We start from the raw sequence: 288,358 nt of genomic DNA, 5'->3' as shown, positions 1-288,358 counted from the left end.
TGAATCCTCACTCCAGCCAGACTGGTCTCCTTTCTGTCCTTTCCTCCCACACATCTATATTGGGCATTTTCCTCACTGTTTCTTCTTTACTCAGATTACTTTTACAATCTAGAAGCTCTTTTTCTATCCTTGTTAATCTAAATTTTGCCTTTCCTTCTAGCTCTGACTCAAATACTGCCTCTACCAGGAAGCTTTCTCTGACTACTCCAGTATGAAATGAGTCGTCCTTCCTTGGAACTCTAATAGTCCTTATTACTTTTTTTGATAGCATTTGTCAGATTATTTAAAAAAGAAAGAAAGAAAGAAAGAAAGAAAGAAAGAAAGAAAGAAAGAAAGAAAGAAAGAAAGAAAGAAAGAAAGAAAGAAAGAAAAGGAAAGAAGAAAGAAAGAAAAGAAAAGAAAAGAAAAGAAAAGAAAAGAAAAGAAAAGAAAAGAAAAGAAAAGAAAAGAAAAGAAAAGAAAAGAAAAGAAAAGAAAAGAAAAGAAAAGAAAAGAAAACTGTTCCCCTCAAAAATAGACACCAGAGTGAAGCACAGTTATCTAGACAAGTACCCATTTTATTTCTCCTCAGCAAGATAGATATGCATGCATGGGCAAATCTTGAGAAAAGAGACCCCCAGCTTTACTTAAGGAAGGGGATCATTAAACAGCCGGGCCACAGTTTCAGGGGGTGCACTTAAGATTTATGGCCTTGTTTGTTCCTGGTAAGTGAGATGTCTGGACAGTCTGGAATCTGCCACTGGTGCTGATAAGGACAAACACTTGGGTTCCTCCTTCCATTCGTTTGCATTCTGATGGTTCAAGTCTCCAGCATAAGCAGCAAGACAAAGTCAATGAGAGAGTCTCTGTAGATAAGTTGATATGAGTTTGAACTGCTTCAGAGGGTCTGCTCCTGGCCATTGCAATGGATTGTTGGTCTGTTCTCATTCAGTCCTCTGGTTACTTGGATAACTGGGGGCTCAAGCAATTTAGGGTACCTTTATTTGTCTTTACAATATCATAGTATGTGTATGTGTATGTGTATGTGTATGTATCTATAACATTCTGAGATAGATGGCAAAATTGTAGAGATCAGGGATTCTATACTATTCTCTCTAATCACCTTCTGTACCAAACACAGGGCCTTGCATAGGTTGTTTAATAAATAGCACCACAAAATCTTAGCAACTGAAGACTTCCTTCAAGAGAAAGAGGATACTGACAGAATAGATTCTTCCCTTTTTTTTTTTTTTTTGCAGGGCAAGGACAATAGGAAAGATGAAATTGGAAAGGTAAATCAGAGTCAGGTTATAACCCAAAGGAATGTACTTCTAATGGTGAAATTTTACACATGAGCAGCAATCCGGTTGGGCAGATATTTTTGATCTGAGGCCCTTTCTTAGAACCCCTCAGATCATAGCACATGGGCAGATTTTCAAATACAGGTTAAGGAGTTTGGACCTAGGAGTCCCTGGATGCTTAAGACCAGGGTAGGGACTCAATCCAAGCTTTGTTTTAGAAAGATTAATCTGTCCATTATAATTAAATTAAGATTTTCAGTGGATGATAATTGACTTTTGTGTGTGGAGGGGGCAATAAAGATTAAGTGACTTGCCCAGGTCACACAGCTAGTAAGTGGCAAGTGTCAGAGGCCGGATTTGAACTCAGGTCCTCCTGAATCCAGGACCAGCGCTTTATCCACCATACCACCTAGGTGCCCCTTGATTCTTCCTTCTTTTATAAGATCAAGGAGAAAGAAACAATCTATTCTTATGAGGAACTTATATTTTAATAGAGTATACAAAGAATACTTATATAAATATGTATAACATAAATATAAAATGAATAAATCCATATGAAACCTAAGCCCCAAAGCCCATTGGCATGCAACTCTCTCTTTGTGGATGGAGATCAGTGCCCCAGGGCTATTTGAGGGGTGAAAAGAGAGATTCTGGGTCTTTTAGCCATCAGCTTTCAGGGAGAAGATGCACAATTCTAATCTTTCGATCACTGAAGGGAGAGACTGTGGGAAGAAGCTAACATGAAAGGAGCTGGCAGTTTCAGTCAGGTCTCTGTGTTTAACTTGCTTTGCTAGAGACCATGGAGAATAGCTCCGTTAAGTGAGATCTGGGGCTGTCTCTCTTGGTTAAGCTGAGATACTTCACTCCCCGAGAGAAAGCTCCTTCAATTTATATTGTCTGGTTTATATTCTCCAATGTAAACTTTCTCTGATTTCTATTCTGCTGTTGACTAGGATAAGTGATTTTCTTAGCCATTTGCTATGCATGTTCATTGTGGAACTAGTATTTGGTGAGAAGGGGGCGTCAAAACTCAGATATAAAGCTTAGGCCCCTCCTTTCCCCATTAATCAATAAATTGTGATCAGAGGTTTAACTTGAATTTTAAAGTTACTTCCCTTAGACTAACAATAGTTAAGAGAGAAGATAGGTATTATTCTAGCCCTGTATCCCCTCTCTCAGCAGAGTGGTCAGCCTCTATCCTGCCCCACCCCCTTCTTGGCAAGAATTACAGTCTCCTTTGGAGAAGGGTGGAAGAGGAGAGGCGAGAGAGATTTGTTTTTGCTTCCCTATGAGCCACATCAACAGCCACATCTCTCTCTCACACACACACACACACACACACACACACACAAAGTAAAGAGATGCAAGATTGAAGGGGTGTATGGGGCAGCTAGGTGGCACAGTGTATAAAGTACTAGCCCTGGATTCAGGAGGACCTGAGTTCAAATCTGGCCTTAGACGCTAGATACTTACTAGCTGTGTGACCCTGCACAAGTCACTTAACCCTCATTGTCTTGCAAAAAGATTGAAGGGGTTATATGCTAGACATTAGTTCAAAAAGTCCCAAGTTCCTAATGTGGGTAAGATAGGTCAAGTCACTCATTTCTCTGAGTCTTAATTTCCTCATCTGTAAAGTGGGCATAATGATACCTATAGTACCGTGCCTACTTCCCAGACTACTATGAAGCTCAAATAAGATTATATATGGGAAGTGGTTTGCAAGTTTTAAAGCATAACATGCACATTGTTTATGATTATTTACCCAACAGATTTGAAAAAATGGGAGGGAGTTTTTGTAAATGCAATTCCATTGGCACTGATTTCTGAGAACCACATCTTTATCTCCATTGAGCTTCAAAGGGCAGGGACTCCAGCCTTGACATCTTAACTTGAATTTTTTTTTCCTCAGCTCTCCCAGATCTTTGAAACATTTATAAACAAACCCTAAGGGAGCTGGGGATTCAAAGGAACCTTCTTTTTTATGGAGTAAAAAGTCCTTTTGTTTTTGCAAATAGCTGGGCTCCATCATATAGTTTGCAGGCCGGATTTCATCCTATCCTAGCTTTGTGTTTGAGCCCAGCCTGGCAGTATTTTTTCCAGGCAAGAAAGAGCTTTTAACAGAAACAAGTTTAGAGAGATCTGTTATTATCAGGGCTTAGAGACTAGATTAGAAATGATGTTTAATTGCAAGTTCAAAGATTCCTTAGATCCTTGGTTGGAGGTGCTGGCAGCCCACCTAACAACCAGGAAGGTCAGGAATAAAGAGACTTGGCCAAGGGCCAGTGCCTCTTAGGAGCAGTTTCCAATGCATTCAATAAAATTTGGTTAGAAAACTTTCCGTATGCACTTGTGACTCCCACTAAAAGGTAAATGGTACACAGGTTGGAGAGTAGCTATACATCCTTCCTATGCATAGATAAGGAAATATAGATAAGAAAACATTTATTTTCATTTTAATATGTACATATTATATACATTCATATGTAGAGATATATATGTATACATATCTCCATTCTCCTCTCTCTATCTCCCTATGTATATATGTATCTACCATCTGTCTATCTATGTATCTATGTATGTATGTATGTATCTCTCTATCTACATATGTAACCCAGGTTTTTACCCAAGACTGGAAACTATGTAAATTGTTGAAGAGAGGAGAAAATGTCGATGCTACACCACATGACTGTGTAAAGTTAGGAGTTGATACAAGAGCTTTTGGAGAAGAGAGACATTCTGTAATAGAGGACTTTTTGAAAACAAGATGAAATTTAATTTGGTAAATATAAAATCCTGGACTTTGGCTAGAACTCAGTTATACAAGCCAAGAAGAGAGGGAGAAGAACAGAAAGGAAGGGACAGAGAGAGAGGGAGGGAGGGAAAGAGGGACAGACAGACAGACAAACAGAAAGATAGAGAGAGAAAGAGAGATACAGAGAGGCTCAAAGACACAGAGACACAGAAAGGCAGATAGACATGAAGAGACAGAGGCTTTGGAAGCTGTGAACATGTAGAAATGCAGAGGAAACCGTCTCTTCAACATGTCCCTGATTCTCTAGTTTCCAGCCAGCCTCCCTAGAGACTTTGGGGAAATTTCCCCTTGGGTCTAGATTGGGATCCTTTTTTTGGTTGAGCTAAAATTTTATCTCCTTCCCATCAAAAGAGATCTTTTACTATATGTATTTTCTTGTGTTTTTTGATCTGTATAACTTCTATTTATCTAATATTTGCTTGGATAAATGTATCTGCTTGCTTTTCACTTTTTTGGGGGGGGGCAAGGCAATGAGGGTTAAGTGACTTGCCCAGGGTCACGCAGCTAGTAAGCGTGAAGTGTCTGAGGCCAGATTTGAACTCAGGTCCTCCTGAATCCAGGGCTGGTGGTTTATCCACTGCACCACCTAGCTGCCCCTTTGCTATTCACTTTGTAATGCTTTTTGTGTAACCAGCATTTAATAGGAAGTGGTCAAACTGGCAAACATAAACTAAAGGGAAGCCATTTTTAAAAATGTATTATATCTCTAGACAACCAATCTTCAATCAAGAAAATAGATCAAACTCTAGTCCCGTCCTTTTCTTAGAGACTAGCCTCTGTCTTAGAGAAGACTCTCTGTCTTTGTTGAAGGATGGGCAATATTTTAGAGACATCTATTAATACTTCTAGTAAGCCATATTTAAACAACCAAGGTGAATATCCACATTTTACATGGGCACACGCGTGCACACACACACATGCACACACATGCGCGCACACACATACCTATCTTATGTTTTCTTTTTTTCTTAGTACCTTCCTCAGAGTCCTCTTTTAATTCTTCATTATGGTGTTAATGTAATTCTAGATTTAAAAAGGTTATTCCTGCAGATTCTACCAAGAGATCAGTTTAGAATTCCTATTAGGAATTTTTTTTTTCTGGTCATCAAAACTATCCCAAAGTGGACTAGGCTGTTTTGAGAATTGGGAAATCTTCAAGCAGAGGCTAGACAAGTTTTTGTCAGAAATGTTATAACGGGGACTCCTTTCTCACGGAGATTGGACTAGTTGGCTACTAAGGCCTCTTTAAATCCTTACATTCTGTAATTCTACAAAGATGGAAAGCCTTTGAGCATGGGCCCTTAAGTGACTTTGTCAGGATAAATTTGAAGATATTTATTGTTTTGTTTTTGTTTTGCAGGGCAATGAGGGTTAAGTGACTTGCCCAGGGTCACACAGCTAGTAAGTGTGAAGTGTCTGAAGTCAGATTTGAACTCAGGTCCTCCTGAATCCCAGGCTGGTGCTTTATCCACTGTGCCACCTAGTTGCCCTGCAACCTCTCAATTTGAACAGAAGTTGAGGAATGCTTCTTCTTCTTTCTTCTTTCTTCTTCTTTCTTCTTCTTCTTCTTCTTCTTCTTCTTCATTCTTCTTCTGTCTTCTTCCTTCTTTCTTCTTCTTTTTCATCTTTTTCTTCTTCCTCTTTCTTCTTCTTCTTCTTCTTCTTCTTCTTCTTCTTCTTCTTCTTCTTCTTCTCCTCCTCCTCCTCCTTCTCCTCCTCCTTCTCCTCCTCCTCTTCCTCTTCCTCCTCCTTTTTCCATCCAGATTTTCAATCTACAAGGATGAGAGGAGACTGACTCCAACAAGATTATGGATATTTATTGTATTGAAGTGAATTTAATTTAATGAAATGAACTTCAAAATCTCTCACCCACAGTCAAGGGCACCAGTCAGTCAATTGGTTGGTCGGTCAACAAGCATTTATTTAGCACTATTTGTGAGGCACTGTGCTAAGAGCTGGGAATACAAAGAAAGGGGTCTAAGTCTGCCCATTCTCCTGACTTTTGATGGTCCTTTGAAAAAAAAAAGAAACCCAGGGAGCAATTTGAATAATCGGGCCCAGAGGAAGAAGTGAGGAAAGAGTTAACAAAGGGAACAGAGGCCCCCCTCCAAACCTCAAGACAAAGAAGGAAGTGTTTATGTGAGTAAGAGGCATACTGCCTATGCTATGGGGGAGAAAGGGAACAAATGGTACTGACTTGTTCTTAGTCTGCTAGAATGGAGGAAGAAAACAAGCATTTATTAAGTACCTATTATATGAGAAGTACTTTGCTGAGTGCTTCACAAATATTATTTCATTTGATCCTTACAACAATCCTAAGAGGTAGGTGTTATTATTGTCCCCATTTTACAGTTGAGAGAACTGAGGCAGACATAGGTTAAGTGACTTTCCCAAAGTCACATTGCTATTAGGTGTCCAAGTCTGGATTTGAACTCTAGTCTTCCTGACTCCAGGCTCAGGTCTTTACCCACTGTGCCACTTAGCTGCCCTCTTTGATTGGTGCAAGAAGGGAGAGGGACAGAGAAGCTAGAGAGCTGTATTGAAAAGGCTTTCAAAAGAATGAAGGCACTTTTTTTTTTTTTTTAGTGAGGCAATTGGGGTTAAGTGACTTGCCCAGGGTCACACAGCTAGTAAGTGTCAAGTGTCTGAGGCTGGGTTTGAACTCAGGTACTCCTGACTCCAGGGCTGGTGCTCTATCCACTGCGCCACCTAGCTGCCCCGAATGAAGGCACTTTTAAATTTTTGGGCTACAGCATAATTTAGCTGAGTGATCCCTCCACAAAGGTCAAAGTTAACCCATAAAGAGCTGGTTCCATGCGGAAGATGATGAAATCATCTGCCTGGATTGCTGCAAAATTGTAGAAACTAGCAAAGGAACTGACTTACAGGAAAGCAAGGTACAGTGGGGCTGGGACCTGCACCTTTAGAGGACAGAGCCACAGAAGAAGTACAAAGGGTTCGAAAAGAGAAAACCTAATTTGCTGGGAGCTGAGGGTCACTACAGGGGATAGAAAGCAAAGAACAAAGGGGAGGAGAAAAGACTCCCCTCTAGGCAGTACTGCAAGTCCTGGAAACCATGTAGATTTTTGGGATGGGTTGCCCACCAAGGGATCTAGAAGCTTGGGTACAAGTCCTTACTATTCCCGATAAGTTGTAAATAAAAATGTTTTATGTTTTGAACCATGTGAGCTTAAATATTTGTAAGAGAGACTAATGGCTACTCTTGGGAGGATGCCAGATCTGGATGTTCCAGGCTTACCTGGATTGGGGTAATGATTCAGAGATGGGAAAGATTCCCAAAGTACCTCTGATCTTTCGAGTAAGAAGGGAGCCTTTGACACAAGGATCATATGAGTGTGCATATACCTAGATGCTATATATTCAATGAGGCATAATGAATAGAGCACTGCGTTTGGAGTCAAGAAGCACTGAGTTTGAACACCACTTCAAAGATGGTGGGACCCAGAATAAGCCACCTGTTTTCTCTTGGTTCCAATTGCTTCATCTGTAAAAAGAGAACAGTGCTGGGACCTACAGCGCAGGAATAGTGCCAGTTCCATGTCATAAGCATCATTTGAGGTAATGCTTTGCAAGCTTAATAAAAATGTGAACTATTGTGCATATGATGATGTGTCTGTGTCAATATCTGTTATAGTGGAAAGATCACTGGACTTTGAATCCTAAACCATCTATCCATTCAGGTACCAAATCCATTTAATTGACTCTATACCTTTGTCAAGGTGATGTTATCATCATAGAATTCAGATGAAGGAAGAACACAAAGAATAAGAATAATAATGGTGTTAGTATTATTAACCTAAGGGAGGTCCTTGTGGGATGTTACAGAGTTCTCTCTTTGATTCAGTATAAGGATGGCTACAAAATGGGGAACACTGAGAGGAATTCAGCTAAGATGGTGAAATCAATTAATATTTATTAAGCTCCTACTATATGCCCCACACTGATCTTCTTTTAAGAATAGTTGCAGGGGGGCAGCTAGGTGGTGCAGTGGATAAAGCACCGGCCCTGGATTCAGGAGGACCTGAGTTCAAATCCGGCCTCAGACACTTGACACTTACTAGCTGTGTGACCCTGGGCAAGTCACTTAACCCCCGTTGCCCTGAAAAAAAAAAAAAGAATAGTTGGAGGAACTGGGAGTAAACTAAGAGAAAAGAAGATAACCTCTATCTTCAAACACAATCAAGGCACCAGATTATTATTATTATTGATGATAATCTTCAAAGGGCATAACTAGAATCAATGAAGGAAAGATAGTGTGGAGGGGAGGAGCAGGTTTCAGGCCAATATTAGGAGGAATTTTCTAACAATTAGACTCAACCCCAAACCAAGTAGGTGCTTTCTAAGGTGCTGAGGTCCCTGTCACTGGAGGTATTCAGATGAAGGCTGGTTACCTGTTTGTTAGGGATATTACAGAAAGGAGGGGGCACAGCTAGGTGGTGCAATGGATAAAGCACTGGCCCTGGATTCAGGAGGACCTGAGTTCAAATTTGACCTCAGACACTTGATATTTACTAGCTGTGTAACCCTGGGCAAGTTACTTAACCCTATTTTCCTGCAAGGAAGGAAGGAAGGAAGGAAGGAAGGAAGGAAGGAAGGAAGGAAGGAAGGAAGGAAGGAAGGAAGGAAGGAAGGAAGGAAGGAAGAAAGAAAGAAAGAAAGAAAGAAAGAAAGAAAGAAAGAAAGAAAGAAAGAAAGAAAGAAAGAAAGAAAGAAAGAAAGAAAGAAAGAAAGAAAGAAAGAAAGAAAAAGAAAGAGAGGGCTATGTAAAAGGATTCAGGCATTGGGTGGAAAGTTGAAGGACATCTAAATTCTAAGGTCCCTTCCAATTATTTCAAAAAAACTTTTATGTATTTCATTTTGAACTGAAGAAATAAAACAAAGATGATTGTACATGGTTCCTTCTAATTCTAAGATGCTAGAATTCTTTTACTCTAGGGGAGCCATATTTGCTCCTTAGAAGAGATCTCTGGATCAACAGGTTCCTGGTATAGCCTAGATGAAAATGAGCTCTTAGAAAAGTAGGCCATCCAAGTTTAATAGAACTAGGGGCCCAAGGTGATGGGATTAAATGCATGGAGGAGGAATAATGCTTTTGGCCTGATCTAAGAATTGTGATCTCAGCCTCATGCATTCTTTGGTTTTGGAAGGTAAGTAACAAAACACAGGATGAAGAGTCAGCTGCCAAAAACTTGAGTCACTTCAGTCCCATTCCCCAGATTCAAAAACACCCCATTGGCACTACAGTTCTCCCAAACCTGCTCCAAAGGAAACTCATCCAAGGTATGAGCACAGGGCAATTCAGGCCCCTCCCAGGCTGGGTGGGATGAACTAAACTGAGCAGAACAGATGTGCCTTAGGCCTCATCCACTTAGGAAACAAACCAATCATGCTTTCCAGTGCTTTCTCTTAAAGGGGTCATTGTCTCCCTCCTTGTACAATGCATTCCTTTTCCACATTATCCCTGTTTCTACTGAATTCAAAGAGATATTGAGGGCATGTTGGGTAGAGGTGGGAAACTAAGGACCAATCCAGCACTGAAGAAATGGTCTTATCATCACCCCAAAATAGACTCAGGGTCAGAGAACTTGGGTTTGAATATCAAGTTTTATTCTTACTATGTGACCATGGGTAAGTGGCAGCCTTTCTTTCTTTCTTTTTTTTACATATAATGTATTTTATTTTTCCATTACATGTAAAGATAGTTCTCAACTTTTGTTTATACAAGCTTTACAATTTCAGATTTTTCTCCCTCCCTCCCCCCTCCCCTAGACAGCAGGTAATCTGATATAGGTTATATCTATATATCTATATAGATATAGATATAGATATACACACACATATATATATACACATAATAACATTAATCCTATTTCTGCATTAATCCTGTTATAAGAGAAAAAATCAGAGCAATGATGCAAAACCTCAAAATAGAAAAAAAAACAACAGCATCAAAAACAAAAGAAATAGTATGGTTCAATCAGCATCTATACTCCACAGTTCTTTTTTTTTTTTTTCTTGGATTTGGAGATCCTCTTTTATCATGAGTTCCCTGGAACTCTTCTTCATTGGTGAGAAGAATATAGTCCATCACAGTAGATCAACATTCAATGTTGATGATACTGTGTACAATGTTCTTCTGGTTCTGCTCATCTCACTCATCATCAGCTCACGTAAGTGTGGCAGCCTTTCTTAATCTTAAGTTATTCACCTATAAAATGGTATGATATTTGTACTTCCTACCCCTTGTGATGAAATAATGGGATTTCGCAGATACTCAAAGACCCACCTGGAGATTAATCTGGACTGATTGAATCAAGTGAGAGTGATTGACTGCTGATTAGCCTACTTCAAGTTAATTGGATTGTAATCACACCTGGCTATCCCTTAACCAATCAGCTTGAAGCAGTGTTCCAGACCTATAAAAAGCTTCCACAAGCAGCTTGCTAGAGAGTTCCTGATTAAAGCAGGCTCGTGAAGAAGGACTTGAGGAAGAACCCAACCAGGCTGGAACTCTAGGCTAGGTAGGACTTCTTTTTTCTTAACTTTCTGAACTCCTTGTGAATATCTGTATGCTTTAATAAATGTTTAATGCCCAAAGACTGGTGCTAAAGCTTCTAATCTAAGGCAATCACACAATCTAGATTTTAAACATCACACCCTTTTATTAGGAAATGCATTGTAAACTTTCAGGCGCTATAGAAAAATGGGCCTATGATTTTATTGATGTGAGACCTTCCCTAAATGATAGAACATAACCCATACCTTCCTTCTTGTCCTGTGCAATTTTTGTTCAGATCTTTTCCCAAGTTGCCCAAAGGGGAAATGTTTCTTACTGCCTAGGGATCATGGTCCATGTCTTCTATTTTCTATTTCAAAATGTCTTAGATATAACCCATGCCTAGCCACCCCTCATTCCTTTCTCTCATTTACATGACTGGCCCACAACCTTTTTTGTCCATACATCAGCTCATCCTCACCAATTAATCATCACCATCATCATTGTTGTTGTTCTTGCTGTATCTATCATCCAGATTCAGAGTCAGAATGGGCTTGGGCCTTTAGGCACTTACCCATCCATCTCCTGACCTCTCCATCTCTCCCAAATGGCCTTTCTTGTCTTGTCATCAGGGGTCTCTAAGCACAAATACTAAGCAGGAATGAGTACCATAGTAATAATAACCAATGTTTACATGATGTTTTAACGTTTGCCAAGTGTTTTAATCAATAAACATATATTAAGTACTTACTACAAGCCAGGCATTGATTTCATTTGAGCCTTCTTAAAACCACCCTGAGGGACAGCTAGGTGGTGCAGTGGATAGAGTGGATTCAGGAGGACCTGAGTTCAAACCTGGCCTCAGACACTTGACACTTACTGGCTGTGAGACCCTGAGAAAGTCACTTAACCCCAATTGCCTCATCCCCCAAAAATAAATAAAAACCACCCTTGTGCAGTATGTACTTTACTGAGGGGTGGTGGCAGGGGGGCAGTGATTTCCCAATTGGAAAAAAATCCATCTTCTAGTGCAGACGGGCAGCTGCTCTGAAATCTCTGGTCTTAGAGAAAAGCCTGAGTTGCCTCCCTCTGTGGGAACACTATTTCAGGGGAGACCCCTAGTCACTTATGACTAGACTCTCTGACTCATCTTCCTTATCAACTACCCTGTCCCCAAATGGGCACCTCTTCTCCTCTTTGTCTTCTGCTATTAGAAGGTAAGCTGCTTCAGGGTGTGGACTATCTTGTTTGTGTGTATTTGTATCCTCAGTACTTAGCACAGTGCTGTCTCTTTCTCTCTCTATTTTGGAGTGAAATGACTTACCCAAGGTCACAAGCTAACATAAGTCAGAGATACTTGAACCCAGGTATTCCTGTCTCTGAAGGCTAAGTTTCTATTCATTATACCACAGATTTTTAATGTGGGATCCATGGATAGATTTTGAGATGTCTGCAATCTTAGATGGGAAAAAGCATACACACACACATACACACACATATATATATATATATACACACACAAAACCACACTATATATGTGTATGTATATATGTGTGTATATATATATATACACACACATACACATATATAGTATGTGTGTATATGTGTATATGTATAGATGTATGTGTGTATATATATGAATACACATATGTGTGTGTGTGTGTGTGTATATATTCACTGATGTCTAATAGAAAGTTAGCATCTCCTTCAGTTATGGATGTTAGCAAAAATCCATGATTCTGAGAAAGGCTTCCCCAGAATGCCAAAGTGGTCCGTGAAAGGAATCAAAAGATGTTTAAAGAGCACTGGCCTTGGACTCAGGAGTACCTGAGTTCAAATCCAGCCTCAGACACTTAACACTTATTAGCTGTGTGATCCTGGGCAAGTCACTTAACCCCAATTGCCTCACTAAAAAAAAAAAAAAAAAAAGGTGTTTGAGGGTGGGTTAGTTCCCTCCTCATTTGTAAAATGAAAGGGTTGGCCTAGATGAGCTCTGAGGCCCCTTTTAACTCAAATGCACTCAGTGAAGTTGAAGAATAACTTAAAATCTAAGTTAGCTGATAATCAAGGGATAATTTATGTGGTTCTAATGGCAGTTGCTATAGGGGATCATTCACACAATGTATCAAGGAAGACTTGGTGAACAAGGTGGGACCTAAGCTGAGCTTTTGAACTTGATGGCACAACTGGCCTAGAGTCCAGAAGATTCATGTTCTTGAGTTCAAATCTGGCTTCAGACGCTTATTAGTTATATGACCCTGGTCAAGTCACTTAACTCTGTTTCCTTATCTGTAAAATGAGCTGAAGAAGGAAATGGCAAATTACTCCAGGATCTTTGCCAAGAAAACCCCAAGTAGGGTCATCAAGAGTCAGCCATGACTGAACAACAAAGGGTTGGGTAAAGAAGATGATCTGGGCATTCTCCATAGGCGGGAAGAACTATGGCATACTCATCCTACCTTTTCCTTCTGTGCTAATCAATTCCTATTCAGAGTATGTTGAGCCACCTACATGGTATTCAGCAATATTCACTGAACATTTATTAAATTGCTACAACGGGCAGTGAATTGTACTAAATGCTAGGGCAGCTATCAAGATAGCTAAGACATTGTTGGGGAAGTGTGATGACCACTCTGCCTTTAAATACCTACAATTTTCAAGCCAAGGTGTCAGAAATTCTCCTATAGGACCTTCATTCCTTTGGGATAAAATACTTGACAAAGACTTGGAGGTGAGAATAGGCTTGGGCAGTTTGGGGGATACCAAGGAAGTTAGCCTGACAGTGTAAGAGATTTCATATTTCATATGACTTGAGCCTCAGTATGTTCTACAGAGAGTCGTTTTACTCTCCTGCAGGGATAGCCTATTGCAAATGTATCAGATTATTTCCCAATTTCTTATACTTGAGCATTTCTAGACTATTCTTTTCATAAAAGGTCAGGAAAATTCAACGGTGGAAAATTCAGAAGGGCTCTTAGTGTTCACTTAGCCCAGGGCTTCTTACCCTTTTTTTGTTTCATGGACCTATTTGACAATCTGGCAAAGTGTACAGACCCATTCTCAGAATAATATTTTTCAAAGGGTTCATTAAAATGCAGAGGATTACAAAGGAAATTAATCATATTGAAATACAGTTATCAAAACATTAAGAAACAACAAGTTTCCAGACCTCAGGTTGAGAACCCCCGATCTCATCTAACCACCTCACTTGTCAGAGATTTTGTTCTCTTTTGCCCTAACCTGGGAGAAAAAGAAGAGACTTCTGCCTGCCCACACAGCATCCCCTCAGAAACTTGAAGTCTTGTAATAGCTAGGACAAAAAAGGTAGGGGAACAGAGCAAGCAAGTTCTAACCTATATTTTCTGACATGGTTACCATGGTGAATAACCTCCCCGATTAGGTGCCTGGGAAGCCTGTTTTCTCTCATGCCTTTAAATGGTCCAGCAGGTCTGGGGAGAAAGCCCTGTCTCACACAGACCACTTCTCTGACGCTGAACTGGAGGCTGAACTTTTGGAAAGACTCTCCCCCCTCCACCAAGTCCTCAGTGAGGACAAGTAGAGAAAATGGTACCCCTCCCCCACCATCAGAGGGTGTGCTATTCTAGCCAGACTGAAGAGCAGGATCGAGCCAATATAATGGCATTGGGGATGGTGGGTCTATAGCTTCTAGCAGTCTGGTCGGGGGCGAGGTGATGATTGGAGAGAGGCACTTTGTAAAAGGAAGGAAATGCGGAAATTAGAGCTGCCCATCCCTTCCGAACCCACCCTGCTGGAGGCTGCTTTTGTTCGGTCAAGCCCAAAAGCCTGGCTATATTGCTCTTTGGAGAAGCCCCTGTTCAGTAACACTAGGGAACAAGGTTGCTTTTGTGTGTCTCTGGGGCTTGCCAAGCTTCCGAGGGTGAGGAGGATCAGAGTTCAAACCGTGTGAAGACTAGGCACTTGGAGCCAAGGGCCTGATCTCTCTGCGCTCAGGGTTCTGGGCTCCAACAACCAGAATGAAGCACTTAGTCAGAGTGAGACTAGCAAACTCAGTCTATGGAGGTATTATGAAGTGGGAAAAGTCTATGCCCTCTCCCCTGCCAGCTACCCTTTCCCCCCAGAATGGCAGAAACCAGAGCAGTGTAAAGATCTTATTAGTTTCTTTGAGAAACTGAAAAATTTGTCTCTGAAAAACTCAAATAGCAATTTTGACAATTACATCCTACTTAATTAATCTTAGTGGGACTCTAACCCTCCCTACCCTGCCCCCAATCTCAATTGCAGCACTATTTCCTGAAGTCCTTCCTAATCAAAAATTCCCTGTCCAACATCCATCCTTTCCATGCTTATCAGGTAAGGATGAGCTTTTCTGATAAAGTTCTGATATAATTTACACTGAAGGTCGATCACAGCTAAGGGGGCATCCTACCCCAAGAGTATTTATTTTGTAATAAAAGACAGCTGGATGGGGCAGCTAGGTGGCACAGTGGGAGCCAGCTAGGTGGCGCAGTAGATGGAGCACCAGCCCTGGAGTCAAGGGGACCTGAGTTCAAATCCGGTCTCAGACACTTGGCACTTACTAGCTGTGTGACCCTGGGCAAGTCACTTAACCCCAATTGCCTCACCAAAAAAAAAAAAAAAAAGACTGCTAGAAACATGATACTTTATTCCAAAGGAATGAAGCTCCTATAGGAGAATTTCTGACACCTTGGCTTGAAAATTGTAGGTAATTAAAGGTAGAGTGGCCATCACACTTCCCCAACAATGTCTTAGCTATCTTGATAGTTGCCCTAGCATTTAGTACAACTCACTGCCCATTCTGTCAATTTAATAAATGCTCAGTGAATATTGCTGAATACCATGTAGGTGGCTCGACATACTCTGACTAGGAATTGATTAACACAAAAGGAAAGTGTGACATAAAAGGTTTTCTAACCTAGCAGGCATTTTCCCCTACCTCCCTGGGAATAGCCCCATTTATATAGGAACTACTTCCCCTATGGAGCCTGTACACCCCGAGCAATAAGCCCAACATTCTGCCAGGGACCTCCAGGGATGGAAATTCCTCCCTTAGACATAGACTTCAGAGTCATGTGTGTAACCCCTCCTCCTGCTTTCCTCCAGAGAATGGAGAAACACAATTTTCCCCATCACTCTTTTCGTCCCCATCCCTGCCCCTCAGACAGAAACAAAATAGACAGCCCGGCTCTAATTGTTCTAGTCTACATTCCGATGGGATCATACAGGGTCTTTGTATTCGCCAGAGGGATATGTGTGAGTCTCTCTGTGTATGGGGTGGGGGGGGGATATCTAGATATGTGGGTGTCTCTATGTGTTTGTATTCAGCAAGGATCTGTGACTGTCTGCATGTGGGTATGTGGGAGGGTGTCTATGTCTCCGTCTAGGTTTGCATATAGAAGAGTCTCTATGTGAGAAATCTGTATTTGGAAGATTCTATTTGCGTCTTGTCTATGCGGGTTGGGGTGAACTCACTATCTCTCTGTGAGGGTATCTGTATTTGAGGAGGATCTGGGCCTTTTTCTGTGTGTAAATGTTTGTATTGGGATGAATACCAAGAGTGGTGAAAAACAAAGGGATGGACTTGGAATCAAGAGACTTCAGTATAAATGCTGGTTTACCACTGGTGAGGTGACATTGGGCAACTTCTCAGACTCGGTTTTCTTATCTTTAAAATGAGGATGATACTTGCATTGCTTCCTTAGAGAGTATTTGTGGAAAGAAGGGCTAAGTAAATGTAACTTCTTATAACGCACACATTCCTTTCTTTAACCTAGCTAGTTTCTTAGAAGACAAATATCCTTAAGACTTTAGTCAAACACAAGATCAGAAAGTTTGGATTAAAGGATTTAGAGCTGGAAAGGACCTGAAAGGTGATAGGAGAGTAGATTCAGAGCAGAAAGATCCCTTAGAGGTCATTTGGTTCAACTCTTGTATTTTACAGATGGAGAAACTGAGGCATGAAGAAAGAAGAAATTGCCTAGGATCACATGAGCAGAGATACCAGAGATGGGCATCCAATTTGAACATTTTGGCTACCTAGTAAAAATAATATTGTGCATTGGAGCTATATTCTCAAGGAAACATTTAAAAAATACTTAACATGACTATACTGTATAAAGGGCTCATTTGCGGTGATTTATTTTCAAAAGTATTGAGCTCTCAGAAGATAAATGAGTTTCTGAGAGTATTGACAAATTGTATTTCTTACCATTTTAATTTTCAAATCTAAACACAGAAGAGCAGAAAGCAGAGTAGATGAAAGGGCTTATTTGTTTCGTTGAAAAACTGATAAATTGGTTTCTTTGAGAAATTCAAATAACAATTTTGACATGCATACTAATTAAATAACCCATTAACCAACCTCCTTAAATGTACCATATCAACATTAAAATCCAGTTAATAAAACTTGAGTCAATTGCAGTTAATGGCCCCAATGCTCATAGATCTTTCAGCCTACTTGGTGAGTAGATTATGCCACTCAATGCCTGGCAAGAGAGTAGTAGGGCACAGATTTTAGAACTGGAAATGACCTTAGCAATCAACTTGCTCAACCCTTTCTTTTTCCAGATGAGAAAGTAAACAGTAGGAAGTAAAGTAATTTGCCCAAGGTCGCAAGGTAATCATAATCATAATTAATAATAGTATGTAGTGGGTGGAGGAAATGGTTTCTCTTCCCATTAAGAGGAATGACCCTGGATCATTCCCATAGAAACTCATGTGTGGGAGTGCTGCTGCCAACTGGGCAATGGTAGGAAAATAGTCAGTTTCCCAGTATGTTGTGGATCAAAACCAGAAAAGTACTGAGCAGGGACTGCAGGAGAATGAGGAGCTCCTAGGAATAGGAAATGAAGACAGGATGAAGGGACACAAGAAAGCCTTCCTGAATATGGCTAATTTCCTAGTAGCAAGGGTTGCTAACCCAAGCCTAAAAGATTTACAGATACCCCACAGGAATGATAGTGGTCAAACCAGTAGCAAAGAGGACCAATGACCAGTGGTTGGAATGATAGTAGCAATCTTTTTTGTTTTTTAAATTTTATTTATTTACTTATTTTTCTTTTTAATTTAGAATTTTATTTTTCCCCCAATTACATGTAAAAACAATGTTAACATCCAATTTTTTTTGCAGGACAATGAGGGTTAAATGACTTGTCCAGGGTCACACAGCTAGTAAGTGTCAAGTGTCTGAGGCTAGATTTGAACTCAGGTCCTCCTGAATCCAGAGCCTGTGCTCTATCCACTGTGCCACCTAGCTGCCCCCTTAAAATCCATTTTTGAAACTTTGTATTCCAAATTCTTATCCTCCCTCCCTGCCCATCCCTCCCTTAAGAACACAAACAATTCCATATAAGTTATACATGTGTAGTCATGCAAAACATTTTCACATTAGTCAGGTTGTGAAAGAAAACAGACCCAAAAACCTTAAGAAAAAGAAAGAAAGAAAGAAACAAAAAAGCCTCAATCCATATTCAGGTACCATCAGTTCTTTCTTTGGAGATGGATTGCATTTTTCACCAGTCTTTCAGTTAGTTGTCTTGGATCATTGCATTGCAGAGAATAGCCAAGTCATTCACAGTTGATCATCTTGCAATATTGCTGTTACTTTGTATATAGTACACATCACTTTGCACCAGCTCATGTAAGTCTTTCCAGGTTTTTCTGATAGCATCCTGCTCATCATTTCTTTTTTTAAAATTTGTAATAAAGTATTTTATTTTTTCCCATTACATGTAAAGATAGTTCTCAACTTTTGTTTATACAAGCTTTCCAATTTCAGATTTTTCTCCCTCCCTCCCCTCCCTCCCCCCTCCCCTAGATAGCAGCTAATCTGATATAGGTTATATATATATATATATGTATGTGTGTGTGTGTATATATGTATATATGTGTGTATATATATGTATATATATGTATATATGTGTACATATATGTATATATGTGTGTGTATGTGTGTATATATGTATATATATGTATATATATATAACATTAAACATATTTCTGCATTAGTCATGTTATAAGAGAAAAATCAGCTGCTCATCATTTCTTACAGCACAATAGTGATCCATCATAATCTCATCCCACAATTTGTTCAGCCATTCCCCACTTGATGGGCATCTCCTCAATTTTGAATTCTTTGCACCAGAAGAGGGCTGTCATAATATTTTTGTACATATAGGTCCTTTAACTTTTTGTTTTTTATCTCTTTTTGGATACTAACATAGTAGTGGTATTACTAGGTCAAAGAGTATACAGAGTTTTATAGCCCTTTGGCCACAGTTCCAAATTTCTCTATAAAATGTTTGAATCTACCAATGGTCCATTAATGTCTCATTTTCCCCACATCCCCTACAACATTTGTCATTTTCCTCTGCTGTCCTATTATCCAATCCAATAGGTATGAGGTGGTACTCCAGAATTGTTTTGACTTGCATCTTTCTGCTCAATAGTGAGTTAGAGTATTTTTTCCATATGACTATAGATATCTTTGATTATTTCATCTGAAAACTGTTCATATCTTCTGATCATTTATTATTTGGGGAATGGCTTTCATTGTAACAATTTTTACTCAGTTCTCTGTGTTTGAGAAATGAGGCCTTTATCAGACAAACTTGCTTCAAAATTTTTTCAGTTACTATTGCTAACTGAATTTCCCTCCATCCTACTCCCTCCCCGTGTCATTTACTTTATTCTCTATCTCCTTTCACCCTTTCCTTCCTCAAAGGTGTTTTGCTTCTGACTGCCCCCTCACCCAATCTGCCCTCCCTTGTATCACCTCCCCCTTATTCCCTTCCCCTTCTACTTTTCTGAAGTGTAAAATAGATTAATATACCCAATTGAGTATGTATGTTATTCCTTCTTTGAACCAATTCTGATGGGAGTAAGGTTCACTCACTCCCCAGCACCTCCCCCATCTTCCCCTCCACTGTATAAGCCTTTTCTTGCTTCTTTTATATGAGATTACTTTACCCCATTCCACCTCTCCCTTTCCCTTTCTCCCAGTGCATTCTTCTCTCACCCCTTAACTTTATTTTTAAAAGATATCATCCCTTTATATTCAACTCATACCTGTGCCCTCTGTCTAAATATACTCCATCCACATGCCCCAATAATGAGAAAATTCTTGTGAGTTATAAGTATCATCTTCTCATGAAGAAATGTAAACAGTTTAACCTTTTAATAGCTCCTATGATTTCTTTTTCCTGTTTACCTTTTTGTGCTTCTCTAGATAGTAGCAATCTTAATGGTATCATGAGGTTTTTTGTGGTGACTGAGACCAGATCTTTTTTGGGGAAAATAAATAATATAAAACCATATTAATTTGGAAGAGAGGTGATAACTACTTTAGATCTCATTCTCGAAGAGGAGTGGGATACAAGCCCCTTCCTTCTTAAATTTCTTAAATAACTATTCACTGTTTAACTGCTGATTAGAATCCTCAGTTGCTGGCAGGAGAAGATTTGAGTGACTAAATTTCACCTTAAAAAAATAAGCTAAAGACAAAGGTTCTCAAAAGGATATACAAAGAACTGTTGGGGCCAAATTTGATATAGGGAGAGTTGAGTGGCTCGCCATAATATTGGGGTCCCGGAAATAACGAGGGACCTCTAGGCCCAAAACTTCCTCCCCTCTAAACTGCCTTTTTAGATATTTCTCCCAGGCCAATAAGAAAGGAGCCTAACAGCCTCTTTTCCACAAACAAATCAGATTTTATTAATGGGAATAAAATAAACAGCAAAGGTGAAATTAATAAAATCAAATACAAGGGAATAGGGAAAAAGAAAAATGGATAATCACCCTAACTCTAACCTAAGTCTATACAATCCCCAAACTCACTTCCAGTTCAGTTAATTCAAAAGAGCAGGGCTTGCATGTTAACTCACCACCTGGGGTCCATAGCTTCGATGGGAAACAGCTTTGTAGTCAGGGCCCACAGGTCAAACTGCCAGGAAAAAAACTTCTTTCTTCCTGCTCCTGCAGCTCATACCACTGGAAAGAAAGTGACTCGGGAAAGAGACTGAGCTCCCCTCAATGAGTGTTTACTCTCCCTCCCCCAAAAAGGTCCTTCAAACTGCCTGTGGAGAGTGGTTTCTCCTGCTGACATCAGCAGCATACATCACTCAGGACAGGACAGGTGTGACCCATCCCAATCAGTCTACTAAATTCCATTATCTTACCACAGAACCATTAGGTGGAGGTATAAGTCATATGAAAGTTAGTGTGCTTTGGAGCTATATTCTTGAGAAAATATTTTTAAATTACTTAGCAAAATTATACTGTACTAAAGATCTAATTTGTAGTGATTTATTTTTAGAAGTATTGAGAGCTCGGAAGATAAATGTTAGGAGGACCTCCTAATATCAAATGTAATCTGACTATCAGGAATAAAGAACTTGAATGAATGGATGAATGAATGAATGAATGAATGAATGAATGAATGAATGAATGAATGAATGAATGAATGAATGAAAAGCACTTATTAAACACTTCCAATGTACCAGGCATTGTTTGAGTTTGACCCTTAGTTTAAAAAAGATTCACATTTATATATCATATTATCTAGAACCTGACAGTAAGTTTGATGTATACTTCATTGATTTAGTCTTTCATTGTATCTATCTTGGACAGTAAGTGTGTCTAGATTTATATCCATATCCATATGTATGTCTATAGCTATCTATCTTTATCTCTATCTTTGACAGAAAGCTTAACATCTGGAGAGGTAGAGGCAAATAGGTGGAGATCATTAGCTAGGTGAAATGAAAGGCAAGAAACCCAAATTTCATAAGATAATTGAATTTCCTTGTGTTTTTTTTGGGGGGTCCTGTCTGCTTTAAGAAATTAACCCATCCTCCATCCTTCCTTTCACATACCTACGCAGATCCCCTCCCCTCTCCCAATCCAGTGAGGACAGAGAATCTAATGTCTATGGAAGTAGAGGGAGCTATCAGATCAGTGATAAGGTAAAATGAGATGGGGGCAGCTAGGCGGCACAGTGTACAGGTAGCCAGACATGGAGTCAAGAAGACTCATTGCTGAGTTTAAATTTGGCTTCAGTTACTTTCTAGCTGTGTGACCCTGGGCAAGTAACTTAACCCTATTTGCCTCAGTTCCTTCATCTGTAAAATAAGCTGGAGAAGGAAATGACAAACCACTTTAGTATCTTTGCTAAAAAAGACACCTAAATGGGTCATGAAGAGTTGGACACTACTGAAAACTAAACACAACACACAACAAAATGAAGTAGGCAGGTCTCATTAGATAACTGGATCATCTTGTGTCTTGTCTTCTATCTGGAAAATATATCAAGCCATCCTTCATTCTACCTGCAACCTAATAAGGACAGAGGACCTAGAAATCAGGGGAAACTTGACCAAATTTACAATTATGTTGAGGGTTGACCCTGACTGGACTGCCTACCCTCTTAATTCTTAACTTGGAGATTATAAGTATTTGGGGGCAAAAGCAGTTAGAAGGGAGGGACACCACTGGTGTGGTGTTGTATAGGAAGAGGAGGGAGTTGTGGGAGGCTACAAGTCTGGGATAGAGTGTTATAGGAATTTGACCATAGTAAAGGTCAAATTGGTAGGCCCATATGGTGGTATTGAACAGCAGAAGATGGTGAGGCAATGATCAGGATTGGTCCTGGGGAAAAGATGGTGGTAGCTTAAGAAAACATCTGGCCATCACCATTCACCCCATGTCAAGTATTGGCTGGTTCTCAGGTGGCACCCTTGGGCTGAGCATGCACATGCTCTTCTTAGCAGTCTACATCTACTAAAATTTCATACTTCACCAAAATCAGACAGGAGCTTTGCTGCAATTAGGGGAAAGAAATAAGCTAATGATTTGATTAAGGAGGTGCAGATGCCAGGGAAGGAAGATCAACATTTCCCCAAAGACAGGAACCAGATATATTGGCATTGGCTATTCCAGTTTACCCAAAGTAACATTTAACTTGTGAATATTAACAGTCTTCATACCCTTTTTTTCCATCCCCATCTTCTCAGTCAAAGCTAAATAAGGCATCCAACATAAGGGGACATATTTCTGCCTTCAAGTTTATATTCTGTTAATGAAATAATACAGCTTTGAGCAGATCACTACCCACTGCTCTTAAGAGTGAGAGGTAAAGAACAGTAAAGTTGTAAATCAAAGTCCTCAAATTACAACTAAATTAAATTTAAAAGTAAATAACAGGGGGCAGCTGTTTAGCACAGTGGATAAAGCACCAGCTCTGGATTCAGGAGGACCTGAGTTCAAATCCAGCATTAGACACTTGATATTTATTAGCTGTGTGACCCTGGGCAAGTGACTTAACCTCCATTGCCCCGCAAAAAAAAAAAAAAAGCAAATAACAGACATCTCAATGATCTTACTATTCAAAGTGTCTTGTATTCTTCTTTCCCCAGTCCCTTCTACCTCTCCTCCTACCCAGCAAAAAAAGAGTTAATTGTTGATAAATTGTCTTGGAACAGGTTAGGCAGAATTTTTCCTGGAGGATTTTAAAGAGTCATTTGGTAAATCAATGAACTGCCAAAAGTGTGTGTCCAATATGACTTTGATTATTATGAGACTACAAGCATGTGTAGGAAAAAGTCTCTTCCATAGAGTAAAACCATTGCAGTCTCATTGGAGAAATAAGATCCATAAACATGAAACAAAGAATAATTTGAGATAGTATGTAAGCTTTAGAAGCATACATGGTATGGTCCTCAGATGGTATCAAGCCTAACCTGTCATTTTTACAGATGAAGTATTGAGACCCAGAGAAGATCATTGACTTGCCCCAGGTTGCATAATAGGTCATGAATAGCAGAGATGGGACTCTTGGCCAAGATAGCTGGTTGACAGGGAATGGAGCCTGTCTCTAGCCTAAAGCTCCAGTTCAGTAACTAAGACTGGAGAGATGAATAAGGCAAAGAAAATACTGATCAGTATATATATTTATTGTAGCTCTAGAGACACCCCCCCCAAACCCCCAGCCCCTGCAATGAAAGAGAGAGTAACTCCTAAACAACTTTAGGCAAAGACTCAAAGGAAAAAAAAAAAAGATTTTCCACAAGGGCTAGGGGAAAGGGAAGCAAAAGGAAGACATTTAATATTTTTGTAGTGCCTACTATGTTCCAGGCACATGCTAAGAAATTTTTACAGATTTTATCATATTTGATCCTCACAGGGATATACAGGAGGTGCCATTACTATCTCTATTTCATAGTTGTGGAGGCAGACAAAGGTTGTGATTTTCCCAGAGTCACAAAGTAGTATTTGATGTTGAATTTGAACTTAAGTCTTAGTGCTCTATCTACTATCCATCAAGCTGCTAATATGAATACCTGAAAGAAATGAAGCAAGAGATAAAAAATGTAAATGAAAGCTCTGGTGGAGAGAATTGGGAAAAAAATAATAGCTTAAATGAGAAATGATGAATCTTACTCGAGTAACAAACTTCCTGAAAACTAGATAAATTAAACAGAAATCAATGACTCTATGAGATAGCAACAAATATTAGAATAAAATCCAAAGACTGAAAAAATAGAAGAAAATGTAATATATCTCATATTAAAAAAAACACCTGACCTACAGAACAGATCAAAGAGAAGTGATTTAAATATTATTGAACTCCCACAAAAACCATGATTTAAAAAATCCCTGGTAGGGGCAGCCAGATGGCGCAGTGGTTAAAGCGCTGGCCCTGGATTCAGGAGTACCTGAGTTCAAATCCAGCCTCAGACACTTAACACTTACTAGCTGTGTGACCCTGGGCAAGTCACTTAACCCCCATTGCCCCGCAAAAAAAAAAAAAAAGAAAAAGAAAAAAAAAGAAAAAAAAAAAGAAAAACCCCTGGCTATAATATTTCAAGAAATCATGAATGAAAAATGCCCAAATCTATTAAAACAGGAAGGTAAAGTGAAGATAGAATCCACTGGTCACTTCCAGAAAGAAACACCAAAAGGAAAAGACCTAGGAATGCCATGGCTAAGATATAGAAGTCCATCAAGATAAAAAAAAAATACCAAAAGAAGCCATTCAAGCTGGGAGCTTTCTCTACAACAAGAGAAAATCTTGGAATATAATACTCCAAATGGAAAGAGATATGTATCTACAACCAGGAATAACTTAACCTGCCAGGCTGAGTGTAATCTGGTAGGGGAAAAATAAATCTTTAATAGAATAAAGAAATGTTAACCATTTCTGATGGAAAAACAAACAGCTGAGTAGGAACATTGAAATATAAACATAAAATTCAAGAGAAACCTAGAAAGATAAATCTAGTTCAGCATTTGGAAGAGGCTGTGTGATGATGTAATGCTGACATGCTAATGGAGGGAGATCAAACAAGTATCCCTTTAGAACCTTAATGTCTTCAAAGAGTATTGAGGAAGTTGAAGAAATCAGAGGATGTGAAGATGGATTGTTTCTGTTCTAAGGGAAAAAGCAGGGAAAACAGGGAAAAAGAAGAGAGTAAAGGGTATAGAAAGGGGGAAGAAGGGGGTTGAATTTGATATTTCTCAAAATCAGGGCACATGAGAAAAATACATAAACTCAAAGGGAGGGTTGTGATTGTGGCCATGAGACAAACCACACTTTTATCAGAGACAAAGGAAGATTTAACACACACATGAACAGTTTCGTGGAAAAATAAACTAAACTCAAAAAGGTAACAAGTGAATGGGTTGTGGTGATGGTGAAGAAGGAGGAATATATGGGGGAGAGAATAATCAAAAGGAAAACAAATTTCCTAATCCTGAAGGGGAAATTAAAGACTGTGGAACAGAAAGGAACAGAACTAAAATCTAAGTTGGGGATGACTGGGGGTAGTGATTTGCTATTTGCCTCTTCAACAACTAGATGATCTCTGAATAAATAGTGATATATGAATACAATGGAATAGTGTTTACTGTATCAAATGACCAAGGAGACAATTTCAAAGATTCTTGAGTAGTTTGAACTGATTCTCAGTGACATGAGCAGAACCAGGAGAACAACATAGAAGGGCAACAACATTGTAAAGAAAAACAGCTTTGAAAGACTTCAGGACTCTGGACAATAAAATGGCCAACCATGTCTCCAGACAACCTACGATGACAGAGAGGTGACAGGTTCAAGGTAAAGAAAGTGTCATAAATTTTTGTACATGTCCACTGTATGGTTTGTTTTACTTGACTATGGTTATTTGTTACAAGGACATTTTTTTCCTCTTTCAGTTTTTCCCCCCAGGGCAGTGAGAGTTAAGTGACTTGCCCAGGGTCAAACAGCTAGTGTCAAGTGTCTGAGGCCAGATTTGACTCAGGTCTTCCTGAATCCAGGGCCAGTGGTCTAACCACTGTGCCACCTAGCTGCCCCCTTCTTTCAGTTTTTAATGTGGATGTGGATTCTTTGGGGGAAGAGAGGGGAGTTAACAATTTTTGTTGCTGTTCATTTGTTTTCAGTCATGTCTGACTCTGTGATGCTATTTAGGGTTTCCTTGGCAAAGATCCTGCATTGGTTTGCATTGCCTTCTCCAGCTCAGCTCATTTTTCAGACGAGCAAACTGAGGCAAACAGGATTAAGTGACTTGCCCAGGGTCACACAGCTGGTAAGTGTATGAGGCCAGATTTGAATTGGGGTCTTCCTGACTCCAGGCCTGTTGCTCTGTCCACTGTACTACCGGGGTTAACAATAATGATACAAAAGAAAAAGAGAGCCATTAGAAACATGAAAAACATTTGAAAAACATGCAGAAAATAGAAGGTTGGCGGGGGGGGGGGTGGGCGAAGCACAGACAAGCAGGACAGTTATGAAAGTAATATGAATAATTTATTATGTATTTTTTAAAAGACAAGCTTATAAAATGGAGTTTCATGATTTAATATACAATCCTTTTTTGTGTTTATATAGGAGTGTTCTTTTGGCATTTAAGTTCAGAATAAAATCACAAAATTACATATTTAAAAAAATAAGAGGGGTGGAATTTGAACCCAGGTCCTCTGATTCTGTTTTCTTAACCAGGAATTATTTCATGTCTCTTCATGTGTATCCTTCCTATTTGCCACTTCTTATGGCCCTGCGTGTGTATGTGTGCATATTTTAACAGGGACATATATAGGGGAAACTGGATTTTTTTATGTAGCTACACTGATCCAATGCTCTCATTTTGCAGATGAAAAAATTGAGGCTCAAAGAGAGCAAAGTTACAATGGTAGTGAACAGTGGAATCAGGAACTCAACCCAAGTGAAGTTAAGGGGTCAGTGATGCTATAGAAATTCAGAATAGAAACAGATCCATGGGGACAGAGCAGATTTCATGGATGAGGTAAAATCTGAGCTGAGCCTTGAAAGATCTGGTTCCATGGGGGAGGAAAAGGGAGGGAGAACAGTGTGAGTAAAGGGATAGAAACAAAAATTAATATAGTGCGTTAATGATAGGAAATAGGTTGGTAAAGTTGGGTAGGACCAGATTATGGAGGGATTTTAAAGCCTCTTTCTTTCTTTCTTTCTTTCTTTCTTTCTTTCTTTCTTTCTTTCTTTCTTTCTTTCTTTCTTTCTTTCTTTCTTTCTTTCTTTCTTTTTTTTTTGTGGGGCAATTGGGGTTAAGTGACTTGCCCAAGGTCACACAGCTAGTAAATGTCAAGTGTCTGAGGCTGGATTTGAACTCAGGTCCTCCTGAATCCAGGACCACCTAGCTGCCCCCTAAAGCCTTTTTTCTTGAAAAAGGAATTGGATATAGTGTTTGAAACATCATTACCATCAACATCATAATTAAATTATTATTATTACTGTTATTATTTCTGTTGTTTAGATTTGGAGCCCTAAAGGACTGATTAGGTCATATGGTATTAATGATTTTAAGTCTGTGCTTAGCCCCTAGGAGTAGAGATGCAGAATGGGATTTGCATTTTAGACCAGTGTTAAGAAGTTGTTGACAAATTGTTAATTCCTTTGAGCTGGTTTTGTTACTGACCTGGGTATATCCCCATCCATGGGATACCTGGATAGCTGTACCTATATGCCTTTCATAGGAAGGATAAAGATGAGTAAGACACAGTTCTTACTCATAGTGGGCTTATAGTAGACCAACTGATTATCATTTTATATTGAAGTCCATTGACTATTGAGAACATTTTAAACATACATTCTGGGGAGGAAAATGGTCAGATGACAGAATTTTGGAGAAGTCTGAGAAAGGATGCTGGAAAAAAGCATCTTGTTTGCTTTTAAATTTTTATTAATATTCTTGGTTTTAACATTATCTTCTTTTCTCAATATATCCCTCTCCTCTACACAGAAAGTCATCTGTTATGACAAAGAATGGGAAAAAAACCCAAACACTTCAGCAAAATGAATCAACACATTGGAAAAAGTCAGACATTCTATGCAGTGTTCCAAACCCATAGTGTTCTACCTCTGTAAAAAAGAAAGAGGATGTTCCTTCTTATACTTCTTCTTTGAAATCAAGCTTAGTCATTATAATTGCATAGCATTCAGGTGTTTGTTTTTTAAACAGTGTTAGTGATACATTTTTCTTAACGTTATTAAAAAATTTCCCCGTATCCCTTCCCTCCCCTCTTCAAGAGAGCTATCCCATATAATAGCATTTTTATTGGGGAAAAAAAAACAGTAAAAGAAGAGAAAAAATCAGCAAAACTGATTAATACTTGGAAAAAAGTCCGAAAATATGTACAATGGATCATATCTGTGGATCTTTCACTGCAAAGGAATAGGGTGAAGCTTGTTCTATATATTTCAGTTTTGATTATTTTGTGGTGGTTATTCTTCCAATTTGCATTTTCCCGTTTACATTTTATTTTGCATCAGTTCATATATGGCTTCTCATTCTTCTCTGCATTGATCATATATATTCTTTCTTACAGCACAGTAATTTATTTTTCTGTAACACAATTCATAATGGATTCAATCAATAGGTATATACTTTGCAATTCTTTTTGTTGTTGGTCAATTGTTTTCAGTTATGTCTTTGTGATCCAATTTGGGGTTTTCTTGGCAAAGATGTTGGAATGGTTTATCATTTCCTTCTCCAGCTCATTTTACAGATGAAAGAGACAGACACAGGGTTAAGTGACTTACCCAGGGTTACACAGCCAGTAAACATCTGAGGCCAGTGCTCTATCCACTGTGCCTTGCAACTGCCCCTTGCAGTTCTTCTTTACTAAAAATAAATAAATAAATAAATAAATAAATAAATAAATAAATAAATAAATAAATAAATAAATAAATAGAATGCTGCTACAACTATTTTGCTTTATACGGGACATTTCTTCTTATAATCAACCTCCTTGGGATATATACTGAGAAGTCAGCCAGTCAAGCAGTGAAAAAGCATTTATTGATCCCTTTCTACTTGCTGAGCACTACACTATACTGAGCTCAAGGGATGCAAAGAAATGTTCAAAACCAGTCCCTGTCTTCGAGGAGCTCACATTCAAATGTCCTGGGGTTATGTACAGTGTAAATGGACAATCTCAAAAGGAAGAGTTTGCTAGTGGGTGGGGAAGGAGGGGTTAAGGAAAGGCCTCCAAAGGTGGAATTTGAGCTGAGATTTAGAGGTCTCCAGAGAAGCTAGGAGTCAGAGGTGATGAGAGAGCATTCTAGGGGTAGGGAGATAGAGATAAGAGATGGTGTGTGAGGTATAGGCTATACAATAGGGAGACCTGTGAGGCTAGACTGTAGTCTAGGAAGGAGTAAAATCTAAGAAGACTAGAAAGCTAGAAAGAGGTTAGGTTGTGAGCTGTTTTACATGCCAAACAGAAGATTTTATATGTACCTGGGAACTGGCCAAACTCACTCCACATGACCAGCTCCATATAGTCTCCATGTGTGCTCGCTTCCAGAAGGCTTGGTGATATGTAAAGGAAGGACCCTGATCCAGGATTCAGAGTATGTGCAGGTATTCTGGGGACTTTCAATCTCTTTACCATATAAAGAAGAACCTTTCTGATTGGATGTTAAGCCCGAACCAAGCATGCAATAAAAGGGTATTAGTTATCCAAAGAGTTTTCTTTTTTCCTGCATGACTCTATTCTAGAGGCCCCAACAAGTTTTGAATTTAACCCCAAACTCTTTCAATTTTGCTTCAAGGATTGTTTTCCTGTCAAGCGCCCAAGGTTATTTTGGGCCACAGGACCTGAGGCTTTTCTGAATAAACAAACTTTAGCTCTTCCCACATTCCTAGAAAGAGAAAGCTTGATTAGAGCCTCAGGGGAAGTGGCTAGAATCCTTGCCAAGTGGCAAGGGTTCTTTGGCAGAGTAACTAATAGGGCCTGGGGAAATGGAGTGGGATGGCCACTGAATGCAAACTGGTTTCACCTCAATAATAATACAGGCTCGCTCATTGCCTTGCTAGGAGGACTAGCTCCAGGCATAATGGTGTCACTTCAGAAGAGTTGTGAGGCCTCCGTAATAGGCAAGGCACATGCCCTGTGATTCCTGGCTCACCCATCAAAACTGGGAGTCTGTTCCAAGTGAGACTACACCACCCGAGGGTGATGTTCCTCTTTACAGTCTTTTAATATTCAGATTCATGAATCATTGTCCTGTTCAGCCTGTAAGCCAGGATTAACTACCTTGCCACCTGAAACTCAAACTGCTGCTTACCCTTCAATGAGTTTACTATCCAGCATTTGCTCTCTTTTCCCCCTTGTCCTCTCTGTCCTATGCTTTCTGGGTCAGGTACACTTTCATTTCCATTTATTGAACTTCAATGGGAGTTCTTAGCTGAGGTTTTTCCCTCCTCTTTTTAAGAGGAGAGTAGGTTCTACCATGCTGTTTTAAGCTTGAATCCCAGAGGCCAAGTTTTAGCTCTTCAGAGCCACCTACTTATTGGTCATTTCAGCTCCCATCTGCTAAGGTTTGATGACTAGAAAGCCTCTTCCTTAAAAAAGGTATGACTATGGCTCTCTTGTCATAGTAGAAGCCAACACACCAGGCCACAGACAGCATGTAAATATTGTCTATTTTGATCTACTTCCTCCTGCTAACAAGATCAACAACATCTCTGTCTGTAACTTTTATTTGACTTAAGGTTAGAAAGTCTCCTTTGATTACCATCAGTTCCTGGTTGCCAAGGTGAATTCCTGTCAAATTATTTCAAACATCCAAAAAGCTGCAATGGATATGAAACATCATGATTTTTCTCATCACTCCAAGATTTTTTTTATTTCAAATGCAAATTAATCTTAGCAAGCACCAAAGCTAAGCAAAGTCATTGTCTTCCTCCTGGCTTATATGTCTGCCTTTTTTATGCCTATGTGGCTGACAACAAACTTCCCAGACTTAGAGTCACCTTACTATAAATATAGTAACTATCAAGACAAAATTCAAATAAGCAGGCAAAATTAAAGAATAAAAAAGTATGTCAAATAATAAACTCCAAATTAGTTAAAGAAGTGTGCTTGTAGGTACTTAGCATCCATATATCAAAATGAATTTAAGATCCCTATAAAGACATAGTAGAAATAATCATGTTCAATGACTCTCTGATCATCAACATCTAATAAGGCATAAAACTGGAAGAAGTATGTTCCTTAAAGATATTCACCACTGCAATAGAGGAATTGAAGAGGATGCTGGAAGTCCTGCAGATTCTCCTTGAATAAATGTTATTGTGCGTGTTACATCAAGCCCTTGTATATTTTAGAACTTCCTGGAAGAGCTGTGCAACCACTCAAAGAAATTTAGTTTGATCATCCACCCTGGAAAGACCTGGTGGGTGAAGAATGTCTATTGCCCAGACTATGACATGAATTTAGATTAATAACTGATAGAATTTGTTGTCTATGAACTCACATGCATATACATATGTCAGGGACAAAAGGGAGAGGACAATGACATAAATCCGGAGTTGAAAAGGAAGAGAAAATCAAACTATATTGCCTTTTGGAAATTGCAAGACTACTTTAATGAACACAGACTTCCCTTGGAAGCCAAGGTCCATTAAAAAAATACTGACATTTTTTCCAATGGCAGCAAGACATAGAATACATTCTCTAAATAAGTATAAATGAATATCATACAGAGGGGAATGGTGGATATGAGCCAGCTGTAACATATTCCTATTGGTTATTAAGGAACTTTGAAGAAGAATAAAAGTAAAAAAAATTATCATAGAAATTTATAATAAGAAGTGAAGATAAGCAGGTCATATGATTGATTTGATAGGACTACTATTTTAGGTTCTCCCTCCAAATCTAGGAAAATGCAATTTAGGAGTGATGAACACAAATCCTCAAACTTGCATAAAAAAAAAAAGATAGGAAGGTATCATTTCATCTAAAAAGAATCTAAAGATTTTGTGGATTAAAAACTCAAGAGTATTCAAAGAGAATCATGTCAGCCAAGAGAGCTAATGCAATCTGAGGCTACATTAAGAGATACATAGTGTACAGGAATCAGAAGGTGATAGAGTTCTGGGTGACACAGTTTAAGAAAGACATCAATAAGCAGATTAGTCTCCAAATGGATAAAAACCTACAAACAAGTGGTGAAAGGCCTGGAGATTGTGACATTTGAGGAGCAGCTTAAGGAACTGGCCATACAGGTCTATTGTTAAGTGTCAGAAAGGGGGTCCCTGGGAAGAGGGATTAGAACTTGTTTTTGCCAGAGGGCAGTTTGAGTGAAAGTTGTAAAAGAGCAAGTTTAGACTTGATGTTAGAAAAACTTTCTGGAGTTTCCAGGAGGCAAGAGTATGTGACATTGATTATAAACCTACCAATGGGGGGCAGCTAGGTGGTGCAGTGGATAAAGCACTGGCCCTGGATTCAGGAGGAACTGAGTTCAAATCCGGCCTCAGACACTTGACACTAGTTGTGTGATCCTAGGCAAGTCACTTAACCCTCATTGCCCTGCTCCCCCCCCCCAAAAGAAGTTTATTTGCAATGATGATTAGATAAAAAGAAAAAAAAATAGCTATATAATCTAAAATATTTATACTGCTCTCTTTGTGGTGGCAAAGAACTGGAAATCGCGGGGATGCCCCTGAACAAGTTGTGCTGTAAGAAATTATGAGCTCAATGATCTTAAAAAAAAGAACATGGAAAGATTTGCACAAAATAAGAGTGAAATGAGCAGTATGTTGTATACAGTAACAGCAATATTGTTTTCAGGACAACTTTGAGCAAATAAGTCATTATGATTTATCAATAACTCAAATTAACTGCAAAGAATATATGAGGGAATATGCTATCTGTATCCAGAGAAAGAACTGATAAATAGAAATATGTATAAAATGATGGTGTATACATATACATAATTTTGTATATTGGTAACCATCTCTAGGAGGGAGGGAGGAGAGAAAAAAAGAAATTTACATGATAACTTTATTATAAATTTAAGAGGAATAGCAAGTTGTACAGATAGATTTGCAGTTTCATATGCAATCATCTCTTTAAAAAATAATAGTATGCTACAGAAATACTTGTTTTATTCCAAAATTAAAAAGGAAATAAATAAAATTTTAAAAAGTCTAGTTGGTGATCACACTGGTCAATTTTTTTTTGGATTATTATTTTTTACACTTTGGACTTGTATATATTTTAAAATTGTTATTTATTCTAAGTAAATAATTCCTCTACCTGTCTCAGCTAAGAGGTAAAAATTGGGAAGAAACATGTATGTTGGAACTATAGTTCTCTGGTCATAGCAGCAGAAACAAAAGGGTGAAGGAAAGAGTGCAAGAATCATCCTTCTAGGACTTTTTTTTCCTGCAGGGCAATGAGGGTTAAGTGACTTGCCCAGGGTCACACAGCGTCAAGTGTCTGAGGTTGGATTTGAACTCAGGTCCTCCTGAATCTAGGGCCAGTGCTTTATCCACTGAGCCATCTAGCTGCTCCTAAATGTTTTCTGGGACTTATCTTTTCTTTTTTAGAAGTCATGCTTCTAGCCCAGGACTATTCAAAGTACCTGAACAGTGTATCAGCAGAGTAATGGATTGATTTGTCTGTCCCCTTCTCCCATATGGAGTATTCTAATCGCTTTGGCTCTGGTTTACAATGGTGAAAAAGCAGAGTTGCTGTCTCACTGTCCTTAGTTCCCAACTCTACCTAGTGAAGGATCCTACCCAGTGTCTGCATTCTCAGGCCGGGCTCCATGCTCTAGAAGATTCTATCTTCCATTAATTAAAACAGCCCTGTCATCCTTCTCATCTTCCCTGGTCTTGCTCTCTGCTAAGACTAATCTGATGAATTAATTCATTGTGTAATTCACATCACATTTAATTGCATTTTACTTGAATTCACCACAGGTCATTTTGTAGGAAGAGTGTATAACATAATTGGATCAAGCCACTACACCAGAAGAGACTGACAACCTCTAAAGACAAGTTCAGGTCTAAATATACTTTGGGAATTCTGCTGCCAGATAGGACAATAAACAGAAATCAAATAGCAAAGTATTGGAAAGAGTTGCAAAATGAATAACAGGGAAACACACAATTGACACATTTTTAGTCCCCTACGTAAGGGAAAACTCATTCACTGATATAGAGAGGACTTGGGGAATTCCCTGCCTTGTGGCCACAGAGGGAATGAATTCCACAAAGTATAGTATTTTGTTGTTTGCTCATTATGTTGTTTTGTTGTTTATACTGGAGGTCGCCCACTATGAGGCTGCACAAGTATGCAAACTTCCACTATGAGAATAGCCTGAAGGGTCTTGTTATATATATTATGTGAGGATACATCTGGATGGTAACGAAACTATAGAAAAGACAGAAATGCTAGATAAAATCCTGGGAAGGTGAGTGGTAATCTAAGAACGCATGGAGAGAAAATAAATAGAAAGACATTGAGGGTTCTGCTTATAGATCCTCCATAGGCCACTCACACCCAGTTAGTATCATTGGGTTTTCTTATGTTCTGAGATCCTGAAGAAGAAAGTCTTTTACAAAATGTATCTCTGGAAGGAAAATAATGAGATTGCATCAGAGAAAATGATTGTGCCACTCGGAGGCTCACAGAATGTGATTATTCTCTAGCTATTTGGTGTTTTACTGGAGTACAGATAATCTAAAAATCCTTTTGAATAACCTTGAGAAGAAACACTGGATTTGGATTTAAGGGCCCTGAGTTCTTAGCTGGGCTACCTATAACTTGCGTGGCTTGGGCTAAGTTACTGAAACTCTCTGGGCCTCAGTTTCCTTATCTGTAGAATAAGGGGGTTAGAGTAGACTATCTGGTACTGTATAAAAAACATTGGGTTTGGAGTCAGGAGACACAGGTTTAGACCTTACCTCTGTCCCTTACTATCTGCATGAGCCTGAACAAGTCACTTAACATTTCTTTAAAAAAAATTAAAAATTATTTATTTGTAACATTAAAAAAATTTGAGCTTCCAATTCTTTCCCTCCCTCCAACTCCCCCCCCCCACTGAGAAAACAAGCTTTATGATACCCATTATACATGTGAAATTATGCAAAACATATTTCCATATTAGCTGTGTCACTGAAAAATAAAGGCAAAAAAAATAAAGAGAGAAAATTATACTTCAATTTGCACTCAGAGTTCATCACTTCTCTTTCTGGAGGTAGATAGCAACTTTCTTCGCGAGTCCTTCAGTTTTCTTGGATCATGGTATTGAATATAGGAGCTAAGTCTTTGACAGTTCGTCATCATTACAACATTGCTAATTATAGTATATAACAATCTCCTGGTTATTGTCACTTCACTTTGCATTAGTTCCTATACCTCTTGCCAGGTTTTTCTGAAACCATCTTCCTCGTCATTTCTTATAGAACAATGATGTTCCATCACAATCATACACCACAACTTGTTCAGCCATTCCCCAATTGATGGGCATTCCCTCAATTTCCAATTCTTTGCCACCATAAGAAGAGCTGCTATAAATATTGTTGTACATATAGGTCCTTTCCCCTTTCTCTGATCTTGTTAGCATACAGACCTAGCTGGTCTGTATAGCTGGTTCAAAAAGTATGCACATTTTTCTATCTTTTGGAGTACAGTTTCAAATTGTTCTCCAGAATAATAGGACTAGTTTATAACACCACCAACAGTTCATTAGGGTACGTATTTCCTCACATCCCCTCCAGATTTTTGCCATTTCTCATAGGTGTGAGGTGATACCTCAGAGTTGTTTTAATCTGCATTTCTCTAATCTATGGTGATTTAGAGCATTTGCAAATCTGACTACAGATAACTTCCATTTCTTCTTCTGAAAACTGCCTGTTTGTATCACTTGACAATCAAATAATGAACTTTAAAAAAAAATTAACTGAGTTCTCTACGCATTTAAGAAATGAGATCTTTATCAGAGAAACTTGCTATGAAAATATTCAATATTACTTCATTATGGTACCTTTCAGCAAAATGTAGTTTCCAGGATTATCTCTTTTAACTAGGTCTATTTTCACTTTTGATTAGTCTGAGATCATGATTGCTACCTCTGCCTTTTTTACTTCAACTGAAGCATAATGGATTCTGCTCCAGCCCCTTATTTAACTCTCTGTGTGTATTTCTGATTCAAGTGTGTCTCTTGTAAACAACATATTGTTGGATTCTGGTTTCTAATCTAGTCTCCTATCTGCTTCCATCTGGTGTTTTTTTTTTGTTGTTGTTGTTGTTGTTTTTAGTGAGGCAATTGGGTTTAAATGACTTGCCCAGGATCACACAGCTAGTAAGTGTTAAGTGTCTGAGGCCGGATTTGAACTCAGGCACTCCTGACTCCAGGGCCGGTGCTCTATCCACTGTACCACCTAGCTGCCCCTATCTGCTTCCATCTTATGGGTGAATTCATCCCATTCACATAGAGTTATGATTACTTACTGTATGTTTCCCTCCATCCTATTTTCTTCTATTTATTCTTTTCTATCTCTCTTTTTATCCTATCTTTCCTTAGGAGTCTGTTTTGCTTCTGACTTCTGACTCCATTAATCCTCCCTCTTTTCTATCACCCTTCCCCCCCCCCCCCCCCATCTGCTTCCCCTCCTACTTCACTGGTGGGTAAGATAGATTTCTATACCCAACTGAGTGTGTGTGTGTGTGTGTATGTGTGTATGTATGTATATACTCTCCTCTTTCAATCAATTTCAATGAGAGTGAGGTTCAAACACTGCTTGCCACTACCACCGCCGTTTTTCTTTTCACAGAAAAGCTCTTCTTTGTACACCTCAATTTTAATGTAATTTCCCCCATTCTTTCTTTCCCTTCTCCCTTTTCCCAGTGTATCCCTTTCTCACCCCTTCTTTTTTTTTTAGATCTTCCCAACATAACTGATTTACAGCCATGCTTTCTAACTGCCCTAATAATGATAAAGTTGCATGTATCATCTTCCCACATAGGAATGTAAGCAGTTTAACTTTATTGAATCCTTTATGATTACTCTTTCATGCTTACCTTTTTATGTTTCTCTTGAGTCTTATGTTTGAATGTCAGATTTTCTATTCAGCTCTGGTATTTTCATCAGGAATGCTCAAATGTCCTCTATTTCATTAAGTATTCATTTGTTCCCTGACAGATTGCACTCAATTTTTCTGGGCAGGTTATTCTTGGTTGTAATCCTAGCTTCTTTGCCTTCTAGAATATCATATTCCAAGACCTCTGCTCCTTTAGTGGAAACCACTAAATCTTGTGTGATTCTAACTGCGACTCCATGATATTTGAATTGTTTCTTTCTAGCTGCTTGCAATATTTTCTCCTTGACCTGGGAGCTGTGGATTTTGGCCATAACATTCTGGGAATTTACATTTTGGGATCTATTTAAGGAGATGATTGGCATATTTAAAAAAAAAATTATTTTACCCTCTACACCAAAGACAACAGAGCAGTTTTCCTTGGGAATTTCTTTAAATATGATATTTAGCCTTTTTTTTATCATGGCTTTCAGGTAGTCCAATAATTCATAAATTATCTCTCCTTGATCTATTTTCTAGGTCAGCTGTTTTTCCTTTGAGATATTTCACATTTTCTTCACTTTTAAAAATTCTTTTAATTTTGTCTGATTGTTTCTTGGTATCCCTTGGAATCATTAGTTTCCACTTGCCCAATTATAATTTTTAAGGAGCTGTTATTCAGTGAACTTTTGTGTCTTTTACCAAGCTGTTAATTTTCATAATTTTCTTCTGTCATTCTTATTCCTTTCCCCAGTTTTCCCTCTACCACTCTTATCTCTTTCCTTTTTTTTGAGTTCCAAATTGTATTCTTCTTTCCCTCCCTCCCCTCCCCCTTCCCTGAGGCCATATGCAATCTGATATCTTACCTCTTTTTAAAAAACTCTTCCAGGAATTCATGTTGGGCCTGTGTCACATTAACATTTTTATTTGGAACTTTTGGTTGCAGCTGTTTTCACATTGTTGTTTTCTTCTGAGTTTGTGTTTTGGTCAAATTTTGTTTGTTTGCTTATTTCCCCAGGCTATTTCTTGACTTTGAATTTTATGTTAAAGTTGGGCACTTCTTGCCTGGGGATGGGAAAGCACTGTCCCAAACTTTGGGCTTTTTTTGTGCTGCTTTTTCCAAGTTAGTTCTGAAAGTCTGCAAGTTTTCAGTGCTTACAAGGTTATGTGATTCAGGGATAGGTATGGTCATTGCCCTCCTGGTATGTGCTCTGGTATTTACCCATGAAGAATCCCTATTCCCTTCAGTCACAAAAGCTACCACTACTTTTGGTCCTGGAACTGTGACTTGGTCCCTTCTGTTTTCCTGCAACAGCAAGGGCTAGTGCTCTTTTCTTACCTTGGAACTGAGACCAAGGTCCCTGCTCTCTTGTGACTAACCACAAGCACTCTTCTCCACCCTGGAACTGCAACCCAGAACCACATATGGACAATACAGTTGCCAAACAGTGTCAGGTCCTGCATCTAGTGCCATCAAAGGGTCCCCTGTAATCTCCTTCTGACTAGTTGTCTGATCTCCTTTCTGGCTCTGGGCTGAGAACCCTCAAAGCTGCTGCTGCTGCCACAATTACAATGACTGCCTCCAAGACCCAGCACTGGTGGTGCCATTGTGTGCACTCTGGGCTGGCCCCCACTTCAGCATTAGACTTTTCCTGCCAACCTCCTGGGTTGTCTTAGACTGGAAAAAAATGTCTCACCCTGACCTTTTTAAGGCTCTGCCACTCCAGAATTCAATTTGAGCTGTTATTTTAAACTTGTTTAGGGGAAATGTTGAGAGAGTTCAGCTTGGTCACTGCCTCTACTCTTCCTATCTTGGTTCCCCCTCCTCTCACTTAACATTTCTTGGCTACTGTTCCCTATCTCTAAAATGTGGGTGTTGGTTCATGAGGTCTCTTTCAACTTGAAATCTTTACTCCCATGATCTCTGGGGTCTCTTAACAGCTTTAAATCCTATGATTCCAGTCAGAAGCAGGATTAACTAATCAATCACATGTCTTGATGGCTCATCCTTTGTGTATTTCTCTTGACTCCCTCACAATGGGGAAAGAGAAGAGGAGAAAATATGACCAGTCTTTGACCTCATGGATTTTACAATTTACTTGGGAAGATAAGACACACCCACAGGAAACTATTAGGGAATCATCAAAACAATAAGCTATGAGATTCTGACACAAAGAATAAGTTAGAGAATCTTGGAATCTGATTCCAACCTATCTTTCCATACTGATTATACTTGACTCCCCTGCAAGTCCCTGCTGTACTACCAACGGACTTACTTGATACTCTCTGCATCTGAAATTCCTTCCTCTGTCTCCATGCTTTGCCCAGGCTGTTTACCATACCTGGAACGTTCTTTCTCTTTGGTCCCTCCTTTTAGAATCTTCTATCTTCCTTTAGGGCTCAATTTAAGTATGTCTTCTTATAAGAAATCTTTTCTAATTCTTTCAGTTTTTGTTGCTAATGCTTCATTGGAGAGGATATTGTTTATCAATGTATCTATACAATGAGATCTAGATATATAAATATTATATATTATTTGTATAACATAAATTGTACATAGTTATATTTATTTACACAATTACATTATAACACACACATATGTATGTATACTTGTCTGTGTATATGTTCTACCCAACAAGAGAATATAAGCTCTTGGAGGGCAAAGACTGTTTAATTTTCATCTTTGTGCCCTTAACCTCTAATACAGAGACTGACACATAATAGGTATTTTACAAATGTTTGCTAAATTGAATTCATTTGTTACTCCATGATAACCTCTCAGGGAAGAAAGAGATGCTAGAGGTTATGCAGTCTTGTCTCCCATTCAAAGCAGAAATCCCCACAGTGGCATCCATGACAGGTGGTTAGCTATTCTCTGCCTGAATGTGTCCAGGACAAGGATCTCATTCCCTTCTCAGGGAATGCTTTTCCCTTTTTTGTAAACCCTGTAAAGAAGTTCTTTTTTTTATTGTGAGTCAAAATCTGCCTCGGGTTCTGAGAAGGGAGAGAAATTCTTCCCTTCAAACCTCAGAGCTCAGATAATGCATAGCATAAGTCAAGATCCAGCCTTGTCTCCATTCTCCTTCCAAATGGATAGTCACACCCTGGAGAACAGGGTGGGGGAAATGACCACAGAGCTTTGCAAGCCCTCCTTCCCTCCCATTAGAAATACTATAGTTGAGTCCAAGGTGACCAGCAGTTCCAAGAAACAACAAGATATTTCATCACTCTTGGGCTAGGAGTAATGAAATTGTGTTGGAGGCTGGCGGAGAACTGAGTCCATTCTGGAGACATTCCTTGTTTATGTCTTTTTATTTTTATTTTTATTTTTTTGCCAGTTTGGAAGAACCCAGCCAAGGTCCCTGAGGAAAGCACTTTCCATGAGGGTCAGCTTTGGGGGTCTCTCGTTCCTACACAGTTAAGACTTTCTCTTCAGAAGAAAATGGGGGAAGGAAGGGCTTCCTTTTAGTGGCAGGGGACTCTGGAAAAGCCAACAGCAGCCTTCCTGGTGGCAGCTTAATGGGAAAGGTTTTCCACGGGGGAAAAAAGTATTTTCAGGGACTTAAACATGACCTGTTCTTCTAAGATTTCAGAGCTAGGATTAATTTGTTGTTGCTGATTTCTTTTTCCATCATCTAGCCTTAGATAGTTGGTAGTAGTTGTGGAGCTTGCAGAATCTTACTCCCCATCGACCTAGACTGGGCAATGAGTGGCTTTCTGTTTTTCCATCAAGTTGGTTTCCTATCCACCAGTGCCTTGTAGTCTAGTTAACATGATACGCAACATTCTTTTTCAGTCTCCATGTGGTTTTCAGCTTACCTAATGACAGGAAGGCTGATATTGAATTTGTTTTATGTGGGCTTTGAGAGCAAAGCTGCTAACCTAGGGAAGGAGGTTCCTCTGAAAACTCACCCTTTACTTCCTGAAAGTCACTAATCTTCCCTTGATCTGAGAGACAGTGAGCCCTGGAGGATCCCTCCAGAGTGGAGACCCTCACTTTCATGAAAGCAGGTGTGTGTGTGTGCGTAGGTGCACACGTGCAGAAGAAGAGACCAAGTCCCCTGAGAACCAGCTGAGGGAATTGGGAATGTTTATCTGGGAGAAAAGAAAGAAAGACAGGGGAAATATGCCAGCATTCTAAGTATCTGAAAGGCTATCATGTGCCAGAGGGATTAGATTTGTTCTTCTTGGCCCTAGAGGGCAGAATTAGGAGCAATGGGTATAAATTGCAATGGGAGAAGATTCATATTAAGTGTAAGAAAAACCTTCCTAACACTGAGCTGTCCAAAAGTGGAATGGGTTACCAAGGAATTTAACAGGTTCCCTCTAGAACTTCAGATAAGGAAAAACTATTCATTGTAGAGGGGATTCCTATTCAGTCACAGATTGGACTAGATGGCTTCTTAAGGCCAACTTTCAGATTCTGTGAGGAGGTTGAACATAGGAGGAGGAGGAGTGGTAGTGGTAGTGGTAGTGATGGTGGTGGTGGTAGTAGTAGTAGTAGTAGTAGTAATGATAGTAGTAATGAAGGTGGTTATAATACTAGAGTGGTGGCGGTAATAGTAGTAGGGGTGGTGGTGATAGTGGTAATAGTAGTAGGGATGGTAATGGATTGTGGTAGTAGTAATTGTGGAAATAGTAGTGGTAGCAGTGATGATGGTGGTGGTGATGATGTTAATGATAACACTAATCATTGTGATATCTAGCATTTATATAGCCCTTTAAGGTTTGAAAAGTGTGTTACATGTGTAACGATTCAAATGACGCCACCTGCTGGAGACTTACTGTAGAAGAGTTCCGCCCATGAAGCGAAGGTCTTTGAGGGCAAGACCAGGAGTCTTTTCTTTGGCGTCAGGAAGTGACGCGGGCTAATGGGAGGAGGAAGGAAGAGACTGGCGCTCGCTCTCACTCTCTTTCCTTTGGACTCTGGTGGAGAGCGGAGCTAGAAATGTGCTCTCCCTTTAATAGATAGGAATCTAGGCCTTTCTCTCTCTCTTTACCAAATTCTTATTCTCCTTAATAAATGCTTAAAAGCCTAACTCTTGCTAAAGCTTATAATTTATTGGCGACCACTCATTAGATATTTTAGACAGTTTAGCTAGAATTTTAGCCCTTAACACATGTGATCTCATATTATCCTCACAACAATCCTTATATTATTACCCCCATTTTACAGATGCAGAAATTGAGGCTGAGAGAGCTTAAGTGACTGGCTTAGGATCAGACAGCTAAATAAGTACGTGAGGCAGGATTTGAAGTCAGGTCTTCCTTACTCCAAGTCTGTCCCTCTATCCATTATACCAAGTAGTGGCCTCACATTCTGTGGAGGGAAAATGTCAGGCTATTAAGTCAAGGGACATTAGGGGAGGCTGTGGGTGAGAAGAAGCTGCCTTGGAAAAAGAAAAGTAAAGAGGAGGAAAAAAACAAGGACATGGAGCTTAATGAGGGAAGAAAACAGGGTAGATGATGGTTGAGGTACTGTCCAACTTTTCCAAGTAGCAGCATTGGATAGGGCATTTCATTCCATTACAGATTAGCATTTCTCCTGTTACTAATTAGGGAGTTACTGCTTATTACCCTTTCCTTTAAGTTGTCTTTTCTTTTAACCTTATCTAAACTATAAGGAAGACTTTTTTTTTTTTGTGGGGCAATGGGGGTTAAGTGACTTGCCCAGGGTCACACAGCCAGTAAAGTGTCAAGTGTCTGAAGCCGGATTTGAACTCAGGAACTCCTGAATCCAGGGTCGGTGCTTTATCCGCTGCGCCCCCTAGCAGCCCCAAGGAAGACTTTTAAAAAACAAAACCCAACAAAACCCTAGCCATGCTTCGGTTGAGTTTTCTCAGGACTTTTGTCAACTTTTCCATTCTTTCATCCATTGTGCAATCTTTATTACAATTTTATTCAGCATCTACTCTACTCTGTCTTCCCCTCCTTTCCTCTCCTTTTGATCCCACCCCGTTCTTCCTATCCCTTCCCTTTTTCTCCCCCTCCCCCTCTTTCATCAGTGTAGGCAGATGCTGATGAAGAAGCCCCATCTAACAAAGCAGATCAATACTGTTCTGTAGCTTATTGGATAGTTTCCTAGGGATGATGACATTTTCAAGGACTTGCCTAGGCCAGTATGAATCAGAGGGAAAACTTGAACCCAAGTCGCCTGAATATGAAGTCAGTTCTCTACTACTTCAGGCTACCTTGCAGGCCCTGGGGACATAAAGACAACACTGAAAACATCTCTAACCACAAAAGAACTTTTGGTTCTCAGGGAGGATACAACATATATGTGAGTAATTAAATATGCAAATATGATTATGTTTATGATTTGGGGTTTTTTTTGCAGGGCAATGGGAGTTAAGTGACTTGCCCAGGGTCACACAGCTAGTAAGTGTCAAGGGTCTGAGGCCGGATTTGAACTCAGGTACTCCTGAATCCATGGCCGGTGCTTTATCCACCGTGCCACCTAGTTGCCCCACAAATATAATTATAAAAAAACCAATGCAATGTAATTTCTTTTTTTTTTGAGTTTTTAATTAAAAAAACATAAACATTTATGGGGCAGCTAGGTGGATAAAGCACCGGCCCTGGTTTCAGGAGGACCTGAGTTAAAATCTGGCCTTAGACACTTGACACTTACTAGCTGTGTGACCCTGGGCAAGTCACTTAACCCTCATTGCTCCCCCCCAAATAAGCATTTTTATTTAAAGTTTTAAGTTATAAACTCTATCCTTCCCTCTCTCTCCTCCCCACTTCCTGAGATGATAAGCAATCAGATATAGGTTATACATGTGCAATTATGTAATACAAAGTAATTTTGTATAAGAAAACTCAAATAAAAAGAAAAATGAAAGAAAATTGAAAAATAGCGTGCTTCTGTCTGTGTTCAATCAATATTAGTTCTTTCTTTGGAGGTGGATAATATACTCCATTATTAGTCCTTTGGGATTGTCTTGAATCATTTTTTTGCTGAGAATAGTTGTCATTCATAGTTCTTCATCAAACAATATTGCTGTCACTGTGCCAAATATTCTCCTGGTTTTTTTGTTTTTTGTTTTTTTAAGTGAGGCAATTGGGGTTAAGTGACTTGCCCAGGGTCACACAGCTAGTAAGTGTTAAGTGTCTGAGGCCGTATTTGAACTCAGGTCCTCCTGAATCCAGGGCCTGTGCTCTATCCACTGCGCCATCTAGCTGTCCCTATTCTCCTGGTTTTGATCAATTAACTATACATCAGTTCATATAAGTCTTTCCAGGACTTTCTGAAATCATCCTGCTTGTCATTTCTTATAGTACAATAATATTTTATTATAATCATATACCACAGCTTGTTAAGCCATTCCCAATTGATGGGCATTTTTTGATTTCTAATTGTTAGCTACCACAAAAAGAGCTACTATAAATACAAGATAATTTCAAGAAAAAAAGAGATCCTAACGTCTTCTCCTTGAAATTACCTTGCTTTAGAGTCATTCTTTACAGAACTGTTGAAGATGGAGAATTTAGATGCTGCCTCCCTTTCCCCACAATAATCATGGGAATTACAGCCTTCCAACCCCCCAACCAGGGCTGAAGGGCCTTGGAAAGGAAAAGGATCAAGATGACATGGGGGAGGGGTGGGACACCAGTTCTTAATTTGGTCCTTGGGCCAGTGGGTCTTATGCAACATAATGTTTAGGAAATCGGGACAGAAACTTACACCACTGTAAAGAAGGTTGGCTTTCTCAGCAGTTTCTCCCTATCTCAGACAGTTTTGTATTTCAATTTTTAAAAACCTCAGAACAAAGACTGCTTCCAAATAGAAGATCTGAATTTTCCAATCATTGTTTTATTTCTGTGCTCCCTTTGCTCTGGCTACAACAAGCAAACAGGACCGGACCCAACAGGGCTGACGCATTTTTACAGCTGTGTTATAGTGGAAAGGATAATAGGATAATAAGTTTAGAGCTAGAAAGGATTTTAGAGATCATTAATTCCAAACTCCTTATTTTACATGGGGAAACTAAGGCCTGGAAAAATAGTGTGGTCTTGAGGTCTAGAAAGGCCTGGGTTTGAGACCCAACTCTGCCCTTACCCATCTTTGCAAATCATTTCAACTCTCCCAGTCTCAGTTTCCTTCTCTATAAAATGGGCATAATAATGTTTACCTTGTCTTGTAACTCATAGAATTACAATGAGAATCAAATGAACTAATGTAAAGGGAAAGTACTTTGTAAGAAGTTTTATGTAAATGAGACTTATTATTATATATAAAAATTAGAATCTCCAAATCCTGAAAATTGCATTGTTACTCATAATTCAATGTAAATATTGGCAAACTTGCAAGCTGAAAAGGCAGTTATGAATTCTAGTTCCCACAGTCCCAGATGTCAGTAAAAGTAAACATTGAAAGTTCTTGCCACCAAAGTCCTTGGTTCTGTCAGATGATTCACTTTCAGAAATAGGGTTTTTTGTTTTGTATTGTTTTGTTTTTGGTGAGGCAATTGGGGTTAAGTGACTTGCCCAGGGTCACACAGCTAGTAAGTGTCAAGTGTCTGAGGCTGGATTTGAACTCAGGTCCTCCTGAATCCTGGGCTGGTGCTTTTTCCGCTGCACCACCTAGCTGCCCCAATAGATAGGATTTTATCAATGGAAATGACATCATCTTTGTCACTGCACCCTCAGGACCACTGGTCCTTTCCATCTTACTCAAAACTATTGTATGTGTTTTCTCTCCCTATTAGAATGTGGATTCCTTGAGAGGAGGAAGTGTCACGTTTTTCTATGTGTATCCTTAGGGCTCAATGTGGTGCTTACTAAATGCATTTTTATTCATTCACTCATTCATTCATTCATTTACACATGCAAGTATGCATTCATGGCAGAAAGCAGGAGGACCAGGACTCAGATCTTGGCTCTGATTTGCTAACTATGTGACCTTGGGTAATTTACTTGGTCTCTCTAAGCCCATGACTTGTAAAAAAAAAGGGGGGGGGTGTTGAATTAAGTGGTCATCTCCCAAGTCTAAATCTATATTCCTCATGTGTGACTAACTCACTTCATGACCTTGGACTGGCCAGTTACCCTTTCTGAGCTATCACACTGATGCAGTTAAAAAAAAAAGTTGAACTAGATGTTCTCACAGGTACTTTCTAGTTCTAAGGTTTTATGAATCCATGAAATAGTGAAGTATAACATTTTTCAAAAATCTTCCAACTGTGCATATTCTTTAGATAATTTTTCCCACTGCTATCAGTCTGTCTGGAACTTTAGATATAAAGAAACACCCTCAGTTTAAGCTTTCCTGAAATAAATATGATTATTTGCCTAATCTTCCTCTAAATCCCCCCCAGGCAGGCACCAAATTCCTGGTTTGGGATTTGTTTTCACTCTGTGATAACAGACCACAGGCAGATCTAAAAGCAACAACAAAAGTTGTGTATTCTCAGTAGCTCAGATAACAGGGCATTGAAATGTGTTACACATTTATTTAGTGTCAAACCACATGGAATGCCTATTCATGTCCATACAGTGACTGTAGTTAGAATTTGGAAGAGAGTTCACTCGGAAGCATTTAAGGAAAATTCTTTATATTTCACGACGCCATCCCTTTCTCTACATTAGGGTAGTTTCCTCATCACTTCTCACCTGAACTATTATAACCATCTCCCAAATGTCTTCCCGGGTCCTTGTTTCTCCCCTCCCCAATCCATACTTCATGCAGCTGCCAAAATACTATCCTGAAAGCACAAGTATCTTACCATGGTCCTCGTCTGCTCAAACACCCTTAGTGGCTCTCTATTGTCCATGGGATAGAAGAAAAATCCAGTTCCCACTTACTTTTCCAGTCTAAATTCCCATTCCTTAGCTATATACAGCCCACCTTTTAGCCAAATTTGATTATCAGCTGTCCTCAGACTATACTGGCTCTTGCCTAAACTTACAAAAACTCTTCTGCTTGAATCCATCAATCAAAGTCAATAAATAAATATTTATTTGGTGTCTCCTAGGTGCCAGGCACTATATTAGGTGCTGGGCATAGAAATACAAAGAATGAAACAATTCCTATTTGAAATAAGCTCCAAGTTTCTTTTTTGTTGTTGTTTTGTTTTTTGTTTGTTTTTGTTTTTTTATGAAGCAATTGGGGTTAAATGACTTGCCCAGGGTCACATAGCTAGTAAGTGTAAAGTATCTGAGGCCAGATTTGAACTCAGTTCCTCCTGAATCCAGGGCTGGTGCTCTATCTACTGCGCTGCCTAGCTGTCCCTCCAACTTTTCAAAAAATAATTGTGCTTTTTAGCATTTATTTTTTAAAAATTGAGTTTCCAGTTCTTTCCTTCTCTCTAGCCCTTCCCCCACTTATTGGAAAGGCAAGCAATATGATATCAGTTATACATGTGCAGTCATACAAAATATATTTCCATATTAGCCATGTTGCAAAAAAAAAAAAAACCCAAGAAAAATTAAGTGAAAACCATTTTTTTTCAATTTGCACTGAGTTCTTCAGTTCTCTCTCTCTCTCTGGGTATAGCTATCATCTTTATAATTCCTTTGAAATTGTCTTAGATCATTGTAGTGATTAAAGTAGCTAAATTTTCACAGTTGATTAATTATTATTACAATATTGCTATTATTGTATAGAATTTTCTTCTGGTTCTGCTTATATCACTTTGTATTAGTAAATATACATCTTCCCAAGTTTTTCTGAAAACATCCTCTTTATCATTTCTTATAACTCCACAGTATTCCTTCACAACCATATACCACAATTTATTCAGCTGTTCTTTAACTATTGGGCATCTCCTCAATTTCCAATTCTTTGCCATCACCAAAAAGCTGTTATAAATATTTTTGTACATATTGATCTCTTTCCTTTTTCTCTGATCTCTTTGAGATGCAATTCTAGTAGTTGTATTGCTAAGTCAAAAAGGTATGCATCATTTTATAGAAATTTGGGTATAGTTTCAAATTATTCTCCAGAAATATTGGACTAGTTCACAACTAATACACAACAGTATATTAGTGTCCCTATTTTTCCACATCCTCTTTACCAATTGTCAATTTCCTTTTCTGTTGTTAGTCAATCTGATAAGGGTGAGGTGGTATTTGCATTTCTCTAGTCAACAGTGCTTTAGAACATTTTTATATGACTATTGATAGCTTTGACTTTTTTTTTTTACTTCCGAAAGCTGCCTGTTCATATCCTTTGACCATTTATCAATTGGGGAATGATTCAAGTTCCAAGTTGCAGTTGCTACTTGAATCTACTATCTGTGAGCTTCTGAGCTGAAAAATGATTCTCTCTCTCTCTCCACACACACACACACACACACACACACACACACACACACACACACACACACACACACACATCTTTTGGAAACATTTTGTTTGGTTCTCTCCTTTGCCTTCTCACTCCCTACCCTGAAGTTTACTTTTCTGTATTTTATAGTCTTCCTGAAGAATGAAAGTTTCCTGAGAAGAGGAACTCCTTTCTTTCTTTCTTTCTTTCTTTCTTTCTTTCTTTCTTTCTTTCTTTCTTTCTTTCTTTCTTTCTTTCTTTCTTTCTTTCTTTCTTTCTTTCTTTCTTTCTTTCTTTCTTTCTTTCTTTCTTTCTTTCTTCCTTCCTTCCTTCCTTCCTTCCTTCCTTCCTTCCTTCCTTCCTTCCTTCCTTCCTTCCTTCCTTCCTTCCTTCCTTCCTTCCTTCCTTCCTTTCTCTCATTTCCTTTCCTTCTTCCCTTTCTTTTGTTCATTACGTCATTCCTTCCTTCATTCCATCCATCCTTCTTTGCTTCCTTCCTGTTTTTCTTTATTTTCTATGAATTCCCTAATTTTCTAGAGACTGTAACTATACAGTCATTCCATAGCATTTACTTACACCATAATTGAATAGACCACAGTGGTTCTCCAAGAACAACACAGGCATCTCTTAAGGTGGATAAGAAAGCTATACTCTTGGGGGGGGGGTAGGGTGAAGAGGGTTAAGTGACTTGCCCGGGGGTCACCCAGCTAGTAAGTGTCAAGTGTCTAAGGCCAGATTTGAATTCAGGTCCTCCTGAATCCAGGGCCGGTGCTCCATCTAGTGCACTACCTAGCTGCCCCTTAGAAATCTATACTCTTAAAAATTAAAATTCTCAATTCAGCACTACTGACTTGTGAAGATGTAAAGTTAGCCAGTGGACAGCAAGCTATTTCAGGGAAGCAGGACGGACAATGCAAAAACTGGCTCTGCCACGTACTAGCTAGGTGACCTCAGGTGAATCACTTAACCTCAGTTTCCTTATCTGTAAAATGCGTAGTAATGTCTCCCAGGATTGTTGTGAGAACCAGCTGAGATGATGGCTGGAATGCTCCATAAACACCAGCTGTTATTGTCATAAAGATAGCATGGGGCAGTGAAAACAGCAATAATCAACAACTCATCTTATTGGGAGATGGGATACTTGTACTCTAGCAATCTGTACTGGCAAAACTCCATCTGGAGCACCGGGTGTGTTTCTGCCTGCACAACCTTAAGAGAGACATTGATCTCGTGAGTTTATTTAGAAGAGGGATTCAGGGATGCTTTAGGGATTGGAAATGATGTCATAGAAGAATTGTTGAAGAGACTCGCAATGTTTAGCTTGGAAAGAAATGGAGGATTAAAGAGTTGGAGCTAAAGGGGATCTTAGATGTCATCTATTCCCACCCTTCCATTTCATAGATGAGGAAACTGGCAAAGGCAGGAGAGGCGAGTGACTCGTCCTAAGTTGTATGGTAGTAAGCAACATTCTTGCCATTTTCAAGTAGCTGAAGACTTAACATAGGGAAGATGCGTTAGATTTACTCTATGTTGTTCCTAGGGGAAATGAGGAGCGATGGGTTTGCAGAGAAACAAATCTGCTTTCCTAAAAATTAAAACTATTCAATCATAGAAGAGGCTGCCTTGTAGGGAAGGTGAGTGGCTCATCACTAAAGGCATTGAAACAGAGGGTGTTTGGGCTACCTGTCAGGGACGTAGAAGGAATTTAAGCACTGAGTAGGAGGTTTAGGGGACAGCTAGGTGGCTCAGTGGATAAAGCACCAGCCCAGGATTCAGGAGGACCTGAGTTCAAATTTGGCCTCTGATACTTAACACTTACTAGCTGTGTGACCCTGGGCAAGTCACTTAACCCCAATTGCCTCACCAGAAAAAAAAAAAGAGTAGGAGGTTGAACTAGATGACTTCTGAAGTTGGTTTTCTACTAAGAGACTTTGATCTTAATTCCAATTTTGGTACTAACTAGATAAATGAGTTTAGGGAAATTGCTTCTTTTCCCCAAGCTTTGGTTTCCTCATCTATAAAATGGAGGCCTTAGATTAGACCACAGGTTCTTTTTTTTTTTTTTTTTTTGGTGAGGCAATTGGGGTTAAGTGACTTGCCCAGGGTCACATGGCTAGTAAGTGTCAAGTGTCGGAGACTGAATTTGAACTCAGGTCCTCCTGACTCCAGGGCCGGTGCTCTATCCACTGCACCACTTAGCTGCCCCTCTAGACCAGGGGTTCTTAACCTGGAGTCTGTAAATTTATTTAAGAAACATTTGGATAACTATATATATATATATACACACACACACACACACAGATATATGTGTGTGTATGTATGTATGTATGTATGTATGTATGTATGTATGTATGTATTGGGAAGGGCAATGAGGTTTAACTGACTTGCCCAGGGTCACACAGCTAGTGTCAAGTGTCTGAGAGTGGATTTGAACTCAGGTCCTCCTGAATCCAGGGTCTGTTCTTTATCTACTACATCACCTAGCTGTCCCCCATAACTATATTTTCAATGTAATTGGCTTCCTTTGTAATCCTATTTATTTTATGCATTTAAAAATATTATTTGAAGAAGGGGTCTTATGCTTCAGTAGACTGTCAAAGAAGGCCATGACATAAAAAAAAAATGTTAAGAATTCCTGGACCAGAAGATTTTTAAGATCCCTTCTAGGTCAAGCATTTTATAAATATAGAAATATAGACTTAACAAAGTGGGTAAAAAAACTAGTAGAGATGATGACTGAGGGGAGGCTGATGGAATTTTTTTTAAAGACTGAGAAATTCAGGTTCAATTAAGAATGGAAAAAATTAGCACGATTCAGGAATTCACCTGAGTCATCCATCTTTTCCATCTCTGTTTCAGGGTCCTGGGAGGCTGTTTGCCTTGGACTAAATATGCTTCTTGGCTCACATTGCTGTTTTTCTTCATTTGAATCTGTTCTAAATTAGAAGGTTATCATCTGACTGGTTTCCATCTCTTACAGCTTTACTTTCATTGTTATCAATACAGAGTGGGGAGAGTTCTCTCTGGCTTCTCATATTTGATGAATCCAAAGGCTTACAAAGGGGAATCTACAGCCTAGATTCATTGCTATGCTTCAACTTGAGACATGGGAGATCAAGATAGCCTGGCATAGGTGTAGCCCAGGAGACCACATAGAACAGCTTAATCCTTGCCAAATGATTATTTTTTCTCCCAATGAAATCATAGTCTTAGGGTTGGAAACGACCTTGGAAGCCACTTAGTTCAGTCTATGTAGCCAAATTTTCCACCCTGATCCCTTAGCATTCCCTACAAAATGTCATTCTTGTCAGAATGTGGGATTTTGTGTCAGTGACACCTAGATTTAAATGCTGCCTCTGGTACTTACTACCTATGCAATCATGGAAAATCAGAGAGGAAATCCGGAAAGGAGAAATGGAAGCGGGGAAAAGGCAAATTTAGGAAGAAAAAGTATCTCCCTAAGAACTAGAGCTCCTCAAAAGTGGAATGTGCTGTCTCTAAAAATAGTGGCTTCTTCCTCATTGGAGGTCTTCAAGGAGAGGCTGGCTAACCCCTTGTCGAATATGATATGGGTTGGACCAGACAACCCCTTAGATATTGACAATCTGTCATTCTGGGCTTTCCCCACATTTCTTTTTAAAATTTTTTTTAAAAAAATTTATTTTAAATTTGTGGAATAAAACAAGCATTTCCATAGCATAATATTTTGGATAGAAGAGAATCATAGATTATTAGAGTTGTGTGTAAGAAGACTTTGAGCATCTTATCCACTCCCAGATTTCAAAGATGAGGAGACTGGACCCAGATAGATTAATAGACTTGCCCACAGTTGTCCAGAGACTAAGCAGCAGAGCCAGAATAAGAAGTCTCCTGATTCTCAATCCCATCCGTCAGGGCCACCTCCAGCAGATGAAGCCCATTGGACAGGTCTGGCTTCTTTAAGGCTTTCCACGAAATGAGAGGCCCAGCTTTTGCTTTTGAAACTTGACCTGATGTCTGAATCATGGGAAGGACCTAGTCACTGATTCCATCCTTAGGGAACAAATGCCTCACCCTAGCCCATATCTTTCCAATGTCCTTTGAATGGAGGTAGATGTTCCTCCAAGGTTGAAACTCTGTTAGGGGGAGTCATTATGACATAAAGGAAATAGCACTGACACAGAAATCAGAGGATCATAGCACCTTGAAGAAACCTTTGAGGTTATCTGGTCAGACTCCTTCATTTTACTGATGAAGAAACAGAGGCCAGGAAGGGGAAATGACTTGTCTAAGGTCATACAGGGGAAGTAAGGAACCAAGCTGGGATCTAAATCCAGTCCTCAGGCTCCAAGTCCAGTGTTCTCTGTCAGCTTCTTGGCTCTGACACTTAGGAGGTGGGCAATATTCATGGAGTCATTTCCCTTTGGTTTCTTCACTCGCAAAATTAGGGGGTAGGAAAGTAAAACCAGCTTACATTGCCCCCTCTAAAGTGGCTATAGTTTGGAAAGCTTCTTCTTGTTAGTGTGCTGAGTTCTCAAGAGAAGAACTGAAGCCTTCTCCTGCTGTTTTTAGCAAAGGCACAAGACCTGGACACTAGAGGCAGTGACTTCTCATGGACCAGAAATTAGGAGTAATCTGCATACTACTCCTGGCTCTGTGATGAATAGCTATGCCACAGTAGGCAAGTCATCTTTGTCTGGGCCTTTTTCTTTATCTACAAAATGAAAATGTTGGACTAGCCAGATTCTAAGTTTTCTTTCTGTTGGAAATTTGGTGATTTTAAAGCATCTCAGTTACTCTCTAACTTTCTGCTATTAGCTATGAGAGCACAAATGAAAATTGCCCGGGACCCTCAATGCTGAGGGCCCAGAAGGGCCACTTCCTCTTTTCTCATCCCAGTAGGAGCTGAGGTCTAGGAACATTTCTTCAAATGGACCATTAGAACCGTTACTTTTACTCTCTACTAACTGGACCTTGGCACAGTCTATGTATGTCAGTCATATGGATGTGGCCTTCACTTAGTCACAGTTCTGGCTTCACATAGAAGCTTCTGAGCAAAAGGAACCAGGAAACAGGTTCTTTAAGTCTTGGGGTCATAGATTTACAGCTTTAAAGGATCTTAGAGATCTTCCATCTATCCATCCATCCATTCATTTAGTATAATTCAATCAACAAGCATTTTATCAAGTACCTAGTAGACACTACATGGGCAGCTACATAGTGCATAGAGTGCTGAACCTAAAGTCAGAAACTGAGTGCAAATCCTGCCTTAGATACTTAATATATGTGTGATGCTGGGCAAGTCACTTAACTCTGTTTGCCTCAGTTTCCTCATCTGTCAAATGATTTGGGGAAGTAAATGGCAAAACACTGCAGTACTGAAATTCAGGTTTCCCAGCCTCTCAGTTCAGTGTCCTCTCCGCTATGTTCGCCTTGGTCACACGTGATTAGGAATGAGGCATCACACTTTGCAAAGTGAGGCTTGTTTCCAAGTCCTCCTATTTCATAAAGGGTTAAGTCCCCAGGAAACTAGGCTTTGTGTCCCAAGAAATCTGATTCCTGAAGCCAATTGCTCTTCCTCCTCTCACTTTTTTATTTGGTCCTTTAAAAAAAGATGTTCTTGCGAATGGTGGCTCATCCATTTGCCATCCTCATGACCACCCTCTCCCCCCAACCTCAGACCTCAAAAGAAGTTGTAGAAAAGTAATCCTGATGTGGGAAGGGGTCTAGAGCTGAGTTTTTCTGAATGAAATTCCAGGCCTCTGTGGGGTGGGATCATTCACAGGACACAACTTTCCCCTTTGTCATATCATACCACCCTAGAGTCAGCTTTCCTTTAAGGAATGTTTACTTTAGCTGGGAGGTAATTGGACTCTTTTTTTTTTTCAATGCTGTTGTTTGTTTTGAAGTACAAGGTGGGCCTCAAGAGATGGGAAAGAGAGGAAGGGAGGAGAACAGCTGACAAGGGATCCAGGGAATGAGAGGGAAGTCATGTTCTAACATTTAAGGGTCTCTTTTTTGTTGTTGTTGAGTCGGGGTTTTCTTGGCAAAGATACCAGAGCAGTTGCCATTTCCTTCTCCAACTCATTTTACAGATGAGAAAACTGAGATGAACAGGGTTAAGTGACTTGCCCAGGGTCACCCAGCTGGTGTCTGAGGTGGGATTTCAACTGAGGTCTTCCTGACTCCAAGCCAGGTGCTCTGTCCACTGTGCCCCCTAGCTTCTCCTAGCTAAGGTAAATTTTCTTACAGCTCATCCATGTGGCCCATCACAGGGAGCACATTGTTTCAGGAGGTGGGAGTTTTATACATTCCTCATCCCTCCTGAAGACACAGCCCACAGGCCCCTGCTTGCTCAGTTCCCCTGTTCTCCAGACACCAGCTTTTCCACAGCGGTTCATTTTCACCACCAGAGGAGCTAGAGGTTGGAGCCAGGAGCCTGTGGGCACCACTAGGACTTGTGCCTAGGTGACCAGGCACCTGGCCTCTTCCCAGACCCTGCTTAAACAGGTAGGGGAGGGTCACCGGTGGGCTAGCAGGAGGTGAGTTGGCTCCCTCCGGCTCAGTTCACAGCGCTTTGGAAGGAGGTGAGTCACGGGTGCCCATGGCCTCATCCTCTTTGGCCCTCTAAGTGATTTTCTCTTCGTGGTTCACAGTCAGACGTTTGTTCTTCTTGGCTTGGAGTTCCTGCTTAATTCAGACCAGGATGGAGTGCAGTATTTTTACACAAATCTGACAGCTCCGGGGAATGACAGACAGTGCCCTGGAAGGAGCCTAGCTCTTAAAGGGAAGGGCGGTCAGACAGAGTAGATTGTCCAGTCTGCTGGGAGATCTCTCCCTTCATGCCATCTTTTTTTCTTCTTGCTGAAGTGGGGAGGGCAGGCATCAGGGCGACCCGGTCAAGAGAAGACTCTTCCATCGGATTCCCTCCTGCTTCGAAGGCAGAGGAAAGGTTTCTGTGCCTTGAGAGAGCCCATTTGACCGAGGGGGTAAGGGGGATGACCAAGCTGGAGGTGAAGGCAAGAAAGGTGAATGCAATCTTGGACCCTTGTCCCGTGTGCAACTTCTTGTCTCTCACTTCTTCAGACTCAGAACCTAAGAAAGTCTCGTCGCCGATAGGGAGGGCGCGCCAGTGCAGTTGCCCCGGTCGGGGCGGGAGGGGGTGGAGGGGGGGGCGCGGACTTGGCACCGAAAGGTCTCGGAAGGGGGCCGCCAGATCTCCCCGCCAAGCCGGCGGGTTAGCCGGATGGGGGAGGGGACGCCCCAAGGGGAGAGGTGACTGCCTGGCCCCAGAGCAGGGGGAGGGGGCGGTGTAAGGAGCGCTGGGGGTGGGGGAGCAGGTTAGGCCAGCCAGTCGGGCGGCAGTCTGAGAAACTTTGTTGCTCTTGGTCCCTCCCCCTCTGCCCGGTTCCCTGGGCGCCCCCTCCCCTCCCTTCCCTTCTCTTCCCTTCTCTTCCCCTCCCTTCTCTTCTCTGCTCAGCTTCACACGCCGCCGGCCCGGACTGCGCAAGCAGCGAGCAGTCAGTCCATCTCAATCCGGTCCAACTGAGCCCGGTTCCCGGCCTCCGGCCCCACCGGCCCGCCGGCCCGGCTAGAATGCACTGACCGCTGACTGGAGAGAAGTTAGGCTGAGTGGTGGTGAGTACCAGGCTCTCTGCGCTCTGCGCCCTGCATCTGGAGAGCCTCCCGAGGCGCCCTCTCCTCCTGGGGCTCCCCCTGCCACCTCTGTACCAAACCTCCCCGCAGTTCGGGAAGACTGGGGCACGCTCTCCCTCCAGACGACTTGGGAAAGGGACCCCGGGACACCCCCACCCCAGCTCCGACCGCCCTAGCTTTGGGCTGCTCCTCCCCGCTGCGCCTAGCTTGTCCGGATGCACCAGCCCCAGGTGCCAGACCTCAGCCCTGCTCCCTCTGCCCGCTCCTCTGCCTTTTCCCTCTGCGGGCAGCTGAGCCCTGCACGCCTGCCTGACAGGGGGACCCCGGACGCTGCTTCGCTCTCCTCCAAAGTTCCTCAGTTCTGGCCACCAGCGAAGACAGTTTATTTATTTTAAATCTACTCATTTGTTTTTCACAAGAGAGTGGCAGGATGTCCATCGCTCACACGGACACACATACAGACAGACGCACACCCCCTTTTCTCTCCAGATACTGCTCCCAAATGTTGCTTTTATGGAAAGCAATGTTCTGGGTGGGGACGGCCCCCAGAGCCAACCGCTTGTGGGTTCGTGGGTGTTTGTGGCTCAGGGCCTACTGAGAGCTGGATGTGGTTGGGAATTTCTCTTGGCAGAGCGAATTGGTTTTATTACAACTGCTCTCCAAGCCGTCCTGGCTTCTTTGCCTGGGGTGTGAGTCTTATTCTTGTTAAGAAAAAAGAATTAGAGGGTGGGGGTGGAGTAATAGGGAGGGGTGCAGAGCAGGAGGGGGGAGGGGGATATTGCCTGAGAGCTCTGGGAAGGCTATTGTACTGAGGACACCCAATTCTGGTGCTCTCTTTGCTTACTTCCTGCCCCCCTCTCTACTTTCCATCCATTTTTCCTTCCCAACTTTTCTTTCCCTTCTTAACCGTCCCTTTCCTTTCTCTCCCCCATCTCTCTTCCTTTCCTCTTCCCCCTTTACATTCGCCTCACCATCCATATACATTGTCTCTCCACCCTCAACTTCTCCCTAGCCTCTGACCTTTCTCTCCGCCTTTCTCTCTGAAGCCTGAAGCTACGGTCTGGCAAAAAAAAAAAAAAATGCAAGACAGATTGGGCTCCAGTTAAGAGAGATTGTACCACTAGATTCAAAGTCTCATCTTTTGTTTAGACTGGGCATCTCTCTTGTTCTGGAAACCACACATCCAGGAAAAAGGTAGGAAATGAAATATGAAATTTCCCTGGGTTAGTGATTTCCGTTCTTCTCAAACTATCCACAGGCAAGGAGGTGTGGCCACATCCATACACTTAGTGATAGAGATTTTACTGCCTTGCAGTTATTGTCCCGTTTCCCCCTTTTCTTGTCTTAGTTCCTTAGAGTGTGGCCATGCACATTTCCGATTGATTGATGGCCTGCTCTGGTGAAAACTGACCCAGGTGGTCTCCGCATATCATAGGTGATGGGACTAAGAGACGATTCATTCTAGTGAAGTATTCCTTCTGTGCTGGGTTGGAGAGAGGGAGTTAGCAAGGTGTGAATAACTTTAAACGATTGGGAAGCACTTGGGAATTATCCCATGGATCTAGTTCTACAGATAACAATGGTTGTAGAATTAAAGTCAGGTAACAAATGATTTACCTTGAACTCTATGCTTCTGCTGATAAAAGCAGATGGCTCTTTTTTCCCCCCTTTTTTCTTTTTGCTGGACAGTTCCCTAGTGAGGCTGGATTTATCTCAATCTGGGAGAAAAGGAGCAGAGAGCAGACTTTAGCAGAGGATTGTGGGTTTCTTGGGGTGACAAACCACACTGGCGGCCTGTGGAGGCCCGAGCTCTGGGGGCTGGCTGCATGCCACACAAGCTTGTGTTCTGAATGGGATGTGTGGGCGGCCACTGCTGAGCTGTGCAGTGGGGAGACTAACTGGGGAGCTCTCTGGCTCCAGGCTATCTCACCCTGGAACTGTATTTCCTCTCACATGGTTGAGCTGGTTCGATGTTTCAAAGAATATATATATATTTTTGTTTTGTTTTCCTGATTTTGATTTGAAAAATGTTTACAATTTTTCAATTCAACAAGTTGAACTCTCACTGTGTTCCCAGTTGAGTACAGTGTCTGTAGCCAGGGAGAAAGGATGAAGCATACAAAGAGACAATGATGGTACCAGGCAGAATATGGGAAGTTTCTTAAGGGAGGGACAACCCCAGTGCTGGGGAAGCTCAGAGGAAAGAGACATTACTTCTGGCTGGGATAGAAAAACCTTCTAGAAGAGGTCACATTTGACATGGCCATTTAATAGTGACTAAGATCACAGAAATTCTCAGATATGGAAGGGGCCTCATTGGCTATCTAGTTAAACTCATTCATGATGGCAAAAAAAACCCCCTCCTCTCCACAGTAGAACTGATAGGTGGTTTTATGGCCTTTGCTTGAAGACCTCTATTGGGGAGGAACTTGATACTTCCTGAAGATTTTGAAAGGAGAAACAAAGGTAAACTTCTTTTAGCCATGGTGTAGTGGAAGGAGTGGAGGGTTTCTGGGCTGAGGACCTGGTTCCAGGTCCACATTTGTTACTTACTATGTGACCTTGGGCAAGTAAATATGCCTCGGTTTCCTTGTCTGCTAAGGGGGAGGAGTGGTAATCTTCATATTTTCTAACTCAAAGAGCTGTTGTATCAGCCATTGTTAGGAAATGTTGTATAGAGTACACATAAAAATGCTTATTAAAATCAGCTCTTCTTATCTCTCCAAAGGGGAGAAGACTAGCAGCTTGGTGGCATGGTGGAGAGGGTACTGGGCTTGGACAAATTTGCTTTCAGTCTCATCTCAGACACTGATTAGCTGTGTTGCCCTGAGCAAATCATTGAACTTATCATATCGGGGCTAACTGCTTTCCAGGGTGGCTGTGAAGAGTAAGTGAGATAATATATGTAAAGTGCTTTGTAAACCTTAAAGCACTATCTCTGGAGGTGAGCTATTATTATTACTAACAATAAAGAACTGGGGCAGCTAGATGGTACAGTGGATAGACTACCGACCCTGGAGTCGGGAGGACCTGAGTTCAAATTCAGCATCAGACACTTAACTCTTACTAGCTGTGTGACCCTGGACAAGTCACTTTATCCCAATTGCCTCACCCCCCCCTCCAAAAAAAAAAAGAATAAAGAACTAGTGTATTGTCCCATAGTGATGTGTGTCTCTAAGCCTCATGGAGATGTGTAGTTATGTTGTAGAGCTATTCTTATCTGGAAGTCAATGTTATGAGGACCTGCTTAATCAACAGGTATTTGGGGAAGGGTTTCTCCTCAGAAAGGGAAGGTGCCTTGTCTGAAGCTTGGTCCTTGGCAAGAGGAGGCCCTAGGTAATCAGTCTAATTTCACTGTATGCAGTCAGTTTGTGCCCATGGGCTCTGCCACTAATTCAGCTAGACCTCAGAGTTTAGGAGTTTGGACTAGGTATTGTTTTTGTTGTTCAGTGGTATCTGATTCTTTGTGACTCTGTGGACCAACTGTCTGTGGGTCTTCACAAAGATACTGGAGTGATTTGCCATCTCCTTCTCCAATTTTATACTGGCAGGGGTTAAGTGACTTACCCAGGTCACACAGCTAGTTGAGTGTCTGAGGTCAGATTTGAACTCTGGTTTTTCTGTTTCCAGGCCAGGTGCTCTATCCACTGTACCACCTAGTAGCCCTGTATAGGAATATAGCAGTTACTAAAGATTGCCACAAGGGGGCATAAGAATAGCCACTCCCATTTAACTGAACTAACATTGCTTTGATCCAAGAATCCCCAGTTGTCCCCACCTGTCTTGTCTGCCCACCAAGTCTAAATTGGGCCTGATGATGTGGGGAAGACCTGTCCCAATGGTCTTTTTCTTGGATTAGTTCTGCTCAGTGGTCTTCTGCCTTGGGCATGAATTTAGCTTGCTTTGGAGGGTTTTCCATCTTCCTTTCCTTTTTCCTTTTGTCTTCAACATACATATTTACATTCACTCTGGTAAAGGATGGAGAAGCATAGTTTCTCATATTGAAAAATGGGGCTTGGATGCAAACAATTAAGCCAAGTACTAAACATGATGGCATTTCTGAAGTTGGCAGAAGTTTATCCCCATATGAGTGACCCAAGGGAAAAATCATCTCTCTTTCCCTAGGCAAGATCACATTTATGCTGTCTGGATCAGATAAAAAAATTTAGAACATCAGAGCTGAGTTTAAGGAGACAACTATTTTTGCCATTTTTATTCTGACATATTGCTTTATAAAAAGAATCTAAATATTTCTGATGTTGGGAATATGTCCTGGAAGTGTTGAAAAAAAAGGTGGAGTCTTGTCCAAAGATTTTCACTGCAGAATTTTAAGATGAAATTACATGAAACTGGAAGCAATTTTAATGTCCAATGATAGAAAAATGATTAAATAAATTGTGGCACATTAAAACAATGGGAGGCTCAATACAAGTGAGGCTAATAAGTGTGAGGAATATAAAACCGTCTGGAAAGACCATTATGAAATAATGCAAAGCAAAAAAATGAACTAGAAGATTTGAGTACACACTAACCATGACCGTATGAGGAAAAACAAATGAGAATGAATGGATAGAGTCCTGATTCGGGGCAAGGGTGTCTATGGAGTTATGGCCATTTGTGTGTTGAAATTAATAAGTTTAAATGCAAACAGTAACAAAGCAACATGGCTGTATTTATATTCAAGGTTAAATACTCTTTTTGTATTCTCTAAGGCAATTAAACACTTCTCCCCTAAGTCACTTAACCCCAAATGCCTTAAACATTTGGGGCCATCTCCAGTTGTCCTGATCTATATCTTGCCACTGGACCCAGATGCCTCTGGAGGACAGGGTGAAATTGGTGACCATGCACAGTCCTTCCTCATTTAAATCCAATTCAAGCAAGCCATGATGTCACTTCCTGATTTCACAGTCCTCTTCAAGAAGGAATGACAAACAACAACACCAACAACTCTAAAGATATAAGTGGCTAGGGGCAGCTAGGTGGCGCAGTGGCCACCAGGGTGGCCCTGGATTCAGGAGGACCTGAGTTCAAATTTGGCCTCAGACACTTGACACTTACTAGCTGTGTGACCCTGGGCAAGTCACTTAACCCCAATTACCTCACCCCCCCCCCCAAAAAAAAAAGATACAAGTGGCTGAAGGAGCAAAACTGAAAAAAAGTCCATGTATGACTTTTACTAAAAAGTTCCCCAAGTATTGTTTGTTTGTTTGTGACTAAATGACAGTTTATTGACAGACACAACTCTATTAGAAGACCCTTGGGGGTAAAAATTAGGTTTAATTATTTTCATATCTTCTGTAGTACCCAGCAGAGTGATATGTCTGCAACAATGAATAAATGTTTACTGAAGGAATGAATGGAGACCAGCTATTCATTTGTCTCTATACAATAAGCTGAGCTGTAACTAGGCTGAATGATTGGGGCTTTATGCCATGGTGCTGATATTTAAGGAGTATGGAAATAATCGGCACTTTAGTGGTAATATAGAGACAACTGGGCTTAGCATCTAGTTATTAAGAATAATTAGTAAATATAGGAAGCTGGAAACAGGCATGTTTCTTCCCCCTGACTGAGCTCCAAGTGACCTCTTCTTTAGCTCTATTCTGCTCCCTGTACCTTCCCTACATCGTAATATCTTGCTCTGTGGGGGTGTCACTAGATCCTGCAATTTCTCCTCTCAATGGAAATTATTTTTCAGGATCTGTTCCCTTTGTCCTTTCCCCCAACTGAATTCAACTGAAAAGCTTGGTTTGAGGGACACATTTCATGGTGCTGATTCCAGGTGTGTCTTATACCCTTGGCTGCAGGTCCCAAATTGCCAGCTCCAGCATAATGATCCTCAGACTTGAAATCCATGATTATGGTGCTTCATTTAAATAATTTAAATATTGGTTGGAGTTGAAAGTCGAAAGGGCTTGTGTGTGTGTGTGTGTGTGTGTGTGTGTGTGTGTGTGTGAGAGAGAGAGAGAGAGAGAGAGAGAGAGAGAGAGAGAGAGAGAGAGAGAGAGAGAGAGAGAGAGAAAGGTAGACACCTGACACTGTCAGGAGATTTTTTGGTTTTGTTTCTTTGATTTATTTTTACATTTTCACGGACCTACAACCTGCCTCCTTCCAAGGGAAGCAACTTGGCTAGTTGTCACAAGTGTCTGAAGAATAGTGTGAACAAGGCATGTGTGTGTGTGTGTGTGTGTGTGTGTATGTGGGTAGGTGGGGGTTGTTGTCATATTCAGAGTCAATGTTGTTTGCTCCTTGGGTGTATGTTCTCTGGAGGGAAGCATGGAGTATTGTGGTTTGGACTTTATTGAATGTGGCTCTCGTAGGTTCTCTGGGTGAAATCAGTTAATGGATCAATAAACATTTATTAATGCCTACTATGTGCAAGCACTAAGTGCTGGGAATACAAAAAGAGGCAAAAGACAATCGCTGTCCTCAAGGAGCTTGTAAGCTAACGAGGGAAAGAGAGGAAGAAAGAGGGACTGGTTTGGTCTCTTTCTTGATGTGGTTAATTATGTTTTCAGATTATCTTCTTGGGCTGTTTGTATCCTCAGACTTGCCAGGGTTTGTGGGGGAAACAGTTAATCCATGTAGTGCACTCTAAACTTGTTCAGAAGTTATTCCTCCTTCCCCCTTTTCATCAGTAAATGTTAGAGTTCTGTGAAGGAAAGAGATCATAGGATTTACAGAGGGTTAGTTATTTCCCCCCCTTTCATTCAAATAGATTTCATTAAAATGCAAGGAGAGGGGGGAAATTAGTCAACTGATTTCCTGATCAGTTAACTGATTTCTTCTCTGTTGCCCCCGTCCCCACTGATGTAATCGCAGAAGTTAAGGAGAAGATAATAAAAGTAACAAGGTATTAATATGATAAATTAAGCACAAAAGTGTGAAAAAGTTTCCTTGATTGGATTCAAAAGGGAGCTTTGCATTGACTAAGTGAAGATTGGCCATGCCCCTGGTAATTATTAAAAGACAAAATAAGCAAGCTTGCACATCCTTTCCAGAATCAAGGAGGAACCTGCAACCTCAGCTCTGTGGAGGAGCAACAGCTGGTACATGGGTGGAGGAAGCCACTATGAGGAGTGGGTGCCAGGATTCCAGGTGTGGCTTATGTGAGCTTCTTGGATATGTGGGAATGATTGCTGAAGATAAAATATCAACTCCCCCCAGGCCCTAAGGGGATAATTATTTCCTTTCTCCCCTCAGGGGTCCCACATGAGAGGCTGAGGCCTTTTCCAGTGGGCACAGGGAAAATCTGTTTCCTATAACCACCAGCATCAGCTAATCTGTGTGTACTTATTGGGAATGCAATTGGGAAGATACATTGAAGAGAATGTCCAGGGAAAGCGGTGTGTGAGACTTAAAACTGCAGTGTTTTGCTGGAGTGCTATCTCTGGCAGGGGGTTCGGAGATGGGGAAAAAATTCAATAATTAATAGACCATTTGTTACAACTTTTCAAAGCAGAGAGAGTATTTATAATGAGATATCTAGCCAGTGGATTGGGAGGTTAGTATTAGTTTAGGGGTGAATAAGAATGACTTATTTGCCCTGCTTACCATTTCAACACTGCTACATAAAAACCCTGAAAGACCATGAATTTATAATCACAAGATATAGAACCTGAAGGAAAGTTAGAGATCAGCTAGGATCAGCTTTTCATCTTACAGACTAGGACCACTTACTGGGCTACTTGCTTCATCAAACCAATGAAGAAAGTGCTGCCCAGAGGTGGGAAGCATTAAGTCCTTACCACATGGGTGATAAGTAACAAATCTGGGATTTATATTGGGTCCTCCAATGCCAGAGTCTGTGTTCATCCCCTACTAATCTCCACAACTTCTTTTTACTTTAAAAAATTCACATCTTTATGTTTTTCATGTCACAATCACTTCCATATGTATACTTTCCCCAACCCTCCTTACTTTGATACAAAGGAACACAGACAAACAGAATTGAATGATGATGCATCAGCTGTGTCTTTGTCTACCACATTCTGGATTTAATGTTGGCTAGCTTTTCTGAATTCTATTGTTTTTTTCTGTTGTTTTTGTTTATATGATTATAGTTACAATACATGTTGTCTTGGTTCTGCTTATTTAGCTCTGTGACACTTGGTACAAATCTGTCCTTGTTTCTATGGGTCCCTCATAGTTATCTTATTTTATGACGATGTAACATTCCGCCATATTGGTATACCACAATTTATTCCACCATTCACCCTCTGCTTCTGAGCAGCAGGACAAACTGTAAAACAGCAGCAGCAGCAGCAATATGCTTGCTGGCTCATCTTTTGATGCAAACCAGCATAGAAATGACAACTCTTTTTTTTTCTGTTTCTATAGTAATGTGAGTTACCAGCTTAACTACTGGTTAACACCAAGCTGAGGGTGAGTAGGTGAGATTTTCTCATTTGGGTTCTTCCTGGGTAGTTGGTCACCAGCAAACCACTGGAGAAACATATTGTGTGCAGAGGGAAATAATGTTCTCTATGAATTGAGGAGTTTCAGAAGAAACATTACCCTATCTCCCACATTTCCTCTCCACTGGGTAGCCAGTGCCTGAATGTCCACTATTAGAGTCATTTCTTTGGAGGTAAAGCAGTGGAATCTCTGAAATGGATTTTATTTTATTTTATTTTTCAGGACTAAGTGTCATTTATTTCATCAGCCACACATCTGTGTTTTGCTCCAATTTATTTTTATGTATGTCATTAGATATTTCTTATATATAAAAAATTAAGATTTACTTTTAAAAAAAAATATTGAGTTCCAAATTCTCTTCCTCCTTCCCCTCCTTGAGAAAGCAAGCAATTTGATATAGATTATACATGTGAAGTCATCCAAAACATTTATATATTAGCCATGTTACAAGAGAAAATACAGACCAAAAAGAAAAAAAGCCAAGAACAATAAGGTAAAATGAAAAATGCTTCAATCTGCATTCAGGCTCCATCAATTCCTTCTCTGGGGGTAGATGGTGTTTTTCATCTTAAACACTTTGAAATTATCTTGGATCATTATATTGCTGAGGATAGCTAAGTCATTCAGAGTTGTACAATATTGCTGTTACTATGTATAATGCTCTCCTGGTTCTGCTCACTTCACTCAGTATCAGTTTATATAAGTCTTTTTCCGGGTTTTTGTGACATCCACCTGCTCATTGTTTCTTATGACACAATAGTCTTCCATCACATTCATATACCATAACTTATTCTTTTTTTTTTTTTTTTTTTTTTTATGGGGCAATGGGGTTAAGTGACTTGCCCAGGGTCACACAGCCAGTAAGTGTCAAGTGTCTGAGGCCGGATTTGAACTCAGGAACTCCTGAATCCAGGGCCGGTGCTTTATCCACTGCGCCACCTAGCTGCCCTACCATAACTTATTAAACCATTCTTCAATTGATGGGCATCCCCCTCAATTTCCAGTTCTTTGCCACCACAAAAATAGTTGCTATAAATACTTTTTGTACATATAAGTTATCTTCCTTTTCCTTTGATTTCTTTTGGATGCACACCTAGTGGTGGTATCACTGGGTCAAAGGATATGCACAGTTTTATAGTCTTTTGCTCATAGTTTCAAATAGTTCTCCAGAATGGTTGGATCAGTTCACAACTAACCAGCAGTGCTGAAATGGGCTTTAAAATGGACATATTTCTCGGCCTTCCACTGAAATCCGTCAATGATGTTTTATAGCAGCAACAGCAACAATAGCAACAATAGCAACAACAAACATTTCTGTATTGCTTACCATGTTCCAGGTATTATATTAAGAAATTTACAATTATCTCATTGGAGCCTCATTACTATAGGTAGGTGCTATTATTATGCCCACTTTACAGAAGAGGAAACTGAGGCAAGCAGAGGTTAAGTGACTTGCCCAAGGTTACCCAGCTAGTAAATGTTTAAAGTTAGATTTGAACTCAGGTCTTCCTTACTCCAGGCCTGGCATTCTATCTACTGTGCCACTTAGCTGCCCAATTCATGCCTAGTCATGAAGTGGACGTGATCCTGGGCTCTCAAAAGCTATAAGGAAAGGCAGCAGAGCTTGGTCAGAAAGCTGGTTTTGGAGTCAAAAAGAATTGAGTTAAAACCCTTGCTTTAGGCACTTACTAGCTGTTTGACCCTGGACAGGTAATTGAACTTCTCTGGTCTTCTGTTTCCCCATCTGTAAAATGAAGGTGTTTGACTCAGTGACCTCGAGGGTCCCTTTCAGGGTTAAATCTATAATCCTCTCATCCTGTAATAGAGCAAAGGCTCTGGCAGCTCCTTTCCAATGGGCATGGGCCCAGGGGTTGCCATTTTTGTCCAAGGAACAGCCTTGCCCAGCTCAGAAAAGCTTCTCACCAACTCTCAAAGGACATCTATCTTCGTTATAGGAGATGTGATCTGACTCCCTATACCAATGGAACTCAGCCATTGCTAAAATATTTCCTTGGAGAAAGCATCCATGGACACATTAGCACATATTATTGATGGAGAGGCATGGATCGTGAAGAGGTTTTTTTAGTAAAGCTCTTTCATTTTATAGATAAGGAAACTGTGTCGTGGGGAAAGTAAGTGATTTGTCTAAGGTGATACAATTAGTGAGGGAGTCAGTATTTGGACCCAGGGACTCTGTCTCCAAACCAACATTCTTTCTCCTATACCTTTTGGCAATCTCAGATACTTTTGATTTGAGTCCCAGGTCTGCCATTTACTAGAGATCATGGGCAAGTCACTTACAACACTGTGAACCTCAGTGTATTCATCTGTTAAGTGGGATAATAAGATAATAAGACTTGCACCATCTCCCTGTTGTGAAGAAAATATTGTATAAACTGTACAGTGTTAGAGAAGTGTGAGCTATTCCCTACTATACAGTGGGACTCTGAGGAATGGGAAAGGGATGCCCAATGGTAAATTCTGATTGAAGGGAAAAGTCTGGAACAGAGGAAGGAAATGCTTTTTGCATTAAAAGGGCAAAAATTGTTCCAAGGAGTTGCCATCAGGTTATACAGGATTAAATTATGTACACCCATGTTATGAAAAACCAATCCCACTTGGTGTTTGGCCATGTATGTGAAAAGACCGCAGTGGAGGCCTGAACAGGTCTTTATGCTGTAAGGCCCCCAGCCTTGGGCTAGAACAGTGGTATCAATTCAAATAGAGAATCCCTGCAGATGTCTTATTAAGTTAGAAAACCCCAAATTGCATTATCTATGTAGCATTATGTTTTTATTTATTTTGTTAAACATATCTCAGCTATTTTTAATGGCATTTGGGCTATACTTCAGCTGAGAGTCTAAAACCTTTGGTGTAGAATATAGAACACCCCTAGGAGTATTGTGTTAGTGGAGGGGGCGGGGGAGACAGGACCTGAAATGGGGACCCTGAGACCTGAAAGAATTGAGCATCTGGGAGGGGCTGGTGTGAAGGCCAGGGCCATATGCAGGCATTCTGTATGTTTTGGGGAGGCAATTGGGGTTAAGTGACTTGCCCAAGGTCACACAGCTAGTGTCTGAGGTTAGATTTGAACTCAGGTCCTCCCGACTCCAGGGTAGGTGCTCTATCCACTGCATCACCTAGCTGTTACACAATCTATAGACCAGCTCTTATCAGCTCTTTTGCTATTCCTCACACTCATTCCCTCTGTCTTGGAACAGGTTGGAGCCCAGCATCATGATGCTTTCTGTTCTCATCTCTACCTCTTGACAGGGGTTTCCTTCTAGTTTCCTTCACCATTCAGTTTAAACATCACCTTCTGCCCGAGGCTTTTTTGCTCCACCTCCACATGCTAACATCTTCCCCATGCATCAGTTTTCTATATACTTACACATTGTCTCTTCCTTTAGAACATAAACTCCCAGTGGGCAGAGAGTGTCTTTGCTTTTGTCTTTGTATCCCCTAGTGCTTACGAAAGTGCCAGCACATAGTAGGTGCTTAAAAATACTTGATTGATCCAAGCACTGATTCTTAATTATGTTTAGTAAAGAGTCTATAGAGGAAGGACCGTTGTGAGCAAACAATCACCCCCGCAGCCAAGGTCAGTCGAGGCCACCCTCCAACTTGTTCAGGATTTTTGTTCTTGAGTTTAGGTCAGGAAATGGGAAGTCCAGAGTCCTAACTTCTGATTCAAGGACATCAGGAGACAGTGTAACCTTAAGTGCAAATGAAATCATCTTTGGCAAATGGAGATGTGATTTTCTCCCAACTCAGAAGTTCCAAGAGAGACATAAGCACTTGAATCTTTAATATTTCCAGAAGGGAAAATGCTGGTGATGAGCAAATAATGCATGTCATCTACCTGTGGTATGGGAGGCGGGGTGGAACAGTGGCCTTGGAGCCAAAAGTCTGGAGTTCAAATTCTGACTTTGAAGCTTATAAGCTGTGTAAGTTTAAGTGACTCTGAACCTCAGTTTACTCATTAGTAAAATAGAGATAATCATGCTTATATCACCTTGACATGAGAGATAGCATGGTGTAATGAATGGAGAACCAGGAAGACCTGGGTTCAAATCCTGTCAATTACATTTTTATCTGATTCCTTCTAGAGTGCCGGACTTGGAGTCAGGAAGCCTTGAGATACTTACTATCTGTGTGACCTTGGGCAAGTCACTTAACCTGTCTGCTTCAGGTTCCTCATCTGTAAAATAGAATATTAGTGCCACCTAACCTCCTAGGGTAGTTGTGAAGATCAAGTGAGATAATCTATGCAACTTGCTTAGTAAAGCTTAAGGTGCTATATGAATGGCTGCTATTTTTTCCAAGCAAATTTAGGGTAAATGTTTTTAAGAACAGTATAAGATCAGATGATGCAGACATTATTTTCTGGTAAGGATGAGGGTGGGTTGAATCAGTGAAGGCTTCATAGGGGAGGTTAGTAAATTTGTTAAAGTATATTTTGTGATTCCTATTCAGGAGTTGGTGATCCAGATTCTTTCTGGGGTCTCTTCTAACTTGGAGATCTGATGGCTCTTTTTAACATTACATAGAGCATTCAGGTTTGTGAAGCCCTTTAAATGTCTCACCCTACTTGACCCTCACAACACTCCTGTAAGCTGGGCATGCCAGGCATTATTATACCCATTTTACAGATGAGGAAACTGAGGCTAAAATGTCATAAGCAGTATTTAAACTTAATTCCTTACTGCTCCTAGTCCAAGGATCATTCTACTATACCATATGATCCTTTTTTTAAATCATAAAAGTATTTTATTATTTTCTAGTTAAATGTAGAGATAGTTTTCAACATTTGTTTTTATAAAATTTATAGTTTCAATTTTTCTTCCTCCCTCCATTCCCTTCCTTCTCCCCAACACAGCAAGCAATCTGATATAGGTTATATATGTACAATCACATTAAACATATTTCTGCATTAGTCATGCTATGAAAGAAGAATCAAAGAAAAAGGGGAAAACCTCAAAAAAGAAAAACAAAAATGTAGAAATAGTATGGTTCAATCTGCATCTAGATTCCATAGTTCTTTTTTTCATAGTTTTTTCTACATTTCATAGTTCATTTTCCATCATGAGTCCTTTGGAACTATCTTGGACCATTGTATTGCTGAGGAGAGTCAAGTCTCTCACAGGTGATCAACACACAATGTTGTTGATACTGTGTCCAATGTGCTCCTGGTTCTGTTCATCTCACTCAACATCAGTTCATGTTAGTCCTTCCAGGTTTCTCTGAAATCTGTTTGCTCATCGTTTCTTACAGCACAGTAGTATTCCATTACATTCATATACCACAACTTATTCAGCCATTCCCCAATTGATGGGCATCCCCTCAATTTCTAATTCCTTGCCTCCACATAAAAGAGCAGCTATAAATATTTTTGTACATGTGGGTCCTTTTCCCTTTTTTATGATCCATTTGGGAAATAAGACCTAATAGTGGTATTGCTGGGTCAAAGGGTATGCACAGCTTTATAGCCCTTTGGGCATAGTTCCAAATTTCTTTCCAAAATGGTTGGATCAGTACACAGCTTCACCAACAATGCATTAGTGTTCCAATTTTCCACAGCTTCTCCAACATTTATTATTTTCCTTTTTTTTATCATATTAGCCAATCTGATAGGTATTAGGTGGTACCTCAGAGTTGTTTTATTTTTCATTTCTCCAATCAATAGATACCACACTATCCTTAAGGAAAAGCTTTATCCTGGATAACTATCATTCCATATCTCTCCTTTCTTTTGTGGCCAAACTTTTTTAAATAAGCATTTTTTGCAGGGCAATGAGAGTTAAGTGACTTGCCCAGGGTCACACAGTTAGTTAGTAAGTGTCAAGTATCCAAGACCGGATTTGAACTCAGGTCCCCCTGAACCCAGGGCTGGTGCTTTATCCATTGTGCCACTTAGCTGCCCCCGAGCATTTTTAATCTAAAGTTTTGAGTTCCAAATTCTATCCTTCCCTTCTTCCCTTCTCCCCCATTGAGGCAGTAAGCAATCAGATATAGATTATACATGGGCAATTATGTAAAACGTTTCCATATTAGTCATTTTTTAATAAAGTATTTAATTTTTTTCCCATTACATGTAAAGATAGTTCTCAACTTTTGTTTATACAAGCTTTCCAATTTCAGATTTTTCTCCCTCCCTCCCCTCCCTCCCCCCTCCCCTAGACAGCAGGTAATCTGATATAGGTTTTATATATATATATATATATATATATATATATATATATATATATGTATATATATATATACATATATATATACATACATACACACACATAATAACATTAAACATATTTCTGCATTAGTCATGTTATAAGAGAAAAATCAGAACAATGACAAAAAAACCTCAAAATAGAAAAACAACAGCACCAAAACCAAAAGAAATAGTATGGTTCAATCAGCTTCTATACTCCACAGTTCTTTTTTTGTTTTCCTGGATTTGGAGATCCTCTTCTATCATGAGTTCCCTGGAACTCTTCTGTATAGTTGTACTGGTGAGAAGAATATAGTCCATCACAGTAGATCAACACACAATGTTGATGATGCTGTGTACAATGTTCTTCTGGTTCTGCTCATCTCACTCATCATCAGCCCACGCAAGACCCTCCAGATTTCCATATTAATCATTTTGTATAAAAAGACTCAAATGAGAAAGAAAGAAAGAAAGAAAGATAGAAAGAAAAAAGAAAGTGAAAAATAGCATGCTTCAGTTTGGTGTTCAATCAATATCTGTTCTTTCTCTTGTGGCTAAACCTTTTAAGAAGGCTGTCTACAATAGATGCCTTCATTTCTTTTCCTCGAACTCCTTTCTTAACTCTGCAGTCTGGTATCCGACCTCATCATTCAATTGAAACTGCTCTTTCCAAAGTTACTAGCAATCTCTTTAATTGCTAAATCCAGTGGCCTTTTCTCAGTCCTCATTTTCCTTGACCTCTCTGTAAGCCTCTGACACTGTTGATTACCCTCTCTCCTTTGATGTTCTCCCCTCTAATTTTTCATGATGCTAGTCTCTCCTGTTTCTCCTGCTAACTATCTGACCCCATCCTCAGTGTTCTTTCTGGATTTTTCCTCTTCTCTTTTTCCTCTATGTTATTTCATTTGGTGATTTCATTTCATTAACTCTCAAGGTTTCGATTATCATCTTTGTGTTGATTCTTAAATTTACTTGACTCGCCCTAATTTCTCTGCTAATCCCCCAGTCTTGAATCTCCAAGTTCTTGTTGAACATCTAGAACTGGGTGTTCTAGAGATATCTTAAACTTAGTAAGCCCCACACATGATTTCCCTTCATCTAAACCCTCCTCTCTTCCTAAGGTACTGTCATCCTCCCAGTTGAGGGTACTATCATTCTCCCAGTTCTCCCAGGCTTGGAACCTGGGCATCAATCATCCTTGACTCTTCACTCTCTCTCATCTCCCTCTACCCTCATATCCAATGTATTGCCAAGGCCTATTGATTTTACCTTCAAAATATCTGTTTTATATGCCTCCCTCTCTCCTCTGCCATTGTCCATCATCCTGATTCATGCCCTCATCCCCTCATGCCTGGACTATTACAATATACTTTTAGTTGGTCTCCCTGCCACAAGTCTCTCTTGCTCCATTCTGTTGCCAAAGAGATCTTCCTAAAGCACAGGTCTGACTGTCACCCAACTGCTCAGTAAACTCCAGGGTCTCCCTATCATTTACAGGATCAGATATAAAATCCTTTGTTTGCATTCAAAGCCATTCATAGCCTGGCCCCACTTCTTTTTCCAGTCTTCTTTCACCTTATACCCCATTGATGAGGGCCTGAACCAAGATGATGGGCAGTGTCAAAGGAGAGAGGGAGATTTATCAAGGAGATGATATGAAGGTAAAATCAACAGATCTGCATTCTAGTGACACTGGCCTCTTGTTGTTCTTCATACAAGACACTCTATTTCCAAACTCTGGGCCTTTCCATTGACCTTCCCCCATGCCTGGATTTCTCTCCTTTCTCTTCTCTGCCTCCTGATTTCCTTCACATCCCAGACAAGACCCCACTTTCTCTCACAACAGGAAGCCTTTTGTGATTCTCCTTACTCCTAATTCCTTCCAATTTATCCCATACATAGCTTGTTTGTTGATAGTTATTGCGTGTTGTCTTCTCCACTATGAGGTCCTTCAGGTCAGGGACTGTCTTTTGCCTTTCTTTGTACCCCGCCCCCATTCTTAGCAAAGTGTCTGGCACATAGTGGGTACTTAATAAATATGCAGTCACCCACTGTCATGATCAGGCACTTGCCTTCTTTCAGAAACAATATTATGGTAGTAGGAAGGAGGCAAAACTAAAATCAGAAAAATAAGGTGATCAAACATGGAAAGAGGCAACCTTCTTTTTTTTAAATAATGAATGAATTTTATTAGACATAGCTAGTTCCTGGATGACAATGTTTCTTTTCTTCTTTTATTTATTTCTTTATTTGTGGTGGGGCAATGGGGGTTAAGTGACTTGCCCAAGGTCACACAGCTAGTAAGTGTCAAGTGCCCGAGGCTGGATTTGAACTCAGGTACTCCTGAATCCAGGGCCCGTGCTTTATCTGCTGTGCCACCTAGCTTCCCTGCCAGAGGCAACCTTCTTACTACCAGATATATTATGTGAAGCACACAGATTTTCCTACCACTTCTCCTCCTCATCCACCTCCTTCCTTCCTTCCTTCCTTCCTTCCTTCCTTCCTTCCTTCCTTCCTTCCTTCCTTCCTTCCTTCCTTCCTTCCTTCCTTCCTTCCTTCCTTCCTTCCTTCCTTCCTTCCTTCCTTCCTTCCTTCCTTCCTTCCTTCCTTCCTTCCTTCCTTCCTTCCTGGCCATCCGAGGCAGGTAACATTGGTCACTTAGTTACTGGGTTATCATAGTTGTTGTTCATCATTTGTTCTCCAAAAGGATCATGTTTAAGTAAAAGAAGGGAAGGGACTGAGGGTGATTGTGCTGGAAAAGAGAAGATTTAGGGGAGGTGTGATCCCTTGCCTCCAAATATCTGAAGAATTCTCACTTGATCTTGCAAGAAGGATTAGGTTTGTTCTGCTTGGCCCCAAGAGGCAGAACAAGTACCAATGGGTGGAAATCAGAGGAAATCATTTCAACTTGGTATAAGGAAGAGTTTTCTTAAAACTGGAGCTGTTCCATAATGGAGAAGGTTACTTCAAAAGGTAGTGAGTTCCAGGTCACTGGAAGTACATTTGCCTTTCTATATGTGCTTGTTCTTTATTCTCAAAGAGGACCATGACATCAGGGGTGATGGCATGACTTGCGGTGAATTGGATTTAAGTGAGGGAGGGCTGTGCAAAGTCACCAGCCTCCAGAGCCATCTAGATCCAGTGGCAAGATTTACATTAGGATGACTGGAGGTGGCCCTATTTTCTTTTAAAGCAATAGAGAGTAAGTGACTTGTCCAGGGTCACACAGCTAGTAAGTGTCTGAGGTGAGATTTGAACTCAGGTCCTCCTGACTCCAGGGCCAGTTCTCTAGTCACTGCTGCCTCAGTCACTGGGAATAGTCAAGCAAAGAATACAAGTCTACTTGTGGATGTTGTAGTGGGGTTACGTGCCTCAGACAGGGATTGTTTTGTTGATCTATGAAGTCTCTTCCAAGTAGAAGATTCTTGGATTTGCTACAGTATGACTGTTTCAACTTCAGAGCAGAACTGTATTCTTTCCTTTCTGGATTTGTGTGAATACCAAATGTAGAGTGTGACTGACCATTCACGCAGCTGCCTGAACCAAAAGGAAAGTCACCGAATTCATAAATCTAAGAGCACATTTTTGTTTATTTCATCACTTCTTGAGCATTACTTTGAATAATTTGAATAAATTCTAAAATCCAAGAGTGACTTGCTTTCATATAGGGAGTAGAGTGAGGCCTTCATAAGCTCAAGAATGAATTCATTATTATCAGAGGTACATGGGATTTTCCTGTTTTGATGATAGTATACCAGTCATGAACTACTGTGGCAAATAAATTACAGTTCATAGATCTGGGTGAAGATCTGATAGAGAACCTTTCTGTTTTCATAAGCCTTGGCAGGGAAAGATCGATTGACTGACAGTGTTCCTCTGTCAGTCAAACCAGCTTTGAATACAAACAACTTCTAGCTGAAAAAAATGGAGGACATTGAGTTTGCCTCTGACAGGTAGGCCCTGGGTTTATTAATCAGTTTTGGGCCTGGGGGAAATAGAGAAAGGCAACTGTGTTTTATTCAATGGCCATGAAGATTAGGGAAGAATAAAAACAAGAATGGGAGCTGAGGGTACATCCCTTGTGCTCCTTTTATATTGAATTGGAGAGTAATATAAATATGGAATCACTCATGGAGGTGGCAAAGGTGGCACAGTAGGAGAAAACAGTAAAGCCCAGCTCTGACCTACAACTATTTTTTAAAAATCAAGGAAGTGGATCGTACCAAGGAGTGATTGAGAAATCAAAAGAGAAACCACAATGATTCATTTCTCCAGTCCAGGTCATCAATTGGAAACAGTCAGAAGCTTGTGGGCACTGGGGAGGTGGTCCAGCAATGAAGGCCCCATGTAGGGCCTTGTAGCACAAGGACTGACCTGGGGCCTGAAGGTGCGTATTAGGACAAGGAGTAGTTGTGTATTCAACAGATACTGGGCCTGAGGTGTATAATGCAGGGAACAGAAACAGGAGAGTCAGCAGCTTTGTCATTATGATCCTAGAGGAGGGGACCTGCGGCTGTATGTATACCCAGGCAAGGAGCAGGCCTGGATCCTGCTTAGACTTTATCAAAGTCTGTGTCCTGGGTAAGGAACAGGAACAGAAATGAGCAGCAGCAGTATGGCACTTATCCTAGGTCATGGATTTAGTCCATAGACCCAGGCCGAGGCCTGTAGCTCAGTGTTCTGGGGAAGGGAGCTCAGAGCAAGGAGGACCCTGAAGTTCTGTCACTCTTCCAGCTAACCAGCAGAGGCTGGGGTCAGCAGAGTCTTTCGGAGTTCCAACCAAGAGCAAGCCTGTAGTTTTGTCACCTATACCTAATCTGGGGTGAAGAACTTTCAAAGCTCAGACCACCAGAGCAGTGAGCAGAGTTTACCCTACATCAGACTGCTTAAGGGGTTCTGAAAGCATGTAGATTCCTGGCCTGAATTTCTCCTGATATCTCAGTAGTCAGAGGAAGCAGCACTAGGATCTAAAAGTATACAAACCAGGACAAAATGAGGCCCCTAACATTCTCTCCAGAAGAGTATAGAGCCTAGCCCTTATTTGCACAAAGTTTTAATTTGGGAAATAAGGTTGAAAAAAATTGAGTAAACATAAAAGGACTAGGAATGCCCAAGATACAAACAAAGGAGAATAATTGCAAAACATCTACAAGCAAAGCTTTGAATCAAAACACAGCTTGGCAACAAGTGCAATTGGAATTCCTGGAAAAAATAAAGCAAGTGTTATTTTTCAAAAGTTAAAAATGGTATTTTAACTGAAATGAGAGTGCTAGAGGAATAAACTGGAAAAGAGAGTTTTAGAGGAAAGAGTTGGAAGGAATAGTAATAGTTTATTACTAGAGGTTGAAGACCTTACGCAAGCAATAGTCTCTTTGAAAAGTAAAATGCACCAAACAGAAATTAATGAGTCCATAAGACAACAACACATATTAAAGTTGAAATCATTCATACTGGAGAGGGAAGATACAGAACCCCTCTCTCTTCTTCTACATGATATATGACTTATATATACACACACATTTATATGTATACAGAGAAGTAGAGGAGAGAGAGAGAGAGAGAGAGATTCCCACCTCTTCATCATGTCCACAAGAATATCTTAGAGATTTCTTGGCTAAAATATGTTTGTGCTAGGTGGGCTGTTGTTATTGAGTTGGTTGTATTCCTATCAAAAGGAACCTGGAAAGTAGTACCTATATATCCTTTCCATTTGTATTTGTATTTTATAAATATAGACAAGGACTTGGAAAAATATTTATCCTCAGTTGGCATCTATGGATTAGCACCACTCACTTTGGGATAGTTTTAATTATGAGAATGGGCAGGGTGATCAAGAGCTGTCCATGTGCTTTTACATACACTATTCCCTTTGAAAATCAGAGAGGCAGCATGTAAGTTCAGCATGCAGGGGTGGTCAAATGAGTTGAGGGTCAAATCCCACCTGTGGTCTTGTTTTGTGTAGGTTGTAAATAGCAGATTAGATTTGGTCCACAGGCTAGCCTCTAAAAGGTCTCAAAGGACCTCGCTTAAGATTGTCCTCTAACTCCTATTGGTTATGGGGCCTTGGGCAAATTAAACCTCCTGGTGCCCAGGGTCACACAGCCAATCCATATCAGAGGCAGGACTGGAACCCAGGTCTCCCTGATTCTAAGGCTGGCCCTCCATCATACTATATGTTGCTGTTTTTTTCTGGACACTAATCTTGTGTTAATGTAGCATGAGATCAAATTAATTTCTTTGGCCACCATGTCACATTGTTGACTCATAATGAGATTATATTCCATTAAAATCCTAACATGTTTTTCATATGAGCTATTGTCTAGCCACATATCCCCATCCTGGCCTTGCGAAAGACTTTACATTTATCCCTATTAAATTTCATCTTGGTTGATTTAGCTCATTCTTCTAGCTTGGCCAGACCTTTTTTTGATCCTGATTCTATCATCCAACATGTTAGTTATTCCTCCTAGCATTTGCAAATTCGATTTGCATTCTATTAATCCATGTGACTGATAAAAATGTCAAACATCCCATGGCCTGGGAACAGCTCTCCCCTCAAGAGCTCAGACCAAGATGATATTAGCATATTAATGATTTTTCATTGGGTCTTGTCATTTAAATCTTTCTGAATTCAACTAACCTTTCTTTCATCTTATTCAATCTCTCCATCTTGTCACAAGGGACAGCATAGTAGAATGTAAGCTTCTTGAGGGCAGCAGGAGAGACCATCACCCTATCAAAGTTGGATTTTTTTGTTGTTGTTTGTTTGTTTTTGTGAGGCAATTGGGGTTAAGTGATTTGCCCAGGGTCACACAGCTAGTAAGTATTAAATGTCTGAGGCTGGATTTGAACTCAGGTCCTCCTGAATCCAGGGCTGGTGCTCTATCCACTGCTGCCCCTGGATGTATTTTTTTCCTAGCCTAGCCTTGCACTGAACTTTTTACATAGTAGGTACTAGGTAAATAAATGTTCATTGAATTGAATGATAGTTTATCAAATACTTTGCAGAAGTCTGTGTATATTATGCTTATAATATTCCCTTGATCCTCCAGTCTAGAAACCCTACCAGAAAAAGAAATGAGATTATTTTAGTAAGAATTACTCTTTATGAAGTTGTGTAATATAGGTAAGCATGGTAGAGCAAAATCATCACTGGATTTGGAGTCATACCATTTACTGCTTATGTGACACTGGGCAAGTCACTTCCTTTCTTTCTGGGCTTCGGTTTCCTCGTCTCTAAAATGAGGGCATTGGACCAGATCACCTCCAAAGTCCTTTCCAACTCTATATCTGTGATCCTTTTGAGCTAAGCTGCCTCTTAGTAATCATGCCTTCCTTTTCTACATACTCATAGACCATCTCTTTACATGATAACATGCTTTATGATTTTGTCTGAGGTTAAAGTCAAGGTCAAGTTCATCAGCCTGTGGTTTGTAGACTACAACCTTCCTCCTCCACTTAAAAAAAAGAAAATCAGGACATTTCCATCTTTGTAAACCTGTGACAACTCTCTGATTAAGCAGAGTTTTTTTAAAAAAGATTATTTTCAGGGTCTTAGCAACCACATCTACCACCATCTCATGTTATAATTTGCTGGAGTCTTGTCATCATTAAATTCCAAACTCCAGACTCCAGCAAACTACACTTGATACTTATAATGTTGTGCTTTCTTTGCCTTTCAGGCAACTGTGTAAGAATGTTATCTACTGCAGACTATTGTTCACAAAAGCCTGCCTCTTCTTGGCTTAGATTTTCATCAGGGACACCTTTGATATGAATGTAGATCATAAGGATTTAATGAAACTAAAATGTGGGCTTGTGGGTGGTTATCAATATTCTCTTGAATACCTTATTTTAGTAGTAATATCATATGCTCCCCTTCATTGTTCATTATCTATCTTCAGCTTTTTTTGGTTAAATAACTTCTATTGGAACTGTTGTAATTTCATACCTTATCTTCTCATCTTTATTTTAATTTGTTGTTTATTTTGAACTCTTCTCTAACAAGGCAATTGTGTGACTGTTGAGAGACAGCTGATCTAGAAATGACTCTCTCCTATCAGTAATCAGTCATTTTAAAAAATCTCTTTATATTTGATTTCACTGAGGATTTTCAAGCTAGAGAGGAAAATGGTCAGTCCTATGTTTTACAATTATTAATATGGCAACTAGATAAAGGACAGATTAAGAGGGAAGAGACAGGAGGACAGAAGACCAATTAGCAAGCTCCTGTAATAGAACAGATCAGGCAGAAGGTGATATGGAAGGAGACAGATTCCAGAGATGTCATGGAGGCAGAGCTACAAAACTTGGCAAATGATTAGGATAAGAAAGAGTCAAGAATGATGGAGTGTTGAAAACCTGGGTGATGGGAACAATGCAACATAATTACATGATAGAATGATGGAATTTTGGATAATATCAGAGAAGAGGTAGGTTCGAGGTAGAATGAGTTTCATTTTGAACTTGCTGAGTTTGAGACGCCAATATGACATCCAGGACAAACAAAAAAGATCACCATGAAGGCAAATGAAGCACATATAGTAACATTAGATGTAGATGATAAAAAAGCAGAAAAATTCTATGAACATCTCCTTAAGAGTATCCGGACTAGATCAATATATTTACTTTAATACTTGGTGGCTTCAGTGTAAAGATAAGTACGAGAAGGGGGAGAGAATACCCAAAATATTTTTGCATGGTTCAGGATTTAGAAATAAAAGATGCTGAAGGCTTGAAAACTACCCAATCAGTCAAGAAGTATTTAGTAAGAACCTACTATGTACCAAATACTGGAGATACAAAACAGAAAAAAAAAGAAAAAAATCCTTATTTGCAAGGGGTTTATATGCTAATGGAGAAGACATTAACATTATACAATGACATGTGTAACCATGTAGAGAATAATCATAAAGTATTCTTGTTGATCAATTGTTTTTCAGTCGTGTCTGACTCTTTGTGACCCCCATTGGGGGTTTTCTTGGCAAAGATACTGGAACAATTTTGCCATTTCCTTCTTCAGTTCATTTTACAAATGAGGATACCGAGGTATATAGGGTTAAGTGACTTTCCCAGGGTCACACAGCTAGTGTCTGAGAATGGATTTGAACTCGGGGAGATGAGTCTTCCTGACTCAAGGCCTGGCATTCTATCCATTGTGTCACTTGACTGCCCTAAATATAAATTGCACAAATTCAAAGTAATTAAATATAAGGTAGTTTGGGAGGGAAAAAACTCACAGCCAGGAGGATCAGGAAAAACTTCAAAGGTGGGGAATGAATTGTGTCTTGAAGGAATCCCTTGAGGCAGTGGTAGGGAGGGAGTACACAGGTGTGAGGGGTGGCCAATGCCAAGGCATAGTTGGGAGATGTCTCAAAGCCCCATGCCTACAAACCATGAACACTTTGTTCCAGAAGAGTCAGAAAGCATTGTACAATGGCAAACACAAAACCATATCATGAACATGAAATTAAAAATAAAGTAATTAGAAATGACTAATGACTGATAGGGGAGAGTCATTTCCAAATCAGCTGTTTCTGAAATCACACCATTGATTTGTTAGAGAAAAGTTCAAAATAAACACCAAATGAAATAAAGATGAGAAGATAAAACATGAAATTACAATAGCCTATTTAAGTAAACAATTATCTCTAGGATAAAATGCAAATTCCTTAGTCTGTCATTTAAAGCCCTCCATAGCCTGATTTTTACCTGCTTGTTTAATGTTATTCTCTTCCATGCATGTTGTAGTCAAACTGGCCTAATAGCTCTTCCCCAAGTCAATATCACAATTCCTATAGCCATGCTTTTGGATAAGCTATACCCCATGACTCTAAGATACTCCCCACTCCCTTCCACCTCTTAGAAGCCTCAGTTTTCTTTAAAGCTAATCTCAATGCTATCTCTAAGACACATTCAGAAGCACTACAAATGACTAAGTCCCATGAAATTATGTTTTTTTGTGGTCTTTGGATGCAGTTATATCAATTTGGCTCACTACTTTATTTGCCTATCCAAGAATGTGTTAGAAATCCTGCCATTTAACTCCTACATCCTTATGTATTGTTTGTACCAATGGGAGTGAAGGGGAATAACATAACCATGGTCATCAGCAGTGTAAATGTATAGTCAGTGCTTTTACCTATGGGTAGAACTTTGAATTGTTAATATGGCTGCCCCACACAAGAGTTTCAGATATCCATCCATCTGTAGATATTTTCCCTCAGGTTTTCCCATTCTCATTAGACTTGCAGCCAATGACCATGGGCAGAAGGACAGCACCATTATTGGAGTTGCCTGCATTTTCAACATGTCCTAAAATACTTGCAGCCTATATGCTTTTGGGTGTGTTTGTGTCATCGATTACTTAAGACCCAGCCTAATTTCTACCAGGTGTTAAGCATGTGGGTATGTGATCATGTGAAGGTCTGTTTCAAGCAATTGCCAAGAACTCTGTCATAATCAATGGCAGAATGATTACAGTGAAAACACTATACTCGATTATAAGGAAATCATTTTCACAAGTCATCTTTAATTTATAGTTAAGACATAAGCTAATTGAGAGCTCTCCTCTTTCTTCAGCACACAATCTGTACCCATGTATATGTTGAAAAACATTAGATTTGTCATAAAAAAGGGAAAAGGACCCACATGTACAAAAATATTTATAGCTGCTCTTTATGTGGTGGCAAAGAATTAGAAATTGAGGGGATGCCTATCAGTTGGAGAATAGCTGAACAAGTTGTGGTATATGAATGTAATGGAATACTATTGTGCTGTAAGAAACAATGAGCAGGTGGATTTCAGTGAAACCTGGAAGGACTTACATGAACTGATGCTGAGTGAGATGAGCAGAACCAGGAGAACATTGTACACAGTATCAACAACATTGTGTGTTGATCATCTGTGACAGACTTGGTTCTTCTCAGAAATACAAATGATCCAAGATAGTTGCAAAGGACTCATGATGGAAAATGTTCTCCAAATTCAGAAAAAAAGAAGTATGGAATCTAGATGCAGATTGAACCATACTATTTATATTTTTTCATTTTGTTTTTTGATGTTTTTACTTTTCCTCTGATTCTTCTTTCACAGCATGACTAATGCAGAAATATGTTTAATGTGATCACATATATAACCTATATCATATTGCTTCCTGCCTTGGGGAGGGGGGAGGGAGGAGGGAGAAAAATTTGAAACCAGAAATCTTATTAAAACAAATGTTGAAAACTATCTCTACATGTAACTGGAAAATAATAAAATGCCTTTATGGGAAAAAACATTAGATTTGTTCCCCAATTGACAAATGGTAAAAGAATATGAAGAGGCAGTTTTCAGATGAAGAAATTAAAGCTATCCATAGTCATGAGAAAGAATGCTCTAAATCACTATTGATTAGAGAGATGCAGATCAAAACAACTCTCAACTACCACCCGACACCTAACAGATTGGTTAATATGACAGAAAAGGAAAATTATAAAAGTTGGAGAAGGTATGGGGATATTGAACTCTAATGCATTGTTGGTGGAGTTGTAAACTGAGTCAACCATTCTGGAGAGCAATTTGGAACTTTGCCCAAAGAGCTATTAAACTGTGCATATCTCTTGATCTAGCAATACCACTACTAGGTCTGTATTCCAGAGCAATCATATAAAAGGAAAAGGACCCACATGTACAAAAATATTTATAGCAGCTCTTTTTGTGGTAGCAAAGAATTGGAAATTGAAGGGATGCCCATCAATTGGGGAATGGCTGTTGTGGCATATGAATGTAATGAAATACTATTATGCTATAAGAAATTATGAGTAGGTAGATTCCAGAAAAACCTGGAAAAGCTTACATGAATTGATGCTAAGTGAAGTGAACAGAAATAGAACATTGTATACAGTAAGAGCAACATTTTGTTTGGTCATCAACTATGATGGACTTAGCTCTTCTCAGCAATACAATGATCCAAGACAATTCCAAAAGACTCATGATGGAAAATGTTCTCCACATCCAGAAAAAGAACTATGGAGTCTGAATACATATTGAAGCATACTATTTTCAGTTTTTTTCTTTCTTGTGGTTTTTCCCTTTTGTTCTGATTCTTCTCTCACAACATGACTAATGTGGAAATATGTTTAACATGATTGTACTGTATAACCTATATCAGATGGCTTACTGTCTTGGGGAGGGGGCAGGGAAGGAAGGGAGGGAGAAAAAATTTGGAACTCAAAATCTTACAAAAATTAATGTTGAAAACTATATTTACACATCATTTGAAAAAATAAAATACTATTAAAATGGGGGGAAAACCCATTAGATTTGGAAGCAGTCAATAGAGGGCTCTCTACTATTTTAGTGTGCTATAGTAAAACTCATGGATGAGGGACAAAGAAACCTAGGGCCTATCCCCCCAGCCCCATCCCTTATTGTACAACTTTAGACAAGTCACTTGTCATAGCTTCAGAGTTGAAAGGGACCTCAGAGACCATCGACAGATGCGACAAATGACATGTATGGAGGTTGAGTGACTTGTCAAGGTCATAAATTGGTAAGCTTCAGAGGCAGGATTTGAATCTGGGTTCTTTGATGCCAGAGCCAATGTTTATTCCAGCATATGATAGTTCTTCCCTCTGTGTCTATTTCCTTATTAACACATTTGGATCTGAGAGTTTTTAAGGTCTCTTTCAGCTCTAACATTCTTTGATTCTAGGTAGGGTTAGGTATCTGCAGCGGAATTCATGAGAATGACCTTAATCAACAAGGTTGACTTCTGGTCCTAGGCCAGAAGATGCTTATATGCTCTGGGTTCTGTATCTGCCATGCCTGATGAGCAGGGTTGGATCCCCTTATAAGGTTTTAAACCTTAGCCAGAAAAAGGTTGGTGCATTACAAATGCACTTGATTGATTTCTTTTATGTATTTTCTTATGTAATTTATTTTATGCATTTGAAAAAGATTATTCTGAGAAAGGGGTCCATAGGTTTTCCCACATTGTCAAAGGGGTCCAGGTCACACAAATAGTTAAGGACCTCTGGTTTAGGGGCAGCTGGGTAGCTTTGTGGAATGAGTACTTCCCTTAGAATCAAATGAAATTATATTGTAAAGCACTTAACACAGTGCCTGGAACATAGTAAGTGATTAATAAATGCTTTTAAATTGATTAATAAATTAAAAAATTCCTTTCCCCTTCTTAGAATCAGAAAAGCCTAGGTTCAAATTCTACCGTAGACATTTACTAGTTGACTCTGGGAGGGTCATTTATCTTTCTGAACTTCATCTTCTTTATCTGGAAAATGGTTCTAATAATAGCACCTGCTTCACAGGGTTGTGAGCATCAAATGAGATGACATGTGAAAAGTGTTCTTCAGTCCTTTATAAATGATGCTTTAAAAATGATCATTTCTAGCCCAACATCCCCTGTGATAATCAATTAACCAGAACCAGGAGGTTAAAATTATAGACAAAGACAGACTTGGGTTTGATTTAAAGAATTTCTTAAATTGAGGGCAGCTAGATGGTTCAGTGGATAAAGCACTGGCCCTGGATTCAGGAGGACCTGAGTTCAAATCTGGCCCCAGACACTTGACACTTACTAGCTGTGTGACCCTGGGCAAGTCACTTAACCCTCATTGTCCTCCAAAAAAAAGTATTTCATAAATTAAAAATAAAATAGCAAAAACTTAAAAGAAAGAAAAGTTTGTACCAATCAAAGCTGCCTAGACAAGGATCACTCCATGAGGTCAGGGCCTGTCTTTTGCCTCTTTTTGTATCTCCAGTGTTTAGCACAGTGCCTGCCACACAGTAGGCATTTAATAAATGTATATTGACTGATTGATTGGACTGACTTGATTAATTGGAGGTTGTTAGGTCCTTTTCACTAGAAACATCAAAACAGCGCCTAGAAAGCCATCTTTAGAACTGCTCTATAGGGATGAGAGATGAGATGAGATGAACTCTAAGATCCCTTCCTATTCCACAATTCTACCATGACTTGATAGTCTAGTGGATAGAGCACCAACCTTAGAGTTAGGCTAGACCTGAGATCAGAACTTGCCTCAGATAATCTGTAACTCCGAGAAAGACACATAACCTCTCTGAACCTCAGTCCCCTCATCCGGAAAATGGGAATAATAATGGCATCTGCTTGACAGCGTTGTTGAGATAGAAGATCACCTATGTAAAAATGACTTGCAAACCTCACTTCCTCTTCTACTCCCCTGGAAAACATCATTCCTTACCCCAAGCAAGTACACCAGAGGTTTGATATAGAATATGACCAACTTGTTGAGAATTACTCTGGTCCCCAAATCTTTCTATTGTTTTCCCTCCCACAGTTAAGCTGTCCTAATTCAGGGAGAGCTGCCTTCTATTTGTAGAATGGTAAACAGTGATGGATAGAGCTTTTCCCTTGCATGAAGAACGGCTGGTCTCGTATAAGAGTTTTGCTATAGGATAAAATGTGCCATGTCTCTGACAGATTGTATTCATCTGCAAGGAAGGAATGGGATTTGTGCAAAGTAAATGGAATAAATGCAAACAGTCCAAGGTTAATCTTGAAAGGAAAAACAGGTTTAAAGAAAGACCTTGGGGCAGGTTTCTTGGCTCAATCAGTTGACCTGTCAACCCATCTCTCATTTTAGTGACATCGGATCAAACATCTTTACTGTGTCAGAACACTGCATGAGATGGTTTCAAGGTCCACCCCCACCTCCCTCAGGGAGATTGGGATGCTTGGGGTCATGGCCAATATTGAGCTCTGAAGAAACTGCTGCAAGCTGAAGGGCATAGGAATGGAGAGGAAGGAGCCCTGGCCTGGGAGTTGGGGGTCCTGGAGTTTGGTCAAAGCTTTGCCCTTATCTAACTATGTCAGTTGAGGCAGGTCACTTCCAGAGTCATAACTGGCAATTATGTCTTCTGGGGCCAGCATCACAAAAAGTGCCTTCAGATTGACTTTCTAAGGCAAATCCGTTGACGGGTGGGGGAGACCTTGGAAAGAGACATTGGACCTTGGAACACAAGGCCTTTATCCCTCCATGGTTACTTACTTACTAGTTGGGTGACCTCTTTGGGACTCATTTTCCTCATCAGTAAAATGAGGACATTGGACTCAGTGGTCTCTAGGGGTCTTTCCAGCCCTAAATCTATGGTCTCATGAACCAATGCCATATACTACATACCTAGAGAGGAGCTCATCTGGAGTGCATCTGGGGTGCAGCTGGATAAAACCTACCTAGTAGCTTCCTGTTTTAATTATTCATTCTGACAACTTGGCACTAAATTTTGCTGTTTGTATCTATTGAAGGGATACAAATGCTATCAGAGCCTTTTAGATCTCAACCCCAGCCTAGTTACAACTCTGGATCTTCCCAGCTCTGGGCCTTAGTTTCTTCATCTGGAGAAAGAGGAGTTTGGCCTAGATGTTCCCTTAGTTCGCCTTTGGCTTTGAAATTCCAAGCACCTGATAGGAAAGTTTGGTCTCCGCCATTGGTCTGAAAAAAAAAAGACAATCCGTGCAGTATCTTTTTGCAACACAGGTTACCGTTCTTTAGATGCCTGCCCAGGGCCACATTTCAGTACTTCCCACCCTCCTTTCATCCTATAAAGTGTTTGACTTGCAGTTAGGAAGATCTGACCCTTATTAGCCCTGTTACCCTGGGCAAATCACTTAATTTCTCTCTGCCTCTGTTTCCCCATCTATAAAATGAGAGGGTTGGACTCAGTGGTTTCCATTGTCCCTCTCAGATGTAAATGTGTGGATTTAGATGGGTGGAGCTTAAGGTCCATCTCTTGCAAAGCTGTGTAGGGAGGAGTCCCTCTCTAAACTTTGAGCAAGGACCCAGAAGGCATGAGCTCTAACCCCCAATGTCAGGATGCTATGAAGTGTCTGAGGCCTGCCCATCCATGGCTTCTGTCCTCATATGACTTCCTCCTGGTTCCTACATCTGTGTCTCTGGACGGACAACCCAAGGCATTTCACCAAAGCTGCAGATGTTTCCTGATACAGAAGCACTGAATAAGCTCTTTTTCCAGAGTGTACTAGGAGTCTACCGATAGCCTGGGAGCCCTGCAGCTGTCCAGATCAGGCTGCCAGAAACAAAGCCACCTCAGGTACTCTTGTGGTACCAACTCAAAGCCCATTGCAGGAATGATATTAGGACTCCAGGACATCCCTAGCCTGTACCTCACTGTTGATTTTTATTTGCATCCCTTCTTTTCTCTCTTTCAAACTTCTGTTGACAAAACCCACATCTAAACTATTATTGTGGAAATAATTGAGTTAAGAGAATTTATTCATCAATATCATGCAGAAGAAAGAAATCATTGGGATGGTATTAGACAGAGTGCAGACCTTTGTCATTCCGTTTCCCACAATCCAGGCCAAAATAAACTTCCATCATTTACTCCTGAGGCTGTCAAAGTAATCCACAGAAATGCAGACTGTAACACTCCCCACCCCCAAGATGAGGGGCACCAGTCAAGCTATGGCTGTGAAGATGTGGTGAGATTTCATTTTGGGGGGGCGTTCAGTGAAGGAGAGATGTAGCATGGAAGGAACACACCCTAGTCTGGGACAGCAGAGGATCCATGAACAAAAATAAGCATTTAATATTTGTCTGCTATGGGTCAGTCACTATGCTCGATTCTGGACATACAAAGGAAAAAGAATAAAAATTGGCCTTTGTCCTCAAGAATCTTACATTTTAATGGATGGCTAATGGTGTAACCAGAGCTGATTAGACGAGGATTTAATAATTCCTTCATGTGTTTCCCTTCAGGATTAGGATTTAGAATTGGAAAGAATATTAGTGGTCATTTAAGTTTACCTCCCTCATTTTACATTTGGGGAAGCTAAGAACTACAGGCTACATCTCTGTCTAGTCCATCCTTAACACATTCTGCCTGAACCATCTTCCTAGGGAGCTACTCTAATTACTTCATTCACACACCTTCAGTTGCTCCCCATTGCCTAGAATAAAGTATAAAATCTTGATTCTGGCATTCAAAGCCTTCATAGCCTGGTACTAACTGACCTCTCCATTTTCAGCTCGTAGAACTTCTTTCATGTGGTTGATTTTCCAGGCAGACTGGAAAAATTCTCTATTTCCCTTTCTCACCCTCTCTTATCCTGCCTTTGCTCATGCCTAGAATGGACTCAGCCACAATGCTAATCTTTTGAATTCTCTCCTTTCCTTCAAGGTCCAGGTCACTTGGTATCTTCTCTATGAAACTTTATCATATATTTTTTTTGTTTTGCAATTTTTTGTGCATGTGTCTTCTGATCCATATTAGACTATAATCTCTTTGGGAGCAGGGTCAATGATGAACCCATTTTTATGTTTCTAGCATCCAACAGAGAGCCCTAATAACAACAGCTGACATTTATATAGCACTTTAGTATATTATCACATTTTATCTTCAGGACAACCCCCTTGAGGTAAGTGCTGCAGGTGTGATTACCATTTTATACATGTCTACTTTGAACAAGGGACAGCTTGTACAGTTGATAGAATGCTGGCCTGGAGACAAGAAGACTCATTTTCATGAGTTCAATCTGCCTTTGGACACTTACTAGTTGTGGAACACTGAGCAAGTCACTTAGTTCTGTTTGCTTCAGTTTCTTCATCTGTAAAATGAGCTAGAGAAGGAAATGGCAAACCAATCTAGTCTCTCTGCCAAGAAAACCCTAAATGGGGTCATGAAAGGTTGAACACAACAGAAAACAACTAAACAACAACAACACTAACTTTTGGTCAAAGACTTTTGCTAGGCATTTGGTCCGACTTTCCCAAGGTCACATAGTTAGAAGCTGACAGAGGCACAATTAAAAACCAGTTCTTTCCATGTTTAACATTCTTTCTACTACTATTTTACATGCTAAGTCCTTCATACATGTTTGCGGAATTGAATTGATATGCTTCCTAACCCTGATTCTGTGTTCCCCCTTTCCCCCCACCACCTTGAGGGGGATTCCATTAACTTCTCCATTGCACCTCTTTCCCCCTGGCTTTGGAAAGAACAATTATTTTTATGATGAATGAAATCTTAGGCACAGATGTCTTCAATTTTCTCTTTTTAATGTCACTGCATAATTTCATTCAATCAATGATTATAATAAACAATGATCTTTCAAGAATTATTCAATTCAATTACTTTCAATTATTTAATTCAGTTATAGAATTTTATATATTAATTATATGATTTGCTCTAATATTTAATTCAATTAAATAATTATTCAATGATTCAAGAAATCATTAAATGATTAAATAAAAATTTATTAAGCTCTTTTTATGTCCTATGGGCAGAAGTCAGCATCACAAGGTTTCTGTATACAAGAGTACCAGATAAAGGGCTCAGGGTCAGGTAGACCTGGGATCAAGTCTTGTATCTGATAAATACTGCCTCTTTGACCCTGGCAAATACCTTAACCCCTCAGTGTCCAAGGATTTTTAAACTTTTTTTTTTTTTGTCTTGGACCCTTTTGGAATCTGAAGAAGCCTATGATTCCCTTCTCAGAATAGCGTTTCTAGATAAATGAAGGAAATGCTAAATTTCAATCAGAAGTTAATGAAAATTTTTAAAAGTTAATTTTTTACTATTCAAATTAATGGCCTCCATGAAATCTATACATAGATGCCTTGGGGATCCCTGAAACCAAGGTTAAATTCTCCTGCTCAAAGACAATGAGTTGTATAGCAGATGCTGACCTACATTGGTAGGTAGGGTCTCCTCCCTGAGGGTTCTTTCTGCCAGTGGTGTCAAACTCTCAGGGCCTCAAAATTTCATTGGGAAATGTTTGACTGAATAAATAAAGATATGATACAATATAGCTGGTGTTAATTTGTGATTTTCTAAGTCAATATGCAACCCTCAAGGATCCATTTCTATTTGAGTTCGACCTCGTTTGAAACCCCAAACTACATAGCTCCCTTCTCAACAAATGGACAATCCATGGACAATATGGAGACTTAATGGATAGATTAGGGTTCCTCCCTAGAATTCTATTGTAAGAAGATGAACCTCTAATAGCCTCCTTAGTAGGGGAAGTTTGGGAGCTTGTGTGTATGTACACACACACACACACACACACACACACACACTCACTCACTCACTCAATCTCTCTTCCACTGGGGAAGGGATGTGTTGCCAGTTCTAACATATCTCTCAGGTGTATTCTGGAGTTGTTAGGGTCAGGAACTTAATAATGCTGTTTCTTAGATTGAAGTTGAATCTCAGGCATCATGGTTGATTGGATATTTGATTGTTCTGAACCCTACATGCCAAGGTTAGGTGAACACGTGATCCTTGGGTGTTGTGGTTGATGTGTTACATGGGAGTGACTTTTCTAGGGGCTGGAAATTGTCACAGGGCATAGGATCCAGCCTGAGCTGCTTGGCATCCAGAGAGATAGCTCCAGAAACTGTTAATTTGCCTGGCAAGCTTCTCTGTGGGACCCTTCTCTTCGGGAGATCCACAGAGTTCATCTAGGCATCTCTGCCTTTGGCAGGAGCACATCTCAACACTCCTAGGCAGATTAAAAGTTTAGCATCTTCTTTGATAAAGATGTCTGGGATAAAAGGCTCATAACCCTTTCCAGCTTTAATATGCTCCCCCTCCCCCTAGGCCACACTTTGTCCTCCTGCATTATCTTCCCTTCCTCCTTCCTCATAGAACCCACATCCCACTGAAATAGAAGAACTTTTATTAAGTCCTTTCTATGAGCCAAGCACATAGAAAAGTGAGATAGTTACTGCTTTTAGAGACCTCTGCTTCTATTCAGAAGAGATACCACCCATAGGAAAGTTCAGAGCCAGGGTAGATGGCAAGGCTTGGTGGTCTTTTGGGTATGCTTTCAAGCAGAAATCCTGGTGAGATCTGAGTGGGAAGGGTTTGGGATCAGAGTGGCACCCCAGGTGGACTCTGGGCAGGTGGGGCTTGGGCATGGGATAATTGGGGTGGTGTAAAAGGGTTCTGTGCTTAACCAGTAGGCCCTGCCCAATCATCTCATCAATGGAACTACTGTCCTTTAAAAAATCCTATACTTGGCATGTGTCTGGGTACACAAGAGCTTCTACGCATAATATTGGCTACTTGGTTGCTTGATTAAAGTAGGTTAGCAGTATCTTCACCATCCTAAGATGGCATATACAAGAACCATTTATCATTGGAATCCTGGGAGGCTTCTTTTCTTTGTGAGTTGGGAGAGAGTTGATATGTTTTCATTTTTTAATACTCATGTTGACCTAGAATTGGATTGGAGAAAACATTCATCTCTAAGGTAAAATGAAGACACTAGCATGAACCCCACCTTAATTTGGTAATAATTCATGGGATAATGGTGAAGACACCTCTACTATATAGGGTTGAATCTAGTCTCTGTTTCCACGGTTCTCTTGGCTTGCCAGTATACTCATAGAAGAGGTCTCCAGATTAGAGTCTGTTTAGATTTCCCAGCCCCTCCCTGATTGGGAGTTAATGAATGGATGGCATAGAGACAAGAACATTGGGCTCAGGGTCAAAAGACCTAGGTTCTATGCCTGATCACCTATAATGTCATGGGATGATGCTAACTTGCCTATTGTCACCTAGGTAGCTCTAACAGTCAATAAGTCCATGAGTAAATGAGTTATCTATCTGAGATAAACGCTCCAGAATATCTCTCCTAAAAGCATCATTAAGCTTGTAAATGAGTGTTTGTAGGGCAGGTCGTGGAAGACATATGAATGTTGGAGTTCTTTTTCTCTAAAACGAACAAACAAACAAGCAAATAAACAAAAACAACAAAGTTCAGACATTGAAAATTCAAGCCACACCTGCATGGAGCATGGAGTGTTAATAGAAACTGGTCAGTTTTCTTTATAGGCATCCTGTTCAATGGAAGCAACACTTTAACTAAGGTAAATAGGAATCATTCATCTTTCACTATCAGAAATGTGACTACCAGGACGCAAACATTTATTTGTTTTAATTTTTACTCACTTTAAACTTAAACATGAAATGAGAAAAAAGGGACATTTCCATGTACACAGCAGAACATAAAGAGAAGATTCAATATAAAACCATGAATTTCCATTTCAAAATGTTTACTTTTTCTAAAAAATTCATGTAATAAATACTACACATTGCTTTCAAAGCTACCCAGCTTTTCTGTGCTTCCTTCTAAGTTTTCTTTTATTCTCTGTTGTGCACTTTCTTATTTTTTTTCTCCCTCCCTTCCCACCCTGTCCTAGAGAATGCTGCAATTAATCACACACACATATACATATTTGCCGTACATACTTCTAATTATGAGTTCTTTCTTTGGCAGTAAATAGTATCATCTTTCATGGGTCCAAGTCTTTCCATGTTTTTCTAAATTTAACCAGCTCATCCTTTCTTATAGCATAGTGGTATTCCATTACAATCATGTACCACTACTTGTTTAGTCATTTTCTAATTGAAGGGCATCTATAATTTTAACCAATATAGTAGGTGTAAGGTGATATCTCAAAGTTGTATTACTTTGCATTTCTCATCAATAATTATTTAGAGAATTTTTCATATGACTATAGTTTTGGTTTCTTCATTAAAAAACTGCCTGTTCATATCCTTTTGCCATTTTTTATTTGGGGAATGATTTGTATTTTTATAAATTTGACCAAGTTCTTTATATATTTGGGAAATGAGACCTTTATCTAAGAGACTATCTATAAAATTTCCCCCCAATTTTCTGCTTTCAATGAATTCTTTACACCTTCTAATCTTGACTACGTTGGTTTTATTTGTACAAGATTTAAAAAATTTAATGTAATCAAAATTAGCCATTTTACATGTTGCAATGCTCTCTATCTCTTGTTTATCCATACATTGTTCTCCTACCCATGAGTCTTATGGGTATTGTGTTCCATGTTCTAATTTCCTAGTGATATCTCCCTTTATATCTAGGTCATGTATCCATTTTGACCTTATCTTGGTGTCAGGTTTAAGATATTGGTCTATGCCCAGTTTTGACCAAACTGCTTTCTAGCTTTTCTAACAATTTTTACCAAATGACAAATTCTAATCCCCAAAACTTAAATCTTCACATTTGTCAGACATAAGGTTACTATCATCTTTTACTACTGTATATTGTATGTCTAGTCTATTCCACTGATCTTTCTGTTTCTTAGCTAGTACCAGATAGTTTTGATATTTACTGCCTTATAATATAGTTTGAGGTCTGGAATTGCTGAACCTCTTTCCTTTATATCTTTTTTTTCATTAGTTCCTTTGAAATTCTTCTTAATCTTTTGTTTTCTGAATGGATTTTGTTATTATTTCCTCTAACTCAGTAAAATATTTTAGTAATTTAATTGGGCTAGCATTAAATAGATTAGTTAGGTAAAATTGTCATTTTTATTATATTGCCTTTGACTAACTGTGAATAATTAAAATTTCTCCAATTATTGAAATCTGACTTTATTTGTATTAAGAATTTTTTATAATTATGTTCATGTAGCTCCTGGGTTTGCTTTTCTGAGTATATTCTCAAGTATTTTATAATGCTTACAGTTATTTTAATGGGGTATCTCTTGCTATCTCTGATTTGCGTAGGTTTATTTTACATCCTACTACTTTGCTAAAATTATTATTTCAACTAATTTTTTAGTTGAATCCTCAGGATTTTACAAATATATCATCATATCATCTGCAAAAAATATAGTTTATTACCCAATTTCCCATTCTGATTTCTTTAATTTCTTTTTTCTTCTCTTATTGCTATTATTAGCATTTCTAAAACAATACTGAATAATATATTTTAAATTTTTATTTATTTATTTTTCTGTTACAAGTAAAGATAGTTCTCAACTTTTGTTTTTACAAGCTTTCCAATTTCAGATTTTTCTCCCTCCCTCCCCTTTCTCCCCCCTTCCCTAGACAGCAGGTAATCTGATATAGGTTTTATATATCTATATCTATATCTATCTATCTATCTATATCTATATATATATAATAACATTAAACATATTTCTGCATTAGTCATGTTATAAGAGAAAAATCAGAGCAATGAGGAAAAACCTCAAAATAGAAAAACAACAGCACCCAAAACAAAAGAAATAGTATGGTTCATTCAGCATCTATACTCCACAGTTCTTTTTTTTTTTTCCTGGATTTGGAGATCCTCCTCCATCATGAGTTCCCTGGAACTCTTCTGTCCCATTGCATTGGTGAGAAGAATATAGTCCATCACAGTAGATCAACACTCAATGTTGATGATACTGTGTACAATGTTCTTCTGGTTCTGCTCATCTCACTCATCATCAGTACATGCAAGACCTGCCAGGTTTCTCTGAACTCCTCCTGTTCATCATTTCTTACAGCACAATAGTATTCCTTTGTATTCATATACCACAACTTGTCCAGCCATTCCCCAATTGATGGGCATCCCCTCAACTTCCAATTCCTTGCTACAACATAAAGAGCAGCTATAAATATCTTTGTACATGTGGGTCCTTCTCCCCTTTCCATGATCTCTTTGGGAAAAAGACCCAAAAGTGGTATTTCTGGGTCAAAGGGTATGCACAGTTTCACAGCCCTTTGGGCATAATTCCAAATTGCTCTCCAGAATGGTTGGATCAAATACTGAATAATATTGATGATGCATAGTGTAATTTACCTGTTTATCTCTTTTAATTAAATATTTTTTCTGATAAAAGTATTTTATTTTTTTCCAGTTATAAGTAAAGATAGTTCTCAACTTTTGTTTATACAAGCTTTCCAATTTCAGATTTTTCTCCCTCCCTCCCCTCCCTCCCCCCTCCCCTAGACAGCAGGTCATCTGATATAGGTTATATATATATATATATATATATATATATATATATATATATATATATATATATATATATATATATATAAACATTAAACATATTTCTGCATTAGTCATGTTATAAGAGAAGGATCAGAGAAATGAGGAAAAACCTCAAAACAGAAAAACAACAGCACCAAAACCAAAAGAAATAGTATGGTTCAATCAGCTTCTATACTCCACAGTTCTTTTTTTTCCGGATTTGGAGATCCCCTTCCATCATGAATCCCCTGGAACTCTTCTGTACCATTGCATTGGTGAGAAGTCTTTTAATTAAATCTATTTTAGCTTTAACTTTGTCTGAGGTCATGTTTCTTCTTCTTCTTCTTCTTCTTCTTCTTCTTCTTCTTCTTCTTCTTCTTCTTCTTCTTCTTATCAGCTGAAGCACAATAAATTCCATTCCAGCCCCTTATTCTAACACTGGGAGGGGGAGACATGAAAATTTAGAAGACACAAATTTAATACTTGTACTCCTTTAGCAGAATAGAATGAGGCAAGGCGGGGGTGGTGGTATGCAGAGTTTTGGATGGGGATTTTAATCCTTGTACAGTTTTATCCTTTGGACACTTCCCAATCAGTCCTGGCTGGGGACTGGAAGATACATGGATCACTGGTCTTTATCACTTTCCCACCTCCCTTTTCTGCCTCCTGCTCAGCTGCTCCTTCTAGTTGTCACACAGTTAGAATCAAAGGATTATAGGATTTTTGAGCTAGATGGAACCATAGAGATTGTCTACTACAGCTCCTCTCATTTTACAGAAAAGGAAACTGAGGGCCAGAGAAATAAAGTGATTTTCATAAACCAAAGGCAGTGTGGTACAGTGGGAAGAACACTGACTCTGGAGTCAAAAGACCTAGATTCAAATTCTACCTCTCATACTTATTATCTGTAGCTTGGGTAATTGGCTTAACTTTGCTGGGCCTCAATTTTCTCATAGATAGATAGATAGATAGATAGATAGATAGATAGATAGATAGATAGATAGATAGATAGATAGATAGACAGAAAGAAAGAAAGAAAGAAAGAAAGAAAGAAAGAAAGAAAGAAAGAAAGAAAGAAAGAAAGAAAGAAAGAAAGAAAGAAAGGAAGAAAGAAAGAAAGAAAGAAAGAAAGGAAGAAAGATGGATGGATGATAGATAGATAGATGATATTCATTCTTACTTTAGGTTAACCTTATCCCTAGCTTTTCAACATCCCTTATACTGTTATCTATAGGGGCCTCCTTTTCCCAAGCTATACATCATGTTCCAGATGATTCCCCTACTGTTGTTTTTTTTTTAAATCTCCAATTAAAACCGCCATCTTATGCCCTACTCTGAATTATTCTGTTGAAAATCAATCTAATAATTTTGTAGTTGCTATTCAGTTGTTTCAGTCATGTCTGACTCTTTGTGACCCATCTGGAGTTTTCTTGGCAAAGATAATGGAGTAGGTTGCCATTTCCTCCACCACTCATTTGACAGATGAAGAAACTGAGGCAAACAAGATGAAGCGACTTTCCTAGGCTCGCACAGCTAATAAGTGTCTGAGGCTGGATTTGAACTCATAGAGATGAGTCTTCCTGATTCCAAGCCCAGTGCTCTATCCACTGTGCCAGCTAGCTGCCTCTTTAATAATTTACTTTAAACTAAAGCTCTTACAGACCTATAATCACTTAATACTTTGCCCTTCTAGTAGGCATTGCATTTTAACTGGATGATTTTTACACATGTAGACATTTTCACCCAAAGGAAAGAATCTTTAATAGTGAAATTCCTGCACCGTCACAGGCTTGATGGAAGCAATATTTTAGGTCTGGGGGCATTTTGCCAGCCATCTACAAATATGATAGCTCAAACTGTTCAATTGTCTGGCCTTGATTACTCTCTTAGTGATATGATGGGCTATAGAGATGATTCACTCCAATTCTTTCCCCAATCCATTTTACAGGCAAGGAAATTGAAGTCCAGAGAAGTAAAAATGATATATTAGTAATATAAAAGAATACTTATGGGTTTATTTTTAGATCCTACTACATTACAGAAGTATTATTACTGTTGTTGAGTTGTTTCAGGCGTGTCCCACTCTTTGTGACCCCATTTAGGGTTTTCTTGGCAAAGATAATGGGGTGGGTTGCCATTTCCTTCTCCAGCTCATTTTACAGATGAGGAAACTGAGGCAAACAGGGTGAAGTGACTTGTCCAGGGTCACACAGCTACTAAGTGTCTTGAGGCCAGATTTAAACTCAGGAAGATAAATCTTCCTGATTCCAAGCCCAGTGCCCTATCCCCTGAACCACTTAGGCATCCTGTACAGAAGTAGTACAAATTTTCAATTAATTTTCATTTGAATCTCTAGAGTTTTCTCAGTAAACTATCATATCATCTGCAAAAAAGCAATAATTACATTTCTTCTTTGCTCAAGGCAATTCCCTCAATTTCTTTTTCTTATTTCATTGCTTTAGCTAGCTGTGAAATTACTTGACCCAGGCAGGATGTATAGGAAATAGGAAGTCTCATATTTGAACCCAAATTCTCCGACTACAAACCCAGTATTCTTTCCACTCTGTGAGGTGGCCTTTTTAAAAAAAAACCCTAGACTTCCTACTTTGAATATTGGCTCAGCCTTCAACCTCTGATGGACACTTGGAAGCATTGGAGAGGTGTAGAATTCATGAAATGCCCTTCTGACTTTTTCTGTATAAGTGGCTTTGAGAAGCCCAAGGCATGTGGGAAACTATAATAAATTCTGGATGAATACAAATCTCCCTTCCAGCTCAAAATCTGATGATCCTAGGAGCTTTAGCCCTACTCAGAAGAATTTGGTGCTTTCTACACAGTATTAGTGAATTATTTATAAAATGTTTCAGTTTTTCAGAAGCCTTGAGTACTGACATTGCAAGGGTGATTCCAATCTCCTCTTTTGGTAGGGGTCTGGAGGAAAAATAGATTCCCCCTCCCCAATAATTGGCAGCATCTCTGTAGAATCCCCTCCCTCAGTTCTCTGGATTTTGGGCAACCATCCAGTTGGCTCTTTTGGTATTGAAAGTCTTTATCTCCATTTCCTCTTATGAGAGTAATTCCTTGGATTGATAAGGGATGCACTATTTTCCTAGGTTTTGCTCCATAAATCCCACTACGTGCTTTTGAGATGAAATTTTAATTCCTTTCTTCCCCTCAAAGAACATAGGCAGGGCAGTGAAAAGAGTCCAGGTTTAGGGGCCAGAGAATGTGAGTTCACATCACCTAAATAATAATAACTTACATTTAGATAGATCTTTTAAAAATTATTTTTGTTATGAATTTGTAATCACTCTTCTCCCCCAAATTTCCATTTACAAATTAGAATATAAGGGAAGACTTTATTATGTACAGCTTGCTTTAAAAAAATAAAGCATATAATAGAGTTAACACATAACTTTCAAAGCTGTCCAGCTTGTTTGTGTTTTCTTCTGACCTTCCTTTTGTTCTGTCCTTTGCATGTAAAATTGCCTCAGTGACCCTCTTCTTGTTGTTTCTCCTCTAAATTCCCCCCATTAAAAAAAGTATGGGGCAGCTAGATGGCACAGTGGATAGAGCACCAGCCCTGGATTCAGGAGGACCTGAGTTCAAATCTGGCCTCAGACACTTAACACTTACTAGCTGTGTGACCCTGGGCAAGTCACTTAACCCCAAATGCCTCACACAAAAAAAATTAGAAAAAAAAGTATGAACCTTGTAACAAATAACCATAAACAAGCACAACACCTTAATCTATCACCCATCTATCAGGATGTTTTATATTCGTAGCATGCTTTATCATTGGTCCTCTGGAAACGAGCTTGGCTATTGTGTTGATAAGAGTTCTTAGGTCTTTAAAAGTTGTTTTTCTTATAATGTTGCTATGATATAAATTGTTCTCCTGGTTCTGCTGCCTTCACTCAGCGTCAGTTCATATAAGTTTTCACAGATTGCTTTGAAATTGTTCCTTTTGTTATTTCTTATGGTGCAATGTTGTTCATTCATTTCAGTCGTGTCCAACTCTTTGTGACCCCATTTGGGGTTTTCTTGGCAAAGATGCTGGAGTAATTTGCCATTTCCTTCAACTCATTTTACAGATGAGAAAACTGAAGCAAACTGGGTTAAGGGACTTCTCCAGGGTCACAGAGCTAGTGTCTGATGCCTGATTTGAATTCAGGTCTTCCTGACTCCAGGCCTGGTGCTCCATCCATTGTCCCACTTATGGTGCAATAGTATTCCATTATATCCATAAGCCATATGTACAGACATTCCTTAATTGATGGGTACCTCAGGAAACTGAGGCACAGGGAGATTAAGTGACTTACCCATTTTCACACAGTAAGTTTCAGAGGCAGGATTCAGACCCAAATCTTCCTGATGCCAATTTCAATACTCTTTGCAAATAGACCATGCTGGCCTCTTTTCTTAGCTGTAAAATTAAGATAACTTCTATTCTGACTCTCTTATAGGCCTGAGGGGCGGGGGGGGGGCAATCAAATGACATAACATGCATAAATTTACTTGTAAAAGTATGGAATGTTGTACAAATGAGTGACTATTATCTTAGTGCAGCAGAATAGTATTGGAACTGAGGTTAGAAAATCTGGATTCAAATTTTGATTCTCCCTTACTCCCTTACTGTGTGACTTGAGAGATTCCCTTGGCCTCTTTAGTCATAGATTTCCTCCCCTAGAGAAAAAAAAAGGAGGTAGGGAGGGTGAACTAGGTGACCTCCAAGATCCCTCCCAACTCTCAGTCTTACAACCTATGATTGATCATTGTTCCTATGTTGTCAAAAGTGCAGTGATGGATAGAGAATTTACCTCAGTGTAGGGGCAGCTAGGTGGCGCAGTGGAGCACCAACCCTGGATTCAGGAGGACCTGAGTTCAAATACAGCCTCAGACACTTGACACTTACTAGCTGTGTGACCCTGGGCAAGTCACTTAACCCCAATTGCCTCACCAAAAAACAACAAAACAAAAAAAGAGAATTTACCTCAGTGCTAACAAGACCTCATTTCAAACCCTGCCTTGGCCACATACTGGCTGTGAGTCCCTGGGCAAGTAACTTGACTCTTCAGTGTTCTAGGCAACACTTTCATACTTTATAGTCTACAGGGAAGGTGCTTACCCAGATTGTTCTATACAGCTATTTACAGTAAGTGCCTACTATGCGCTGAGCACTGCTGATATAAATATAAGCAACCAGACATTCCCTGTTCTAAAGGTGGGTTGGTAGCGGGGGAATAACATGTAAAGGGAAGCTAAGAAACTGATGGTGGGAATGGTAGGAGTTTTTCCACTCATTCTAGCAGCTTCTTGGCTTGTTCTTTATAATATGTCTTGACTGGAATCCCATCCATGCCAGATTAGTCTCAAATGCTATGGAGATGGTTGGAAATTGGTGCAAAGGCATCATTCTTGGCAAGATAAGGCAGAAACTCATTTAGGAGAGCCAGAGGTGGACTCCAAGCTTCTGGTGAGGTAGGAGGGGTGGGAAAGAGAAGGATGGTGGTCAGAGTGTCAGCAGCATGTTGAGGGGATGGCCAGGAAGGCAGAGGGGGCTTACCCATCCCTTTATCAATGGAATCAGAGCCCTGTCCCTATCATGTTTTACAGATAAACAAGCAACCTATACAAGATTACACAACAAATTAACTGATGGCCTGGAAATAGAATCTGAGGCAAGTGTCACGCCCAGGGATGTAAATAATGTTTGGCTGGAAGGGGGAGAGGGAGAGAGGATCGGGGCCTGGGAAATATCGAGTCACCATTTTCACGTTTCCTGATTTTTTGGTTGTTTCTGAAATGGGTTCCCTGCCTTAAGGGCATGATGGGTCATCAGACTTCTCAGACATAAAAGCCACCACATGAGAAGCCTGCTCAGCCACAAGGAGTCTGAGGACCTTAACTGCTGAAGTGTTTTTAAGGGCACAAGACCACTGGGAGATTGTGGGCCAACCTGTGCAATGCAGCAGCCAATGGAGAAATAACAGGGCCTTTGTCTGACTTCCCATGGGGAAGGGCAGGGTCCTCGGCTCCAGCTGCAAACATCCATCCCCATTCCTTCTTTCTGGTGCCTGTGCTGGAGAAAAATCACAGAATCAAGCTAGCCAAGCCCACTGCAAATTCACTCTGCCTGACTTATCATGACTTTTCCTAAGTATTGCTCTGGCCTTGGTTGGTGGGGTATGCTGGAGCCTCCCTCCTTTGCTTCCCCCCATCATTTAAAAAGCAAAAACAGTAGAGATAGAGTCAAGAAAGATGCAGATGAGTGGCCTGTAGTTGCTCAGTACTGTTCCCTAGGTCCTCCTTCTTTTTTTGTTTTTGTTTTTGATTTTTTTTGTTTTTGATGAGGCAATTGGGGTTAAGTGACTTGCCCAGGGTCACACAGCTAGTAAGTGTTAAGTGTCTGAGGCCGGATTTGAACCCAGGTCCTCCTGACTCCAGGGCCGGTGCTCTATCCACTGCGCCACCTAGCTGCCCCGGTCCTCCTTCTTTAGGGAAGAAACTGGCTGAGTCCAGGAGGATTTTGGACCCTTGTTCTGTCCAGCCTTTGGCTCTGACCTTGGACCCTGACAGAGGCTTTCTTGTACCTTGAAGCCTGGGGCTCAAACCCTGTAGGAAGTGTCCCTCTTTTCCATTGTATGGTTCTTCAGCTGACTTTACCCCTCTGGCCTGTCTCCTCAAATGTAAAATGAGGACATTTGGATGCCTTCTTGCTGGTTCAGGATCATAGATTTCGAGTTAGAAGGGACCTGGGAGGTCATTAGATCTAATGCTCTTATTTTATATTCATGGAAACCAAGGCAAAGAGAGGTTAAGTGAAGTGTTCTCCAGGGTCATACAGAAAGTAGTGGAATTTGAACTCAGGACCTAGAACACTCAGGCACTCCTTAGTTCTTCAAAAGGAAACATTCATCCTTTAGGCAAATGGACAGACCCCCTAGTCTTCTCTCTTATCCTCCTGCCTCTCCCTTTGTCCGCAATACCACATGCCACACGGGGCAGGTGAGAGGTGATCATAGAGTGATTTGCGTTAGAAGTCCTTGGCGGGGAGGGTTGAAGGCTCCTGAAACTCCTAAAGCGCACCAGTTAGCGGCTCTCCCTCGGTACGGCCAGCATGACTTCTCTGAATGTGTTTAATCGACACATTCTAAGCCAAGAGCTTATTAGAATTTAAGCTTCACTGCTAAGTCATGCAGCAATGCCCATTGCCTATTATCTCCCATCTCTGCAGTTTTCTTGGGAACTTTTCTCATCTGCCTAATGAAAATTACACAGAACCCTGGGCTCCCAGGGAAATTGGAAAGGTAACCGCTAATAGCTTCAGTTCACGAGATTGTTGTTTCTGACGGATGGGTTTTTGCCGAGAATCAACCAACGGATGCGTCTCTTTACTTTCAGCTCTAACCGACCAAATTAATTTCTCACTACCTCGCTCGGGCAGCATAGGGAGGGCTGGCTTTGACGGATGGGCTTCACTGGTGGCTGTGATCTGATCGCTGGCATGATAGATGGAGGCGCCAGGGACGGAAATGTTTGCTTCCATTCACGAGGAAAAACCAGCCATGCATACTGCTGGACTTGTGGAATGAGGCCGAAAAGGATCGGTGGGAGAGCTCCTCCTGGTCGAATGGCTTTTTTTCACGGAGATGGCCGTGACATAGGATTCTGAGGGTCCGGAAATCATTCCAGGCAAATGCATGGGAGAAGGCTCCTCTTGTGTTTGGTTTAGCATTGGGCTGGAGATCAGTGAGAGGGGAATAGGGGAAAGGGGGCTGGATTGGGAGGGGGAGACAGGGCTGGGCCCTTACCAGCCCTGTGATCTCCTCCAACCCCCACATTTTACAGATAAGGAAACTGACTTTTCTGGGCAGTGCTTTAGATGCTGGAGAGAGAAAGATTAACCGGGTATAGCCCTCCCTTGCCCTTGGCCACTCATTTGCATCTTCATCGACTCTGTCTCTACTGTTTTTGCTTTTTAAATGGTGGGAGGAAGCAAATGGGGGAGGCTCCAGCGTACCCCACTAACCAAGACCAGAACAATATTTGGGAAAATAAGAGAAGTTACATCCCCTGGGAGATGAAGAAGGAAGAGGAATGAAACGCCTACAAAAGAATATTTTAGAAATTGGAATCTAAGTGTGAAGGAGGGGTCAAACTAAGAGGAAAGGAAAGCCATGTGGTATAGGGGTCTAAGCAGTGCCCTGGAGGCAGAGGACCTGGGTTCAATTCCAGACTTTGCTACTTGCCAACAGTGGGACCTTGGACAAATCACTTAACCTTTCTCTGCCTCAGTTTTCTCATTTGTAAAATGGGGATAATAATAGCAGCTGTCTCACAGGGTTATTGTGAGGACCCTCGACTGATTGCCCTTATTCTCTAGGTCCTACTGCTTCTCTCCAATGCCAAGTTGATAATCTGTGAGCGTTCATCTCATGCCTCTCCGGAGTCTACCTTCTAGTTAGCTCTCCAGGGATTGCTGGTAGAGCTTTTCTGCTGTGCTGCTCTGTGTCTGGGAATATATTCTGGGAGCACTTTTTGACAGAAGGGGAAGGTCTGTCTGGATGAATAGGATAGTGACAGACTTTCCCCTCAAGAAGGCATTCCCAGGAGGAGAGCATTAGTGATCAGGCAGGTGCTTATAATTATAATTCCCAGCATTTCTTCAGAGTTTTATGCTCTTCAGGATCTTGTGTGGACATTTTGTTGGGCTGTCGAAAGGACCCAGAGCCTTTTCACTGTATTTGTGCTTTGGTGGTTACAAAGCCAACAAAAAGCAAAACCCAAAAGGTATATGAGAGGGGGCAGCTAGGTGGCTCAGTGGATAAAGCAGTGACCCTGGATTCAGGAGAACCTGAGTTCAAATCTGGCCTCAGACACTTGACACTTACTAGCTGTGTGACCCTGGGCAAGTCACTTAACCCTCATTGCCCTGCAAAAAAAAAAAAAGGTATATGAGAACCAAATTTATTTGAATGAAGGGAAAGAGATAACATTTTCATATTCCTTTTCCAATGGAAGGGAATTGGCTCCATCAATCAGTTACAAAGAGAATCAAATAACTGGTGCAATGTGAGTTGGCTACCTAGTCTATGCTTGAATACTTCCTGATGATAGGGAACTCACTACCTACAAGAAGTCTATTATAGTCTAACACATCATCCAACAGCTTGTTTCCAAGCTGCACATTTAAAATTATCTAGTGTAAAGAGAGACAGATTTCAAAAATGGTTCCAGGGATGATCTAAGAACTTGAAAAAGCCTAAATTAAGAACTGAAATGCTCTGGTTTTCCCTTTATGATTCTGCAGGAGTACAATAGTGACTCTTAAAATCCTCCGTGTGACTCTTCTATGACTTTCTCCCCTCTTTCCCATTCTCTTGATCTGGGCTTGGGTCTTTTCTTTGTCTAGTCCCTGACACTGGGAAGCCATTGAAGGCACAAGTGACTGGTTTCTTAGGTTGCTTCCCTGGCTGTTTAAGAGATCAGTGTAGGGGGCAGCTAGGTGGCACAGTGGATAGAGCACTGCCCTGGATTCAGGAGGACCTGAGTTCAAATCTGGCCTCAGACCCTTAATACTTACTGTGTGACCCTGGGCAAGCCACTCAACCCCAAATGCCTCACCAAAGAGAGAGAGAGAGAGAGAGAGAGAGAGAGAGAGAGAGAGAGAGAGAGAGAGAGAGAGAGAGATCAGTGTAGGAGGCATTGAAGGGCAGCATGTAGAGGAATATGCAGCTTGGCAGAAGGGATAGAGGGCTGACCTGGCAGTCAGTAAGACTTTGGCTCATATTTGCTGCCTGACCATCATGCACTTAAATCTCTTAGTCCTCCAGGAAGTTCTCTGAGACTATGCATTATAGTAAGCAGATGCAATAGGTACCAGAGGGAGTTCCTGACACCAACAGGTCTTGATTACCCACCCACCCCCAAAACATCCTGCAGGTTCATTGCTGGTCTTTCTGCCATCCTTTCTTCCAGCCACACCTTCATGGGTGTTTGGGGAGCTCTCATAGCATCATAGACTCAGAGCTGTAGTAAGGGATTTTAGAGTCCATTGGGTGCACCCTTCTTGTTTTACAAAGAGGGAAACTGAGGCACAGAGGTTAAGGGACTTAGCCAAAGTCACACAGCTAGCAAGAGGGGTGAGGCAAGATTTCATTCAGGAGTCAGGGGTTCCTAATTTTAAGTTTGGTGCCCCATTTTTATGACCCGCTGCTTCTCGATGTTCTGTTGGGATATGACATGTGCTTTTGGAGGTGGGCTCTCCTTTTCCTCATCTGTTCCCCAAGTGCCAGCAGAAGGCTTCCCTCTAGTGATTGATCACTGTGGCAGGCATTATTATTACTCACTATAGCACTCTGTAATTTGCACAGTGCTTGACATACATTGTCCCATTTGAGTCTCACAACAATCTGGTGAGGTTGTGCTGTTGTTGTTCAGTCATTTTAGTCATGTCTGACTCTCCATGACACCATTTGTCATTGTCTTGGCAGAGATACTGGAGTGGTTTGCCAATTCCTTCTCCAGCTCATTTTTTTTTTGTCTTTTTGCAGGGCAATGGGGGTTAAGTGACTTGCCCAGGGTCACACAGCTAGTAAGTGTCAAGTGTCTGAGGCCAGATTTGAACTCAGGTACTCCTGAATCCAGGGCCGGTGCTTTATCCACTGCGCCACCTAGCTGCCCCCCCAGCTCATTTTACAGATGAGGAAATTGAGGTAAACAGGATTATATGACTTAACCAGGGTCACACAGCTAGCAAGTGTTTGATGCCATGTTCTCTGATTCTAGGCCCAGCATTCTATCTGCTAAGTCAATGAGGTAGGTGCTATGATTATAGCCATTTTACAGAAGTAGGAACTGAGGCTCAATATGGTATATGATTTTCTCAATAAAACTAGTAAGTATTAGAGCCAGGAGTCATGCCCACATCCCCTCTTTCCACTACCCTAGACTGTCTCATGGAAATGAGTAACCAAAACTTGGAATTTATGTAATCCCTCACCCTTGGATAGAAATTATGATTTTTCAGAGCAATTTTAAGTTAAAATCACAAATTCTTAGGACTTTAGAAATATCCTTTAAAGTTTTCTAATTTACTTCCTTAGTTTTACAAGTGAAGAAATTGATGAGGCACAGATGCTTGGTGTCATAATTCAATACAACAAATACTTATGCTTACTGTGTTCAAGGTGCTGTTCTCAATTTGGGGGATGCAAGGGTTAAAAAGTGTCCCAGTCAGGGCAGCTAGGTGGTGCAGTGGATAGAGCACTGGCCCTGGAGTCAGGAGGACCTGAGTTCAAATCTGGCCTCAGACACTTGACACTTAACTAGCTGTGTGACCCAAGGCAAGTCACTTAACCCCAATTGCCTCATCAACAACAAAAAAAAGGTGTCCCAGTCCCTGTCCTCAAGGTACTTACATTCTACTGAGGAGAGGGGAAGGATTACAAAATAATATACATGCATATATATTATATAAATATGAACAATATATTTAAATTAAAAAAAATTTTTTTTTTTTAGGCAATGGGGGTTAAGTGACTTGCCCACGGTCACACAGCTAGTAAGTGTCAAGTGTCTGAGGCCGGATTTGAACTCAGGTCCTCCTGAATCCAGGGCCGCTAAAATCTAAATTTCTAAATATCTAAATTATATATATAAACAGAATATATTAAAATATAAAACATATTATACAAAATAACATGATATAAATTAGAATATGAGCACACGAGAGGACCAAACAAAGAGAGGGGAAAACAATGTAATATAGTGGACTGGGTGCTGCTCTGGGAGCAGGGGACCAGGATTTTGATTCTGCCACTTGCTGTGGGATTTTGATCCAGTCACTCTGACCTTGCTAAACCTCAGCTTCTTCTTTTGTAAAATGAAGGGTTTGGATTCAATGACTCCTGAGGTATAACTTTCATTCTATAATCCTGTAATAGAGGTGTGGAAGCCAGGGCTGGAGAATCACTTTTAGCAAACTTCAGCTAATAGCTAGTTAGTAATGGAACCCAAGTTAGAACCAGGGAACCCCAGGGGCCTTTCATCTACATTGATCTATACTCTTTCACTCCCCACATCCATATACAGAGACAGAGACACAGAGAGAGACAGAGAGATAGACAGAGAGAAACAGACAGATACAGAGACAGAGAGAGAAACAGAGAGACAGAGACAGAGGGACAGAGATAGAGAGAGACAAAGAGAGAGACACACAGACAGAAAGAGACAGAGAGAGCTTGGGGAATCTGTGTTTAGGCTTCTGAATTTTAGAATTGTATAAACATAATGGAGTAACTTTATGCAACAATGAACCTGGTGAATTGACAGCTAAGAAATGTGAACCAATTCCTATATTGTGACAATGATTTTTTCCCCCAAAGGACAATTTCAGTGAATCCAATGCTGTTGTTGATTCACAAATTAAATGGTGCATTATTTTTTTGTCATTTGAGACCCTCATAATTGAATGCTGTTTGTCAACTCATTTTTTTCCCATAAGTCCTGGATGATTAGCTTGGTTTTTCATGGGTGGCTTCTCTTGGGGTGCTACAGCCTGTCTCTTTGCATTTTTATATTCTTCTGGGATTTCTTTAGAATTCATAAGTAAGTTTCCCAAACCACACCAACAATTAAAGTATTTGAAAAAGGAAAAATAAAATATTGGTGTGGGCAAAAGGGGGTGGGAGGTGGGCGTCATTTAGGTAGAAATAGACAAATATTCTTTGGAAATGTGGCCTGGGTCTGTGGGTCTGTTTGCTGGCAAGACAACGCATGTGGATTGTACATATGGAAGAAATTCCGGTAAATTTCTTCCAGGCACAGTCTGAGACAGTGGGAGAAAACGAGGATTTTGGAACTTGTTCAGCCAAAGGGCGGACTCTCTGGAGTGGCACCATGGGGCTGTTTGGAACAGAATCCTCCCCTAAAACCTCTCAGGGTTAAGGCGAGAGATGAGCTGGACGAACTCGTTCCAGACTCTAACAAATCTTTGCTCCCCTTTTACTAAAATATGGGGCCATTGGGAGTGACTGAGCCTTAGTCAGCCAGGTGCAGCACGTTTGTAAGAGGGTGGAACGGAGCCGTGTGCTGTGATCCCACATGGGCTGTGAGCAGCTGGTCACATACACGCATGTACACAGGGACGCACTTCACTTGGCTTGCTTCAAGGATCCGGATTTTAATCAGAGATTCCACACCCCTCCCTCCAGACCTCAGTGACACCTCGGTGTCATATCCTATTGCCTATGTCCCATTCTCCACCCTGTCCTCCCCCATTGATGATGCTTCAGCTGTGTATTTGCCTTCCCTCATTCTCACACTCATAGAGGTCACTCTCATAGCAAATCACTCTCTGGTCACACTGCTGGCCAACTTTTTTAAACAGTTGCTTGATCATCAAAAATATCAGCTTACTATCTACTCCAGGCCAGTCTAGAAACACTTCACTAAACGCCAGCCAAAAGGTCTGTTCCTGATTCTCTTAAATAAGGCTGTGAAATACTAGGCACCTCTATCTCCTTGGAGCTTCTGGAAGCAGCTGTTTCTCCTTTTTCCCACTTTGGCTCCAGAAAACTTTTACTTTCTGACACCTAGACTTCTTCAGTTTGGAAGGCAGAAAACTCTATCACCCTATGGTGAACTTGCCAGTGAGCCTCTGAACCTAGCAAGACTGGTCCTTGGACAACAGTCCAGCCTCAGACCTATACTGAAAGTCTCTCCAGCTTGATGGAAGCCACCAGGCTGGTTTGTGCTCCTCTGGCATAGACCTGAAGAACCCAGGGTTACCTCTACATTGTGACATGGAAGCATTATAGTAACACTGAGGCCCCCTTCACTTTCTCTGGGGGAAAAGTGGGGTAATTAGCCCTGAGGAGGCTGAGGAGATGAACAGGCACCCTTCTTGCAATCGCCTTGCCATCTCTACCCCACCTGAAACTTGGAACCCCACACTGGCTCCCCTCTTCTGATAAGTGAGCTTTTTGCTTTGTCTTACTGGGAATTAGGCACCCCCACCACTTCCCACAGTCTTTTCACCACATGCCCCATAGGTACCCTCTAACTCTCCCTTTCAAGTTGCCCCCTTTCCAGCATGGACTTTCTTGTTTGCATTTATTGGTATCCCCAGGCACTTAGAACAGAGCCTGGCACATAGTAAGCACTTGATCTATAGATAGATCTAAACACATTGCATGCATATGTAAATTCAGTTACCCAGTTCCTTAGCCAAACTAAAATGTACACAGTTTGGCTGGCAACTTTCTTGCCCTCCTCTTTCTCTACTCCATCCCTTCCCTGGGTTTTTGGTGCCCTAGACTGCCCCATTGTGGTGTCAATGAGTCAGTCAATCAATACACATTGATTAAGTTCTTACTGTGTGCCAGGCATGGTGCTAAATACTGGAGAGACAAAGATGAAAAAGAAAGATGGCGGCTGTCCTCAAGGAGCTTATAGTCTAATGGAGGAAGACAATATGCAAATAGAGACTGAAAATATAGGATGAGGGAAGGTTCCCCTTCCTCTTCTTGACATGATGGAGAAGGCTAAAAGAGTGAAGCTGGATAGGAAATGAAGTTATGGCTTGGAAGCCCTCCTTAGTTCATGGCTCTGCCCTCCAATCAGATGGGCAGAGGGCACTGATGAAATGAGTCCCAAGGCTGATTGGATCTCACAGGAAACCAGTGGTGCTATTCATCTAGTACCTTTGCCTTTTCTTTGTATCCCTGGAATTTAACATGGGGTCTAGTACTAGGTAGCCTTAAGAAATGCTCCTAGGTTGATTGATTAGTTAAATCCTGGTCTTTTCTCCATAGGCAGAGAGTTACACACTCCAGACTTTTCCATTCTCACCACACTCTCATTGAAATTTACCTGTCCTTTGCATGAACTGATAATGAGTGAGATGAGCAGAACCAGAAGAACATTGTACACAGTATCATCAACATTATGTGTTGATCAACTGTGATAGACCTGATTCTTCTCACCAATACAACAGTACAAGAAAGTTCCAAAGGCCTTATGATGGAAAAGACTCTCCAAATCCAGAAAAAAAGAACTGTGGAATATGGATGCTGATTGGACCATACTATTTCTTTTGTTTTTGGTGCTGTTGGGGTTTTTTTGAGGTTTTTCCTTTTTGCTCTGATTCTTCTCTTATGACATGACTAATGCAGAAATATATTTAATGTTATTATACATATATAAGCTATATCAGATTACTTGCTGTCTTGGGGAGGGAGGGGAGGGAGGGAGAAAAATTTGAAATTGGAAATCTTATAAAAACAAATGTTGAAAACTATCTCTACATGTAACTGGAAGATAATAAAATACTTTTATTTTTTTAAAAAAGAAAGAAATTTACCTGTCCTCTAGCTTATTTTCACAGCTCCTGAATTTCTGGAAAACAAAAACAAAAACCAAAACTAAGTCATGCTAAGGTGCAAATGGTTGATCATGCCTTGCTATGCTATTCTCCTCCCTTCATTTGCTGCTGAAAAGGACTTTTGGAGACATAGCACCTTAGTGCAATGGATCTCATCAATGTTGTTGTTTGTTCTTCGATTTCCAAGAGGACCATGGCATTGGGGTGATGGCGTGACTTGCAATAAATTGGATTTAAGTGAGGGAGAGCTGGGCAAAGTCACTAACCTCACTTTCTCCTCCAGAGCCATCAAAGTCCAGTGGCAAGATAAATATCAAGATGACTAGGGATGTCCCCAGTTGTTTAAGGCAATTGATGTTGAGTGACTTGCCCAGCGTCACACAGCTATCTGAAGTTAGATTTGAACTCAGGTCCTCCCAACTTCAGGACCAGTGCTCTATCCACTGTGCCGCCCAGCTGCTCCCACCTCAGTGATAGTGTCCATTTTGGTGGGGGTAGATATATGAGGCTAGAAAGTCTTTCAGAAACATCTCTGAAATCATGCTCTTGAGGTCCCAGCTGCCTCAATATTGGTTCCATATGAGCTGTGCCCTAGGTACGTATTGCTAGACTTAATCCCCCCACATGGGTTTTCTCCAATAATTCAAGCGCTGATCAGGCTCACTCTGGTGAATTCAAATCATTCTGTGAAAGGAAATCTAAAAGAGGCTTTGAAGAATGAAAGACTTCCAGTTTTAAACCAAGCTAATCTGGTCTCTGTTCCTGATTCATTCCTGTTTCTAGAACATTCACTTCTGAGGCTTATTGGAGTTGGATTTTCCCCTTCATCTTCATGGGTTAAAAACACAAGTGACCATGATCTGGTTCCCTCACCATTTTCCATTTTACAGAGGACTAGTTCTTCTTATTTATTTCTCAACTAGGTCATTTAAGGCTTAATCTCAGGCCCCCTTCCTGAATCCTGGGGTAGCATCAAATAGAGAGTGGTGCCTGGGAACCTTTTTTTGTGAAGGGAGGGAAGAAATTACCTGAAGAGGAAGAAATCTGTGGAAGCTGTAGCAAACTGCAGAGTATCCCTTTCTCAGCAGGAACAGCTAGTTGTTGGTGGTGAAGTCAAAAGTCTTTCTGTACAACTCATTGGGTTGGAGGCTCCAGAGTTCAGCTAGGAAGTTGTATCATAATAAATTTAACATTTTTTTTTCAGCAATTTGGACATAGGCATGGATACTAGGCTCCTCTAGTGTGCAGAGGATACAAATCCAGGAGGAGCAGCTAACAGAGGCTGGTGGGATCCAAAGAGATGCTCATAGATTGGAAAGTTAGGTGCGATTTAACATGATGAAATTGTAAAAGATGAATGTAAAGCTTTGAACTTGGGTACGACGACGACCACCACCACCACCAATAACAACAGCAACAACTTAATTTCACAAGGAAGCATGAATAGACCACAGTTTTTCTGAAAAAAGTCAGGGGATTGGATGGATTGCCAGCTCAACCCGAGGGAGGCACTGATGTGAGGTAGCAGCCTGAAAAGCTAATGGAAATTTAGGCTACCTTGAGAGAGGCATAGCTTCCAGGAATATGGAGGTAATAGTCTCACTGTTCTCCACCCTTATTCAATCTCCTCTGGGGTTCTGGGGAGCATGGTTTAACACCACAAGAATCTGCTGGCACCTTAATTAGTTGAGATTTTTTCCCTATTCATACAAATGTTCTTTAAATACAAATAATTAAGAGAAGATGTTACAATTTTACTTTGAAATGAACATTTTCATCCTATGTCTAGTAGGAACAAATGCACTGCATCAATTGACATAGCTTGGTCCTTCAAAGCATTCTTAAATTCAAAGGGGGAGAGTATTCTGAGGAAGGGTGTTAGCATAGTGAAGCATCTCGAGTCTATGACATCGAAGTTACTAGGAATGTTTATCTTGGATAAGAGAACATTAGGTGCGGGATTGAGGGGGGCATCTATAGCCTTTTTTGAATGTCTTCCTCATAGCGAGGAAGGATGAGATTTCTTTGCTCTGGGACCCGAAGGCTGAACTAAGAACAATGGGCGTAAATGGCAGAGAAACATATTTAAACTTGATGTCAGGGAAAATTTCCTAACAATCTGAACCATCCCAAGTTGGAATGAACTTTCCAGATCCATGGCAGCTTCCCCATTCTTAGGGATCTTTGAGCAGAGGCTAGATGACTTCCTGTCAGATAGGATATAAGGAGTATTCCTTCAGTTATGGGTTAGAGGTTTCTTCTCTCTTGCTCCCCCTCCCATGAAACTCTCAGATTCTGTAATTTTTTTGGTTGACACTTAGGTCTAGAAGGGATTTCACAGATCATCTCATTTCATTTCCACATTTTACAGGTGAGGAAACTGAGAGGAGGTCAAATGACTAAGATTACACCGATCGTGAGTGACAGTTGGGATTTGAACCCAGGTTTACTGACACCACCTCTTTGTTCTTTCCACTGTATCATACAGGCATTGAACCATTTTTCTTTCTTTCTTTTTGTGAGGCAAATGGGGTTAAGTGACTTGCCCAGGGTCACACAGCTAGTAAGTGTCAAGTGTCTGAGGTCGGATTTGAACTCAGGTCCTCCTAAATCCAAGGTCGGTGCTCTATCCACTGCGCCACCTAGCTGCTCCCGGCATTGCAACATTTATCCCTGGAGGGATTATTTTTTCTCTTCCTGCTTTCCTTTAACAGAAAGAAAGGGGCCATTCAGTCACCTCCCAAGTTTAGCATCCTTCTCTCCCTACTCCCCACTTTGCCTTAGACTCTGAAAGTAACTGGATCTTTTTGCTGCTCCGGGGCCTGGGCTTAAGCAAACACATTTTGTACCAGCTGGGGAGAGTTTACATCCAAGCCATCCAGTGCTAACACTGCTTTGTTGTCAAAGGCTATTAAGTTAAAGGTTCCTTTAGAGGCACAAGGAATAAAGGTGGATTTTACCCCCTTTTGTGGACATGCTCTGTCTTGACTCCTGATTGGGTACTGGTGGGAGGCAGGGGGGGGGGGGTGAGACGTTGGGTTGTTTCAATGGCTGGCAAACGGTCTTTCCTGTGTTTCTTCAGGCAATCCTACCTGAGAGCTTCCTGTTGAGTTGGGTTGGCTTCTCCCAGAGAGCACGGCTTCACATCTTCCTCTCCTTGTGGAGCTTCTGAAGGTCAGTTCCAATGTCTGTCTCATCCTAGTCACACAGGTATCAAATGAAGCCCTTCTCTCATCTGATTCCTCAATGTGGTGTGGAGATTTATCCTGGTCCCGGTTCCGTGGCTGATGCAACAGATCATTTAGAGCACAGAGGTTTAGACAAACAGTTCTCTTAATAAAAATATATCCCCAAATCTCCGGGTGAAAGCAATACCTCGCTGGGAATGTAAAAGCCACCAGCTTGGAGATTAAACAAAGTTACCAAGAAATTCCCCAGGGCCTCAGGAGTGCCGGGCCACCAAGGTCTGAAAACGATTTGTATATTCTCCTTGCTCCAAGGGCCCCACAGCTGGGTCCCAGATCCATCCATCCATCCAGAAACAGAATTAACTCCAGCTTGTCCAGATCTGATTCACAGAGTGATGGCTCACAGTGGCCCTGGCTGGTGCTATGGGAGTGTGGGGCTTCACCATAAAGAACCTTCTACTAAAGCATAGAGGAGTCACATTCTTAGGACGCCAGCACCCACAGTGTGAAGGGGCCTTAAGATTATTTAGTGCGACTGCTTCATCTTATGGCGAGGATGCTCAGTCCTAGAGAGCTGAAGTAAATTTGGATCCATAAGGAGGCTGCATTATGTATTATTGGAGGGAGTGCCCACCCTGAGGAAGTTACAGATATTCAGAAGCACTGAAGAAAGCCACATGTCAGAGGGAGAACTGAAGGCAATCACTAAGGGGAATCTGTAACATTTACGTAGTATTCTGAAGCATCCAAAACACATGGGTAGCATCTCACTTGAGCCTCACAGCCAGCCTGTGAGAGGGTTACTACAGGTATTATTATCCCTACATAACAAAAGAAGATTCTGAGGCTCTGAGATGTTAAGCGATTCACCCACAGTCATAGTTAGGAGGTGTCTGAGGCTAGATTTGAACTCAGGTCTTCCTAACTCTATACCCAGTACTCTGTCCATTGTTCTATCCATCTGCCCCAATGAGGGCCCTCTTTTCTGGGCAAAAAACTCCAAGTATGTGGCCTACTGAGGGAGGGTGAGGAGCACCATTTTCATCCAGGAAGAGGGATACCTTGATTTGTAGATCCCTCAATGCCTAGGATAGACTATTGGAGCAATAGATTGGCAAAAGTGACTCTTGTTCAAGTGCGTATAATGGTTCAGTTTGTAAGACTGAAGATGGGTTTCCTTGGAAACCAAAAGGAATCAGAAATAACCAGCAGATTTGCTCTGCTTCATACTCCTATGAGTAGGTGCTGCAATTGTTATCCTTGCCAATAAGCCAATGGTTCTCTGATCTTAGAAATGCCCTTCAATGATAGGTATTCCCTCTAACGGTATAGATAGCAACCCATCTAGGGCTGCCCATCCTGTGGGATTCTCATCCATGCCCTCACAAAAATTCCCCATGAGGGATTTGCCCAATGAGCTAGGGGCCTTCCTTGAAATCTCTCAATATTGCCTAGATAAAAAAAAACCAATCAAACCAGAAAGAGCATCCATCAGTTGTTTCTGACTTTAGCATGTGGTCCATCCAACTTTCTTTCTGTTTTGACCTGCCTTTCTCTAATGATTTCTCAGATCCTACTTCTCCAGTGTATCATCTATACTTATTCTTAACATTATGGGTTGAGAGTTGTAAGGGAGCGCAGAGGACACAGAGTCCAGCTCCTTCATTTTACAGATGAGGAAACTGAGGCATGGGGAAGTTAAGTAATTTGCCTTTGGTCACCTAGCTAGTAAGTGTCTCAGGCAAAGTCTGAAGGTAGATTTTCCTGACTCCAAGTCCAATGCTCTGTCTGCTACACCATGTGGCAGCCTGCTAATGCCTACCAGATGCCTCTCCATTGCCCTGTGGGTGAGCCTTAATTTTAGTTCTATAGCGATTCTGGTTCCCCATGACTCATTGCCATATCCCATCCCTAGGAAAATGTTGGTATTAAAATCAGGAACTTTCATTTCAGGGAGATGCAGGGGTGTCATTAAGAGAAAGTATTGGGGCAGCTAGGTGGTGCAGTGGATAAAGCACTGGCCCTGGATTCAGGAGTTCCTGAGTTCAAATCCGGCCTCAGACACTTGACACTTACTAGCTGTGTGACCCTGGGCAAGTCACTTAACCCCCACTGCCCAGCAAAAAAAAAAAAAAAAAGAGAAAGTATTCATACCCTATTTTACTACTGAAGAAACTGAGGCTGAGACATGGCTGGGAAGTAAGTGGGGTTGACTCTCCATTCCAAGTTCATTATGGCCTTTTACAGCTACCAAACAGCCCCCTCCCCCACTCACTCCCATTGATAGCAAGTGTTAAAAGCAAAAAAAGCCCAGCAGGTGTTCACAAGTGACCTCTATAAACCTCTCAAGCCGAGGAGCTTAGGTACTAAGGTAATACTATGAGGTGAGGAGGCAGCATGGAATAGTGGTTAGGGTACTGGACTTGGAAGCAGAAGGAGCTGGCTTCAGATGCTTACTAGTTATGGAAGGACAAATCATTTAATTTCTTAGGGTCTCGGTTTCCTCAGCTGTAAAATAAGAGTCGGGGTTGGACTCGATGGCTTCTAAGGTCCCTTCTTGCTCTAAACCTATGATCCTGTAATTGGTGGATTATTTCCATGCCCAACAGAAATTTTCTCCAGATTTCAGTCAGCCTCACATGGGCAAGTGGATCGAGGGATTCCCTTTTGAGAGCACACTTTCTTATACTCACTCAGAAATTGCAATTTATGGAGAAGGAATGCAGACGCCCACCCACGAAGGAGGCCGAGGTTGCAATGCCTTTCACGGCTCCTTTCCCCAGCATGGATGGAGGGCTCTGATGTTGGGCCTCACTTTGCTTTATGTGTGGTCCCCACAAGGGAATGGGTTGGGGTCATGGAGATGGCATACCATGACCCTCCTGAGAGGGTCACAAAGTTTGGCTTCTTCCTACTACCAATCTGACTTTCCATTCTGTCCCCATCATGTAGGGCTGCAGCTACGTTTATGTGGCCACTTCTAAGTGATGGCATTTAGGCTGAAACTGCTCCTGCCCTGTAGAAGCTGACCTTTCCCTCAAGGTAGCTGCAGGCTCTTCGGTTGGAGGGTTCAGCCCCTAGAAAGTCCATGGCCCAAGTTAAAGCTCCTAGGCCAGGGAATCCCTTGTAACCCCGCCTTGAGCTGGTGAGTTCACTGAGTCACAGCATGAGCCTCCAAGCCCCACTGGGTGAAAGACTCTGGCTGGAGTGTTTCATTAGCATTCTCTACCCTGGCCAACAGGGACTGGATCTTGTTCTCCCTCATAAAACTGAATGTTTTAAGAGATGAGAAGAAAAAAGAAAGGGAGGGAATGTAAGACGAGGCGGCCCAACAAGATAATTGTTAAGGTCTTTTCCAGCTCTTAACATTCAGCGATTCTTCTGATCACTGTGAAATGTTTATTGGGCCCCAGGAATGAAGGAATAGCACAAGCCAAGACCAAGCATCTTTTCTGTGTTTTTTTCTTGGAAAACAATGAATAAAAGACCCAACTTTACATTCCTATAAACATTTTTCTTGAAAAACAATGAGTGAAAAGACTCAATCTTACATTCCTATAAGCATTTTTTCCTTGGAAATAAAAAACACTGAGTAAAAAGATTTACCTGTAAGTGGAGGAGGTATGGAGCTATATGGCTCAGTGCATAGAGTGCTGGGATTACAATCAGGAAAACGAGTTCAAATTCAAGCTCAGACGCTTACAAGCTATGTGACCATGGGCAAGTCACTTAAATTCTGTTTGCCTTAATTCACTGGAGAAGGAAATGGTTAACCACTCCATTATCTTTGCCCAGAAAATCCCATGGACAGTATTGGCATGCTATGGACCATGGGATCCAACAGCAATAAGTGGTGTGATGTCCATCTCAACGCTAGCTCCTTTATTCTCAGGACTGAAAGATGGGTTTTCAGAGACACAGATCTGCAGCTGGGAGCTGGATTTTACTAGTTCAGCAGCTCCTAACTTTTTGTTTGCTTGTGTTAGTCATGGTCCCTTTTCATGGTCTAGTAAAACCTATGGTCCCTTTTTCAAAATAAGGTTTTTACATCCACAGAATAAAAATACATTGACTTGAAAAATTTAAACCAGTATAAGGACAAGATAAAGAGGAAACAATTTTGAAACTAATGAATGCAAAGAACCCAGTCTCCAGGAGACCTGAAAATACTTTAAACATGTTACCCTTTTTCATACAGAAGGTGTGGACACCAGATGGAAAAAGGAGTATTTTTAGACGTGGCCATAGTGTGGATTAACCTCCACTTCCCCATTTGTGGAGGGAGAATTTGGGAGGAAGAAAGGAAGGTTAATGGGAGGTTTTGTTAGTAATAATAATAGTCTTAAGGAGACATTATAATGTTTAAGATTCACTCAAGGGAAGATCAAATACATGACAAGCAGAACTTTAACAATGAAATTATAGAATTATATACTTAGAGCGACTGGTATGAGATAGAATTCATAACTTCATATACTGTCCTATTTTTTGCATGTTTTGATTGATGCATGGAAATTCTCTGTGCTTTTTAAATGCAGCGTTAAATTGAAAAAACCCAAACAAGTTATAATTTAGCTCTTTTGGAAGACCTTTAGTGATTAGGAACCTACTGCTTTCCAAAGTATCCCATTTTGTCATGTTACTATAATGTATATTATTTTCTTTACAACAGATGATCTGCTCTCCAAAATTTGGACCCATTGTTTCTAGTTCTGTACTGCTGCTTTCCACCTAATTTTTTTTTACTTTAAATAAAAATGTTTATTAAAAGTAAAGCAAAACAGAACATTGACTTATAAAGGACACCAATTATATTGAAATACAAAATACAATATATAATATATTATACAATACAATTATATTGAAATACAATTTATCAAAATATTAAACAAACCAGTTCCTAAGTTACAAACACCTGGGTTAAGTCATTGAAGGCTCCGGTGAGAATATAAGAATATAAATACAGTATGTTACCTGGAAGGGGGTAGCTCATTAACCTGCTATCAGCATCTGAGGAGAGAACACTGAAAAAGAAAAAGGGAGAGTTCTGAAAGAATGGAGACAACCTTACTTCCGTTATTTTGTCTTAGGCTAACCATCTCACTTGTGGAGAAACTGTTGTGGTCAAGAAGTTAATTGCCTTAATCCTCAAATTCTAATAACTTTCCCCTTAAGTAAATATTTATTAGGCACCTATGACATACAGAGCACTGTGCTAGGGTTGGGCATACAAAAATAAAAAAGAACACATTCCCAGTCTTTTAAAAGCTCACTGTCTAATCCATAACCTTGGGGGACTCACTCTATTTAAATCTGGAGAAATTGACTGTCATTCCCTGCCCCCCCCAAACCTCAGAGTTCATTTCATTGGGCCTAAGATGGTAGACTTTACATGGTGGACCTTATATAGTAGACCTTATGTGGCTTTGGCTCCACCTTTAATCCTAACTGTGGAGAGGAAAGAGGTCTCAGTGTCCCCAGAGGGTAGAATTAGAAGTAATGGATGGAAGTGGTAGAGAGATGGATTTGGGTTTAGCATAAGAAACAAACTCCCTTCTTAACTTAGTCTCCTCCTATTTTCTAGTCTTCTTACACCTTACTCTCCCATGTCCATTTCCAGTGACATTGGTCTCCTTGCTGTTTCTCACACAAGACTCTCCACCTTCCATATGGAAGATTAGATTAGGGAGGCCTAGGTTCATGTCCTGCCTCTGACTTTCACTGACAGTGTAGTCCTAGGCAAGTCACTTACAATCTCAGCACCCTAGGCAACTCTAAGAAGGTGTGGACCTTTATTACTAGAGAGAGCTTCCTCACCTGGGCAGTCCCACTACCAATGAAATAAGAAGTTGAGTCCCTATCATCTATGATGGTGTTTTGCATTTAGCCGAAGGGAAGGAGACACATTCTGAAATATTGACTAGCGGCCTTAAATGTAACCTTCAGTCATTGCCACCGTGGTAAGCATCTTCCAGCTCCTCCATGCCAGTTCTTCTTCAGTCAGCATCCTGCTCACTGGCAGGTCTTTGTGGCTTATCTCTGGATAGGTGTAGCGGCAAGTCTTTGGGGAGATGCCAAGCTAAAGCCTGAGGTCTCCTGACAGCCCTCACACTTGGATTTCCTCTGTTAATTTTTCTTTACTTTGATCTCCGGTGGAAGCTGCTCACTCATCCTGGGGGAATGGCTTTTGTCTCTTTTCCTCACTGATGAATGTCTCATTATTTTAAACAGTTATGAATGACTAGGAAAGAAAAATGCCAGAAACCTCGTCTCGGCCAAAAGCAATATTTTCTATTCTCTAAGGCTGATTAAAAATAATGGAAATTAATCTTTGTGATTCTGTGTGTTCACTTGGGTAATGTACGTAGATAGAATATCTTCAAGTTCAGCTCTCACCCAAGAAGTTTGTTTTGTGTTTTTGAAGGAGAGAAAAAAAGAGAAAAAGCTGAACCCTCCACTAGAAATATCATATTTCTGTGAGTTCACATGACCTCATTCTCTTTAAGAAAATAACTAACTCTGAGCTGAGCTTGTTTTAAAAATGAAAAGGGGGCCAAAGGGGTGCCTCTAAGTTTTACCACACTAGTCTGAGGGGTATTCTGGAGCTTTAACCCCTTAATAGCCAGAAGAGAATAAAAATGTGTTTAAGGTCAGAGGTAGGTAGTTAATTACCATTAACTCCCATGGTTTTGGAAAATTGTAGCTCAGCAACAATTAATGGTCTTTAGCATCAAGCTTACATTCTCTTTTAGCAGGAGAATTGGAGTTGTGAACCTTCATGTTTGCTCAGGGACTTCAGAATTTATTTATAGGCCCAGAATTCAACGCCCTGAATCTCTGCAACAAGCATAGCTGGTTCCTAACTTTAAAAAAATTAAGTTTTATTGCTACTTTTTATTTTTCTATATTTCCAAATATATCTCTATTCAGTAAGCTTTCCCTTGTTCTAAAGAAAAATAAAGGAAAAGCAGCATGACAGAGTAACCCATCAGATAGTATATGAAACATTCTACATTCAGAGTCCTAGACTCTGTGTGTGTGTGTGTAATATTCTAGACCCAATGACTTAGTCTGGATTTGTTTTTGTGTCTTTTCACTGACATGACTATAGTCATTGTTTCAATTGTTTTCTTAGTTCTGTGTAATTCACTCTGCATCAGTTCAAACATCTTCCCATGCTTCTCTGATTTCCACTATTGTTTCTTTTAGCACAATGATATATTTGTTCAGCAATTTCTTAATCAATGGATACTGATTTTGTTTCCTGTTTGTTTGGGGGCCTTAAAAAATCTGCTCTGAATATTTTGGTCACCTTGGCCGCTTATGCCCAGTAGGAGAATATCTAGGTCAGAGTGTATGGATGCTTTAGTGGCTTTTCTTACATAATTCAAAATTGTTTTCCAGAACCGTTCAACTGAATATTGAACTATACTACCAATAGTGTACATAGTGTATCTATCTTCTCATAAATAATCCAATATTAACTATTTCCATTTCTGCCAGTTTTCTGGATATGAGATGAAATTTTAGAGTTTGTTGAATTTACATTTCTCAGGATTTCAAACAATCTTTTATATCATTGTTGATTATTGATGATTCTTCTTTTGAAGATTATTCAAATATTCAAATCATATCTAATAGGAGAAAGCCTCAAAAAGGCTCAAAAAGCAACATCACTATGAAAGCTTGACCCTCACAAGCCAGTTATCCCTGTAGTAACTTTTCTGACACCTCCTGCTTAAAACCCCAAAGGTCAGAAGGATTGTGAAGCCCCAATTTCATGGTCTGTATTCATACTTAAAATCAAGATCAAGCAAGCTTTTGCCCTTCTGCTCCATAGGTGGTTTCTGTCCTCCCTGAGCTTGCCTTAGGACACCTACATTCAGTTTGACTGATGTACCACCCCAGGCAAACTGCCCACCTATTCATATATTTTTGAGTTACCTTTGATTCCTGCCAGTACACAGGGACTGTAGTCTCAGAAATATAACTTCTCTCCCCCCCAAAAAAAAAAATTCACAATATCACCTTCTCTTCCATTTGTGGAAAGTCTTTAAGAGAAAGCAAAATAAAGGGATAATAGAATGAAATCACAGGCTCATAGATTTACAGCTGGAAGGGACCACAGAGGTCATCTACTCCAATACCTCATTTGACAGATGAAGGAATTGAGGCCAAGAGAGATTAATAGAGTAGAGTAATCGACAAGTTTGGCAGGCAGAGGCACAAAGAAGAGATAAGGAATCAGCTTTGGAGGCACTTATTCTTCCTTGCTTTGTTGGTGTCAATCCATTTCTCCATGGCCAGTATTTTCTTAGGTTGGGATTTCTGAGAACACATTTCCCCCAATCTAGTTCTCATCTCTTCCTAGTCCAAATCTCCTCTTACAACTAAACCTTGTCCCTCCTTATCTTTCTCCTTGGCTTCTCTCTCTTTAGTCCAGCTCCACCAGTGGACAGGTTTTCTACTATCTTCTATATCAGAGGTTATGAATTTTGGCAGTGTTTTTGCATGTTATGGACTCTTTCGACAGTTTGGTGAAACTAAGAGATTTTCAGCAATTTATTAAATGCATAAGAGAAAATACATAGGATTACAAAGGAAACAAATTCCATTGAAATAGAGTAATCATAATTTTTTTTAAAAAAGTTCATAGACTCTGGGTTAAGAACCCCTTCTTTAAATGAAGGCAATTGTTGTTATTATTGTTCAGTAATTTCAGTCATGTCCAACTCTTTGTGACTCCATTTGGGGTTTTCTTGGTAAAGATAATGGAGTGGTTTGCCATTTCCTTCTCCAGCTCATTTGACAGATGATGAAACTGAGGCAAACAGGGTTAAGTGACTTGCTCAGGGTCAGGTAGCTATTAAGTGTCTGAGGCTGGATTTGAACTCATGAAGATGAGTCTTCCTGATTCCAAGCCCAGTGCTCTATCCATTGCACCACTTACCTGCCCTCATTGAACATGACTTCCCATCAAGCAGTCTGCAATCCAGCTAAGATGGTCTTCTCTTCCTACAAACACTTGGACCTGCCTGAAACAACTGAACAACAATACTGTCTGATTAGACTGGAAAGATATGTTGGGACCAAATTGTAAAGGATGTTAAATACCACAAAGAGGAGTTTGTACTTTATCTTTTTTTGTGGGGCAATGAGAGCTAAGTGACTTGCCCAGGGTCACACAGCTAGTGTGTGTCTGAAGCCAGATCTGAACCAAGATCCTCCTGAAACCAGGGCTGATGTGTTATCCACTGTGCCACCCAGCTGCCCCTATACTTTATCTTAGAGCCAATTGGAAGCCCCTAAAGTTTATTGAGTAAGAAAGTGGCATTCATATATGAACGTAATGAAAATAATTGGGGCAGCAGTATTGATAATGCTTTGATATTGGAAGAGGCTTGAGGCAGGAAGACCTTTACAATAAGAAGTCCATTACAATAATCAAAGTAAGAGGTAGTGAGGGCTGTGTGAATAAAGAGGAGGTTTGTATACAAGAGTTACTGTTGAGGTAGAAATAGCAAGTTTTGGCAACTGATTAGAAATGTGGGATGAGCAAAAGTGAGGGGCTACAGGATAATGTGTAGGCTATGAAATGGTCTGACAGAAACAAAGATGGGTTTTGGGGAAAAGATAATGAATTCAGTTTTTGACATGTTGATTTTGAGATGTCTTTGGAACATCCAGTTTGAAAAAATTTATAGGCAACTAGTGATGTGGGGTTAAAACTTAGGAGAAAAACTGAGAATGGATATATAAATCTGAGAGTAATTGACATAGAGGTGGTAATTAAATATATGGGAGCTGATGAGATCTCCAAGAGAGAAGAGTAGAGGGTCTATGCTAGAGTTTGGGGGAACATCCAATGTTAGGGGACATGATCTGGATGATGACCCAGTAGAGGAGATGGAGAAGGATTAGTCAGATAGGAAAGAGGAAAACCAGGAAAGAATGGTGTCACAAAGGCCTAGGGGGAAAAGAGTAGCCAATGGTCTCAAAACAATAGTAGGTCAAGAAGGGTAAGAATGGAAAAAAGGACCATAAGCTTTGGCAATTAAGAGATCATTGATAATTTAGAAGATGTGAGTGCTTTGGTTTAATCCCATCCCCAGCATGGGGAAAAGAGTTCTACTGACATTGTTGGTGGGTGAGGAGTGTGGTCTTCATGTACAAAGAAAGGCTGGCACAGGGTCATACCCTATGAAGGGCACTGGTTTAGAATAAGATGCCTGGGTTCTAGTTGTGGCTCTGTTACTTAGTAACTGAATGAGCAAATTACTTCCCCTCCCTGGTCCTCAATGTCTCTAAAGGGATGGCTAAGTCATTTCTGAACTTCCACTCATTTCTAAATCTCATGATCTTGTCGAACACTGAGGCAGGAATTGGCTACCTGGAAGCCAGAAACATTGCTGGCTCATTCAGCAAGGTGTTGCTAATTTTCAGTAATTGGAAGGTTCATTAATTCTCAGAAGCCTTGGGGCTGCGTGGGAAAACTCATTTGCTGAGAGGTCACTATTAAAGGCAACAAGGGCAACGGCTTTCCATGCTCCTTATGAGGTATGGCCCCTTCTCCGTCCCAGCAGAAGGACCAAAATCCTAGATACAGTCAAATCACCCTGAAATACTGGAGTGATCATGGGAAATACCTTAGCTCTCCAGCCCAGGTATGGCAATAAGTTTTTTTTTTTTAAAGAAACTGGAATTTGGAAGAGAGGTAGGTAGAGCACAGCCAGCCCAGTTTTGTGATTTTCTCCAGTTTTGGAAGGAAGTTAAAGTTAAAGTCTTCTGCATTTCAGCCCACAGAGATGTCAGCTTCCTATGATATCCTCAGACCTTCTACTAGAACAGATCTCTCAGAATGGAAGTTTTTTTCTGGGGAGGCCTCCTAAAGGGCTACGGATAGGGTGGAGATGGAAAATTCTTTAGGTGTGGAAGGAGGTTAATGATATAGCCAGACTCAGTGCTCACTCCAAGGGTAACTGTGGGAATAGAACTAATAAAATAGCTACATTTGGGATACTTTAGTATTATAGAATTGGAAAGTCATGTAGTCTAACCTCCCTCCTACTGCAGGAATCTCCTCTACAGATAGCATCTACTAAAAGGTAACCGTTGGAAACATTACTTTGGGAAACCAAGAGTTCCCATTGTTGGACAGCTCTCCGTTGTCAGGAAATTCTGCCTCCCTTTAATTTCAGGCATCAGTCCTAGTTCATACCCTCTAAAGCAATACTAGGTGTCTCAAAAATCTTAGTGCAATTTTAAATGTCAATAACTTTAAACTCCACTAAGACTTTTCAGACATGCTGTATCAATCTAACTACCTTTCAACTTGATACCCCTTCAGATCTATGAAAACAGTTATGATGAGCCTTCTAAGTCTTCTCTCCACCAAGCTAAACAGCCCAAGGTCTTGTAGTCAGTTCTTACTTTAGAAGTTTCTGGATCCTTTATCATCCTGTCTTCCTCCATCTATAGGTACTATACTGTTCCAGTGTCTTTTTTTAACATTTGCCTCTAAGAAATGAACACACCTACCTGGAAAGACCAGGGAATTTTCCTACCACTTGTATTTAATATGTGGTAAAGCCCATATCCAGAAACAAGGTCCTTTCCACTTTAGAAGGCAGAACCTGCCCAAGTGTAGAAAAAATTTGATTTAAGGCTTCAACAAGAATGAAAGTAATTAACAAAATATCTTTGGATTGTGGACTGAGTTAAAAAACAAGACATCTCAAAAAGTTTGGGATTCTATCCCCCCCCCAACAAAAGTGTTTCTTAATTTAGAAATCATTTTCAAGTTATCTTTTAAGTATTTTATTAACTTTTTGAAAATTCACTGACTGAGATAATAAGCTCTATTTTTTTTACAAAGCAGTTTTGTGCTTTGTATGTTAGTTTCATTCTTCTTTAAGTAAAGAGTCAACTTTTTCTATACTGTTAAAAGCAAGTCCTTTCCACCAATTTGTGAATGTATACACAATGGACTGGTAATATGTAAACATGCTCTCTGTTTCTGTCTCTTTGTCTCTGTCTCTGTCTCTGCCTCTCTGTCTCTTTATCTCTCTCTATATACATACATATATATGTAAATAAATAAATATATGTATCCATCAGTCCGTGTATCTATCCATCCATCCCTCTAACCTCTGTCTATCTTTTAAAAGTATTTTATTTTTGAACTTGCCCATATTCTGCTCCAAAGATGTGTGTATACAGACACATGGATACATACAAACATGCATACATACCGCTTCCAATAGTGTAAGAAAGAAGCATTAAACCAAAGCACAAATGCATACCCTATCATGATTAGCAAATGTCTATAGATGTGATAAAGAACTAGCAGATTGAAGAACTTATCTCCTTTTATACTTCCATTTTAAAAATAAGTGACTGGTCTTACCTATCTCTCTCTCTTTATATCTATATCTATATGTATATTATATATATATGTGTGTGGACATCTGTGTATGTGTACATCTTTATGTATGTATATACCTTTTTATCTTAATTATAAGTAGGCATCATGTAAAGAGCATTATAAGGGGCTTCAGACTGGTTTTAAATCCAAACCCTGGTACTTAACTACCTATGAGACCTTAGACAAGTCACTTAATTTTGTTGGGCCTCAGTTTTCCCATCTATATTAGCGGACCCCTAAGTCTCTTCTGGCTCTATACCCTATCGTCTTATTTTTATGGGGAGTTCTGTTCTTAGAGTTAGTTATCTAGCAAAGACCTTTTACTCTGGCCAGCCATATTTGAAATAATTAATGACTGTAACTCCCTGGTGTGAAATGCAGGATTTAGAAAATTCTAACCTCATAAGCTTATCAAATGCCAGAGCTAGAAGAGACTTTAGAACTAATAGATGTTGTCCGACTTCCTCATTTTAAAGATAAGGATCCAGAGAAGAGGAATGATTTACCAGCAGTCATGCAGCTAGCAGGCAGCAAAGCTGGATTTTCATTCATTCATTGTGCAAGTATTTATTAAACAGTTACTATATGCTCAATGCTGTCAGGCACTGGGGATACAAAACCAAAACTGAAACAGGCCCTGCCCTCAAGGAACTTATATTCTATTAGGGGAGAAATAACATATACCCAGAAAAATAAATGCAAAATTTATGAAAAGGAACTTTGGAGGAGGGAACTAGCAGCTTGGGGCATTAGACCAGGCCTAGTGTAAGAAGCAGCACTTGTTCCAAGCCTTGAAGGGAATTTTAAGAGTCAGAGGTGAAGAGGGAGTACATTCCAGATATGGAGGATGACCATGGGGATAGGAGATAGAAGCAGCAAAAAAGGCGGTCTGTCTGGAACATAGAGTGATTAAAGGGGAGAAATCTCTTACAAACCTAGAAAGGAAGGTTGGAACCCAACTGCAAAGGGCTTTCATTGCCAAGCAGAGGGTTTTTTTTTTTTTTTTAAATTCAACGTGGAGACACAAGGGAACCATTGGAGATTGTTGAGCAGGGAAGTAACACGGTCCTATCAACCCAGCAGCTGTATGAAGGATGGACCAGAGAGGGGAGAGATTTGAGCCCTGGAGACTCATGCAATAGACCAGGTGACAGGTGATTTAAGAGCAGAACTAGGGTGGAAGCTATGTGAATGGAGAGAAGGAAATGGATATGTGAGATAACGTGGAGTCAACGGGATTTGTAACCTGATAACATGAGAGGTGAGGAATAAGGCAGAGTCTAGGATTACTCTGAGGTTAGGGCTTTGGGTAATTGGAAGGATGGAGGTGCCCATGATAGAAATAGAGAGGTTGGGAAGACAGGAGAGTTTCAGAAAGAAAGTGATTCAAATCGGGACTTTTTGACGAGAATTTCAGAGCTCTTTTCTATTACTCCATTCTCTATTCCTTGGACTCGTGGAATTATAGAGCTAAAGAGTTTAGATATCTAGTTAAACCCACTTGGGAAATGAAAACAACTTTCTAATAATAAGTACTTTTATCAAGCCAATTGAGGCCAACTAGTGACTTATTTTAAAAATGGAAGTGTAGGGGCAGCTAGGTGGTGCAGTGAATAAAGCACTGGCCCTGGATTCAGGAGGACCTGAATTGAAATCCGGTCTTAGACACTTGACACTAGCTGTGTGACCCTGGGCAAGTCACTTAACCCCCATTGCCCTGCAAAAAAAAAAAGAAAGAAAGAAAGAAAAGAAAAAATGGAAGTGTAGAAGGAAACAAGTCTGCAAATCTGCTAGTTCCTTGTCACATGTATAGACATTCACCAAGCATGTTATATGGCATGTATTCATGACTTGCTTTAATGCTTCTTTCTTACACTATTGGAGACTGTAAACTCCCTGAGAGGGCGGCAGGATCTGGACAGTTCTTATAAAGCACTACATTCCATTAGGTCCCTGCTGAAGTATTCTTCAGTGATGTTTAACATAGGAGTAATGTGTGCCCAAATTGATGAGGAGAAAAGGCCAATGTAGGACCTGGTTTTAGGTAGAGGTGCTTTGGGATACTTTTTTTTTTTTTTTTTGCGGGGCAATGGGGGTTAAGTGACTTGCCCAAGGTCACACAGCTAGTAAGTGTCAAGTGTCTGAGGCCGGATTTGAACTCAGGAACTCCTGAATCCAGGGCCAGTGCTTTATCCACTGCGCCACCTAGCTGCCCCCACTTTGGGATACTTTTATTCCCCACTATTTCATTCAGAAATCCAACATCTCCTATTGGAAAAAAGCATTGTACTTGGAACCAGAAACCTGCATTTAAATTATAGCTTTACTACTTACTACAGCTGTGTGACCCTGGGCAAGTCATTTCATTTCTCTGCACGTTTCCCTTTCTTTAGATGAAAGGGTTTGACTTGATGTCTGTAAGGTCCCTTCTTCTTCATGAGCCAAATGGATGGACTTTTCTTTTGCTACCCATGTTATCTTATTTATATGTCTAAACATCTGTATGGCTCACTTTCTCCCTCTTCTCTTCACTATAACCTACAGACCTTAATGACCCTGTCCCATCTTTGGGACTGTCTTTACCTTCACTGTATGTAGTGGGACTTCCCCTTTGACACTCATGTTCCTTCTTACACATGGATCTTGGGGCAGCTAGGTAGGGTAGTGGATAGAGCATTGGCCCTGGATTCAGGAGGACCTGAGTTCAAATTTGACTTCAGACACTTGACACTTACTAGCTGTGTGACCCTGGGCAAGTCACTTAACCTCAATTGCCTCACCAAAAAACAAACAAACAAACAAACTAACTAACACATGGATCTCAAGGTGTCTTGTGAAGCTCTGTCTCCACTTTATTTCAGTCACCTACAAGTACAGTATCATCACTTAAAAGGTGTTAACTTGCAAGGTCTTGAATAGTCAGCCTTTATAGAGTGCTTTTGGATTTGTAAAGTGCTTTGCCCCATTATCTCATTGGAGCCTCACAACCAACCACCTTGGGAGATTGGTCCTATTATTATCATCCCCATCTCACAGATGAGGAAACTGAGGCTGAGAGAGATTAAGTGATTTGCTTAGAGTCACACATTTAATAAGTGTTGGAGGTAGGATTTGAATTCAGATCTTCCTGACTCCCAGCCTGGCCATCTTTATTGAACTTGGAGTTTCCTTCTCACCATAACTTCAATATATCTGTCTATTTTTCTCCCCCTATTAATAACCACAGATTAATGAAATTTCATAGTTGGAAGGGACTTTGGTGGCCATGTAGTCCAACACCTATTTGAAAAAGAATCCTGCTTACAGCATATCCTATGAAAGGGCATTGATTCTTTGCTTGAGGGCCTCCATTGTGGGGGAACTCTCTACCTTTTGAGATAGCTCATTCCACTTTGGGATAGCTCTCACCATTAGGAAGTTTTTCCTTATATCAAACCTAAATGTGCCTCTTTACAACCTCTATAATTGCTACAGTTCTCCCCTCTTTGGCCAAGTTTCATTTAAAGGGAAGTGAAGTGGAAGACCTGAATTCAAATTCAGCCTTGGATACTCACTAGTTGTGTGACCCAGGGCAAATCACTTAACCTTTGTCGTAATCAACTGGAGAAGGAAATGGCGAACCACTCCAGTGTCTTTGCCAAGAAAACCCCATGGACAATATGGTCCATGGGGTCATGAAAAATAGAGCCCACAGAATGACTGAACAACAACAGTGGGTTAACATATGTAAAGTACCTTGCAAACTTTAAAGCACTCTATAAATGCTCTTATTATAATTATTATTATGTGTGAAGTCCCTTCAGCTCTTAAGTTCCTCAAAAAGTAACTGTCGGGGCAGCTAGGTGGCGCAGTGGTTAAGCACCGGCCCTGGATTCAGGAGTACCTGAGTTCAAATCCGGCCTTAGACACTTGACACTTACTAGCTGTGTGACCCTGGGCAAGTCACTTAACCCCCGTTGCCTGCAAAAAAAAAAGTAACTGTCCTCTGGACCTTTACTTTTCCTCCTTCCCATATTAATCAACATTTACTTCCTCTGGGTCCTACTTGAAGGGCAGCAAGGTATAATGGGTAGATCACTGGACTTTAAGTTAGGAAGTCCTAGGTTCAATCCTACCTTGGATACCTACTAACCGTGATCCTGAGTGAGTCACTTAACCTCTCTCTTTGCTTCAACTTCATCTGTAAAATGGAGGTTGGTCTCAATGGATTCTTCACAGCCCAAATTTCCTTCAAGCTCTAAATCTATCATCCTTGTCTCTGCTCTCAATTTGCTTCTGTGTAAACTACAGAGGCAGTTACATGCAGCAGTATAAATAATCAAGGGACCCTGCCACTTTCCAATGTAACGATTGGAATGACGCCACCTGCTGGAGACTTACTGTAGAAGAGTTCCACCCATGAAGCGTAGGTCTTTGAGGGCAAGACCAGGAGTCTTTTCTTTGGAAAAGGAAGTGACGCGGGCTAGTGGGAGGAGGAAGGAAGAGACTGGCGCTCGGTCTCGCTCTCTTTCCTCTGGACTCTGGTGGAGAGCGGAGCTAGAAATGTGCTCTCCCTTTAATAGATAGGAATCTAGGCCTTTCTCTCTCTTTACCAAATTCTTATTCTCCTTAATAAATGCTTAAAAGTCTAACTCTTGCTAAAGCTTCTAATTTATTGGCGACCACTCATTAGATATTTTAGACAGTTTAGCTAGAATTTTAGCCCTTAACACCAAGGTGATCATGTTGCCCTGTATAAGTCATTTCAATTGTCAAAGCCTTTATTTTCCTCTCTATAAAATGGAACTTCTCATTGAGGATGCATTGAATGAATGCACTTTAATATAGTATGTAGAGCTGGTAGGGACCTTAAAGAGCACCTGGCCCAGAGTTATTTTACCTTTTTGTTTCATGAACCTCTTGAGCAACCCGATGGAGCCCAGGGACCCTTTCTTGGAATAGTGGTTTTAAATGCTTAAAATACATAAGATTATCAAGGAAACCAGTAATGCTGAAATATAGTAATCAAGATATTTTTTTAAGTTTATGGACCACAGGTTAAGAACCCCCGATATAGCTCAAACCCTTTATTTTATTTATTCATTTATTCAATTTATTCAATTTATTTATTTATTTATTTGCAGGGCAATGAGGGTTAAGTGATTTGCCCAGGGTCACACAGCTAGTAAGTGTCAAGTGTCTGAGGCTGGATTTGAACTCAGGTCCTCCTGAACCCAGGGTTTGTGCTTTATCTACTGTGCCACCTAGCTTCCCCTTCAAACCCTTTATTTTAAAGATTAATTTATAAAAAACCCAAGATAAAGAAGAAAAAAAGACTAAAGATAAGAAGAATCAGGGTCCAGTCTTCTGATGGTCTGTAGAACATGTTTGGGGCCCCAGAGAAGTCACTCCCATCATCTCATTCCTGTTTGCTCCATTAAGAATATCATAACATAACCCCTTATGTTGATAAAGAACTAGGCAGTTTGCAAGGTCCTTTTGCATTCGTTATTTTATTTAGTCCTTAACACAATTCTGTGAGATAGGTAGGCAGATTGCTGCCCATCCTACAGACCGGGCTTGAAGATTTTCCAGGACCCCATCCTAGATCCCCTGACTCCAGATCAAACACACTTTCCTCTGCACCATCTTCCCTCTTGGGTTACATCTGAAATTGCTTTGAAAAGTAGATAGTGTGAAGTAAATGTAAGATATTGATTATTAAACCCCATTACAGAGCAAAGTCTCTAGATAACAAAAAAGATATTCAGGTCTGTGTATTTCAGAAGTGTTTGATCCAAGATACTGCAGACAGCCCCTTAGGGCTCATAGTAATGGGATTTGACTCTTGTGCTTTATGAGAGAGACATACACAGAGACACAGACACAGACACACACACACACACACACACACACACAGAAAGAGAGACAGACAGACACAAACAGACAGATACAGGCAGAGACATAGACACAGAAATAGACAGTTACCATTACAGACACAGACAGAAAAAGTGAGATAGAGACAGAGAGAGACAGACAGAGATAGATACAGATACACACACACACAGAGAAAGACAGTGAGACAGAGAGACAGAGACCAAGATAGAGAGACCGAAAAAGAGAGAAACAGAGACAGACACAGAGACACAGAGACAGACAGAGAGATGAATGTAGCTTTTACAGGTACAAATAATTCTTTTGGCCCAGTGAGAACAATTATGAATTGAAGCAGCCAAGGAAGCCTGGATTTCAGATAGCTCATGGGGACTAACTCCTCCTTGCTGAGATGGAGGGCCTGCAGAACTGGAGACATGATGATTAACTCCTTGCTGAGCTTTCCAGCTGTTGGATGTTATCCCAACTTCTAAGGATCTTTAATGCTTAACAGGCAGGATGTGTGTGTGTGTGTGTGTGTGTGTGTGTGTGTACTGAGCAGTCACTAACAGAGTTTTCTTTCATAAACGCAGGACCGAAGAGGAGAAAAGAAGGCTCTTGGCGGACCACAGCCGCTCTGGACCTGAGACGGGCTAAATTCCTGATTGGTCCAGCCCCGGGCAAACACCAAGTGCAATCGAGCTGTTTTCTTTGCTGGAGATGGAGATGATGGCTCTGCGCATGGGGCATCCTTGGCGCTGTCTGTCTGTCCTCGCCATGCTGCTGCTCCTCTCTAGGGGCTCTGGGGCCCAGAAAGACTGCACGGGTGTGGAGTGCAAGCCCTTGGAGAATTGTATTGAGGAGGTGCTGGAGCCTGGGGAGTGCTGTGCCTCCTGTCTGCAGCACGGCTGCACCTGCGAGGGTTACCAGTACTACGACTGCGTCAACGTCGGCTTCATGAATGGCAAGGTCCCCGAGGGTCAGTCCTACTTTGTGGACTTTGGAAGCACGGAGTGCTCTTGCCCCAAAGGTGGCGGGAAGATCAGCTGCCAGTTCATGCTTTGCCCCGATCTGCCGCCCAACTGCATCGACGCCGTCATCCCCACGGATGGCTGCCCGCAGTGTGGACGCATCGGTTGCTTGCACGAGGGGCAGAAGTACGTGGCAGGGCATACCGTCCGCATGCCCCACTGCAAAGTGTGCCACTGCCCAAACTCTGGCGGTGAGCTCATCTGCTACCAGCTCCCAGGCTGTGATGCCTCCACCTTCCAGCTCTCTGGCAACCTCTCTGAGCACGAGGAGAATGACCCCGAGAGACACTACGATGATCCTTACAGCTATGACCAGGAGGCTTCGGAGGGAGATGCTGCACAGGTGGAGCCCCCAACCAAAGGATGGCCAGTTCCAGGTGCCCAGACTGCCCTGGAGCCCAGCAGCCACGAACAGCTAGAGGGCCAGAGTGAGGACATGAACACCATCGCTGTCAACAACACAAGCCTGCCCGGATCCACCCAGCTTGTCTCCCCTACCAGGCAGGCGGCTGCTGTGGCCATGGATCCTAAAGTCCCCAGCCAGTCTAGAACCAGGAGCGTGATGGAAGAGAAAGAGAAAAGAGTCATAGAGGAAGAAGAGGAAGAGGAGGAGATAGAGGAGGAAGAAGAAAGGGAAGAAAATGAAGGCTACCCAGAACCCTCTAACGCACAGGAGGTGAATGAAAAAGGCCATGAGAAGCCAGAGAGACAGAACTCAAACAATGCTGTAGAGTCTGAGGAGAGAGCCCAAGAGAGAGATGGAGGAGAGAGGGCAGAACCTGAGGGAAATACCATTCCCAACGCCCAGCCAAACCCCAGAGACAAGGGAAGAGATGGGGAAAGGAGTGCCGGTATTGGATTCCAAGAGGTGACTCCCACAGAAAGAACCGTGCTCCAGCCTGCCCAAGGGAGTCGAGTGGAAAAGACCATTCCCAAGGTGAAGTTTACTCCAACCACAGTGCCTCCTGTTGCTCTCCAAGAGGATCCGACTGAGGAGACCCCCAAACAGTCCCAAACTCTCTACCACTATCCACCTCAAGAGAAGGTCGACCCCAACTCCATTCATTCTGATCCTAGAAGCCAGGAAGGTAAGGCTCTTGCATACTGTTGGCATAGTCCATAAGTCGTCAAGACTTTGCCCTACCTACGTATCTTTTCAGGAGTGCATAGCTACTTTCTTAGCTTTTCTGTTTCTCCCCCCACACTTCTATTCCTGCCTCCCCTTTCTATTCCTGTCTCCCCTTGCTATTTCTGCCTCTCCCTGCTCTCTCTAAGACCTCTCTCCTAACACCCCTTTTCTCTCCCATCCATCTCTCCCTTGCTTCCCTCTCCCCATCTCTCTGCTCTCATTCCCTCTTCCCGCTGATTCCTTCTCTCTTTCCATTCTCTCTCACCATTCCCCATCCCCACCCCACCTTTTCTCCCATTCCCTCTCTCCTAATGGTGAAGTGGAAAGAGCCCTGGCTTTGGCGGCAGAGAAGCAGGGTTGAAATCCCAACCCTGTTTCTTATTTACTAAGTCTCATTTCATCATCTGTACAAATGCTCCTATGATCCCTTCTTCCCATCTTTTCCCTCTTGTTTCTATCCCTCCTTATCCCTTCTCTTCCCCTCTCTCTCTCTTTCCATCTTTATCTCATTCCATCCCTTTTCCTCTTCCTGCTAAAGCCACATGGTACTTAGCACCACTTTAAGAATAGGAAATGATTGGTCTTCTGTGATGTCTGTTCAGCTTTGGAAACAGGGCTGGGGGTGGGATTGATTAGAGGGATGAGTTTTCTAGTGGGATAATTTGTGTAGTAGAGATGACATTTTTCACATATGGAAAGGTTTGGCATTGACAGAACTGCTTTTCAGAGAAATAAATTTGCTTGTGCTGAGCTAGGAATAGGGAAGGGGGAGGGATTGGGGAGGGAAGAGAGGGAGGGGGAGGGAGAGGGAAAGAGGAGGGAGGGGAGGGAGTTAAATTTGGGTCCCAGTGGTCTCTTTTTAAATTTTTATTTTATGTTATTTTTTTTGGCTGGGCAATGAGGGTTAAGTGACTTGCCCAGGGTCACACAGCTAGTAACTATCAAGAGTCTGAGGCCGCATTTGAACTCAGGTCCCCCTGAATCCAGGACTGGTGCTTTATTCACTGTGCCACCTAGCTACCCCGCCCCCTGCAGTGGTCTCTTGAACATTTTGTGGCTTAGCCATGCATGGACATATTTCAAGGGACCTGGGTTTGGATTATGCTTTTGCCTTTACTGACTATGATCATAGCCAAGCCATTTCAGAATGGCCTGAGCCATAACATCCCCACCAGCAAGATGAGCATCATAATTCTCCTACCACTTACTTCACAGGTTTGTCGTGAAGAGCGTTATAGAACTATAGAACTACAAAGTTTTCATTTCCTGCCTCTTCCTCTTCTTTTTATGTGTGACACAGTTGAGTTCAATCTTTATATATTTATTCAATAATTTTTTTTACCCTCAACTTAGTAACAACCTCCAAAAACAAACAGTGAATTAAACAAACAAAAATTCTAAAATGACCCTGCATAAGCCAGGAAATGCAGATTATTTATAATTTGTTTTTAAACAAGTGTGGTTTTTTAAAACAAAATGACAACAATCCTTTGTTTGTCTTCATGCTCCCTTTTCTTACCACTTTTTCTTCAGTAATTTTTTTTATGTTTTCTGGCTTTTTGTATAAAACCCCAATCAACTCTGGTGTCATTTTTGGGGGAGCGTATTCTGTTGTCCCTTGGTACCCCTTCTCATGTGTGTTTCTGTATTTCTTTGTATTCTTCATATTTTCCATTTCCTATTACATAACCTTATCCTATAATATTCCTACACAATTTGTTCTGCTAGGATCATTAGCAAGCAATGTTGGAGCCCAGGCCAGCACAAACCATGCCCTCAGAATTACCTAGCCAGCTGTGAAGTTCACCTGGGGTGCAGCTGTGGGTGGGGAGAAAGCATACTGTCACTTCCAAAGGATGAAGCCTGCTTTCAGCACCCTCTAAATCCAGTACTCTGGGACAAATTCCCAGTGGGGATTCCCACACTGGTTAGGCCTGCTGATGACTGCTTCAGCTATTCCAAACATGGTCTTATTTCCAGATTTTTGCAATTATGAATAAAACTACTATGCGTATTTTCACACTGATAAGTGTTCCTTCCCCCCTTCCCCCACCCCTTTTAATAAGATCTTTAGGGCTAGTCCTTGTAGTGAGATCATTGGTGACATTTTTTTTTTTAAATATTTCTCTTGTTCATCTCCTTGTCTCCTAATCTTCTCTAAATCTCCCTGACACTCCTTCCTCTCCCTTTTCCAGGGTAAAGGTTCAATCCTTGCCTTGTGGATCCAGCAGGAGGTTGGGAGACGTGGACTGAGGGTTAAATAGGGGCGTTTGGGATTGTTTGTAGGCACCAAGGCTGGCATGGGAAGAAGCATGGCATTACTCGGAGAGGACCAGGGAAGGTGTGCCAGGCTCCAGATTTCTTCTCCACAGTTGCACTGTGCTCTATGAAACTTCCCCTATGGAGCATTCCTTTGGGTTAAGGCTCTGAAAACTATTAAAGTACAAATGTCATCCTGGCATATGCACGAAACCATTATCATCCATTTACAGGCAAGTGTAAATTAGTTAATGGGACATCTTGGCAGAAATTACATCTCTGAGGGAATGGGGCACCAGAGGAGTATGGTCTAATGAGGAAAAAAGGAAGGGGAATATCTGGAGTGCTACAAGAAGCAACAGACATGATTAGACCTGGTTTTGAGTCTAGGCTCTGGGTCTTACTCCCTATATGACCTTGGGAGAGTTGATTCACTACTGTGGGTCTCAGTTTCTTCATCTGTGAAATGGGAGGGTTGGACTAGATGATCTTTAAAGTCCCTTCTAGCTCCAACACTGTCATTATCTAACCGGGGAGAATTGCCTGTTGCTGAAGTGAGGAGTCTTGGGTACAAGGCTGGAGAATAAAGGGAGTTGGAGACAGGAATCCTTTCTCTGTCATTAATTAGCCTTGTGACATAGGACTTCTCTTTTGGAGCTGCAATTTCCTCATCTGTCAAATGGGACCAAAATACTTGCTGTTCAGAATAGTGGATACTAGAGTCTGGAAAACCTGGGTTCAAGTATTACCTTACTATGTGACTGAGGGCAAGTGTCTTAACCTCCCGGTGTGCCCCCCTCCCCAGGCAACTCTAAAACCATTATTTACAGGCAAGTTGTCAATCTGGCCAGGAGGAGGAGTTTCCATGCTAGAAGTTCCCTATAGGGACAAAATCACAAGTCTGGACCAAAACCAACAAAAATACTTGCATTACCAATCTGCAATTTGCCTAAAACAATTTGCCTGACGTACAGGGCTATTGAGGCTCAATAACCTGCAAAGGGTTATAGAAATTTGGACTGCCTTAATTTATTTTGCAGGAGGGGATAATAAAAGACCAGGGATATAAACTACATAGAAAGGCACTGAAGATAAACTTGGGCTCAGAGCATGCAGGACAGCCTGCTCCTTCTGGCCTCATTAGTACAGCTATGACTTAGGAAGCTCATGGACCACAGGAAAAAACCATTTTCTTCTTTGCTGCTTAACTAGCTGTGTGGTCACGGCATTCCTTCCTCCCCTGTGCACGTTGTCCCTGGCTGGGGGCAGGCTGATGTCAGAGGTTTGAGAACACATGCAAAGGGCACTCCTAGCTCAGGACACATGATGTTTGTGGCAAGAGAAAACCCAGATCCTGCCTGGAGCCTTTGACTCTTAAGTTTGTGATGCCAGTGATCCTCCCTGTCCATGGGCTCCTTCCAACAGCTGGAGTAGCAGGGAATGGCTAACTAGGGCATCCTTCATACATGCCAGCATCCTGGCAGGAAATGGGCTTTATAGATGCTCCCTTTCACTCAGGGCAAAGATATTCATATCAGTAGCAACTCTCTAAGAGGAAAGCCCTGTCACCTCCCCCCAATAAGAATTCTCTCTTCTAAAAGCTGTGTTGTTGTTGTTGTTTGTCCTTCGTTCTCAAAGAGAACCATGACATTGGGAGATGATGGATGTCATGACTTGCAGTGAATTGGATTTAAGTGAGGGTGGCGGGCTGTGCCAAGTCACCAGCCTCACTCTCTCCTCTGGAGTCATTTGGCTCCAGTGGCAAGATATAGATAGATAGATAGATAGATAGATAGATAGATAGATAGATAGATAGATAGATAGATAGATAGATAGATTAGATAGATATAGAGATAGAGACAGAGATAGAGATAGATCAGGATGACTGGAGATGGCCCCAGATGATTAAGGAAGTTGGGGTTAAGTGACTTGCCCAGGGTCACACAGCTAGTAAATGTCTGAGGTCAAATTTGAATTCAGACCCTCCCAACTTCAGGGCCATTGTTCTATCCACTGCTCCACCTAGCTGCCCCCAAAAGCTATGATTTCGCAGTGGAAGGGTTTGGATATAGAAGCAATGTGGCATAGTAGATAGGGTAGTGGATTTGGAGTCACGAACACCTGGGTTCAAATCCTGGCTCAGGCACCTACTAGCTTTGTAACCTGAGGCGAGTCACTTAACTTCTCTCTGCCTCAGTTTCCAAATCTGTAAAATAAGGGGTTCGAATTTGATGGCCTTTAAGGTCTCTGTCACCTCTAAATCTACAATTCTATGATCTTGGCTCTACCATTTGCTAGCTTTGTAAATGTTTTTTTTTTTTTTTTTAGTGAGGCAATTGGGGTTAAGTGACTTGCCCAGGGTCAAACAGCTAGTAAGTGTTAAGTGTCTGAGGCCAGATTTGAACTCAGGTACTCCTGACTCCAGGGCCGGTGCTCTATCCACTGCGCCACCTAGCTGCCCCCTAGCTTTGTAAATGTAAAGAATTAATTGTTATTTGAGGTTTTTAAGCCTCGGCGAGCACTGGCCTGGGGCTCCGCAAACCGCACGGTGCTCCACCCACTGGTTGTAGCCCTTGCCACGGCTCTGGCACCTCACGTCATCACCACTCGCTGACACCTACATGGGCCTGGCAAAATTATAATGATTGGAAGCCTAGTGAGGGCAGTCATGTGACTGTCAGAGCAGCCATCCCATTGGCTGGGGCTGTGGGGGGTGTTTCTAGGTTTGGGGGGAGGAGAATTGGGCATTCTAGGTGGAAGTTGGAAAGCGACAGGCGTTCTGCTGCGTATTTTCAGCTGATTCCTGGGTGATGGTATTTTTTCAGGTATTATAATTTCCCTTTCCCCATTTTATTTCCTTTCCCTTGATCCTACTGATCCTGTTTGTGTTTTTTTTTAAGTTCGTTCTTGTTAAAATAAATCTTGTTCTGTTTTGAGGGACTCTGCCGGTCTCCTTCCTTGCCCCAATATTGCGGCGAGCCACTTAGCTAGCACTCCCCAATTAAAAATTGGTCCCCACATGACCTTGAAGAAGTAGTTTCTCCATGTCCTGCTTTCCTCATCATGAAAATGAGATGGTAATATTAAAGGACCACTGAGATCCCTTTCAGCAATAATCTATGATCCTATAACAATCATTTCTACTGTAAGTCCTTTTTGGGCACGGCAATGAGGGTTAAGTGACTTGCCCAGGGTCAAGTGTCTGAGGCTGGATTTGAACTCAGGCCCTCCTGAAATCAGGAATGATGCTTTATCCACTGCACCACCTAGCTGCCCCCTAGTGTAAGTCTTATAGGGCAAGAAAGCGGTTTAATAGGTTTGATTTGATTTCTTTGTCTATTGTTTTATTTCATCACAGCCACTAATTAAACTGTCTTTTGAGGTGTGGAGGGGTTCAGTGGAGGGAAGGGCTAATCACATTGCTTAGCTAAAAAGAAAGGGATGCTGGGAATCTCTGCAAGAGGATCATTGTGCTGGGATTAGCCCAGGGTTCTCTGCTAATTGAAGTCAACCACTAGCAGGTCCGCCATAAATACTTGTTGATCAATTGATATAATGAATGACCTCAGAACTGAAGGGTGATGGGGGGAGCATGGGATCACTGGAGAATGTGTCAGGGAAGGGCCTTTCAGAGGAACTAGGGCTACTTAGTTTGGAGAAGAGGAGACTTGGGGAGGACTTAACCAGTGGCCTTTAAGTATGTGGAGGAGGAATCATATTTGTTTCATGTAACTCTAAGGAGCGAAAGCAGGATAAATGGGTGGCATTTGCAAAGGCATGATGGCAGGGGGGAAAAGAACTTGATAACAATTAAATCTATCCCACAGTGGAAGGATTTGTCTCAGGACAGAGGGAGTAACTCCTCATCGAAGGTCCAAAGGCAACATGTTCTGTAGAGTATCTTTTCCTGCTTCGAATGGTATTGGACTAGTGTTAGTGGGCATAGCACCAAGTTTGAAAAGAGAGACCCTCCTGTTCAAATCCCACTGATCCAACTTATTACCTTTGTGATCTTAGGCAAGTCATTTTTCTTGGAGTCTTGTTTTCTCATTGAGAAAATGGTGTATGGAAGGGTTGGATTTCTGATTTCTTTCAGCATCCTTTGATAGCTCTGAGGTCCAAGAAACTAAGAATGCTATAAATGTATATATGATACTCTCCTTTGATTAAGTCAGGTCCCTTGATGAATGATCGGAGAGATTCCATTCCCCAAATCTTACCTGGGAGAAGCAAAGACTTACCGGATATGAAGGCTGTCTTCTGTTGTCTAAAGGATTCTCCCCGGTGCACTAGGGATTAGATTTGCTCTGTGTGGCTTCAGAGGGGCAGAGAACTCTGGGGTCTGAGGGTTGAAGGAGCCAGATGTTAGCTCCATTTAAGAAAGAGCTTTCTCCAAATTGGAATCATCTGAAGATCGAAAGGGCCATCTATCACTGGGGGTGAGCTAACAGAGAGTGGATGGCCATTTATCAGCTAAGCTTCAGAGGGCAATCTTGCCTTGGACAGATGTTGGACTAGGTGACTCTGAAGATTTTTTGAATCCCATCTCAGATACTCTGTGACCCTGGGCAAACCTCTCATTGTCTCTGAACTTTGTTAAGTGCTTTGCATACATTATTATTAATTTTTTTTGTGTGGGGCAATGAGGGTTAAGTGACTTGACCAGGGTCACACAGCTAGTAAGTGTCAAGTGTTTGAGGCCAGACTTGAACTCAGGTTCTCCTGACTCCAGAGCCAGTACTCTATCCACTTTGACACCTAGCTGCCCCCTGTTTTGCATACATTATTATTTCATTTGATTCCCATTTGATAGATGCTATTGTTAGCCCCATTTTACAAGTGAGGAAACTGAGGGAATTCAGACCTTCCTCAGTCTAAGTATAGAATTCTGCCCCTTCTACCACAAGTCTATTATGATAGCCCTATTACATGGAAGCCTATTGGATATAGAGAAATGGTAACGCCCTTCTTCTCCCCTCCAAGGCTTCAAATTCCAGGTCCTTCATCTGTTCCTCATGGGATGGGGTTGTGAGATCCCTGAGGACATGCTGGTCTTTCTCCTCTGAATATAATTGAGTTTGGGACTATTCTTCTCAGAGTAAGTATGGCACCCAGACCTGGGCACAGTGCACCCCCAGATCTTGTGTAGCTTGTTCAAATTAATTTTTTACCTGGCCTGACCAGGACCAAGACTTGAGCCCCATAACTGATCATCGTAGTAATCTCATCCCATCTGTATAGTATTTTACAATGTATCAAATGCTTTACTGTGCATCTTCTATGTTGATAATGAGAAAAGCAGGCTGGTATGCTGGCTGGGGGACTGGCCTTGGAATCCAGAAGAGCTTGGCCGTGTTCCGTACCACAGAATCCTCTTCACCTTGGAAGCTCACTCCGTGCCTGGACTACTTCTTACATTGGAGGTACATCCCATCCCTGAGACCTCTCCCTCTGATTGGCTGTTTCCTCCTAGAAGCTCCATTTTAAGAAGAAGGTCCAGGTCAACTTGGCTATGCTCCTGCTACCATATTCCTACCCAGGGAAACATCAGTGCCTATTCAAAGTCCCTACCGAAGGGCAGACCCTTTCAGTCCCCTTGTATGTATAGCCTCATTAGAATGTAAGCTTTTCAGGGGTGGGGACTCTCCATTTGTATTTTTATACTTAACATAGAAGTCTGAAACATATTTAACTGCTGAATAAATAATTCTTGACTTGACTTGACTTGATCTGGGTACAAGTCCTCTCTTTGACACATACTACTAGCTCTGTGAATATGGAACAGTCATTTATACTTCTCTACTACAAGGAACTCTTTTAAGACTATAAATTTTAGGGGGCAGCTAGGTGGTACAGTGGATAAAGCACTGGCCCTGGATTCAGGAGGACTTGAGTTCAAATCCAGCCTCAGACACTTGACACTTACTAGCTGTGTGACCCTGGGCAAGTCACTTACCCCTCATTGCTCTGCAAGAAAAAAAAGACTATAACTTATAGACTAGATAATGATATTAATGGGTGTAAGGAGTTGCCACATCAGGGAGTCCCCTAAACAGATGAAATCACAGATCACACCTTTCTTTCTGCTGCTCCCCCCACAAAGACACAAAGTTCCTTACAACACCCCTGTGAGGTCACAGTAGGTCAGGTGTTGTTATCTTTCTTTTATAGATGAGGAAACTGAGGCTCAGGGGGATTGAGTACATCCCAGTCACATAATTGGTAAGCAGGAGAGCCAGAACTCCTAACCCCAGGTCTTTCAACTCTTAAGTCTAGCCCCCTTATTACTATACAAATTGAAAATGACTGTTCTCAAATCCTTTATAAAGGCCTTGACTAGCCAGGGTCTACCCCAACCTAACCCAGCCATAGACAGACCCTAGAGGGGCAGCATGGATTTGAGGATCAGATTTGGAGGGAAGAGATGAAAAATAGAAATGGATGAAAAAATAAACCAAAATAAAGTCACTGAGTGCTTCATTGAGAAGGTCAATCCAAAGGGGCATCTAGGTGTCACAGTGGATAAAGCACTGACCCTAAATTCAGGAAGACCTGAGTTCAAATCCGGCCTCAGACACTTGACACTTACTAGCTATGTGACCTTGGGCAAGTACTTAACCCTCATTTCCCCACAAAAAAGAAGAGAGAAGGTCAATCTGAGTATCCCTGACACCAGGTAGGAGAGGGCAAGGGGAGCAGATGGGAGCCCTGGTATTAGCTGCCAAAACATGGTCTTTCCATTCCTTGTTTTTCTAAGATTATCAATTATCATGAGCCATTTCCCTGCCCATTACCCTGGGCCCAGAAAGCTTTCCACTCTGTGGTTGGGGTTGGGGAGAGAGGGTTCTGATGTTGTTAGAGCAATGTGAGTCCTCAAGACCTCATGCTGTTTTTACTGGGGGTGGGTTGTGTCTCCCTTGAGCGTATCCAGATGTTTCATATAATAGAAGCCACATGTCTTGTTCTTCTGGTGGTGAGGTGGGGGTGGTGGGATGGGATAGGACAGGGCTTCTGAGTTCATATTTTACAAAGGGTAGTCAAGGCTTCAGCCAGAGCATAAAAGAAAATTGTATTTTGGCCCTGGGGATAAGGATAGAGACAAGACGTTGTAAAATTTACTATGAGGATAGCTCTAGTTCAACACCAGTACACACTGAAAGAGAAGCCAGAGTGATGATAGAAATGAGGGGCCCTGCTGGCAAAGAGCATTAGGGAGTGGGGAGACCTGTAAGTGTTTGGGGAGCCCCAATTCCTCCTATTTCAGGTGCTAGCAAGTGAATTTGGGGCTGGGGGAGAGGGGAGAAGACTCTTGTACAGTAGAAAGAAAGAAGGATTTAGAATGCAAGGATCTGGGTTGGAAGCTGACACTATTTATATGATTTCAGGCAAATTACCTCCCTGGGCCTCAGTTTCTCTCCAGAAAATGGAGGTTTTAGACAGGATGATCTGTAAGGTCCCTTCTAGCCCTAAATCTATGACTGATCCCATTATCCTAGGAATGAAGGATCCTCGAGAAACCAGAGCCCCCTGGATCACAAAAAAAAGCCTTAGTCCCTTATTTCCAAAATTAAAAAAAAATCTCTCTCTCCATTGTAGATGAATTTATGAGAAAAGATGACCTCTTTTTCTTCCCTTTTAAGAATAAGAGATAAAAAAATAAGAGATGATACATCTATGAGGCACAGTGGAGAGACTAGTGGACTTGAATCAGGAAGGCTTGAGTTCAAATCCAGCTTTAGATATTTATTTGCTGTGTGACCCTGGGTAAGTCACTTAACTGCTATTTGACTCAGTTTCCTCAACTGTAAAATGGGGATAGTAATAGCACCTACCTCTCAGGAGTCTTGTGAGGATCAAATGAGGCAATAACTGTAAAGCGTTTAGCAAACTGCTTGGCACATAGTGAGCATTATTGCTGGTGGTGGTGATGATGAAGGTGATGATTGTGGTGATTGTGGTGATGATCGTGGTGCTGGTGATGGTGGTGATGAAGGTGATGATTTAAAAAAAAAGGTGATGATGATGATGATGATGATGATGATGATGATGATGGTGGTGGTGGTGATGATGGTGGTGGTGGTGATGGTGGTGGTGGTGGTGGTGGAGGTGGTGGAGGTGGTGGAGGTGGTGGAGGTGGTGGAGGTGGTGGAGGTGGTGGAGGTGGTGGAGGTGGTGGAGGTGGTGGTGGTGGTGGAAGGAACTCTCATTTTACAGGTGAGGAACCTGAGGCCCAGAGAGGGTACCCAAAGTTACAAAACTAACAAATGGCAAAACCAGGTGTTAAACTGAGGTTCTAGGGGCAGCTAGGTGGTTCAGTAGATAGAGCACTGGCCCTGGATTCAGGAGGACCTGAGTTCAAATCTGGCCTCAGACACTTGACACTTAACTAGCTGTGTGACCTTGGGCAAGTCACTTAACCCCAACTGCCTCACCAACCCCCCCAAGACCCTCCAAAACCCCCCAAAAACTTAGGTTCTAATGACCCCCTAAATCCAGTGCCCCTCCCACTATGCCATACTTCTCTCCCACCAAAAATGTTGCATCCAGATGAAAGGGATAGGGGCTGGACTTAGGATTTTCATTGGTACAGACCTCCCAGATAAGTAAACTTCTTGTACTAATGCAGATTGGCACTTTCTTGGTAACTTAGTATTTGGGGCCATTTCCCTGAGTACTAAGAGGCTAAGTGATTTGTGTAGGGTTATATATCTAGTTTGTGTCTGAAACAGGACTGGAACCCAGGTCTTTCTGCCTTCGAGGCCAACTCTACAGCACAAAGATCTTTTAAGTTTAAATGGCAATGAAGGGTGGCTTTGAAAGGGAATTAGAGTCCACAAAAAGGCACCTTGAGGAATAGGACTTTTGAAAGGGGAAGAGAGTGGTCCTTTTGCATTGTCTATTGGGGAAGGGGGTGGTTTAGAAGCTACCTAAGTGAATATGAGCCTCAGGCACTGTCTCCTTCACAGTCTGTCTCATTGAATCACTGCCATCCCTTCCAGCAGTGACCCCACTAACATTCCAGCTTATTGCCTTGATTCACTTTGCGTGGCTTTGATCATCTCTCAGGGATGCTCTATGACCCCTAAGGGTTCTTCCGACTTAAAGATTCCATGCATATGTTTAAAGAAGAATGGACATTGTTGGCGTGGATTCTCATCCTGATCTGAAAATAACCCAGATCCTCCCTCATCTGCCAAAATGCTGTATTCTAATTAGTCAGTTAGTAAATATGGTCCCATATGTTTCTGTTGGCTAGAACTTTCACAGTATGGCCATTCCTCTTTCTCTCTTGACTCTCTACTACAAGCCAAAAGGCTGATGGGGGGGCAGGGGGGGAGTAAGGGGAGGGGTGTGGCAGAGAAATGGGAGTTGTGCATAAGTTGTAGGACTTTAAACAAAAACATATTTTAGTTTAAATGTATCTGCAGTGATGGCTTTTGGAATAGCTGAGTGCAGATATGGGGAAAATGGCTAATGGAATTGAGCCCAAAACAATTTCAACCCTAGTTCTTGATTCTTTTTTTTTCTGTGGATTCACCTTAATCAGGCTGCAGTTAGGGCCAAAAAGCATCTGCATGAACGCCTCATGTGCTCTGGCTTGGCGCAGTTGTTAGCCCCTCCTTTTTCTATGAAGAAGGTCATGGGGTTGCTAATCCCTGGAATGTTAGAGCTGGAGGGTTAGAACTCAGGGTCCTTTTACAGATAAAATTCAATGAAAAAAAATCTACTAAGTGACTATTCTATGTAAGGTAGTGTACTAGGACCAGGGATACAAAGATGTGTTGCTAGGAATTCCACCATTTGAGATGAATGAATGAATGAATGAATGAATGCATGCATGCATGCATGCCTTGGGTTTTGGAGGTTGTATCTCCAGAAGTTTCCCTGGTTAAAATGGGATTTTCCCTGGGAATGGTTTGGGGGTGGATGTGGAGGAAGTGGCACGGTGCTGTGGCAAAAGCACTGGACTGGCTCATACAGATCTTCTTGTTTGTGAGCCCAGTGGTCAATAATGCCACACTGCCCGTCAGTAGGGAGTGCTGGGATGGGGAAGGGGTTTGTAGGCATCCTGCAATTTTCGAGCTTTGGCAGGGTCGGGTTTTTTTCTTTTTTTTCTTTTTAGTTGTTGACATAGATGTTAGTAGCTCTGGGGAATGGAGGGGGAGTGGGGGGAGAGGCATAGAATAAGATGGGGGGAAGGTCATGAAGACAGACTTTGTTCTCTCTACCGTTCTGTTCTGTGCAGCCTGCTGATTTGGTTTATTTTACTCTATGAATATGTCCTATGGGAGGGCAGCCTGGATGGTTTAAAAAAACAATACCCCCAAACCATCAATTACTTACAAGGTTAGTGCAGCTTTGGACATTTCGTATGGAATGTAGCTAGTACAGTTATAGCTTCCCAGACCAGGCCTCTGGCTGGTCTCTGATTCTTCTGAAGGTCAGACTTGTGTGTGGACCAACTATCTGAATGTGCCCGTGCCCCTCTTTGTTGTCTGGATTTATTTCTTGTGTCATTGTGGGTGTCTATCTGGCTGGGGCTCCTGGGAGGCCCCCTTATTCAGCCAGGAACTGGCACTGAGGGCTTCCAGGTTTATTGTGTGTGTACATAGACACTTACACCTACACACATATGTGTATATATAAATATTAATATTTCATTTATCATACCATATTATTAATACATGAATATGAATTTATAAATATAAAATTTTGTTTGTATATAAATATACATGTATATATGTACATGCACATGTATATCAACATATATGCATATGTATACAACAAAACTGGATGCTGTCATTTATATTACATTAAAATTATATATAAAACTGGATTTTACATATAGACACAATAAATGATATATTCTCAGCATATTTATAGTATATATAAATTTATATGATATATAAAACTGAATTGTATATAAGTATATATACATATACATATATACCTATGTGCGTGCATATTTATGTGTGTATGTGTGTGTATGTTGTTGAGTCATTTTCAACTCTTTGTGACCCCTTTTGGGGTTTTCTTGGCAAAGATACTAGAGTAGTTTTGCCATTTCCTTCTCCAGTTCATTTTTACAGATGAGGAAACTGAGGCAAACAGGGTTAAGTGACTTATCCAGGGCTGCTCAGCTAGTAAGTGTCTGAGGCCAGATTTGAACTCATGAAGATGAGTCTTCCTGACTCCAGGCCAGGAACTCTGTCCACTGTGTCACCTAGCTGCCATTTATTTATTTGTTTTCTTGCTTGTCTATTTATTTATTTGTTTGTTTGCTTATTTATTATTACATTATGATTAAAGATTTATTATTCCAGTGCATAGCACAATGCCCAGCACATAGTGGATAATTAAGAAATATTGATCAATTGATTGGTTCCGGGGTTTCATCAGCCAGGGTACGGAGACCATTCTGCTTTTTCTGTGTCTTCCTCCCTGCTCTGGCTCTGGGCAGTTTTCTTTTTTTTCTTTTTTCTTTTTGCAGGGCAATTGGGGTTAAGTGACTTGCCCAGGGTCACACAGCTAGTAAGTGTCAAGTGTCTGAGGGCAGATTTGAACTCAGGTCCTCCTGAACACAGGGCCGGTGCTTTATGCACTACACCACCTAGCTGCCCCGTCTGGGCAGTTTTCTAAGAGGTTCTGGCCAGGCTGGTAGCTGGTCTCTTTTCATGGCTAACAGCCATAGAATTTGAGCTGGAATGGACCTTGCAAGTCATCTAGCCTATTTCTCTCATGTTACAAAGGAGGATTCTGAGGCGCAGAGAAGAAAAGTAAGTCCCTTTCTCACGGCCCCACAGCTGGTCAGGAGCCAGGTAGAGATCAGAATATCAGCCTCCAGAGTCCTGCTCCAGAGCTCATTCCCCTCTACCAGGGCTTTTAATATTTTGGGGATTTTTGTAAATACCACTGCCATTTCCCAATAATTATCCTCCCTTATAAACCTTCCCTTGTAATAAAAGAGTATTATTAAGCAAAACTGACACATTGACTGTGTCTGACTGTGACTCATTCTACTCCTGTAGTCCATCACCTCTACTGTCTCTATTATCCCTTTCCAGTCCATCTTCCACGCAGCTGTCAAATTGCTATTCCTAAAGTACAGGTCTAATGGTGTCTTGCTCAGGAAACGTCAGTGACTCCCCATTGCTTCTAGGAGAAGGGGTCTTGTGCCATGGACCGCTTGGGCAGTCTAGTGAAGCCTAGGGACAGGAATGTTTTTAAATGCATAAAATAAAAAATCTAGGATTACAAAAGGAAATAATTCTTCTAAAATACAGTTGTCAAAATATTAAAACAATAAGTTCATGTACCCCAAGCTGAGAACCCCTGCTAGGATAAAATATAACCTCCTATCTTGGCTACTCAAAGCCATTTATAGTTTGGCTCCAACCTATCTTTCCAGTCTGATTTCATGTTCTTCCTTGTCTCTCAGTCCACATTCCAGCCAAACTGCCCTACTTGGTATTCCTGATGCATGACATTCCTGCTCACACCTCCATGCCTTTGTTAAGGCTCCCTACTCTCCCTTTGTATGTCTGCCTCTTAGAATCTTTAGGTCCCTTCAAGATTCAGATTAAATGTCTCTCATATGAGTCTTTTCCTGATGCCCCCAGTTAATTCATCGCCATCTCAAAATTATTTTGCATTTACCAAACTTTGTGTATATCTTGTATTTACTTCTTTGTATATATGGTGTGCCCCTGCTCTGGAAGGATTTATTTTCCATGAGATCAGGGGGGTATTTAACACCCCCCCAATATTCCCAACAATACCTAGGACATGGCAGGAGCTTAATGAATGCCTATAGGTTTATTGACTTCAAAGACCATCTATTTCAAGCTCTCCACACTTTGTTTTATAGAAGATAGTCAGGCTGAGAGAGCTTAACTGATTTACCCAAGATCTTACTGGCAACTTATGGCAGAGCCTGGATTTTGAACTCAGGTTCCTCTGACTCTCAGCCCTTATTCTTTCCTCTGCTTTGAAGATGACCCTGGGTTCTTGAAGGCTACCAAGAAGCTAGTGGTTTGATGACAGCTTGTGTGTGTCCATCATCTAAGGACCAGTTTAGTAAATATGGAGAATATTTTTTGCCACAGTAACTCACAAAAGGCAATTGCTAAAGCATAAAGGAATTTCATTCTCTATCCGATTTCATGTCAGTAAGATGGTGGGTCTTTTGAATTATTGAAGAGGGTTGATGTGACAGTCATATAGCTGGATAGTATCTTTCTATCACTGGGGAAATCAAAGTTAAAGCTATTTTCTGCTTTGTTACTTAGTGTGCATTATACTGGGCACTGGGGAAGAATGGAAAAAATACTGGATTTATAGTCAGAAGACCTGGGTTTGAATCCTAGCTCATGACTTGCTACCTGTGTGATCCTGGGAGCAAGTCACTTCTTGATTTTGGGTGGAAAAACAAAGAGGTTGGTTAAATTGATCCAAGGTTACTTCTAGTTCTAAATCATTTGAGCCCATGATCCACCTGATAAAATTCTTGGCTTGAGTTTAGCACCAGAGAAAACATTGTCTCTGCAGATGAATGTGTGTACTTTCTGTTGTGAAAAAGAGAAGGTTATATAATCCAATGTTTCTCCTTTTGCCCAATTTGCCAGAGAGCTGAGAAACAGACTCATTGCCCAGAGTGGTAACCTCCTCAACTCAGATGGCCCCAGTACCCTCTCTTTCATTTTCCTTTTTTAGGATCACCATTTTATTTTCTCCTGAAGCATCTCATCTTGTACTATATTTTTATCTCTATGCTGCTTCCAATCCCTTTGGACATAGGCAGGGTAGAAATCATAAAGAAATGGAAACCATAGCTCTTCCAAGCTTTTCCACATTCATCATTTAATATGATCTTCAAAACTGTGTGGATTAGGTAGGTAGGGCAGGTATTTTTGGCTTCCTTTGATAAATGAAGAAACTGTGGCACAAAGTTAAGTTCTCAAGACCATAAAGTGAGTCAGTTTCCAAATCTGAACCAGAATCCAGTTCCCTGACAACCAGTCCAGTGTCCAGTGTGAGCAGCAGTGTGCCTTGGAGGGTAGAGGGCCAACTTCAAAGTCTGGAAGGATAGGGTTCAAGTGCCATCTCTGGCATGCATTCATCATGTGGTCCTGGACAAGGACTTAACCCCTCAGTGCCCTCAGGCAAATATCTAAAATTATACATTGGAGAAGAGTTGGCAATCTGCATTGATAGAATGCATTTCCTTAGTGGGAGTTCTATGCACCAATGGAATCATTGCTCTCTACTACTCCCTGCAAATGTGTGTAGGTCAATATCAGAATTAGAAGATTTCAAAATAGTGTCCCTGGCATTTGAGACAGCAGGGTGGTGGGTTTCTTGATCAGTGCTCCTGCAAATCTAGCTTTGCACTTGTTGTCTTTTCTAGCTCTTAAGTGGCAAAGGGAATTAAATCTAGGCTTTCTTTTCCATTGAACCCTTCACAGTCCTTGGCCAAAGGACTCTTAGCTTTTGACAGCATTGTCTGTGTTAAGTCTGTGGCATCAGGTTTTCCAATGACCCCTGCCAATAGAGTCTATATTGAGAGGCAACATTCCATATTTAATAGAAGGTCATCCTTGGAACCAGAAAGACCTGGGTTCAAGTTTTACTTTGGCCCATATTAGCTGGATTACTATGGGCACTTCATTTTACTTTTTGGGGCTTCAGGCAGAATCCTTAGACTTTATTTGCTAATCTGAATTCCTTGAGGGAGCTCCCATGCTGGGAGGTCCACACACTGATGAAACCTAGCTTGATACACACACATATCTAATGTATCTGTACATGTACATCCATATTTTATATAGATATATAGGTAGATCTTTGTAGATAGGTATCTATAAATATAGATATAGAGATAGACATAGATCTACCTATCCATGGAGATGGAAGAAGAGAGAGAGGAGAGAGGAAAGAGGAGAGAGAGAGAGAGAGAGAGAGAGAGAGAGAGAGAGAGAGAGAGAGAGAGAATATGTCATATTCCAGAATGTCATGAATGAATAAATAAGCATTCATTAGATACTATGTGCTAAGCTTGGAGATATAAATAAAAAACCATGTAAATAGCCCCTGCCCTCAAAAAGCTTACATTATAAAGGAAGGGATGACAAATATAGGAGTGTCACAACCAGGGAGTAGTATTTTAGTTTGGAAAGTTCCAAGGAAAATGAATGGAGCCATAAAGGAATAAACTGGCCCAGATTCTCCAATAGCAATGGCAGATTTGATCTGATTATGGCTCCAGAACTGGAAAGGATGTGGGACTGGGGGGTGTGTCTTGAATTCACCAATCAAGAGGGTTGGGGAAAGTGGGCTGATTCAGAGCTGGAAGGGTTAAACTTGCTAGTTGCAAACACATTTACAGGGAACATCAGCTTACCTGGCTGAATCTGAACACTCTTGCTCATTTGCCTTGCCTGGCTTTTTTCACTCTTAACCCACCACGGGGCTAATTCTTTTTACTTACTTTCTTTCTTTCTTTCTGGCTTGCTTGCTTTTTGGTGTGTGTGTGTGTGTGTGTGTGTGTGTGTGTGTGTGTGTGTGTGTGTGTGTGTGTGTGTGTGTGTGAGAGAGAGAGAGAGAGAGAGAGAGAGAGAGAGGCGCAATTGGGGTTAAGTGACTTGCTCAAGGTCACACAGCTAGTAAATGTCAAGTGTCTGAAGTCAGATTTGAACTCAGGTCCTCCTGAATCCAGGGCCAGTGCTCTATCCACTGCACCACCTAGCTGCCCCCAAGGCTAATTCTTTGCCTTCTTCCTCCTATGACTTTCTCATCCACCTCCTGTAACTCCAAGGGGTCATGGTGTCCCCTATATTTTTCCTGATGAAGGCTAATTTTTATTTCTTTGAAGTTGGATTACCCAAGGTGTTGGTATTATGTTGGAGCGGGGAGGAGGGAGGAGAGGTTGTGTGGCCAAGTCTGTTATGATACTTGTTGGTCATGGTCTGATCCCTTGTATCATGTGTGCAAAGTGGAAGGAGGGGGAGGAACAGAGAAGGAGAGGAGATAGCCAGGTAGGTCACTGAGTTCTATCACTATCTTGACTTCTAATCCATCGAAGTAACCATGGATGGTTAGCAGCAGCTGATTATGGAGTCTCATGAATCCTTCTACACCCTTCTCACACAATAACTGGAAAGAAGGCTTGGGGCCGAGCACGAGGCAGTTATGCAAGAGTGTCTGCTGTGGAGCATACTATATAGAATGGTGTTTAAAAAGTGTGTCTTGTTGAGTGATGCTTATGAGGGGGGAAATGTCTAGTTCCTTTTGGTGTTTCATATAAGTTGGCATCAGAGGTCAGGCTGTTAAGCACAGAATTCTGTAGAGCTTCGAGGGGCAAACAAAATTGAACACTTATTTTGTGCAAATGTAGTTCAGGTCACAGAGCTGAAATAGAGGTGCTAAGGGAGGGGAAAAAATCTTCTCTTGATTGGAAAAGGGAATTGTAAACATGCTCGCTTCAGTAGCCATATCCTGCCTTCTAAAGCTCCGCACGACAGAAAGCAATTTCTCTCTTTTGCAAAGAAGCTGTTGGCAAGAAAGGGACAGAAGGCTAGACAGCACTCCTGGGGCCTCGGGAGGTCACTTAAAGCCTTCCCTCTGACAAGTAAACAGACATTTAGAAGTTACATCTAAAGGGCTCAAGAAAACCCTTGGAAGGGCTTTTGAAGTTAAACCTTGAAGCTCTGAAGCAAGAGGTGGAAGCCTGGGACTTTTCTGACTCTGAAAAAAATATTCAGGATAGGCTTTCATCTTAGTTCTACTGGAGAATATCAATCAGTAAATCTTGTCATATTGAGAGACAATAAGGTAGGTTGTTGTTGTTGTTTAGTAGTTTCAGTCATGTCTGACTCTTAGTGACCCCATTCAGGGTTTTCTTGGAAAAGAAATGGGAGTGGTTTGTCATTTTCTTCTCCAACTCATTTTACAGATGAGGAAACTGAGGCAAACAAGGTCAAGTGACTTGACCAGGGTCACACAGCTAATAAGTATCTGAGGCTGGAACTCATGTCTTCCTGACTCCAAGCCCAGCACTACATCTGTTACACCAGCTAGCTGCCCTGACAGTATGGTACAATTTGAGTGATTGACAGCAAAGCAGGGAAACCGGAATTCAAATCCTGCCCCTCATCTGCAAAATAAGGGGGTTGAACTGGATGGCATTCAGGGTCCCTTCTGGTGCCAAATCTTCTGGGAATCCCCAAATGAAAAATAAGATCTACTTTATGAAGCAGGATCATCCAGGGCTATGTGGGAGATTGGTCCTCCCAAAGGAAAAAATTATTAAACTAATAAATGAAAAATAATTTAGTAATCACCAGATGTTGTGCTGAGGACCAGGATACAAAAGGAAAAAGATGGACAGTCCTTGCTCTCAAGAAGCTCCCATTTTTAATCGGGGAAGACAACACATAGAAGAAAGGTAAGCTATAGGACAGATGGAAAAGCAGCAGATCCAAGAGTGCAGTGGTAGGGAAGATGGCAAGGCCTTAATATACCTGAATGCGATGACTTTAACATTTCCATGAGTGCATCATGAATTTATCTTTTAGCATGCTAGGAAAATAGATTTGGGGCTGGAAGGAACCTTGGAGGTCACTGAGTCTGACCCTTCATTTTATAGATGAACTGATTGGTTTGGTTAAGTACTGGGTCAGTTCTTCCATTGACACATGACATTGGCTGTAAAGTTGTCATAGTCAGCTCCTTCAATGGAACCAGAGTGTTTTAGAATTCTGCCTGATAGCCACTGACACGTGATGATGAAACATCTTAAGCTAATTAGACTTCCTTGATTAATAAAGCAAGGCTACAAAGGGCAAGGCTGTTCTGTTAACTCTTCATTGCTTCATTTCCTCCTGGAATTCCTCTCTTTGTTTTTGAACCCACCATGGTGGAGCCATGCCTGAGGCCAGACATGACCTGGGTAATTGACTCAGATAAGTCCTCTCTGAAGGAGGGTCTGTTTCCTAATTAAGCACTGGCCATGGACACTATCCAGAAAGCCCACCAACTAGATGAAGTGGACATTCCATGCCCTTTGGTCCTGGACAGGATGCAGTTCTTTTGGTGAACTCTTAGGTTAACTATGGGCAACGGTGGGTTATCCAGGACTGAGTGAGAGCTAGGATTATAGGCATATGGCTTCCTCGTAGGAAAAATAAACCGGACCTGTGCTTTAATTTCAATGCTTGTTGACTTGACTTGGTTACAGGTTTGGGCAAGGTGGACTTTTAGTCTCATTAGTTCAGGGAACTCCCAGTGTGGAGGCTCCTTCCACCCAAACAGATTGGCACAAAGGAACTTGTTTGTGATTTCTTGTCTTAGAGACCTGCATGGGGAGCAATGAGAGATTAAATGCCTTGACCATTTGCAGGCAACTAATGCCTGTGTCAGAGGTGGAGTTTGAACCTAAATTTCCTGACTTCAAAACTGGTCCTCTATATACCATGTACTTTAAAAAAATAATAGGGGCAGCTAGATGGTGCAGTGGATAGAGCACCGGCCCTGGAATCAGGAGGACCTGAGTTTCAAATCCGGCCTCAGACACTACACTACTAGCTGTGTGACCCTGGGCAAGTCACTTAACCCCAATTGCCCCGCCAAAAATAAATAAAATAAATAATAAATAATAAAAATTAAAAAATAATAAAGGATGTCCCAAAACTCTGAGTGAAATTTAAAAAACTTAACTTTAAACTAAAACTTGTTTGTGTGCATGTTATGTATGTTTTAATGATAATTTTTGCCCCCATATACTTTTATAAAAAGAGTTTTAGTTAGACTTTAGTAAAATTAATTAGCCCAAAAACTTTGGCTAAGTCACATCATTCTTTTGGTCATTAGCGTCCTCCTTTATAAAACTAGGTGATTAGATTAAGTGATATTTAAGGTCCCTCTTGGCTTTAAAAAAAAGTATTCAATAAAAAAATTCACTGATCCAATGAATTTAGATGAAATTGTTAATGCAAGTTATTAATCATTAGAACTTGATGATAAATTCAAGCTCTCATTCACAGTTGTTAGAGAGGTTCTTTGTGTCAGGATGTTGGGGATTAAGGGGCAGGGCTCTAGATCCTTTGTCTGAGTGGAAAGCATAAGGTACTGGACTTGAAATCAAAAAGACCTGAGTTCAAATCTCTTCAGTGATATTTATTAGATCTTACTTAACATCTTTGAGACTCACTTTTCTCATCTGAAAAATGAGTGGGTTGGACTAGATGTCATCTCAAGTCCCTTCTAACTCAAAATCGGTGATGTTGCATTCTGTGAATCAAGTGAAATATAGATTGGCTTTATGCAAGCAAAGTGACAATGAAGACTAAATCTTCATTGGCTTTTGTCAAAGAAGTTCCTTGTGATGATATTAGGGGTGATCTGAGGCCTTAACTAGGGAGCAGTAGGAAGCCTGGAGGATGGCATGCTCAACTTGGAGGTAGGATTACTTTGATTGAGTTTGGCTTCTAACACTTACCTGTTGTGTGACCCTGAGTGAGTCACTTGAGTTTCCTTATTTGGAAAATCCTGGATGATAATCATAATGACTTCTGCAAATCTACATTCTAGTCTCAGGTTGCCTACACATTTTCTGTGAAAACCTTGAACTTCTCTGGGACTCAGTTTCCTCATCTATGAAAAGTGATGTGGACAGGAGAATAATTGGCCTGGGTGATCTTTAATTGGAAAATTCTATGATTTTATGTTTTGGCTCATAAGTCACAAGCTAGAGACCTGGAGCTGACAAGAATGAACTGCCTTGGGGCAGCTAGGTGTCGCAGTGGATAGAGCACCAGCCCTGGAATCAGGAGGACCTGAGTTCAAATCCGGCCTCAGACACTTAACACTTACTAGCTGTGTGACCCTGCGCAAGTCACTTAACCCCAATTGCCTCACTAAAAAACAAAACAAAACAAAAAACAAAAAACAAGAATGAACTGCCTTTATCTGAGTGGGTTTAGCAGGTTCTTCCTCGGTTTTTGTGGAATAATTTCCATTAGACTATAGGCTCCTAGGTGGTACAGTATATAAAGCACCAGCCCTGGATTCAGGAGGACCTGAGTTCAAATCTGACCTCAGGCACTTGACACTTAGTATCAGTGTGACCATAGGCAAGTCACTTAGCCCTTATTGCCCCCCCCCTCAAAAAAAAAAGAATGTAGGATCTCTGAGGGCAGGGACCACTTTTAAAAACTTATTTTCTTTTGTATCCCCTTTGTTTAGCACACTGCATGACATATAGTTCTTTTTTTTTTTTTGCGGGGCAGTGGGGGTTAAGTGACTTGCCCAGGGTCACACAGCTAGTGTCAAGTGTCTGAGGTCAGATTTGAACTCAGGTCCTCCTGAATCCAGGCTGGTGCTTCATCCACTGCACCACCTAGCTGCCCTGACATATAGTTCTTAATAAATACTTTTTGATAAATTCGACTTAGCAAACTTACCCTCTCCTGGATTTTCCCATGGTCTGGAAGAAGCCCCAAGAAGCCAGTGAAAGAAGAAAGACAAAAGCAAATGTATCTTATAAAACTCAGTGAGTTCCAGGGATGGGCTCTTCAGGTGTAACATGGGCAGCCCCAGGTGCAATTCTTAGAAAGGAAGTTTCATGGCAACTAAGAACTTTTGTTATGACTCTTTATGGAATATACGGGTATACTTTTGATTCTGGTTACCAAGAATGAGTGAGATGCAAGGGGAGGGCAGATTTCAGATAAATATAAGGAAAAAAACCCTTTTTTTTTTTTACATTTCGAGCTATCCCAAAATGCAATAGGCTGTGGAGAGATAATGAGTTCCTAACTGGAGGTTTTCAATAAAATCAATCAATCAATCAACATTTATTAAGCATTTGCTATGTGCTAAGCACTGGGGCATAACAAGAGGCAAAAAACCAGTCCCTTCCCTCAAAGGGGATTACAGTGTAGGTATAAGCAGTGTAGCTAATTATCAGGGAAATTGTAGAAAGAATTCTTGGTCAACCATTGGGTAGAGTAGATGGTTCTTGAGATGGGGTTCAAATGCTGGCTTTACTCCTTACTCCCAGTATGACCCCAAGACATTTAGCCTCTCTAGTCCTCGGTTTCTCATCTGTCAAAATTAGGAAATTGGATGAGGTGCCCTCTGAGGCCCCTCCCAGCACTATATCTCTATTTCTATGATCCCTTCCAAATCTGAGAAACTCTGTTTTAAGTGAACTAGGAATAAGGTATAGCAGAAGCCCTACATTTGGAGTCAGGGCACCCAGGTTTAGATTGCTATACAATGTGCTACTTCTGTGACCTTAAACAAGTTGCCTCCTGTCCCTAAGCCTCAGTTTCCTTAATTGTAATGTGGTCAGGAGGTGTTAGACTAGATGACCTAGGAGATTTCTTCCTATTCTAAAATCTCATCATCATCACACCCCATCTATCTCACCATGCCGTTGGTAGACCATCAGCCAGCACTATGGAGAGGTGGCAGCTCAGCTTGGCATGCTCTTCTCAGAGAGGCTGATGTCAGGGAGCCTGCGTACATCATGAATTCAGCAGCAGCAGAATTGTATGCTAGAATGCAAAAAAGCATAGTGTTGGGACTCGGGAGAATTAGAATCTAGTTCCATCATGAATGCTTATTTTCTGTGAAGGCCTGGGATATGTCATTTCATCTCTGGGCCTCAACTTCCTCATTCGTAAAGTGGGGCAAGAGGAACAAAGGGATAGGTGGGCTAGATGATCCTCATGGTCTATTCCTGTCTGGAGTGGGAAACAGTGCTCTGGTTCCATACTTAAGCCTGTAGTTACTCCTTCTGTAGATTGCAATTCCTATTTCATTATCATCATCTGTGAGCTGCCAAGAGCCCCAGATTTGCTTCTCTTCTCATTTGCTGCTTCAGTAGATGGCAAGGGGAAAAAATGAGCCAGAGATTGGTGAGGAGGTAGATATTAGAGAAGAATTGGACAGTTTTATTTCACTGAGTTCAATAGCTTGTCATCTTTTGGCCGGATGGGAGGAAATATCTCACAAGGATGCCCCTTAATGAATCTATAACCAACCAAGCAGACATTCTGCAAAATGAATGACAGGACTGGCCAAGCACAGGAGAAAAGGCCCCCAGATGGAAATCAGTTCTGATTAAGAGTGTGAAAATAAAAGGCTAATGGAATTCACAGATGCCCAGGATAGTCAGCAGCGAGAGACGAGAGCTGGGGCCATTCTGATCATCTTCTCTCTGTGTTTCCTTAATAAATAGCTAAATGTAGGCAGATGAAGTCTCCTCCCATGCTCCCACTTTGCACACTCCACATCCAGCCCTCAAGATGTCTTCAGTTGGTTTTGAGATTCCTAGTAGAATATAAAGTAGATTTTTTTTTCACTTCTCAATTCTCTACTGTGAAACCAGGAGAAGAGTACATGTGGTGTGTGGGGAGGGGAAAGGCAGGGAGAGGAAAAATGAAGAATCTCTCATGCTGGAAATAGGTCCATCCAATGATAAATGGGTGGATTGGCATCCGAATTCTTCTATTTGTATGCCCAGGCAAGGTCATCTTGGTTAATCACTTCCATACCTTATTCTAGTCTAGGGTTCTCTGCAGCCTTTGGGCTGGAACTGGAGAAAGACTGGATATTAACGCTGCTTTTCTGTCCAACTCTTCATTCCTGATAGCACTATCCCTGTAGCCAATTGGGTTATTCAACTTTGTGTCAAAGACCCCTTTGGTAGTCTGGCTGATAGACCCTTTTCGGAATCATGTTATTAAATGTATACAATAAAAACAGAATGACAAAGAAAAGCAATGATATTGAAATTCAGTTAAGAATTTTTTTTTTTTACAAAGTCATGGATTTCAGGGTAAGAACACCTTGTATTTACCAGTTAATTTGGCTTAATTTCAATGAGAAGGATTTTTTCTTTCCCTGGCTTCCTGAGGTAGCGGTTCTGGGGGAAAGGAGGTGTGGGGGCGAGGTGGGATATATTATTGTGGAGAGCCACAAATTGTAGCTGCTGGTCTAGCATACCCTTTCCTGCATTTGTTTGTCCCAGGGGCCTGAGAGCCAGCATTGTTCCAGGCCTCGCCTCTACTCCAGCCCACAGATGGGTGTGTGGCCATTTAACATAAGGGAAATGGGCAGGGGCTCAAGAATTCGGCCCCCTTAACAGATTGCCTGACTTGGCTTAGATGCAATAAAGAGTGTGATGAAAGAGAAGTTTTAATTTGAGATGTTCAGAGATGACGATTTATTCCTTGTACATCTTTCATCCAACCAATTCAATTCGACAACTCATTTAAGCACCTGCTAAGTGGCAAAAGCCAAAAGATCCTAATAGTGTCTGCCCTCAAGGAAGATACTGGGGAGGTACAATGATGTGGTACATTGGGAAGAGCACTGGGCTCTGGAATCAAGAGGACCTGGGTTTAAATCCTATTTTTGAAGCATCAGCCTTGGGTACTCCCTGTTCCCAAGTTTTCAGAGATGAAGATAAGGAGGGACATAAGTCGCATTCCAATAAGCTCCTTCATAGGATAGAGAAGCGAGTTTTATTTCAGTTAATATTGGCTCATTTTTCACAAGAACAGCTGGAGCATTGTGTATGAAAAAAAATTTTTTTAAAAAGAAAAGAAAAGGCTTGATCTGAGAGAGAGTCAAAAGTGGTTTTGGCTGTCTGCTTTCTTTTATTTTCCTTTTTAAAAAAAGTTTTAATGTTTTTATTGATCCAAATTCTCTCAGGGCTTCCCTAGAAGCAAGTAAATGTCATCTTGGAAAAATGAAAAGAGCCTTTGGCTCTTGGGTTCTGGCAGACCTGTGATCTGGTCCTAATTCCAAAGTAACTAGTTGAGTGACTTTGGTGGCTGGGTAAGTCACATTCTCCCTGGGTATTTTGTCTTCTGTGAAATGGGGGGAGGGGACAGTGTTGGGCAAGATGTTTTTTCAAGTCCTTTCCAATCCTGACATGAAAACCTATGAGTCTCTGATCCTCCAGCTCCCAGATCTACAGGATCTTTTTTAAAGCAAAATACCTATAGGTAATACAGAAGGAATGAGGAAAGCACCTTTTTCCCTTGGGTCTAGCTGTATGTTTTTGAGGGTCCTGCTATCCATAGCTAGAAGAAAATTGGCCTTTCAGGACCCTGACTTCTGCCTGTATTCTCCCTTCTACTTAATTTTTCTCACAGAGGGAGAAATTCCAAATGCTTGGGGTTTTTTGTTTGTTTGTTTGTTTGTTTGGTTTTTGGTGAGGCAATTTGGATTAAGTGACTTGCCCAGGGTCACACAGCTAGTAAGTGTTAAGGGTCTGAGGCTGGATTTGAACTCAGGTCCTCCTGAATCCAGGGCCAGTGTTCTATCCATGGTGCCACCTAGCTGCCCCCAAATCCTTGGTTTTCTTCCTTTCTCTGCCACCACATGCTTTTTCTGGAAATGACTACAAATAAAGTAGACTCACATAAAGACAGACTTAAAATGAATTTGCTTTTATCTTTCTGAATCAGTGTTCTGATGGGGACCGAAGATTTGGTGGTCACTGAGTGATAAAATGATAGACTGTTATGTTACCCTTGAACCAGAGGTCGTCTCTTGGTGCCAGGTATACTTTGGGATATTTCTCAGTTCTCTGGCTCATTGTCCTCACACAGATAACCAGGAGCTTCAGCATCTGACTCCATCCTCCACTTTTCTGTCCCAGGAGTAGTGACCAGTTCCCCTTACAAGCACACAGGTTTACAAGGCTCAAAACATGAATAGGTGAAAGGAATCAAATAGAACTATTTTAAGCCATAGAAAAATAGCAATATTTAATAAGCAGCCCTTCTCTAAGAGACCTACCTGTCAGGTTACTGATTTTAGGACTTGGGGTACTTGGAAGTTACTTTCCCATGACCTGGCTCCTTTGGCTATCTACATAGCATCCCTTTCTCCTGCAGTTGGCATTTCTGGCAGTTCTTATACATACCTCTAATTGCTAGTCCCTGCTGTAGTCTTTTTGCCAACTTATTTGCTCTACCTGTAGCCCTTACAATCCTACAAGGTCTCCTTAACTTTCAGTAGGTGGCAGTTCCCTTCTTTCCCAAGGGATCAGTTCTCTGTCTCCAACTTCTGCCCTATCTGTACCACTATTCAAAAATAGAGATCTAGGTATTTCTATTTCCTAGAATTTTTCTCTTGTTCCTTGCTCCTTAGCCTCATATACCAGAGGTCTCCCAGGGATCCAGAAGAACAATCACTCCCATGTGCTTAATTCCATGGTTGGTTTATGGTGATTTGTGCTGGTTTAATGTTCCTTCTTTTAAATGTCCTGACTAGATGTCTGGACCTACAAGACTTGCCATGGGTCTAGAGGCCTTAGAAGAGCAATCCTTTCTCTCTTCAATTACCCTCAGTTCCCAGCCTTCCTCCTTGGTTGACTAGGTAGACTTATTCACAGATTACTTTTGGAATACCTCTGTTAGTTCTGGTGCCTTGTTTTAGGGAGGACACGGAGAAGCTGGAGACAATGAAAGGTTGGTCTCCATAATGATAAAGGGTCTTAAGTTCATGCCACGTCAGGATTAGTTGAAGTAGATGGGGTGTTTAGCCTGAAGAAGAGAAGACTTGGGGTGAGGGGAAGAAAATGGGAATTGTTTTCAAGCATTTGAAGCTGCTATCAAGAAAATTGGATTTAGGTTTGCTCTGCCTGGGCCCCACAGGGCAGCAGTAGCATCAGAGAAACAACGAATTTCACAGTTGGAAGGGCCCTCAGAGGTCATCTATTCTAACCCATGCCTGAAAAAGGGATGCCCTTCACAGGATGCCCTTAGCGTGGTCATCTAGCCTTTGCTTGAAAGACTTCCAATGGGAGGAAATTCACTACCTCCTGAGGCAACTTGTTTCACTTTTGGATAGCTCTAATTATTCAAAAGTGTTTTCTTCTAACAAGCCTAAATCGGTTTCTATGCAAGCTATCCATTGCCTCTGATTTTGGCCTTTGGGGCCAAGTGTTCTTGACCCGTCGTATCTTTCCGGATCATATCTTTCTGGTTCTTGATCATCATGCCATGTGTTATCTGTCCCTCCAAGTTTTATGTCATCTACAGATTTGGTAAGTTTGAAATTTCTGCCTTTATCCAAGTCACCGATGAAAATGTTAATTCCTTCATCCCAGAATGAAGGGACTGAAGGGGAAAATTCTTTTCATAAGAATATTTCTCCACTATCCTTTGTATCTTAGCTCTTAGCATGGTAGTTGGCACATAGGGAGTGCTCCATACATGCTTGTTGAACTGAATAACTAACTGATCCCCTCAGACCAATTTGTATTTTAAAAGAGGAGCTTAGAGAATGCAGTGCTTCACTGGAACGAAATGTAATGGTGGCATTTCAGGCACGGGGATGATATTCTGAGCTCAGGGGCTTTTTGGTTTTCCCTCAGTTAAGTCACTCACCTGCTCTACTTGGGTATACTGCTGGCTATGAAGCCTAAGAACACTAGCTGGACTTCCGGTGTTCATTGGAAAATTCCATGTCTGTTTCTTCAGATGGAAAAATGTACTCAGAATCAAAAGAACTGGAGCTTGAAGCTTTGTATCTTTTCTATTTGAATGTGAGCTTCTTAAGGCCAGAGACTGTTTTTACCTTTCTTTGTATCTCCATTGTGTCTGGTACACAGTAAGTGCTTTATAAATGCTTATTTATGGACTGAGTATAGCGGAAAGACTTCTGGATTTGTAGTCAGAGGATGTGGGTTCAAATCCTGACTGTCATTTACTACCTGGTGGAGAAGCCACTTATTTTCTGTGGTCCTCAGTTTCCTTCTATGTAAAATGAAGGCATTGACCTAGATGTTTTCTAAAGTCTTTTCTAGCTGCAATTCATGATCCTTTGATCCTAAGAATGGGAATTTTGTACCAGAGGGAGCTGTTTCTCCCTGGAAAGGCTCTGGCTACAATGGAATTGCCTTATGTTTCCCTTGGTTCCCAGCCAAACCCTGGAAACCTTGGCCCAGCAGTGCACAAAAGATTATACATGGAAACAGAGTGTTTGATAAGCAAAGTCTGTGCCCCATGACCTGGGCCATGGGGAGGGCCCAGTTGGAGATCAGCAGAAGCTTCTGGTGCCCGTGTGTTCCAGAAGGCCTTTGAGAAACCCCCATTTCTCAGTAGCTGGCAGCATCAACAATTTAAGAGTTGAGAGGTTTAGCTCCCAATAGATGGAGGGTGAGATGTGGGGAGACCAAAAGCCAAAGATTATAGGTTGGGTGGATTTCTTGGTTTGGGATAAGGTGGCCAGAAGTGTTGCTCCTTTGAGAGTAGACCTGCTACCCTGTCAGGGGTATATGAGTGTGTGAAGGAATGAGAGGGGGCTGGTAGAGAACAGAACTGGCTGCTGCGGGTGGTGGTTATGGCTCCTGGGGGCGGGGTTGGGAGGTCGGGGAGCTTACTGATGCCTGACTCTCAGAGTCTCTTCAAGTCCCAGAATCATGAAAGGGCATGCAATGTAACACAAAGCATGTTGGAACTGGGATCAGGAATCACAGACTTTGAATTAGAAGGGATCCCAGGGGCCATCTAGCCCAACCGAAAAGCAAAAGTAATACTCAAAACACACTGAACAAGGGGTCAGACAGCCTCTTGCTGAATAGGTCTGGTAGGGCGAGCATAGGGGTAACCCACCACCTCTCATTGCAACTCTTAATTATCAGCCTTCTGAGATCAAACAGAACAAGCCAAATCCCTCCTCTATGTGAAAACTTCAGATACCTGAAGTTACCTGTTAGGTCCCTCCTTCCCTCCCCTGGGACACATCCATGTCTTTCAATTGATCCTCATAGGATAGCCTTGTATGTCCCTAGGTTTGAGTGCTATCTCTGTGGCCATGGGAAGATTATTTAATCTCTCTGAGCCTTGGTTTCCTCATCTTTAAAATGGGATTAACAATAATACCTTCCTCCTAGAGTGGTGAGGAAAGAACTTTGTAAACCTTCAAGTACTATATAAGTGTGAAATGTTCAATTCAACAAGCATTTATTAAGCATCTTATATGTGCTAGATCCTGGGGATACAGAGATAAGATAGTTCTTGCCCTCAAGGAATTTGTGGCATTGTTCATCATAATAATAGCTAATATTTATAGAGAATTTTAAGAGTTGTAAAGTGCTTTATAAGTATTATTATTTTGTGGGGCAATGAGGGTTAAGTGACTTACCCAAGGTCACACAGTTAGTAAATGTCAAGTGTCTGAGGCCAAATTTGAACTCAGGTCCTCCTGAATCCAGGGCTGGTGCTTTATCCGCTGCACCACCTAGCTGCCCCTATAAGTATTATTTCACTTGATCCTCACAATAACAATGGGAGGTAGTTGCTATTATTGTCACTCTTTTACAAATGAGAAAACTGAGGCAGGCAGAGGTTAAATGAATTGCCCAGGGTCACATAGGTAGTAGGTATATGAGGTCAGATTTGAATGCAGGTCTTCCTGACTCTAGGTCCAGCATTCTACTACTGTACCATCTATTGCAATTTATCATTATTAGTGGATGAAACTTTATAAATCCACCTAATCCACATTCCTATTTAGGGGTAAAAATCTTCTCCATAACAATCCTGTCAATTGGTCATGATTGTTTTTTGACTTGAATTCAGTGGGATTCAGTCTGTGCTTGAACACTTCTTTTTGTCATACATATTTCTATTTAGTCATTGTAAAAGAAGAATCAGAAAAAAGGGGAAAACAACAAATAAAGCGAAAGTCGTATGCTTTGATCTGCATTCAGACCCCATCGGTTCTCTCTCTGGATGTGGAGAGCATTTTCCATCACGAGTCTTTTGGAATTCTCTTCGATCATTGTATTGCTGAGAAGAACTAAGTCTTTCGTAGTTGATCATAACGCAGTGTTGCTGTTGCTGTGTACAATGTTCTCCTGGTTCTGCTCACTGCACTCAGCATCAGTTCATGTAAGTCTCCAGGTTTTTCTGAAATCCACCTGCTCATAATTTCTTATAGCACAAGAGTGCTTCACATTCATATACCACAACTTGTTCAGCCATTCCCCAATTGATGGGCATCCCCTCAATTTCCAATCCTTTGCCACCACAGAAAGGGCTGCTTTAATATTTTTGTACATGTGGGTCCTTTCCCCTTTTTCATGATTGCTTTGGGATACAGACCTAGTAGTGGTATTGCTGGGTCAAAGGGTCTGCATAGTTTTTTTTTGTTGTTTTTTTTTTTTTACCATGATAATGATTTTTTTTTTTTTACATTATGAGATATTTTATTTTTTCCGTTACATGTAAAGATAGTTCTCAACTTTTGTTTATACATGCTTTACAATTTCAGATTTTTCTCCTCCTCCCTCCCTCCTCCCTCCCCCCCCCCCTCTAGACAGCAGGTACTTGATATAGGTTATATCTATATATATCTATACATATACATATAGATATATATATACACACACATATATATACACATAATAACATTAATCCTATTTCTGCATTAATCCTGTTACAAGAGAAAGAATCAGAGCAGTGATGCAAAACCTCAAAATAGAAAAAAAAAAAGGGGTCTGCATAGTTTTATAACCCTTTGGGCAGAGTCGAACACCTATGATTAGAAGCTCACTATCTCAGAAGGCTGGCTGTTGGACAGTTCTATTTCTTAAAGTTCTTCCTGGTAATGAGCTGAATTCTTCCCTGCCTTTCCCCATTACAGTCTTCTTGCTCACCTCCTCCCCTTCCCCCTCAGCCACAACCACAATATAGGACCTACTCATGCATTCACTGTTTCTACCCTGGAAATAGAAAAGAAAGATAGCTGGGTAGGTTTTCTCCCTTGTTCTGACTCCTGCTTGTTTTCCCTTGCCTTTGGTGCTTTAAAAATATAAATTAGAGCCTTAAACGTAATGACATCCCTTCTTTCCCCCCAAAATAAACTGTGTCCCTGATCATAGACTCAAAAAAGGTTAGGACTGATAGGATTTGAGATATCATATCATTTGATAATTTAATTTTTTTTCAAGTATCAAACATTTCTTTTTTTTCTTCCACTCTCTCCCCCAGCCCTGAAAAGAATCAAAGTAAAAAAAAAAAACCCAAACCCCAAAACATAAACAAAAACAAACTCTCTTATCGTATACAGGTAGTCAACTAAAACAAATCACCACATTGGCCATGACCAAAAATGTATTTCTCATTCAGCATATTAGTCCATCTTCTCTCTGTCCTGAAGTAGATGACATTCTTCTGTGGTCCTTTTGAATAATGATTGATCAGAGTTCTTACACCTCCCAGAAGTGTTCTTTTTTTAAAAATATTGATGTTATAGTATTCATAATTATACAACAATAATATACATTTGTGTGATACTTTCAGGTCATAAAATTCTTCAAATAAACATTATTTCATCATCCAACCCTCTAATTTTTCTTTTCTTTTCTTTTTTTTTGCGGGGCAATGGGGGTTAAGTGACTTGCCCAGGGTCACACAGCTAGTAAGTGTCAAGTGTCTGAGGCCGGATTTGAACTCAGGTACTCCTGAATCCAGGGCCGATGCTTTATCTACTGCGCCACCTAGCCGCCCCCCAACCCTCTAATTTTTCAAAGGAGGAAACTGAGGTTCAGAAAAGGGAAGGGATCTGCCCAAAGTCACACAGTACTTCAATGAATTAGGAACTCAGATCTTTTAGCTCCCAATCCCATTTTCTTCCTACTAACACATAACCTTGATGATACATTGTACCAGTTTAGAGGGTATTGTAGACCAGTGGGGTGTTCCATGGACCAAACTCATTTAAGTCTGGAGCTACAAGGGAACATCCACCTCCTTCATTTTACAGGTGATGAAACTGGGTCCCAGAAGGTTAAGTGACTTGCATGAGGTCACATAGCAAGTTAGTAGCATGATTGATAACATTCTAAATAGTCCTTATTAATTTAGCAGAAACTATGAGTGAGACACAGTCAGACATTCCCCAGGGTCCCCCAGGGTTGGCAGTCGATACTTGGATAGCATATTAAAGCTGTGCCCTGCCTTTTCCCCAAATGCCTTATTAAGAATGTAAATTGCCAACTGGCCAACAAAAGCATGGTATAATGGAAAGAATGCTTGGCATGGAATCCAAAGAACTGAGTTCAAGTTTCATAACCCCACACATGATCTCTGGATCTCAGCTTATACATTTGTTAAGTTGGGACACAAAACCCCACCTATATCACGGCCCTGGTAGTGAAGTTCACGGTGCTTATAAAGTTCTCTGTAGTCCTAAGGATGGAATATAGATTTTGGCAGGAGCTACAAAGCTATAAAAGATCAAAGATTTAGCGCTAGAAGGAGCCATCTAGTTACAAGATCACAAGTTGAGAGTTAGAAGAGTTCCAATTTCTTCACTTTACAAATGAGGAAACTGAGACCCAGAGAAGTTAAGCAATTTGATCGGTGTTACATAGGTAATAAGAGATAAGGGGATGATTTTAAACCCAGGTCCAGTTCACTTTTCACTGAACCAGGATGCTTCAAGTCTAGACCAGATAATAGATTGTGTCTACTAGTGAAAGCCCAATCTAGCTAAACCTGGAGAGGTTCATCCCAAGAGGGAGACCAGAGGATGGAATTTTTTGGCCATACCAACTTGCCAAAGCCGACACCATCTACTAAGGAGTAGAGAAGCTCGGTTACATGCTGGTAAAGGGAATTAATTCCGTGCCAATGAAATCATGTGTAGCTGACTTCATTATAATGCTTAAAGAGTTTTACCTGCATGAGCCCGCTTGATGACCCTCACAAACCACTCTGGGAGGTAATTTCATACAAAGATTGTTATTCCCATTTTACAGATTGGATAACTGAGGCTTAGAAAGGCCAAGTGGTTTGTCTGTGGCTCACATCTGGTATGTTTCAGAGGGGAGATGTGAACTCATATATCCCTTTCCTCTAAATCTCAGTACTCTTCCTACCTCTTTATCCTTGAGGGGTTGAAGGGACAATTTTATTTTTCACAAGAACTGATGAGGATCACAGAGCCTAGGTCTCTCTTAGCTGGGGAAGGAGGTCCAGTAGTGGTTAGATTCACAGGAAGGTCAGATTCGAGGCCTAAACAGCAGGCAGCAACAGTGGGACGTTGAGGAGTCCCTCAGACTCTGCCTGCTTCTAGGAGCTGGGCTGGGGCTGAAGTTTCATTGTGCGCCCTAAAGCTGCAGACTTGACAAGCTCACAGCTGGAGGGTGATTGGCAGAGCAGCTGGTGACTGTAATGGGCTGCAGGTGCGAGCACAGCTGTACGAAGTCAGGCTTGAGCCTGGGGGAAGAAGAGGATGGAGGGGGCACATTGATGTCAGCCCCTCCCCCAAAGCCCCAAAGTATCTTCCCCCTCATCCCCAGCCTGTTCTTTATAATGCAGTGGAGTCAACCTTTAGCCTCTTAACAATTTGTCAGTCAGTCAACTAGCATTTATTACAATAAATCTTCCTTTGTGTCTCTAACTTGTACCCAGTAACCTTGAGTCCTCCCATCCCCCCAAGCCCTGCTCTCCCTTGGAAATGCCCCTCATACTCTAAATCAGGAGTTTTCAACCTGGGGTCAATGACTATCCCCTCTCTGCTTCTCCCCCCCCAATATTTTGATAACTATATTTCTATACAATCAGTCATCTGTATTTATTTCATGCAGGATTATGAGAAAAGATACATACACTTCATCAGACATTTAGAAGAGTCCACAATGCAAAAGAAGGAATAAAACCCCCCCACTTTAGATATTTCCTGCCCCTTTGCCATACACATTTACCCCTCCCATGTCCTATTCCGCCAGAAAAACCATTGAATTTGGAATCAAAAGAAGTAGGTTTAAACCTTAACTCATACCTATGAGCCTCATGACCTCAGGCAAATCAATTAAACGCTCTGGGCCTCAGTTTCCTTGCTTGCAACATGAGGGGGTTAAACTAAAGGACCTGCCTGACTCATTTCAACTCAAAACTCCTCTCATCCTATTGTTAACTCTTTCTCCTTTCCTTCCATACTGACATTTTTTTTTGTCCTTTTCTTCTGTTGATTTTTGTCTTATGTTAGGCAGGACTCCCTCCCACCCTCCCTTCCCACCTCTGAATTCTCTCCTGCTGCTTGTAGTAGGGCCAAAGAGGTTGCTGACCTCGGTTCGTGAAATTAAAAACACTGTTGGAGACTGTCAAGGAGCATAAGCCCCCCAAGGAATTGAAAAGAGTAATTGAGGCCTTCAGATGTTTACATACTATTGCCTTTGACTTAAGGAGTTTTTATGGACCGTCAAGTAAACAAATCTTGGAGACTGTAAAATTGCAGATTCTTGGTTGAGTGGAAATGAGGGCATTTTACTGAAGTGTACATGCCTGAGGTGATATATCCATCCGGGATGTTGGACTGACATTCATCGTCCACTCTTAGAATGTAAAACTCCCTTGGAGTGAAATTGCAAAGACATTGCCTGTCTGGGTTAGCTGCACAAGTGAAATCGACAATTCGTGCCGTGTTCTTTTCTGCTTCTCTCCCACAACAAAATATTTCCAAACATCGAATCATAGGGTTAGAGCTAGACAGGGTTTCCAAGGTCCAATTCCCCTAATTTTGTAGATGTAGATAGTAAAGTTCAGAGTCTTACTCTAGGTTACAGAGGTAATATGTGTTGGAGGGAAGATCTGAACCCACGTGAGACAGCTCACTCTTTATTTGAATAGTCCGTTAAACCCAGACTAAAGACTTTTTTTTTTTTTTTTTTTTTTTTTTTTTGCGGAGCAATGGGGGTTAAGTGACTTGCCCAGGGTCACACAGCTAGTAAGTGTCTGAGGCTGGATTTGAACTCAGGTACTCCTGAATCCAGGGCCGGTGCTTTATCCACTGCGCCACCTAGCCGCCCCCTAGACTAAAGACTTTTGACAAAGACATAGCAGTACAAACAATGCTTAGAAATATCTAAAAACAAATTTTATTGGTGAGCATTTGAAAAAGCAAGACCTGGGTTCAAATCCTACCTAAGACACTTATCTGTGTGATTTCAGACAAGTGAGTTAACATTTCTAGGACTCAGTTTCTTTATCTGTAAAATTTCAGTTATTGGACCATGACTTCTAAGCACTAAATTTATGATATTTTGACAAAAAATATAGGGTTTTCTTTTATAGAACTAAGTTTGAAAATGTTGGCAGCTACAGGTTGGTATGATTGACACCTAATGGTCTCCAGATAGAAAACTTTACCTGACAGCTTTAGTGGAAAGCTGAGGTCAGAGAATGCCATCCCATAGTCTGCTAATTAAGCCTGACAGTGGTCCATCCCAGAGTGGGTAAGAGAAGCAGAGCAGACACTGGAGAGGAAACCCCAGAGAAACAAACCCTGCCCCATGTTCCTAGTTCTCCCCCACTCCCCTTGACAAGGAAGCAGGAAACAGTCAATGTGGGGGATGGGAAGTGTCTGTCTTCTCCCCAGTTTGAGTTAGTTGGTTCAGACAAGTTGTTGAGAAGAGCTGCAGAGACAAATCTGTAATTTCAACACCAATAACGAGAGGAAATGGTATCATTAGTGAGAGGGAGGCTCTTGCCAATGGCTTGGCCTTTTGTGGTTGAAATGCCTATGGAGATGAAGAGGAATGTGGAAACCATAGAGTTACTTCAAAGACTCAAGCTAATCTGGGAGAACACCAATATATAATTACAGAGGTTGCATTGGGGGAATAGAAACAGCTTAAATTCAGTTATGAGAGGCTGCCTAGTGTAGTAGATAGAGACTATCATCCGAGCTGGGTTCAAGTCTCAATGCTAACACATCCTCATTGTGTGACCCTGGAAGAATCACAATTCCTTCCCTCTTAGAAAAGAGTTCTGAACCTGGGTTTTATATGGAGAGATATAAATAATAACTGTACTTAAATATGATTGAATTTCTTTGCAATATCACGTGTTTTATTTTGTGTATTTAAGAATGTTATTCTAAAAAGGGCTCCATAGACCCCACCAGGCTTCCAAAGGAGTCCGTCACAGAAAATGATGAGAATCCCTACTCTAAGATTCAGAGAGACTGCTGACCTATACCAGTAGAGGGGGGTTCCTCACCAGTGAGTTCTCGGTAATAATGAAATCATGGGTCCATTCCCAATACTATCCATTCAAGTGTGCCACAATACAAAGGGAAAGATTTAAATGTCTTGAGTTCAAATCTTCCCTTTGTCATCTGCTGTCTTGTTGACCTTGGACTTGGCTTCATCTGTAAAATGAGGGGTTTGGATTCATGGGACCTGAGGTCTCTTTCAGCTCCTAATCTGGAATCCTACAAAGTATTGTATAAATCAAAATCCTCTTGGGGGGCAGCTGGGTAGCGCAGTGGATAGAGCACTGGCCCCGGATTCAGGATGACTTGAGTTCAAATCCGGCCTCAGACACTTGACACTTATTAGCTGTGTGACCTTGAGCAGGTCACTTAACCCTCATTGCCCTGCCCCCCCCCCCAGAATACTCTTGGGAAGCACCGCCAGGTGAAAGCTAGGAAGCAAGGAAGGAAAGAAGCCCATTAAATTCTTATCCTCAAGAAAGTTGAGGAGTTTAATGGGGGGGATACACCATGCCAATAAGTAGATTATATTTGCATAAATATAGTTTATATTCTATAAATAGAATATGTAAATTATAGAAATAAAACCTATGTCAGTACATTGAATACAATACAATGAATGAGATAAGAGAGAAAATAGGACAAGATTGAAGAAGGTCTAGTAGTGTAGTCAGGTGGGAATGTGCATGAAGAGGGACAGGGTGAAATCAGGCTGTAAGAATTATCTGAAGTCAAACAAAGGAGCTAGTCAAGTCAAAATATGCCAGGCACTGTGTTAAGTTCCAGGGATAAAAATCTAAGCCTAAAGAAACTCAGGCCTTACCCTCAAGAAGCTTATATTCTAATGGGGGGAGAGAGATAATATAAGACTACCTAAAGGAAATTAAAAAGGGGTTGGGGGAGAAATATTGGTACAAGGCCATGGAGAAAGAAGTCTGGAGAGTCAAGAACCAGGGCCCAGAGAGGAATGAGGGAGTGATGTAGGTGGCCTAGGGTCTTACTTAAAATGGAGGTTCTAGGAGTAAATGACGTTATCTGATAGAGGAAGAGGCTGCAGGGGTGGAAGGGTCCTGTAGGGTAAGAAGACTGCCCTGGAACATGGGAGTAAAGGGAAGGTCTGGGGTGAGAAGGCCACTAGAGAATTATGGAGAAAGAAGTCTAAAAAGTCAGAAATAGGACCCAGAAAGGAATGAAGAAGAAGCATATATTTTATCCAGTGGGTAACCTTTAAGCAGGGGAAGGGCATGATCAGATTCATATAATAGGAACCATCTTTACAATCATACACAATAGCAATTTAAGGCTGACAAGGTGCCTTTCTCATAAAAATACTGTGAAGTAGGTGTTTTATGCTATTATCCTCATTTTCAGGTAAGGAAACTGAGAGACAGAGAAATTAAGATACTTGGCCAACACATAGCCAGTAAGAAAGATTACTTTGGTTAGCTATGTGAAATATGGATAGGAAAAAAAGATAAGATAGAGGTAGGGATACCAACTAGGAGACCATTATAGTAATCTAAGTGTGGGGGCCAAATTTAATATATGGAAAGTTAATTGGGTGACTCGCTGAAATATTGGGGTCCTGGAAATAATGAGGGACCTTTAGGTTCAAAGCTCCCTCCCCTCTGAACTGCCTTTTTAGATATTTCTCCCAGGCCAATAAGAAAGGAGCCTTACAGCTTCTTTTCCACAAAAGGATCAGATTTTATTACTTGGGAATTAATTAAACAACAAAGGTGAAATTAATAAAAATCAAAGATAAGGAAATAGGGAAAAAGAAATACAGATAAATTCTCCTAGCTCTAACCTAAGTCTATACAAAACCCAGCTCATTTCCACTTAAGCTAATTCAAAGAAATGCAGGGCTTTTGTGTTCACTCACCACACCTGGGATGTCTGGGATGTCAGCTAGAAAAGCTGAGGAGGGAGGGAGGGAGGAGAGAGGGGGGGAGAGAGAGAAGGAGAAGGAGGAGGAGGAGGAGGAGGAGGAGGAGGAGGAGGAGGAGGAGGAGGAGGAGGAGGAGGAGAGCGAGAGCCAGTGTTCCAGGAGTGACTCAGCCTCCCCTCAGCGAGCATTCAATCTTCCTCCCTCAAAAGGGGTGGTCCTTCAAAAACTGCCTATGGAGAGGTTTTTCCTTCTGACCTCAGTAGCATATGTAACTTCTGGGTGGGCCAGGTGTGGCCCCTCCCAAATGAGTCAGCTAAACTCCATAATTTTTACCACTTAAGTCAGAGGTAACCACCACACCAGAATTTTGCTTCTTTTTGTTCACACTCTAGCTAGGTTTTAATTTCTTCCTTTTTGGAAGGAAAGGTTAGAAGTAAATTACCTCAGAGACCCTTCTAGCTCCAACACTCTATAGTTCTATGAATTCTATTAGATAGTTATGGAAGAAACCTATCTGATTGAAATCAATGGTCCTTTGAAATTTGAAGCAAGACATTTTAAAGCAGGAGGATTATCCAGTTTAGACAATGTTCTTTTATCTTTAATAAGACCATAATTGAAGAAATTGTCCTCTATGTCACTCCATGTCCTTTATCTAGGGACTTATAGCATGGTATGGGGGAGATAGTACTGGATGGAGCATCAGAAACCTGGCTTTGGATTCCCTATTGGGCAAATCATTTTTGTTTGTCTGAGCCTCAGTTTCCTCCTTTGTAAAATCAGAAGGTTGGACCAACTGATCTCAAAAGTTCCTTTCAATTCAAATGCTTATGAGCCTATGCCTAGAAAGCTCATCAGAACTCATCCATTTTAGTATCATTTTATAAACAAAGAAACTAAAACCCAGGGAGAGTGTGACTTGTCCTAGGTTAAATAGCTAATAGGCATTAGGGTTGAAAAGAGACTTTTATTTCCAACTATAACTGTGGCTGTGAGTTACATAAGTATCTCTTAATAATAGTGAGTTTAAGGGCAGCTAGGTGGCACAGTGGATAAAGCACCAGCCCTGGATTCAGGAGGATCTGAGTTTAAATCCAGCCTCAGACACTTGACACTTACTAGCTATGTGACCCTGGGCAAGTCACCTAACCTTCATTGTCCCCCCCCCCACCACCACCAAAAAAAGATAATAGTGAGTTTATACCATTTTAGAGCATTGACGAACTAGAGTCTGTCCAGAGCTGGTTGATCAGCATGGTGAGAGGACAAGAGTATGCCGAGCAGGGATTGGTTGATGGAAGTAGGTATGCTTAGCCAGGAGAAGACTGAGGGGTAACATGACAGATGTCTTGAGGTTTTGGAGCATGGACTTGGATTGTCTTCATTTTAAGGAAGGGCCCCAGGACAGCTATATTCACTCCTTCATTCTTAAACTGGATTTTATGGATAGATTTCAGGGGAAGGGGTTGAACTTGGGAAAGAAAAAATGACATCTTTTTTTGCCAACCTTTGTTTTTCTTTGAAATCCTATTTTAGTTAATTCATTTAAAAATATTGTTCTGAGAAGGGATTCATAGGCTTCATCAGACTGCTGTAGGAATCCATGAAACAAAAATGGATAAGAAGCTCTGATTTAGGGGCATGTCATGTGGAGGAAGGAATACATTTGTTCTGCTTTGCCCCAGAGGAAAGAGCTAGGAGTAATGGGTGGAAATTGAAGAAGCAGACTTTGGCTTCTCTAAAGAAAAACTTCCTCTAAGTTAGTACTCTCCACAAGTGGAAATGGACTGCCTTAGGAAAATGGGAATGCCCTTGGTGGAGATTGTCATGCAGAGGCTGAATGGTGAACTTGTTAGGAATGTTCTAAGAAAGGTTTCCTTCTCAGGCAAGGGTGAACTAGATAGATGGTGGCTGAGATCCCCTCCAATGATGGGATTTCCTTGGCATGGCACTCAAGGCTCTCCATAGCCATGAATATTCTTCTAGCCTTATCTTTTATTAGTCCTGTGTATTCTATGATCCAGCCAAACTACCTACCCATCTTCTGCTATATTCTCCTGCCTCTTTCCTCATACTTCTACTGTTTCTTTTCTTTTTTTTTAACTGTGTGGTAATTACAAAGTTTTGAGAGAGAGAATTTCTGGATAATTTAATTATTGTATTAATAATTCCAGCATTTTGACAAAAGGATGGTCATTTGGCCATCTATCTCTTAGGTCAAAGACAATCCTGGTGGTAGGCTCAAGGCTGATATGTTTTTTTGGAAGAAGAGTATTTAAAAGGATGGCAGTCAACTCTGATGGGCTAACAATTAATGAGAGGTGGACTTTACAAAGAGAAGTGGGCTTAATCCAATGAGGGGCTGAGAGCACCCTTGGACAGAGAGACTATCTCTATACCCAGACAGCTCTCAGCCTTGGGCAATTTAGACAAAAGGGTCTGTCTCCACCCAAGCTTGATGGAATGGTATTCACCTTAGATAGAGGAGATGGTTAGCTCAATCTTCAGAGACTGAGGTCTTAAAATGAGGCTAGAGAAAAGGGGGAAATCTGAATCTCCCCCTAAATCATTGGTTATTAATAATCATTTTTTCTCAGCTGGAAGAACTTTCTTCCAACTTTCCAAGTTGAAATTATACCCATCTTGTAAGGTCTAGTAAGGTCTACCTCAAATGCCACCATCTGTGCCCCCTTAGATCTCCCATAACCCTTGGCTATGAGGTTTAGAGCTCTTATAGCCCTCTCATATGTCTCTCTTTGGAATTTTGGCCTCATTTTTATTATCATTATTTCATAGAGGACAATTGAATTCCAGAGTCAGGAGGGATGTCTGAGATTTTCTAGACTAATCTGTGTATAAACAGAAATCCCCTCTACAACATACCTGAGAACAAGTATCTGCTTGAACACCAACCCACCACTTCATGAGCAGTCCATTCTACTTTGGGGTATCTCTAATGGCTAGGAAGGAAGTCTTCTCTTGTGTCAAGCGTAAATTGGCTGCAACTTCAACCCACTGCTTCTAGTCCTGTCCTTTGTGGATAGGACTTGCAGGCAGCTCTCATGTCCCTCTTCAATTTTCCCTTTTCCTGACTAAATATCATAATTCTTTCAATTCATCTTCTATGGCCATGTCTCCAGGCCCTCCACCATTGTGATTGCTCTCCTCTGGATATTTACCAGCTTGTCACTGTCATTCCTAAAATACGGTACCCAGAACCAGACCCAGTATTCAGGTTTGGGCATGTGCCTCTTTCAGATGACAAGATCTTGGAGAGCAGGGATTGTGTCCTACTTAACCCTTCTATCTCTCCTGGCACCCAGTGCACTAATATAGACATTTATTCCTAAACAGCTATTGAATGTGAAAATGAGCAGCTGGTTGAGTCCATTAAAATGGACAAGATCACCTTGTAATGGCAATCCTGCCAAAGCACAGGCACATGGTCCCAGAGTCTGACAACAGTCAAATGTCTGAGAGGCAAAATGGTGGAGTAAATAGAGCATCAGTATTGGAATTAGGAAGTTCTGTATTCAAGTACTGCCAACCCATGTCCTAGCTGTGCAACTGTGGGCATTCAGTGTCCTAGACAACTCTCTCAGATCACAAATCACCGTTACGGGGGCAGCTAGGTGGCGCAGTGGATAGAGCACCAGCCCTGGATTCAGGAGTATCTGAGTTCAAATCCGACCTCAGACACTTAACACTTACTAGCTGTGTGACCCTGGGCAAGTCACTTAACCCCAATGGCCTCACAAAAAAACAAAACCAAAAACAAAACCAAACAAATCACCGTTACGGAGTCATTGTCCTTTCTCAGTACAGGAAGTTCCCTCCATGGAAGAAATCACAGATTTTGGCATTACTATTGCTACTACTAATAGTAACAAAAACAATAGCAATGATGACTTTGAATGAGACTAATTTCATGTCCAGAGGAAGTATAGTTTCATTTTTCTAGAATTATAGAAATAGAACTCAGAAGCTTTCCTGGGGTACCAGGCCTTTATGCATGGAGAATATAACCTATGGAAAGCTGTTCCTCCGATATCAAGTCCTTCTGATGGAGGAACATCTGGTGACCCTCCAGTGCCCATGGAAAGAACTTATTTATCTCAGGATAACTTAATAAATGGACCTTCTGATCAGTAATATGAGTTTGTATCTTTCTCTCAAGGCATTTGCCATTTCCATCTTTAGGAATAATGAGGCAGCTCTGCCCTTTCATGCCTCCTAAGTTTACCAGGAAGTTATGCATGGGAATGGAAAGTTTCCAAATGACAGATCCAAAAGGGGGCCTCCAGTCCAGCAACTGCCCCAGCCTTCTCAGCTGTGGGGTTGGCCCAGAGCTCATTGAAGTAAGCAGAAAAGTTGATTGAGTGACTGAGGAACTGTGTACCTTGTTAGACGAGCTCTTTACAAACTATATGACCCTGGGAAAGACATTTAATTCTGAGCCTTACTTTTCTCATTTGTGAAATGGGGGTAATTACTCTACCTCTACTCCCCCCCCCCCCCCCGCCCTCTGTTGTTATGAGGATTCAACAAATATGTTGTTGTCCTTCTTCAGTTGCTTTCAGTCATGTCTGATTTTCCATGACCCTATTTGGAATTTTCTTGGCAAAGACACTGGAGTGTTTTGTCATTTCCTTTTCTAGCTCATTTTACAGATAAGGAAACTGAGGCAAAGAGGATTCCGTGACTTGCCAGGGTCACATAGCTGAGGCTAGATTTGAACTCAGGAAAATGAGTGTTCCTGACTCCAGGTCCAGCACTCTCACCAATGTGCCACCTAGTAAATATGTTAAGGGATATGTAAATTCTAAAATGCCAGAAACATACAAATGCCTGTTTTTGTTTTTTTTCTTAAGTTATTATTATCTAAAGGATTGCCTTTTGTGGATTTTCTTTGTTTTTCTTAGCCTTAATGAGGCTGGAGCCTCACTTATCAAACTTGATTTAAGAGCGCTTTGTTTGACACTTGTTTAAACATCTATCAGAAGTTAAATTTAGTGGTTATTCAAATACTTGTTGATTAATCATCAGTATGCACATTTGTGTCAACAATGATCTGTAAATGGATAGAACTGTGTCCAGAGGAAGGTGAGCGGGCTAGTGAGGGGTCTGGAGACTGTTACCTTTGAAATTCAAAACCATACCATATAAACTTGGGTTGAGGGAACTGTGGAATGAAAAAAAATGCTTAGGAATGGCATGAAGGGTTGTCAGAGACATCAGCAGAGCCAGCACTAGGACTTTCTTCACCAGGGGCAAAAGCAGCTTTGGAGCCATGGTGGCGGTGGTAACAGTGACAAGGACAATTCAAGGGGAATCGAAGATAATAATAGGTGAGGATGGCACTACCAAAAGTGCTGTTCTGGCAACCTGTCAACCAGGAAGTACATAGGGTGCCCCCCAAAGGGTTGAAGGAAAATAGAGGATGTGGGAAAGGGGCATGACATCAATGGGACCCTGAGAGTGGCTGCCCAGATCCATCAAGGAAAGTAAGGAGATGGGGATGGGGGAGGAGTCACACTAAGGGCAGTAAATATTTGCAGCATGGGGATGTTGATTTCCTTCTCATTTTTTTTTAATTTTAATTTTTTTAGTGAGGCAATTGGGTTTAAATGACTTGCCTAAGGTCACACAGCTAGTAAGGGGATGTTGATTTCAATGCAGGGAGAATGAGAGTTTTAGATTCTCTGTTCAACTGTCCATTGTGGTGATACTGTTGATGATGAGGAGGAAAAGGATGGCTCTGGTGATGAAGATGGTAGTGTTGATGATGGAGTAGGATGGTGGTGGAGATAATGATGGTGCTGACACTTTGGTTGTGGCAGTAATTTTGGTGATGGTGATGTGTTATAGTTACCTATAGACTGGGTCAATCTGCCCTAGTTCTACTTCGGGGGATTAGACTTGATCTGCTTGGCTCCAGAGCCCAGGACTAGGGCCAATGGTAGGAAGTTACAGGCAGATGGGTTCTGGCTGCATAGGCATACCTCATTTTATTGTGCTTCATTTTATTACACTTTTTAAAAAAAATTGAAGGTTTGTGTCGCTCCTACATTGAGTAAGACCATCAGTGTCATTTTTTCTAATAGCAGGTGTCTCATTTTGTGTCTCTGTGTCACATTTTGGTAATTATCATAATATTTCAAACATTTCCGTTGTGACTGTCTATTATGGTGATCTGTGTTAGTGATCTCTGGTGTTACTCTTGTCATTGTTTTGGGGATGCTATGAACTTCATCAAGTAACACAGTGAACTTAATCAATAAATGGTGTGTGTTCTGGCTGCTCCATATTGTCTCTCTCCTCCTTGGGCCTCCTTATTCCCTGAGAAAAAAACTAATATTGAAATTAGGCCAGTTAATAACCCTACAGTGGCCTCAAGTGAAAGGAAGAATGAGTCCATGTGGCAAATCCATGTTGTCTTATTTTAAGAAATTTCAAGCTGTGTGACCTTGGGTGCTAGCTGTGTGACCCTGGGCAAGTCACTTAACCCTCATTGCCCCCCCCCAAAAAAAAAGGAAGAAAGAAAAGAAATTTCAACAGCCACCACAACCTTGAACAATCTCCACCCTGATCAGTCAGCTACCATCAACACCGAGGCAAGACCCTCTGTCAGCAAAAAGATTATGACTCGCTCAAGGCCCAGATGATGGTTAGAATTTATTAGCAATAAAGTATTTTTCATTAAGGCATGTACATTGTTTTTTAGATGTAATTCTATTGTATATTTAATAAACTACAGTACAGTGTAAATATAACTTTTATATGCACTTGGGAAACCCCAAAAATTCACATGACTTGCTTTATTGGAGTGGTCTGGAACTCAACCCACAATATCTCCAAGGTATAGGAGGCAAACCTTCCTAATGACTACAGTTGTCCAAAAACAAACTGAGAATTCTCTGGAAGTAATGGGTTCTGCTTCACTGGAGGACCCTGACCAAAGTCAGAATAACCACTTGTCTTAGGTTATATATTGGAGGAGAATCCAATTGAAGTGTGGATTGGACTCAATGGAATCCGGGGGTCCTTACTGGCTCTGAGCCTTTGGGATTCCAAGTCAGGGTCACCACTCTTTCTGTCATTATTCTGGAGAGTGAAGGTTAGAAATGACCATTTATGCAAACGTTAAAGGCCTGGGTCTTGTGTTTTGCCACCCTTTGGTGGTGCTTGTTCCATTGCTAAGTCGGTATTTCTGACATCTCTAACTCTCAGTGTTCACTCTTTTTTATTTGTCAAAAAAGGTGTTTAGATTGAGATTTGGTCTCAGTTGTTCTTAATCCAATTCTTCACTACTATCCTGTAGCTTGTCCATGCTTATTATTTTGTACTTTCTTTAGAAGGAGATGCAAGCCTCCTTCCTCCTCAACAGAAGTCAGGGAATATGGATGTGGGACACAACATACAACATTGCTGTGTGGGTTAGCTTTTCAGAACTCTTGTGTGTGTGTTTTTTTGTTTGTTTTTTGCAGGGCAATGAGGGTTAAGTGACTTGCCCAGGGTCACACAGCTAGTAAGTGTCAAGTGTCTGAGGCTGGATTTGAACTCAGGTACTCTTGACTCCAGGGCTGGTGCTTTACCACTGCGCCATCTAGCTGCCCCCTCTTGTGTGTTTTTTCTTTCTCTTTTTTGCTCTGCTATAAATCATATTTCTCTGAGAAGGGTGTTGGGAGAGATATACTGGGAAGTAGAGGCTATAACAAAACAAAATATATCAATATATATCAATCTATATCTATATCTATCTATCGATCTATCTATCTATCTATATATATATATTTTAGTGAGGCAATTGGGGTTAAGTGACTTGCCCAGGGTCACACAGCTAGTAAGTGTGTTAAGTGTCTGAGGCTGGATTTGAACTCAGGTACTCCTGACTCCAAGGCCGGTGCTCTCTCCACTGTGCCATCTAGCTACCCCATCAATATATTTTTAAAAACAGTAAATAAACAAATTAAAAAAAATATGGAGACATATGCCAGACAAGAGAATGGATAAAACTTCTCCAATTGCCAAGTCTTGTGGATCCTACCTTGACAACATCTCCCACATCCTTCTCCATCTTTCCCCTTCCCATAATTTGCCCATGATCACATAGTAAGTGTAAGTGGCTAAGTAAGGCAAGATTTGTGCCCACATCTTCCTCTCCCCAAGTCTAACACCATGTCCATTACACCATGCTTTCTTCATGGCAGTCCAGATTGGCTAGACTACTGCATATGTCACGAGAATAATAAGGCTGACAAGGGCAAGTAGGGCCAAACTGTGAGATAAAAATAAAGATAGATGCTCTTGACTCTCTGACAAAAGCAACAATGGCACCACCGACAGCAGGCCTTCCTGTGGGAGCATCTCACTTCATAGCATCTCTTCTAAACACCTTGGCCCAGATGACAAGGACGTAGATTACAGAGATGCTTTTGTGTTCAAAAGAAAAAGAACTATATTCTACATGTTATTCTAATCTAGGAAGATGGTGGCTGGGAATTATTAGAAAGCATCTGCTCTCAGCTTCAGACCCTTTCTCATGCCTGTCCCTCTTCTCCCTGTCTGGTCTGATAAGTCCATCAGAGATCTGGGGTTTGGACAGGTTTGTGGCAATGCTGTTTTTTATTGTGTGATGTTCACGCAGGTGTTGATAACCCCTGGAGGGGGCACAATGCGGGGCTGAGTCTAACAATGAATATTTGTCCTGGGTCAGAGGCATGGAATAATCATTTTTTAGAATGGAATAATAATATCTGAAGGGAGAAGGGAGGTAGCTATTGCAGAAGAGCTGAGGCTTGCTTTTTCTCTAGTGCCTTCATGTCCACGGGGCAGCAAAGTTGTAATTAAACAAGATAATTAAAATGAGAAAAAATAGCCACATGCCAAATTTGGAATACTCGGGCAATGAATAGTCACTGAATACCTGTGATGTTTCTGCCAGAGTTCTAGGCACTTTGGAGGAGATAAAAGAAGGATAAAAGTTCACACTGACAAATCTTTGAACAAAAGCCCCTACTGGGTGGTGTAGGAGAAAGAAGAATCTGGTGACCTCTCAGGTCTCTTTCAGTTGAGAGCTTTTATGGTTTAAGTGATCCAAGAAAGCATGGTCTAGTAGAATGAGCATTGGATGTAGGGAAGTGTCACACAGAGGAATGAGTGCCAAGCTTGAAGTCACAGGACCTGAATTCAAATTCCTGCTGTCAAGTCCACTTGCTACATATGTGATCTTGGGAAAATCACTTAACTATTCTGGGCTGCAGTTTCCTCATCTGTAAAATGAGAGATGATCTCTGAGGTCACTTGCAGCTTTGTCTCTATAATCCTGTGGAATCATGACACCTGGTCTCAAATGATTTTTCTATCTGTGTGTCCTTGGGCAAGTCATTTTCCTTTTTTATAAAATTAGGAGTTTGGACTAGATAGATGCTCACTAAGGTTGCTTATAGGTCTAAAATTTTAAGATGAATAAGACAGAGTCCCTGATTGAAAGGAGCTTACAGGCTGGTCAGACCACTGTACATGTAACCTTTGGAGAACTAATCATTAGTTAGAGGTTTGGGTTAAACCATATGATGCTAGCTGTGAGTGCAGTAGGAGATTGGAGAAAGGAAAGATCATGGGAAAACTTGATGGAAGCATTGAAAGCTAAGTAAGGTTTGAATATGTAGTTGAGTAAGAGATAATAGGATATTTCATTTCTTTTTACCCCTCCATTGAGTAAGACTATCAGTGTCATTTTTCTTTGGAAATGGCTAATGTAGAAATTAGTTTTGCACAGCTAGTCATATTTTTAATGGCTTTTGTTTTTCTCACTTTCCCAATGGGTGGGGGAAGAAGAGGGAGAGAATTTGGAAATGAAGATAAAATAATTTTTTTAAAAAGAGAGAGAGGATGTCACCATGAACCAAAGTTGGGAGAAATGAAAGGAGGCAGAAATGAGTATGTTATCCATGGAGGACAGCAACTGACAAAGGCTCCAATTGAGAGTTATGGTAAGGAAACACCCTTCAGTGGCTACCCTTTCTTTTTAGAAATAAGTCTAAGTTCTTTGACTTGGCATTCAAGGCCTTGCACAGTCTCACCCCAACCTACTTCTTCCCTCCCTGTACCTTCAGGAACTTTTCACTTGAACCAGATATCATTTTACTGACATTACCCAGAAAACGTGGTGTGCAGGTATACATGTCATTTCCCTATACTCTCCTAGGAGCTCCAGGAGAGCAGGGACCATGTTTTACCTGAGCTTGGAACATTCCTTCTTCCCTGGCTTACGTGAAGTATAGGACTTGAAAGTTACCAAAGCACTTCCCTCAATAACTTTGGGAGGGAAGGAAGGAGTGAATTATCTCCATTCTACAGATGAGAAGATGGAGACTCCAAGAAGTGAGCTGATGTGCCCATGCTCACACAGTAAGAGCCTGCGATAGACTTTGAACCCAGGTCTCTTGACTCTAGTTGCCAGTACTGTTTCCTCTACACCACAGCTGCTGCTTCTGTGAACACCTCCCACACATTTTCACAGTGGAGAGATCAAGGTGAGAAAATGCGTAGACATTAGGGAATACATTTAATGTAACATGTGCTTACTGGAAAAGGCTTTAAGGATTGACTCAGCAAGGACCTGTAGGCTTTGCCTGAGGACTGTCCACCCAACTAAGTTCCAAGAGGTTCGTCAGAATTTTGAGCCCTAATTGATGATTTTATTTTGGGCCTCAACACTTCATGAAGACCATCAGCTAAAATGAGAAGGGAATTTGAATTAATTTTCAATACACCAGGGTTCAAAGGCCACCTCTGCCACTATATGACCTTGGGCAAGTCACTTTTATCTCAGTGAGCCTCGGTTTCCCCATTTGTCAAATATGACTTGGGGAGCCATACTGTGTGGTGACCAAAAGCCTAATTGACTTCAGAGCTGGACAGAGTAATGACTTAGACTGCATGGATCCAAGAACTGAATTCACATACCAAAAATCTTTATATGTCTCTCCCTTGGCCCCTTTTTGTACTTTTCCAAACTGGGCAAAGTCTAGGCAAGAACTGCTTACAGTAGCTTCCTTATCTCCTAACCCCACAAACCAAGGGCAGATTCTCTCCTTGCACGTACAAGGTCCTGGGGTGGTCTCAATACAAAATACAAAGGTAGAGACGTGTGTAGAAAACACGAGGGGCCGAGGGTTATTTTTATGACTACTGTCCCTTAGAATCCTTCTTTCACTTCATGAAGTCCCCAACAAGTTTGGTTTGGGGAGTTGCATTACAGATGGATGAATAGCCCCTTTCCTCAGACAGGCTGGAGGCTTCCTGGGTGAATCAGGCATATTGGCAGCTGAGTTGGCTACTCACTGGACTTGGCCGCCCTTGTTACCCACTTCTCTTTGGTCATCTTTGCTAATGACTACAATTGGAATGAAGACCTCTGGTGGTTCTTTATACCTTTCAAAGCTCAGAAGGTAGTGTCAATTCCATTCTCAGTCATCTAAGATCAGGCAGTCAATTCAACAAGCAAATATGAAGCATTTCTTATGAAGGAATAAACTCAAAAGGGACAAATGAAATGAAAGCACCAAGCATTTTTGGATACCCAGCCTCAGGGTAAAGAGATAAGGGAGCTAGTGCTCCTTACTCCACTTCCATCCATTAACTCAGAGAAGTTCTTGCCTAGACCTTGCCCAGGAAGGAAAAGTACAAAAAGGGGCCAAGGGAGGGACAGAGAAATCTTTTTGTATGTGAACTCAGTTCTTGTTCCATGCAGTCTAAGTCACCACTCCTTCTAGCTCTGAAGCCAATTATGCTTTTTGTCACCACACAGTATGGATCCCCGAGTCATCATGGCCGAAATCAACTTTCATGTATCTCCTGTTGGATTGGCAGCAGGCATAGGCTTCAAGGATCAGGCCCCCATCACAACTCGTTCCTTTTTCTAGTCAATTTCACATACATTTTCTCATCAGGCTCTCATGGAATCACTGTGGGGGTAGATACTATGGAAATTATACTCATTTTGCACAAGGGAATTCAGAATCAAAAGGAGTCAGAGCAGAGGGACTTGATCACTGTTACACAGCTAGCTGGTAACTTATTTGAAAAGAGATGCCCCCCTTTGGCCATGGAGAACCAGATAGGTGAGGGAGTATGTCAGATGTTTCTAATTTTGTCTGAGAGATAATTATCCCACTATTACTTAAGAAAAAGCTTACCTGAGATATCTGTCTGTAATGTAAAGACTTCTACTGCCTCTCAAAGGCCATCTGGAAAATTTTCACGTCAGTGCTTGGAGCCTGAAAGATAAATTCATCCTTCTTAACAGAGAAAGTATTCTGCTGCCAGGCTTCACTGGCTGTGGGTACAGCTGGGGAAAAAAAACAAACAAACAATAAATGTACGGTTCTCTCCTCAGTGGCTAGGAGAAATAGAAAACAATAAGACCCTGCCTTCTAAATCTAGATTTTCTGTGGACAGGGGCAGAAAGTTAACGGAAGGCATGAGCATGAGGAGAATCACTTTCATCCTTTAGTGTCCAACTTGGTGCACAGTGGACTTCTAAAATGCCAATTGATTAAATTGGTTGTCCTCTGTCACAGAACTTTAATCCCTGCCTGAAGGTAAAGTTCAGCTCAAATAACTTCTTACTAAAAGGAAGACAATTGACCTTGAAAATGATTTGGGCTAATACTCCAGGGGCCAGTCTGGGATGTCATCAATCTAGATGAGTCCTTGTCAAATGCATTGTAACCAAGTGGTTGCCTTTCCCACTATCTTTGGAGGGGAAAAAACCCAGCTCTACCACTGAAAATAATGTTGAGTGTGGGAGTTGGGAAATGTGGGTTCCATGCCTGGCTTAGGCAATAACTAGATTTGTGACCTTAAATCAGTCTTCCTTTCTTGGACCTCATCTGTAAAATGATATGGTTGGTCCGTGTGGTCTGTATGATCCCCTTTCCACTCTAGCATTCTCTGATTTCTCCCATTCCATCTTGGAATGATGGAACACAGAGAACAATGAATGAGAGAGATTGCAGATGGAAAAGTAAAGAGGTAGGCAGATGGATATTCACCAGCTTCCAGCCCCCAAATAGGAAGGAATAATATTGTAAGTACCACTCTACTAAGCTGGATCCTCTCTGCCACCCCACCACCCATCCCTGGCTGTGCCCTTTGGGACTTAGCAGTTTTTAGAAATTATTTGACTCTAATCACTCCTCCACATCATAGAATGACAGAAGTTCTCATCATCCTCAGAAACATACAAGCGAGGCAGGAGAAATGAATAAGCTGGGTCTGTGAGTGGTAGTGAGGGACCAGGGCTTTGCAGGGAATGGATGAGTGGGAGAGCATTGTTTCTGCTTCAGAGTCAGAACCCAGGCATGGGACACATCTTTGGGGATCCAAATTTGGCAAGTCAGGGCTGGCAGAAAGGTGAAGGGATTGAAGAGCAGTTGTCCCCCAGCCCCACCAAGATGGCTTGTTCTGAGCCATGGTGGCAGCCAGGAGTGAATTGCCACTCCTGTGTATTTCCACCTGCTTAGTCTCCACTGCCTAATTGCGAAGGAAAGCGGCCCACAATGTACACATCACCCCATGATTGGAAACAGAATACAGGTTTCTGTGGAAACTAAAGAGACACTGAACCTGCCTGGCTTCATTGAGTCTACTGCCTGCCTGCCTGCCTGCTTGCCAGAGAGACCCTTGGGTCCACTCACTGAAACTGGAGTATTTCTGCAAAGAGATAAAAAACAAAAAAAGGGAGGGAGGGGCTCTGCAACTCAGAGAGCTGCTTTTTAGTTGGCAGTTTTACCCTGCTGGGGAAAAGCCAAGCAGATTTGGCCCTGACCCAGCCTCAAAACCACTGCAGAAGAGTTTTGATTGTCCCCAAATCTTTGAGAAAGCAAAAGGTTCGCCCTTGTGGGAGCCATCCTCTCTGTCTCTCCATCCCACCTATCTTTCCATAGAACCCAACCAAAACAAAGGAGCTACCACCCTTCTGTTTTTTACAAAGAAAGATTGCTTACATTCTCTTTCTAAGGGAATTCAGCTCAGAGGTTTCAAGGGCAGCACCACAGCCAATGAAAAGAGCATCTGACTGTTCATTTCAACCCAATGAGCTTTTATTAGGCAGTTACTATTGTCCCAGGCACTATAATGGGCACTGGAGATGCAAAGGCAACACTGAAATGGAATCAATCAACGGGCATTTATTGATGTGGTTATTATGTGCTAGGCACGAAGAGGGAAGGGTTCATCTCAGTTAATCTTTTGGGATTATGGTTGGGATTTCAAGATCCCAAGAAGTGAAAAAAGCTCTTTCAAGGTCATAAGATCATAGATTTAGAACCGAAAGGGACATGAACAGCCACCTAACCCAGATCTCTCATTTTCCAGATGAGGTCACTGAGGCTCAGAGAGGCAAAGAGCCTTGCTTTCATTCATACAAGAGAGAGGAGAGATGTGAAAGCAGGGCCTCGGGACTCTAAATCTGGTGCTCTTTTCAGCACCTTGCCTCAAAGGATATTCAACCCCAAAATGAATGAATGAGAAAGCATTTTTTAGGTGCTTAGTGTGTCTAAAGCACTGGGGGCACAAACAGGAGAGTAAGATGATTTCTCTTCTCCAAGGGCTCACATTCTAATGGGGTAGACAACAAGGCTGCAGCTGCCAATCCAATGTATCGGTCTTCAGTGGCTGACCCTGTAGCACCTCCCGGAGCAGTCACAAGGCTACATGTCCACAGACCTCGCTTCCCAAGATGGCGTCAGCTGAGAATCAGAGTGGGAAAGTGATTTGTTCATGGACAGACAGGCAATAAATAAGTTTCAGGGCCTGAATTCAAGCCTAAATCCTCTGAGTGTTTTCATCCTGCTGACTCTGGATGTCTGAGGTTCTGACTTACACAGGGAGGAGAGTGAACCAAATCAACAAGAAGACAAGGTGTCAGACTAGGTGACCTCTCAGGCCTCTTTGGGTTTAAAATCCTGCCATCTTTAACCCCATATCCAGGATTCTTTACATTAAACCATATGGCCTGCCATTCATGTGAGAGCCTCCTCTTCCTGGCAGTTTATCCTTGCATCCTTATCTCATAGAAGTCTTTCCATTAAACCCCCGTAAAGGATATAAACAACATGCTGGAGGTTATCCTCTAAATGTTTTAATTTTTCCTGTATTTATTCCTATCACAAATCTCTGAATTTCCCTTCCTTTGGATAGAATTGATCTGGAAAAGACCTTGGTGGTCATCTGAGTAGTCTAATCCCCTTGATTCTTTCTATACATGTTTTTCCTCCCTCCAACAAGTTCCTTGATGGAAGGAGTATTTTGTATTTTCTTTTTATGTAGTGCCTTGTACGTAGTAGCCTAATTGAGGCTCAAGAAAGGGAAAGGACTGGCCCAAGGTCACAAAAGGAGTTAATAGGATCAGGATCAGAACCCAGGATTCTGGACTGATGAGTGTATTTCATTAGATTTAGATCTGGAAGGACTCTTAACAATCATCTCCTCCTGATCCAGAGAGAATCAGTGATTTTGCCCAAGGTATGACAGGGCCAGAGGCAGGCTCCCAACCCAATTCCTCTGAGGACTTCAGATTCAGTTCTCTTTTCACTATCTATACTACAACCTGAGCTTCTCTCCCAAGGGCTCTTTGCAGCTCCCCAGTGCAATGGGGAAGCCCCAAGGCTTTGTTTCTCCCCAGGGAATCCCTCTTGGGAATTACTGAGCCCCTACCATAGTTACTGAAAGGTCTCAGGACTTTGAATTTATCCTAATGACTCCAGCTCTGGAAGGGAGCCTGGCTTGTGGCCCTACCTAGAGCATTTATTGGCAAGAAGCGACGGGGGCAGCAGGGGAAACTATAAAACTTGGAAGCTTTCCGCCCGCTGGGTGGAGGCTCATTTCCTCTTTCGATGCTTCCATTGTAGGTGGTATAGAATAGCTGTATAATTAGTTGCAGTCCAAAGGCAATCACCATCCTCCTTTATGCTGTTTACATTTCTGGGGAAGGCTGTAACTGAACATCTGAATGTCTGAGCATTCTTTGTGGTTAAAGATTTCTCCAGCTCCCCTTTGGAGCTGATTTCAGAGGATTATTTATGATTTGAAGTCACATTTAGAGTCGAGTGGACTTGCATCCAAGAGAGAGATGGTTTGGACTTGTCTTTGGGCAGGTCTAGCCTGCTCATTACAGGATCATTTACAACCTGCCAACAACGGAGGGAATTCATTTTTCTTGGAGCAAGAGGCAGCCCGGTGGAGGAGAAGGCATATCAGATCTGGGTTCATATCCTGGCTCTGATGTTCATTAAGGGTGTGACTCTGAGACACTGACAATGTCTCCAACCTCAGTTTCCTTATCTGTAAAATGAAGATAATAACACATGTGCTACCTATCCCAGAGGGCTGTTGTAAAGAAAGAACTTGGTAAACCTTAAAGCACTCTGTAAATGTGAGTTATTGGCCTGCCTGGACAATAACCTTTTTCCTCTGACATCTCCTGGGCCTTTGCTTAGGAACTTTTTTGGTATACAGATATGATATTGCATTGTGTGTTATAGTTATCTATGTTTCTGTATTATTCTTCTAGTAGATTTTAAGCTCCTTGAGGGCAGATGTGATGCCTTAACTAAACTTGGGATTTCCCAAAGAGTTCTGGCTCAGGGGTCAGAAAACCCTGGGTTCAAATAACCCCTCTGATGCTTACTCTCTATGATGTTAAGTCTCCAAAGTTTCCTCATTTGTAAAATGGGGATAATAATAGCACCTACCTCCCAGAATTATTGTGAAGATCAATTGAGAGAATAACTGTAAAGCACTTAGCACAGTACCTGGCATATTGGAAGCACTATATAAAAGTTAGTTGTCATCATCATCATCATATTTATTATTATCTGCAAAATGAAAAGGTTAGACTAGATAATCTCCAAGGTGTTTTCCAGTTCTAAAGCACTGATTCCCAATAGCTGATATAGTGCTCTGCACATAGTAAGTGCTTAATGAACATTTGTACAAGAGAAAAGGGGCAGGCGGCAAGAAAGAATAGGAGGCCAAGTCCATGGCATTAAACATGAGAGACAGAGAGAACTATTTACTTTTTGTTTTTTGGGTTGGTTGTGTGTGTGGGGGCGGGGCAATGAGGGTTAAATGACTTGCCCAGGGTCACACAGCTAGTCAAGTGTCTGAGGTTGGATTTGAATTCAGGTCCTCCTGAATCCAGGACCAGTGCTTTATCCATTGTGCCACCTAGCTGCCCCCGAGAGAACTATTTGTAAAAGGCCTGTGTGCACAGCAAAAGGAATATGTCCCAGGCAATATAGGTAGCATATTCCAGACCTAAGTACCTATAAATCCAACCTCAGACATTTCCTAGCTATGTAACCCTGTCTAATCAAGTCACTTAGCCTCTCTTTGCCTTAGTTTCCCCATCTGCAAAATGGGTACAATAATAGTATCTACCTCCCAAGGTTGTTGTGAAGATCAAGTGAGAGAATATTTGTAGTGTTTTACAAATCCTAAAGTGCTATATAAATACTATTATTATTATTTATTATTATCACTGTCTGTGCAAAGCACTTGGCATATAAATAAAATCATCCTGGCCTTAGGGAACGTGAAGTTTGTTGTGGAAATCAGTCCAATATGAGATCATCTGAAGAGGGAGAAAACCAGGGAGGATCAGGGCAAGTTTCATAGAGGAGACAGTATCTAAACTGAACCTTGAAGCAAGAGAAAGATACTGAGAGGTGGGGGTGGTGGAGAGGAGTTCATTCCAAGCATGGGAGATGGATTGAAATGATGCACAGAGCAAGGAGACAGGATGTCCAAGGTCAGAGAACAGCCATTTGTCCAGCTTGACCAGACTAGAGAGCTCACAAAAGGGAGTAGTTACATAGAAATGCTAGAATAGGGTGTTGAGAACAGATTCCTGAGGGCTTTATAAATTCTGGACTGAGGACTTTGCTTTTTTTTTTTTTTTTTTCTGGTGAGGCAATTGGGGTTAAGTGACTTGCCCAGGGTCACACAGCTAGTAAGTGCTTACGTGTCTGAAGCCGGATTTGAACTAGGGTCCTCCTGAATCCAGGGCCAGTGCTCTATCCACTGCGCCATCTAGCTGCCCCGAGGACTTTGATTTTTAACCTTCAGACAAGGATTTTGAGGAAGGGAATGATGTGGTCTGATTTTTGCCTTAGGAAGATGGTTTTGACAGTTGAGGGGAGGATGGACTGGAGATGGGAGACACAAATCAGAGAGACTAATTAGTGGCTACCACAGGAGTAGATATATGGCCAAGGTAGCAGTTGTGTAATGGGGGAGAAGGGATTGTATGTATGTGAGCCACATGGAGAGAGAATTGACAAGAAATAGTAACTGATTACCTGTAAGGGATGAGGAGAGGGAAAGATGCCTCTGATGTCCTAAAGGGGGTGAGGGGGCAGCTAGGTGGTGCAGTGGATAGAGCACTGGCCCTGGATTCAGGAGGACTTGAGTTCAAATCTGGCTTCAGACACTTAACACTTACTAGCTGTGTGACCCTGGGCAAGTCACTTAATCCCAATTGCCTCACCAAAAAAAAAGGGGGGGGGGGCTGAGGAACAGGATGGTGGTACCCTCAATGGAGCAGGGGAGTGAAACTCTCAAATTATACTCAAGTGAAAGTGGCTAAAACATCTCTTGGGTCTGGATGGGGAGCAGATCTCCTTGGTAGCTGGGTGTCTCCTCTTTGTGAGTCCCAGGCACCATGGCCACTCTGAAATCTGGAAGTGCCTGTTCATATGCGTTTCAGGTTGATAGAAAGCTGGGTCTAACCAAGCTGTGCTTTACCTACCAATGGGGAGATACTCTTAACACCTTGGAATCAATGAGGTTTGAAACAAAAATGTGGACAATCCAGTTACTCAGAACTCCCCCCTCTCCATTCCACCTTAAAATTCCCTCAACATTCTCCAGCTGAGACTTCTAGAATCCCATGTTTACTATATTGGGGGTAGCCCCTTTTCCCCTTGGGTGTATCCACCTAACCCAAGGTTCAGGATGTTGGGGTCATAGATCTGAATCTGAAAGGGAGCCATCTTGTCCAACACCCTCATTTTAATGGTGAGGAGATCAAGGCTCTCTAAGGGGAAATGACCCTCAAAGAGTCACCCAGCTATTTAGTAGCAGAGTCTACATGTTGAGGGTGGAGCCAGGGAGACCTTAGGACAAAGCATGAGAGCTGGAGTGAATGTGGCAGTTCACCAAAACCCTGGAGTTATTTGTATGTCTGTTTACCTGATGGAGATGCGGGAGTGTACTGTGTGTCAGTGGCCTGAAAAGAGGGTCTGCTGGATGAATTTCCTCCCCCTTTACATCCTTAGCCTGATCCAACTTATCAGTGAGCATTAACCACTGATGGGCTTGGAGCTCCTTTTTTTGTGTGGGACAATAAGGATTAGGTGACTTGCCCAGGGTCACACAGCTAGTAAGTGTCAAGTGTCTGAGGTCGGATTTGAACTCAGGTCCTCCTGAATCCAGGGCTGGTGCTTTTTTATCGACTATGCCACCTAGTTGCCCCTGGAGCTCCTTTTTAAAGACAGACTGACCAGGGTCTAAAAATCTTTTTGGTGTGTGGGCGCTGCTGTCTACAGGAACATCAGGGACTTATGTCCTTATCTATCAGCAACACCTTCATTGGGATTGAGGGATGGAGAGGATTTGCTTTGTAATAATTTGGGGCTGAACATGCTGCTCTTTCCCAAAGAACTCAAAAAGAACCTTGCCTAATATGAAAAGCTGAGAGCAGGAGATGTGGGTGACAACATCATTCCTTTTATACTTCTGTAAGGGGCTATTCCTTTCAGATGTGGACAATTTATTTGTGGAAAGATGGAGGGGAACACACACACACACACACACACACACACACACACACACACACACACACACACACACACACCCCTGCGGAAAGCATCCCCTCAAGGAAAAATACTTCGGGAGAAGTACAGATAGTTCTGCTAGGACCGGAGAGCAAACAGCTCTCCTTTCATCTAGATCTGTCTGCATTAGAGAGCCTGCTTCTCCTTCTAACTGTCTAAATATTCCTTTTCAGTCTCCTTTGCTGGATCATCAGACAACTTCTGCCCTTTAAGAATGGCTGTTCCCCAAGGCCCTCTCCTCTCTTCTCTTCTCTCTCTCCATGGTCTCCCTTAGTGGCCTTTGTAACTACCAGGGTTTCCAGTGACCTCTGCAGATGACTCCCAAGACCTCTCTATTGAACTCTAGTCAAGGATCATCAGTATTCAGCTGGATATTTCCATTTGGATGTTCTAATGGCAACTCAAACTCATCATGTCCAAAATAGAATTCATGCTTTTCCATCCTAAATCTGTGCCTCTCCCAAAAGTCCCAATTTCTGGGGAAGGAACCACTATCATTCAGGTGCACAACCTCAGAATCATCTCTTGAATCTTTCCTTTCACTATCATATCTAATCAGTTACCAAGACTTGTCCAGTCGGCTTCCACAGTATGACCCATGTCCATCCCCTTCTCTTCACTTATGCAGACACTACCTCATCACCTCTCACCTGGATTGCCTTAATTGAATGTTAAGTGGTCTCTATGCTTCTAGTTCAAATCACTCCTTTGCTTAAAAATAAAACAAAACAAAAATACCTCTTGCCATGAGGTTACAATACAGTCCCCTCAGTCTGGCTTTTGAAGTGCTTTATAACCTGGTTCGTTCGTTCGTTCGTTCGTTCGTTCGTTCGTTCGTTCGTTCGTTCCTTCCTTCCTTCCTTCCTTCCTTCCTTCCTTCCTTTCTCCCTTTTTCTTTTTCTTCTTTCTTTTTTCTCCTATCTGTTCATTCCTCCATTCATTTGGTTGCTTGTTTACCTATTTTACTATTCATTTGTTTGTTTGTCCATCTTCTACCAATCAATCATTCAGTCAATCTATCAATCTACCCATCAATCTACCTACCAATCTACCTAATTACCTGCCTGCCTACCTAGCAACCTATCATCTATGTTTGTTCATTTTGTCCTGCATTCCCTTGGCAGTCTGATAAAGCCCATAAGCCTTCTCAGGATGGTGGTTTTTTTAAATGCATAGGATTTGTCAGTATTTAGTCAACAAATGTTTAATAAATGCATTTTATGTGCCAGATACTGTGCTAAGTGCTAGATGACAAACTATTACAAAGGAAAACAATTGTCTTGAGATACAGTTAAAAAATTAAATCACAGAAGTTCACAGACATCCTGAATCAGTAGAATATAAGCTACTTGTGATCAAGGAGCTTCTTGTGATGGGGACTGTTTGGTTTTTGTCTTTCTACCTTTAGCACCTAGCACAGTGACCTACATACAGTAATATGTATATTTCCTATATTTCCATATATAATAATATTAATATATTCTAGAATGTAATAAATATTCATAAATACTTGTAAAATTGAATTGCCACATTCTGATGGTATACTCCCTGACTGCTGGTCCCCTACCACATCTGGCTCAAGGGTTCCTGGTTTTTCTCTGGGCCTTTAGAGCTAAAAAAGCCAACACGAGGCAGTTCCCTGGCTATGAGGAGAAGCCTGTCATCAGTGCCTGTTCTGTGTGGAGTGATGGTTCCCCAGAGGAGATCTGAGAGCCTGCCATCTTTAGCATGGTGAATTCTCAATAAAGCTGCCCTTTGAGGGGGTTATATCAGCTGTCACTTTCCAGAGGTGGAAGAGATTAAAATGTCTGCTCCAGAACTGGACTCACCACTTTCACTTGGGCATTGCCTCAAGCTCCTAGTATTCTTGTCAAAGAGTTCAGGAATTAGACTGTGGAGGGTACATTCTGAAATGTTGAACACCTGCCTGGCCAGCAGCCACTTAGCTGGGGTCAGATGGAAGCAGGTGGGATGGAAATGTCATGTCATAAGCCCAGCCTTTCTTCAAGTCATTGATTCCCTTAGAGAATCAATTACAAGTCAAGAATCTTAGTCCAATGGAATCTTGGAATTTTAATTTGGAAGGAGCTCTGGTCCAATCACTGTCCCAATATGGGAATTTCTCCAGACTCCCCTTGCCCACTGATATTTTTTCATGGAGTGTCTGTATCTGTGTGTAATGTAACAAACTGAAAGGTGAGGCGCCCCCTCTCTTTGGACCACAGTGTTCTTTTCCTCCTAGGGCAGGGGTTCTTTACCTTCCCAGTGTCATTGGACCCTTTGGCAGTCTGGGGATACCTACTGACCTCCACTTACAATAATGTTTTAAATTAAAAATAAATAAAGAAATGAAAGAAACACAGGATTACAAAACCAATTGTATTGAAATACCCTTACCAAAAAAAACCAACAAAACAAGTTCACTTTACCCTAAGTTAAGAGCCCCTGCCCTAGGGAATCCCTGTGAGAGGTGATGGAGATGAAGTTAGGACAGAGGGCCAAACAGACCAAGGGGCTCAGGTGAGCAGAATTTTCCCATTTGTCAAGTAGCCGTCCACCATATTTGTAGCTTGAGTCTCACTTCAATGTGTTTATCTGGGGCCATTCTCTCTCCCTACTCACCCCGCCCCTCCCTGCCAAATATTTTCTACACTTCATTTTGTTTAATTTCCAACAGTGTATATGACTGAACTAGATACTTTTTATGTTAGAAAACTGGTCCAGGAAGCTACTCCAAGGACATTGTGTGCAACACTGAGAAGTTGAAATGCTCAGACAATGCTGGCAATTTGGAAAGAATCGCAAATCATTGAGGTTCTTGGGGAGCTAAGTAGATAGGGTCAATCCAAAGGAACTGTGGCACTTCTGTCTGATGAGATCAGAAATCGACTTTGACCCAGTTGGGAGAAAATAGAATCTTCCTGTTCTCCACCCCACCCCTGAGTTAGAAGCTAGGGTCCAGGAAATCCTAAAACTTCAGGCAAGAAAAGAGAAAGGGGGGACTTTTATCGGTCTTCCCCACACCTCCCAACTTTCATAACCCTTTGGCTGCCACTGCAGAGAAAGGCCCCCGGGGAAGTCCTTTCTGTCCAGCACAGACCAAGTTGTAATGGGCTCTGATCCCAGATGGATATCCATCCCTTCATAAAATGTAAATTAACCATTCTAATGATGTAACCCTTGATGAATCAAGATTTCTGAGAAGTCCAGGGGCACAGACATTACAATACAGACATCTCCTGAGTGCCAAATTGAGGAATGGGGGTGGGGAAGCAGATAATACTTCCAGAATCTGAACTGCTCCCCACTTGCTTAACCCAAGGCCTTTAGGCTGTTGTGTTTTTTTCTTCTGCCTTTTCTGGGCCTGGCCAAGACCAGGCTCTAAATCTATATTTTCAGACCTTCACAGAGCCAACATCAGTAAATGCATAAGGAGGACTGAGGGGGCACAAATACAAATATTATCTCATTTGGTCCTCACAACAACCTTGGTAGGTAGGTGCTAATATTATCCCTATTTTATAGATGAAAAAACTGAGGTAAACAGTGACTTGCCCAGGGTCTTAACAGCTCATAAATGTTTGAGGCTGGATTTGAACTCAGGTCTTCTTGACTCTAAACCCAGAGCAATATTCAATGTCTCACTTAGCTGAGAAAGGAAGATTTAGTTAGGACATGATTCACTATATTAATTAACTATCTAATATGTTCAAGTGTAGTATGATAAAAGGACGTGATCTGCACAATTTTATATACCTATATACCCGGAGTTGTGTAAATATTTCTCAGGTGACAAGGGGTTGCAAGTGGAAAAAGTTTAAGAAGCCTTGAACTAGATGACATCCAGAGTCTCTTCCAACTCTAAGATTCTATTAATCCAAGGGTCCCTAACTTTTTTTCTGATCATGGATGCCTTTGGCAGTCTGGGGAAGCTGATGGGCCCCTTCTCAGAATAAGAAAGGAAAGAAAAGAAGGAAATAAGTATTAACTAACTGCCTACTATGGGCCTGGCCTACTATGTGTTAAGCACTTTACAAGTATCTTATTTGATCCTCATGACAACTCTGGGATGTAGGAATAATGTCTTTAAATGCTTAAAACACATAAGATTATAAAAGAAATAAATTATGTTTTTAATACAATTTTTTTAAAAAATCAAGTTCATGGAACTTGATTATGAACTCCTAATTAATCCAAGGCCATGTAGCAAGACCAGAAGGAGAAGAGGCAAGAATGTCTTCCTGAATCTTCCCCCATAAAATAGGAGTGGCATAGCTGTTCTTACCTCACCTAAGTGCTTCCCAACCCACATCTCCCCCCTCCACCACAATCTGAGCTACCCAAACATGACCCAATGTGAACTTGAGGATCTCAGACAATAGTCTGAAGAGTCAAGATAAAATGGAGGTGGGACCCCAATGATGTCTCCTACAATGAATTTCCTAACTTTTCAAATCCTCTGTATATCAATAGAATTGATTTCCTTTGTAATCTAAGCATTTTATTTTTTGCATTTATAAGCATTGTTCTGAGAAGGGTTCCATTTGGCTTCACCAGACTGCCAAAGTGTTCCATGATTAAAATAAAATAGCCAAGGACTCTTGCCTCAAAGGAATATATTTGTTTGCCTTCAAAGCTTTCTTCTGCTGATATAGTCCAACTTCCAAATTTGGTCCTCTTTAGGACTTCAGCTGGGGTTGACATGAAAATCTTCTCATTATACTGTCTGTGGGCCGAAGATCTAATGAGGTGGGGAAATTTGATCTCATTTATTTATTTATTTTTATTAAAAAAATTTGGGGGGGGGCAATAAGAGTTAAGTGATTTGCTCAGGGTCACACAGCTAGTATCATGTCTGAAGCCAGATTTGAACTCAGGTCCTCCTGAATCCAGGGCCAGTGCTTTATCCACTGAGCCACATAGCTGCCCCATTCAGTCTCACTTAAAGCCTCAGTTCTCTTACTGATTACACCTTAGCACTCAATTTGGAATCAGAGAAGCTGAATTTGAATATTGGCTTCTGCTACTTGCTGTCCCTGTGGCCCAGGATGAGCCATTTGATGGCTCTAGGTCACCATTTCCTTATCTGTTCAATGGAGTTTTGAATTAGTTGGTCTTTAACTTTCCTTAGAGTGCTCATAGTGTCTGAAAGTTGGACTAGGTGGTGCCTATAACTTTGTAAACTCTGAATCAATCTAATCCTAATCTTATTTCTTGCCATTCCCTTCTCAAAGAACACTAGCCTGCCAACTGTCACTTGGTCAGTCAATAAACATTTATTAAACACCTACTATGCGCCAAGCATTATATAAGTACAAGAGATACAAATGTTGTGTTTGGGGGGGGGGAACTATTCACCTGGTTTGGAAGGGCTAGCTCACCCAAAGACTTGGAGACTTACAGTGAATCTTGTAAAATAAAAAGATTTATTAGGGCAGAGGAATATGTGGCTGGAAAACAGAGTCACAAAGGAGACTGTCTCCCTGAGTAAGAGCTGATCATTTTATATGTTTACAAACAAAAAAAGCTACCAGTCAGTAAGGATATTACAAAATAACTGCAAGGGGTTGCCTGGAGTTTGAATTATAGGCTATCAGTAAGATATGCAGCACTCATCCTGCTGGCTTACAAGGGGCCCCACATCTCAAACTATGGAACTTGTATATTGTCTTTTGCTCCTTGCAGACGTTGGTATGCTTACCAGTGTTTACACCATACCAGGGTCTTTGTGTTCCTGCTATACAACATTCCTTAGGTGGAAGCAGAGCTGTTTTTTGTTTTTGTTTTTTTACTTCTGGATTCTTTGATTTCAATGTCCAAAGTTTAAGGATTTCTTAGGGGTTGTGGTCTCTTAAGTTTCTCGGGGTCCCATGTCCCACTATACCCAATACATCAAAGAGAGGCAAAAACAGTTCCTTCTCTTGAGGAATTCATCATTCTTGGCCCAAGGATTCCTGTAGACCAAGGATTCCAACCATTTTTTATGTCAGGCCCCCAGCAGAATCTGGTGAAGTTCATATGGGTGGTTTCTTAAAATCTTTTTAAATATATAAATTAACATTTACAGCATTATAAGGTGTGACTTTTAAAAGGTTCGAGAGACATAGTTTCTGGGTAATTTAATCATTTTATTAATAAAGCCAGCAGTCTATTAATAAAAGGATGGTCATTTGGACATCTCTCTTAGACCAAAGACAATCATGGAAGTGGGCTCACAGTTTATATACCTTTCAAAAGAATAGAGGGTCAACGAAGGGCTGAGAGTGAACTTTGGACAGGGAAATTATCTCTACTCAGACCACTTGCAGCCTCGGGCTATCTAGAAAAAGGATTTAGCTCCACTCAGGCTTGAACTTCCAACACAATGGGCTTCCCCATCTTAGATTAGGTTGGTTGGGGTCTGACCAAGATGTAGGAGAGTTACTGTAATCTCATTATCAGTAATGTCTTCTGGTAACTGAACTTTTTAAAATCAGGACTTTAGAAGAAGGGGAGAGCCTCTGAATCTCCCCATGATATTGGTTAATAATAATTTCTCTCAAAGAGAAATGAATTCTATTGAAATATATGTATGTACGTACCTATACATATGTATATGCATATATTTATATGTAAGTATGTCATGAAACTTTGGTGGCTGTATTGCTCTATCTAGATGCAAATACAAAGTCTTCTCTTTCGCATTTAAAGCCTCCCCACAATTTGGTTCCAGCCTCTCTTCCTAAATTAATTTCACATGATTTCTCCTCAAGCAGCCTTAGTTCCAGGTGAACTTGTATACTTGTTCTTTCCCATAGGTAACCCTCTATCTCCCACTTCCACTTCTTTGCCCAGATTGTCTCTCTTCTGCCTAGACTGTTGTCCCTCCTCACCTCTCCCTTTTGGAATCCCTAGTGCCCATGGAGATTCAGAGAAAGTATGAGTTTGTACCTGAGACCCTTCCTGATCTCCACAGCTGGCAATGCTAGTAAACTCCTCCCCCAATTCCTTTGTGTATGTATACATGTGTGTATACATGTGTGTATATGTATATGTGTGTGTATATAGTTCTCCATATTCCTGTTATTTCTCCTTCACTAAAATGTAAGCTGCTTGAGGGGAGGAATTGCTTCCATTTTTGACATTGTGACAAATTGACATTTGACAATACCCCTAGCCTAGCTTAGCACCTGGTGCATTGTAGGTACTTAAATGGATGCTTGTTGAATGACTAAATTCCTTGATTTAGAGATTTTCAGGCATCTAGATCCCTATTTACCATCTCTCTTCTGTTTCTGCTGCTTCCATCTTTGATTACCTTGGCTTCAGCATCAATTCCTCCCTTCTCTTCTTCTCCTCTGCCAACCCCCCTTCTTTATTCAGAAAAAATATACAAGAGTTAAAGTACTTAGAGGTAAGGATAAAAGAATCTCCTATCCAAACCCAGACTGGGTGGCTCCTAAGTTGGCTAATCCATCTTCTCTAACTATATGGTCCCTGGGGGTCCTGCCAAGATTCTCTAGGCAAGAGCTTTCCCTCTTCCAAAGGTCTTTTGTCCTAGGCTGTCATGCCCTTCTTTTTTCTTTTTTTTCTTTAGTGAGGCAATTGGGGTTAAGTGACTTGCCCAGGGTCACACAGCTAGTAAGTGTTAAGTGTCTGAGGCTGGATTTGAACTCTAGTACTCCTGACTCCAGGGCCGGTGCTCTATCCACTGCGCCACCTAGCCACCCCAGCCCTTCTTTTTTCTAACCCTTCCAGATCTTACTGCCCTCTTTGCATCCCTTCACCATCACCTCCTTCCACCCTCTCTTTCCTTTTTCTCCCCCACCTCAAGGATTCCAAAGTACAATCAATCAGTATGGCAATTATCATCTAATTCTTCACTCTAGTGGGGCTGCTAGAGTTCAAAGGATTTCTCCCAGAGGGCAAAGGGTCTTTGTGTGGGGCAAACCAGTGGGCAGTTTGCTGGGAGTCAAAGCACATGGGATTTGGAGTCTGTGGAGCAGATTTAAATTCTAATTCTGCCCCTCATTACCTTGTGACTTTGGATATGTCATTCCATTTCTCTGGGTATGGATTCCTCCTTTGTAAAGTGAAGGACATTGGACAGAATGACCTCCTAAGGTGCCGTCACAACCTTGAATCCATGGCTCTCACTTTAGCAGCACATTTACTAACATTGGAAGGATCCAGAGAAGATTTGTGTGGACCCTGAGTTCACACCATATTCCATAAAAGAAAAAAAAAAGTCTGGATCTATCATTGTATGAGTCCAGTATCTTTTTTTAATACCCCATGCCAAGGATCACACATATTAGCTCAGTGGGATACAGTGTGAAGAAGTGTGAAGACCTGGGTTCAAATCCTAACTCAGGTGCCTAACTAGATGAGAGCCTCTGGACAAGTCACTCCACATCTATGGGGTTCAGTGTCCTCATCTGAAAAACTAAGACTTTAGACTTGATGGCCTCCAGATGTCATCTAGGTTAATCTCTTCATTTGACCACATGAGGACATTGAGCCCCAGGGAAGTTACTTAAGTGTGCTTTGTGAAGTAGTTATTCAGTAGTTTTCAATTGTGTCTGACTCTTCGCAGCCTCATTTGGGGTTTTCTTGGCTGAAATACTGGAGTGGTTTGCCATGTCCTTTACCAGCGCATTTTACAGATGAGGAAACTAAGACAAACAGGATTAAGTGACTTGTCCAGGGTGACATAGGTAATCAGTGTCTGAAGCCAGACTTGAACTCATAAAATGAGTCTTCCTGATTCCAGGCTTGGCACTCCGTCCACTGTGCCACCTAGCTGCCCAGCGCGTTGTGATACTTTCTCCAAATACCTTCCCTTCCCTCCTCCTTCCCAACACACAAACGTCATAGTACAGGGGGTTTTAACCTTTCTTGTATCATGGATACTTCTGTGGCAGTCTGGTGAAGCCTGTAGACCCATTCTCAGAATAATGTTTTTAAATGCATAAAGCAAAATCCGTAAGATTGCAGAGGAAACCAATTATATTGAAATATAATTATCTCTAAAAATATATTTTAAAAAATAACAAATTCATAGATCCCAGCTTAAGAACTTCTGGCAAACTGGGACCCATCACTCAGCCCAGCTGGGAGTACAATGCTCACTCAGCTGGTAACCAACACACTTGATGACATTTGTGACTTATCCACCTGGGTGATAACATTTTCATTTTTCCCCCCTTGTAACTGGCTCTGAGAAATGGGAAAACAATACACCGGGAAGCAGCATCTTCCCCTGCCCCCCCCACCCCTCCCAATTTATATCAATGTGACTTTACTGATTGAGGTAAAGCAGATTTAGACCAATATAATTGTCTGTTTTTTTCAGGGTTAACTTTGTACTCATCTGCACCAAGTGTTTCTATAAGACCCTTTCCATGGCAACAAGATTTGTCACCCAGTTCCCAGCCAGGCTTTCCTAAGCACTTTCTATACCAGCAGCCCTAGGAGAGCATATAAGAGTATATAAGAGAAAGATCATAGGATCTTAGGCTTAGAACTGGAAAGGATGGGGCAGCTAGGTGGCCCAGTGGATAGAGCACTGGCCCTGGAGTCAGGAGGAGCTGAGTTCAAATTTGGCTTCAGACACTTGACACTTACTAGCTGTGTGACCCTGGGCAAGTCACTTAGCCCCAATTGCCTCACCCAAAAACAAAACAAAAAACTGAAAAGGACCTGAGAAATCATCTTAGACCTGTCCTCCTGGAGTGTTCTCCTTCCTCCTCTCTGCCTCTTATCTTCCCTGACTTGGCTCGAATCCAATCGTCTTCAGGAGGTCCTTCCCAATCCTCTTAATGCCAGTGCCTTCCCTCTGCTCAGTGGACAAAACACTAAGCCTAGACTCAGGGAGATCTGAGTTCAGACCCGGCCATAGACACTTACTAGCTGTGTGACCCTGGGTAAGTCACTTAACCTCTGTTTGCCTCAATTTCCTCAACTATAAAATGGGAATAATAACAGTACTTACCTCCCAAGTTGTTGTGAGAATCAAATGAGATACTACTTGTAAAGTGCTTAGCATAGTTCCTGGCACCTAGTAAATGCTACATGGATGTTGGCTTTTATTATTATTATCATTCATATAGAGACATAGTTGTTTGCATATTACCCCTTCCATTAGATTGTAAACTCCTTGAGGGCAGGGACATTTTGCATCTTTCTTTGCATACCCGGTGCTTAACACCATGCCTGGCACCATAGTAAGTATTTAATAAATGCTTGGTGACTTGATGTTACAAATGAGAAAACTGAGACCCAGAGATTTTAAATAATTTGACAAAAGTCACAAAGGTACTAGAGTATTCGGCACATCTAGTTGTTTTTGTTGTTGTTGTTGTTGGGGGGGGGGCCTTAGTTTTGAACTCAAGTCCTTTAACCCTATATCTGACACTGCTGAGCCACATGAGGCTGGTCTTACTTATACTGGTTAGATTGAGCAGAATCACCTATAAAGGGGAATTAGGCAGGTCTCTGACCTCAAAAATAGCACTCCTATGCCAGAAATTTCACCATTAGTGATTCATTCTTTTGAGATTGGCATTGCCCTTTCTAGCCATCTCTTTAAAGATATGAATGGTTCTGCTGGGAGGGAGGGGTCCCTTCACTAAGTCTTAAATGCCAGAGCAATTCTATAACTCAGTGACCTTTTCTCTACTAGCCCTTCTACTCTTCCTAAAATTCAGTGATAGGTAACTCTTTTGGATTAAGGCATCATTAAAATCTATATAGTTTTCTGAAGCAGGACCACCCCCCCCCTCCACCTCAAGGGAGGTACTTGAGTAGATGGCACACAGGATGGAGGTAGGGACTCAGCACCAAGATTTAGCCAGATCATGGAATAGGCCCCTTATTACCTAGAAATAAAAGAAATCTGAGCTAGAAGGCTGGTGGAAGGACACAGTTAGGAAAGGAGAAGCCAGTGGACGGTGCATTCTCTGTTTTGAATTCATCTATCTCTGCCAGTCATCCTCTCTGGGAGCCTTCTTTAACTCACAAATCAAACACACAAAACCCCAGTCCTTTTTGCCAGACTAAGAGATGAATGGGGTGAAGAAGCAATCTGCTCTGGTAACATACAATTCTGTGATATTTTGCCAGGTCCCTCAGTTGCGTTTTCATAGCTACTGGTCCTCACCTGCCCCATTTTGTGGAAATACCACACTAGGCTCATGGTGGTGTTGGTGATTGTCCCAGATTAGAGGTGATAGAGTTCTTTGAGGATAGAGGACACCCCATTGGGAGAGGGATCAGCTCCCACCTGGTCCCACCTTCCCATGGGAAGGAACAGCATGAACAAAGCAAAGATGGGTTTGAGCCTGATCTTAATAGTAACACCTAGCATTTTTGTAAAACTGTAAGGTTTACAAAATTATATTGTCACATTTTATCTTCACAATAACCCTGGGAAGTGGGCGTCCTTATTATCCCTATTTTAGCAATGAGGCTGACACTGGTTAAGTGACTTGCCCAAGGTCACAGAACTAGGTATTTAAACTCAGATCTTCCTGACTCCAAATGCTACAATCTGTCCACCACATCACCTTCCTGTCTCAACAGCCTAATCAGCTGCTGGCCATATATGTGCCCTTTGTTACAGCGTAACCATATCGTTATAATATAGCTTCCATTTTCCTCACAACCACCCTGTGAAGGAGATAGGCCTGGTAGCTTTAGTCCCATTTTATGGATGAGAAAAGGTGAGTCGAGAGAGATCAATTCAGTTCAATTCAACATATAGTTATTAAATACTTACTATGGGCAAGTTCTCTGCCAGTCCCTGGGAATACAAAAACAAAAAGGAAACAGTGCCTGACCTCAAGAAGCTTATATTTTAGACTGGGTGGTGGGACAGGGGTGGGAAAGAACATAACATGCTTACAAGTAAGCCAATACATACTACCTATGAACAAATACAAATTAATTTCAAGATGATCCTAGAATGAGGACGAGAACGGACTTCAAACGTTTTAGTTCCATCCTCTTGTTTTAGAGAAGAGGAAACTGAGGTTCAGAATTGTTAAATGACTTGCCCAAGGTCACATAGGTATTGAGGCATAGCCAGGATCTGAACCCAGGTCCTTTGACTCCAAATCCAGCAATTTTTTTTTTTTACCACTTGTGCAAAAGGCAGAAGATGAACAGGGAACAGCCGGCAGGCTGATTTGGCTAGAACCGAGCATGCACGATCACACGAAAGAAGGCTGAAAAGGTAGGTGGGAGCCAGATGTTCACACCACCAGCACAAGTGAAGGAGCTAGGATTGGACCAAAGTCTTCTTCCTCTAAGTGCAGCGTGTCTCATAGTCAGCCAGCATCGAGCAGATGGAGACCATGTTGTTTTGATGGAATGCACTTTTCCCCAAGGATCCAGGAGCATCTTTCAGGCCTGCCAATAGTTCCAAAAAACATGGGGCTTCTTCCTTTCTCCTGGTCGGGTTTGCTGAATGGATGCCCTGGGCTGTTTTTGTGAGGAAACAGTGGGCCTCCCATGGGCCTGCTCCATGGGATTTAAGTTATTCCTTTCTCTTAATCAAAACCCAACTCTCAGGGATCCAGGAATGGGTTCCTAAGTGTTAAGGGCTGGGGAGGGGGGCGTAGGGAGGAGAAGATTTTGGAATTCCCTCTGTGATTTCTCTGCTGGCAGTGCTGTCACTGCCTTTAAATTTAGACTCTTCACCATGGTAGCCGAGTAAGCACCCAATAAATACGCCATTGATGATCGCTCCAAATGTCAAGCGTTTCAGACGCTGTTTTGAAATTTGCATGCCCAGTGTAACAGGGAAAACAGGATCACTTCAAAGGTCTGATTCAAATGAGTCACTATATACCTCTAATTGTGAGAGCTGGAATCGTCTCTGTCTTATATTTTGAATGCTGTGATTTTCCATCTTAAAGCTGATTTTTAAAAAATACACAGAGGAAAGAAAAAAGAAGAAATGGTTCAACACCCTCCCCCAAGGTAAAGGCTGACTTTAAAGCTGTCAGACTCTCCCCCTTCATTATGCCAGAGGAATTGCTCATAGGGTCGAAAGCTAAGAACTGAGAGTGATGTGGTCACCTCTCTGAGCAGTAGCTTAGGAAAGTGTCTAATCTAGGAAAATTCTCCAGGCAGGTGATAAAGGCAGCCTTGCAAGCAGCAGAAAATGTCAGCTCAATGACAAGTAATAATAATAGCTCACATTTATATAGGCTTTGAGGTTTGCAAAGCACTTTATATACAATATCCTATTCAATCCACATGACAACCTTATGAGGTTGGTGCTATTATTAGCCTCCTTTTTATAGATGAGAGGGTAGGGACCTTAGAGGGCTTTGAGTCCAACTCCCTCATTTTACAGATAGGGAAATTTTGAGGCTCAAGGAGGCTGTGGCCTGCCCAGGATTGCATAGATGGTCAATGTCTAAGGTAGGCATCAAACCCATTTTCCTGACTCCTAGCCCTGATTATCTATCAAAGCATTTCAGAACAATGGAATTTAAATTAGAAGGGCCTTCAGTGGCCTTACAGTTCAAGTGACACCCAACAGGCACCATCACTATAAAAGTCAAGGAGCAAAGGTCATTCATCCTCTGTCTGAAGCCTACTCTGAGGAGGTGGGACCCATCGCCTCTCAAGGCAGCCCCTCCACTTTGGGACGGTTTTAATCAATCGTATATTTCTCCTGATGTAGAGGCTCCATTTTCCTCTTTGTAACTCATAGCCATTGTTCTTGGTCCTTCCCTCCGGGCCCAAACAGAATGAGTCCAGTCTCTCCTCCACATGGTAATGCTTAAAATATGAAGACAGCTATTCCATCTACCCTGTTTTCTTTTTTCCAGACTAAACATGTCCAGTTTCTTCACATGATCCCCATATGTCATGAATGTAAGGCAATTCACCATTCTGCTTGCCCTCCTTCAGATAGTTTTAGTTTATATTCTTCTTAAAGCATAGTGGTTAGTATTGAACTCAGTACTTGCTCTTGAGGAGGGCTGGTAAGAACAGAGAATGGTGGGAGTGTCCCCTCCTGAAAGTTAAATGGTATGGTGGAGAGAGTGCTGGGCCTGGAGTCAAGAAGACCTGAGTTCAAATCCAACCTTGCACACTTATTAGCTGTGTGACCATGAACAGGTCACAAAAAACAAACTGTCTGCCTCAGTTTCCTCAACTGTAAAATGGAGATGATAATAATATCTTCCTCTTTGGGTAGCTGTGAGAATCAAATGAGATATTTGTAAAGTCCTTAGCATGGTAGCTGACACATAGCAGACACTTAACGGATGCTTATTTCCTTTCCTTCCTCTTAACAGAGGCCAAGATCATTCGAACGTTTTTGGCTGCTATATCATGCTGCTGATTCATATTGAGCTTACATGTCTCTATAACCCCCAGAACTTTTTCAGATCTGCTATCTGCTTATGCTTCTTGCACCTTAAACTTGTGAAGTTGATTTTTTGAACCTAATGAAAGCCTTTACATTATCTCTATTGAATTTCATAGTTAGAGCCCTCTCAATGCTCTAACCTGGCAAAGTAGCCCCTGCCTTTTTTTGCAGTGAAATGAAGGTTAAGTGACTTGCCCAGGGTCACACAGCTAGTAAGTGTCTGAGACCGGTTTTGAACTCAGGTCCTTCCTGAATCCAGGGACAGTGCTTTATCCACTGTGTCACCTAGCTGCCCCCTAAAGTCCTTTTGCATACTATTGTCCACTGTGTTACCTGTCTCTCCCAGGTTTGTATCATCTGTAGATGCAAATAAGCATATTGCCTATGCTTTGATCCAATTCACTGATAAAAAATATGAAATAGCCTAGGGCTAAGCATAGATTCCCAGGGTGCCTCATCTAGCTTCCAGGAATACATTTGGGAACTGTTCCCTGTTCTTCTGAGACCTCCTCTAGAGTACTGAGTTCAATTGAAGAACATTGATAAACTGGAGAGTGTGCAGAGGACAAAACCCAGAAGGTGAATTGCCTTCTTCCACAATCACCTTGACCCATTATTTTTGAGTCCAGCCATAAAACCAGTTCTGAATCCAATGGTTTGTACTATCACTGAATCCAGATTTCTCCACGAGAAGAGCATTATCAAAGCTATGCCAAAATCTAGATAAACTATATCCACAGCATTTCTATCATGTGCTAATTTAGGAAATAATAATGTTAGTCTATCCTAATGTGTTCTTGAAGTCCTTTTGGGTCTTTGTGATAGAATCTTCCTTTTCTAGATATACACCAGCATTCCCTTGATCTTGAATTTCAAGAATTTTCCCATGAATCGATGTCAAGCTCACTGGCCCAAAGTTGGCACACCGAAAGTTTGCACACACTGTTGTCCTTGGAAAATTAGGACATCCATGCTCCTGTGGGTCTTCTCCCATTTCTCATGAATGTTCAAAAATTGTTGACGGCTTCAACAATTCCATCAGCTTACTTCTTTCAGGAGCTGAGGGTATAGTTCATCTGATCCAAGTGACTTGAATTTATTGAAGGGAGCAAGGTGCTCTCTTACTATCTCCTTACTTATCTTGAGTATCAACTCTATTCACCATTTTTGTTCTACTATTTCTAGTACAATGGCCATTCTTTTTTACAGAGAAAACAGAAACAAAATTCTGTCAAGTACTTTAAGTAATTCAAAACTTCCCAAATTTGGCCCTAATTTCCCTTTGAAATCCTTTGTCCCACTGTTTCCCTGGGCTTCAACAAAACTGGACTACTGAATAGTTCCCATCTATGCCCTGGGCTTTTTTGTCTCCTTGTGCTGATGGATGCATTCCAGGCTTCCCCCTGTCTGGCATACTCTCCTACCCATCTGCTTTCTGTCAGTTATCATCATCACATCCACCACAAGCAAAAGGTCCAATGGTTTCTTTGATCCTCCTTTTTTCCAAATGTAGGCAAGTAAATACCCTTGTTGTCTTTAGCTTCCCTCATTAGCTTCAGCTCATTCAGAGCTATACCATTTCTGATTCTATTTTTGAATAACAATGCACACAATCCATCTCCTGTTACTGGACTTGTGTTCATTTTTTTCTACATTTTATTTAAAAATCTATGGTTGATTGGTGAGTTCCCTGTGCATCCACACTGATCTCTTCAGGCAAATATAATTTTTCCTCCTCATTGAAATGGTTCCCCCTTATATCTTTAGAATTTCATCCTTGAGCATCTCTTATCCTTCCTGGGCTGACTTCTCTTGAACTACTTTATTCATGAGATCCTGTTTTTCCTCTTGTGAGGGCCAAAATTCGATATATGGAGTGTTATTTGGGTGACTCGCCTCAATATTGGGGTCCCGGAAATATGAGGGACTTGTTTAGGTTTAATCTCCTCTTTGAACTTTCCTTTTCATATATTTCTCCCAGGCCAATAAGAAAAGGAGCCTTTGAGCTTTAGTTCATAAAGGATCAGGTTTTATTACTTGGGAATTAATTAAACCACAAAGGTGAAACCAATTAAGGAAATAAGGAAGTAGAAATACAGATAGTCTTGACTCTAAACTTAGCCTATGCAATCCCAGAGCATTCCCAATTAAGCTAGTTCAAAGGAAGTTAGGGTTAAACTCACCAACCCGTCAGTCTACAGTTACTCGTTAGAAACGCAGTCACCCGAAACAGAGCAAAACACGTGCCTCCACCAGGTCCAGGACACCACCTGAATGATCTGCCAGGGCCGAAAAAGTGAAAACTCTTAAACACACTCCGCCTCCCAGAAGTTGCCTCCCTTCCAGTGGCGTTCCGTTTTTCCTCCCCCATAAAGGGGAGGTCCTTCGTAGTAGCATATGTAATCTCAGGGTGGGCCGGGTGTGGCGCCTCCCAAATGATTCAGCTAAAACTTTCAATATTAATCTTTACCACAAATAATTTTTACCACACTCTTAACCCTTTGAAATCTGCTTTATCAAAATCTAAGTGGCATGTCAAAATTATGACCATATTTATTCCCCTTCTCTATTACACACTATAGAATGAAGTGGTTACTTTCTCCTAAAGGTACCATCATTTGGCACTAGTAACCATTTTCTCCCTGTCAGCAAGAATCAGATCCAGAAAAAAATAACTTCCTCTTGTTGATTCCTCCACTTTATGAAGGATAAAATAATTGCTAAGGCAATTCAGGAAGTTACTGAATGCTCTCATATGGTCAGAAAGAGAAGAGGTCCAGAAGCAGTCTGGATAACTGAAATCCCTTATCATGACTATATCATGCCTCTGTGCTAGGCTTGTGCTTAGTTTCTCAAACTCCTCATCTATTTTCTCTTTCTGCCTAAGCAGTCTCTAGTATACTTCAGTGATAAAATCACTTCTGTTTCTTTCTCCTTTGACTTCACCCAAATGTTTTCCACCATATTTCCCTTCTCTGGTTCCTAAATGTCTCCACTTATCTTAATATACAATGCTATCCATCCTCCCATCCCCTTTACACACTCTTTCACCTATCCTTATACTATATATTCTTTTTTTTTTTTTTTTTTTTTTGGTGAGGCTATTGGGATTAAGTGTTTTGCCCAGGGTCACACAGCTAGTACCAAGTGTTAAGTGTCTGAGCCCGGATCGGAACTCAGGTCCTCCTGACTCCAGGGCTGGTGCTCTATAAATTCTTTTGAATAAAGTATACCCATCTTGAGCCATAGTCCAATGATGGGTTTTATCCCATGAAGTGTGAGACCAATTTTGCCCCCTTATATTGGGCTGGTTTTTTTATTTGTGGATATTTGTGTATAGACACTCCAAGCCTTAGGTGTCTTTCTTTGATTTTATCTTCCGAGAATTTTTAGCTACAATTCTCCTTCTTTCTTTGTAGTTACTCTTTATGGTGTCTAGTTAGGGAATATATACATATGTGTGTATATACATATAATCTTCTTCTTTCCCCATACTTTGTAACTTAAAGTACACTGTATTGGATGTTGAAGGACTGGATGTGTCCCTTTCCTGAGTCCCTACTACACACCAAGTCTGATGCTAAGGACTGTGATAGGACACAGAGAAGAACAAAACATGGTGCCTGGTCTCAAGGTATTTTCAGAAGGAAACACAATACAGTGGAAAGAGCACTGGCTGGCGTCTGAAGAGAGGGATTTAAATCCCATTTCTGATATTTATGACTTGTACCATTCTGCCTTGGACAGGGCAAGTACTAAATAATTGTTGAATAAAATTGAACTTCAGCAAAGATGGGGAGGAGGGCTTGCCAGGCAGGGGGGAGCCCTTTGCCTAGAACACATCCATCCAGGCAAGGAGGCAAAAGGTCCCAGGGCACAGATGGGGTCTCTCCAAATTGGCTGAAGCCCAGAGGAGCTGTGGGAAATAAGGTTTCAAAGGGAGGTGGGGACCAAATTGTGGAAATACCTTCGATTTCATGGCAGGTAGGGTATTTCTAAGGTTCAGGGAAGGGACATCTACTTCATCCTTCAACCTCCAAGTTAAGCCATCTAACCTTGTAAGTTAACTGAGACATCTGCAATCTGGTGGGTCTTTTAAGGGAGACAGAGGATTTGTGCAAATGTCCTACACAGACATCTAACCTTCTAATGGGTAGGTAGGAGGTGGGCTCATTTAATTCTCATGCATTACTTCAAGAGGAGAAACTGGGAGCTTGGAGAAGACTGGCCAAGTCCCAGGTGCCTGGAAAAGAGAAAAATGTTGGAGTCTGGTTTTAGATTGTGTCTCAAAAAGAACATCAGGAGGTACCCAGGAATGAATGCCATCTGAGCCCAACTTCCAAACCTGGAAGGATTCTGGAATAGCTAATTAAAAACAAACAGATGGGCAAAAAAATTTAACTTGAAGACAGCCAACGCTGCGCCATATTGAGATCTGAAGCAGCAAGAAGCCCAATGGGCCTGTGTGAATCAGGTCACTGGGTGCTTGTGATCTCTTAGACTGGGCTTCAGAAGGCTTTTCCTCACACTATTCCCTATGCCCACAATGTTGACCATCTTTGCCTAGTGGATTGATACGCATTCCTTAATGTTATAGATGGGCCCAGGCCAGCCAAGCTTACTCCTTCATTCTTTTCCAGGCTCTAGTCCTAACTTGCTGGACTTCATTTCCCACAATCCCCCCTGCTCCCTTCACTGAGAACCTCTTTTCCTGGCCCTTTCAGCTTTTTTTAAATGGGTTGTCTTCCGCATTAGAATGTTAGAGGGGCAGCTAGATTGCACAGTGGATAAAGTACCAGCCCTGGAGTCACAAGGACCTGAGTTCAAATTTGGCCTTAAACACTTGACATTAACTAGCTGTGTGACCCTGGGCAAGTCACTTAACCCTCATTGCCTCATCAACAAACAAACAAAAACAAAACAAAAAAATAAATAAGAATGTTAGAAAATAAGCACCTTGAAGGCAGGGATTGTCTGTATTCCCAGTTCTTAGTGTAGTGCCTAGTATACAGTAAGCTTACTAAATATCTGTTGACTTGATTTGGCTTATGTGCAATGGAATTCTTTTTCTCAGTGTTGTAGCTCCCTACTAGACCATGAAAGCAGGAACTGGGTCTTAGCTGAATAGTGTCTGCTTATTGCAGGCACTTTATATGGTTTTTGTGGACTTTAAATCATTTTTCAAGCCTAAGGAAGTGACTGAGGCTGTGTGGGCTAATGGAAAGAGCATGAGGCCAGGACCCAGAAGACCTGTAGGCACAGGACCCAGAGCCTAACCTGACATTCTAGATCTAAGGTCACATGAGTCCTGGGGCAGTGTGATTTCTATTATATCAAGTATGCTAGCTCTAGAGACAGAGGATCTGGGTTCAAATCCCATCACTAACACTTACCACCTCCATGTGAACTTGGGCAAGTCACTTTACAGCTTTAGTTTTCTTAATTGTAAAATGAGAGATAGCCTGTGGGGTCGCGTGATACTCTAGCTATATGATTCTAGGACCAAAGATGGCTTAGAAGGCAGCTAGGTGGCACAGTGGATAAAGCAATGACCTTGGATTCAGGAGGACCTGAGTTCAAATCCAGCCTCAGACATGACACTTACTAGCTGTGTTACCCTGGGCAAGTCACTTAACCCTCATTGCTCCTAAAAAAATAAATAAATGCTGAGCACAGTGTCTGGCACATGACAGGCACTAGATAAAAAGCTTATTCTTTCAAGCACCTTGAAAGCAGGGACTGTCTTTTGCCTCTATTTGTATCCTCAAACTTGGCACAGTGTCTGACACATACTAGGCATTTAATAAATGTTGATGTTTTCCCCTTCCTCTCTCCCCTCCATTCCCCTTGACTGAGCTGTTGTCTTGGTAGCACTGCCAGCTCACGTGGGCAGGTGCACTCAGGAGATGTTCCTGAGTTTCCGTATCTCTAACATGAGGGGGTTGGAACTGATGCTTGCTCTGGTCCCTTCCAGCTTTGACATTCTCTGTTCTGATGAGTCACAGCTGAAGGAACTGCTGGGTCCCTGACGCAGGAAGTGAGGACCCTGAAATGCCAACTCCTCCGCCTGCTAGGGCTTTTCAGAGGGACACAGGACCGAGTCATACTTGCAGGGTGGGTGAGGCAGAGAACAGGAACACGATCTCATGGCTGCCCATTAGCGATGGTGAAAGGGAGACTGCTGGGGTGGTGCTGACGAACCGAGTCCCCACGTGTTCCTGAGAAGGGCAAAGAAAGGATATGTGGTGCTGGACCAGAGTACAGCTCTCTTCATTGCCAGGGAAAACTTTAGGTCTCATCAACCTCCTCCAGTCCTTGGACCAACAGGGATTATAGGATTAACTGGGGAGGAGGTAGGGAGGAAGAAAGCCAAAAAAGGTTATTCCATTCTTTCCCCCCTGTTTAGGGTCTTTACAATCCTAATAAAAATCAATTAGTGACCTAAACATCCTGGGGGGAGGAGAGAAGAGGAAAAGCAGAAGGCCAGGCTGAACCCCAGAGATCCTGACATTCCCAAAGGCTGGCACTTCAAACACCTAGAGCCCCATTCATTCACTAAGTCTGTTTACAGAATGCTAAGCCGTTGACTTCCCCTGCTATTCAGAAGCTATCAGTCAAACATCCTGTTTGAATAGAGCCCAGGTGCAAACCTGTTACATGGTCAGACCTGAGATCTAGGCGTTTCCAATGACATTTTTATAGTTTTAGCTCTGCGTGAAAAAGGTAGGGCTTGCAGATGGTTTCAGGAGCTCATTTCATCTCACCCTTGCCTCCCAGGCTGTGTCAGTGCTATTCTCAGCAGCCAGTGGCCCTGTCACCCTGTGTTGGCAGAGCTGCCTTTCAGTGGAGGGAGCTGGCCAGACTCTTGTCCTTCCTCTGGTCACTGCCTCTGTTGGAAGTGGAATGCATGAAAAGGGCTAGAAGGAAAATGGATGGCACCTTAACATTTGATTCCTATATCCTGGTCTGACTACATTTAGAGCATTGGTATCCATTTTAAGCCCCAAGTTTTAGGAAGAACACTGGAAAAAGAGGGTGATTTTGTTGTTGATTTTTTTCCAGTCATTGACCCCTTTTGGGGTTTTCTTGGCAAAAATACCGTAATGGTTTGCGATTTCTTTCTCCAGTTGATTTTACAGATGAGGAAACTGAGGCAAACAGGGTTAAGTGACTTGCCCAGGGTCACACAGCTAGTTCTGGTATGCTGTTCATTGAACCACCTAGCTGTCCCATAATTTGATAGTCAATAAACTTTTTTTTTTTGCGGGGCAGTGAGGGTTAAGTGACTTGCCCAGGGTCACACAGCTAGTAAATGTCAAGTGTCTGAGGCCAGATTTGAACTCAGGTCCTCCTGAATCCAGAGCCAATGCTTTATCCACTGTGCCACCCAACTGCCCCCAAGTCAATAAAGTTTTATTTATTTTAATTTTAATTTAACTTAATTTTATTACTTTTTTTCTGGGGCAGTGAAGGTTATGTGATTTGTCCAGGATCACACAGCTAGTAAATGTCAAGTGTCTGAATCTGGATTTGAACTCAGGTCCTCCTGAGTTCAGGACCCATGTTTTATCCACTGTGCCACCTAGCTGCCCCCTGAATAAACTTTTAATAAGCAACTACTATGTGCCAGGCACTGTACTAAGCACTGACAATCCAAAGAAAAATCAAAAGACTGTGTCTTCTCTCAATAAGCTCAGGGACTAATGGCAGTGGTAACACATAAACAAGACACAGGATAAATTAGCAATGATAAGATAGAAGACTGCAGACAGTGTCATACAAGGAGTGGGTGTCATACAAGGAGTGGGTGAAGAAGCCTTGGGATCGGGTCCTCATCACCTCTTTCCTGATCTTCTGCAATACTGATCCTCTCTTGGGGGCAGCTAGATGGCGCAGTGGTTAAAGCACCGGCCCTGGATTCAGGAGGACCTGAGTTCAAATCCGGCCTCAGACACTTAACACTTACTAGCTGTGTGACCCTGGGCAAGTCACTTAACCCCCATTGTCTGCAAAAAAAAAAAAAAAAGTACTGATCCTCTCTTCCTGCTTCAGCCGGTACATCCTCCAAACAGTGGCTCAGAGGATGTGCCTGAAAAGTAGATGGTGGGGGCAGCTAGGTGGTGCAGTGGATAAAGCACCGGCCCTGAGTTCAAAAGGACCTGAGTTCAAATCCGGCCTCAGACACTTGGCCCTTATTAGCTGTGTGACCTTGGGCAAGTCACTTAACTCTCATTTCCCCCCTCCCCAAACCACCGAAAATCCAAAAACAAACAAACCAAAAGAAAAAAAAAAGCAGATGGCCCTGTGTCATTTTCCTGCTCAGGAAGCCTCAGTGACTTCCTGTTGCCCTGAGGATGAAATCTGAACTCATTCAAAAGCCCATCATGCCACCTTGTAGACAGTTTTCATCGTTACTGGCCCTCACACAGAATACATTCTAAAGGGCCCGCTTCTTGTTTCCCAGACACAACGTTCTGCTCTCGCCTCCCCGCATTCTCCTAAGCTGTACCTTGCACCTGGATCGCCCTCTCTCCTCATCTCCATTTCATGGAATCCCTCACTTCCTTCAAGGCTTAGATGAGGCACTGCTGTCTACAGGAGGCATCTCTTGATTACCTAGCTGACAGTGCCCATCCCCACCCTGAAATTTATTTTATTTTGTATGTAGTTTGTGTTTTCTTATCTGTGAACATTTTTTTCTACCCCCCCTCCCATCCTCACCCCAGGAGAATGTCAATTCCCTGAGCAAGAGGCAAATTCATCCTTTGTTTTTTGATCTTTGATCCTCCAATGCTGGGGAATAAGAGGCCCTAGATTGAATTGGCATATTCTAGTAGGCTTGGTGAATCAAACTGAACTGAATTGAGAAAAGATGGGCTGGGAAGGACACCACAGATGCCTTCCAGTATTTCAAAGGATGCCACATGCAAAGAGAGATCAGACTTGGTCCGCTTGGCCCTGGAGCAATGAGGAAAAGAAGTTAGTTTCAGAGGGGCAGACCCTGACCCCGACACAAAGGTGAACCACAGAAAGCTGCCTAAAGTAGGTTGAGCTGCCCTGGGAGCTGGTGCATCCCCATCCCTGAAGATCTTCAAGCAGATGACCACTAATGAGACTCATGTAGAGACTAATGGCACAGGGGTCTCGTGTAGAGACTCTATTGAGGCACAGGATGGGCTAGATGACCTCTGAGGCCCCTTCCCACCGATATCCGGAGAATGAGTCTGCGATTAGCCAATGCTGTCAAGGTTTCCCAGTGCTTTCCTATTCATTGTCTCATTTTCTTTTCACAGGCTTTTATCTTATTTTGTCATAAAAGGTCTTTAGATAGGGAGCCATTCTTTTTCCTACCACCAATTAACTGGAAAAAAATCTGCATACACAAAAACTGAAGGAATCACTCATATCACTTCCTTGTAAATACAGGAAAATGAAATTTTCATTCTTTTTCTTATCTTGGTCTTCATGCTCTTTTCCTTTTGTATGCATTAACCTCTCTGGACAGTTCCTTTCCCAACTCCTTTTTATACTTAAATGTTTACGCATTTTATCATCACAATCCCACCTCCTATATGAGGCCCAGACCGATGTCCTCTGCTGCTGTTACTTACTGCTCCTCTCTGTCATAAACAACAACAACAAAACATAGCATTTACTATGTTCCAGGCATTATGCTGAGTGCTTTATCATTATCTCATTTGATGTTCATAACAAGCCTGGGAGGTAGGTGCTATTATTATCCCCACTTTACACATGAGGAAATTGAGACAGACAGAGGTTAGGTGATTTGCCCAGCATCCCAGAGCCAGTAAGTATCTGAGAACAGATTTGAACTCAGGTCTTCCTGACTACAGGCCCATTGCTCTATCCCCTGTGTCACTGTCTTTAAATTATACACTCACTCTCTCTCTCTCTCTCTCTCTCTCTCTCTCTCTCTCTCTCTCTCTCTGTATATATATATATATATATATATATATATATATATATATATGTATATATATACATATATATATACATATATATATATACACATACACACATATAAACACATTATATGAACATTATATACAATATATACACATACATAGAGGTCCTTCTGTTGACACACTTTAGCCCATCCCTAAAGGTCAGGAGTTCTTTTGTCCTTAATATCTAGAGCAGATTGTGGCTGTAACTGTAATCGATGCTAACAGGTGTTGGAAGTTGTTATTGACTTCTTGGAGGAAGAAACCAGACTTAGCTCTTGGCCCCCCATCCCACAAGGATCTTCTGCAGAGAAAAACCTATTTTTTCCTCAATATCCTTATGCTTTTTTAACCTTCTCACTGGGGTCTCTGAAGAGGCAGGAAGGTCCTGGTAGTCTCAGAGCTCCCCAAGAAATCCCACTTTGGCTCCTTCCATCCCCAGTCCCTGAGACAACCCCAGGAGAAGGCCCAGGGCTCTTTCTTTGGGGACCTCAACTCCCCCATCACAAATTCAGGCTGCCCGGCAAACTCCTCTCAAATTGTCAAGGCTCACAAATGCTGAATGCTGCTTTGGGTCAAGATCACACTTCTGCTAAAGGGTCTGCCATCCTTCAGTATTTTACAGCCCTCAGTCCTGCCTGTTACTCTCCTTTTGTTAGTCTATCAGTTCCAAGGACAGAGTCCTTGGGGGTCACTATGAATTTTCACTCCCTGCTAAGGCAGCCAGTCTAAGCAACATGATGAAGTCGCTTTAACCTTCTTTATTTCTACCCAGCTAAAACGAGCTTCTTGACATGGGAGATAAACTGCTGCAAGTGTGAGCTCTGAATAACAAAATCTGGCACTCATATCCTGCCCTGAGTGGGCTTAATGAAAGTTCCCTGGAGAGAGATAAGGAAGGTCACTTACATGCGTGTGCTCAGTCTAGCCCCGGGTGGAGTGTTATAACGGAACTGAATGAGTTAGAAAAAGGAAAGGGAAGAAAAAGGCGGGGGTGGCCATTCTCTGGAACTTTGGGATGATTCTGCCAAGGTAATTTTTTTTTCATCATTTGCACGTCCGGGCTTTCATCCCAGTCAGTATTCACTCTTTGTTTCTGGCTCCTGGGAATTTGACATTAAAATCCCGGTTCCTCTGCTGCTGAATTTTCTCCATCGTGTGGGGGCACCTGTGCTTGGGGGCTGGCTGAGCACCATCATTAGCAGGGGTGGACAGCCTTTTGTTCAAAAGGAAAGCCCTTCCATTCATTTGTTTGAAAAGGGGAAAAGAGGGGGTGTAAAAGGCACCACGAAAATCACATGGAATTTACCCGATATTGAATGGGGCTTAAAGCCTCCTCCACCAGTGAGGAGGTGGATTGAGGAACATTTTCATTATGTGCAGAAGAAAAATTATCTGAAAACCAAATTCCTCCTCAAAACAGTCTGGTTCTAGAACCGGAAGGGACCTCAGAAGCCAGTGATTCCAAACCACTCGTTTTCCAGTTGAGGAAACTGAGGCTCAGATGAAGGATCTTAGATTTAGATCTGGTCCCACTCAATTTTCCAGTTGAGGAAAAGACAGGTAAAGTGAGTTGGGATAATGGGATTATAGACTTAGAACCAGAAAGGACCTCAGATGCCAGCCAGTCCAACCCTCTCATTTTGCCCAAAGTCACACAGGTAGTAAGTGACAGAGGTAGAATTCAAACGCAAGGTGTCTGACTATGAATCTAGCGCTCTTTCTATAGAAAGCACTCTCTCTCTGACCTTGCAGATAGGGTTTCTTCTACTGCCCAAGGGGAAGTTGTGATATCACCAGCCACTCCTTAGCCTGCACTAATCAACATCACTCCAGTAAAGATGGAACTCTTGGAAAGCCAAGGCTGCCAGGGAACCAGAGATTGGCTCTCCAGTTCTAGCCCAATGCCATGCTCACTCTACCTCCCCAGCCTTGCTCATGTTCCCCTTGCCCATAACACTCTATCTTCCTCATCTCAGGGCAGCTAGGTGCTGCAGTGGATAGAGCACCGGCCCTGGAATCAGGAGGACCTGAGTTCAAATCCGGCCTCAGACACTTGACACTTACTAGCTGTGTGACCCTGGACAAGTCACTTAACCCCAATTTCCCCACCAAAAAAAAAAAAAAAGAATATCTTCCTCATCTCAGTCTGTCAGATGACTGCAAATTCTTTGATAGTCAGCTCAGGTTTCGTGAAGCTTTCCCCGGTGATGTCCTCTTCTTTGGAGCCACTTAAGCTTCCTAGAATCAGAATATCATCGATTTAGAGCTAGAAGAGACCCTAGAAAGGGTTTGTCTTTGTACCCCAGGACCTGACACAGTGCCCAGAACATAGTAGATGCTTTAAAATGCTTGTTGATTGGTTGATAGCCAAAGCAAGGTCTGACATTGCAGGATTTGGAAGCAGGTCAGAAGTGTTTGACCTTGTTGTAGTGGGTACCAGAATTTCCTTACATACAGTCTCTTGAAAAGAAATGGGGCAGCTAGGTGGTGCAGTGGATAGAGCACCGGCCCTGGAGTCAGGAGTAGGTGAGTTCAAATCTGGCCTCAGACACTTAACACTTACTAGCTGTGTGACCCTGGGCAAGTCACTTAACCCTAATTGCCTCACTTAAAAAAAAGAAAAGAAAAGATATGAATCACCAGACATGAAAAGATGGGAGATGTTAACAGATCTGCATTGTAAGGGGAGAGAGAGATAAAGAAAAAACATTATCACCAATAATCTAATGTCCCTGGGAGCCACAGTAAGTGGCCCTAACTCCCACATTTGTAAGAGTGATACTTCCAGCCCTACAAACCAGAAGTGAATGGGGAAGAGATAAAGATCCATTCACAAGACAGGCAGTCTTCTGCCAGGGAAGCTGACGCTAATTTTCATTCCCCAGACTTTTAGGGGGTGTTTTCCTAGGCCTTGTTCTATTTGTTCCTAATGATCTTCCAGGACCGCATTCCTAAATGATCACAGCAAAGTGACGTACACCCCTTCGTCCGGTCTCTCGCCAGAATTCCTCCCTTACAGATGGAGAGTGATTCATTTTGTGACAATTCTGGGGATCTGGGTGGGACCCTGGCCATTGGCAGAATGTGTTCTTCTTGGACCATGCTCTCTTAACTCATGCAGAATTCATGTGTGGCCAACATTCTTCTTTATTCTCTCTGTTGTCTCTGTCTCTCTATTTCTCTGTCTCTGTATCTGCCTTGCTTTAGTTTCTCCTCTGTTCCTGCTTTTTTAATTTCTTATCAAGCTTTAATTAGTAAGACTAGCCTAGAAATGGGGGACTCCAGCTAAGAAGATGCTGTGGGAAACTGAGAGTTAACCTGAGACCACTTTTTTGGTTTCACCACTGGTCACTGAAAATCTTTTTAGTGTACTTAAAATTTTTTTTTGTGGGGCAATGAGGGTTAAGTGACTTGTCCAGGGTCTCACAGCTTGTAAGTGTCAAGTGTCTGAGGTCAGATTTGAACTCAGGTCCTCCTGAATCCAGGGCTGGTGCTTTATCCACTGTGCCACCTAGCTGACCCTTTAGCATATTTTTAGTGCATGTTCTTGCTTTAGTGAGTGGAGTCTCCTGAACAAGCCTTGCTTATGGAAGATCTGCTAGGGTATCGGGGTCATCATTCTGAACATCTGGCATTCCCCTGCAGGTCATGTTATGGATTGCCTTCCTTCACACACTTTACAATCCAGCTGCCAAATGGGCTGTCTTACTGTTTTTCACACTCTCACCCTTAAGTTTATTTAGGCAATTTTCCATGCCTGGGATGCACGTACCCCTTTCTCATCTCCATGTCTTGATCTTCCCCAACTATGTCATCTTCCTTGGAGCCATGGAAGCTCTGTGGACTTCATAGAATCCGACTTCCATAGATCTCAAGCTAGGAAGGATCAGAGCATCATATAGAATTTGAAAGGTCTTTAGAAATCATCCAATTTCACCCCCTCGTTTGATGGATGAAGCAACAGGCTTAGAGAGGTATGCAAAGCCTTATGCAGCAGCTCTCCTAAAGCACCTCCTTCTCCTCCATGAAGCCATTCCTGCTCTGCTCCCTGTTCCCCCTTCCTCATCGACATCTGCTAGTGCCTCCCCCTCCCTGTCAAAATTACCTGATTTTTACTTTGCATGTAATTTGTATTTGTTTTTTAACTCTGTTGTTTTTGCTGATAGAATGTAAGCTCTTTGAGCTGTTTTGTTTTCTCTCTCTAGCCCCAGCATCCAGAATGGTTCTCAGCACATGGTATAGCCTTAATTGCTAAGTGTTGATTGATTGTGTGGGATGGTATTTATAGGTAGAGAAGGTATGCTGGTCCTGGGACATTTACTAGGAATTTAATTTTGAGAATATCTCTGATCTCAGCTTGTTTTCTTGCGATTTGCCCATTTGCCCAAAAGAGTTGAGTATGGATAAATAACAACCAGTTGTTGTAGGGGGTACTACCATGTCCTTCTATATAGTCTCTTGAGCAGAGATGAGTCCCTAGACTCAAGTTCCCCTTACCCCAGTCAACTACCATTCACCGTTCTCAGTCATTTGCAGGCCTGGGGAGCTTAGAAGTTGAGAAGATAGAGAGCAATAAGGGGGGTAGTGGTGGTGTAGAAGGCATATACTGTAAGAAATTGATTTATTATGGCTTCATTGAGTTAATAAAGTAAAGTACCTACTGTGTACAATGTACTGTGGCTACTATTAGGGGAGTTATGAAGACAAGTAAGACATAGTTAAGCTAAGGAGCTGATAAGTTGTTGAGGACAATGGGGTGGATCATGGTGGAAAATGTTACATGAAATATACACAGATAACTGTGAAACCCTTATCAGAGACTCTCACATGATAGAGAGGGCCTATGTACACTTTGGGGGACTTCTGCCATCTCTGGCTCATAGCTTCCACCCAGAAAATCTAGAACTTTTAATATGTGACTACAATTTATGGAAGGATGCCACAAATCCCCTTGGCAAGCACACACCTCACAGACTCAAAGAAAAAAAATAATGATGGAAAAAAATAGAATTCCAAAACAATAAAATAAAAAGTTCCCTCCAATGGGCAGTCCTTCCTATATAGGTCTGCAAAACCTCAAGCCATTTGCAATCCTGTCAGGTATAGGGCTCCTAGAAAGTGTCATCTCTTGCTGAAATACCATACGACGTTAGCAGAGGGCATAAGTATCAGTCTTCCAACTTGACAGCTTGGCTCCCCAGGCTTGATAACCATTTATGGAAGGGTTGAAAAAAAACACTTCCGCTGGGGGCTCTGTGATACAACTGTAAAGTTAATACTGCAGAGCATCCCTATCTTGGCAGGAGACAATGGTCTGTCCGTCCCAGCTTCCAGTGAGAGGAATACAGGGATGCACCAATTTGTGTTTGTTCAGGAGTATCTTATACAATGATTTGTGTTGACCTCTGGTCTCATAGAAGTTTGCCTAAGGGGCAACTAGATGGTTCAGTAGATAAAGCACCAGCCCTGGATTCAGGAGTACCTGAGTTCAAATCCAGCCTCGGAAATTTAACACTTACTAGCTGTGTGACCCTGGGCAAGTCACCTAACCCCAATTGCCTCACCCCCCCCCAAAAAGAAGAAGTTTGCCCAAAGGTCAACCAACAAGCAGCCGTTTCTCAACTCCAGGCATGTCTCAGTCACCAATACTAGGTTCAGATATGGTGACTCCAAATTTTATGCCTTTATTTTATTCAGGCACATGGGTAGGTGGCTCAGCAAATAGAGCCCTAGGCCTGGAGTTAGTAAAACCTGAGTTCCAATCCAGCCTCAGACTCTTATTAGCTGTATGATCCTGGGAAAGTCACTTAACTTTGATTGCCTCAGTTTCCTCATCTGTCAAATGAGCTGGAGAAGGAAATGGCAAACCACTCCAATATCTCTGCCAAGAAAACCCCAAATGGGGTCGTGAAGAGTTAGACATGAATGAAAAATGACTGAACCGACACACATAGCTGCTATATCTTCTGCCCTAATGAGCACTCCCTATGTGAAACTTTCCGAAGTTTAACAAAAAAATTCATAATTTCTTTCTGTCTGTCATGTCCCCCAGGGGTATCAGAAAGCATGCCTAGTCCCATAAGCTGGAACAGTAGAGTGGATGGAGATATCCCCCACTAAAAAAAATTATGATAATATAAAATGGAATATGATACAGGCATGATTAGAATAGAAGGTGCTATGAGGGCAATGTTACTTCCAGTTGGCTTCATGGAGGAAGCAGCATTTGAGGTGCATCAAAGGATTGTGACATATGCTGGCATCTCATTACTGGCCTGAAAATGGACAGTTTCAAGGAAGGTGTTCCAGGAGACCAGATCTCTAGGTTGTTTGTAGCTTTCTCATCCTGCAAGGTTACATCATGTACTAAAGTTTCCTTGGTTTGAAAAAGGTCTCTCCAGACATCAGAAGGAGGGTGTTCTACAGAAGGGAATTAATTAGTCTTCCAATTTTTAAAATGTCCTTCTTTGCCCATTTTTTCTGGGTTATGTCTCAGTGGCTATGATCGAAGAACATTTAGAGAAGTTACCAACCTAACCTTCCTTTTCCTCTTGTTCAGGTTCTACCAAAGACCTCATAGAGACGTGTTGTGCAGCAGGACAACAGTGGGCCATCGACAATGCCGAATGCACAGAGATACCTGTGAGTGGAGCTGATGGTGATGTCTGCAGGTAAGGCAGAGACCTCTTGCCTTTTGGTACCCTTCACCTTTAGCCAGAGATTTTCAGTTAGATTTCAGTGGATTTTGAAGATCCCAGAAATGTGACAGTGAAGTCTTTAAAATCATGTTCAGTGCGGGGCAGCTAGGTGGAGCAGTGGATAGAGCATCGGCCCTGGAGTCGGGAGTACCTGAGTTCAAATCCAGCCTCAGACACTTAACACTTAGTAGCTGTGTGACCCAGGGCGAGTCACTTAAACCCAATTGCCTCACTAAAAAAAAAAAATCATGTTCAATGTCATTTGAGTAGTTGAGAAGGGAGCATAGTGCTATGAAAAGCTGCTGAATGGCCCCTAGGTAGTTCAGTGGATAGAGCAATGAGCATAAAGTCAGGAAAACCTGAGTTAAAATCCAGTCACTTACTGGCTGTGGGACTTTGGAAAACTCACTTAACCTGTTTGCCTCAGTTTTCTCAACTGTAAAATGAGGATAATAACAGCACTTATCTCACAAAGTTGTTGTGAGGATCAAATTAATAATATATGTAGAGTGCTTAGCAAAGTAACCTTCCACATTGTAGATGCTACATAAATACTTGCCCACCTTTCTTACTTAACTAACTGGGTTTGGGGCAAATTACTTAACCTTTCCAAGACTCAGTTTCCTCATCTAGAAAATGATCCCCTAATGTTCATTTCAGTTCAAAGTCTATTACTGTAAGGCTAGGTCATGGTGAACAGTCCATCTTCTTGTATACTGGATGCCTGATTTTCAGATCACTACCACTAGTTAACAAGCTTTATGAAATGCTTGCTATGTGCCAGGCAAAATGCTAAATGCTGGAGATATTTTAAAAAAGTTAAAATATAGTCCCTGTCCCCAAGGACCTCATATTCTAGTGGGAAAGATAACCTCCAAACCATAATGCATCTGAAATACAGAAGCTATGCACGTATGCATATACATATGTATGGTAAATATGAAGTCATTTCAGATGAAAGACGCTCAAAGTGGAGGGGTGGGCAGGACTGGGAGAACCCTTTCATAGAAGGTAGGATTTGGGCAGAGTCTTGAAGGAAGATAGAATAACTAGGAGGCCAGAGTGAGAAGGGAAAGTTTTCCAGGCCTGGGGGCAGCCCCTCGAAAGGTGCCAAGTTGGGAGACAAAGTGTTATATGTAAGAAACAGCTGGATCATGGAATACAGTAAGAGTAATCCATTATGAGAAGACTGGAAAGGGAGATAGTGTTTATACACAAAGACCACCTGACCTGGAGCTTTTTGATGCCTAAATCAGCAGAAATGAGAAAAGAAGAAAGGTTGTTCTTAGAACAGAAAAAGGGAAATCAGAGGTGCCACTTGACCTCACTGAGGCTCAGTTTTCAAGTAATTTGATGCTTTTTTTCTCCAAAAAATATTAACACTGCATTTATTAGAAATAGATCTCTAAGTATAAGCAAAATAGACCCAATTTGGATCAAGATTTAAAGAAATGCAGCTACCTAAGTAGAATCAAGTGCCTCCTTTCACTATGCAAAGGAATCAAGAATACTAAAACCAGAAAGGAAGTTAAAGATTATTTAGTGGAACCTTCTTGTTTTACAAGCAAGAAAATGAAAACCCAAGATGGTATAGCTAATTTGTCACAGATATTTCTATTATTATTCTTTTTTTAAGTTTTGCTTTTCCCCAATTACATGTAAAAACAATTGTAACATTCTTTTTTTTTTTAACATTTTGAGTTCCAAATTCTCTCTCCCTCCCCTCCCCTCCCCACTCACTGAGAAGGCAAGCAATTTGATATAGATTCTATTGTTATTTTATAACAATATTATTTCATATCACCTTCATATCCACACATGTATACATATGTGGATGCAATACATTCATGTATACACACTTGTACACATGTATGTATGTGCATGTTTTGTGTATGTGTGCAAGCATGTGCAAATATGATATACATGTGTGTATATTTATACACATATAGATAGATACAGATATTTGACCTTCCCCCTATCCTATCTAGAAAGCCATTCTCTAGTCAAAGAATAAGAGAGGGAAAATAATCAATCAAAACTAGTCAACATATTAACCAAGTCTGACTATATGTTAATTGTTTCATCTCTTATCTCTCTGCTTCACTCTCCCATACACACACACATATACCACACACACACACACACACAAACACACACCTGTTCATAGAAGAAAGAGAAGTACAATTTCTCATCTTCAGGAACAAATTTAATCATTATTGTAATGCAGCATTTGGAATTGGGTTTTTTAAAATATATATTTCAATTTACATTGTTACAATTTCTGTATGTAGCATTTTCCTGGTTCTGCTTACTTGATTTTGAATCAAATTCATAGAAATCTTCCCATGCTTCCCTGTATTCATTATTTTCATCATTTCTTACAGAATGGGAATATTCCATTCCATTTATAGATGACAATTTGTTTAACCATTTCCCCACTTCTTGAGCATCTCCTTTGTTTACAGGTCTTTGCCACTACAGAAAGTGTTGTTATGTGACTGGTATAAATGAAACTTTTCCTTCTGTCTTTGACCTCCTTGGGCACATGTCTAGGAGAGAGATCTTTGGGTCAAACTATATGGACATTTCAATAATTTTCTTAGCATTATTTCAATGATTTTTTCAGAATATTTGGACCAATTTACAGCTTTACCAACTATGCATAAGTGTGCAAATCTTTCCACTACCACTCCAACATTGACTCTTTCCATCTTTTGTCATCTTTTCCAGTTTGTTGAGTAAGAGGTTTTCCATAATATTAACGACAACTTAATAACAACAACAATGATAATAGCTCACATTTTTATGATTAAACATTTTACAAACTGCTTTCCTCACAACTTTATGATGTAGGAAGTTAAATTCTTCCCATTTAGCAGAAGGAAAATTTGAACATCTAGTCTAACTATTATTTTACAGTGAAGAGCCGGAGCCTGGAGAGGTTAAGTAGCTGCCAAAGTCTCACAGGTAGAAAGTAGTAAAGCTTTGTTTTCAGCCCAAGTCTTTTGATTCCAAACCCATCATGGAGAATTTGAATTGGGAAGGAAGAAGGGGAGGAAGGAGGGAAGGAAGGAAGGAAGGAAGGAAGGAAGGAAGGAAGGAAGGAAGGAAGGAAGGAAGGAAGGAAGGAAGGAAGGAAGGAGGGAGGGAGGGAAGGAAGGAGGGAAGGAAATAAGGAGGGGAAGAGGTAGAAGAGAGGCAAGGAGGGAGGGAAGGAAGGAAAGAAGGGAGGAAGGAAGGAAGGAGGGAAAGAAGGAAGGATAGATGAATGGATGGATTTATTAAGTACCTACTATTTTCCCAGCACTGTGCTAAGTGCTTCTTAAATAATTATCTCATTTAATTCTTCCAACTACTCTGGGAAGTAGGTGCTATTGCTATTCCCATTTTATAGTTGAGGAAACTGAGGCAGACAGAAGTTAAGTGACTTGCCCAAAGTCACACAGCTATTAAATTTCTGAGATAGAATTTGGACTCAGTTCTTCCCGACTTCAGGCCCAGTACTTTCTCTCCTCTACCTCCTAGCTGTCCCCCAAGCTTCAAAGATCCTTTCACACTTTCTTAGCCCATTCCACACTGTGTTCAATAAACATTGTATATATAGGTGTTGTCCTCTGGATCACGTACTAGCATCCATTCTACATGAGGGAGTAGAAAGGGCAAGTTTCTGGGTTGACTTAAAAGGGGATGAGCAGTGGCCATGGTCATTTTCAGTGACTCTAAGGCCCACGCATTGGCGCATCCTTGTTAAGTTCAATTCAATTCAATGGACTTTAAATGCCTCCTATGCTCATTATCCTGGACACTGGGAAAACAAAGAAGAAAACAAATCTGCCTATGCCCTTAGCATCCTCCCAGCTGCTTGTACCTTCCCTCCCCAAACTACCTAGGATTCATGTTCCATATATCCTGTATTTACGTATAAATGAACATTTATTAGAGCATAAGATTCTTGGGGGTGTGGGCTTTCACTTTTGTTTTTGTATTTCCAGCATTTAAGCTGGAATTAGACCAGCTCCTGGTACTCAATAAATGCTTATTGATTGATCAATTGGTTGTACTGGGGTGGGGAGAATGGAGACTAAAACATAGAAGCAAGTAAGTAAATTCATGATCTCTACAAAGTAATGTTTGGTATTGGAGCAGAAAGGAATGACTAGAGAGAGACAAGCCCTTCCCTGTAGGAAATAGATGCAACAGTCACCCAGGATCATGGTCACCACAAGAGACTCTTGTTTCTGAGCTTCTCAGTCATGAGGCTTGAGTGGTAACATTTCCTCTCACCCTAGAGGATGTGAGGATTCCTCCCAGCACTGTCCTCAGTACCACTCCTCTCTACCTCAGTGCAATAAAATTGCCCTTTTCAAAAGCAGAAAACAGTGTTGGTGACCCATGCTGCTGCTGCTGCTGCTACAGATGTGGTGTTGTTCTGGTCTCCTTGGCAACTGGAAAATCAGAGTGATCCATTCCTCTGGAGGATGGAATCCAGAGAGGGGTGGAGAGGGGTGGTCAAGGGGAACTGGGTGTGGGGATCCATTGCTTCAGCTCTGAGGCTTCCACACTCAATCCTTCACCAAGTTCTGGACACTTGTTCTTTCTCCACATCTCATCCATTTATCTGTTCCTCTCCACCCTGAGGGTTCATACATTCGTCCTCTGGACCCTTTACCTTTAGTTCTCCCTCTCTATAACTGTGGCAGCCCAGACTCTTAACATCTTGTGTCCAGATTGCATCCGTGCTCCCCTGCTTGGTTCATGAACCCAGCTCTATCTCCTGTCCCCAGCATACGATTGTTTGAGTCACATTCCTCAAGTATTGTTCTTGCCGTGCCATTCACTGGCTCACAAACACACCCCTCTGGTTCCCTCTTGACCTATTTAAAAAAAACCCAGAACAGAAACCCAGACCTGTAATTTCATCAGTGTAATGAGTTCTCAGCACCATTGACAACTTCTCTGCACCCTATGGTCTTAGAGAGTTGGCCAGGGTATTTAGACTCCATTGCCTTTTGACTTTAATTCTTACTCTTTGGTTTGGGTTTAAAGAGAAAGGGCAAGACCAGCCCAGTGGGTGATGATGCATTTGCTGGGTGTCCTTTTTGGCATCCTGTCGTCTTTGTACTTTACCAAGAAGAAAGAAGAAAGGAAATTGTGATCTACTGCACTAGGAAGTTGTTCCTCGCTACCCCCCCCACTTTGGGGGAGATCATCCCACCTTAACCTCGGAGGCTTCTATGATTGTGTTCCCTGCAACCTTCATCTTATCACTGTCTCTTTTTAAACCTAATCTCAGACTCCTTTCCAGGCAAGTGCAGCATCTGGAACTGGCTCATACTCCCTTCACTCTTTGCTCAGGGGCTATTTTTCACCACTTTCTGTCCCTTCCTTCAAATTTCTTCCTCTGTGAAGTCTTTCCTGATTGACTCCTCCTCCTCCTATTCCCACCATTGCTCCCTGTTTCCTTGATCCTGTGTACATGGTTTGTTTAGTCTTACCTTGGGTGTGGACTTGTTTCTCTGACATTTCAACAATGTACTTCAGGAAACATACTAAGCAAAGCACTGTATGGGAGCTGGGGAATATGAAGAGAAAAAGGAAGCAGTCCTTGAAACTTCAGACTCTGTTCTCTATCCTCTCTGTTTCAATCCCTTGACCCCTCAGTTCTTCCCCAAGACACCACCCCTGCCTGGAAGATACCTTCTTCCCTTCCCTCTCTTGACCACTTGGTGAATCAACTCTACTCTACACTGTCCTCTTACCTCAAGATCTTTGCCCCCTTACACTATCACGTATCTTTCCCTGCTAAGCTTCAGCCTTGTATCACTCTTATTGTCTGCTGTCTTCACACCTTCTAACTTGAAGCTGAAAGAAGCTGGAGAAAATCATGAAATGATTCTGACTGGGTCCACTACAGATTTATGTTCCATAATCTCACGTGGGCTCTTACTGTGGCAAGGTAATCCTTCTAGATATCCCTAATTGATTCACTATTCCAATCACCTGGACATTTTTCCAAACATTTTTTATCCCTCATCAAAATTCCCATGGCTGCCTCTTCCCACACAAGCCTAATGAGAATCAAGAATCATGTTTCCCTGATAAAATGAGGCTCTTCTCTGAGAGCTTCCTCTTCTTTCTTCCTCCTTATTTCACATCACCCAGATGCCTTCTGCCACTGTCTCCTCCTTCACCCTGTCTCACATCTACGTGGCCCTACTTCTAGACAAGGCCAACCCCTAGAAATACACAAATGTTCCCATTTCATCTCATCTCATGCCCATGGGATCAACCCCATTGTCTTGCTGATCTTTAGCTTCTCATTGTCTATTGGTTGCTTCCCTACTGCCTACAAACACTCCCATGTCTCTCCTACCGTCAAAAAAGCCTAACTTAGGGGCAGCTAGGTGGTGCAGTGGATAGAGCACTGGCCCTGGATTCAGGAGGACCTGAGTTCAAATTCAGCCTCAGACACTTAACACTTACTAGCTGTGTGACCCTGGGCAAGTCACTTAACCCCAATTGCCTCACCAAAAAGAAAAAAGCCTAACCTGATCCATCCATTCCTTCTACCTATCATCCTATGTCTCCCTTTCTTGAACTAGCTTCTTCTTCTTTTTTTTTTTTTTGGTGAGGCAAGTGGGGTTAAGTGACTTGCCCAGGGTCACACAGCTAGTAAGTGTCAAGTGTCTGAGGCTGGATTTGAACTCAGGTCCTCCTGAATCCAGGGCCAGTACTCTATCCACTGTGCCACCTAGCTGCCCCTATGTCTCCCTTTCTTAAAGGTTGTCTATAGTTCATGGCTCCATTTCCTTTCTTCTCACTTTCTTCTTAAATTCTTTTCAGTCTGGCTACTGGCCTCATCATTCAACTAAAAGTGCTCTCTCAAAAGTTACCAATACCATGTTTTACATAATTGCACGTGTATAACCTATATCTGACTTCTTTCTACCTCAGGAAGTGGGGAGGGGAGGGAGGGAGAGAATTTGTTATTTATTTAAAAAATAAAGTCACAAGGGTTAACAATGAAAAAGTAAAGAAAGGAACTTGAAAGCTTAAAAAAAAGATATCAATAATCTTTTAATTGCCAAATCTAATGGCCTTTACTCAATTCCCATCCTTCTCTCCTTTTTTAAGCAATTGGGATTGAGTTGTCCAGATCACACAGCTAGTAATTGTCAGAGGCTGAATTTGAACTCAGGTCCTCCTGACTCCAGGGTTGGTGCTCTATCCACTGTGCTACCTAGCTGTCCCAATCCCTATCTTTCTTGACTTCTCCGAATCTCTTGACACTACTGATCACCCTCTTTCCTTTGATATTCTCTCTGGGTTTTTGTGACTTTACTATCTCCCAATTCTGTTCCTACCTGTTGGACAACTTCTCAGTCTCTTTTGTTGGATATTGATCCAGGTCACACCCACTAACCATGAGTGTTCCCCAAGGTTCTGTCCAGGATGCTCTTCTCTTCTCCCTATATATTATTTTTCTTGGATATTTCATCAGCTCCCATGGATTCAATTATCACCTCTATGCTCATGACTCCCATATCTACATGAGAGTGCTAACTTGTCTCCTGACTTCCAGTTCCATATTTATATAATTGTCTATTGGAGATCTTGAACTGGATATCCTTTAGACATCTTAAACTCAGCATGTCCAAAACTGAACTCATTATCTTTCTCTGCCCCACCCCCACTCAAAAACCCTCCTGTCTCTCCCCTCTTCTTAATTTTCCAAGGACTTTCAAAGACATCACCATCACTTCAGTTACAAAGGCTCTCAACCTAGGTGTCATCCTGAACTCTTCCCATTTCCAATTTATTATCTCGTCAATTCTTCTTTTGTAACATCTCTCATATATGTCCCATTTTCTCTTCTGATACTTCCCCCACCCTGGTGCAGGTCCTGATCATTTTATACCTGGACTATTGCAATGGGTTGCTGGTTGCTTTCCTTGCCTCAAGTCTTTCCCGAATCTGTCCTCCACTCAGCTGTTGGACTGATTTTCTTAAATAAAAAATCTGAACATGTTACCTCACTATTCAATAAACTCCAGTAACTCCCTATCACCTCTAGACCATCAGGTAATGAAGTATAGGTTGACTATAGGTTAGACTAGATGGCCAATTCTGTGAGCCTGAAAATTCTGAGTTGGTCTGATATTGAATGATTGACCATTTCTTCCCGTAGGGCTTTCAATACTTTGAAAGATGTGTTATTTTATTGGTGTAGGTACTCAGCACACCAACTCATTTCAATTCCTCTCTCTCTCTCTCTCTCTCTCTCTCTCTCTCTCTCTCTCTCTCTCTCTCTCTCTCTCTCTCTCCCAGATCTCCTGAGTTGCCATGGTCAAATTCCCTGGTAGCCAGTTTTTTGGTCTTCAGCCTTATTGTAACTAGCTAAGTTGGTCTTTGGGTGACAAACATATAGCATGACACCAGGTATATCTTTGTAGCTTTTGCAGAGTAATAGGACCTACCAGAACTTACAGCCCCATTGACATGGACTTCTAGAACTAAGGACTACCTTCTAGCCATGATGAATCACTGGAGTATGACTTTCAGGGAAAGCTTTCAATACTAAGGAGAAATTACTCTGGTTCCCCATGATCTTTTTCAAGAGAGGATGTCTGGAGATGTCATGAGACTTTACAGCCTGTCACATGACCCTTTATCCCTGACCAATGGCTTCTTTTCCTCTCCATTCTTTCACTCTGAGGGAAAGGAACATTCCTGGGCCATGATCATGATCAATCAGCACCTCCCTCCCTCCTTGGCCTTAACATCAGCCAGTCCTGGCTTAATAATAGCTTGCCTAGGGGTGGGGTGGCTCTACTTCTTAGGAGCTTGTGACCTTGAGCCAAGAAGCTATCTTTCAATGAAGGCACACCACATGCTGTCTTTCACTCCCACAGAAAAGCATAGAAATTTCCTTTTCTTTCTCAAAAAGAAGAGTGAGCTAGATTTCTGGGAGATGTTTTGGTGTAGCTGTTGGAAAGGATTGTGAAGGACTAAGCTGTTTTTTAAAAATACAAATACCTTCTATTTGTCTACCATATTTTCCAAAATGGGTTATTTAAGTATTCTACTTCCTCTTCTGTTATTCTGGGTAATTTATATTTTTGTAAATATTCATCCATTTCACTTAGATTGTCAGATTTATTGACATACAATTGGGCAAAATATTTCTTAATTATTGCTTTAATTTCCTCTTCCTTGGTAGTTAATTAACCCTTTTCATTTCTGATACTGGTAATTTGGTTTTCTTCTTTTTAAAAAAAATCAAATTAACAAATGATTTATCTATTTTATTTGTCTTTTCCCCCATAAAACCAGCTCTTAATTTGTTTGTTCAATGTCTTTCTTGCTTTCAATTTTATTAATCTTTCCTTTGATTTTCAGGATTTCCAATTTGGTGCTTATTTGGGGAATTGTAATTTGTTCTTTTTCTAGCTTTTTTTAGTTGCATGTACAATCTGTTCTTTCTCTATTTTATTGTTGTAAGCATTTAGAGATTTAAAATTTCACTTAAGTACCAGCATAGTGTATTTTCTTTCTTTTTTCTTTTCTTTTCTTTTCTTTTCTCTTTCTTTCTTTCTTTCTTTCTTTCTTTCTTTCTTTCTTTCTTTCTTTTTTTTTTCGGGACAATGAGGGTTAAGGGTCACACAGCTAGTGTCAAGTGTCTGAGGCCGGATTTGTACTCAGGCCCTCCTGAATCCAGGGCTGGTGCTTTTTCTACTGTGCCACCTAGTTGCCCTGGCATAGTATATTTTCAAAGCACTTTATACCCCACCCATTTCATTCCATTAAACAAAACTTTATTAAGTGCCTATCATGTGTGATCCAGCATGGTGTAGAAGATAGCAGGAGGACCTTGGAGTGAGGAGGACCTGGGTTCAAGTGCTGCCTCTGGTATATACTGGTCCTATGACCCACTGTCTAGAACTATAATTGCCACTCTCTGCTATGTAGTAACAGAGTAGGTGCTGATCTATATTAGTAAAGGGAGTTTCCTCACCAGGAGTTCCCTGCACGTATGAAATAAGAGGTCTGGATCACCACCACCAGCATTCCACCCCTGCCTATTTCCCTGTCTAAAAATACACACGCATACACATAAGCACACATATATGTATACACACACACACACACACACCATGCTTTGTGCTAGACACTGACAATATAAAGATGAAAAAGAAAACAATTTCTCCCCTTAACAGACTTTGGGGGAGGTGCTTGGAAGCATACAAATACATGATAGAAGGTATAGTAGAGTGTGACAGAGGACAGTTCTCACAACCAGGCTTTCTACATCTTATAGGAAAGGAAACAGGTTTACATGATAATTACTCTGGCCAAGGACACACAAGTCCGTGGGCAGAGTTGAGACTAGAACCCATGCCTGTAGTGTCTCTTGTACCAGAACATAAGGCAATCTACTAGGTTATGACTAGTGGTCTGCTCAGCCAAAGGACTAGCTGCTTACTTACCCTGGAAGGAGAAATATTCTCATTGTTTAAACTCCTCAAAGATGGAGTGGATGGAGGAGTTCTCCAGGCATGAAGCCTGCCTCAAGTTAGTATGCATCTCACTTTCCAGAGATGCTTCCTTTGAAGTCAGGGGAGAGGAGAATGAGAGAGTGAGGAGACTGGCCTAGGGGTTATTTATGTCCATTTTCATCCTCAGAGTTATTGGTTTCCAGTTAACGCATCCATCCTTGCTCCTCCTCTCCCCCACCCCCACCCTGTCTGTGTTGCAGGATTGCCCAGAAGCAGTGCTGTATCTCTTACTTGAAAGAAAACAGCTGTGTTGCTGGGATGGTCGGTGCCAAGGAAGGTGATGTCTGTGGGCCTGAGGAGAATGACACCTGTGGAGTCTCCCTGTACAAGGCAAGACCCAGCAGCTCTTTGCTTCTTCCTTTACAAGTTATTCTCAATTCAATTTTACTTCATCTTTATACCCCACCTCTCAGTGGGTACTACAACCACCCTAGAAGCTAGAAAGCTTAGGGTTCCTTCCTTCAACTGTATGCTTCTGATGGGGAAGGTGGATGGGTGGGTGGGTGGGTGGGTGGGTGGATGGATGGATGGATGAAAAAGCATCCATTATATACTCACTAGGTGTCAAGCATTGTCATAAGTGTTAGTATGCAAAAGTGAGATGGTCCCTTACCCTCCAATGGCCTACCTTCTAATAAAGGGAGACAGTACATATAAGAGAAAAGGAATCTGGGAAATCACAAGGATGATGAGTAGATAACAGCAGTGTAGAAAATGGCCAGGGTGAAGAAGCAGGGTTCTAGATCAGGAATTAAAGCTGAGTGTTAAGTTCAATAGGGCTTATGTGCATTAAAAAAAACAAAAGAATATTGCTTCCTAGGCAGGTGGGGAGCAACCAGAACAAGGTTTTAAAACCTGGATAGGTTCACGGACAAGAAGGTAAAGTCTTCTTTTCAAGGCAGTATATCAGACCTTTTTGACTGGATAGAAAGGGGTAGAAGAGAGGACTGTCACCCCTAAATAGAAAGGAAATATTGAATTCTGCTGAATTTGGGCATATGGCAATTGGCAAAGGAAAATTTGGTTGTTGTTGAGGGTTGAGATGGGAGGGGAGGGGTTGCATATCAATCTCCCTGAACTTCTAACATCTCAGTGCCAGAAATGTCATGTGGGAAAGTTAAAAAAAATGGCACTAAATAAGATGAAAATTGGAAGAGCAGCTGAACAAGACCAAGGAAATATGCATAGAAGAAATCTGTTCTGGAAGAGACAATTTTGAAAGTACCTAAGGGGTTGATTTTCAAGGTATCTGAAAGAGAAGATGATAACAAATGACTTGAAAAACTCACAGATGGTAATTACTACTAAAAAGGGGTAAAAGAGAAGATAGTCATAACTAGTGATCCCTACAGCTATGGTCTGGTTTTAAAAAAATCTTTGCCAGAATGATTTACATGTGTATCAAAGATGTCTTTGATGAAAAGATGAAAAAAGAACAGGAAGGCTTTCTCGAGGTAGCTTGGTGGTTTTTTTTACCCCATTAGATGACAACTGACTGAAAGGTTCACAGGATATAGGATTCTGCTGTGATGTATGTTTGTTTGTTTTAAAATTATTATTTTTTGCTTGTTTCTTGATTACCCAAAACAAAGCAAAACAACATTTGACTCAGTAGAAAAGAATGTGGCCTTAAAGTTAGTCTTCTAACAAGGTGTGTCCCATGCATGTTGAGATCATTCAAGAATTCTTGAGAGATACAACCACAAGATAAATTTGAATTTGTTCAAGATCTTCTGCTTTTATCTTTATTGGTTGGAACATAACACAGGGAGATATATCTATATCTATATTTATATCTATATCTATATCTAATCTATAGATATATCTATAGATATATAGATATATATGGCCAGAGATGTCTGCTGCTCTTGTTGAGGGTATGTAGCCCAGAAAAGAGATTTCCTATTGATTTCCCAAATGCTCCTCACACCTACCTCTTAGGGTTGTCATCAGGACCAAATAAAATAATATTTGTGAAGTGCTTAGCACAGTGCCTGGCACATGGTAGGTGCTTAATAAACACGTATTCCCTTCCCCTTCTCCCCTACTTAAAAATGAGGTTCAACCCTCGAATCCACAGCTATTCAAAGGTGTTCAGCCACACAGGGAAACCAAGTGAATAAAAAATCCCATTACAGAGACTACTGTACACAGTTGGTTTTGAGTCCATTGAGTTCAACTCAATTTAACTTGACATTTATTATATCTACTATATGCCTGGAACTATGCCATGTGCTAATGATAGACCAAAAAAAATGAAGCAATCTTACTTCAAGTAGTTTACATTCTATGAGGGGAAAGAGAATACCACATGTATACACAGATAAGTACAAAGTATATACATAGGAATACAAAGTGATTTAAAGAAGAAAAAACATTAGCAATTGTAGTGTGTATGGGTGGGGTAAGGGGGAACTCTTGTGTAGAAGATGGCTGTGCTTCTAAAGAAGGTAGGGATTTTACAAAGCAGACATAAGGAGTGAGTGCATTCCAGATATGAGAGACAATCACCCATACAATGGTACAGAGATGGGAGATGAAACAGAAGAGGAAGACTTCTAGTCTTTTTAGTGGGTTCTTTTTGGTTCTTTCTGAAAGGATATGTACAAATCACACAACATGAGAAGGTATAATTGGAACATCTACTGGTGGTAGTAGTACCCACTGAGAACATAGATGCACTGGAATATCACACCTGGCTGGAGAAAGGGGAGGGGGAGAGTGGTCTTTAAATCATAACAAAAGGTGTAGAGAGTATATCACAACTCAATAAAGAGGTGGTTGTAACATGGAGGGGAAAGTCATCACACAACTAAGGAGAAAGGAGTAACGATAGGGGGAATGGAGTGGGAAGTCTTAAGCATAGAGAAGAATATTACATGGAATTACACCTGGAAAAAGGACCCTCTGACTGCTTTACATATGTGAGGGTTAATTACCCAAAGGCAGTTTGATTCATTAAGACTGTTTCGGAAAAAAATCACTGTCTTTGGGAACATCCCTAAATTTCTCTGTAAACCTCTTCCCAAACAGACTAGAGCTAGCTCCTATTAGAAAACCTTCTTATAGGAGGAGTTTTCCATATTTATAGATTGACTTCATGCACCTGACTGATGCTAAAGCCTAGAGGAATTCCTCTGTAATCAGGGCAGGGGATGGGGGGAGGAGGGGGACGGGGGTGGGGTGGGGAATGAAGCTTCTTCAGGCTGGAAAGACCCAGGCTAAGAGGGAAATGATCAACCTCATGATGGGGATAGAGGTAGAGCCCATGACTATTCACGTAACCTTCTATGTCCCAACTCTGGGAGGACTCATTGAAGGTCAGATAAGGTAAGTTTAGTGAGTAGAAAATTTACAGAGTTTGAAACCTATAGGAGAGGGAAGGGTCAAAAAATAGAAACAGTTTTCCAAAAGGATCAGATAATCTTACTGATGCCAGACCCATAAGAGGCTCTAGAAGGAAACCAGGAGATGTGGGAATGTTGTTAGACTGAGAGGGTGATGTCAGCTACATCAGAGCCAGCACTGAGGGCTAGAGAGACTCTGGGCTGACCTAGTAAATAGTATCTCTGAAGGTCATAGATGATCATAGAATGTGAGAGTGAGTAGAGGCCATAGGAATCTCATGGAACCCTTTGGCTGTCTTATTTCTGCTTCCATTGTTGTTATGTTTGAGTGCTTTAGATGCCAAATACAGTGTATTGTAATTTAATTGGATTCCATTTCCAAAGACAAACTTGTTTTTATGCCTCCTCTATTTTCCAGCCCTTTCCCATTTTATTTTTTTCTCTGTCACCTCTATTTTATTTTACTCCATGATTCTCCATATCTTCCTTGCTTTCAATGCCCAGCAGGTGGGAAAAGTACCAAGGCCCTGATGCTCTGTGGTCTTCTCCTTTTGCAGCAATGTTGTGACTGCTGTGGCCTGGGCCTGAAAGTCAAGAATGAGGGACAGATGTGTGAGTCCAACCCAAATCTGGGATATCCCTGCAACCATGTGATGTTGTCCTGCTGTGAGGGAGAGGACCATCTCATCATGCCTGAGGTCCGGAAGTCCCCTGAGCCTTTGCCCATAGTGACACCAGAGAAAGGTAGGTGCTGCCTTCTGCCTAATATCCTTGGGCAGAGACATCTTGTCTCTTTCAACTAACATTGGTATGGGAAGTCCAGGATTTCCAAGGCAAAGAGAGTACGCACTTTATTTTTATTTTTATTTTTTTGCAGGGCAATGGGGTTTAAGTGACTTGCCCAGGGTCACACAGCTAGTGTCAAGTGTCTGAGGCCAGATTTGAACCCAGGTCCTCCTGAATCCAAGGCCGGTGTTTTATCCACTGCACCACCTAGCTGCCCCCAAGAGTACATATTTTTTAAAAATCATATTGAGAGATTTCAAGCTGACTATTATCTTTCTACTTCCTCTCCTCTTCTTTGGTGAACTCACCTACCCTCCTTGCTTTAGCTATCAGCTCTGTTCCTGTGAGGACCAAATCTACATTCCCAACCTTGACCCCTTTCCCAGAATTCCAGTCCCCTCTTTCTAATTATCTGATGGCTATTTCCATCTGCATATCTTACTGGTACCTCAAATTTAATATATCTATTAGAAAGCCCATTATTTGCCCCTGAAAACTATCTCCCCCTCCTGGTCAGCCAGGATACCATCCTCCTTATATTCAAGCTCGTAAACCTGGAATAGTTGTTGACCCTTCCTTCCTTTGCCATACCCCACCCCATCTCATTAGCCACTATGGTCGTCGGCCAGTTCTACCTAGTCAGGATCTCTTAGGAACATACGATGCTGGAGTTAGTAGATCCCATAGGGATGCTTTAGTCCAGCACCATCAACATCATAATAGTTCACATTGATTTACAGATATTCTCTCATTTTACCAACCAATTGATCAAAAAGTATTAATTAAGCACCTTCAATATGTCAGGCACCATTGTAGGCACTGGGTGAACAAATATAAAGAATGAAACAATCCCTACTCACAAGGATCTTACATTCTAATGGGGTGAGACAAATACATATAAAAATATATTCATCATAAATATACTAAGTGGCATAGTAGACAGATCACTGGACTAGGAATCAGAAAGACCTGCATGCAAATCCCACCCCAGATATTTATTATCTTTGCGTCCCTGGGCAAATAATTTAACCTCTCTCAGCCTGAGTTTCCCCATCTGTAAAATAATAGCACCTGCTTTTCAGGGTGGTTGTGAGGATAGATATTCGTAAAGCACTTTGAAAACCTTCAAGTTCTCTGTAGATGCTGAGTTATTTATTATTCAGTGCAAACGCAGACAGAGGAGGTAAATACCATAACCCTATCTCCTCATTCCATTCCCATTTTGAGTATCACAGTTCAGGATCAGAATCCTCTGGGGCTCCTCCTCAGTCTCATTACTTCCATATCTAGCCCCTCCATTCCATTTTTATACACACACACACACACACACACACACACACACACACACACACACACGCACACCAGGGTGATCTTCCTGATCAAATGACATAGTCTATGTAGAGCACTTTGAAAACTTGAAAGTACTTGAAAAATACTGGCTATAATTATCGTCCACAGTTCAGACCTATCTTAGGAATTTTTCATGGTTTCAATTATATAAAAATGTGTTAATCACCTACTATGTTCAGGGGAGGCTTTCCCCCCATCATCTACTCAAGCAAATCCTAACTCTTCAGTCTGATATTGAATGTACCCCTTGGCCTGGCTCTTTTCTACCTTATCTCATACTACCCTCCTTTGAAGACTCACAAGATCATATATCTAGAACTTAACAGTACCTGGATAATGATGATAACGAGCACTTATATGGTACTTACTGTATGTCAGGCACTGCGTTAAGCATTCTACATATTATTTCATTTGATCCTCACAACAACCCTGTGAGATATATGCTATTATTAGACCTATTTAACAGATAAACAAACTGAGGCAAACAGTGACTTGCCCCAAATCACACAGTTTATAAATATCTGAGGCAGCATTTGAACTCAGGTCTTCCCTACTCTGGGCCCAATGCTCTATCCATTGCCATCTAGCTGTCTCCACAGCTATAATCCTAAGGCCATCAAGTCAACCTCCCTCATTTTACAGATAAGGAAACTGAGGCCCAGGGAGGCTAAGGGATTTCCCTAAGGTCATGACATCAGAGATAGATTTTGAATTCAGGCCCTCTTTCTCCCAAGCCAATGAGTGCTCTTTCCCATAGATCATGATGACTCCCTCATCCCAGTAGTTCCCAACTTTTCCATCTTCCAGTCTTTCCTCATACCTGGATGACCTTTTCTTCATATTAACTTTTTTAAAACCCTATTTGTCCTTCAATGCCCATATCAAATGCTAGTTCCTCCATCTTTCCAGCTTGGAGTGTTCTTGTTCTCTCTCTCTCTCTCTCTCTCTCTCTCTCTCTCTCTCTCGTGCTAATAATTTCTAATGGGCTTAATCAAATTCTGCTCTGTGTCCATGTTTTATCTTTCTATTAGACTGTAAGCTCATTGAAGGCAGCTCATTCTTTGTTGCCCCTCCATTTCATAATATCTTGCTTTATACCTTGCAGGTTCTCAATCAATTTTTATGGGATCATAGACTCATAGATTGAGAGCTAGAAGGACCTCTGAGTTAATTGAATCCAATCCCCTCATTTTACAGATGAGGAAACTGAGGCCCAAAGAGGCTAAGTGGTTTTCCCAGGATCATATAGCTAGTACATGTCAGAAACAGGAGCTGTACCTGTGTCTTCTTGACACAGTCCCCCACCCTTCCTTTCAATTCACCATTTGAATTAAATTTCCAGTTGAATAGGCTTTCCTGGCTTAATTAGGATTGTGGATCATGAATATTCAGTGTTTCTATAAAACTGCCTTATCAAGCCTCACTGGCACACCATGGCTGGTTCTCATGGGGCCTCCTTTCCCCCAGCTGTCAGCCACCTCCTAGAGCATGTGAATCATATTGGAAATTTTTGCCCATAGGACAGGATTTCCTGACCACTCTGGCTCTATGAACCAAACTTTTACCCAGGGCTGCCCCTGGAGAGCAGTCAGAACAGTGAAAGGAGCCCACCAATCCACCCAAGCCTCTGAGAGAAAAGTGGATGTAAAGCATTGGCTAGACTCATTAAAGCAACTGGCTCCTGGTTGACTGAAGAAAGAAACTATGGCTTCCCAAGGTAGAGCTCTAATCCAAGGAGGAAGGGTCCCTAGGAATCCTAGAGCTCAGGAGCTTTACTAGACTCTGTGTGTGTGTGTGTGTGTGTGTGTGTGTGTGTGTGTGTGTGTGTGTGTCTGGTCCAGATAGCATTATGAGAGTGCAGCCTGGACCATCATGGATACATGGGAAGGAACATTCTGGGTTTCGTTCAGATTTGGCTATAGAAGTCGAATTTGTCTCCTCAAAGGGGCATTTCCCCTAGAGGTACTTGTTTTTCTCCTGCAGTGTCTTGGCAATGAAAGCAATCTGGGTCATCTCTTCCAGAGGAGAGGAGATGCTTCTGCCACCTGCCATTATTCCTACCTGAGTGCCTCCCCTGCACGACTCTGGGTAGGGTACCTGTGATACCCCACACACCTGTGGGCTTCTGGCTGTTCTCCCAGCTATTTCTGAACATGGATTTTGAGTGTCCCAACTCAGGCTCTGTTTATTGTCTGGGTTCTGGGCACTTTAGACATCTGTCTTTTGGGGGGAGAAACTGATCCAGATTCTGTGACTGAGGCCCTATCTGGACTTAAGTCTTGCTTCCCATTTTGAGAACATTTTCCCAACATCCATAGAACCAATAAGAGACCCCATGGACTGACTGGCTTAGACCCTTTAGGTCACCCTTCTTTCATAGATCAATGACTCAAAACATGTTAGAGTCAGGAGACACCATGCAGACCAACAAAGTCAACTCCTTCCTTTTACAGAGGAGGAAACTGAGATGTAAAATGGTCGATGGATTTGTCCATAGGTATGGGAAGACCGAGGCACAGAACGTCTGTGAGAGTTATTCAGAATATACAAAGAGCCAGTAGTCTATCATGAGAACAATCCCTTCCCTACTGAGAAAGATGGCTCTTGGCATGAAAAATCTTATATACTGATCCCAGGGATCAGGACACAAGCTCCCCTGGTCAGCCATGGCCCACCCCTCTTTCCTAGAGCTCAGGAAGCTAGGTATTCTATCACCCAGGCCCAAGGCCACAAAACATGAATAAAGCAATGACTGCCCTGAGCTTACCATCTTCATCCTTAACTGAATCAGTCATAGCATGTTAGAGCCAGAAGGGGCTTTAGAGACCATCGACTTAAATTCCCTTGACAGATGTGGATGTGGTTGAGGTCTCAAAGAGGCAAGTGACTACCCCAGGGTTACACGGCTGATTAGTGACTGAGCAGATCTCAGATCCTCTGACTCTCAGACTCCATCCAGAGTAGAACTTTGGGTCAGTAGAACTGTAACTGAATCCATAGGCACAATTAAAAAAAAAAAACAGGACTGGGGGAGACCCCTTCCCTGGTGAAGCTAACACTCCTATGCTTTGATCTTTAATTCCAATGGCCTTAAGGAAAATTATGCTTTGGCAGAAACCAGGCAAGGTATATGAGACTCTAGGATAAATTGATACATTATTATAATTCATGTTTATATAGCACTTTAACATTTGCAAAGACCTTTTGTTACAACAACAGAGAGGGAGTGGAAATATTATTCCCCCTTCAAAGATGAAGAAACTGAGGGGCAGAGATGTTAAATGGTCACGTAGCTAGTAAATAGTCAGAGACAGGATCCAAATCCAGGATTCTTCTGTTACCCTGTGCTATTTGTTGCTATGCTAGGAAAAGGCATGAAACATTAACACCACCTTCCTCCAGCCAAGCCTAACATCTGGCTGAAAGGAAGCCTACTCAATGGGATATTTTGCAATGGAAAAATATCAAGATTTGTACAATTCTCCCTTCCCTTGGGATGGGGGTGTTCCTTCATTGCTTCAAGATTTTCCTTTTCCGAATGGTGATGTTTAATAAGAGGAGAAACGTTTGCAGAGCTGGGATGGTCAGAACAAAAGCCCGAAGCCTGCCCCTGGAATTTTCCATAGCTGAGAAGCTGATAACGCATAGCCAGGTCATTCCCTTGCTTGTGCAGAGGAATGCACCTACAGGGACAGACTTTGGGGTTGAGCACCAGGATAGAGGCAAAGCTGCTGTATGTCAGTGATCATTCCCTCCCAGCTGCTGCTCACTGAGTTCCTACTATGTGTGAGACTCTGGGCTGGGGCTGTCTCTGAGAAGTGGAAACATTCCTCGGCTCTTGGATGAGATGAAGGCATTCCACATGGAAGAAAGGATCACAAAAGCAGATGACTCGGACTTCATGAAGCCCCTTTGGGGAGGAGTAGTGGGAATTTAGAAGGCAGTACCTCGGATGGGAAAAAGTCCTGGACAGCAAACCAGGGGAGCTGGGGCCTAGCTTAGTCACTAACAAGCTGATTGACCTTGAGCCAATTATTTGAGCTCTACAGACCCTGGGCTCCTCTACTGGAAAATGAGGGAGTTGGGCTGGGTCATCTTTCAGGTCCCTTCCCCATCTAACAGTCTATGTTCTGGGCTCTTTCTGGCTCTGAAACATTATATTCAAGGGTCCCTTTCAGCTCTAACATTCTATGTTCTAGGTTTCAAGTGATAGCATTCTTTAAGGTTCTTTCCTGCTTTAACATCCTGTGTTCTATAATCCCTTTTGGTCCTAATACTTTGCGTTCTCACATTCTTTCCTGCTCTAACATTCTGTGTTCTAGGATCCCTTTCAGTTCCAATATTCTCCTAGGTTCCTTCCCAGATCTGACATTCTAACATCCCTCGGAGCTCTGACATTTTATGTTCCAAGATTTCTACCCATTTAGATAGCTTGTGGTTCTAGGGTCCTCCATTTCCCGGCTCTGCCAGTTTCTCTGGGTATGATTCATAACGAGCTACCTCTGTTCAAACTCCATAAAACCACAGGATTTGGAGCCAGAGAAGACCTCACAGACCACTCAGTCTGGCTTTTGGCTTTGAAGATGGGATAGCTGAAATCCGAAAGGCCAAAGTGACCTGTCTGAGGGGAGCCCGAGGTCATCTCATCCAATCCCTTCATTTCTCAATAGAGGAGATTGAGGTCTTGTGAAGTCTGAGTAACTCCCCCAATGCCAAATAGGTAGTCAGGGACACAGGGAGGGTTTGATCTTGGGTCCTCTGTCTCCGAATTATTCCTCTGCACCATGCTGTTTCCCAAGTGGAGCTGAGATTGAAGTCCAGTCTTCTGATGCCAAACCTAGTGCCCTTTTGCTACCTCCCACTTGAGAAGGCTTTAAAGGTATTTAGAGCTGGGAGGGACCTTCAAGGTATTCTCATTTTACAGATGAAGATACTGGGGCACACTAAGGTTACTTGCTCAAGGTTATACAGCGAGGTAAGTAGCTCATCCTTTCAAGAAAGGAAGTTCATAGAACTGAGAGGGACAATGAAAGGGGCATAGACACTTGAATCAGCTCTTACCAGTACTGTTTACTACCTATGCGACTCTGGGCACGTTGCTTAACTTCCCTGTGCTTCAGTTTCCTCATGTGTAATATGAAAGCACTGGACTAGATTGGAGGTCTTGTCTAGCTGTGATAGTAACAGTATTATAGTTAACATTTGTAATGGTGATTTCAGGTTTGCAAAACACTTTGCATGTGTTATCTCAGTTGCTCTTCACAACAACCTTGGGAGGGAGGCATTATTATTATCCCATTTTACAGATGAGGAAACTGAGGCTCAGAGAAGCTAAATGATTTGCCCAGGGTCACACAGCTAGTAAGCGTCTGAAACAGGATTCAAACTCAGGTCTAGCTGACTATAAGGTTGGTGTTATCTGTCATCCTACCATACTGATTTTGCATCTAAGATCCTAAAACCCTGGGTCCAGGCAGTCCCAGTTGTTTTGCCCAGAATAAGAGACTGCAAGGCCCTAGTAATCGCTTCTGAGGATTCATTGCCTGCTTCCTCAGAGGAAGATCCCAGGTTCAGATGGCTTGATAAAGCCACCCACAGAGACAGCATCCCAAAGGGATCCTGGGCTTTATTGTGGGTTTCCTGGGCCAAGACCCCAGCTGAGAGTCATTTCAGTCCCACTGATCATGCTGGATCAGGCGTCTCTGTCACAAGAGATCACTCTCCTCATGGAGTCCTGGAGTGGAAATGTGAGCTGGAGCTGAGCGGGGCAGTCATGTTCCTCCATGTCCAATAAATCAGGTTTGGAATGCGTCCCACATGTCTTCAAAGCCCAGCCTCATGTGCGCACGGGATCTCCTGCATTCCTTGGCTCTTCTCCCACATTATCCCTCCATGTGTTAGATACAAAAGTGGCTTCTTATGGATTCCAGCTGCAAAATTCCAGCCTCAACTTCACCCCCGCAGGTTGACACCTGTTTTGGGGGCCTTGCGCTTTTCAGAGACTATTGGTGCCGCTTTCCACTGGGCACAGGCTAGGTCTGACTGAGGAGGGTGTCTGAATGGGAGACCAAAAGGGAAGCCAGGTGTGGTTGGAATCCTCACTATGTTACCCATGGTGTATGGCTTGGAAACTGCCCAACCACCATGCCCGAGTACACACTGAGATGTCAGCCCTTTGCCAGCAAGGGCAATATGAAGATGTAGAGATGGAAGGAACCTTAGTGTTTAGTAAGTCCAACCCCCTCACTTCACAGAAGAAGAAACAGGTTCAGAGAAGCTGTGATTTGCAAAGGGTCACACAGAGATTAAGTGTTTGGGGGCAGAATCTGAACGTAGGTCTTCTTGAGATAAGAAGTCCAGAGCTATTTGCATCATAACATACTGCCTCTTGTTTCTGTGCTGATTCAATGCCCAATTCACTTGCTTTTGTTATCCCTGGTCTGATTTACCCTCTAGCCTCATTGTTCTGAGATCCAGCCCTTATCTGCCACCTCTCTCACGGGACTGTTATGAGGAAAACACTTTGTAAGCTTTAAAAAAGCATGATAAATGTAACATTGTAATAGCATGAGAATCAACATGGCACAGTGGGTGAAAAACTGACCTTGGTGTCAGGAAACCAACACTCAGCAAGCATTTATTAAGGACCTGCTATGTTCTAGGCACTAAGCTAAGTGTTGGGGATGAAAAGGCAAAAGATAAAATGGTCCCTGTAGGAAATCCTGGGTTCAAAACTCACCTCTGACAAATAACTTCTGTGTGACCCTGGGGAAGTCACAACCTCTTAGAGCCCCAGGCAACTCTATAAAGCCATGAGTGGTAGGGGAGGTGCCAACCAAGAAAATCACAGGTCTGATAAAAAAAAGAATAACTTTTATATTAAAATATAAACGTGTATTGTGATAGTGAGGCAGTAGGCTACTGAGAAAGAAAAGTGGACTGGGGTGGGGGGCACAAGAGACTCAGCTTTGAGTCCTGGGTCTTTCTTTTTGAACTGATCATTAATTTATGAAATTATAAAATGCAACAGGAACTCACAGTTCTTTGGGTTCTTTCCAGGAAAGACCACCATGGCAGAAGAATGTGAGGCTTTGATCACACTGTAATAAGGCACATAGGGTGTGGGAGCAGATGGTCCAGAGAGCAGAGACAAGTGATAGAAAGGGGTACCAGGGCAAAGGGCATGGGAACAGGGGGTGGGAGGGTGAGTGAAGGCATGAAGTGATAGGGAAGAAGAGAGGGAGAGGGAGAGACACAAACAATCTCTTACATAACCTTGTATTAAAGTTGGAAGCACCAAACAGCATGGACCTGATAAAGATTGAAGATTGGGGGGGGGGGCAGGGGAGATGGACAAGAGTTTGTGATTTCATTTTTATAGGGTTTTTTGTGGGGGGAAGAAACCAACTTCTATCCAGATAACCTTGGATTAGCTAATTAACATATCCAACTCATCTCAAAGTTGTCAGTAAACCGTTAAAGTTAACATGTCCACGTCATCTTGAAATTATCAGCACCATTTGGCGATCTGCTGGTCTTTGCCATGGAGGTCTAGAATGTGTCTGAGATTTACATATCATGGTACCAAAAGGCCCTGACAGCAAAGCCTGGATGACTTCCCCCGATACAGCACATCTTACCAGGATGTGAATTTTGGTTGATATCCAATTTGTTCAGTCTTTTCCAATCATATCTGACTTTTTGTGAGCCCATTCTTGGGGTTTTCTTGGTAGAGATTCTGGAATGGTTTGCCATTTCCTTCCTCAGCTCATCTTACAGATGAAGAAACTGAGGCAAATGGGGTTGAGTGACTTGCCCAGGGTCACACAGCTAGTAAGTGTCTGAGGGAGGATTTGAACTCGGGTCCACCTGACTCTCAGACCAATGCTCTATTCTCTTTACCACCTAGCTGCCCTATATTTGAATATAACTTGCTTCCTTTTAATCTTATGTCAGATGAGATAATGGTTGTCAAGTGGCTAGTGCAGTACCCAACACATAGGAGGTGCTTGATTCATGCTTATTCTCTTCCCCTCTACGTTATCTTGTGCCTTTTGTTCCCTTGGTTGTTTCCTTCACTCGCATCCCTTCATACACATCCCGTTTTCATCTGAATTCTTTGCATTCATTGTTTCTTATGGCCCAATAATGTTTCCTCACTTCTATGTGCCTTAATTAGCGCTACCTTTCCTCAGTCAATGGGCATCCATTTTCCATGCCGTCTCCCTAATCCTTCACACCCAGGCTACAGGAGACCATGGGCATCTTGCTCCCTTATCTCTGCCCTCTTCATGACCCTGGCCTCAGCTCTGGGGCTGGTTTTCCTCCAGGACACTGCCCAGACCAATCAATTTGGGTTGGGAAGAAGGCCTGCAGCCCAGCTGGATTGAAGCAGCAATATCAGGGCAGAAACAAATGTAGAGAAATCAACACCAGGATCCTGTTTCCCTTTAAATGCCATTTCTTAATGTAAACAGAACAGATATGAAACACGTTCTTTGAATATGACCTCACATGCAAAACCCCCAGAATACATTGAATTGGAGAAACGAGGCGGGAGGGTAGGATTTGCACGTCCCAGTGTGCTGAGGGAGTTATGCCTCAGTCACATCCTTGGGACAGCTTTGCACCGGGACAGCACATGGAGACAGCCTGCAAAGAGCTCAGCACTGTGTCCAACGCAGAACCCCCCCGTAGGCAGCTCGGCATTTCAGCTAATCCCGAGGCAGGCCTGGAGTTTTGCCCAGAGACCTCCTTGACCCCAGAAATCCAATTTCTATGCTCCCTTTTCTATAGGATTCATGCCTGCCGGCTTGCTGATTTTAATTCCCTCCTTTGGACCATTGTTTCCACTCTGATCTGTTCACAGTGGAAACCCAGACTGCCCCCCCTACCAGACCCTTCCTCCAGCAACACTCAGAGCCCACCTCTCCTCCCTAGACAACACCGTCACATAGTCAGCAAGCCTTTATTTAGGGATCACGGTGTGCAAGGCTAAGTGTTGGGATGCAAAGGTAGGCAAAAACAGCTCCTAGCCTTAAGGAATTCATATTCTTTTAAATATCTAGTCTAGCGAAAGAGGCAATATGTAAATAACTATGTATGTAAAAGATACATATGTATATAAACAAACATATGTATGCACATGTGCTGTACATGTGTCTGTGTGTGCACATACAGACTGCACATATGTACGTGTATGTCTACACATGCATGCATGCATGCATACATACATACAGGTTTTCTTTTTTTGTGGGGTGATGAGGCTTAAGTGACTTGCCCAGGGTCACATAGCTACTAAGTGTCAAGTGTCTGAGGCTAGATTTGAACTCAGGTCCTCCTGAATCCAGAGCTAGTGCTTTATCCACTGTGCCACCTAGCTGCCCCTCTACATATAGTTTTAATAGGAGATAATCTCAGAGAAAAGGCATTAACATTTAGAGAAAATGGCCAGAGCCTCCTCCAGTATTTAAGATTGGAGCTGGGTCTTAAAGTAAGCTAGGGAAGCTAAGAGGCTAAGGTAAGGAGGGAGAGCGTATTCAAGTAGCTGAATCGTAGAATGCATGACTCCCCTAGTTTGAGAAATACTGCTAGGTTTCACTGTAGTCTGCCCCCTCACAAATTCAGGCTCTTTCTTGGGTCCCCTATGTGTCTCAAGATGCATCACTAGTTTTCTTCAGTCTACCACCACTGACCATCACAGAGGAGCCTTCTTCTTCACTATAGTTGATGGATCCTTCCTTTGGGTTCATTCATCCCATCACTGGTAACTGATCCTGAGACCTTTTTTTTGAGGTCTCTTTTGATCATTTTTTTCTTCTTCTCTATTTCTCTCCCCATGTGGTCTCATTCTGACTTCACTCCCTGCCTATATATAAGCACCTATTATGTGCAACTCTTCCAAGTCCTGGGGATGCTGAGACAAGTGAAATTGAGAATAGTTTTTATTGTCTGATGATGACTCAACTGTTTTCCTTCTCCCCTAACCCCCAGTTTTACATTTTTCAAAGAACTTTTCTTTGTCTTTACCCAAAGGAGCAGTGAGATGGGATTTCAGACTGGTGGGGTGATATTTAGGAGAGGCCCCTTTGTGTTTCTAACCTGGTTTAGCAGCCCCAAATTGGAACCAAACAAAGGTGACCAAAGTAGTGAGGGGACTGGGAATTGTACTATGCAAGAATTGGTTAAAAGAAGTGGGGATGTTCTTGGGGGTGGGGGTGGGGGTGGGGAACAAATCTGGAAAGTCCGTGATCTATGTGTCCAAGTATTTGAAGGAATACCACAGAGATGAGGTATTGGATTCATGGGATTTGGGGAAGTTGGAAAGAATCCTAGAGATTTTCTAGTCCAGCCTTTTCATTTTATTTGGAAATTGGTCAATCAATAAGCATTTATTAAGGGCTTGGGCACTTTGCTAAGCACTGGATTTTTTTTTTTTGGTGTGGAAATTTTTTTTAAAAAAGGCAAAAATGGTTCTTGCCCTCAAGGAGCTTAAATTCTTTTTTTTTTTTTTTGAGTTTAAATTCTAATGGAGGAGATAGCATGTATATAAACTGCCTACGAGCTGAACTATTTCTCTGGGGGTCTGGATTACAATGCAATGTCACACTCTTCAGTTTCAGAGACAGAGAACCTCCATGAAGCCCTGTCCATCAGCCAGGAGTCAGAGCTGTCCAACAGCCTTCCTGGGGATGACCGAGATGAGTGCCTCCTCTACCCTGGTGAGCTGTGTCAGCACCTGTGCATCAACACCGTGGGCTCCTATAAGTGTGCCTGCTTCCCAAGGTTCACACTGCAAGAAGATGGGCTCAGCTGCCTTCCAGGTAAGGGGAGCCAGATCCACCTTAGCAAGGAAGGGAGGGGTATTCTTGGTTTGGTTTTGAATCCAGGGCCTTCTTGGAGTTCCTGAAATAATAACAGTAGGTGACCACTTATTTAATCTACACAAAAGGCTAGCCTTGAGGGATGTGAAAGTGACAAACACGTGCTTTTTTCTCTCTGGGGTATTTGGCTTGAGCCTGCGTGGCTTCCATGGGCAGTGGGAAGCACCCAGAGAGGCACCTCCAAGGAGCAAACACTTTTGAGAGGCTAGGGGCTGTACAGGTGGCTCTAGATACTCATCCTTGTTCCTTTTAGTCATTTTTAAGTCATCCATAAATTTGTCCCTGAAAAGCCCAGATACAAAAAAGCCTCTCTTGCCATGGACTTTTGTGACGAATGTATTCCCACAGATCTGAACCACTGGCCCAGTATTGAAGAAGGTGCCCTCCTCTGCCCTTATGGGACCATACCCCTGTGAGAGGCAACTTGGCATAGCAGCTAGAGAGGACTTGGAGTCAGAAAGACCTGGATGAGAATCTCCCCTCACTTACTAGCTGTGGGATCCTGGGCAACTTACCTCACTTTTCTCATCTACAAAATGAAGAGGTTGGCCCCAGTGACTAGCTGCATACCTATGCTTCTATTTATTTATTCACGAACCTTACACAGGTCTGGCCTCCCTGGAAAGTGGCCAGTGGTCTAGAAGGTTCTTTCCATACTTTTTCCTCATTAAAAACTGAGCTAGCACACACACTGAGGAAGATCTAGAAAAATCAGTTCACACTAATGTGTTAATAGCTAACAATGTCTCCTGCCAATGGTATTTGCATTTGCTACACTGCTTTACCCAAAAGAGTAAATTTCTGTCAGTGGATATGATGGGGGGAATTTCAGGCTGCAGCAATGAACCAGTGAGGGAGGTATTTTTGAGGGGGGCGGGGAAGGGAGGGGAAGGGAAAGCAGGACCTTCCTTGTGTTTCTGACATTTCCCTGTGTAAGTTGTTGACTACTCCATCTATGTATGAGGTCATCCCTGTTGATCTAGATGAATTGAGACCAATTTCCAAGTCAGTCCATTGAGTCTTTTATTCTGTCCCTGGCAAGTTTGGCTTCTGAGGGATGGTGGGAGAGAGGGCCTCACATGGCCAGGTCAGATCCTGGAGCATCCAAGCCAGCAGCCCCTGGAGGACCCTCCCAGGCAGGTCAGCCTCTGGCACCTGCAGCCAGGAATCTGGACCAAGCTCCACCTCCCCCAAACCTTTCTCTGCTCCCAGCTAATTGCTGACCTGTGGCAATGATTGATAATACTCCATTAGCCTCAATGCAATTAATTGCCCTAGGGGAAAGAAGCCTGATTTCCCCCACATTTGTCCAACCAGCCTTAGTCACCATGCAGTGACGATTTGTCAGAGCCCTGTTGGAACAGAAGCCTGGCAAAGGAGAAAAAACATGGGTTTAAAGTAAAAACCAAAAACCAAAAACCAAAAAAACCCAACCTGGGTTTGAGCTCAAATACACTGTAAACATGCCTAGAGTGTGACAGCCACAAAACTGTTGTAAAATACTTTGGCTGGCTTTGTTATTGCTTCAGTAAGGTTCTTATGTACATTTGCTGGGGGTAGGTACGGACCTGACCTATGATTTCATGGGATTGGGATACTCCCAGGTGAAGAAACTCTTCTAATTAACACAGGTTGCCACCATCTTTGCAATTTATAGTCTTAGAGCAGGTGTTCTTAACCTGAAGTTTATGAATTTTGTCAATATATTTTGATATTTGTATTTCAGTATAATTGGTTTCCTTAGTAAGCCTATGTGTTTTATTTAATGCATCTAAGATGAATTTTGTTATTATTTTTTCTTGCTCTATAAAATAAGTGTTTGGTAGTTTGATTGGTATGGTACTGAATAAGTAAATTAATTTAGGTAGAGTTGTCATTTTTATTGTATTAGCTCAGCCTACCCATGAGCAATTGATATTTTCCCAATTGTTTAGCTCTGATGTTATTTGTGTGAAAAAGTGTTTTGTCATCGTGCTTATATAATTCCTGGGGTTGTCTTATTTTATGCACTAAAAACATTCTTCTGAGAAGGGGTCCATAAGCTGCACCAGACTTCAAAGGGGTCCATGATTCAAAATAGGTTAAGGGGGGCAGCTAGGTAGCACAGTAGCACAGTAGCACAGTGGATAAAGCACCGGCCCTGGATTCAGGAGTACCTGAGTTCAAATCCGGCCTCAGACACTTACTAGCTGTGTGGCCTTGGGCAAGTCACTTAACCCCCATTGCCCCGCAAAAAAAAAAAAAAAAAAAGAACTCTTGTCTTAGAGAGTGGCCTAGAGCAAAACTTCTTAAACTGTGAGTCATGACCCCATATGGGGTTGAGTAACTGAATGTGGAGGTCACAAAAAATTTGGCAGTAAATGTTTGATTTGTATACCTATTTTATATACCTATATACTCAAGATCACATAAAAATTTCTTGGGTTAAAAGGAGTTGAGAGTGGGAAAAGTTTAAGAAACCCTGGCCTAGAGCATTGAGAGGTTAAGTGACTTGTTCAGGATCGTACAGCCAGTTTGTATCAGAAACAGGACTTGAACCCAGGAGTTCCTAGCTTTACAGCAGTTAGTTGGTGACAGTGCACAGAGCACTGGGTCTGGAGCTTACTCCTTAGAAGATCTGGATTCAAATGTGGCCTCAGACACTTATTAGCTGCGTGACCCTGGGCTAGTCACTTAATTTCTGTTTTAGCTTCATCAACTATAAAATTGGGATAATAGTAGCACCTTTCTCCCATGGTTATTGTGAAGATAAACAGGTAATATTTGTAAAGCACTTAGGACAGTGCCTGATACATTTTGTGGTGGTTGTTCATTTATGTCCAACTTTTCGTGACCCCATTTGGGTTTTTATTGGTAGAGATACTGGAATGGTTTTGCCATTTCCTTCTCTAACTCATTCTACAGATGAGAAAACTGAGGCAAACAGGGTTAAGTGACTTGCCCAGGATCACACAGCTAGCAAGTGTCTGGGGCCAGATTTGAACTCAGGAAAATGAGTCTTCCTGACTCCAGACCCCATGCTCTGTGCACTATGGTGCCACCTAGCTGTCCCTTGGCACATAATAAGTGCTTAATATATGCTTGGGTTTTTTTTTTTCCCCTTCGTTCAAGGCCAGCTCTCTGTCTCCTATACCATGCACTGCCTCTCATTTTCTTTATTAGTTGATAAATAACAAATGCACAGGCATGTCTATGATAATTTATAATGTACATAAAGTATTTATAAAACATTTTTTGTTTTACTTGGATTGGGGGGGTATTTTTGTTTTCTTTGTTCTTGTTCAACTATTCAAATATTTGTTTTTGTCAATGGGAGTTAAGATAAAATGTATTATTTATATAGCAGTAGCCCAGAGTAGTGGTTAGAGTGCCAAGCTTAAAGTCAGGAATATTTAGGTTCAAATAGAACCTTTGACAGTTACTAGCAGTATGACTTTGGCCAAGTAACTTAACTCTCATAGGGATCTCAGTTTCCTTCTCTGTAAAATGAGGCAGTTTCAGAAGTCTGGTGGCAAGACAACAGACAAGAAGACTGGAATGAGTAGTTGTCAAAGGCAGGATCTAAACCCATGTCATCCTGGCACTAGGTCTAGCATTCTATCTGCTACCACAGGTTTCATAAGTATTTTCAATTCCCATCAGCAACCATAGGTATTCAAATATTTAAACAAAAACAAGAGGAAAAATAGCCCCAAGTGAAAACAAATGAAGCAAGAGTGATTGCAAATGAGGGTGCACATAATTGTACCTTGGTTGTTTACTGGTTGTTAAAAGAAACAAAAGATGCCCATAAAAGCTTTAGGTAGTAATGCAATTTCCCCCTGTATTTAACATGAATTTTGTTGCTGTTACTATTGCTGTAACTTAATGTAATTATAGTTAGCACGTTTATTGTTCTCTTGGTTATGTTTTGCTCATTCCGCATCGCTTCATATAAGGTGCCACCATATTTCTTTGAATTCCTCTTATAAATAGTTTCTTACGGTGCAATAATACTCTACTCTGTTCATACATCATGATTTGTTCAGCCATTCCCCAATCATTGGGCATAAAGTTTGTTTCTAGTTTTTCTTGTTTTTTGCTATTATCACCATTGATGCTATGGAAAGTTCTGTAGAAACAGGTCTTTTTCTGCCTCATTTTCTTCATCTACAAAATGGGACAGAGGAGGGCTAATAATTGCAAATATTTACATAGCCCTTTAAACAAAGCATTTTCTCATTCATTATCTCATTTCATCCTCACAGCAATACCGTGAGGTGGGTGCCATTATTAGTGTCATTTTACAGATGAGGAAACTGAGGCTGAGCACACCTAGTGAGTGTCTGTGACGGGATTCAAACTCACATCCTCTTGAATCCAAGCCCCCACTCTATTCACTGCTCCACCCAGCTCTCTAAGCTATCTCTGCTCATGTTCCTAGGACCCTCCAAGCTCTGTAAGGTCTACGGTGACAGGTTCCTTGTCCTTTCTGGACTTCAGTTTTCTCTTCTGTAAAATGAGGGGGGTCAGACTAGACTGAAGTCTATGGACTTATTAAAAAATAAACACTCAGGTGACCATATTTCAATGTAATTGATTTCCTTTGTACACCTCGATTTTATTTTATGCATTTGAGAGCATGATTCTGAGCAGGGTCTATAGGCTTTCCCAGATTGCCCAAGGGGGCTACAACACACACAAAAAGGTGAAGAATCCCTGGATTCAGTGCTCTTCAAGATCCCTTCCAGCTCTTAACATTCCATGATTTTATTATCCTAGAGCTAGGAGTATTACAGGGTCATGAGAGGTTTTAATCATTTCACAGATGGAGCACCTATTTGGCACAGTGGAATAGGGGGCCAGACCTGGAGTTAGGAAGATCTGAGTTCAAATCTGGATCAGAAACTTACTACCTGTGTGACTCTGGGCAAGTCACTTAATCTCTATTTGCCTCAGTTTTCTCATCAATAAAATGGAGATAATAATAGGAAGCTAGGTGGTGCAGTGGATAGAGCACTGGGCCTAGAGTCAGGAAGACTCATCTTCCTGAGTTCAAATATGGCCTCAGACACTTACTAGACCTTTCTGACTTTGACCCTGTTTGCCTCAGTTTCCTCATCTGTAAAATGAGCTTGAGAAGGAAATGGTAAATCACTCCAGCATTTTTGCCAAGAAAACCCCAAAGAAGGTTATGAAAAATGAATGAACAATAACAATAATAGCTCTTACTTCCTACAATTGATTGAGGAGCAAAGGAGATAATAATTATAAAACAGCACAGTTTGTGGGTAGGATGAGATGAGCAGGGTGGGAAGGCCCATGCATCCAGTAGCAGGCCACTGAAGGCATCTGGGATCTGAATCACTGTGAAGCTACATAGGAACCAGTCCTTCTAGGACATGCTTTTTAGGCTTTTTAATCATCCCATTTCCCTTGCTCTTGAGACAGCTTGCCAATGGCCCATGATCCTCTTAAAATGAGGTATTCAGAACTCCAGATGTGGGGCCTAATGAGTAAAAAAGCACAATGTGCCTATTGCTTCCCTCGTTCTGGATACTAGAGTTCTGTTAATACTGCCCAATATCACATTAGCTTTTTTAGCTGCCTCCTCACAGTGTTGGTTCCTGCTGAGCTTTCAATCACCTCAACCCCCAGGTTTTGTTCCCATGATCTGCTGTCAGGCAAGGTCTCCCCTGTCCTGTACTAGTGAAACACTTTATCTCGCTCTCTCCCTGTAAAATCTCATCTTGTTGGTTTTGGCCCAGGATGGAAGCCTGTTGAGATTTCTTTTGGATCCTGTTGTAGTGTTCCAACAAATCAGCCTGGGTCGTCCACAAATCTGATAAACACTCACTGTGTCCTCATCCAAATCATTGATAACAACATTCAATAAAAGAGCTAAATCTGAGGCCCTGGAGCTGCCACAAGGAACCTCCCTCCATGTTGATGCAGGTTCATCAGTCAACACTTTGGGTACACCTATTCAATCAGCTAGGAATTCACCTAATGGGGCACTTATCCAGGCCACGTCAGTTTGGGTTGTCCATGGGGATGTCACGAGGGAAACTTCATTTTGAGATGAGTTTAGCTCTTCGAAGAACAAAATATAGGCCTTTCACCTCCTTTCCCTTTTCTCTCTCTTAACACGATGGGCTGAGAAATGGTCCAAAAGCAAGTAGGCAGGAAGAAGGGGGAGGGGGAGAAGAAGGAGAAGAAGAGAAGGAGGAAGAAAAGGAGCAGGAGGAGGAGGGGGAAGAGGAGGAGGATTTTTTGTAGTCCACATCTGGGGTCATTAGTCCCCTAGTTAATTAGAGTAGGATGATGTTCATGGTATGGCCCCTTTGTGAAAACTGGTTCTACAACCCAGCCAATTAAGCAATTAAACTTTTATTGAGTCAACAGGCAGTAAGTAAAATAAAATCATTAACTTAATATAAACATTTATTGATTTCCCAGAGCAGCGAGACTATTTTATGAACTTAAGTGATTTTCAACTCAATAAAAAGTGATATCATTTCTAGTATTAAATTCATTCTCTCCCTCTTACCAATTTTTTCCTTTTTGCATATATTAATTTTCATTTTTCCCCACTTTCCTTCTCTCATCTTCTCTATTTTAATTATTTTCTTTCTCTCCCTTCTCTCTTCCCCTTTTCATGGTTGTCTCCCTTCTTTCCCACCTTCACTCCTTTCATCTTCTTTTCTCCCCTTCCAGTGCTGCCGTTGCCTTTTCTCCTCTTTGCCCAATACTGCCATCCTTTCTCCTTACGCACCACCCTTGACCCACTTGTCCACAAACATTTCTCACACTTTGCCTGCTTATCTTCCTTCATTCACAACTTTCCCTGTCTCGGCAATAACTTTTGCCTTTCTCCATTAAAATCATACTCGTCCTTTAAGACCCGGCTCAAGTGCGATCTCCTCCAAGAAAGCCTTCCTTGATCCTCCTCTTCTTCAATGAAAATTTCCAAAGATTGCAAAAGTTTTACGGCTGGCTCTGCTTGATTTAGGGAATCCTGACTTCCAACTTCAATAGGCCCATTTGGGTTGATGCCTCAAAAGAATCTTTGGGTTCTGAAGATTGATAGCCCTTCATTTGGACTTAAATTCATGGATCAATAATTACTACTTTTCTTTTGGGACAGAGATATCCAAAGGCCAGTTTCCTTGGCCAAAATAAGACTCTCTTCTCCTGAAATCTAGGCCTCTTCTACAGTATCTCAATTTCCTCTCTTTAATGGGAAGAGATACAGATCAGGACTCCCTGTGTCCTCAGCCCATCCTGACACCCTAAATACCCACTTCCTCTGAGGGCATCCTGGGAAGGAGGGGTAAGCAAGGTCAAATCCTAAGGCTCATTGAACTAACAGGGATTGAGATGGTCCAAGGAAACCAGGTAATTTCCACTGGAGACATAGAAGCCCAGAGTTGATTGAGAATGGTTTCCTGGAAGCTTTTCTGGAAAATGTTCAGCACTGCTGGGCCCTGGCCCATATCCTCCCTATGTGTCTGTTGGCGTGGACTCCTCCTGGCACAGTGGCATCCTCAGTAGGAGGGAGGGAGGGAAAGAGGGAGCCCCAGGGAGCAGGAGGCAAAACATATGTCCCTGTGTATGGGTGTTAAGCTTTACTGGTGATGCCACATGTTGCATCAGGCCTCCTCACTTAGTGGAAGATGTACTGGATTGGGAGTCGGTGCACCCAAGCCCCAGTTTTAGCTCTCCCATGGAATAGCTGTGTGACCTCACGTAAGTCAGTTACCCTCTCTGAACCACATCTTTTCTTCATCTCTAATGGGGGAATGATAACCTCTGCCTTTCCCTACTACCCTAGGGTTGTTAGAAAATTTAAGTGAGGCAATACACTGAAAGTGCTTTGGTAAGGAGAATATAGTAGGTGAATGTGAAAGATTCTTGTTATTGTCATCATAAAGTTTCTCCCTCAGCCACTGTCTGCCACCACTATGCTGTAGTGAATGATGAGCTAGACTTGGAGTCAGGAAGGCCTCTCTATCACATAAAGGGATGTGTGGAAAAGGCTGCAACCATTATACAAAGAAGAATCCCAAAGATACTGCTTAGTCCCTCTTATTGGTTCAATTTAATAATAGCTAATATTTATATAGCATTTCCACTGTGCTAAATGTTTTACAATTATTATCTCATTAGATCATCACAACAACCCTGGGAGGTAAGTGCTATTAGTATATTACAGATGAGGAAACTGAGAGAGGTTAAGTGATTAATCTCAGATGAGGCTGAGAGGTTAAATGACTTGCCCAAGGTCACAAAGCTAGGAAGTGTCTGAGTCTGTTTTGGGGCTCAGATATTACTGACTCCAGACCCAGTGCTCTATCCATCGTACCATCAAAGCTGCCTCTATTGTGCATATATTGTACATATATGCTCTTAGGGTCTTTATCCCAATGCCAATTCTTCTGGCAGGTTGGGTCCCCAGAGTAAGGTGGCTGCTCCAGCCAGAATTCTAAGGGTATCCCTGAGGAGTAGGTAGGGTTTTTTTCTAATGCTATCATTTTTGTATTACTATCCTCCATGTCAAACAACCAGTTACTATATTTTCCATGTCACCTAACCAGTGATTGGCTCCCCAGTGTAATTTTGATGGTTGATATTTCCCCCATATATTGATAACTGATTAACAGAGATATTTACTGAAAAGGTATAGCAAGAATCCAAGTAAAAAAATATCCCCCTGAACTGGGGAAGATTCTTCTCTCTAAATCTCTGTCCCTGGGTAGAGTAGACTCAAGCTTCAAAGTGTTTGTACAGAGGTTTACCCCTCCCCCGCCAAATCAGGGCACTCTTCTCCACCTCAGTTCCTGAAAAGAACGGGCTCCAACTTTTTTTTTGAGGCAATGGGGGTTAAATGACTTGCCCAGGGTCACACAGCTAGTAAGTGTCAAATGTCTGAGGTCAGATTTGAACTCAGGTCCTCCTGAATCCAGGGCCGGTGCTTTATCCACTGCGTCACCTAACTGCCCCTGGGCTCCAACTTTTTAAACAGTTTTTATTTCCAGTTCCAAAACCTCTTTCTCTCTCCTGCCCCTCCTCTACCCACTGAGAAGGCAAGCAATATGTCCCCCATTCTATATATGAAATCAAGCAAAACATATTTCCACATTATGGGCTCCAACTTAAAGTGTGGCATAGCCAGAGAAGAAGTTACTTCTTTGCTTGCAGGACATTCTGTCTTGGCTGTAGCTTCAATCTGATGCTAGTCTGGGTCAAGCAGATCACTTGGTAGCTGTACTCAGTTCTTCCTCCATTACACCTTTACCTAAAACCAGGAAAGAAATACAGGGACAAAAGCATCTCCATGCATTCCTATGGTAGTCTGTGGAGATAAGGCCAGTGGTAGCAGCACATGCTCCCTCTTGTCTCACCCAGAGGCTTACAGCTTATCTTCCCTATTCATCACCAAGGAGAGAGAGAGAGAGAGAGAGAGAGAGAGAGAGAGAGAGAGAGAGAGAGAGAGAGAGAGAGAGAGAGTGTGTGTGTTTCCTCCCTCATTGGAGCCTTTGGTGTGTGTCCTGAGTTCTGACTCAATGGACAATTAAAAGCTTTTTTAAAAAAATCATGCAGTAAGTAGATGGGAAACAGTAACAACACACCTGGATCATCCTCTGAAAAAGAGGCCAGAACCTTCCATTATATACCTCCATGCACTTCTGGAAGTAAAGCTACCCAAGTTTCCTCACGGACTAGTAACTGTTTATGGTCACAGGACTGGGCCTCTGTTGGCTAGTCTTCTGTTACATATATTAAGGAAGTGAAATGATTGAAGGGATGCCTACTTCCTTGCTTCTTCCTCCTCCTTAACATTTTTTCTGGTTTGTCTATCAACAGATAGTGAAGTGATGAAGCCAAGCACTGGAGCAGAGGGGCCTCTGGCCCCTGAAGCCCCCCACAGCCAACCTGAAGTCATACATATGCCTCAGCCAGTTCCAAACACTTGCAAAGGTACGTAAGGGTGGTGGCAGATGGTGAGGGGAAAGTGGTGGTTTGGGAGGGGAAGGGCATTCTAGAAAGAGCACTGAACCTAGAAATAAGAGACAGGTTTAAATGCTCACTCTGCACCTCATATGACACAGTGAATGACATGCAAGACTTAGAGTCAGAAAGACCTGAGTTTGAATCCTTCCAGTTAAGAGCAGTTATGTGACCATGGGCAAAGGCTTCTGAGTCTTTGCTTCTGTATCCGTAAATGAGGGTAATAACATTCCTTTTAAGTACCTACCTCACTGTGCAGGCTCTAAAGAGGTAATTTAATATGTACTTTGCAAATTATAAAAGTACTAAATTAATATCAAGACTGTTCATCTGTAAAATGGGGTAATGATACTTGCTTACCTGACTCACAGCATGGTGAAAAAATATGCTTTGTCCATTATTGGTAATTCTTATTGATAATCATAATTACCAATAATAATCATGACCAGATAGATCGACAAGTCCATAATGAGTGCTCTAGATCATAGCTTCCTAAACTGTGGGTCATGACCCCATATGGGATCATGTAACTGGATGTGGGGGTAATGAAAAATTTGGCAGCAGTAAAAGGTTATGTATACCTATTTTATATACCTATATGCCTGGGGTCATGCACAAATTTATTGGGCAGAAAGGGATCATGAGTGGAAAAAGTTTAAGAATCCCTGATCCATATCTAAAGGGAAAGCAGTAGAGGTAACATCAACATGCCAAGAGGAGACTAAATACTGCAATTCTTCAATGGGAACTATCCCAGTGCCTTCAGCAGGCAGGTACCACTTTGGTTGGGAAAATCATTACATACTTAGGAGTCCCACTGTTCTCCCACGTGCCCAGGGACACAGATGATTGCAATCTCCATCCAATTCAATCCAACAAATGTTTATTAAGCACCTATTATGTGCAAAGTAATATCCTTGGTGCCAGGGATACAAAACCAAAAGAAATTTTAATGCAATCCCTGCTTTCAGGGAGACATTAAACATCACAAACTTAAGAATGAGCATGCTAATTTGAGGAAGAGGGAAATAGTGCTAATTATCAAGAGGTTGGGAAAGACTCCCTGTAGAAAGTGGCGCATGAAGTCAGCCTTGAAGGCAGCTAGGCATGCAGAGGTGAGGAAGAAAACATCCTAAGCATGAGGGGGCAGCCTCAGGTAACAGCATTGAGGGCAGGGAGAGGGAATATAATGCTAAGTTTAGGAAACATCAAGTGAGCTAGTTTTATTGGAATGCAGAGTGTATAGAGGAGAACGATGTGAAACAGAACTGGAGAAGACAGGCTACAGTTAGACTCTGAAGGGCTTTAAATGCCACACTAGGGAGTCTGTATTTTATCCTAAAAGCAATAGGGAGCCACTGAAGCTTCATGAGCAGGGGAGTGGCATGGTCCAAGTTGGGTTTTAGGAAGGATATTTTGGCTGCTGTATGGAGGATGGATTGGAGAGAGGAGAGACTAGAAACAGGGAGACCAACAAATTAAAAGGTTATTGGGGAGGGGCAACTAGGTGACGCAGTGGATAAAGCACTGGCCCTGGATTCAGGAGTACCTGAGTTCAAATCTGGCCTCAGACACTTGACACTTCCTAGCTGTGTGACCCTGGGCAAGTCACTTAGCCCCCATTGCCCCACCAAAAAAAAAAGGTTATTGGGGGGCAGCTAGGTGGTGCAGTAGATAAAGCACTGGCCCTGGATTCAGGAGGACCTGAGTTCAAATCTGGCCTCAGACACTTGACACTTCCTAGCTGTGTGACCCTGGGCAAGTCACTTAACCCTCATTGCCCTGCCAGAAATAAAAAAGGTTATTGGAATGTTCCAGGTGTGAAGTTATGAGGAACTGAACTCAAGCAAGAGTAGAGAGAAGATAATAGGGAACAGGTCCTCAGAGGACCTACTCCTAACCTCTCTCACCTTGTACCTTGATTTAGACAACGGACCTTGTAAACAAGTGTGTAATGTCATAGAGAACAGAGCCGTGTGCTCTTGTTTCCCTGGCTACGCTATCATGGCTGATGGAGTGTCCTGTGAAGGTGAGTGTGGGGAAGGGAAGGGTTGGAGGAAGAAGGGGAAGGCTATCTGTATGTGAACACACTCAACGGCTGAGCAGGCTAGAAAGACAAAGACCAAGAGGAGGGAGGATCAAAGTGTAGAAAATCATGAAGGTCCAGGAGGATGGAAAAAGACATACATGTATATCAGAATCTTGAGCCAGAGGATGCTCAGGGAAGCTTGAGACATCTAAGTTTATCCTTTCTGCAAAGAAAAGGCTGCCCGTTATGTCACACTCAAGTCAATCTGGCTGTCAGCCCAGGGTGGAAACTAGACAGTTTTTCCGGAGTGAGAGCTTCTGATAGAAAGATATCCTACGGGCCATGGGCTTTAGTCCTTGTTGAGAATCTACCACTAGAAAGAGAAGATGGGCTAAGACAGGAAAAACTTTGACCTTCCCACTTATTGGTTTGAAGCATCCAAGTCTTGGGTAAGGGACAAGGTCTTCTATTTTCCCACTCTTTAACCCAGCATCCCTGAGTCTTCAGGTTTAAGGAAGGTTGGAAAGAGGATTCATTTAACAAGCATGTATTAAGGCTCGGGGATATACCAGGCACTGTGCTAGGGAATGACATGAACACAAATGGGTAAATTCAAAATAAATCCAGATTAAACTGGAAGTGAGTTAGTGGGCTGGTGGGAGAACATTAACAACAGGCAAGTTCAGGAGATGCCTAGGGAAGAAAGGAGGAGGCAGGGTCAGAATGTGATCCTTCTCTTTAGCAGCCACTTTGTCCTACCCCAGGTCCTAGCCATGGTCTTAGCCCTGATGTTGGGATAGGGGATATGACCTTAGGGAATCAGAAGGCTAAGCAGAAGCCACAGACACAGGAGAAGAAATGCTGAGAAAGGGGAAGAAGACGAAGAACCAATTTTGCTATGGAAGGACAGAAGGACAGGATATGCTTGGACAAGCGGAACTTGGGCTCCAAGTCTTTTCTCTTCAGGGGCTAGCAGGCCACAGTGGGAATGGGTAGTCCTTCCTCTTAGACCTGAGAGGGTGATTCCCAGGCCAACTCTTCCATTCTGGGCATATCTCTGGGCCAAAAGTCCAACCCCCCGGGAATCCCATATGTGCTTCCCCAGAAGGCTCTTTCCTCTGAGAGAGCATCTATTTCCCCCAGCTTCAGTGCCCTCATCCCTCAGAGAACACCCCAGAGAAATATTTAATCTTCTGCATCTTCCTTCTTCCACCCTTTTCCTTAGACAGAATTTCTTTAAGGCTTGATCTGTTCCGAGCACCATGCTAGTAAAGTCAAGTGGAGCCAATACGAAATTATTGAGTGTTTACTAAGCCCAGGGGATACAAGAAAGGGCAAAAAATAGTCCCTGACCTCAAGGAGCTCACCATCTACTGCAGAAGATAACGTTCAAAAAACTGTGAACAAACAGGTTACATACAAAATAATGCAATGTGCTGGGGATATTAAGACAAAATGCAAAAACGGGCCCTACCCTCAAGGAGCTTACATTCTGCTGGGGAGGAAAAAACATGTAAACAGATCATTTAACAGAGGCAGCTAGCTGACATAGTGGATAGAGTGCTGGACTTGTAGTCAGAAAGGCCTGAGTTCAAATCTTGCCTCAAACACTAGCTGTGTGAACCTGAGCAAGTCATTTATTCCCTGCCTCAGTTTCCTCACCTGCAAAATGGGGATAATAATAGCACCTACTTCACAGAGTTGTTGTGAGGATCAAATGAAATAACACATAAAGTGTTTCACAAAACTTAATGTAAATGTTAGCTTTATTATTATTATTATTATTAAGGTATATATATGATATTTTGAAGAGGGAGGAAACTGACAACAAGGTACACTAAGCTCCTTGATGAGTCCTGGGGGAAGAATGGAACAGGTCATGGTTGAAGCCAACCCAGGCTCAGTGATGGCTTCATTACCACTTTCCCTCTCCCAGTGTGTGAGCATAGGCCAAGCATCATCTCTAACACCATTCTAACGGCCTTCTGTTTTTCCCTCCCGGTGTCCCCCATGGGGCCATAGACATGGACGAGTGCCTCAGAGGTGCTCACGATTGTACCCGAAGACAGTTTTGTGTGAATACGTTGGGATCATTCTATTGTGTCAACCACACAGTGATCTGTGCCGAGGGCTTTATCCTCAACATGCATAGGAAGTGCGTGGGTAAGACAAGAGCGGCTCTTTGACCAGCCGCACACCATCACCCATCACAGCTCTCCATGCTATGCCACACCGCGCATTCCACCCTCATATGCTAAAGGGGCCCTCGGTCGCCTTTGCATATGATATTTCAATGTGGCTCATTCTGCCATGTGCTTAGACTGCTGTGTCTTGTGCTACTGAGCTTTGTCCTGTCCACATCCAAGGGCAAGCATGGACAGGGGAAGCAGGTGGAGAGGGAGAGGGTGGACTCATGACCCTCTGAGATCTTGGTATTCTATAGGGCTCCCTTTTAGGGTTACCAAGGGGATGAATCAATCTATTAAGTACATAAACATTGACCCAGGGTTGCTCCTGAATATGTGAAAAGTACAGATAGTCCAAAAACTACATTGGAGTTTCTAGATTTGGTTACTCACCGTCACTCACTTTTTGACTGGGATGACTACTAAGAAGAAGTGTTGATAGTTGATTTGTATAGTGCCTTTGATTTGCACTGCCCCAAAGAGGAGTTAAAAGGGTAAAATGTAGTGCAGGTCACAAGAATCACGGGACTTAGAACTGGAAGAGACCTTAAAAATCATTTAATCGGGGGCAGCTAGATGGCGCAGTAGTTAAGGCACTGGCCCTGAATTCAGGAGTACCTGAGTTCAAATCCGGCCTCAGACACTTGACACTTACTAGCTGTGTGACCTTGGTCAAGTCACTTAACCCCCATTGCCTACAAAACCAAAGCCAAAACCAAAAAAAAAAATCATTTAATCCAATCACCTCATTCTGTGGAGGAAGAAATTATAGCCTAGAGAGGTTACGGAGTTTACTCAGCATCATTCAATAAGCTTCACAGCCTGGACTTGAATCCATGTCTTCTGACTTCCAAGTCACTCCCTTCCACACTATCACAGGTGCTGGAGGGAACAATCTGGGCCTTGGGCAAGATGTGCAATAGATAACCCATTCCCCAAATCCTGAAAGCTTATTGAGGTGAATGGATGAATGACTTTTCACAGAGGACCATTATTAGTCGTGGAAATTGCTATTACTTCTTGGGACATTCAGACTTTGAGGATCTAGTCATGATGATACAGAGAGGGGAAGAGAGATAGAGGAACAGAGAGGGAGGGAGAAAGAGAGAGACAGAGACGCAAAGAAATTGAGAGAGAAAGTGAGAAGTGGACATAGAAAGGAGGGAGAGGAGGAGGGAAGGAAGAAAAGGGAAGGGAGAGACAGAAAGAAATGAGAGGAATGAAATTATTTTCATCTTGGGCAGAGTTTTATTTTGCTTTGCAAAAGTTGGAGTTAATAGTGCCATTAGTTCTGTCTACTTCTAAACAGTTTTCTGTATTTAAGGAGAGTTCTTCTGTAAAGTTCTGTTCATGGGCCATGACAGACAGATAAGGGAGAGAGACAGAGAGACAAACAGAGACAGAGACAGAGTCAAAGACACACAGTCACACAGAGACAGAGGGACAGAGAAAGACAGAGAGAAATAGAAACAGAGAGAGATATGGATGGATGGATACATGGATGGAGAGAGAGAGAGAGAGAAAGACAGACATGCATAGGTAGATGAATAGATGCATGGATGGATGAATAAATAGGTAAAGAAACCAGAAGCAGGGGCAGCCTGCATTATATGTCTGAGGAGTCATCAATTTGCTGTGTGACCTTGGGTAAGTCACCTTCCACCTCTGAGCCTCAGTATCATTCTCCAAAAAGAGAAGGGGGTTAAACTAGATGATTGCTGAGGTCCCTTGAGCTTTCAAATTCAATCATTCTGAGATTGTTATAAAGGCTTGAGAAATCCCTCTGGAGGTGTTTGCAGCCTGACAGGGGACCAAGATCTCTGCCTAACCTCGTACTCAGAATGCTAGACACCTTACTGAGGCCCCCACTGTGGATTGGGGCGGGACGCAGATTGGGGTTTACTTCTATATGTGTCTCTAGTGCAATGTACACCTGACACCAAGTTGTGGCCCCTGTCCACCCTGCAATGTGCCCTCCACTTTACTCCTAACAAAGACCAAACAAGGACATGAATAGGAAATTCCATGATACCTGAGGAAGTGTAACCTATGGCCTGAGATTCCCAGTCTTCATCTTCCTTTGCTGCCCACAATGTCTGTAGGAATACATAAAGTGTAAACACTCCCTGTCCTGCCTCCCTCACCATGCCCCATGCCAATAGGCCCCATACCACCCCTTGGCCCAGGATCTAGAGACCAAGGGGAGCCATTGTGTGTCTGCCAAAGGCCTGCTTGTTTCCAGAAGCCCCAGTCCAACCCCTGCTTCCAGGCTCCATGCTGAGCTTCTGGGAGAAACACGCCGACTGCTTCCATACTTTGCTTGCAGAATGATATGCCTTAGCTCTCTTCTGGTGTTAGACCGTGTCAACACATGCACATTTGAAAAAATGATCATCTCACTGAAGACCACCTCCCACTGGAGTCATGCAGAGGTATCCTTCCCTTAGTAGTTTCCTTCAGTCAAGTTATTATGGATCAAAATTTAGGCACAGACCAAGGTGGTTTGTGAATTCCAAGGAAGATGGAAGGAAAGGTAACCTCTCCTTGCCTCCAGGAGGCCTGTCCATATGGGCTAAACTGGGCCTCCCCTCTGGATAAGCTATATACTGGAGAGAAGGCCTGCCTCAAAAAAAGGAACTTAGTGTGTACCTAGTTAGGGTGTAGACACTTGAAAGGAAGCCTCCTTTAGCCCATTTCCAGAAGCCTATTTTCTTGGGGGAAAACCAATCCCTTTAGCCTAGGGCAGAGAGTTCAAGGTGACTTTTGTTGTCTTATTTAAAGCAGTCTGTAATAACTGAAAGAATGCAGTCTCCATGAGAGAGAACAGAGTCCTAACTAGCAGTTTTGACACCTGGGGCAAGCAGTCCAAAATGCAATCTCAAATCAACCTTTATAAAAGACAAATTCAGGGAGAGACTTTAGGATATAAGGGTCTACTGGGGGAGAGATCTCAGGACAGCAAACCACCCCCCCAGGCATCTCTGACTGGGAATTTTTTTTTTAATATGCCTAGGGAAGCAGAAGAAAGAGTCCCAGGTTAGGGTCTGGATGGCCAATGTCAAATCACATTTTGGCCTGACCTTTTCCTATTTGAAGTCATAGAAGATGTCCTACCTATTGCTGAAACAAGAGGCACTGGCTGATTGGGACTGAAAACTCTCTGTGGTCTCTGTAGATAGAATGGAGGAATCTGATACCACTTCTTTCTGGGGAAAGGAGAGGGAGGTTAGGAGTAAAGTTTTCCTGCATTCTCACCTGCCTGCAGTTGGGCTTCTTCTAAGACAAGGCTTACCTGCCTTTTCCCCTGGGAACATTTATCTTCTGTTTCCCTGCAAATGGATCGACACTCACATGGATAGTCAGCCCCTCAAGTCTGGATGGAGCAGGGGTGGTGGGAGAGGGGTGTGTGGGAGATTCAAAATAGAATTATATATGACTTGGGTGTTACATGCCATGAAGAACACATAGAGACTGCCTGGTCCCTCAGAATAACACGCAGCAGTGCCCACCTGGCATAGTTCTATGGAGATGGAAGGCAGCCTGGTAGAGTGGGTAGGGCAGCAGACTTGGAGTCAGGAAAACCTGGGTTAAATTCCCACCTTAGACACTTACTTGCCGTGAAACCCCTGGGTGAGTTATTTCATGTCTCTGTGCCTCAGTTTCCTTGTCTGTAAAATGAGAAGGTTCGACTCAATGGCTTCTAAGGTCCCTTTTAACTCCAAATTCTATTATTCTGTCCTGAGCTGATGCTGTGCCCCTCTCTCCCAAGAGAATAAAAGAACCACATCATTCTCCTCTTTGAAGAGAATGCAGACATCCCACTCAGCTGGAGTCAGGGACATTTCTAAAATAACACTCAGGAAAATCACCCACGCATGCTTTTCTCTCTCCCCCTCCCTCTCCCCAATCACTCCCCCTCTCAGTCTCTGCATCTTCCTCTCACAGGATCATTGCCACTCGCTCTAGCTCTCCCCCCCCCAATCTCCCCTACCTTGTTGTTCCTCCATCTTTCTCTCCTCTTTGCCCTTTGCCCATTTCCTCTTCTCCTCCATCTCCTTATTCCCCCTTCTTCCCTTTTCTCTTTCACTCCCCAATTTTTCTTCCCCCTTTTCTTGGTCTCTTCCCTTTCCCTCCTCCATCTCTGCCCTCTCACCCTCTCCCTCTTCTGTCTCTCTTTGATTTTTATCTTTCTTTCTTCCCCATTTTCTCCTTTCCTTTCCCCCTCCCCCCAATTTCCATCTCTCTTCTTGACATCTTCCTTCTCAATTTTTCATTCCTCCCCTCATCCTCTTCCTCTCCTTTTCATCCTATTTTCCCTCTCCTGCCTCCCTTTTATCTCTTTTCTCTCCTTGATCTCTCCCCTCTCCCTTTCTTTCCCTCTCACTCCCTCCTTCCCTTTTTCTCTCTCCTCCCCTCCTCCCTTCTCTCTCCCTCTCCCTCTTTCCCTCCCTCCCTCCCTCCCTTCTCCCTGCTCTCTCTTCCTTCCTCCATCTCTCCCTTTTCCTTCCCCTCTTTCTCCCTCCCTCCCCCTCCCTCCCTCCTTCTCTTCCCCCCTCTCTCTCTCTCTCTCTCTCTCTCTCTCTCTCTCTCTCTCTCTCTCCCTCCCTCCATCCCTCCTTCCCTCCCTCCCTCTCCCTCTCCCTTCTTATGCTCCCCTACCCCCATTTCTCTCATCTTTCTTCCATTAAGGAGTTAGGGTGACAGCTCCAAGTGTCCCATATAAAAGCAAACCCTTCAGCCATAGTTGGAGTCCAGAAACTGTTATGTCACTATCTACTTGTAGCCTCAGGACCCTCTACCCTACCTCTTCCTTGGGGGTTGGGGAGAGTTCTTTTCCCCTCTGTTTGCCAGGTGTTTGGGTGCCAGGTTGGGCCTTGGAGGGTTCAGAATCTTGAAGGCCTGATCTTACCAGTGACCTTGCTTGCAGACATTCTTTGCCCAGCCCTGTTACTTTCCAAGCCCCATAAATTGTTCCCCAGAAAGGAGGCCCAAGAGGACCCAGAGAGCAGAAGCAAGGTGGCCCCTCAGAGGGGACCATTTTCTCCATTTTCCTCTAGCCTCAAGCAGGTGAGATCAGAGGGCTTTCCAGCAGGCTAGGAGAATTTTTCTGACAGCCATACCCATGGGAGCGACTCTCTCTTCTTTCCTTCCCAAGCTATTCTATTTCCAAGGCTAGGTAGCATGGCCAGAAGTAATAGGGTAAGATAAAGAAAAGATCAAAGCAGTTAGAAAAGGGGAGCTGTCTTTAGAGTTCACTAGCCCTCAGGTTAAGGCCTATGTCCTCAGCATCACTAGGATAAAGGTTTCCCTCACTTAATGTAGTATAGAGAGCTCTGGTGTTGAGGTTCAAAGGCTTGCGTTCACATCCCAGCGATGTGTGACCTTGGCAAATGCAGAAGTTAGACCAAATGGGGAGGCAGCTAGGTGGCACAGTGGATAAAAGCACCGGCCCTGGATTCAGGAGGACCTGAGTTCAAATCTGTCCTCAGACACTTGACACTTGACACTTACTAGCTGTGTGACCCTGGGCAAGTCACTTAACCCTCATTGCCCAGCAAAAAAAAAAGAAGAAGAAGAAGAAGTTAGACCAAATGAATTGTGCTGTGACTCTACTCAGTTCATTATAAAATAACCAGAAGGGAGCCCTCTGTGCACATTCTGCTCCTTCTACTGGCTGGGATGTCTGGCCATAGCCAGGAGCCCAGTTTCCCTTTGTCACAGCTCTCAATTTAGCTCATCATGCTAGGCCTTCTGCACCCCGTGCCCTAAACCTCCACAATCATGGAGGAAGGAATTCAACATGGTAGACTGATTCCATTTTCTGGCTAGGCTCCTGACACACCAGATGACTTTGGGAAAATCTCTTCCCCTATTTGGGCCTCAGTTTTTCCCTGTCTGAAATGAATGTGTTGGACCAGATGTCTCCCCAGGTCCCTTTCCACTGGCATTCAAACTTTTTTCATCTGTCACATCCCCCCTCACCCTCCATTCATCTCTTAACTCTCTCTCTCTCTCTTCCCTACTACCAGTAAGTGTGTATCTAGCAGTTACTAAGAACCAGAAAAAACCCAATTGCTGACTTCAAGGGGCTTATATTCCAATGGAGATGACATGCAAAAAAATTGTGCATGCGATATATATATATACAGCGTAAAAAGAAAATGGACCCAAAGGGAAGGCACTAGAATCAGAGGGCACTGTTTAGGATACATCAGGTGGGATGTCAGTTGAGTCTTAAGGAAAGTCAGAGAATCCAGGAGGCAGAAGTGAGGAGGGAGAACATTCTGGCAAAGAGGCAGAGTAAAGAGATGGAGTGTCATGTGTGAGGAAGAGCAAGAAGTCCAGTGTCAACCTTTAGTACAAGAACAGACTCCCTTGAATGACTCCTTACAAAACACAGGGTTGACATTTCTTATCCTTGGCCTTATGATGGTGCCCAGATGTGTCCAGATGTGAGGATGTGAGCCCAACTATAGCTTTTGTGCCCCTTCAAAAGCAAAGGCCCCTGGCTATAGTAGAGGGGCCTTAGAGGTCAGCAGTCTCCAGTTCCAAAATGCCTCCCTGAAGTCATAACTGAGAGACAAAATCAAATATCATAGCTTCCCTTCTAAGCAGCCACACTGTGCTATAGAGGATATTCAGAGCCTCTCTTTGGTCCCCAGGGCCGCTTTGTCATCCTTCACTGTCAAGTCAGGCCAAGGAAGTTATAAGGCTTAGTCATAATTGATGAAGCTACCCCTACTCCCTGGATGCGGATGGCCCTGAAAAAAAGCAGATTTGGCAAAGCCATGGACCCAACAATGGAATCCTGGCATGGGAAGCCCTCGCTAACTGACCTGGATCCAAGCAGTTTGGTTCTGCTGGGATTTCAGAAGCTGTCCTTTGATGATGGTGAGCTGAGCTGTTGAATTCTCCGCTTGTTTTCTTTTCCTCTTCTAGATATTAATGAGTGTGTGACAGACACACACACATGCAGCCGAGGAGAGCATTGTGTGAACACAGTGGGGTCCTTCCACTGTTACAAAGATCTGAACTGTGAGTCGGGATATGAGTTGAAAGAAGGAGAGTGTGTAGGTAAGAAAGACACCTACAATGACTTGGCTGAGGATCCAAAGCCCACCAAATGGCTTTTGGTTGATTTTTTTTATATGCTTATTTAATTTCCATTCACAGATGAACCCATTCTCATTTCTAATGCTATGTTAGAGGAATAAAAAGAGAGTGAAGAGTGACAAGTTAATTAGTACTAAGAAATGAGTTAAAATCCAGTTCTATTTATACCAAGGAATAACAGTTAAGTCTCCATTGGAGTCTACCACTCATTGCTCACAGCAGTCTTCCAAGTCTTCCAAGGCCGTGCCAATGGAACACAAGCCCTGGCAAGTGCCACCAACATGGAGGAACTTTGAGAGGAAGCATGGCATAGGGGATAGAGTTCAAGACAGAGAGTCATGAAGACTTGGGTTTAAATCTAGCCTCAGATACTTACAAGTTGTGTGACTTGGGTCAAGTCCCTTAATGTCTCTTAGCTTAGGTCCACAACTACAAAATGACCAGGTTGGCTTCCATGGCTTCTTAAGTTCTAGACTGATGATCCATTGTGTGTCTACCAAGAACTAGCCTAATTAATTTGCAAGAGTCTCATTAGCAGGTTGGCCATAGGGTGATGGATTTTATTTTAGCCACAGAGACTCCGAGATCATCTACTAAAACCAAAGAAGGCTTGACATCTGGATTAAAGAAATTCATTTCCATTCAATTCAATAAGCATTTAGTAAGTGTTGATTATATACAGGGTGCTGTACTAGGCACTGGAGATACAAAGATTAGATGTATTTATTGACTGTTTTATTCTTGTTTTCACATTCCCAGAACCTAATAAAGTACCTGACACACAGTAGGCACCTAATAAAAGATTGTCCAATTGATTGACTCAAGGAGCTTACATTCTGCTAATGGGAGGCATTTCAACTAATGGCACCAATAACCAGACTGACAAAAGGCAGGTCCTTGCAGTATTGAAGGATTTGAACCTCTGTGCTTTCAGTGAAGAGGCAGATGTGGTATCTTGTGAAGAGTACTGGACAGGGTGTCAGGAGACCTGTTTTGATGTGGAGCAAGACATTCACTTCTCTCTGGGCCACAGTTTCCTCACCTGTAAAATGAGGGCAAAGAGGAGAGACTAGATGATCTCCAAGGGCCCTTCTAGAGCTACCATTCTGTGAAATCAGTAGGGCCTGACTCCATAGAAGTTGTTCTTTGAGGGACTGACTCAGACCTTGGCTTTAAAATTTGTCTCAAGGCCCTTCTGTTGCCCTTGGCTCTTTCCCTCCATTCCTCATTACTGGTTCTGGCAAGGCAACCTTGGAGAAGTGACCGACTGTTTGTTTCCTGTTTATTGTTCACAGATATTGACGAGTGTGCCCAGGGGACCCACAGCTGTAAAGTCAACTTTGTGTGTCAGAACACCCAGGGTTCTTTCTACTGTGAATCCAAGCAACGCTGCATGGATGGATTTCTACAAGACCCAGAGGGCAACTGCGTGGGTAAGTGTAAGTCTCTGGGCCCTATTCTGGCAGCTTTGGCCCGGGCATCCAGCCCCATTCCCATTTATGCTTGGACTCTGAACACCATTCCCAAGTTTACTGTGGCTAGGACCAGCTTTCAGTAACATAGCAAAGTGGCAAATTGGCGTCCACTTCCAATATTTCAACATCACACAACTAAACACTTTCCACAGACCCATCAGAGGTAGTGTGGTGTAGTGAAAAAAAATTGAACTTGGGACTAGAAAATTCTGATGTAAATCCTGAATCTGTCACTTATTATTATCTGTGAGATGTAGGGGAAATCACTCGACTAAGGTCTCAGTTTCTGAGTTGTAAAATGAAAACAAATACTTCCCTGCCTACCTCACCAAGGTAGGATTGTAAGGCTCAGACAAAAGGTATGTTGTGGAGTAGTGGAAAGAGTATTTACTGGACTTTAACTTAAAAGAGTTAGTGGTATATTGGAAAAAGCATTAATCATTGAGTCAGCAGACATGGGTTCAAATCCCATCTCCAACATTTACTACCTATATGATCTTGGAAAATCCAAGACCTCGGTTTCCTAATTTCTAAAAAGAAGGTATTGGACTAGATGACCTCTAAGGTCCCTTCTCCATCTAAATCTTTGATCCTTTAACATTATAACCTGGGCCTGCCCCACATTGCCCACATGAACATTAATTATATCACTTCACTTCCTTGAAACTGAGTTTCCATGTGTGTAAAATGCGGGTTATGATACTCATACCACTGCCCTTAGATGATCACTGTGATGCTGATTTGTAACCCTTAAATCCTTCGGTAAGGGGCAGCTAGGTGGTCCAGTGGCTAGAGCACCAGCCCTGGAGTCAGGAGGACCTGAGTTCAAATCCGACCTCAGACACTTAACACTTACTAGCTGTGTGGCTGGGCAAGACACTTAACCCCAATTGCCTCACTAAAAAAAAAAAAATTCCTCTGTACATATGAGTTAATTTAACTCTAGATCTATACATCTTATTTGAGTTTTTAAAGAGCCATCGAAAGTCAACCATTATTACTACTGCTGTCTTCTTCCAATCCAAACTCCTTCCTTCTACCAAACATCCTGGAACTTTCTACTATGCCCTAGATGTCTGGGCACTCATTAGGACCACTTACCCAGGCCGAGCCTCTCAGGAAGTATACCAGGATCCAGATATTTTCCTTCCTGAACACCACCATATAAAAATTTCTCTTCCTATATCCCATTCCAGTAAAGGTCCTTGTCTTTCCTAAGTTATAGTAAAAAAAAATAATCCAATCATATGCTAAGATTGTACATCACTCTTCCTAGGTATACCATACAAATTTTAACATAGCTTTTGATATTACTCAGTTAAGAAGGGTCACTAATGATAAGAATTACAAGTCCCATGGCCGGCCAGTTGGAGGAATATTATGGGTCAGGAGAGCTTTTTATATACTTCAAACAATACTCCTAGGCCTGTTCTTTCCCCCTTGAAGATGTATTTGGAAAAGATATCAAGGTGATTGTAACCCACTAAGAGGTACTGTCTAAAACACTTATCCAAGAGCATGGTTTATTAATGAAGCAAAATTTCAGATGTCCCTGGCAGTAGATGTCTTACTTATAGGAAAAGTGGCATAATTGAAATTCCCTAGATAGGGAATCAGCAGATATTTGGATTCTAGCCTCAATTAGTCCCTCACCAGTTATGTGACCTTGGGTCACTTCTTTCTGGTCCTCAGTTTGTTCATCTGCAATATGAGAGAATTTCACTAGATCTAGAATTCTTCACTTTTTTGGTATATGGACTCCTTTGATAGTTTAGACCAGCCTATGGATCCCTTCTCAGGATAATGTTTTTAATTGCCATGAAATGAAATGTATAGGATTACAAAGGAAAGCAATTGTTATTGAAATACATACTGAAGACAGGAAGACTATGATAATAGATGATCTAATAGCAAGTCTTATAATTACATTAATTCTGAAGTAGCAAGGAGCATGACTGATATTTCTAAATATCTACAACTATAATGTGATGTTAAAATATTTGTGATTTCTACTGGGTGACAAATTTATGAGTATCGCTAATATTCTGTGGCTTGTTGCCCACATTCATAATTCAAGGAAATTCTAAATTTTAGTTAGAGATTAGTGGAAAGGAAGATGTAATTTTATTCCCATCCAAGTTCATAGACCCCCTGAAAAGGTCAGTGGACCCCAAGTTAAGAACTTTTACTCTAAACAATTTCTAACATCTTAACCAGCTCTGCTATTCTATATTCTGAAGAACCTTCCAGCTCAATATTTAATGTTCCGAAGTCCCTTCCAGCTCTGATATTGTGTTCTCTTCCAACTCTAATTTGTTTTATAAGGTCTCTTCCAGCTCTAATATTTTGTCCCAATGTCCCATCCAACTCTCACATTTTATCCTAAGGTCCCTTTTAATTCTGGCATCCTAGGAGTTTAGGATTCTTGGAATCAAAGCAAGACAACCAACAAAGAGGCTGAGTGAGATCATCTTAAGAATTGATGCACAATACTCTGATTTTTCTTTTTCAGATATTAATGAATGCACTTCTCTTCCTGAGCCATGCAAGCCTGGATTCAATTGCATCAACACTGTTGGGTCCTACACTTGTCAGAGGAACCAGCTTCTCTGTACTCGGGGATACCATTCTAGCGAGGATGGGTCCAAGTGTGTGGGTAAGAAGCAGCCCATGGGCATGTGCTCACCTACCTGTGGGCTGCAAGCATGGGAACTATGTTTGGAGCCAGGAGAATCTTTGCCTGGGTGACATTTGGGAGACATTTCAGGGAGTGAAGTCATAGATGCCAACTTAACAATTGTTATCAATAGGTTGATGTGCTAGCTATGGTATTGTGAAGAATGCAACTTATTCTAGGTTGTATGATGTTGGCAAGAAAATCAAGAATCCTTCAGCAGAGGAAGAGAGGTAGTGTGGTGTAGTGAAGGAGCACTGTACAGGGAGACAAGAAATTGGGGTTTTGTTGGGTCACCGGATGGGAGACTTTGAACAAGTCACTTGCCTTCTTTAGGTTCTCCCCTTCCTTGTATGTAATATGAAGAACTCAGACAAGATAATCACCAAGATTCCTTTTGCCCTAAAGTTTGAGTCTGAGAGTTTCTGCCGCTCCAAATCTACCAGTTGGTCATGAAGAGTAAGCAGGGGAGGAAAGGAAAGGGTAATCTGCTCCTTAATTTGACCAGAGCAAAAACAAATGACTCTCTCCTGGTTGGTGAAAGCTGCCTCTAATCCATCCCCTGGGTGTTGCTTTTCTAGATGTTGATGAATGTGAGACAGGTATCCACCGCTGTGGTGAGGGACAAGTGTGCCACAATCTTCCTGGCACTTACCGCTGTGACTGCAAGATGGGCTATCAATATGATGCTTTCAGCAGAGCCTGTGTTGGTATGTGAGATTCCAGAGTCACCTCCCTCCTCACCTAGATCTACTCCCCTTCTGTGGGGACATGGAATTCTCTTATCTATATGATGGGTGATGGGACAATGCCTGGCTCTCTTGAGAAAATGGTATGATTATTGTGTGGTCTAGTGGAAAGAACATTGGGTTCGTCTAATCAGGGGGCTCAGGTTTAAATTTTGTACTAGTTCGTATCTGTGTAACAGTGGGTGAGTCTTTTCTTTCTGGGCCTCAGTTTCTCCATCTGTAAAATGAGGGGATTGGACTACATGCTAAGTTGTCTTCCAGCTCCAAAAGCCATCAGCTTAAATCATCTTGGAAATCATTCCATTTACCACAACTCACTATCTACACTCAGGAATGGTTAAGAGATCAACTCACCAACCTTCATCCTTTTCATCTCTGCTGAATAGAAAAACAGCATGGTACAGTGGAGAGATGAGAAGTTAGCATTTATAGAGAGCTTTAAAGTTTGAAAAATGCTTTTGCCAATATGTTAGCTCATTTGAAGTAAAGAAAGACCTATGCTGAAATCTCTTCTAACTCCCGCATTTACAGATGAGAAAATTGAGGCTCAGAGAAAGGAAGTGAATTGCCCAAGGTCACACAGCTAGTAAGGAATAGAGCTAGTAATCTAAAGGAAATCTTTCTACTCTAAATTCAGTCAGTGCTCTTTCCACTGTGCTCCACATTTCTCTGTCTCTGTTTCTCTCTCTCTCTCTCTCTCTCTCTCTCTCTCTCTCTCTCTCTCTCTGTCTCCGTCTCCCTCTGTCATTCTCTGTCTCTCTCTTTCTATGTTTCTGTCTCTCTGTCTGTCTCTCTGTCTCTCTCTGTCTCTCTCCCCAGATCTATCTCTCTGCCTCTTTCCATCACTGTCTCTCTGTCTCTGTGTGTCTTTCTCTGTCTCTGTGTATGTCTCTCCTTCTGTTTTTCTCTCCTCTCTTCTCCCTCCCATCTAACTATCCATTCATTATCCATCATCCGTCTTTCTATCATCCATCCACCCACCCATCCATTCATCTATCTATTTATCTATCTATCTATCTATCTATCTATCTATCTATCTATCTATCATCTATCTAATCTCATTAGCTTGATATAGTCAATAAAGAGCCAACCTTGAAGTCAGGAAAACCTGAGTTCAGGTTCATATTGCCTGTGTGACCCCAGGCACATCACACCTACTCAGTACTTTATGAATTGCAGAGAACATGTTAACTTGCATTGAGAAAGTGAGTACCCTCACCCAGAAGTCAGAAGTTCCTTATAGCAATGAAAGCACAGGTGCCTTCCCTCGTCCTGTTCCTATCGTCCCATCTGCTCTTTCTCTCTCTCTCTCTCCCTCTCTCTCTCTCTCTCTCTCTCTCTCTCTCTCTCTCTCTCTCTCTCTCTCTCTCTCTCTCGTCTCTCAGTCTCAATGAGTCTGCCTGTTTTTCCTTGGCTTGGTCTACAGATGTAAATGAGTGTTGGAGCTATCCAGGACGCCTGTGCCAACATGCCTGTGAAAACACCCCCGGTTCTTACCGCTGCTCCTGCTCCTCTGGCTTCCAGCTGGCCTTCGACGGGAAGCATTGTGAAGGTGCCTGCTAGCCTCTTGTTTCTTCCTCTGGTGCACACCTGGCCAAAGGGTGTGAGGAAGCAGCATCTCAATCAGTCCATCAGACAGTCAACAAGCATTCATTAAGCACTAACTAATGCCAGGTCCCTGTGCTAAGCCCTAAAGATACTAAGAAAGACAAAAATAGTCCCTTTCATCAGGAAGTTTGCATTCCAATGGGAATCTGTTTGTCATGAGTATTGATAATGATAATAAGGATCTGCTTGTTTTCCCTGAGGCATAAGGGTAAAGGCATGTCTATGCCTGTGTTGAGGGAATAGAGAGGAAAAAAGATAGAACAGGGCACTTCAGATATCCATTCTCCCTAGCTCTTCTCCTCTGCCAAGCAATGATAATAGGAGAAACCCATAATCCCCTTCCCCATTGCCTGGCTCAGCAAGGAGGACTAGACAACACTTGGCACCTGGTCTATTTGTACAAGAAGGCTCAGGAATGACATTCTGAACTCAATTTCAGTCCCATATCAACTGAGCTCTTGACAACACAGACTTTGCTACTAAGGTTCATAAGCCCTGGGCCCCAGCCCGCTTGCTCACTGAAGTTGACCTTGATAGAATGAAACTCCAAGGCAATGCAAACATTGAGCTGGTGGTTTGACGTACAGTGGAAAGAACCCTGGACTCGATATCCTGGCTTGGTCACTAAAAAGCCAAGCGACCTTGGACAAGTCATTCCCTCCATTTCCTTCTGTTAAATGAAGGAGATGGTTGTGGTAGGGTTAAAAGAGCATTGTTCATGTACTAAGTCCCAACTTTGACCTTAACTGTATGACCTCAGTCAAGTAACTTCCCCTTTTTGAGCCACAAGGCTTCTCATCCATAAAATGGGTATAATAATACTTGGATTATTGTCCTCTTGGGGTCACTTTAAACAACACTTGTAAATCTTAAAGCATAATTAAAATGTGTGTCATTATTAATCATTGGTTCTCCCTTCCCATTGTGAAAGCCAATGCTTTTTCAGAATGTGTCATAGTGACATTCATTTAGAATCATGTCGATCATGTCAATAAGCATTTATTAAGCACCACTATTAAGTACCTAAGCACTACAGAATAAAAAAGAATCAAAAGATAATACCTGCCCTTAAGGAGCTCATAATCTAATGGGGAAGACAACAAGCAAACAAATTGATGCTGCCAAGCTATGGACAGGTTAAATAGGAAATGGGGAAGAAGAGCCCTGGGAGCTGATTTCCCCTTCATTTGTCTGTAACCTGTTGGTAAAGACTGACATTTGCCTCCTCCCCTCAGATGTGAATGAGTGTGAGAACAACCCTTGCAGCCAGGAATGTGCCAACGTCTATGGCTCCTACCAGTGCTACTGTCGGCAAGGCTACCAGCTTGCCGAGGATGGGCATGCGTGCAAAGGTGGGCCGTGTGTGTGTGTGTGTGTGTGTGTGTGTGTGTGTGTGTGTGTGTGTGTGTGTGTGTGTGTGTGTACGTACTCAGAGGGGCTGGCTGTTAGGAGACAGTGGGACGGTTCCCTGGAGCCACTTGCTTTTATGGCCCCTTTCCGTTTTCTGTGCCCATTACCCTTTTTATCACTTTCTTCCAAGTGCCACCAGAGATAAGCAAGCTGCCCTCTGCCTGTCCTAGTACACCTGATGAGTTAAGAATGGTTTTTACACTTCTAAATACAATTAAACTTTATTTAAAATATATAAAAAAAATTCTTAACTCTAAGGCCATATAAAAAATAGGGCTATAGGTGGTGGCCTGATGCTCTAAACCCTTCGCATAAATCTTCCAAGTAATTCAGCACAGGGTAAGGGAGTCACCAAATCTATGTTCAGATCCTGACTCTGGTTTTCATTAATGGGGTGACATGGGACAAATGACTACTGTTCTTTGAAACTCAGTTTCTCTATCTGAAAAAATGAGTGAGGGAGGGGAGTTGGATTAAATGAACCTATGTTCTAAATGTTCTAAAACTCATCAAGAAAACTCATAGAATCAGAAAACTGGAAAAGATCTCTAGAGTCATCTGGTATATCCTCCTCCTTACTTACCCAATAGGTGATCATCCACATATACACACATATGTCCCCTCTATTCTTCAAAGAAGTTGGAAAGATGAAATAAGATTGAAAAGTAAAACAGTAAGACCAGATTTGGAGCAGCTAGGTAGCACAATGAATAGAGTGCTAGGCCTGAAATCAAAAGGATCTGAGTTCAAATCTAGCCTTAGACACTTACTAGCTGTGTGACCCTGGGCAAGTCACTTAACCCTATTTGCTTCAATTTTCCCATCTATTAAATGAGCTGGAGAAGGAAATGGCAAATCAGACTAGTATCTTTTTTGTTGTTGTTTGGTTTGGTTTTGTTTTTTTTGCAGGGCAATGAGGGTTAAGTGACTTGCCCAGGGTCACACAGCTAGTAAGTGTCAAGTATCTGAGGCCAGATTTGAACTCAGGTCCTCCTGAATCCAGGGCCAGTGCTCTATTCACTGCGCCACCTAGCTACCCCCCAGACTAGTATCTTTGCCTAGGAAAACCCTCAAAAGGTGTCACAAAGAGTTAGGCACTACTGAAAATGACAGAACAACAACAAAAAAGAACCACATTTGGATTCTAGAGCCCTGGGTTTCAATTCTGACCCTACCACTTCCTAACAATACTACTATAGCTAAATTCCTTGTCCTCTCTGATACATCATTTCCTCTTCTGTCAAATACACATTAAAATATTCAATCTGGGAAGATAACATATTTATATAAACATTTACAAAAAATACAATATAAAGTTTTTGGAGAGAGACATCACTTCATCAAACCCTCCTGTAGTCCATGTCTTCAGAATGGCCTAGTGGAGTGGGGTGCTATTGTCAAGATTCCCTGAGGAATTCCCTAGAGAGAGGTAGCTAGCTCTGTGGATGACACCTCCAGCTCCCTACTGAATGTAGTTTTCCACCTTTTCCTCAGACATTGATGAGTGCACCCAAAGTGCTGGCATCCTCTGTACCTTCCGTTGCCTCAACGTCCCTGGAAGCTACCAGTGTGCCTGCCCTGAACAGGGCTACACCATGATGGCCAATGGCCGGACCTGCAGAGGTGAGTAAGAGGCTGGGATACCTTCCTTTCCAGGGAGAGAAGATGGGGATCCCTACCAGGCATGGGGCACTTCCCACAGTCTTGCTGTGAACAAAGATCATTGTCCACTTACTTCTTTCCCATGTGTCCATCCCAATGCCAGGAGAAAGAAAGAGGTAGAGACACACTTCTTAGTCTCTCCTGCTCTATATCTAACTCTTGCTGTTTGAAGAATGGCAAAGGGGATGGAGTGGGCATGGATCACAACAGCTGTGCTCATACTTCCTGTTCTGTGGGTCTGTGGGTTCTCACTCTCCTATGTTCAAACCTCTTGGTGAAGGGCCAATCTGAGGGGATCTCCCCAGGCTGACAACTTTGCAGCATCAAAGCTCTCCATCTGTGGATTTCCTAGAGGGAGGTTCTGGGAATATTTTAAGTGTCTGGGTTAAATTTATTGTGAGCATCACTGAATTTAGGTCAAAATATGCCAGCGTCTCTGTTTCCTGGTTGGGATTATTATATCTTCAATCAAAATCTTCTTAATCTATCTGATGAGTGACTTGCCTGAGTGGGCCAAAGGCCCGGGGGAAGTCTGGGGATCAAACTCATAGTCAGGGAGAAACAGTTCTGAGTTTGGCTCCTGGTGTGTTGGGCTCAATAATGTGATGATGGTCACAGAAACCACCCAGGTCCTGAAGGAAAAAGTTGTGTTTGTGGTGTGAGGGACAAGTAATGAAACCTCTCAAGCCCAGTTTTCTCTAAAAGGAGGAGGTGAGTGAGACTCGATGAGTTCCGAGTCTCCTTCCTGCTTGAAGTCCCAGAAGCCTGAGAAGAGGGAGAAAATTCTCATCCTCATCTTTTCCTCTTTCTGAGGCTGCCATCACTCCCTCCATTTCCTCTTCCTCTACCAGGGAGCCCATGAGGGTGCATTCTTTTCAGTCCCACTTAACTGTTGCTTTTGACCTTCCTGACTTCATGGGAGATGCAGAGGGGGCCTATCAGGAATGCCAGTAAACTGGGCCTATTAGCTTTCACTGTTGGCAGCATCCCCTTCCATCACAGCCTAGAAGGGACAGACACTCCCTGTGGGCCTTTGTAAAGCCTTGGAGAAGAGCCAAGGCAGCCATGTCTCCAACTGGACCCTGCCCCATCTGTGCCCTCATCTCCTCTTCAACCTTCCCCTTATCTTACTAATGGCATTTCTAGAGAAATGAGCTCTTTCTTTCCAAGAACTAAATTCCTCCTGCTATTCCTGCTCCACCTGAGACTATAATATTCAGCAATGGGAGGGGAGAGGGTCACAATTAGCCATTTGGGGTCAGGGCCCAGAACTTTCCATTTGCTGAGGATAACAATGGAATCTACTCCCTGCAGGTGAGTGGGTCAAGTGTCCCCTCAGGGGAGCAGAGGGCCAGTATGGCCCCAGGTGTCCTAGTGTGAGCTCTTTGCCCTCACCTTGAGCTCCTGGGGACAGGGTTTTACTGGGTATAAAGTCATACAAGGGGCCCCCAATGCAAAGCAAGAAACCTGATCAGACTTAGGAATCCAAAGGATTGGACTCAAGTCCTGGTTCCTGCCCAAACACCTCCCACATTTACTAACTACAACAAATGAGATGATGTATATTAAAGTACTTTGCAAATTTCAAAGCGCTATATAGATGCCAATCATTGTTGTTCTTGTTACTCCCAGTTTATAGATGAAGAAATTGAAGGTCAGAGATGTGAGGAGACTTAGCAAAGGTCATGTTTCTGAGCCTCTGTTTCCTCATTTATAAAATGGGGTTGATAATAACAATACCTGACATCCATACATGCTTTAAAGTTGACAGAGACCATTTCTATATATTCTATTATTTGCACCCCCAAACAGCATCAGGAAGTCGGTTTTTTGGGTATTTGTATAAACTTCTGCCTGAAGCCTATAAAGTCACCAAGGGTTCAGTATTCTCATTGTACATATGAGGAAGTAGAGGCTCAGAGAGATTAAATGACTTGCTCATAGTCACAGAGCAAGTCAGAGTAAGAGGCAAGCCCCACAGAGTTGTTGGGTCAAGTGAGTAAGATAATTCAGCAGTTCTTGTACAAGCACCGATCTGAGGAAAGGACTGTCAGACACTATATAAAATCACTAAGACGGACATCTATTCTTTGGCCCCTCCTATCTGACCCTTTGGAAGCCTATGGCGTAGGATTACAGCACAGACCACATAGATATGGACACACGGCCAAGCGATATCCATAACCAGTGTCTCACACTGGGCTGGAGGCTGGGTCCCAGACTGTACAGTTAAGCCTTGCAAAAGTCTTTCCACCAAGTAGATCATTGCACGCTTAACTCCAGGGATAATGGGAAAGGCCTGTGTGTCCTGAGCATGGTATGTTTAAATTTATAGTACTCAGCTGAAATTGAATTGCAGCCTAACATCCTGATGGCCTATCTACAACTTGCAAATCACTCATAAAATCCAACTGCTAAATCCTTGGCTTCTCCACTCTTGACACTGGCATGGAAGAGCACTTTTTAATGGTGATATTAAAGACTCTTACCATCTACTCATGGTGCCAAGAATGCTGAATTTGATACTTGTATTGTGACAGGCAGAGTAGGTAGAGTCAGGAAGACTAGGTTCAAGACTGGCCTCTGATACATACTAGCAATAGTGGGCAAATCCTTTACCCTCTAAGTGCCCTGGACAACTCTCAGGTTATACTTTTAAGGATGAATTGCCAATCTGTATGGATTGAGAGGGTTGCTCACACTGATGAAAATCTCAGGTCTGGTCAAAAAGGGGGATGGGGGATTTGAGGAATAACATTCTGACTTCTTTGGTCTCCCCCAAAGAAAATTGATGTGTTTGTGTGTCTACTTATGTGTTATTCTTTTTCTGGTCATTGCACATGTTTGGATCTGGTCACCATTTATAACTCTAAGCTCCCAGGTGTTCTTAATCCTCGTGGCCCATCAACCTCCTTCTCTTTGTGTTTTCCGGCAGACCTGGATGAATGCACTCTAGGCACTCACAACTGCTCAGCAGCTGAGACTTGTTACAACATCCAGGGTAGCTTCCGGTGTCTGCTGTTTGAGTGTCCACCAAACTACAGAAAGGTCTCAGACATGTAAGTCTCCTTATCCTCCTCCAGGGAGACTTGGAAGCATGCCTTCTCTCTCTCCATGCAAAGGAATACAAAGGCCATCCTCTGATCCTAGAAGAAGCTGTTTAATCATGCTGGCCACTCCTCTCTAATCATTGCTTTAAGCAGTATTGGGCATATGGGGCAATTTGAAAAAAGTAACTGCTTGTGGCAAGTTTCCCATGGGATGGGGTAGGGCTTCACTCTCTAAAGAGAAGGTCTATGTCTTTTTTTCCTTTTGAGAATGCCCAGTAACATTACCCTAACTTTTTGCCCTGTAGTTGCTCTGGAAATCTGACCTTATGTCCCACTACCTGGGGCCCCATCACTCCTTATTTGTAGCCCTTCCCCAGTGACAACATTGAGCCCTATTTGGGTATTGGATGGGAGTTCTTTGAGACTAGAAGCCACAAGGGATGGTTACCTAACTGACTCTCGGCCAAGGGCCAAGATGGAAGACATGGAAGATGGAAGATAAATGGAGTTGGTGAGGGTAGGATGGAAAGATGTGATTGTCACATACTGCTAAAGTCTCCCCTGAAAGCTGTGCTTTCTGGGACAACCCTCGGAATGAAGAAGTGGTGTGGGGTAATAGCTGGCATTGATGTAGCATTTAAAGATTGTACTTACCTGATCTCATTTGAACATTAAAACCACCCTGGGAGGCAGCTGCTATTACTTTCATTCCCATTTTATGATGAAGACCTGAGACTCAAAGGAAAGTGTGTTAGATTTGGCATCAAGGCGTTTGAGTTCTTCTCCTACCCCGTAAGTGTCATTTACCTTCTGATTCTCTGGGGATAATAACAGCACCTACTTCCCAGGGTTGTTGGGAGGAACAAATGAGATAATGATTATAAAGTGCTTAGCACAGTGCCTGGCACATGGTAAGTGCTTTATAAATGTTAGCTACTATTATTATTAGTGTATCATTATGCTCATTTTATAGATGAGGAAACTGAGACAGAGGTTAAGTGACTTGCCCAGAGTAACACAGCTTCATTGTTGTTCTGTCATGCCTAACTCTTCTTGACCTCATTTGGGGTTTTCTTGGCAAAGATACTGAAGTGGTTGTCATTTCGTTCTCCAGCTCATTTTACAAATGAGGAAATTAAGGCAAACAGAGTTAAGTGACTTGTCCAAAATCACACAGCTAGTAAGTATCTGAGGCTGGATTTGAACTCATGTCTGCCTGATTCTGGGTCCAGCACTCTATCCACTGAGCCACCCAAGGTGATTAAGTGGAAAGCACTCTAGAAAGGAGACAATGTTGGACATTGGGGAAAAAAACTGATTCTAGTTTCAAGACTATCTGGTTGTATATCCTGACTCTGATATGACTTTAGGTGAGTTGTTTAACCTCTCTGGGTCTCAGTTACATCATCTAAAAAATGGGAGGAGGGGCAGCTAGGTGGCACAGTGTATAAAGCACCAGCCCTGGATTCAGGAGGACCTGAGTTCAAAACTGGCCTCAGACACTTACTAGCTGTGTGACCCTGGGCAAGTCACTTAACCCTCATTGCCCTGCAAAAAAACCATTAAATTAAATTAAAACTAGGATGAGTAAGCCTAGAGGACCTCTGTACTCCCTCTCAGCTCTAAATTCAGAATAACGAAATTCACTCTAGCATTGGCATTGGCATTGGCATCACCCTCCTCTTCCTGATCTTCTTCCATTCCCCACTCTGTTATTTGTAGGAGATGTGAACGGACCAGCTGCTTCAACTTCTTGGATTGCCAGAGCACCCCGGTGCGGATCACCTACTACCAGCTCAACTTCCAAACCAACATCGTGGTGCCCGCTCACATCTTCCGCATCGGCCCTTCCCCAGCCTACACTGGCGACAACATCATCCTGACCATCACAAAGGGAAATGAGGAAAATTACTTCAGTGCCCAGAAGCTAAACCCCTACACAGGAGTTGTCTACATTCAGAGGCCAGTCAAGGAGCCGCAAGACTTCCTTCTAGATGTTGAAATGAAACTCTGGCGCCAGGGGACCTACACCACTTTCCTGGCCAAAATCTATATCTTCATCACAGCTCATGCTTTCTGAGGCCGGCAGGGATAGACATTGGGACTGGCTGTGCTCGGCTCTTTATTCCTTCTGCCAAAGCCTAATTAGTCCTGGGGAAGTGGCTTTCACTGTATCTGGCACCTCTATTATTTTTCTGTTGTTTCTTGAAACAGTATTATTATTATTTTGTAAATTAACTTAATTTTACCTATTTTTTTTCTTCTCTAATTTGCTGAATTTTCCCCTTGAAGTTGTACTAGAGGAAAAGTCCACATACATGAAGTTATGTTCTTCAGTGATATCTTTACCAAAGAAACAAAAGAACAGAATTTGATAGCTAAGCACATCATATTATTGATAAAACTGGAGTGTATCCAAGAGACAGAGACAAGGATGGTAAAGGGTCATTTAACCATTTTGTATGAGGGACAATTAAAGGACCTAGGGAAGTTTAACCTAAAGAAAAAAAGGTTTAGGGCTTTTTTTTTTAAACAAGGGTTACCATGTGGGAAAGGAAGTAGCTATTCTTCACCCCCTAGCGGGGGTCCGGGGTGGGGGTGGGGGGACTAGGACCAATGGATAGAAATTACAAGATGGTAGCTTTCAGCTCAACCTAAGAAAGAACTTTCTAATGACTGGTGCTGTCCAAAAAATGGAATGGACTACCCAGTGAAGCAGTGAGTTCCCTGTCACTATAAGTGTTCAAATAGATATGAGATGGTTCATATACTGTGAGTATTGTAGTGGGAGTTTGTGCCTTTGGAAGGGAGTTGGGTTAGTTGACTTCCAATTTCCTTCCTATAATTTTATATCCATAGTGAAAGAAACATTAATTTATTGGATGAATTTTGATTCTGTTTATTGTCTAATCCCCAAACTAAATTGTTGTTTAAATGGGTCTTGATTATAACCTTAGTTGCTGAAACTGTCTGAACTTGACGAGTATATTTTATTTTCACAAATCCTCCATTTCATACCATGGAGCCAGATTTTTACCAACACTTAAGTGTGCTAACTCCTCTCTCTGATCAAGGCCTTAAAGCCTCATTTAAATGAATGATTAGCTTTGATAACAGCAATGTAAGCAGAAGCACCCATGAATTTTCTAAGTCCTCTATTAAAGACACTAGCACACAAGTCACAGAATCCATTAGTGGCCCAATCCAACAAGATTATATTAAGCACCTACTATGTGCAAAGCACTGAATGGCACTAGAAATACAAAGACCAAAAAAAAATACTCAGGGAGTTTACGTTTTGATGTCATATATGGCTAAGACCTAAAAGAATCAGGATTTGCATAATCGTGCAGTATACCCAAAGCAAATGACCAGCTTCAGCCTGTCCTCCCCAGGATAGGTTTCCCTAGGACCCTGATGCTGGGGGAAGGTCCAGGATTTACTATAAACATGTATTCTCTTTAGATGTTGGGCCTTGATGCTTGAGGACATAAGGATTCCGAGTCTGCTCCCATTAGGACTTTCACTGGAATTTATCGATAGGCTTGTCACCCAGACAGGAAGATCAGTCCAGCCCCAGAGTAACAGCATGTCCAATTGTATTGCCCCATCTGGGTCATGGCTCAAGTCCCAAGCAATATGGCTCTGTCATTATGCATGATAGAAGACTGGAGGGGGGGGCGGGGATCATCTCTAGCAAAGCTCTGGAAGATGTGGGAGGAGGGAAGAGAAGAGGAAAAAGAAATAAGGATGATGTGTTAGAAAATGGAGTACATAGCTAGGGAATATTTTGACCTCAAACAGGATAACTGAAAATTATTTATAATGTTGATAAATGTGTAACATTCTTTTACATACATACTTTTGTATAGACAATTATATATGTAAGTGTATGTCCCTATATATATATATGCATAGAAGATTGGACTTATTCTCCATGGCTCCAGGGGATAGAATTAAGACCACTAGGTGGAAGTTGGAGGAAAACATATCAGATCAATGTAACAATGTGAAACAATGAATTCAATCAATATGTATTAAGCATATACTCTGTATAAACTTATATGCTCATAGACTTGG

General features: G+C 41.8%; 1 protein-coding gene across 1 annotated transcript; it reads left to right on the top strand.

Moving 5' to 3' along the window:
- The first annotated feature begins 55,725 nt into the window (after window positions 1-55,725).
- FBLN2 (fibulin 2) lies at window positions 55,726-286,831 on the top strand. The gene is made up of 19 exons (XM_043975890.1): window positions 55,726-55,834; window positions 112,746-112,837; window positions 131,722-133,247; window positions 223,272-223,383; window positions 234,167-234,296; window positions 237,871-238,057; window positions 250,066-250,272; window positions 260,179-260,292; window positions 262,250-262,351; window positions 264,374-264,514; window positions 271,477-271,611; window positions 272,946-273,083; window positions 275,638-275,781; window positions 276,381-276,509; window positions 277,975-278,100; window positions 279,392-279,508; window positions 281,061-281,189; window positions 284,164-284,287; window positions 286,001-286,831. The coding sequence occupies exons 3-19, from the start codon at window positions 131,849-131,851 to the stop codon at window positions 286,356-286,358; spliced, it is 3,792 nt and encodes a 1,263-aa protein (XP_043831825.1). The 5' UTR covers window positions 55,726-55,834; window positions 112,746-112,837; window positions 131,722-131,848; the 3' UTR covers window positions 286,359-286,831.
- Window positions 286,832-288,358: the final 1,527 nt, after the last annotated feature.

This window comes from Dromiciops gliroides, chromosome 1, assembly GCF_019393635.1.
Source record: "Dromiciops gliroides isolate mDroGli1 chromosome 1, mDroGli1.pri, whole genome shotgun sequence".
NCBI lineage: Eukaryota > Metazoa > Chordata > Mammalia > Microbiotheria > Microbiotheriidae > Dromiciops > Dromiciops gliroides.
The sequence above is the reverse complement of the archived record's forward strand: the minus strand, read 5'-3'. Positions and strand labels throughout refer to the sequence as shown.

Bases quoted from the DNA above. Each gene is read 5' to 3' on its own strand.
- FBLN2 (XM_043975890.1), top strand. From the start codon at position 131,849: ATGGAGATGATGGCTCTGCGCATGGGGCATCCTTGGCGCTGTCTGTCT. The intron at 260,293-262,249 runs GTACGTAAGGGT...ACCTTGATTTAG, and splicing joins AGTTCCAAACACTTGCAAAG to ACAACGGACCTTGTAAACAA. The intron at 264,515-271,476 runs GTAAGACAAGAG...TTCCTCTTCTAG, and splicing joins CATGCATAGGAAGTGCGTGG to ATATTAATGAGTGTGTGACA.